Source organism: Heteronotia binoei, chromosome 16 (assembly GCF_032191835.1).
Source record: "Heteronotia binoei isolate CCM8104 ecotype False Entrance Well chromosome 16, APGP_CSIRO_Hbin_v1, whole genome shotgun sequence".
NCBI classification, from domain to species: domain Eukaryota; kingdom Metazoa; phylum Chordata; class Lepidosauria; order Squamata; family Gekkonidae; genus Heteronotia; species Heteronotia binoei.
The window spans coordinates 26556898-26845255 of record NC_083238.1 but is presented as its reverse complement, the minus strand read 5'-3'; the positions used below and the strand labels follow the sequence as shown (position 1 = coordinate 26845255).

The 288358-nt window shown below is 43.8% G+C and overlaps 2 protein-coding genes across 2 annotated transcripts; both read left to right on the top strand.

The window, feature by feature from the left end:
- Positions 1 to 28837: 28837 nt before the first annotated feature.
- SLC38A11 (solute carrier family 38 member 11) lies at positions 28838 to 75941 on the top strand. Its single transcript, XM_060257254.1, has 12 exons — positions 28838 to 29208; positions 30516 to 30633; positions 35737 to 35811; positions 43862 to 43996; positions 44752 to 44817; positions 51470 to 51576; positions 54868 to 54947; positions 66146 to 66216; positions 68632 to 68793; positions 72622 to 72734; positions 74592 to 74723; positions 75465 to 75941. The coding sequence occupies exons 1-12, from the start codon at positions 29155 to 29157 to the stop codon at positions 75735 to 75737; spliced, it is 1386 nt and encodes a 461-aa protein (XP_060113237.1). The 5' UTR covers positions 28838 to 29154; the 3' UTR covers positions 75738 to 75941.
- A 53862-nt stretch (positions 75942 to 129803) lies between these two features.
- On the top strand, positions 129804 to 274262 carry COBLL1 (cordon-bleu WH2 repeat protein like 1). The gene is made up of 15 exons (XM_060257229.1): positions 129804 to 130155; positions 224296 to 224481; positions 234123 to 234324; positions 236478 to 236706; positions 243138 to 243176; positions 245037 to 245134; positions 245931 to 246170; positions 257096 to 257240; positions 257943 to 258017; positions 262235 to 262393; positions 263965 to 264208; positions 265288 to 265367; positions 265721 to 267273; positions 268541 to 268720; positions 272337 to 274262. The coding sequence occupies exons 1-15, from the start codon at positions 130109 to 130111 to the stop codon at positions 272424 to 272426; spliced, it is 3567 nt and encodes a 1188-aa protein (XP_060113212.1). The 5' UTR covers positions 129804 to 130108; the 3' UTR covers positions 272427 to 274262.
- Positions 274263 to 288358: the final 14096 nt, after the last annotated feature.

The window sequence follows — 288358 nt, the reverse complement described above, 5'->3', positions numbered from 1 at the left end:
GGAAGTATTTCAAAGCCAGGAGACTGGGACAAAGCTAGTGGGTAATCGGTCAGGATATCTGTTGTGGGGAAGGAAGGGAAAGGAGATTGTAAACTACTGGACGGGGTATAAATCCAATCTCTTCTTCTTGTAATGCTGACTAAACAATGCTTTGCAAGTCTTAGGAGAACGCAAGCGGTGGAATTTGTAAGGAGCTAGTCAACATCTTTCTTCAACTTTCTCAGTTTCCAAGATAAACAAAGGTAATTCAGATTAAGTTTTCTGAGAACTGGACAGTTCATTGACTCCAGAGAACACAGACAGTGCTACCAACCTCAAGGTGAATCCTGGAGTTCTCTCTGAATATTTACAACCGGGGCTTCTTCTGAGCAGGAATGCACAGGAACGCAGTTCCAGCTGGCTTGGCATCAGGGGGTGTGGCCTAATATGCAAATGCTGGGCTTTTTCTGCAAACAAAGCCCTGTGTGAAACAATGGTTATGCCAGGGGGTGTGGTCTAATATGCAAATAAGTTCCTGCCGAGCTTTTTCTACCCAAAACTCCCTGATTACAACTGATCTTCAGACTACAGAAATCAGTTCTTTTGGAGGCGTGGCAAGAAATGAAAAGAAATTAGGGGTGGGGGGAGGATATGCAACATTGCAATCCTTGCTGTGTTCCCTCTCTTCTTCAAACTGCCCTCTGCAGGCACTGTCCCCAGTCTGCAGGAATTTTTCAAATTAAGAGTTGGCAGTCCTAAACACAGAATAGCTAAGTAATCCCGCTATGGAGAGTCAAACTAGTTCCTTCTAGAATATTTCAGGGTACGTAAGAGTAATTAGGGATGACTGAGCAACAACGAATTATTTGCTGTAAACTGGATTAGAAATGGAGTGAACCATTGTTGCTGTCTATATTACAAAAAACACACATGGGAAGCAGTTTATTTAGCAACTTCATTGTCTCGCGAAACAGAGTTTGGTACTTTTAAAATAGCAAGGAATCTTATCAATCAGGACAGATATTACTAATAATAGATTCAAAGCTAACTATATTTCAGGCTCGCCACGGGGATATATACTTCAAATTACCGGTATGTGTCATGCATTACATTACAATTTGCCATGTATTACTGGAAATACCTAGTCAAGTTTCTAGGAGTGCAGTCTCCCATGTGGACTGAAAGCTGATCAAAGAAAGGAGGACTGGGAACTAATTTCTTAGAAAACACAACTGTTCTGGCTTTAATTATTCAGTAACTGACCTTACTGAATGCCTGGAGCCTCTAGAAATCTGTGCAGTAGAATGTGTTTCAGAATACAAAACATTACTTCTGGTCTAAAAACTGGAATGCTGCAGAATCATGGAAATATGGAATGAACCATGATCTATGGCAAATCACCGTTTGGTTTAATAGAGGTCTTCAGATAGGGATACCAGTTGCCTGCTTGTATCAAAAGACCTCCTACAGGCTAGGCCCTCTCTCTAGGGTTGCCTGGCATGGTCTGATCCCTGGTGCAATGATGTCACTTCCAGTGAGACACCAGAACTGACATCATTGTGCCAGGTGTGATGCTCTAGCATTTGTCCCAAACTCTATAGTTTAACCCTTGAGTTTTGGGCATATGCCATCTGATGTGATAATGTCACTGTGCTGGGTGATACAGATTGTCTCCCATATGTTTCACCCAGCAGTTGTTTCTCACTGCCCAGCTATGAAACAACACAAAATATTTTCTATACAACTTTCAGTCACTAATATATACATTTTAGAATCTACAGGAGGGAACAAGCCATGTAATCTCCATCGGCAACAAAACTTATCAATTCTGTATTATGTTTATCCTGTCTACATTCTAATACAATGTAATAACTACGATGATCAAATAACAAAGAAAGAAATATTACTAATCCTCTATGTATTATTTATGGACATTTGATGCTGCATTACACCAAGTCATACCATTGGTTAACCTACCCTTGTATTATCTGCTGTGATTGGCTGAAGCTCTCAGAGGATTTAGGCAGAGCTTCTTCCCTACTCTATATAATAAAGGTAAAGGTAGTCCCCTGTGCAAGCACCAGTTGTTTCCGACTCTGGGGTGACGTTGCTTTCACATTTTCACGGCAGACTTTTTATGGGGTGGTTTGCCATTGTCTTCTCCAGTCATCTACACTTTCCTCCAAGCAAGCTGGGTACTCATTTTACCGACCTCGGAAGGATGGAAGGCTGAGTCAACCTGAGCCGGCTACCTGAAACCAGCTTCCGCCGTTACAGCTTACTGCAGTTTTACCATTCTGCACCATGAGGCTCTTACTCTATATAATAGCCAGTATTTATTGTCTTCTCAGAAAAGGGTCATAGTTTTGCATAAGATAGAAAAAAGATTGGAAAATCAGCAATGTATTTTTTCACTAGATACGAGACTCTAAATGTGTTGTAATACAGCTATCAAAAGTTATACCCGTATAATCATTATTGCTAATGAAGCTGAGTTTCAATTTCTCCCTGTGACATTCTGCTTGTCACTATCCTGGGCATTTTTCCAAACCCAAAGATAGTGCTGAAAATTACAGGCTCTTCCTACAGAGCTTTCTGTTTTAGCAACTACATCTAAGCTCTGCATTAACAAGTTCTAACTTTGCTCAGATTGTTTCCCACGCAAGGCTTTCTCCCAATGGATTAGCACTAAAATGCTATTATAAACTCATTAGGACTTTATTTACATAATCCCTAGTTTGAAATAAACTGTGTTTCCCAACCATGGCTAGGGGTGTTTCATTTTTGCAAGCGGGGAGGGTCATAATTTGAGATCAGCTTCTCCTCCCTGTGTTGGGCTGGTCATCGAATGCTTCGAAGGCACGTGTTTCACCCTTTCATTGAAACCAAGGGGGTTTAAAAGCGTTTGAGCCCAGCTAGATCATGGCCCAAGCAATCGCCACAAAGCAAACAACAATGCTGAGATGTAGTTGTAGTGCGTAACGTGGGTATTACTTATAGCAGAGATTCCATTTATTTATTGAGGGTATTTGTATACTCCACCTTTCTCTCAACACAATCAGAATCCAAGATGGGTAATAAGGGTAAATACAATACAAAAACTATCAAAGACACAACATTAAAAAAGATAAGCTAAAGCCCATAGCTATGTCCAGAAAAGGGCAACTAGAATGATTAAAGGGCTGGAGCACTTTCCCTATGAAGAAAGGTTGAAACGCTTGGTACTCTTTAGCTTGGAGAAACGTCGACTGCGGGGTGACATGATAGAGGTTTACAAGATAATGCATGTGATGCAGAAAGTAGAGAAAGAGGTACTTTTCTCCCTTTCTCACAATACAAGAACTCGTGGGCATTCGATGAAATTGCTGAGCAGACAGGTTAAAACGGATAAAAGGAAGTACTTCTTCACCCGAAGGGTGATTAACGTGTGGAATTCACTGCCACAGGAGGTGGTGGCAGCCACAAGCATGGCCACCTTCAAGAGGGGTTTAGATAAAAATATGGAGCACAGGTCCATCAGTGGCTATTAGCCACAGTGTATGTGTATATATAAAATTTTTTGCCACTGTGTGACACAGAGTGTTGGACTGGATGGGCCATTGGCCTGATCCAACATGGCTTCTCTTATGTTCTTATGTTCTTATAATCTTCTATCTGCCCATACGTACATAAGTACTATCAAGTTGCAACCAATTTATGGTGACCCCACAAGGGGCTTTCAAGACAAGTGAGAAGCAGGGTTGGTTTGTCATTGCCTTCCTCTGCAGATCTTCCTTGGTGGTCTCCCATCCAAGTACCAGCCGAGCTTAGTTTCTGAGATCTGATGAGACTGGGCTACACCCTGGGCCGATGCATCCATTAGGCAGCTGCCTGTAGCACAGCCCTGGGAAGCGGGGTGCCAGGTTGGGCTCTACCCCCACCCTCGCCTCTGATGCGAGGGAAATAGGTGAGCCTGGTGGCATGTCATGGCTCCCGTGCCTCAGAGCACACTGCCACCTAGCCACCATCATCCGGCCACTATCACCCCATCTCCCGGCTTTCAGAAGCTTCTGGAAGCCAAGAGGAGGAACAACTGTGGCCCAGCAGTGGCTGCCTGCATTCTGAGGTGCAGGAGCTATGCCATGCCACCAGTTCACTGGGGAAGAAACATGAGGACGACAGAGCAGGGGTGATGCCTTGCCTGGCTGCTGGTCTTGCACCAGAACCCTAACACTGGCACTGTCTACACCACGCTGCATTCCCTCCCAAGAAACCTCATAAGCTCTCTATAGCTCTGTTCTACAGCTTTGCCAAAAGATCCCAAGTCCAGGTACCTGCCTGACCCTTTCCAGAAGGCTGATCATCTACAGTAATGGGGCAGCAGAGAAAACGGCATGTATCCTAGCAGACTGTATCCTTGAGAGTGCAGGGACTACTAGGAGACCCTGTTGTAAGGACTGCAATTGAAAAAGGTTGTAAGGATTGCAGCTGTCACTAGGGATGGGCACGAAATGCAAAAATGACGGTTCATTTCATTTCATGGTTGGGGGTTGCCCAGTTTGGTGGCTTCGTTCATGTTGTGCTTTCCCAAATGATTCATGGGTCATTGGTTTGTTCATTTTGGGAGGGTGTAGAATGGCCCCTGAGTGGGCTAGGGATGCCAAATTTATGGCAAACTCTTCAGCAGACTTTCCTCTACCAGCTTTCCAAGTTTGGTGTGAATTGGATTTCAGGGGGCTGAGCTATAGTACCTGCCCCCCCCCCAAAGCAGGTGCCCTCAGTTGGGGAAAGAAAGGGAAGCCACCTGCAGCTTCTGTTCAGTTTCACCTCAGGAAACTTGGAAACTGATTAGATGCCACACTGCTCTCCCAGCCCCTGCGCTTCTTGTCAGTTTCACTGAAAACTGATGAGAAACACAGGGGCCAGGAGAGCAGAGCTGCAGCATGCTGGCTGGGGCTGATGGGAGTTGTAGGCAAAAAACATCTGGACAGCCACTGTTCCCCACTGGTCTAGGCAAAATATCTATATACCTAATTCCTAGCAGCACCCCCTATGTGCAGATACTTATTTCCATAGATAGGGTAAAGAGATTTTTCTGCACACTTGGGGCATTCCCCAGATGTGCAGAAAAATCTTACATCTTAAAAAAAGTATATGGGAGATGCTTAAATCCCTCCAAAAGCACAACAGCTTTCTCTGCACATGTGCAGAGGATGGACCACCTGAGGCAGAGGACGAGAAGCCTTTTCTCCCTGTCTCTCTCTCTCTCATGGTGTCCTCACTCAGAATCCGATCAGCAGTGAGAGAGAGCACCCAGGTGTCACCTCAGCAGGCAGGCAGTTCGCTTGGTGAAGGAGGAGGCCTTCCTTCCTTCCTTCCTTCCTTCCTTCCTTCCTTCCTTCCTTCCTTCCTTCCTTCCTTCCTTCCTTCCTTCCTTCCTTCCTTCCTTCCTTCCTTCCTTCCTTCCTTCCTCCCTTTCAGACACCAGGAAAGAGCCACCCACCCAGCACTGCTGTGGCACACCATGAGAGGAACCTGCTTTGTGGAGCCAGCATTTGAGGACTGGAGGAGGACATCATCACATGGAAACAGAAGGGAGAAGGGCTGCCTCACTCAGTACATGAGCAGCTGAAACAGGGTGGGGGACAGGCTTCCTTCCTGAGAACTCATGCCTTGCCCAGCCTCTTTCAGCCCAGGAACTGCCGGGGGGGGGGGCAGGAAGGGAGTTAATTTTTTCTCTTACACCATACCACTCTCTATTTTCAGCAGATGCCCAAGAAGTCAGGATCTGGTGGAAGGCCTGGCCTAGCTTGGAAGACGTTTCAGATGCCTAGGAGGCAAGGAGGGCAGGGGAAGATGGACAGAAAGAGGAGACAAGCAGCTCTGTGGAGGGGGGAGGGGAGAAAATGGCCCTGCTTCACAGAGACCTCCCCCCATCTCCTAATGCAGCAAAGGGAGAGAGTTTGAACAAGAATCAGCCTTAAAAAATAGATTTAGCCATGAAGTCAGTGAGCAGAAGAAGACCACAGAGGAATCAAGAGACAGGGGGTTGGGTTTTGTTTTTGTTGCCATAGCGTTAATGTGTTGTTGTTAGCTGTATAGTACGCAGAAATTCATGCACTCTACTCTATTGAGGATAGGAGCTGCATGGAGGATTTATTTCTGTTGTAATATTTATAACGCTTCTTACTCTGTAGCCTGTCTTGGATCTATGTCTTAGCAGAAGCTGGGTACGAACTGTAGCTAATGAAATAACGGATGGGATATCTTCCTCTGATTTCTTCTTTTTTGGCCCTGGAGCAACTTGATGACAGCAACACAGGCTTTTGTGTTGTTTTTCTGTTATGTATTGCATCCAAGTCTTCGGGTATAACACAGTGAATGCTACAGAGGCGACCAGGGGAAACCCACTGGTCCCCGGATGTAGCTCGCTAATACGCTCCGCCTATCAAGATCTGTGGCAGGAAGTTTAACTGGCCAGGATTGGACCTGGCCAGATGGAGGGTTGTTCCGGGGCATGTATATATTTGGGACCCGGACCACGTTTCGCCCTCTTGTGATGTACCAGCTAATAAAGTATGTTGCCTTCAACACGTCTCGTCACTGAGTACATTACACTGGCGACGAAGGTGGGATTCGAACCCACGCGTGTAACGTGAGTACATTACATTTTCCTTACCAGGGAAACAAGGATGTAGATGAGAAGATACTAGAGGAGGGGGTCTCATAGCCTCATGGTTCTTTGTTCCACATTTTTGCATTCCTTGATTGGTCCATGAGACAGAATACTGACCTGCAGCCTGGTCACCCAGGCCATTGATTGATGCTTTCTGTTTCATGAGGGGGGAGAGTGCTCTTAATACACTAAGCCAGGGCTTTTTTTGAGCAGGAACACACTGAAATGCAGTTCCGGCTGGCTTAGTGTCAGGGAGTATGGCCTAATAATAATAAATTTTAATTTATATCCCGCCCTCCCTGCCAAAGCAGGCCCAGGGCGGCTTACATGACATAGTACATTGTACCATGATACAACAATAAAATTCAAAGCAATTTACAATTAAAATACAATTACATAAAAGCAGCATTAATAATTTAAATTACAATATAACACAAAATGGCGCTACAGTCTTAATATGCATATGAACACCATTTTTGTAGTGATGGGGCAATGGTTCCACCTTAAAAGGCCAGTTGAAAGAGGACGGTTTTACAAGCCCGACGGAACTAATTGAGGCTCCGTAGGGCCCGTACCTCCTCTGGTAGCTGGTTCCACCATTGGGGTGCTGTTACTGAGAAGGCCCGCTCCCTTGTCGCTTTTAGTTTGGCTTCCTTTGGCCCAGGGATTTTCAGCAGATTTTGTGAGCTAGATCTCAATACTCTCTGGGGAACATATGCGGAGAGACGGTCTCTGAGGTAGACAGGTCCTCGGCCATATAGGGCTTTAAAGGTAATAAGCAGCACCTTGTAACAAACTCGGTACACAATAAGCAGCCAATGCAGTTCCCACAGCACAGGCCGCACATGTTCCCGCCTAGGGAGTCCCATTAACAGCCCGGCTGCTGCGTTCTGCACTAGCTGCAGTTTCCGGGTTTGGCACAGGGGCAGCCCCATGTAGAGGGCATTACAGTAGTCTAACCTCGAGGTGACTGTTGCATGTATCACTGTTGCCAGGAAGGGAGCCAACTGCCTTGCCCGCCTAAGATGAAAAAAGGCAGATTTAGCAGTGGCTGCTATCTGGGCTTCCATTGTCAGAGAAGACTCCAGTAGCACCCCCAAGCTCTTGACCCTGAGCACTACTTCCAGTGGTGCACCATCAAAAGCTGGTAGGGGAATTTCCCCTCCCAGACTGCCACGGCCCAGGCAAGGCACCTCTGTCTCTGCTGGATTTAACTTCAACCCACTCAGCCTAAGCCAGCCTGCCACGGCTTGCAACACCAGGTCCAGATTTTTAGGGACATTGTCAGTCCATCCATCAATAGATAGAGCTGGGTGTCATCAGCATATTGGTGACAACTGAGCCCATATCTCCAGGCAATCTGGGCAAAGGGGCGCATGTAGATGTTAAACAACATCGGGGAGAGGACCGCTCTCTGAGGCATCCCATAATTAAGTAGGTGTCTCTGGGATAGTTCTCCCCCAATCGCCACCCTTTGTCCCCACCCCTCAAGTAAAGAGGAAAGCCACTGCAAGGCCAGTCCCTGAATCCCTGTGTCGGCGAGGCGGCGGGTCAGCAACTGGTGGTCGACCATATTGAATGTGGCCGATAGGTCTAACAACAACAGTACCGCTGAACCACCTCAATCCAGATGCCACTGGAGATCATCCACGAGGGTGACAAGCACTGTCTCCATCCCATGGCCCGGGCGGAAGCCGGACTGGAATGGATCCAATGTGGAAGCGTCATCCAGAAAACTGCAGCTGCAACGCCACTGCACTCTCTATAATTTTGCCCAAAAAGGGCAAATTGGAGACCAGCCGGTAATGCGCCAATTTGGTCGGGCCTGATGTAGCCTTTTTCAGGAGGGGACGGACCACAGCCTCTTTAAGAGGTGTTGGAAAAAGGCCCTCCGAGAGGGATCTATTTATGATGTCCCATATAGGACATCTTAGCTCCCTCTGGCAAGCTTTAATTAGCCAGGAGGGACATGGGTCCTCCAAGCTGAGTGTGTCAAAGCGATCCAGGATCAAACCAGAAGACAGGCACGGAGCCTCGAGTTCACATACTGTATCTAATGTGGCGGGGAAGTCATGGTGGAGCAACATGACCTTGTCTGCAAAATATTTCACAAAAGCCTTACAGCCTACCTCTAATTCCTTAACATTTGGCCTGCCTTGTGGCGATGTTGTGAGATTCCGAATTGTCCTAAACAATTGTGTCGGGTGCGAATTTGCAGATGCAATCTTAGCCCCAAAGTATATTTTCTTTGCGGCTTTGACTGCCATCTCATAGGACCTCATAAATTCTCTATAAGATGTTCTAGTCACTTTGTCCTGAGTATGCCGCCATTGCCTCTCTAACCGTCTGAGTCCTCGTTTCCGCTGGCGCAATTCCGGGGTATACCACAGAGCCAGCTTAGTGCGAGGTCGCAGAGGGCATCGAGGTGCGATCTCGTCGATGGCTCTGGAGAGTCAGCCATGCCAGGCATCAACCATTTCATCGAGGAAACTGCCAGGGGGCCAGGGATCCCGTAGAGCCATTTGGAACCGTTCCAGGTCCATCCGACTCCGCAGGTGAGCCATAATAAGCTCGCCACCTAAACGGGTTTGGAGTGGAGCATCCACATGAGCCTTAAGGGCAAAGTGGTCCGACCATGGCACCGCTTCTGCAGTTATATTGTCCACCATAACCCCGGGCGCAAAGATCAAGTCTAACATGTGCCCCGCCTGGTGGGTGGGGGATGTAACAAACTGAGAGAGTCCTAGTGTCGCCATGGATGACACTAGGTCCATTGCCTGACTAGAGGCCAGGTCATCAGCATGGACATTGAAGTCACCCAGGATCACCAGCCTTGGGTACTCCAATGCCCAGCCTGCTGCAGCCTCAATCAGGGACGGTAAGGCGTTGGCTGGTGCGTTAAGCAGACGGTACACCAGCCAAATTGCCAACCTCTCTCCAGCCTCCCACGCCAGACTGGCACATTCAATACCATCGATCTCTGGAGCCAGGAGAGCCCTAAAGGAGTAAGCCTCTCGTATGAATAGGGCCACTCCTCCCCTCTGCCCACTAGTCCACAATTGGTGAAAGACTGAGTAACCCAGGGGAGCTGTTTGTGAGAGAGCCACAGTGTCTCCCTCCCGAACCCAGGTCTCAGTCATGCAAGCCAGGTCCATGTCCTGCTTGAGTAAAAACTCTCGGAGGACAGAGGTCTTATTGTTAACGGACCTGGCATTGCATAACACCAATGACGGAGGCGAGTCATTCAACCTGGCCCCTCTACCTGTCACCCTTGGGATGGGACGCAGACTGGAAGGCTGTCAAGCACTGTCTGGTCTCGGCCTCCTTCCCTTGTGTTGTTGTCTGTTCCCACCGTCATACCTCCCCCTCCCCAGGAGCACTGGAATCCCTAAACCAGTCATCTCCCAGTGGTGACTGCTTCTGTTGTAGCTGCTACAAGTGCACAACTCCCACACCACACTTGGTTAACTCCCCAGAAACTCTGCCCCACCAGCTGCAATTTTTCAAGTCAATCAACCCAGTTAAAACTTTACCCACAATCTCCCTTTTAAATTAATTGGCTAAAATACATTAAATTAATTCTAATGGCTAATTAATTACCCTAACGATAATCCACCCTTAATTAATTGCAAAAATATATTTTATTCTGAAACCAATCAATTCAACTAATTTATAAGTTAATTAACAAACCCCTAAACCACTCAAATTATAAACTGGCAGTTCGTAAATGATTGGAGGTAGTTGTTATCACCAAGTAAAGTGCTGTTGTGCTTCTATGACATTGATGTAGATAACGTAGATGTAAAGTTCTCTCCAATTGCAATTTGTATGAAAAGCAGGGTCCCCAATTTTCTCTGATGTAGTAGTGGGCTAAAATGCAGTCTCTACGATGTAATTGTGGAGTAAAGTGCGGAGTAAAGTGCAGAGTTCAGTGCAGCGGTCGTACAGCAGGGTGTAGGGCGGGATGTAGGTGACACGTATAGAGCGAGCGAGCCTGAGTCTGATATTCTCCCCGTGTAGCATGGCAGACCTGGGGGGGGGGGAGGTTGAGGCCCCACCTCATCCTCCCCCGCCACACAGTAAGGCTCCACAGCTCTATTTGTAAGTTCGTCCGGCTCGTCATAGACCTTCGCTCTGCCTGTGCGTTCGTCAGTGCCAGGACGGTTGCTTCAAGGTTCTTCTCCTTGCCAGAGCCCCAAATAGAGGCAGCCCAGCTGTCTCCGTCAATCTCCCCATCAGCACTCCACTCCCAGTGCCCGACCGTGTCAGCGACCCAGCGCCCACTCGCTGAACAGGTCCCTCCAACTCCACTCGGCCCCATCCGGCTCCACTCGTAGCCCGGCCCCGTTCAGCCACACCTACACTCCAGACCGCCGTCTCAGCAGCCCTCCATATCCGTGCCAGGCCCCACTCGCCAAGAACGGTAGGGTGAAAATAAACTTAGCTGCTCTGCTCTGCGGGACCCTCCAATGTTAGGCTGTCCCTATTCCAGCTTACAAGTTTTTGCAATTCCTTCCCTTTGAAGCAGTTAAACAGGCAGGTAGAATCAGAGTTTCAGGAGCTCTAGCACCCGAGCTCCTGCCTCGTCGCCACCTTGAATATGCAAATGAATTCCTGCTTTTTTTGTTGAAAAGCCCTGTGCGAAACAATGGTGACATCAGAGATGTGGCCTAATATGCAAATGAGTTGCTGCTGGGCTTTTTATACAAAAAAAGGCCCTGCATTAAGCCAAAACGGTGAGGGTCCCTCCGATGTCCTTCTTCGTGTCTCAGGTAAGAGCTTCTGTTCCCTGGCTCATTATTGTTTATTTACTTTATTTATTTATTTATTAATACCCCACCTTGGTCCCCACTGGGTCTCATGATAAGGAGTACAGAGGGGACTTGTTCCCCCCATTTCACGGGTCTTCCCTTCCCGCAAAATTCTATGGCTCAGTACTTTTCAAGCTTAACAATACCTTCTCAACACAGAGCATTTATGCTGGCCAGACTGAACATATTTCCTTCAGCTGTGGTTACTGGCAGATACAAGGGTATTCCCTATGAGGAAAGACTCTGTAGATGTCTCTGTAAAGAACCTGACTCTGTTCAGGATATCCTCTTCAACTGCCCACTATTTGGTCAGCTACGTTCATATTTGATTAGCCTTCTTTTCCAACTCTCTGAGACTGCGACCTATAGAGGCATTGAATTCTTGGTAGCAGACAAAAACTCCGAAGTTACTGAGCAGGTGGCAGAGTTTCTGACAAATGTACTCAGGGGCCAAGAAAAAAATGGAAAGAAAAGAGAGAAGAGGGAAGGGCAGGAAGAGTGAGTGTGAGAGATGGGGTGTATCTATGGTTCCTGTTTGGATGGTTTGGCTTTTTACTATAACCGTTTTAATTACTGCAATTTTTGAGAATACTGTTCCAAACGTTTATAACTTTGTCCTATCATTATTACTACATCTAATGTTACAAATTGTACTTTGATTGTTTCTCCTTTTGTTGGCATATAGGCTGATTTGTACTGTTTTTTATTTTATCGATATGCCAATAAAGGTTTCTGGAATCTGCAGTACATACGTTTACTAACTTCAAATCCTACACTGCAGTTTTTAAAAAATGCAATTACAACCTAAAACAAGCTATAACACAATATGCAACACTGTGTTGTGGGTCCCCACTTGTTCTAAATAACTTTCACCACTGAACTTATTGAACTTTCTCCGAGACAATTTCTCTCTTCAAATAATGCTAGACCAGCTATTGCTCTTGGGATTTCTAGTAATTAATAGTTTTCTAGCAATATTGCATTTAGCGCACTCATAGATACTGAAACCACACAAAAGGAGAATGAAATTATGCAGACGTTTGGGAATAATTGACAACACAACAGTGACTCTTGCCTCTTTGTTCTATCTTCTTCAGTTTGAATATAAGCTGCCTCCTTACCGTATAAGCACAATGTTGGCACAGCAGCTGTGCAATAACTGCTAATGGAGTGTACAAGGCTGTCAGCCGACGTAAAATGATTAACTAATCAAAGCCATCCCTAGACAGTTGTGTGAGTGCTTTCATCATTTCAAGAGGGCTGCACAATAAAAAGGAAGGAAGTGAAGTTTTTGAAGAACAAGTCATCTAAAACTATCAAATTATGATTGGCTTCATAATCTTTTTAAAGTTCTTTTTATAATCACGAGGAAGGCTTTTTATAACCAAACTGTAACTTTAAAAAATAAGAGAAAAATGGATGCTCTTTTTACATATCTCGGGGGTTTTCTGAAGGACAAAGAGCTGACCTTGAGGGAAATGCGGAGAATGAGAAGACAGGAGGTGGTGGGATGGACTTTCCCAATTTGGACTGCAGGTAGAAAGGATTCTGTTTCGGAAAACTTCCCTACGTTAAAAGAACTCTCTATGAATTGAAAACCCAAGCAAAAAGAGGAATGAGAAGCTTTCTCCTTTTTGTGCACATTTTCGACTTGTAGGAATGTTTAGATGACTAAGGGGGAATATGATGGAGGTTTATAAAATTATGCATTTGGTGGACGGAGTTGACAAAGAGTATTCTTCTCCCTCTCCCAAAAACTTAGAACTCAAAGGCATCAAATGAAGTTGATGCACCGTAGATTCAGGACAGACAAAAGGAAATCCTTCTTTACACAGAGAGTGATTAAAATGTCGAATTCGCTGCCGGAAGATACAGTTATGGCCATAAGAATAAACAACTTTAAAGGGGGATTAGATATATTTATGGAGGATAGGTCTATCAGTGGATACTAGCCATGGTAACTGTGGGGAAACTCCATTCAGAGGCATTATACCTGTGAATCTCAGAGCCAGAAGGTAACATCAGGGGAAGGCCCTGATGTTGGCTCTCCAGAGGAACTGTGTAAGACAGGATGTTGATCTAGATGGACCACTGGTCTAATCCTGCAAGGCGCTTCTTATGTTTTTAGAATGCTGGACTAAATGGACTACTGGTCTAACCCAGTAGGGTTCTTACGTTCTTAGGATGCTATACTAGATGGACCACTGGTCTGACCCACCAGGGCTCTTCTTATGTTCTTTTTTTAAATGTGAAGGAGCATGCAAAGCTGTTGTTTACTTCCAGTACACCAGGGGGGGTAGCCCATTCTACCACCTCAGGTCTCTGCCACCTCATCCTCCTAATGGGCAAATCTGGCAGGAATTAGGACAGAAAAGACTATGTGACTTGAATGCAGTGGGCAGGGGGCATGGCTTTTGCAGTGTTCCCCAAAGACTAACAAAAGCAGCACAGCAAGGGACAGGCTGAATTAGTGCACTTTGCTTCCGGATGTTCTCTTTTATTTACAAGCAGCTGTTTCCTTTCTTCTTTTTTTTCTTTTTCGCTCCTTTGCATGCAGGAATTTTAAAAAGGCACCCTAGCTGTAGTTTGACGTGGTGCACTACACTGCTCAGCTTCAGAAGTCAGCCATCTTGTTCTGCTTCTTAGTCAAACAAGACTATCTGAGAGGGAAATTAAGGTCTATGCTCCAAAGCCAACATGAATCTACAGAGAAGAGAGTTCAGTGGCAGGGCCTCAAACAATCATCGCATTTCTTGGTGAAATATTGAATAGAGTGAAAAGTAGGGTTACCAACTTGGGAAATACCTGGAGATTTGGGGGTTTGGAGGGGGAAGGAACCTCAGCAGGGTACAATGTCATACAATCCACTTTTCAAAGCAATCATCCTTTATTGTCTGGAAATCACCTAGGTCCCACCTAGAGATTGGCAACCGTAGGAAAAGGCACCTATTAAACATGCTCATCATGAGCAAAATCCTGCTCCTGCTATGTAGGAGCATGTGAGGTTTTGTATTTGAACAAGCACTGGAAAGTAGGTTGACACAGCTTCCAAGAAAACCAAAAAACAAGTCTGCACAATTGCATAGATGATAGAAGTGGTAGACCAAGTGCATTACTAATATGGAGAAGACCATTTCCACCAGGGGTCATTTTGTAGAAAAACAGGTAGTGGAGCTCTTTAGCATATGCTGCCCCTCACCAACCAAAAGCAACCTGATGCAAGAAAGGAGAGCCCCGGGTAAGTGAGGCATGCTTGGGCTGGTTAGAGATCCAGCCAGCCCAAGCAGGCCTCACTCACCTGGGGCATTCCTTGCCCACCCACCCCACACAGTCAAAAGGCCAGCAAGCCACCTGCCACCCAAAATCACATAAGTGGAGAAAGGGTAGTGCGGGCTTCTCCGGGAGTTAATGAGGGCTGCTGGGGGCATGGCAAAGCTCCTGGTGGCTGGCTGGCTGCCCACTCTCCTAATCCAGGGATTGTTATCCAGCTGCACCTACTATTCAATGGACAAGCTGGTGGGGAGGAGGAGGAGGAACTCTCAGAAAGGTTCTGGAGCTGCACTCCTGTGAGCTCCTGCTGAATTCAAGGCCTAATTTCCACACCAACCATGGGAAGGAAGTAACACGAAATTAATTGTTTCTTTTGTTTTATTGGAATCTGCCAAAAAAGTAGGCCAGGGTCTCGGAGGCACAGGAAGCAATTTATGTGAAACTCCCCACTAGGTCTGGCTGATTTTAATCCTAATAAATTTATCCACCACCCCCCTCCCCACACACACAGTCAATTTGTTGGTATGGTTTAAATTATCCAAGCAATACAAGAGCTGCTTTAAGAACAAACCCATAAGCGAGTCGCTATTCTTGGAATGTTAAAGAAAGTGATAAAAAACAAAATCATTCCAAACCAGATGAGACCAGAGTCAACATAATATTAAAACATTTTGAAATTAAAACAAGCCAGTTTCCCCTGGCCTTCATAGAGACATTTGGAAGAGGCATTTGGATGTGTATTTTTCATGAACAATAGTTCACAATAAAAATAGGGCTCGTGCCTTTAAAAATCTGGTTTTAATTCCAGCATTTCAAAACTATTAAACTGCTTTAAGTTTTTTGTATGTAAGTTTGAAAACCTATGTGCTTCAAAGCTTATATCAGGGTTGGGGAACTCCTGGCAGTTTGGGGATGGAGCCTGCGCAGGGCAAGGACCTCACTGGGGTACAATGGAATAAAGTCCACTTTCCAAAGCATCCATTTTCTCCAGAGGAATTGATCTCCATAATTTGGAGATAGGCTGTGATTCCAGGGATCTCCAGGTCTCACCTGGAGGCTGGCATCCCTACATGCCACTGGTAAGTCCCCCCCCCCCCTCACTGGTACACCACCTCGACACAATGTCTTTCTCTTAGGCTATTGTTAAAGGCATAGAAGCCATGCTGGAAGAACATGTTGTCAATGCTATTCCAACGGCAGTGCAAAAATATTAGAACATTTATTAAATATTAAATATTGTTCAACAACAGTATGTGGAACAACATGACATTCATTTATGAAGCACCCAGTTTTATTTTCTTCTGTACTTGTCTACACACGGAAGATTCTTTTTCTGTATTCAGTTATGCGTATATAAGTCCTTTGACTGTCTTTAAAATGATACTGAATAAAATAAAGTGAACGTTGGAAGCTTCAGAACTGCTTGTTCAAGTTTACCGGCGGCTGATGAATAAGAAAGCAAAGATTGCCCCCTAGTGACTCGGAGAGAAAGGAGGACAAATCAAGATACCTGTTCTGCAACATGGCTAACATTATCGCTATGCTATAGAAGAAAACCAAGGATATTGTTAGTATCTCAGCTCTGATTTGCAGCAGCAACTCACCTGGATTAAGGTACTGTGTTGCAAAAAAGATTATGCTGTTATTTCTGTTTGTACTTTTAATCTTACTTTGTATGGACTCTGTACTCTCCTAATCTGTAATTTGGCCAACCTTCTATTGTATATCAGACATGCCAATAAAAGCTTGTCTGATGATGAAAAAAGATGAAGGTTGGACAGAGGCATGCACTGGCTTCCTGGTGTATTTTTACAACACATTTATGTTGTGTTTTAATAACTGTAGCTTGTTTCATTTTTTTTATATTTAGACCTATTGGGAAGACCATAGTCTGTTGCTGAGTAGATTAAACCCCTGCATACTGAAAGGAAAACGGGCCAAGTAAGAGGAGGAAAAGATAGGGGGAAAAGGTAGAACAGGGACTGTAATTGTTAGAAAAGGCAATGTCTCTTGTGCAAAGAAGAAAAGAAAACCCTGCAGGGCCAGCAAGAGTTAGATAGAATAGTGAGGATAGCACCTTCTCTCTCCTGTTAAGGGTCATTTTTTGTCTCCAGATTGCTACTCTCAGGGCAATTTCTTTCTTCTTCTCAGACGTCTGATACCTCAGTCTCTCTCTCAGCCAGAGATGTAGTTAAGAACCTATCTCTGTCTCTCCTCTTCCATATCAAGTATGTTAGTTCCTAAATAAACATTTATCTACTTTTTAATCAAGTTGTGCCCCATAGCTTGGTATAAGGGCTGTGTTAATTACTCTTCCAATAGTCAGAAGGGCAGAAATATAAAACCCTGTGTTAAGAATCTTATCTTATGTTTTCTCCTTCCTCCCACAACACCTTTCCCACACTTTACTTTTCTAAATCATAAGGAGAAAAGGTCGGTAGCCTTACAAATAGTTGATAGAAGGTGAATAATGAACTGTCATATTACTGTTAATTAGTTACCAAAGACAATATAATTTTTAATGGTAGAGTCTTTAATGTGCAATGGATATAATGTAAAATTTGGTCTTTGGTTATAATCCCATTTCAGTTATTGACTCCCTTGAGGTTCTTCAACTTACTATTTTCTCTCTTTCCCCCTTACATAAACCCAGGACTTTTGGGGGGGGAGGGGAGAGCAGGAATGCACAGGAATGCAATTCTGGCTGGCTTGGCATCCAGGGTGTGGCCTAATATGCAAATGAGTTCCTGGTGGGCTTTCTCTACAAAATAGCTCTGTGTGAAACAATGGTGATATCGGGGGACATGGCTTCCTGCTGGGCTATTTCAACAAAAAAGTCCCGCGCAAAACAATGGTGATATCAGGGGGAGTGGCCTAATATGCAAATGAGTTCATGTTGGTTTTTTTCTACAAAAAAAGCCCTTCTTATTGAACATGCTGCAAGTGACATCACCACATTGTCTGCGAAGCCAGTCTAGGCCTCCCCCCACTGCCATTAAGTCTCCCCCCCCATTCCAGCTGATTGTCAGCAAGGGATGGGGCCTGGGGGTAGAGGTTCTTAAGACTTCATCTCCTGTGCCTTTTCCCCAACTTGAAAAGGCCTTGGGGCACCAGTGTTTGCCCAGCTGGGGAAATTTACATGTAGCCCAACAATACACATGTAGTCCATAAACTCCTTTATCAGCACTTCCCTGATGCCATTTCAAATTGGGGAGGGGGGAAGCTGTAGCTTTACTGTAAGATTTGCCATAGTACATTTTTAAGGGAAATCAGTAGAACTCACAAGCAAGGAATTTGTTAACAAAGATGAAGGGGGGAGAAAACAAGAAGGTTTTAAAAAAATCAAAATAGAGTTGTTTGTATAACATCACTTTGAAGATCTGAAAGTCTGAAGACACATGTGACATAAAAGAGGTGGGGGCACAGCGAGAGAGAAAACAAGCCACATCAGGATATAAGTCATGAGAAACCCAGCCACATGGTTCTGCTCACATAAAGAGGACAGAGACCTCCTTTTCTCTCTGACCTGCTTTTCTAAGTGAATGAACAACACAGGAGTAATTAGCATTTCTGTACAGCATGTGCCATTATCATAAGACATCTTTGCAACTGCCCAGTTCCTTAATAAGTCACTAACATATGCACAAACATATTGAAGATGACTTGGGATGAGAGTGCAAGGCTGCCTCCTGGAAAAAACAGATTGCTAAAGAGAGACCCTTAGTTACCATGGAGTCATCCTTGCTGGCTTATTTTAGCTAACAGGCAGAATGTGCACCAATAATATTTTTTAAGGACTGTGCCCTAAAAAAAAGTAGGTTCCCTAGAATGCGGGGATCTGAATTCAATAAGGGTTTACACTTTACAGTGGATACCAAAGGTGTGCAGTTCCTTTAAATTATGATGGCCAGAACTCCCTTTGGAGTTCAATTGTGCTTGTCACAACTTTGCTTATGGCTCCACCCCCAATGTCTTCTGGCTGCACCCCCAAAGTCCCCAGATATTTTTTTTGAATTTTATATATGTATATATGTATAGTTGTTGTTTAGATTTACTAAATCACCCAATCCTGGTCAAGGCCAGATTAAAACAGTAAAACCAGGGGTGGAATTCTAGCAGGGGCTCCTTTGCATATTAGGCCACACACCCCTGATGTAGCCAATTCTCCAAGAGCTTACAAGGCTCTTTTTTTTGTAAACTCTTAGAGGATTGGCTACATCAGGGGTGTGCGGCCTAACATGCAAAGAAGTTCCTGCTAGAATTCCACCCCTGAGTAAAACAATAACAATTTCAGAAATCCTGATGGCATTCAAAGTGTTATTCTTCCAGTCAAAACAGCGCCTACTGTGGGGGGTGGGGGTGGGGGGAGAACTTTGGGGGAGGGTTGGTGGGGGGAGGAAAGAAAGTGCCAGCCATCACTGTCCTTAGTCAAAAGCCTAAAGGAACATCTCTGCCTTACAAGCCCTGTGGAATTGCATAAGGTCCCAGAGGCCTACAGAGATCTTCCTTGGCTTGTTCTTCAGCTGACATGACGTCCTAGGCACCCTTATGAGTGAGTAAGTCCCACTGGATTTAGTGACTTTTACATCTAGGATTAAACAATCAATCCCTTCCTGACCTATACTCTGGAACAGCAGTGGACGTAAATCAAACTGTATTATTTGAGAATTACATGCTTCATGGACTGAAGCACAAAATGTTTTTGAGTAGACCAGGGGAGGTAGGGCACAAATAATATCCAGGACCACTTGTGTGGGTAATCAGGTTGTCCACAGCCCAGGCCAATTGCTCCTGAATAACAGTTGTGCCAGCAGGGTTGCCAGCTGCCTGTCAGGGGCTGGAGGTCCTCCGCTGCCAGCACTCCCTGCAGGAGCAGGGTTTTTGGTTTTTGGTTTTAACAATAGCCATTGGGCCAACGGCATGATGTCATTTCCAGGGAAAACTTGTCCTCTTTAAGAATGGCCGGAAACTCTTTGCAATTCCAATAAGGGTGTGAAGTTACACCATCGCACAAGTCGTATACTGCCTGCAGGCCACAGGTCCTTCACGCACTTCTATTCCAGCACTTGGTAGAATGCTGGTGTTCAGGGCTTTTTTTGTAGAAAAAGCCTAGCAGGAACTTATTTGCATATTAGGCCACATCCCATGGCACCAAGCCAGCCAGAACGGCATTTCTGTATATTCCTGCTCAAAAAAAAAAAGAGAGAACTGCAGATTTATACCCCGCCCTTTTCTCTGAATCAGAGACTCAGAGCGGCTTACAATCTCCTATATCTTCTCCCTGCACAACAGACACGCTGTGAGGTGGGTGGGGCTGAAAGGGCTCTCCCAGCAGCTGCCCTTTCAAGGACAACCTCTGCCAGAGCTATGGCTGACCCAAGGCCATGCCAGCAGGTGCAAGTGGAGGAGTGGGGAATCAAACTCGGTTCTCCCAGATAAGAGTCCAATAAGTCCAATTCCAATAAGTCCACTTAACCACTACACCAAAAAGCCTGCTGTGTTCTGCGCAAACTTGGACATAAACTTTGCACTTCTTAACCTTCTTGTCATTCTTTAGCTATAATAAACCTCATTTTACTAGGAGCTCAAAATAATCCCAAGTACCACATGTGTGGTCAAAACATGCATACATGCAAATAGAAAAGGTGTAACCCAAAGATTGTTGTTTTAGTTGCAGTGCTTCGAGTACTGTATTCCTTTTTCAGGCTCAGAATGGAGCTAACGAAGAGCAATAAAAATGGGAGGGTGAACATACCAGAATTTTTTTAAAAATTGATATAGTGGGCATCTGACAGAACTGACTAATGCAGTGTGTTAGCTAAAATGTCCTCAAATGAGGTATGGGGAAATTTAAGTAGGTGGGCAAAGATGGCAAATGCATGAGTCAATAACCTGTGTATACAGGAGTTAGTCCAACCAGAAACCCTTTTAAATAATGAGATCTTTCCAGTAAACTAAAGGATTTTATTAACAAAATCACACAAGCATACAAGAATAATAAATCACTCTGCAATCATACAATCCTAGGAGAAATAGAGGGAAAATTGAATAGAGCCACAAATACGGTGTTGGCACAGACAAGGGAAATACTTTACCTCTCACAGAATCCAGAAGCAGCAGCCAATAGTGATGGCAATAAGGTGAATGGGGGGGGGGGGGGCGGGGAAAAACAACCAGCGTATCTCATGGACCCAAAACTGATCAGGTATTTGGGGGTGACTCTAGCGACAAGGGTGGGGGTACTACAAAACTGTGAGGAAAAGCCCCCTTTTCCCCGAACATCATAGTCACCAGTATGGTTGCCAGGGCGCCTGGAGAAGTGAGCTCGCACACGTCTGGCCAGAGAGTGTGGGCAAAACCATCCAGGAACCTAAAGGGACTTATGTGTACAAATAGCCCCAAGTTTGCAGGCATTCTGAACCGGTACAGAGTGCTTGCTAACGCGCACGGACGTCTCCCCGTCACTGCGTGGATCCGCCATGGAACAGAAGAAGCTGCGCCGCCAAGGAGCTATCCAGGCGACCGGTTGTGTAGTGCTGAACATGGAATCCACCGTGTAATGCTAACACCATTCGTAGCCATCTTCCTGCCAGGCTGGACTTCATTCCTTCTTAGTGAGGAGCTCACGTACACACCCTATGTCACCCTTAGCCCGCAAGCAACCCATCTGCCCCATGAATGGATTAACAGCTCTACTGTTGTTCCTGATTGTCTGGCGAAACCCTAGACAATGGTTCCTGCCCAGAAGATGATGGGATAAGAGGAAGAACATCTCCTGTCACAGCCAAGTCTTTTGTCTACACCGGGGATACCTAGGTCAATATTTGATTCCCTATTGTCACCTTCCCAGATAAGCCCATTTAATCTTAAGTATCTAGCCATTCCCATTCCTTTCCCAGACTACACCTTTGGAGCCGCCTGAGGCCCTGTTGCAACCTGGAAGTTTCCAGGTGCCCAGGACTAAGGTGAAGTTCATTGGTCAAAACAGGCACCCAATTAGGTGTCACCAAGGGACACGCCATTGGCTCTGCTAATGTCCAGCCTTCATGGTCATCACAGAGCCTCCCCTTTCTCCTCCCTGATACCTCCCATTCCCTGAGGGCTCAAGAGAGTCCTTATAACCTGTGGACTAGCTACCCACAGGTGTGCTTCTATCAGCAACCCACCTTCCGCTGCATAGATCCATCCCCGATTCCTGATCAGTTTCGGGTCCTTTCCCATTCCCTCAATTGTCACCACCGGAGCCTTCCTTGAAGACTATGAGAGGTAATATAACCCTGTGTGTCTACCCTTATATGTTCCCCTATCGATCTATCTGTATTTCTTAGGACTGTGTGAATGTGTGATTGTATTGTATTTTTATCTTGTATGAAAATACTATATTTTTCTCAATAAATTACAATTGGTTTTATTAAATTAGAATCCTTTTATTGAGCATCACTCTCTGGCTGGTTGAGCCTTGTATACATTTGGTAAAAAGATTCCTAGTGAGCCAGGTGCCCACCTAACTAATTCTCCAACCTCGTTTTGAGGGCATTTCGGCTTACAAGACACACACCTGACTGTCTAAAAACTGGCCTTCTTATACCCCAATTTGTGTCCTGAGATGCTATCAGGTGACTCCTGACATCACTCCCGGAGATGGCTCCCAAGCAAATTGACAAAAGAATTAATGGGCTTTGATGGTTTTACCTGTTGCAAACCATTGCTAAAACAAAGAATTATGAGTGTTGAATTTACCATCAAATCGCTATCTATTGTGACACCATGGCAAACACACTGGGGAAAGTCTACGTGATTGGATTAAGTCCTTGACAGCAATCATCTTTCTGGGTGTTTTCATTGTGCCAGACGCTTGCCTAGATGATTGGCAGGAACAGTTTTTTGTGGAGTGTGAAGACGTGACAGCGAGTCCATTGTTAACCACGGGCTTCTTCATTTACAACTCCATAGGATGGTTGGAGTATGTGAGGCTCTCGTCTTGCCCTTATGGCATTAGGCAGGATCAAGAGTTGTTGTTTGAGGACATCACAGGAACATGGCTTCTATGAGTGCTGCTTCTTGAAGCTGTCTTCGAGTGACAGGAACGCAGTTGCGGTCTGCAGGGCTTGGCAGCTCTCTGACGAAGTGTGGTCTGACTCTGGAGTCCTTTTTGGCAGGAGAAGCTTGAACAGTCACATCAATAGCAGGAACAGGCAAAGGAGCTATCTGAAACCTGGCCTGAAAGTCTTGCTGCTTGGTTCACACAGGATCAATGTCCATATTGGGTTGGCACACATGCCCAATACTTAGAGTTTTACAAGACTTGAACATTTAATCATGCAGGATGCTCGTGGTTGTTGTAATATAAATACAAACAACTAGGGTCCTTGTGGATCTGGCACCAAGGCCAGAGTGTACATAGCCCATAAATGATGGGAGAGGGGGTCCAAAGCTAACAAGTGAGTCACAGATTATAACAAACAGAAGCAAGAGTTTTGGAGTATATGGTAGTTGAGAAGGGATTTGAGCTTTTTACCCTTTTTGTATAAGTGCTGTTTAATGTGGGAGCAGATGGGGGGGGATCCCTGAATCTCTGCCAGTGCTGCTTTTACATTTGCATTGGAGCCCATTTAAACCTCAAATGACTGTGAAAATTACTTGTGTCTCTCTCCAACAAAACCTCTGAATCAGCCCTTTCAAAATACTGTAAAGCTAGTGAACGGTGGATGTGGGTAAAATGACCGGTTTGGATCCTACTCATTTTTCCACGATGCCAGAGAGAGGGACGGTGTCTTATGATTCCCACAAGGCTACGTTGAGGGTTGTAGGGATCTGAATGGAGAAATGTCAGGTGTGACAGGGCTGGGGTGAGAAGGAGGTCAAGGGAGATCATTCCTTTTTCCTCTTGCACCAGTAGAAAAGCTGGTCAAATCTAAGCTGCTAAAGCTGAATGTACAAATTTACACAAAACTGGTATTGTGGTTAGAATGTCTGTGGTGTTTTGCTATATAACTATTTTGTGTGTTTTTCTGTGATTTAATGTGGGGCTTTAAGATAATGTTTGCTGTGATTCAAAATGTAGGCCTGTAGAGTAAGAAAGGGGGGTGGGGCTGAATGGGTGAATAAAGCGTGTTATGATTGGATGGTAGCTGCACCATTGGGCCAAGAGCTGACTGGTTTGTTTTGAAGGTTGGGATGAGAGATAGAAAAAAGGAGTTAAAGTGGGGTGAAGAGGAGGAGCAATGTGCTATGGTGAAGAAGCCTGTGTTCTTTGTAGGGAAGGTATTAGCCTAAGTGGCAAATGGTTAAAGTCAGTCTTTGTGAAGGTGAGTCTATTTAGGGAACTTTACAAAAGAAACAATGCCCCCAGACTTACCTGGGGATGTTTTGCAGCCACAGACAGGGCAGAGAGTGGGTCCAGGAAAAGGTCATCCCATACCCCAGCCTCAGCTGTGGTTGGGATCCTCATCGCTGCAGTAGGGAACTGCCTGGGTGGGCGGGTGGGCGGCCAGGCTGTGTCTCCAGCCAGCCAGTCTACCAGCAGCTGAGGTTGGCCTGGAAGGGGCAGAGCCAGGAACAGCCCTGAGGAACAGAGTCTTTTAGTCTGCTCCTCCCCCTGACTGTGCCAGGCCCATCAACTCAGTTGGCTTCAGCCCTCCCTCCCCCGTTTTGCATGTTAAAAGAAACAAAAGGACCTGCATCTATCTGGCAACCAAGCAGCTAATAATCAGGGCTAGACCACCTACTATGCCAATTAGGCCATTGCCTAGGGCACCGACAGTCCAGGGGCACAGAATTGATCTGGCGCTGTGCTGGCAGATGCGGAGGGCGGGGCAGGAAAAAGCGGGTCAGTGCCTCACCTAACCGGGGGCCCTCTCCATGAGTCCTGATGTGAACCAAAGGCAAGAGTGGTGGGACGGGGCTTGTGCTCTTTGAAGCTCACCTTCCCTTGACAAGATACTGCCCTGGATATTTTTTGTCAACAACCAAGTATGGGGTTGGCCCTCCATTTTGCTTCCTGCAGCGGCAGAAGGCTCTCTGTAGAGTAGAAAGCTTCATCACTAACAAAACAGGACCATAGAATCCAAACTGTAGTTCCCACCCCTGATAATATAGCCCAATTCAGGTGCCACAGCAAGGTAGGGTGGGGGCAGGGGATCCCCTGGTTTGGAGGCCCACCCCCCACATCAAGGTCATCAGAAAGCAGGAGGGGGAGGGAAATGTTTGGAGACTAATTCCCATAAGGTATAATGGAGAATTGATCAGTGGGTATCTGGGGCTCGGGGGGGGGGGGGTTGAGATAGGTGCACCAAATTTGCAGCATAGCATCTGATGCCTCTCCTCAAAATACCTTCCAAGTTTCTAAAAGATTGGACTGGGGGATTCAATTCTATGAGCCCCAAAAGAAGGTGCCCCATCCATTATTTCCAATGGACGGAAGGCATTTGAAAGCCGTGCGGTCCCTTTAAATATGATGACCAGAATTCCCTTTGGAATTCAATTACGCTTGTTAGAACCTTACTCCTAGCTCCACTCCCAATATCTTCTGGCTCTACTCCCAAAGTCTCCTGGCTCCACCCTCACAGTCCCCAGATGTTTCTTGAATTGAACCTGGCAACCCTACAACAAGGGTTGCCCAATCTAGGTGCAGCCTAGGGAGGAGAGTTAGGGGAGAGACTGCAGTGGAATATAAAGTCCCACAGTCCACCTTCCAAAACAGACATTTCCTTCTAGAGAACTGGTCTCTAGTTCAGTGGCCTCTGTTCAGTCATTTTCGCTCAGCCTAACCTACCTCGCAGGGTTATTGTGAGCATAAAAGGGGAAAGAAGTACGCATGCTGTTTTAAAACTATCTCATTTGCCTTGAAAGATTCTACTTTGACCTCTGTGGTTTACTATAAGCCATCCGTGTGTAATTACAGTGGGAATCTTTATTCAGATAGGGGGGAGAGCATAAGCTGCTGCCAAGCTAAAGGTTTCCCTTCATTTCTGAGCCTGATTCACATCAGCTGATGGGTCATGCACATTGTACCTCTTGGGGCGTAGCTTTAAATATCACTGATTAGGGATTTTCTGAATTCCTGACCCATTAGTGGTAAAGGGAGAAAATATGCAACATACTCCTTGGCTCCGATCCAATCCATAGATAAAAATCTGCTGCTGGGGACACAGAGATCCTCTGTAATCAGACAGCTATGCAAAGCAGGGAATTCCCTGTACTAAGCATCTGTTTGTTGAAGGATACGGAAAAGATCCATGAGCATAGCGATAGGTGAAGGCAAATTTAAAGAGTCTGCCTTTTTTTTGGAGGGGGGGGGATGAATGATTTTTCTTTATAGGTAACAGAAACATATTTGCTGGATTTCTTCCATCCTACTATTTTGTGCTGTTAGAAAATACTTCACATTGTCAAAGTAATCTGCTTCCTTATCATTTATGCAGAATTTTAAGTATGCTATTTTTGCTTAGAATTTAATAATATGTCATTTTGAGTCTGTTTTGTTATTTTCACATTTTATGATGATGATACTGGATTTATATCCCGCCCTCCACTCAGAATCTCAGAGTGGCCTACAAGAAGAACATAAGAGAAGCCATGTTTCATCAGGCCAATGGCCCATCCAGTCCAACACTCTGTGTCACACAGTGGCCAAAAAAATTATATATATATACACACACACACACACACACACACACTGTGGCTAATAGCCACTGATGGACCTCTGCTCCATATTTTTATCTAACCCCCTTTTGAAGCTGCCTATGCTTGTAGCCACCACCTCCTGTGGCAGTGAATTCCACATGTTAATCACCCTTTGCGTGAAGAAATACTTCCTTTTATCTGTTTTAACCTGACTGCTCAGCAATTTCATCAAATGCCCATGAATTCTTGTATTGTGAGAAAGGGAGAAAAATACTTCTTTCTGTACTTTCTCCATCCCATGCATTATCATGTAAACCTCTGTCATGTCGCCCCGCAGCGTTTCTCCAAGCTAAAGAGCCCCAAGCATTTTAACCTTTCTTCATAGGGAAAGTGTTCCAACCCTTTAATCATTCTAGTTGCCCTTTTCTGGACTTTTTCCAATGCTATAATATCCTTTTTGAGGTGCGGTGACCAGAATTGCACACAGTATTCCAAATGAGACCGCACCATCGATTTATACAGGGGCATTATGATACTGGCTGATTTGCTGTCAATTCCCTTCCTAATAATTCCCAGCATGGCGTTGGCCTTTTTTATTGCAATCGCACACTGTCTTGACATTTTCAGTGAGTTATCTACCATGACCCCAAGATCTCTCTCTTGGTCAGTCTCTGCCGGTTCACACCCCATCAACTTGTATTTGTAGCTGGGATTCTTGGCCCCAATGTGCATTACTTTGCACTTGGCCACATTAAACCTCATCTGCCATGTTGACGCCCCTCACCCAGCCTCAACAGATCCCTTTGGAGTGCCTCACAATCCTCTCTGGTTCTTACCACCCTGAATAATTTAGTGTCATCTGCAAACTTGGCCACTTCACTGCTCACTCCCAACTGCAAATCATTTATGAACAAGTTAAAGAGCATGGGATCCAGTACTGAGCCCTGCGGCACCCCACTGCTTACCGTCCTCCTCTGCGAAGACTGCCCATTTATACTCACTCTCTGCTTCCTATTAATTAGCCAGTTTTTGATCCACAAGAGGACCTGTCCTTTTACTCCATGACTCTCGAGCTTTCTAAGGAGCTTTTGATCTTCATCTTCCTTCCCCACAACCCCTTGTATTTTTCAGAAGCATGGGTTTAATTTAATACTTATTCCAAAGTCACAATAACAATCACAACAGCAACAACAGAAGATGAAAAGAGTGATCCTGACACAAACAAGAGAGCCAAATTATTTTAGGCTGAGTTACTCTGATCCCACTGATCTCACATTTAGATAGAAGTAACACCACACAGGATTGCATTGGAATGGCAACAGTTGGATTGTTATTAATGTGTTATCTCTACATTTCTTCTTTGTACATTGGTCAATAGTCAAATAGCCATTACCCAAGGTAATAAGCCTTTTGTGCGGGTAACCAAACCAGTTTGTTTGCTAAGCTTACTCATCTTCCTTCTGGATGCTTTTTGTCCCCACTGTGTGTATTCACTCAGATGTTGAAATAGCACTGGGTAGAAAATCCAGCCATTTGTGAATTGGTTCCTGAAGTGTCTGCTGAAAATCTGTAATAGCAACCCAGTCGCACTCTGGAAAATGAAGACACCTCTTGTATAAGCGTCAAACATTCATTGCATGTGTGGAAATACAGTGGTGCTTTGCACTTTCATTTCACAAACCTCCAGTTCAGGGCTACAGTTCTGTGCAAGATACTTGGAAATAATCCCCAATGACCAGAGCCGGGTTAGGTTCTTTGAGTACCACGCATATGATCAATGGTGTAAATTGGTTAAGAATTTAGCACCTGTTCTGGATAAAATAACATCTATCATATCAGCAGCCTTGGTGGCCCTTGTAAGGATGGAAAGGTGGGATACAGATTCTGTAAATAAATTAAATATGCACCATTGGAAATTATTGGCCTCCTGCTAGGTGCCATCAACCAGATTTTACTTTGAAAACTACCACTTATTTCATGAAAAGGCGTTGGACTCAACTGTGACTGAGCAACAATAAAGGGTTGCCAACAGGCCTGGAGGAAAGTGCCCTACCCCTTTAATAGGGGCTTAATGGGAGGGAGCTTTTCATGGTGTGGGGTAAATAAAATCCCCCTAAACCTAGATTAAAGCGACCACAGGGTGGGAAAGGAAAGGAATCCTTCTCTCAGCTCCAACTGTTGCCCTCCATAACATGTGACTCTCCAAACCACTGATAGGTACTCTCTGTAAGGCGGCTTCCTGTGCTCAGTCTAAGCCGAGCAGGCCAAGAGAGGCACTGCAATGTTGTGGTTAAGGATCTTGGGAGTTCTGGGTTCGAATCCCTACTCTTCCTTGGAAGCTCACTTTGGGCCAATCAGTGATTCTCAGCCTGACTCACAGTTTTGTTGTGACTAGAGGATAATATCGGAGGAGAGAGGATGATGCTCTAAGCTGCTTTGGGTCCCCATTGGGGAGAAAGGCGTGGTCTGCATAAAGCAAATAAGTGCTTTTCCTAATGGCTTGCTGCTCTTGCTGCCTCTTCCTGCTTTGGTTCTGGAACTCTCTCTCTCTTTCTGGCTCTACAAACCCTCCCAGAGCGTTTGCCGAAGCGATCTCGGAAAGGACCGCGGCTGAACCTTCGCCCTTCCCAGCGGGCGCTCACGTTAACCCCTGATGGCCCGTAGGGGCGGGTGTTGTGCTGCTGTCTCTCGAGCCGGAGAGCTTTTTCGTGGCCTCCGAGTCCGGCGTTTAAGGCAGTTGCCGGCTTTGCCTCCCCGCTGAAGGGGCCCTCTACCCAGAACGGACCCCTTGTCAGAACTGGAGCAAGACCCGCCATGGAGGACCTTAGGCAGCCCCACCCGTTGCCTTTGCCCAGCCCCGCGCACCAGGTAGGCGACTAGCGGCTCTTCTCTTTCCCGAAGGCAAACTTTGGTTTACACCGCCCGGAATCGGATCGCAGCGCAAATGTTGCCTACAAAACACGTGCCGCGCATGGCTGCTCGCTTTCCGCCCCCCCCCCTTCTCAAAACTAACCCGCGGGCTGCGCGTGGGCTCGGTCCCAAGGGGAGGGGGTGGGGGGCTTACCTGCGCCTTCGACGTTGTTAGGAGAACTGTGGAGAGGGTGACTCTCGGGGGTTCTAATGTCGAGATCTTAAACGTCCCCAAAACGTTTAGAATTGCAGCGCTAGGACCACCTAGGGAATCTTATCTGAAATACTGTGAATGGCAGGTGTGTGTGTGTTTTGGGGTGGTGGTGATATCACTGAGCTCCCAAGGTAGTGTAGTCATCCTAAGGTTAGCCAAACTGGAGCCATAGGTGGCTTGCTCTTTTACACATATTGTGTGGCTCTTTGAAGCCTCACCATCCAGTCAGCCCGCTTGGAGAAAGCATTGGTCTCTTTAACTTCTCCGAGCCATGCCAGCCGGTGGCCTGAAGAATGCGTTTAAAGTTGCTTTCTTTCTACCTCTCTCGCTCCCTCCTCCATCTATTTCCTTTCCTTCCTTCCCTCCCTCCAACGTCTGACATTTATTCTATGTGGTTCTTACATTAAGCGTGTTTGGCCACTCCTGCTCTACACACCTGCTTGGGAGTCATCCCCCCGCTGGATAAAGCGAGGCTGACTTCTGAGCAGGCCTCGGATTCAGCGGGAGCTCACAGGAACACAGCTCCTGAACCTTTATGAGAGTTCCACCTCCTCCTTCGAAGAGTTCCACCTCCTTGTCCATTGAATAGTAGGTGCAGCTACATAACAATCCCTGGATGAGCTCCGCCACCTGTTTTTCTACAAAATTCCCCTTGCTTCTGAGTAAGCTTGCCTAGCATTGGACCATAACGATAAAGTCCTATGAAAAGTTGCACCCCTTTTGAAACTAATGCTTTTAGAATCTCCAGGATCTGAGCCTTACTGAACTTTCCTGCCGTGGAGGTAAGTGGATGTGTAAGTGTGCATAGAATTTCAGCCTTGATGTTCTAAATGGGACCGTGCTGTATAAAAGTATTACAGTACTTGCTGGATTCCCCATGGTTATTTCTTTTCTGGTTTCTCTTCAGATGTTCAACCCACAAGTGCCAGTTTAGAGGTTCTCTACGAAATGCAGGTTGGCGCTATTTCAGTGGAAACTAGTAGCAGGGAACATGTGTGTGCGTGTCTATTAATACTTCTCTCCTGACATCAATTTTACTGTATTGAAATAGGAGGAAGCAGATGAAAGGACAACTCTGATTTATAAACGGAGGAATAAACAAGGAACTAGTAACCTCTCATCAGCAGCTTTTAATATTATCAACTCTATCATAGGATCGGGTATAATAGGTAAACGTATCTCCTAAAGTTTAATATTTTGCTGTATAGTGATTGAATATTTTACTGGCTTGTGTTCTGAATAAAACTAAGTTGTCAAAGATTTCAGGTTTTCACGGCTGGTAACATCATTAGGGTTTGTAGAATCTTTCGGAATCAAGTGCTGTGTTCTACTGGAGAAAGTTTTCCTTCCAGACGTTTCGTTCTCAGCTGCGGAGAACATCCTCAGTGGCGTTGCAGCCGGAGCAGGCGCTCAGACCTTCTTGGCTGCTGTGCATTGAGTGGGGCCAGGGCTGCTGGAGAGCTGCTATTTCTAGGCTGGAGGGGGTGTGATGAAAGGGCAATTAGTGGCTTCCTGGAAGGGTAGTGATAAGGAAACTGGCTGTTGAATGTGACCATTGTTCCGTGTTAATTGCTGGGAGGGTTGGAAGGGGTTTGAAGATAAGGAAGATGGTTGTTCTGAGACTTTCTGAGACTTTCCGCAATTTATAGTCTGTAGGGTGTTTTGCAGAGCTGGGTACCAAGATTGGTGGATGAAAATGCCTTCTTCGGAAGAAATTGCAGAAAGTCTCAGAACAACCAGCAAATTCCACAGAACAATCAGCACAGTCAACAACCATCTTCCTTATCTTCAAACCCCTTCCAACCCTCCCAGCAATTAACATGGAACAATGGTCACATTCAACAGCCAGTTTCCTTATCACTACCCTTCCAGGAAGCCCCACCAAACAATGGGCACATCCACAAACTAATTGCCCTTTCATCACACCCCCTCCAGCCTAGAAATAGCAGCTCTCCAGCAGCCCTGGCCCCACTCAATGCACAGCAGCCAAGAAGGTCTGAGCGCCTGCTCCGGCTGCAACGCCACTGAGGATGTTCTCCGCAGCTGAGAACAAAACGTCTGGAAGGAAAACTTTCTCCAGTAGAACACGGCACTTGATCCCGAAAGATTCTACAAACCCTAATAATAAAACTAAGTTGGTCTTAAAGGTGCAATCGACTCCTATTTTGTTCTACTACTTCAGACCAACACTGCTGCCTATTTGGCTTTATTACTGGTAGTAGTAATTTATGCTAATTTGATTACAGTGGTACAGACTTTCAAATTTGACTTTATTTAAAATATTTTAAAAGCCCACTTTTCTCTCAAGCAAATGGAACCCAAAGTGGGTTCCAAGACAAATCTACTTAATTTTTTTTTTTAAAAAAATCATAACATTAAAGCTGACCAGCACATAGTGAGATAATCATTGAACTTGGCATTAATTTGGATTTTTATTTCCTTATGCAGGCCTAGAGAGGATGGTGAAACAGATGGCACATGATATTGCCATTGTGGCGTCTATGCAATTTGGGCTAGTAAATAGAAATATAAGGTTGCCAGCACGCCTGAAGGAAAATGGCAATGAATATTAAAACATTGGATACTTCCTATGGTATATGAAATCAACGGATGGTAGAGTTTGCTATTTCTCCCAGCCATTGAGTTTATGTAGCTGTGATATGGTTCATCTGGTAACGTAACCTACTTTCCTACTTTCACAGGGAGGGGATTCTGTGGCTGATTACAGACCAGCACTTTGGGCCGACTCAGAGATGCCTCTGAAGTCGGCCCCAAAAATCCCTCCACATGCAAACATCTGCCGGGCGTCCCCATCTTGCACTCACCCCGTCCTTCCGGCCGCTCCACCCGGCTCAAACAGCTACCATTTTGAAAGTGGCAGCAAATATTTGAGCAGGCCGTCAGTCGCCGGATTGCCGTCTAGACGGGGAAGGGCGCACATGAGGCGACTTGGTGGTCTGGAGCTGTCAAGCCGCCCCAAGCTATTCCGGGTTGTTTTTAAAAAAAATGAAACCAATCAGAGTGCTCGTGTGCTCGTGCGCACCAGCGCTTGCCCCACCTCAGGAAAACAAAGGAATCCGGGTTCTGGGTCGCCTTTCTGTGTGGCGGCACCCAGCCGCCTCATGGATGGGATGCCGGCGGCATGCAGGTGAGCATGGGGAGGCTCTGGGACGGCTCTTTTTGGGCCGTCCCGATTCGGGCCGCCTGCCTGCCACCCCAGGTTGCCCATCTGTTTTCAGCCAGTGTGTGTGTTTTAATACAATACATATGGAAGCTGTTGTTAGATCAATGTTGGATATATTTTATGGAGTGTCCTATGAAACATTTTATAAAATGTTCTGAGTAGGATGTTGTGCCTGATGAGGTATAGCCAGATGAACCATACCACAGCTATATAAAATCAATGACTGTGTCTCTGTGTCTCTTCTAATTTATTTCTGCATTGAATTCAAGGTTTTGGGGGGGTTTTTTACCTTTAAGACTTGGTACCCACATATCTGAAGGATTGTATCTCCAAGCAACTCTAGAGTGGGAAATGTAGGGATGGAGGCTAGGGAGGTCAGAGTTTGGGGAAGGGAAGGACCTCAGTGGGGCCTAAAGCCATAGAGTTCACAGTTGAAAGCAGCCATTTTCTCCAGGGGAATTCATACTTGTAATTCCAGGAGATCTCCAGGCCCCACTTGAAGGTTGGTAAGACTGAGGCCTGTAGCTACATGAGGGGCACGGGGGGCATGGCCCCTCTGTTTAACCCCCTCTTCCCTCTGTAGGGCCCCTCCATTGGAGAGACGGAGAGGATTGCTAGGAGCCTAAACCCCGCCCATGAATGGCCCATCCCACTTCTGTAAGCGGCTGACAGTTCTACAGACTGCCAAGCGATTCATGGGGGAAAGCATCATTTTTCAGTACAAGGATTTTGGCTGCCTTCCATAGCAGACTGAAAATCTGTCACTTGTGGTCCTTCAATGTAACTGGTTTTGTAGGAGCGCTGCAAATGCGCATACTAGGTGTGACAAGGTTGGGGGGGGGCTTCTTCCCTGTTAGCATTCCCCCCGTCCCCACCCCACCCCACGGTCGGACTCTGGCCTGCTGCAGGCTGCTCAGGCAGGCATGGTCTTTCTCTTGAGTAGTAGGGGGAAGTGATACTCGCCTGGGGGCAGGTAGAGGTCAAAAGCAGAACTGGGAAGAAGCAGCCAAGCCCTGAGCCCCCCCCCCATCATTTTTTTTTCACCTGGGCCCCTCCACCCAAAATTTTCTGGCTATGGGCCTGGTAACACTGCTTTTCCACATTTGAACTGCATTGAGCCCTATGGTCTTCCTATGTGACTGCTTTCTGTTCCCTCTCTGAAAGCCATCAGGAGGTTGCACTGTGGTCCAGAACGTTTTCTGCTGCAGCTCCTTCTTCATGGAATGAGCTGCTCTTTGAAGTGAGAGCTATATCCTGGTCTGTCACACAATCTCAGCCTAGCTTGTCTCACTGAATAGCTGCAAGGATAAAATGGAGGAGAGATACATGGAAAGGGCTGCTGTGTTGGCTTGCTAACCTCCAGGGAGTTAGAAACCCAACAGGTACTCTCAGTGTGTGAGACTGGAGACCAGAAGCACGTGAAACAGCTTTCTCTTCCAACCTCCAGGTGATGGCTGGAGACCTCCCGCTATTACAGCTGATCTCCAGGTGGCAGAAATCAGTTCACCTGTAGAAAATGGCTGCTTTGGAAGGTAGACCCTGTGGTATTATACTCATCAAAGTCCCTTTCCTCCCCAAGCCTTCCTCTTCCCAAACTCTACCCCCAAAATCTCCAGTTATTTCCCAACCTGAAGCTGGCAACTCTACTGCTTTGGGTGGGAACTGAGGGAAAAGGCGGAGTATAGCTGAAGTATATAAAATAAATATATAAATAATATATTTTTTTAGATACCCAGAAAGATGCCTAATAAAAGTGTCAGTCAGTCATGTGCAGGGCAGAGCTTTTTAGGAAGGCCTGTGCATTTTTAAAAATTTGGCCTTCATTCTCAAGGATAATGACTTTTTATTATATATTGGAACTAGTTTTATGTAAAGCTCTTTGAGCAGCAAGAAGTGGGGGTGTATACATATGTTACATAACATCAATTATTTCATTTGCAGTGTGGCTCACTAAGAATTGTTTGTGGTAGTGTTTATGGTGATGATACCACTGGCAGTAATTGACTGAGTTGCCTTCAGAGTTGCCAGATCCAGGCTGGAAAACACCTCAAGATTTTGGGGGTAGTGCCTAATGATGGTGAGGTTTTGGGAGGGGCTGGACTTCTGTGGGATATAATGTCACTGAGGCAATCTTCCAAAGCAGCCATTTCTCCGTTGCCTGGAGATCAATTGTAATAGTGGGAGAACTCCAGTCACCGCCTTAAATGTCACATTGGGAACAGTCCAATCATTGCCATTGTCTGAACTGTTCTGGCAGGACAGGCTGAAGGCCCTAGGGTTGCCATCCTCCATGTAGAACCTGGAGACCTACCACTTTTACAACTGATCTTCAGCTGGCAAAATTCCCCTGGAGAAAATGGCTGCTTTGAAATGTGGACTCTGGCATCATACCATGCTGAGGCTCCGTCCCTCCCCAAACCCCGCCCTTTCCTGGATCCACCCCCAAAAGTCTCCAGGTATTTTCCAACACAGACCTGGCAATTCTAGGCCCTTGAGAAGGAAGGTTTAGGAAAAGATGGTAGGCTGGAAGAGAAAGGGAATCCTTAGAGTGAAGGAATCCTCAGAAGAAGAAATAGCTTGAAGGATTAAAGGAAGACAAGAGAGTGGGCATTTGAGAGGGGAAAAAAAACTGGTTGAACAAATCAAAGATGTCTGTAAAAGCCAGGAATCACAGAGATGAGGAAAAATAAGGATCAGATACTGTTTTGAATTCACCAACCTAATGGGGAAAATGGGCAAAGCAAACTTTATAAGTTATTGTACATTGGATAATGGCTCTAGAGACTTCCATAGCAGTAAATGGAATGAAGGATATTTAGGTTATTGGAACAACAACAGCAAAAAGTCCAAGGAAATTATTGTATTGGTGTGTGTATTTGTGTTGGGTAAGGAGGAGCTCTAAAATGGTGATTTTCAAGTGTTTTATTTGTTTTCATTATACATTTTTCACTGCACCCCAGTGAAGGGTTACAAGATGCATTCTTTATTGCTTTTGGATATAGAGAACTCAACGCTTTCTATGGTTCACATTAATGAGCAGTAAAATTTTTGAAAAAAATATCCTTCTAATATAATTTTGTCTTCACAGGCCTGCCTTATTCTTTGAGGGAAGCTGGCTTTCCCTTAGGAATACTGCTGCTGTTGTGTGTGGCCTACATCACAGGTACTTTTCAAAAACTGTTGCTGTTGTAAGGTGAAAATGTAGAATAACAAATTTTTTGAAAATCAGTAGCAATGGGCAAACGAACTACATATAGGAATTCAGAGTAGTTAAATCAGTAACAAGTCTTTATTAATACTAATCTTTTGAGATTGTTTTTGGTTTTATTTTTTTATTTTGTCTTTTCTATATTATTTTCTCTGACTGGCAAGAGCTCTCCAGGGTCTCAGATTAAGATCTTTAACATCACCAGCTACCTGATGTTTTTAAATACGAAGGATTCAATCTGAGACCTTCTGCGTATATAAAGCAGATCCTCTACTATTGAACTAAAGTCCCTCCTCAAACATATCACGGGGCCTAGAGAAGCACACATGAAAGGGGAGGGACAGTGGCTCAGTGGTAGAGCATCTGCTTGGGAAGCAGAAGGTCCCAGGTTCAATCCCTGGCATCTCCAAAAAAGGGTCCAGGCAAATAGGTGTGAAAAACCTCAGCTTGAGACCCTGGAGAGCCGCTGCCAGTCTGAGAAGACAATACTGACTTTGATGGACCGAGGGTCTGATTCAGTATAAGGCAGCTTCATATGTTCAATTATGCGGCTCCCTGTGCCCCGAGAAGCAAGAATCTGTCTCTTGTCAATCTTTTTTTTGCTTCTTTTTAGTTCACCCCAGGTTCTTTATTCCTTTCCCTTCTGTAACAGTGAAGTTTTGCCCTTGCTGCCAACCAGTTGCTCTCCACAGAGCAAACTCCCTAGCAACAGCATGACTCCACTAGCTTCTTCCATTATAAGGAGAGAGAGTGCTTCCAATATTGGATGGAGTGCCTGAGCTGGCAAAGCAGCAAATGCAGCAGTAGCTTGCTGCTTTAGCCCCTCTTGGCTTTATTTGGACATACGCCACTGAAGTAAGTGGTCCTGCATACACTCTTTCAGAAAAGGTGAATGACATGATGTGGCGGGGGGGGGGGGGGAGGCATAGGATTCATCACTGAATCACTGAAGATTCTGAGCAAGGAAGATGTTTCTGTGTAAGTGCTGATAGATACAGCTTCGTGTTTCAGTGGGCATTGAGTTGGATCCTATCAGCTTTTGGAGAGCCAGTTTGGTGTAGTGGTTAAGTGCGCGGACTTTTATCTGGGAGAACTGGGTTTGATTTCCCACTCCTCCACTTGCACCTGCTGAGATGGCCTTGGGTCAGCCATAGCTTTCATAGAAGCTGTCCTTGAAAGGGCAGCTGCTGTAAAAGCACTCTCAGCCTCACATACCGCATAGGGTGTTTGTTGGGGGGGGGGAGGTAGAGGAAATTGTGACCGTTCTGAGATTCAGAGTATAGGGCAGGATATAAATCCAAAATCTTCCAAAATCTTCTTCAGCTTTTCTGCTGATGAAAGGGGAAGGAGGGGTCACTTTTGACCACCCAAAAGGTTCTGCTGGTGACCATGGGGCTTGCATAGAGAAAAGCCCCCTGAGACAGGGGCTGCATTGAGGAGGGAGATTGGGTGAAATCAACTGGAAAGATTAGTAGCATCCATCCCATACTCTCTCAGAATCCTTCAATGTAAGCTAGTGTGTATAGAACATAAGTTGTTAAGATAAGTCAGATCAGAGTTCCCTCTAAACCACCAGCCCTGTTTTCCACAGTAGCTAACCGAATTGTTTTAGAGATGCAGAAACAGGACATGAAGGCATTATCCATCCCCTGGTCTTGCTGTCTAGTGACTAGTATTTGCTAACATACTGCCTTCGAAGATACAGTACCATTTAGCCAACGTGGCTAATAGCAGCGATGGCCAAACTTGCTTAACATAAAAGCCACATAGAAAAAATGTCAGATGCTTGAGAGCTGCAAGACATGAACATCAGATGTTGAAGGAAGGAAAATAGATGGGAGGCGGAGGAAGGAGGGAGAGGTGGAAAGAAAGCAACTTTAAATGCCTTCTCCAAGCTGGCCAATGAGGTGGTGGAGGCTTCGAGAGCCACATAATGTGTGTGAAAGAGCCACAGTTTGGCCACCCCCAGCTAATAGCTATTGATAAATGTTCGAATGCATCTGTAAGCTCAGTTTCATTTTGATTTTATCTCCAATGTTTAAATTTTTATATTCTGTGTATTTTTATTTGAATCTATTATGCCATTAAAGGTTTGGTATGGATAAATGTCTCTCCTCCATGAATTTGTCCAGTCCCCTTTAAAGGCCTTGGAGAAGTGAATTTTGAGCATTGCTGATACATTTTGTGAGGAGGTAATTTTTTGTCTGTCCTTAATCTATATGGAAGGGTCATTGGCTGTCCCTCAGATTATAATATTACAGAAAGATTTTTCTTTTGATCCTGAAACGACAAAGATTTAACAATCCTAATATATTTTCAGAATACCTGTTTTTTGTCTCGAGTCCTACACTGGTGGTAGAAAGTGACATCAAGTTGTGGCCAACTTACTGCAACCCGTAGGGGTTTCAAGAAAAGGGACAAATAGAGGAGGCTTACCATTGCCTTCCTCTGCATTGCAATCCTGGGCTCTTTTGGTGGTCTCTCATGCAAGTGCTAACCTGGGCTGACTCTGCTTAACTTCTGGGATCTGATGAGTTCTGGCTAGCCTGGGCCATGTAGGTGAAAGCAAACTACAAAGAATAACAATCCTGATATATTTTTTTAGAATAACCATCTTTTTTTAAAAAAAGTTCTGCACAGTAGAAGTAATATACTGGACATTTACATATTCCCAAGTTCCAAATACATACGTTATTAGAGCAGCATGCTTGTCACTTCCCTGTGATCAGACTAGCACAGGGGTGGCCAAATTGTGACTTGGGAGCCACATGTGGCTCTTTCACACTTATTGGGTGACTCTTGAAGCTCCCGTCACCCATTGGCTGTCTTGGAAAAGGCATTTCTCTCTTTAAATCACTTATCTGAGCCAAGCCAACTGGCGGCTTGGAGAATGCATTTAAAGTTAAAGTTGCTTTATTTCCACCTCTCACTCTTTCCTCCCAGCGATTTGCCTGCCTGCCTTCCTGTCTTGTGGCTCTCAAACATCTGATATTCATGTCTTGTGACTCTCAAACATCTGACATTTATTCTGTGTGGCTTTTACGTTAGGCAAGTTTGACCACCCCTGGACTAGCATAATTCTGATGACATTTCAGTAATGATACGAACTGTTCTAATGATACAGGAAGTTCCCACATCAGCACCACTTCATCCTGGCAGCCAAAATTTAAGGCAGTGGTCCCCAACCTTTTTGGTCCCAGGGACCAGCCCTAGGGCTGGCCTGCCGACCACAGCCCACAGCATTTCCTCCTGCCTCCTTCACCTCCTGAGCAGCTTCGCCACCTCCTCCTCCCGTTCTCCTCCCCGTTTCCTCCTCCCTCTTTCACCCCCCCCCCTGCTCAGCCTCGCGACCTCCCCCCCACATTTTCACCATTTTAAGGCTGGGGAAGGGGCTGTGAAGTGCCTCCCAGGCTGACATCTCCCCGCCAATCAGCTGATGGGCGGGAAAGCCGCTGCCACAGCAGCAGCAAGCGACGCTGCCCTTGCCTCCTTCCCTTCCCCAGCCTTAAAATGGTGAAAATGTGGGGGGGAGGCCACGAGGCTGAGCAGGGAAGAGGAGGCACTACATGGGGGGGGGGCGGCGAGGCTGTGGGGGGGGGTGGCAAGGCAGCGTGGCCCATTTCACACAGGCCGCGGCCTGGTACCAGTCCCCGGCCCAGGGGCTGGGGACCCCTGGTTTAAGGGATAGTAACTTTCCACATACTCTGCCCAGTGGATGTCATTCTGCAATCCAAAAGGTGTTAGAGCGCTATGGGATGGCAGTTTTATACTTCCAGAATATACTGCCCTCAACTCTGCAGTTCCCAAGTGCTTCAGACTTTACATATCATACCAAAGTGTCAGTTAAGGACATAACAGCATTTCTTTGTGTGTGTTGCGTTTGTGTTTTTTTTGTTTGCCTAGAAGTCATGACTGACTTCTGGTGACTGTGGGGCTCGAACATTTGAGAGAAGTGACTTGCTATTGCTTTATGTCTTGGCCCCAGTATTCCTTGGAAGTCTCCCATCTAAGTACTTGCCAGGGTCAGCCCTGCTTAGCTTCTGAGATCTGATGAGATGGGGCTTCTCTATGCTTCCAATTATGGGGAGGGACGGTGGCTCAGTGGTAGAGCATCTGCTTGGGAAGCAGAAGGTCCCAGGTTCAATCCCTGGCATCTCCAAAAAAGGGTCCAGGCAAATAGGTGTGAAAAACCTCCGCTTGAGACCCTGGAGAGCCGCTGCCAGTCTGAGAAGACAATACTGACTTTGATGGACCAAGGGTCTGATTCAGTAGAAGGCAGCTTCATATGTTCATATGACAGGAATGCCTTATTTACCATGTACAAATGCCCCATACTTCAGGGCTTTAGCATTTTGTAGTGAATCTCGCTATGGTCGGAACTTATAATAATAATAATAATAATTTTTTATTTCTATCCCGCCCTCCCCGCCGGAGCGGGCTCAGGGCGGCTCACAACATAATGATACATTACATCGGTTTTACATAATAAAAACATAAAAACATAATTAAAACAGTTATAAATTATTAAAATTAACATAACAGTGTGGCGTTATAGAACATTTCCAGCAGCATAACTAGCTTTGTCACTGATTCTGTCACTAGTTGAAGGCCATCCTGAAAAGGTGGGTCTTACAAGCCCTACGAAATTGATCTAAACATTTTAGGGCCCTCACCTCCTCAGGGAGTTGGTTCCATAGCATTGGAGCGGCGATAGAGAAGGCCCGATCCCGGGTGGCCTTCAGTCTGGCCTCCCTTGGCCCAGGGATATTCAACTGGTTTTTCCCAGATGACCTCAGTGCCCTCTGGGGCTCGTGTGGGGAGAGACGGTCCCTCAGGTAGGTAGGTCCTCGGCCATATAGGGCTTTAAAGGTAATTACCAGCACCTTGTACCGAACTCGGTATACCACTGGCAGCCAGTGCAGCCCGCGCAGCCCCGGCTGTATGTGCTCCCATCTTGGGAGCCCCAACAACAGCCTAGCCGCCGCGTTCTGCACCAGCTGCAGCCGCCGAGTTCGACACAAGGGCAGCCCCATGTAGAGGGCGTTGCAGTAGTCCAGTCTCGAGGTGACCGTAGCATGGATCACCATTGCTAGGTCACGGCGCTCCAGGAAGGGGGCCAGCTGCTTCGCCCGTCGAAGATGAAAGAACGCGGACTTGGCAGCAGCCGCTATCTGTGCCTCCATCGATAATGAAGGCTCCAGAAGAACCCCCAGGCTCCTGACCCTATGTGCTGCTTTAAGCTGCACACCGTCAAGGACCGGTAAGGGGATTTCCCTTCCCAGGGGACCGCGACCCAAGCAAAGGACCTCTGTCTTCGTTGGATTCAACTTCAGCCCGCTCAGTCTGAGCCAACCTGCCACGGCTTGCAATGCTAGGTCCAGGCTTTCTGGGACGGAGCCAGGCCGGCCATCCATTAGTAGATAGAGCTGGGTGTCATCGGCGTACTGATGGCACCCAAGCCCAAACCTCCGGGCAATCTGGGCAAGGGGGCGCATATAGATGTTAAACAACATCGGGGAAAGAACTGCCCCTTGTGGCACCCCACATATTAGTGGGTGCCTCCGGGACCGCTCCCCCCCAATGGCCACCCTTTGTCCCCGTCCTTCGAGGAAGGAGGAGAGCCACTGTAAGGCCAATCCCCCAATCCCCGCGTCGGCGAGCCGGCGGGCCAGTAGCTGATGATCGACCGTATCAAATGCGGCCGACAGATCCAACAATATCAGCACCGCCACGCCGCCTCGATCCAGATGCCGCTGGAGGTCATCCACCAAGGCGACTAGCACTGTCTCCGTCCCATAACCTGGACGAAAGCCGGACTGGTGAGGGTCTAAGGCGGAAGTGTCATCCAAAGAACTCTGCAACTGTAACGCCACTGCCCTCTCTATAACCTTACCTAAAAATGGTAGGTTCGAGACCGGTCGGTAGTTTGCCAATTCGGCCGGATCTGCTGTACTCTTTTTTAGGAGAGGGCGGACCATGGCCTCTTTCAAAGATGTTGGAAATTGCCCTTCCAAGAGGGATCTATTTACGATATCCCGTATAGGATATCTAAGCTCCCTCTGGCAGGATTTAATTAGCCAGGAGGGGCATGGGTCAAGGTCACAAGTTGTAGGGCGTACAGTTGAGAGGACTTCGTCGACTTCCCCAAGACTAAGCACGTCAAAGTGATCCAAGATAACATCCGGAGACAGGCACGGAGCCCCGGGTTCATCTACTGCATTCAATGTGGCAGAAAAGTCCTGGCGGAGCGACGAGATTTTATCTGCAAAAAAGTTCGCAAAAGCCTCACAGCCTATTTCCAATTCTCTTATGTTTGGTCTGCCTTGGGGCAGAGTGGTCAAATTTTCAATTATCTTAAATAATTGTGCTGGGCGCGAATTTGCAGATGCAATCCTAGCCGCAAAGTAATCCTTCTTTGCGGCTTTGACTGCCATCTCATAAGACTTCATAAACATTCTATAGGATGTTCTCGACGCTTCGTCACGAGTATGCCGCCACCGCCTCTCTAGTCGTCTGAGTCCCTGTTTCAGTTGGCGTAGCTCCGAGGTGTACCAAGGAGCCAGCCTACTTCGGGGGCGCAGAGGACGCCGGGGTGCAATTTCGTTGATGGCCCTGGATAACCTGTCATGCCAGGTGTCTACCAGATCATCAAGGGAACTTAAAAGCTGTAGTGCGCCGGTTCACATTTGCATACACGTCTTAGATTTCATAGTGTGACGATAGTTTGCAAGCACACAGAATTGCGAAATACTGTCTCTGTCTTTGTGTCTGAGTGAAGACCGAACTAGCTGTTCTCACACTGCATTGCAGCATCCTCCCACACGACAGCGCAGGGGCACCGGAGTAATGCTACTTGTATTATACATTGCATTCCTAGCGAAGAAGCAATGGAAAGAAGAGGTGACTAGGTTCAGCTATATGAAATGTTGATTCATGCCATTTCAAAAAAGGACTGATCCAGCCTGAAGGACAGACAGGGCCTGAGGGAATGACTCTCTGCTCCAGCAATGTGTTGATCAAATAGAGCTACCTTATTTCTGACCAATAAAATAAGGACCCCTAGACCCGGGGAGTCAAACTTATTTGTTATGAGGGCTGGATCTGACCTAAAGGAGACCTTGTTGAGCCGGGCTGTAGGTGTACCTATTTAAGATTCAGTAGCAGGACATGAACTTTATATAGGATACAGGCAAACACAATTAAAGGTTTTAAAAAAACCTTAAAATAAAACATGCTTAAAACATTAGCACTCGTTAATCTTAAATATGCTTTCTTTGTATCTCTCCCATGGAATCCAGGGAACTGGGCAAAGAAAGCTCTGGATCTTTCCTTCCTTTCCCAGGGGGTCAGGAGGGGGATGAGCCTCATCCAATAGAAGGAAGAGAGGCTTGGCTTAGTAGCTCTGCTGTGCAATTGAAAGAGCCTGGCAAAGCAAGCTCTCCCTCTCCCTCTTCCTCCCCAAGGGAGGAGCCTCAGCCCTTGGAGGAAATAGAGACTTTGCTCTGTAGTTCCTGTGCAGTTGAGCAAACCTTGCAAAGCAAGCTGTTATGCAGAAGGAAGCAAGAGAGAGGGAGAAGGAAGAAGATGACAGCCAGTTGCTTGGAGGCCTGATAGGAGCCCTCCAGGGGCCTAATTCAGCCCTCGGGCCCCTGTGTAAGCTGCTTTGGGTTCCCAGTATAGAAAAAAATAGGATGTATAAATCTCTATGTACATAGAAATTTAAACCCAGGTAACTTGAATCAGCAGGCAGGAGAGGAGAAGGGGTAAACTATGCTAGAAACATACACAGAGAAAGGCAACAGCAAATTGCTTCTGAACATCTCTTGCTTTGAAAACCCTGTGGGGCCACCAGAAGTGGACTGCAGCTTGACAGCACTTTCCACCCCTCCCCAGGAGCACATCTGTTTTGTGGCACACGTAGTCTGCTTCTTGGTTATACTTAAGCAAATAGTGCCAGAAAGAGGTTGCTGTTAATAGAATCATATCATTTCTGTCTCTGTTGCAGATTATTCTATTATCTTGCTGATTAAAGGAGGGAGCCTATCTGGTGCAAACAGCTATCAGTCGCTGGTCAATAAAACATATGGCTTTATGGGGTACCTTCTTCTTTCAGCTCTTCAGTTTTTATACCCTTTTATTGGTAAGGCCCTGCTTCAAAGTTAAGAATATGTTTTGTACATGTTAAAAAAAAAAGAATAGTATAACTTTTGGCTAGTTCAGTTTTGGAAGTAGTGTTTTGTAAGGGAGTAAATAAGCTTGGACTATAGATAGTTCACAGTCCAATTATGGATGCAATGCTGTTTCTCAGCATGTCTAAACTCTTGGGAGCTACTTTAAAGCTTTGAATGTTCATGAGTTGGGTTGAAAGTGACACAATTTAAAAGTAGTTTTTAAAAGAAATGTTCTGAGGCAAGCGTAGAATTCAACAGGATTGATGGTCTGACTGCTTTGATTACTTTTTCAGGTTTTCATGACTACTGTGAAAAAAAAGCAGAAATATGAAAAAGGATTCCACTTGTAAAAACTAGGCTGAAACTGACATCAGGGTTCATGAAGAACTGCTTGATGAAAGAGAATATCAGCCTGATCCTTTGCATTTTTATCCAAAATTAACAGGGCAGTCCTAAACAGAGTCACACCCTTCTAAGTCCATTGGCTTCAGTGAATTTAGAAGAGTGTAAGTCTGCATAGGATTGCACTGCAAGTTCCGTAGAGTTCACTGTGGCTTACTTTGAAGTAATAGCACAAAATAGCAACTTATAATACCCAGTACTGCAAACACAGGGAAAGTACAATTTGATACATGTAATGTTGTAGATTAAATTTGTGTTTGGACCTTGTTTACCTTTTTTTAAAAGTGTTAATAATAAACAATCTTCTATTTCTTTTTTAAAGCAATGATTAGCTACAACATTATAACAGGAGATACTCTGACAAAAGTTTTTCAGAGAATTCCTGGCGGTAAGTGTAATTTTTTCTTCTTCTTCTTTCTGCTGCCTACTAGGAATGTTGATCAAAAATATTTCTGTACGAACTGGTTGTTCAAAGAGTTTTTAAACTCTTAAGAAAGGGGCTTGTTTTATGCTGACATCCTTTGCTGATTTGGTACCTGGTACAAAATGTGCCCCGTGGCATAGAGTGGTAAACTACAGTACTGCAGTCCAAGCTCTGGTCACAACCTGAGTTCAATCCCAGCGGAAGGTTGACTCAGCCTTCCATCCTTCTGAGGTCAGTAAACTGAGTACCCAGCTTGCTGGGGGGAAAGTGTAGATGACTGGGGAAGGCAATGGCAAACCACCCGGTAAAAAGTCTGCTAAGAAAATGTCAGGATGTGACATCACCCCATGGGTCAGTAACGACTCAGTGCTTGCACAGGGGAGTACCTTTACCTTTACAAAATATGATCCCCGGCTTGTTTGACCCAGGCTAGCCTGATCACTTCGGATCTGGGAAGCTAAGCGGGGTAAGCCTTGATTTGTACTTGAATGGGAGACTGCTGAGGAATACCAGGGTTCCTGTGCAGAGAAAGCCAATGGCAGACCATCTCTGTTTGTCTCTTCCCTTGAAAAACCCTGTGGGGTTACAGTAATTGGCTGTGGCTTGATACTTTATACACACACAAATATACACGCTCTGGCTTCGCCCAGGGTTCTGAAAATCTCAGGCTTCATTTAATGCAAAGATATTATGACTATTTTGGCTTTATTGTGTTCTTCCTCGCTGGTGATTTTGCTAGCATACATGACAGTACCATTCATTCAGTGGCTCTGGAGCCACATCTGGCTCTTTGACATGGTGTCCATGACTCCTCTGAGCACTGGAACAAAGCTGGAGTCCAGTAGTGTCAATGGTGAAATTCCATTGATAATTGATTGTTTAGGGGTCCTGCCTAACCTGGTCTGTGAAGTATCACAGAGGATCCAACTTTGCTAGCTTGTTATTCTTTCCCTTCCCCCTGCCTTGCTTTATGGCTCATAATTAGAAGTAGTGAGAACTGAAACCAAGTAATCAGCACCTTTCCATACATTCTTGTAAGGGAATAAGAGACATCTGGGGAAAGCAAGGACACGGTCCTGATAACGCTATGGGAATGTAGACATTTATGATAGTTTATGTGTGAATGCTACCCCGCAACCCCATCCCTTGGAATCCCTTTGAAGTAGGCCTTAAAAGTATTGTATTCAATGTGTGTTCAGCATTACTCTCAAGAACCTGTTACCAAAGTATCGGTCTATCAATAAATGCAGTCTTTGTATCAACTTCAACTTGTCATTGAACCCGCATGCTTGACAAGTAGCACCTTTAAGACCAACAGAGTTTTATTGAGAATGTCTTGTTGTCTGATGAAATGTGCTTTTTAGCACACAAAAGCTTTACGTTCTCAATAAAACTTTGCTGGACTTCAACTTTGTTCTGTTGCTTCAGACCAACACGGCTGCCCACCTGGATCTATCCTTTGAGCACTGTTCCCCAACATGTCATCAGCCCAAGTTCTAGGGAAGTAGGCAAAACTGTCTGCTAGTTAGGTGTGTGGTTGTTAGGTGGAACAGACCCCCATGGCTCAGAGTGGTAAAGCTGCAGTACTGCTGTCTGAAATCTCTGCTCACGACCTGAGTTTGATCCCTGCAGAAGCTGGTTTCAGGTAGCCGGCTCAGGTTGACTCAGCCTTCCATCCTTCCGAGGTTGGTAAAATGAGTACCCAGTTTGCTGGGAGGAAAGTGTAGATGATTGGGGAAGGCAATGGCAAACCACCCTGTGAAAACATTGTGAAAGCAATATCACCCCAGAGTCGGAAATGACTGGTGCTTGCACAGGGGACTACTTTTACCTTTTTGTTAGGTGGAACAACAGCTGCATGAAACAACTCTTGCTGGAGGGACTGGTGGCTGGAGGAGCAGCGAACCTACCTGAGCTGTAGCCTGACCTGATTACAGGGATGGATATAAAAGGCCGATCCTCTTCCTCCATCCTTTTTTGCAGCTTTGGTACTCTCATCCCAACATGTTGGTGGCTGTCAGGAGAACATTCAGTTGGCTGCAGAGGGTAAAACTAGCTTCACAACAGCTACCCAGGAAAAGAGCAAACAGGGCACAAGGGATGGTGGGGAGAGTTTACTCTCTTTTCTCCACGGCCACCTTGATCCTCCTCTGGGTGCTTTAACAATTTATCTCGACCTGCTGTGCTCCATGCTGAGCAGAGGGCAGGAAGGTAGAGAGGGAAGCCCTTACTCCCAAATATACAAGGGCTGCCTAAGGTTCAGCAGTGATTGGGAGGGTGCACACTATGTGCTCAGAGCTACTCTGGTAATTAAAAAGGTTATAATTATAGATTCAATATTAATAGTTGCATCCAGGGCTTTTTTTGTAGCAGGAACTCCTCTGCATATTAGGCAACACCCCTCTTATGTAGCCAATCCTTCAAGAGCTTACAGGGCTCTTAGTACAGGGCCTATTGTAAGCTTTTGGAGAATTAGCTATATGAGGGGGGGGGGTGGCCTAATATGAGAAGGAGTTCCTGCTACAAAAAAGGCCCTTGGTTGCGTCTAATCTTGTATGTTTGTATATGGCACATAGAAGATGCAGTTGTCAGGTGGCAGTTTTGATCGATGGTCGCTGTGATTGTGGCTCCTAGTGAGCCATGGAGTGAGTAGCACTGATGCATGGGTTTCCTCTAAGTATGTAATTCTCACAGCAACCTTGAGGGTCGGGTTAGGTAGAGAGAGAGGGCTTGGATCGAGGGTCAACCAAGTGGGCTTGGTGACTAAGCTGGGAATTTAAACCTGGGTCACTCTGATCCCTAGCCCAACACCCTAATCACTGCGCTATGCTGGACATGGTTTTCAAAACATGTAGGAAGTGTCCACAAAGGTTTTCTTGGGGTGGAGCGTCTGCTGGGCTAAATGCATTGTACCTCCTACTAACTGTCACTTTCTAGCGTCTGTACATAGCCCATTTCATCACTTTAATTATACCTCTGCCCCTACTACCAGTATTCGATGCACAAATATAGAAATTTTACGAAAATGAGAAATGCTTTATGTGGATTAAAGCATGACAATTGAAACGATTTATGGGAAAAAATGAAAAAAGAACACACATTTTATCATTCCAGCAAAAACGACAACACATACACTCAGGAAAGAACTTTCTCTACCTGAGGCGCCGGAGAGCCACTGCCAGTTAGGCAGGTGATGTTGTGTTTGATGACAGTACAGGGCACCTTCATAAGTTTAGTTTCTGTTATTTATTCTGAGTATAGTCTGGATATTCTTGGTGGAGAATTATCTAGGTCTCATTTCCTTTTTTTTAATGAAAGAAAAACTGTCTCGTGAAAGCTGTGCTTGATGTCGGCTTCCACTTTGATCCCATTCCTTTGTAAGTGAAATCTTTTAAACATGATTTTAAAGTTTTTGAAAACAGAGCTAAATAATGTTCTTACTGGAAAGACTTGCAAAAATATTGTTTGAGCACTCTCTCTCGCGCGTGCATGTATCTATCTAATAGGATAAATCTATTAGGATAGATTTTTCATAGCTTGAAGTATATGTTATTTGACATATTCAATTTATTACAGTTCACAACCAGATCCAACTGACAAAAACATCAGGTATACAGATAAGCTCCAGTTAAAATAAAAATAGATAATTTAACAAAAAAAATTAGATAAAATTACATCAGAGAGAGAGAATAAAATATATATTAAAAAGCACTATGGAATTGGCCCAGTCTGGCTGTGGTGTGCCCTGCAGCAGTGATTGGCCATGAACTACCAGTCAATCCCTCTCCCATGCCATTTGCTGCCCACGCTCCTCTCCCCTGCCCATTGCTGGCCCCAGGACAGACAAGGATTGGGCCACAGGGAAACTGCTAGGCAGTGGCTGTTGCTAGACAACCAACCTTGGTTCTCTCAGGAAAAAGCAATCAAGCTTGGTTTTGTCAGTTGAAGGTGGGGGGAGGGTTCTGTCAGTTGAAGGAGGGAGGAGGACACCCTTTCCAGGCCTATTTTGGCCTTTGAGGGAGAACTCATTGGGCCTAATCCTGACTAGTGCTTCCAGTTGCAGGTTGGTGGGAAATTCCTGGAGATATTGTGGTGGAGTTTCAGGAGGGCAGGATTTGGGGAGGGGAGAGGCTTCAGCTGAATATCATGCCACAGAGTACACCCTCCAAAGCAGTTATTTTTCTCCAGCAGGAAGGAGATTCAGTTGTGATACCAGGAGATCTTCAGGCTCCACCTGGAGGTTGGCTACCCTAGGCCTGGCTGTTTGCCACTGTTCAGCAGCCCCCCTAGGGTTGCCAGTCTCAAGGTGAGGGCTGGAGATCATTCAGAATTACAGCTGCTTTTCAGATGGCAAAGATCTGCTCCCCTGGAGAAAACAGCTGCTTTGCAGGGTGGACTCTGTGTTACTATACCCTGCTGAGGTTGCTTCCCTCCTGCTTTGGTCCACACTGTGATTTCAGACCAGTCACAGACTTTCAGGCTAACCTACCTCACAGGGTTGTTGTGCAGATCAAAAGGGGAAGAGGAGAATGATGTAAGCTGCTTTGGTCCACACTGTGGAGAAAAGACTGTACTTTTTCTGCAAGAAGGGGGAAGGAGACAGAAACCTGAAGACAGATCAATTCCCCTATGGAAAATGGCCACCTTGGGTGGGTGGGAAGACTCCAAGGATGGGGGGAGCACTTGCCCAGAACTTCTTTCCAGAGCCCATTTTTCACCCTCACAATGTGTCTTATTCCCAGTAAAATACATAAAGCAACATCATAGATAACTATATTTAAAAGGAACCTAGGAATATAAAACAAGAACTATATAGCAGAGCTCTTGATAAAATCTAAGTCAAGGCTTGAAAGGGCAGGACTGAAATTTATTGCACATTTTGATTGCCTGCACACAGAATCTAGCAGTTAGCTTGATAATGACTGATATTTCATCTGTTAGTAATTTGTCTAAACATATCTGATCTCCCCCTACCACTGGACTGTCTTAAAGGGAAAGAATTATCTTATCTCAAATTTGTTTATAGAGGGGGCAGTAGAAAAAGACATGTCCCATTGTTTCCACCTCTGCTAGAGGGCAGGGGCAAATCTTAGAGTATGAGATCTTCTTATATCTCCCTTCCTTAATCATGGGTGGCATGGCATCACATCTGGCCAGTGTAAAAACCCTCCTGTAAAGGGGGACGGAATCTGGAGCTGCCATGTTGTATTGGTGTAGTGGCTAAGTGCGCAGACTTTTATCTGGGAGAACCGGGTTTGATTCCCCACTCCTCCACTTGCAGCTGCTGGAATGGCCTTGGGTCAGCCATAGCTCTTGCAGAGTTGTCCTGGAAATGGCAGCTTCTGTGTGAGAGCTATCTCAGCCCCACCCACCTCACTGGGTGTTTGTTGTGGGGGAGGAAGGTAAAGGAGATTGTAAGCCACTCTGAGATTCAGTGAAGGGTGGGAGATGAATCCAATATCATCCTATTATTATTTCATCTTCTCAGGGGCCCTGAAACCAAGAGACTTGCTGGCATTCCATGTCACAAATCCTTTACCTAATTGGCCTAATCAATGGTCTGTGACAAAAGAGTGCCAGGTGGAAGGCCCGTTCTTTCAAGGCTTCCCTCAGTCCAATGAAGCCAGCTTGGTTGTTAAGAATCTTGCATTACGAGGGGAAGAAGTCCTTTTGCATTAATATGTACCTTATGCTATCGAGAAGCAGATGCCATCTGTATCCTCACCTCATTTGACCCATTTCTAGATGGAGAAGAGAGTTAGGAACAGCTGGAGGGACCTGCAAAGTGGTACGAAGGAATTTAGATTGTATTATTTCAAGCAAGTTCAAGCTTGTGGCCGACATACCAGTAAGAGTACCATACAGAGGTTGGGCTATTACTTTCGCCTGAAAGAGCTTCGGTGCAGCAGATACATAAAGGCCCACCGTGGAGTGAAAAAAATCTTAGTAGCTCATGCCGAGTTCTCTCAGCACGCTCTACTCTCAATGTACAGCGTGCAGCAGTAGATTCAAGATAATGTGATCACCCTGGGGATTTGCAGGCAGGCATCAACTTTGAGTTTCCTCATGGCCAACCGGTTCTCAAGCACATGGGGCCTTGATTCAGACCAGGACTGCCCTGCATGGGAATAAGGGGTTTCTACCTACCATCTCTCCACGGAGCCATTTCCCAGAATTTAAATGGCTCATGGAGAGGGGCATGATATTTGCCTTGTTGGCAGGCGTACATGTAGCCCGTCAGTTCAGGTGCCAAGGGGGCAAATACGCCCTCCCCCTGGAGTGTTTGAGGATGGTTAAACAGCATGGGGAGTGAGGCACATTTGAGTTGGATTGGGACCCTGCACATTTGAAAATTGTGTCCACGAGGAACTCATATGACCGTAAGTCCCTGTGCAAGTCTCATGTCAAATGTAACATAGCTATCACTTTATGTTGCTTTTCTGTGCTGTTTATAGAATTGTTTCATTTATTTCAAACACTTCACCCTTCCACTTTACAGACTTCTGATTTCTGAATACTCAAAATGAAAAATTCATTGACGTTTAGTCAACAGTCAAATATCCATTTTTGGGGGGGAACCTATTAATTTTTTCTCTTTCTCTCTCTCTTTTTACAGTTGATCAAGATAATTTACTTATTAGTCGCCATGTCATCATTGTGTGTGTCACCCTTATCTTCACTCTTCCTCTTTCTCTTTATCGGAATATATCAAAACTAGGGAAGGTAAATATTTATTGAAGTGAACTTCTTGATATGAGTTAATAGCTTTGGGCTGGATTCAATGAAGAATTTCCACAAACAGAACTCAGAGCAGTTTTGATTCCCCCTTTCTGGTGTAGAACTTCAGTTCCCCTCCACACAGTGCTGTTCTAGGGGAGGTCATAAGTACATAAAGTACATAAGAGAAGCCATGTTGGATCAGGCCAATGGCCCATCCAGTCCAACACTCTGCGTCACACAGTGGCCAAAAAAAAATTATATAGATATCTATATCTATATATACACACTGTGGCTAATAGCCACTGATGGACCTCTGCCCCATATTTTTATCCAATCCCCTCTTGAAGCTGGCTATGCTTGTAGCTGCCACCACCTCCTGTGGCAGTGAATAAGGTAAATCACTTAACAGTATATACAATAAACACAGCACTCCCTCTGGGTGCTTATCAAGGCTGACTGAGCTTTGAAACCAACGAACTGAAAGCTAGGTTATCCTAAGTTTGGATAACCCAAATAAAAACAAATCAGCTGTGCCCAGTATAAATTTGGTTGGCATTATACCGCCCACGCACTCAAACGCGCTTAACGCCCTGAGGCACTGGTTGTCCCTGAAGGTCCACCTCAGACCCTGGTTGCAGACCCCCTGGACACTGACTCTCTCTCAGGGTACTATCACTAACCCACAACTTCAGAGTCAAGTCCCTTTTTGTCTGAAGCCTTTGTCTGTCCTGGATCTTCCCTCTGACAGGTCCCCCTGTCTTCTAGGAGCAGCATCTGTAGTATCCTTTTTGCACTGCAGAAAGAGGGGAGAGGTAAGATATTTTCACTCTGCAGAAAGAGATCCTGTCTGATGCAGAACTTACAGCTGAATTCAAGTCATTACTTAGATCAAAACTCTAATGCCCGTGTGACAGGCTCAGAAGTTGTATGGATCTGTTCACAGTAGCTGCTATTATGCGGCTTGTTTGTGAGTTAGAAAATTCCTACACAGAAAGTGGTTCTGCATAGGAATTAAGAGGCTGGATCCAGCCACCTTTTCCTCTCAGTCTTGTCCAGTTCCCTTCCCTCCTGTAGTTGTTGTCACACATAGCCTTTGTCTATGCAGATCCCATGATGCCCAAAATAGGCTTTTTGGTGGTCAAAGAGACCCCTTCCTCCCTTTATCACTAGTGGGAAAAGCTGGTTGGATCGAACACCGTGTGTTAAGAATATGTAGCTTATTGTGTGTTACAAATGTATACATGGTGGTATCTGTGCATGCAAGAAAGCCATGTGGCCACAAAGAGATGCAACAATTTACTTCTAAACAGGATCACCACACGATGGTGTTTGTGCAGGCAATTCCCACAGTAGTGTTGAACACTGGAGAACAGACAGGAACATCTGTACTAGACCAAGGTAATGTTTAAAGCAGAGGTGTCCAACATGAGGCCTGGGGGCCGAATCAGGCCCTTGGAGGGCTCCTATCAGGCCCCTGAGCAATTGGCTGTCATCTGCTTCCTTCTCCCTCTCTCTTAAATTCCTTCTGCATAACAGCTTGCTTTGCAAGGCTTGCTCAATAGCACAGGAGCTACAGAGCAAAGTCTCTATTTTCTCCATTGGCTCCTCCCTTGGGGAGGAAGGGAGAATGGAGAGCTTGCTTTGCCAGGCTCTCTGAATTGTATACCAGAGCTACTGAGCCAATTGTCTCTTCCCTCTATTGGCTAAGGCTCCTCCCCTTCCTGGTCACCTGGGGAAGGAAGGAAAGAGCCAGAGATTCCTTTGCCCAGCTCCCTGGATCCCATGGGAGAGATACAAAGAAAGCACCTTTGACCAGCGAGTGCTAATGGTTTAAGCATGTTTCATTTTAAGGTTGTTGTTTTTTTTAAAAAAAAACTTTGTGTGTGTCCTTTATAAAGTTTATATCTCTGCTACCTAATCTTAAAGAGGGACACACCTGGCCCGGCCCGACATGGCTTGGCCCAACAAGGTCTCATTTATGTCAGATCTGGCCCTCATAACATATGAGCTTTGACACTCCTGGTTTAAAGTGACATCAGTTTTAAAAACAAGTTGCATTTCTTTGGTATCTTATCAGCTGCCAAGACTCCTTTCTTCTTCATTGGTCATGTTCAAACTCTACTAAAGTATGTTCAGCCCTGCCCTAACACATGGTGTGCTCCGCTGGCTAGTAGCTAATAGCTATCGAAAACCTCCATTATTTAATTTAAGCAAGCAAGTTCTAGCCGTCGGCAGCTTTTGAGAAGAATACATAGATATATTAAACAAAAGCCTAAAAATTGCTAACTTTGCGCACACTGATAGCCTTATATGCATGTAGAGTTACCGGGTTCTACCTTTGATTCCGTGGGGGCGGGGGGCCTCCCAGTTCCTCCCTGGGATCTTCTGCCATGAATGCAAAGCATACGTGGTGTGATGACATCACCCAGAAGTGATGTCATCTCGGCACCAATGCTTTGGGTTTTGGGCAAACTCTATGGTTTTGAATCCAAATTTACCATAGAGGTTTGGCCAAAGCCTAGAGCACTGCCATGTGTTGTTGGCGGCATAATGACATCACTTTCATGTGACATCATTTGCACCATGTTTTAGGGCATTTGCAGGTGGGGTTTCCCCCAGCCAGCTGGCCAGTGGTAAGGAGGAGCCCGCAAAAGTGGGGGAACCACCATCCAGACTGGCACATGTAAAGACACGCATATAGAAGGAGAGCAAGCACACTGGCCTTGCCTACATTTGCAGTGGTGCCTTGCCTTTACCCCAACGATACAGTTTCACCCAAATTTGGATAACAGTGCCTGTGTGCATGTGTAATAGGCATGTTGGCTTTTCCCTATGATCAGGAAAATTCACTCCTGTGGGAATGGAACATGCACACATGGAGTTGGTACGCACATATGCACTGGGCTGTGTGCTGGGGACAGGACCAGTGTACTCAGTAGCAAGTTGGAGTAGTACCAGGAGTAGTACCAGGTTGCTCTCTTCCCCTCCATGTGCATTGACTTGTTCTTTTATATGTTGTGTGTTCTGGGCTAATAAATTCTCTTACGTATTTCTCCAATCCTGGTTTGTGTGTTCAGTTGGACATTTTCTGAAACCAGGAAGTTCTCAGTTACATGGAAGTCCTCTGCTACATGTGCAGAGGAAGGAGGGATGGAACGTAAATCCAAGCCAGGATTGTGCCCTAAACTGCACTCCTTTCTTTTTAAAAATAAGACTTTCCCCCCGTTCTGAAATGTTGAAAGTATGGCCATTACCTGATAAATTGGTAACTTTTTTTTGTTTTGTTATTTGCAGGTATCTTTTCTCTCTTTGGTTTTAACAGTTGTCATCCTGGTTGTTGGGCTCATAAGAACAATTACGTTTAGTTCTCAGATGTGAGTAACCTTGTTTTTGGTTCTCCAAAACACACACAATAATTCTTTAGAGAATTCAAAGCATTTTGTTTATGTACACCCTGCCATTCTAAGTATTCAAAACTGCTTAGAACCTATTTAAAACAATGATCATAACTTACATAAACAAGAACTAAGGTTACTAATAGCTACATTAAGCTACATTAAGCTAAATGAGACCAATGACATAGAAAGGTGTGCCATAAAAAATGTGTCACAGTTTTGTTTATATGCTTATGTATTTGGGGTATTTTTCCCTGTGGACCTTTCTGAGTGCTTTAGCTTTTGTTCTGGAAATGTGGTACATGGAGGTTACTGAACATATTCCAGTGTTTACTGAGTGATGTTCCAACAGTGTCTCAACATAAACTTCAATTTTGGGAGGAAGCAAATGAAGCTGCTTTATACTTAGTCAGGCTATTAGTCAGATGAGCTAAATCCTTCTTGCCTACCCTGAGTGCTGCTTGGGAGAGATCTTTCCCAGCACTTGGTATCTGATCTCCTTGAGGTGCAGATACCGGGCATGGAGGTTGCGTGGCAAACATTTGCTCTATCCATTCGCGGAGTGGGATGCGTATGCATAGGGTGGCATATACTGGCCTCCTGTCCTCCATTTTATCCTTGCAACAACCCCATGAGGTAAACTGATCTGAGCAACCATGAGCAGCCATAGTCTTTCAGCATGCTTTGTGGTTGAGCAGGGAATTGAAGCTCAGTCTCCCTGGACCTGATCCAGCAACCATGTAACACTGTATTCTGCAGTCCTCTGCCCCCAGCAGTCAACATCACTGCTATTTCCAAGCACTTTATCTGCTAACTGAATTGCTGGAAAATAGCAGTTCCTCTCCCATCAGTCTGTTGGTGATTACTGGGTAGGAAGCTGCGGCTTTTCACTGGCACATATTTTCCATTGATGTTCCTTTTCTTTCTTACTATGGTAATTTTTGTATCATTAAAAAACATTTTAAAAGACTAAAAAGCTTCAAAGTAAGCTGCATTACAGCCTGGAGCAGGGGTGACCAAACTGTGACTTGGGAGCCACATGTGTCTCTTTCATACATACTGTGTGGCAGCCCCGTTGGCTGTGCCCCGTTGGCTGACTTGGAGAAGGCGTTTGTCTCTTTAAATCACTTGTCCCAGCCAAGCCAGCTGGCAGCTTGGAGAATGCATTTAAAGTTAAAATTACTTTCTTTCTACCTCTCCCACCCCATCTATTTGCTTTCCTACCTCCCTCTCTTCCTTCCTGTCTTGCAGCTCTCAGACATCTGACATCCACGTCTTGTGGCTCTCGGACATCTGGCGTCTATTCTTTGTGACCCTTACATTAAGCAAGTTTGATCACCTGGCCTGGAGCATAGCTTGTATCATGAGAGCATGGAAAAGCAAGCCAAAGCAGTCTCTGTGGACCTCTTTCAGCTCCTTGGGTTGGATCTGGTGATCTGCTTGTGCGTGGGTCACAGAACTTTCCCCTCCCTCCAGCACCCTTTCCAATCCCCAGGAATTTTGGATTTCTGTGGGACATGTAGACTCATAGCAAAAAGAGTTGGGTGAGCTGCTTTGAGGAGGAGAAAGAGGATGGAATCGTTCGTCCTGCTTCTTCCAACATTGAGTTAAACCTAGGTCTATGAGCAGTCAGTAATTGTACATATTTATAAACCTTTGAAAGTCTTGTGTCTTTTTTAAAAAAACAAACAAAAACCATGAAGATAGTGTTGCAGGAGAATCTAAACCTTTTTTATGGTTTGGTCTGATAGTTAGTTTTCCTTCCCCCTTCTCTTCCTTTTGCTTCATTGCAGCGTTCTGTTAAGATGTGGTTTCTGCTGAAGATTGCTGCCTGCGTATTTGAAAGCATGATTGCTAAGTATACAATCAAAAAAGATGTACATAATAGCTCCTGATGATGACTTCGTTGCCATGATAACCTCCTATTTGAACTGTAGCACAGTTCAGTGTGGCATGCCAGTAATCATGTCTGTAATAAAGAAGAAACCCAATTATTATTTTATGAACAGATAGAGCCAGGGTTTTTTTGGCCTGTTATGCCTAATCTATTAAATCTATTAAAACACGAGGCATGCCAGCTTTGAAACATTTTATTATGTGTTTAGGTTTAGATCAGCTTCATGTCTTTACATAGAATGTGAATGTAATGGTCCAAATGAAAAAGTTGATTCCTCAAGTGTGTTAGTCTTGTTCATTTTTTTAAATTCTTGCACTAGCAGAGGGCTTGTAATGAAAAGAGGTGGTACATGAAGATGGGTGGCCCTTTCCATACTTGGACCTCCACCCAGGTGTTCTCTCAGTTTGACTTGCATTCATTTACCTTGCAGGAAAACCCAAGGCAAAACAGCATCCATATAATCATGGGGTGAGACTGGGGTGAACTCAGCGTAATATGGAAATAGAAAGGGGAAAAAACGTGGAGATAAAAATGGGCGAACTCAAGTTTAGTATGGAAATGCTGGGGGGAGGGAGGCCAAGATAAAAATGAGTGAACTCGAGTACGGTGTGGAAGGTCAGTTTGGGGACAGAGTTGAACCAGGATTTATGTCTAGTGTGGAAAGGGGCTTTGAGTACACAGGTGTCCATGGGTGGGCAAGGATGAATATGGGCTTCCCAAATCCTTAATGTACAAGTATAAAGACTACAAGCAGTTCAGGTGATCTATTGTTATAGTTAACAGACAGTATTTCTGTAGACACATGTGACAAACAGCCTCTGCAAGAGCAACCATTGAGAGCGGACAAAATGTTCAGAGAAGGAAACCTTAAAAAAGCAGCAGTTGAAAAATTAAATTAATGAGTTAGTAGCAGAGAAACTGATAGATTAAGGGCTGAAATGAAAAGGGTTTTTCTGAATGAGGGGAACAATGTAGAAGAGCTGCTTGGAACAGGCTGAAATCCCAATTGTGGGTATAGGACCTTAGTTCAGTGGAAGTGAAAAGTTGTTTCTTAGACTTTAGGTTCCTCAGTGTCTTGTTCTTAAAAATAAAAGTTTCTTGTTTTAATTAACCCTGTTGGCTGTGTATCTAAGGGAAAAACAACAACTGAAAACTAAAAAAAAGGGGGGGAGGGGAGAGGGATTTCAATACAAACTGAATTGAATTCAAAACCTTAAGGCTAAGAAGATCTGAATGTATCAGCCCAATAATTCTGTAAGTCAAATAAAAAACATTAAATATTGACAGATATACAAAAATATATGCGTATTTATTAAAACATAGATTAAAAATAGATATTGGCCCTGGTGATAGCCTCAATTAAGATCAAATTGCAAAGTGACAACCAAAAATTACCATTATTGACTCTGAACATAATCCGGCCCCTTCCTGTCCGGGCCGCATCAGCAGCTACGGCTGGGGGCCTTTATTGCCTGATTGGTAGCTGGACTGTATGGCTCTCTGTCGTGATGGCCGGCCCTTGGGTGCCCTCGCCTTGCGCGGCTCCTTTGGTAAGGAGGCCAGGCAAGGGAGGGTGACCCTGATTCAACTGCCTGGCAGTAGCCGTGGGAACGGCTCATGCCAGGGGCAGGGTGGCTCGCCCTACATAGGACTAGGCAGGGTAGGGCAATACCCTGGGCTGGTCCTGTCGTTGGTTGCCCCACGCCATTAAAAGTTGTTGATAAAGTGGCCCTGATTTATACCCAACTCTTGTGTGTGCCTCATTATTCCGACTGGGAGGGTAATGAGTTTTGGCCCATTGGCCTTTCTCAGTGGTCAAAGAAATGATATTACAGACTGGCTCCTGATCTTACAATGCAGCCATCATTTCTTATGAATTGACCAAGGTGAATTTTTAAAATTACTATTGTCTGTGACCGAAAGCAAAGATATTCATTGTAGTCTTGATAGTTTGCTGCCATGGTCAGGTTTGCTTTCCTATAGAAACTGTGTATGTTTCTTGCTTGGTTAGAAAAATTCAATGCAGCTAGGAGCCTCACTATTGGCCATACAGCAAGGTCATCCAGCGAGCTTTCTTGGCATAAAGGAGACTCAAAGTTGTGTTTCCCAGAGCCTAATATGACATACTAACAACTGGAGAAGTTATAGAAGCTTAAGCCCTAAGCTGCTACTTACGTGATAATCCCCGTGGCTTGAATTCTTCTAACGTCTTTGTTAAAAGGGAGGATAAAAATGAAAGAGTAGTTTTTTGGAAATCAGAACAGCAGTGACAAAAATATTGTGGTTCTGGCTGATCATGCAAGTTCTCCCCTATATTGTTCTTTGCGCATACTCTGTGGGTTGCAGCCCCTTACTCTCTGCTTAAGGGGACAGGCCATGGCTCAGTGACAGATCATCTGCTTTGTAGTTCAGTCCTTTGTAGTTCATTTCCAGTTAAAAGGATCAGACAGTGGGTGATGTGAACAAGCTCTGCCTGAAACTCTGAAGAGCTTTAGGGGAGGGACGGTGGCTCAGTGGTAGAGCATCTGCTTGGGAAGCAGAAGGTCCCAGGTTCAATCCCTGGCATCTCCAAAAAAGGGTCCAGGCAAATAGGTGTGGAAAACCTCAGCTTGAGAACCTGGAGAGCTGCTGCCAGTCTGAGAAGACAATACTGACTTTGATGGACCAAGGGTCTGATTCAGTATAAGGCAGCTTCATAAGTTCATAAGCCATTGGCAGTGTGAGCAGGTCAGCTATCTAACTAGGACTGATTTTGCACTACGCTTGTTCCAGGGTGGAGAGCCCTTTTGCTACCGGGCTTCGCTCTGTTCTCTCACACATTGCCCCAAAGCTGCAAGTTGGCACGCCACTATTCCGCAGCAAGCGGGATACACTGATAAGCAGTTTCCACTTGCTGCGGAATAGCGGTGTGCCATATTGCAGCTCCAGGCCAACTTGTGTGAAAACAGAACGAAGCACCGGTAGCAAAAGGGCTCTCCACCCTGGAACAAGGGTAGTGCGAAATCAGTCTAGGTTTAAAGCAGCATTCTGTGTTGACTTAACACATTTACATGTCAGTTCATCACATAACATGCCTTTGCTAGGTAGTTAGTTTCAGAAGGTGCTACTGGATTTGAACTTATCTTTTGCTAGGCAGTGTCTGTGGGTTCAATAGAAAGCACTTGTTTTTACCTCAGAACTTGTACAAAACCAGGCTTCTTTTGGCAAGATGCATGAATTGCAGGAACGTCGCAGCCCTATTTATTGAAATATAGGTGGTCCAAATAGTCTCAACAACAGCCAAATCTGTGACTGTCAGTGATCTGAAGAACCAAATTTCCTCCTGCTGAGTTTTTGTGCAACTGCTGTGCAGATTGGCATTTCCAATGAAATGTCCAGTAGAATGTGACAAAAGAGCCAAATGGCAGTTTTAAAATCGTAAACATCCACATACAGTATCACAAAGGGTAACTGTGACAGGAAAACAGTGAAGCCAGGTTACAGGATGAGTCATTACTCTTCTCCACAAAAGTTGCTCAAGACAATTATACAAAATATTGGCCTAAAAGTTCAGAAGAGCATTTGAAATTAATTTTGTCTGTTTAGTGAAAAGCATCCTGCTTCAAATCTGTTTTATTCATCATTTGGTTTGTTGTTTCCCCTCATCTTTCTTACCACATTACTAACAGAAGACCAGTCACTACTACTTGTTGGCTGAAGAGCTTGGGAGAGGGAGTGTCCATAGCTGAGTGGCAGAGTCACATACCTTGTGTGCGGAAGGCCCCAGGTTCAAACCTCTGCATGTCCAGTTAAACAAGAGCCTAAGGTGCTTGATGCTGCTACAGGTTCTGCTTTTCCTGAGATCCTAGAGAGCCACTGTCAGAACACATAGTACTGAGCTAGGTGGATCAACAGTTTGACTTGAAGAGCTGATGACAGTGGTCCGCTTCCTGGGGAGAATCTTCTAAGAACTTGTCGTTTGGGAATGTACCCCCAGTCATAGCACCTGACTGGCAGGGTTGGATGACTCTTTCCTCCCCACCCCCATGATCTCCTTAAAACATAGGAGTACTATGGTCTCAACTTTTCTGTTTTCTCTATTATCAGTTGAAAGCATAAAGTAGATTAAAACCAAATTTCACAACAGTGCCTGTGTACCATGTCTGATAAGTTGCTATACTAAGCATAGATCTGGTGCCAGAAGATTTCTGTCCAAGAGTCCAATGAGTCTGCCACTGAAGTCCAAGACAAAGCTATGTTAGCATCCCTTATTGGTGGTTAGGCTTGCCAGCTCCAGGTTGGAAAATACCTGGAGATTTTGGGGGCAGAGCCTGAGGAGGGGGGTTGGAGAGGGGAGAGACTTCAATGAACATGAACATATGAAGCTGCCTTATACTGAATCAGATGCCGGGGATTGAACCTGGGACCTTCTGCTTCCCAAGCAGATGCTCTACCACTGAGCCTCCGTCCCTCCCCAGTGGGGTATAATGCCATTGAATCCACCTTCCAAAGCAGCCATTTTTTCCAGGCGAACTGATCTCTTATTTTATAATAATGATTATCAAAGCTTGTAAACACAGTTCAAAGGGACCCGTGAGCCACAATTGAAAGCGTGTTATTGGAGACTTCGGGTCCCTTTGAATTGTGTTTACAAGTTTTGATATTCATTATTACAAAAATTTGTGGAATACCCCATGTTGATAAAGGTCCGATGAGTGTATCCATCCACGTATGAGAATTATGCTTCAGCAACTATTGAAATTGATGCACTGATTTTTTTCACGTAAAAGAAATTGGCATTTGGAATTCTACGTCTTGGGACTGTTTGTTGAAGGGACTCGTTCTCGATGAATGTTATTATTTCCGGTTAATATATCAGAAATTTTGTCACTATAACCTTTGGGTTGTGCTTTATATGTATGCCTGTTGTGACTTCTCTTGCAAGCATCTGGAAGTTGGCAACCCTAGTACCGGCAGTTGATGTTGCTTAAATGGGCTCTGGTTCATAGGAAATTGTGGATAGCTGTGTTCTTGAATGAGGATGGGGCAGACTGACAGAAAAAAAGTCATCCAGATATCATTGTGTAAAATGGCTGACAGTGAAGCAGTTTGGAGTACAGGGTCTCTCATTGGGGATCTAAGTGGTATAGCTGATCTGTTTGTAGGGGCAGCCTCTTTTTCTCCACCTGTGTGTGGAGTGTATTAAAAGTGTCAGACCCAGGTTTGAACCTCACATTCTGCCATGGAAGCTTTATGGGTGACCTTAGGCCAGTCACTGTCTCTCAACCTAACTTACCACGCAGGGCGGTTGTTGTGAGGATAAAATGGAAAATAGTGTAGTAAGCTGCTTTGGATCCCTATTGAGGAAGAAAGCAGGCTACGAATATCTGCAAAAATAAAACACATGATAATGAGATCTCGAATCTCCTGGGAGTCTCTCATCGAAAAGAAAGCAAAACATTGGTAGTGTTATTGCCAGAACATCCAACCACTTGGGGAAGTGTGGTATGCATAGCAATAGAGCGTTGTTCCCTTAAATTTAAGTAGACTTGTATCCAAACAAATTTAGTTTGACCTTGCGCATGGGTAGCAGGGCAAATATTTGCACAGCCTGCCACCATTTGAAATCACTTCGTGGAATTATTTATAGTATATGATTCAAATCATGTATCTGGCTGAAGCCACAATAAGGTATTCATAGAATTCCCGTTTCAGAAAAACACTCAAGTGAATGCTTATTTCTATCTGTGTTCAGCTACTCAATAGACTTGGCTTTATTTTCTTTTCAATTGTCTTTTGAGAGGAAATAAACTCATGTAAAGGAAGTGAGCTTCAGAGTGCTGCCAAACATGTGGGAAGGTCTTGTATCCCCTCCCACAAACACTTCATTTCTTGTAAATGACTCAGAAAAATTTACATGCCTTGTTACTATGGGCCATGTAGTTTTCTTTTTGCCCATCTAAATGACACCACTAGTTACTTGCAAGCAGAATGGAATAACTGGAATATCATTAGGAATAATTGCTGCTATGGAATATTGATTTGTCTCAGACTTTATGAATATGGAAATACTTTGGATTAGAAAGGCAAGAGTAAAACCTCTAATGGTATCAAGCAAGGTAAACAGTGCTTGGAAAAGCTAATTTGCCAGCTGTGGAAATTGAGAAGGACAGCTGTGCAGCATTCTGTGGGCAGAAACAGCTTGACAGGTGTACACAGCTGTTTTGAGCTCCCCAGAAGTACAACAGCTGGGCCAGCAGGTGGCAGCAGCCTCCCCTATTCCAAGGAGTTCAAATGGGAGCCAAGGAATTTTAGGCTGTTTCCTATCACTGTTATGGCTGCTAATCTTTGAACTTTTTTTACAGTGCAACCCTGACCAGATTTCAGCTTTTTAAGTCAACTGAAGTCAGTGGGCTTAGAAGGGTGTAACAGTGCATAGGATTTCACAATTACTGTATTCATTTTATCATTATCTTTTGGGGGTATTTCATATTTTAATGAGTTTTGCTGACTGTATGTTTTGCATGTTGGCTTTTACATAATGGAAACATTGTGTGTGCATTAGTGAAGTAATAAATATTCATATTATGTCATCTAGCATTTTTTTAAAAAAAAATCACATTCATAAAATACACCAATAGGATTCCTATAATAGTGTACCTAATAGAATTCACATAGATTAGACTGGAAAAGAGGAAGGAAGGAAGGAAGGATTCTGTTTGGTTTCCCAGAATGCTTTGTGAAAAATGGAGGGGAGTTGCTTGAAACTTTCTGCAGAGTAACATGTTCAGAAATCAGACTTACAGATCTTCATTTACGAGCTCAGTCCGTCAATACTTTTATTGGAATAAATTAAAATCAAACCAATATTAAAATATACAAAGTACAGGCAAACATCTGAAGTTGTTGTGAGTGGCTGCTTTAATACAAAGCAAAATCTAAAAGAAAAGACTTCGTAATACCTTTGTAATACCAATAAAAATAACACAAAGCAGTGTGGATGCAAGCTTGGAGGCAAGAATCCTATAGCCTGCATGGGTTTTGATGATATTTTGGTTGCGCCTAATTTCTTTCTTTCTTGAATTAGATTTGTATCCTGCCCTTTCCGCAAGCAGGCTCAGGATGGATTCCATCATAACGCTGATAACAATTAAAATCACAACATTTAGAAAATCATAGATTAAAACATCTAAAAATTCAGCATCGTAATCAGTGCCTCAACATAGACTGCTAACTAGGGTTGCCAATCCCCAGGTGGGGGCAGAGGATCCTCTGGTTTGGAGGTCCTCCCCCAACTTCAGGGTTACCGGAAAGCGGAGGGGGGGGATGTCTGCAGGGTGCTCCATTATGCCCTATGGAGACCAATTCCCATAGGTATAATGGAAAATTGATTTGTGGGTATCAGGCTCTATGGAGGCTGTTTTTGAGGCAGAGGCACCAGCTTTTCAGCATAACATCTGGTACCTCTCCTCAGCACCCCCGCCCTCCAAGTTTCAAAAAGATTGGACCAGGCGGTCCAATTCTATGAACCCCCCCCCCCAAAAAAAAGTACACTTATCCTTCATTTCCAAATGGAGGGAAGGCATTTAAAAGATGTGCAGTCCCTTTAAATTTGATGGCCAGAACTCCCTTTGGAGTTCAATCATGCTTGTCACACCCGTGCCCCTGGCTCCACCCCCAAACTCCTCAGATACTTCTTGAGTTGGACCTGACAACCCTACTGCCAAGAAATACAGATAGTTGTTTCAGGGCCCTGGGAGGGGGGGTGGGGAATAGCAAGGGGACGCCCACAGCCTCAACTAAAGGCCCAGCAGAAGAGCTCTGTTTTACAGGCCCTGATGGAAGCTCATTCCACCAGGTGGGGGCCAGGGCTGAAAAAGCCCTGGCCTTTGTGAAGGCCAGTTGGACATACTATATTTTAAAATCCAGAGTACCATCTTAATTTGCATCCATGAATGGAAGGGCAATTTTTGTCTGTTTTCTCCCTTGTACTGCAGACCTCCAGTTTCATCTTCATGCTGTCTTCCAGCAACAGCATTTGGAGATCATCTGGGGCCGCAGTGGGAGGGGAGAGGTGATGTAGTGCAGTTCCACTGTTGGGAATCCCTTCCATGAATGGGGATCTACTGTGGGATTCAAGTTACCCAAGCTACTACATACCATGTTGTATTGCATAGTAGTTACAAGAAATAAACTCTGATGCTGTTTATCTCCTTGTGTTATTTTATAGGCTCTCCTCCCTTAATTCAGAACAGAAGTCTACATTAGGGATAGTCATCAGGCATACACAGGCTGTAGAAATATGAAGGTATTCTAGAGATCTGCGTGAAGAAGGTTTTACAGATGCTTGTCAAGCTGTATGTCATTTTGACCTGCAACAAAACAAGGGGAGAGGGGAAAGTCCGTTTGCTCTTCATTTCAGAAGATCACTAGATCCTCTTAACCATTGTGTTCCAAGCAGTTCTCCCTCTAAGCTGAGTTAGCATGAGCTAGCTCACAGATTTTTTGCCTCCAGCTCGCACATTTTTGTCTTAGCTCAGGATAGGGTTGCCAAGTCCAATTTAAGAAATATCTGGGGACTTTGGGGGTGGAGCCAGGAGACTTTGGGGGTGGAGCCAGGAGACATTAGGGGTGGAGCAAAGATCAAGGCTGTGACAAGCATAATTGAACTCCAAAAGGAGTTCTGGCCATCACATTTAAAGGGATGGCACACCTTTTCAATTCCTTCCTTCCATAGGAAATCATGAAGGATAGGGGCACCTTCTTTTGGGGCTCATAGAATTGGACCCCCTGCTCCAATCTTTTTGAAACTTGGGGGGGTATTTTGGGGAGAGGCACTAGATGCTATACTGAAAATTTGGTGCCTCTACCCCAAAAAACAGCCCCCCCCAGGGCCCCAGATACCCGCGGATCAATTCTCCATAATTTTCTATGGGAATAAATCTCCATAGGGAATAACAGAGTTCCCAGCAGACATTTCCCTCCCTTCCCCCACTTTCTGATGACCCTGAAGCGGGGGGAGGGCCTCCAAACCAGGGGATCCCCTGCCCGCACCTGGGGATTGGCAACCCTAGCTCAGGAAGGATGACCCATAGCCCAATAATTTATGCAGTAGCTCACAACTTCAATGCCAGTAGCTCACAAAGTAGAATTTTTCCTCACAAGAGTCTGCAGCTTAGAGGAAACATTGGTTCCAAGCAGTATTGACAGTTGTTGCTATTCATTGTCAGCTTCTGAGAAGTTCTTGGACAAGTCAAGGGAAAGGTGGCAAGCAATCTTTCAACAAAGTTTTGTTTTCCAGACCCCAAACGGAAGATGCCTGGGTGTTTGCAAAGCCAAATGCGATCCAAGCCATCGGGGTGATGTCATTTGGTAAGATATGCTTAGCAACATTTCTCCTAAATCTGCAGTGTATGAAAACATGCCAAGATTCCTTTTTCCAGTTGTGGGATGTAACTTACGTATATGCTGACACAATTCAAGATGGGTTTTCAATGTTATGAATGAAAAAAAAAATATTTGGTGACGTTTGCATTTTAGTTTGGGCAGTGGATGATTCTGCAGTTTTCCCCACAGGCCTGACTTTCTACTTTCCAGTGTCCTTGATGCTAAACCCTAAGGGGACATTAGTTCAGTTGGTCTCAGTTGCATGTGATTGAATAATACTATTCTAGTGAAATGGGAAATGCTACAGCCTGCCTGGGGCCTTTTATCGATACATGGGGAGATAGGTTGCTAGAATCTCCTAAGGATAATGTAACTACATCGGGGCCTGTCACCAGCGAGGCTTCTCTTCAAATTCCCGTTGAGCCATGGAGGCCAGTGGGTGACAAGGTTCCCATTTACCTGCTTATGGCAGGAGATCTCCTGCCACCACTGCCTGCTGCTGCTCACATGGGCAGTGGGAGAAAACTGGCTGGCCAAGTGGAGGCGGCATGACTGTCAGCCCTGTGCAAAGACACAACTTCTGATGCTGCTTAAAAGTGACATCGTCACTCTAATTTTTGTACGGGTGCTAGAACACTACTGCCGGCGCTATGATGCCATTCCAAGGTCGCACCGATTGTTGTGTAATCCTGCAGGGATGGTGATCTGTGTGTCCCCCACCCAAGCAGGGCTTTTTTTTTTGTAGCAAGAACTCCTTTGCATATTAGGCCACACACCCCTGATGTAGCCAATCCTCCTGGAGCTTACAGCAGGCCCTGTGAGAAGAGCCCTGTAAGGAATTCTAGCAGGACCTCCTTTGCCTATTAGGCCACACCCTCCTGATGTAGCCAATCCTCCTGGAGCTTACAGCAGGCCCTGTGAGAAGAGCCCTGTAAGGAATTCTAGCAGGACCTCTTTTGCCTATTAGGCCACACACCCCTGATGTAGCCAATCCTCCTGGAGCTTACAGTAGGCCCTGTAAGCTCTTGGAGGATTGGCTACATCCAGGGTGTGTGGCCTAATATGCAAAGGAGTGCCTGCTACAAAAAAAGCTCTGCCCCCCCCGGTGACTTCTCACCTTTCCCCATCTCCCAGCAACCACACTGGATAACCTTGCATCAATCTCAGTCTCTCAGTGTAAGCTACCTCTCAGGGTTGCTGTGTGGGTGAGACAGAGAAGGAGAGAACCATTTATGCCACTCTAAGCTCCTTGGATGATAGGCAAGATAAAAAGGCGTGAATTGGTTTAGTTGAAAGTTCAGCGTGGTGTACTGGTTAGTGCATCAGACTAGGATCTGGGAGACTGGTGTGTCTCTGAAGCTTGCTCAGTGACCTTGGACCATTCACCCACTCTCAGCCTAACGAAGATTACATTGGGAAGGAGTAGGGTATAAATGAGGTAAATAAAAAATAAAGCGTTTCCAGAGATTGCCAAGATCTCTAGTTTATTCTGCCATACACTACAAGGAGTAGTTAGGCAACTTTTATCTTAGATGGATGTGAAGGGTAGCAATAAATTCTTGATGTGAACAGAGCATGCAGATAACACAAAGAAGGCTGAGAGTCGCCTGAAAGAAACAGCATTAAATAGCCACTTTGAATGGTTCCTTCCTTACTTCTGAAAGATCTGTCAATTAAGCTCTTTAAAGGTCAAACTAGATATTCCGGGAAATAAGTGTCCACAGCTGTTTCTCCTGCATCTAGGAGAACGTAGCCATACCCTGACTTCGCAGCATTTCATGTTGACCCTGCCCACTTCAAGCAGGAGCCAGTGATATGGAGCTGGGGCAGAGAAACATTAATCACAGTGATGCTAGGATATAGGTGAGACCCGTTGTGCACTACAGAGGTGGAGGATGGTGGTAAATGAGGGCCAGTGATGGATTTGGACCAAGGTTCACATCTGTTCTTGGTCAGGAAGCTCACAACCAGGAAGCCAGTCATTTCCCCACCGCCTGACCAACCTCACAGGGTTGTTGTGAGGATGCTATGGGAAGGGGAGACGGACATATATTACCGTGACTTGCTTGGGGGAAAGGCAGGATAAAAACTGTTAGATAGGCAGAAGTGTGTGGCTGTTTTTTAGCCGTGTGGTTAGGAATAATACCTCATTTAGTACCAAGACCCATTGATTTCCACAACTGGAACCCATTAAACATTTCTTATTTATTCCTTGGACTTATATCCCGCCCTCCCCGCTGAAACGCGGGATCAAGTCTTCCGCAGTAGTTAGTGGGAGTTAGTATTGCTTTGGATCGCATCTGCAGTGTTCACACTGGCAGTTCTGCTGCTCTGCAGTATATTTGTTCTTGCTTTTGTTTTGGCACGTGATTAGCATTTAACCGTCGTGTCTCTTTTCAGCATTCGTTTGCCATCACAATAGTTTTTTAATTTATGGCTCTCTGAAAGAGCCCACGTTAAGCAACTGGGCTCGTGTCACACACACGTCTGTTTCCTTTGCTGTGTTCATCAGCTTGGTTTTCGCTATCTGTGGATATGTGACATTTAGAGGATATACAGAAGGTAAGTTGCTCTGACAGGTGTTATGTTTATCATTGACTTGCCCCTTGAGTTCCCACACCAAGTGTCCAATTTAGCTTTTTTGTCTTGGATTCTGTTTTCATGCCAGTAATCACCTAGACTGTATGTAGGGTTTAGTCCTGGCTAGGGTGGGGGTGGCCACATGTGGCTCTTTCACATATATTGTGTGGCTCTCGAAGCCCTCACCTGGCTTGGAGAAAGCATTTCTCTCGACAAGCCAAGCCAGCTGGGGGCATGGAGAATGCATTTAAAGTTAAAGTTGCTTTCTTTTCTCCTCCCCCTCCATTTTTTCCTTCCCGCTCTCAAACATCTGATGTTCATGTCCTGTGGCTCTCTAACATCTGATGTTTATTCTGTGCGGCTCTTATGTTAAGGAAGTTTGGCCACCCCTGGGCTAGAGAATTCACAGTATCATCCTAAGTAGTGTTGATCCTTTGAAGTCAGTGTCCTTACGAGAACGTAACTGAGCTTAGGCCGACACAAATTACACAAAATAAACTCTGTGACACTGAGGATTTTCCCTTTTTTTATTTAAAAGAATCCGTTTCTAATTCTTTATGGGTATTTAAAAGTCTTTTTCTTTTACTTCATTTGTACTTGACCTTTCTCTCCAATGGGGGACCCAAAGTGGTTTTCATGCTCACAGGGGATCTTTAATGTGCTATCTGTCTCTTAGAAATTTTTGCAGATGGTTGAAAAATAAGCAGCATGCACAGACCGCTCTAAGAAAACTGGAGCTTAAGTGGCACTGCATCTTGGGTCTTTTGCTATAGCTACAACACAGTAGAATGTTCACTTTGCCCACTACAGATATCCCCATGAAAGTATTCTACAGTGAAGACAATTACTGATGCTGCAGTAGCAGTTGCTCCACCCCCAGATTTTGCTTTCCCTGGACCAAGCAATCTTTTCCCCACCCGTTACTGTGCAGCCACATTTTGACCCACCCCTCCCTCCGATTTTCCCAGCATCTTCCAAATCTCTAAAGAACAAGGTTTATGGATCACAAATACCAAAAAGTGTTCCCCTCACATCCCCCTGTTTGCTCTGCAGCCAATTTAGCGATACTCCAAAGACATGGGAAGATACCCCATTATTTTTTTACTTTAGACTCCCTATTCCATCGTCGGACTTTTACTTTGGCTCATTTTAATGCCTTCCCATCAACAGTTCTCTTTGGTAGGTTTAGACAGATACCTCTCCAGAATAGATTATGTCCATGTGAATTAGGAGTCCTTGATTCTATATCCCATATTATTTGAGAATGTCCTCTCTTGGCCTGACAACGTAGACAATTTTTAGTTGAATATCTCCAACACAATGTATTTACTAAAAGGAAAACTACCCTACTTTTTAGATGTTAATCCCCACATTACTACATGTGTTGCGAATTTCTTAGTAGAAGCCTATAAAATTAAATCTAGGCATACTACTGTATTTTAATGGCTGGGTATCTACTCTTGATTAGTGTTATTGGCTGCTATTTTAATTGATTGTTTATGTATTGTTCTTACTATATTTCAGGCCATTGTACCTACTTTTGATTGTGTACCATTATTGCTCTTATGCCAATAAAGGCCTGAACTTGAACTCTAAAGAACAAGATCATGAAGACACAGGGGAAATTGGAGGGAGCCCCACAGGTCAAAATATGGCCACACAGCAACTAGTGGGGAATCGATCACTTGATCCAGGAAAGCAGAAGCCTGGGGTAGAACAACTGCGACTGCAGAATCAGTCCAGGTCTTGGTTGCTGCTGATAAAAATCTCCACTGATGGAAGGATTTCCATTCATGGAGCATGACTTCTCGGTCTCCCTCGCCTTTGCTGCTGCAGCCTCAAATAGCCCCCAAAATGCAGGGGACCCCCAAGAGCAGCATGAGAGGAGAGCTGGATGTCTGCCATGGGAGACAAGAGTCTGGGAAAATTGCTCACACCCAGCATGGGAGTGATCAGCAGGATCCAACCCGGTGAATCATTCTGCAATCATATATTTACGAAGGCTTCTGCGGTTCATACGTACCTGAAGTCCTCCAGTCCAGCTTTGATCCAGCTGCATAGGAAGCATGTTTCCCCAGACGTCTGCCTCTGCTATTCCTTAAGCGATTGTTCTTGTCCTAACAATAACAGCTAAAAAGGAAACCTCTTTGTTTCAACCGTATGTTTTTCTTGTTAAGCTGGGTCACACGCTGGCTTGAAAACAAACGCCAGAAATATTTCTGCAAAGCTTATCCTCGCATGAAGAATGCAAAACACAGTTTGTCAACAGCATCAGATTCTGGAAATGATTTTTTAAAATAGCAAAATATATTTTATCTTGCGTGCATAACTAATAGCAATTTCTGAAGAATGTCTGTGGGGGGGGGGGGGTTCTCCTTACAGGACACTTTGAACTACTAAAATCGAGTTAGTAATGCTTAAATAATTCTCATGAATGCCTGGATCCATGTTCCATATGAAATGTCAGCTGTAGTCCTGGGCACACTTACCTGGGAGTAATCCCTATTGAACAAAGTGCAGTTTACCTCTGAGTAACCATGCATGAACTCATACAATTTGTCTTTTAGCCATGGGCCAGTTCAGGCAATGCTTCAGCCCTATGCCTACAGGGGAACGGGTGGAGGAGAGCATGGTAACTCTCCCCCTCCCCAGCATGCTGACCCCATGTCTAATTTAAGCAGCCCGGCATGTGTCGTCGTATCATCTGGTTTTGGCATCCCATAGGCTCTCCCGCATGCTGCTGGAATTCTCCATTTAACCTAGGACTGAACCACATGTGAGGAGCCAACCAGTGTTTCCTCTAAGCTGAGTTAGTGTGAGCTCAGTTTTTTAGCCTCCGGCTCACGCATTTTTGTCTTAGCTCAGAAAAATGGCCCCAGTGCAAACTAATTTATGCAGTACCTCACAACTTTTTTTAAACACAAATTTTATTGAGTTTTCAAAGTATACACCTAAAGCAAATATTGCAGTAGTTAGAGTGTGTTCTATACAACCGTTCAAACTATATTACAAACAAAAGTAAAAAGTAAAAATAATCATAATAATTGCTTCCCCCCCATATTACTTATGATACACTTCATTTTTTCTAATAGCACATAAGTGTTTAATATAGATACCATTTATTAACGTATCGCTTCAAAGTTGGTATATCTAGTTGCATTTGCTGTAGATCGTATATTGACAGTTATTTTAATCATAATATAAATTTGCCACAGCTTTTTATGCCAGAGTTCTAATGCGGGTCTGATTCCAGGGAGATCTCAATCAGATAACCTGTGATGCACTGAATTTGGTTTATTATTGTTGTCCAAAATGGATATATCAGAAGGCAATGTATCCCAGTAGCTCACAACTTTAATGTCAGTAGCTCATGAAGTAGAATTTTTGCTCACAAGACAGCTTAGAGGGAGTATTGGAGCTGACCCACACCATATCGACTGACACAGTGCTTGTGGACACCCACTGGCATTGAAGGCAGAGTTGGTGCCAGTGATCCCTCTAAGTTGAGTTAGTGTGAGCTAGCGCTCAGTTTTCTAGCCTCCGGCTCACACATTTTTGTCTTAACTCAGGAAGGATGGCTCCAGAGCAAATTAATTCATGCAGTAGCCAAATTGGTCACTCAGAACTACAGTGCCGGTAGCTCATGAAGTAGAACTTTTGCTCACAAGACTCCACAGCTTAGAGGAAGCAGTGGGTGCACCAAGCATGCGGGAGAGTACAGCTTGCTTCACACATTTCCCATCATGCATCTGAATGGTGAATCATCTGTCACATGTGTGAAATTAATCTTATTGTCTTCCACTTCCCCAGGAGACATATTTGAAAATTATTGCAGAGACGATGACCTTGCTACCTTTGGAAGGTTTTGTTATGGGGTCACTGTCATCTTGACTTTCCCATTAGAATGCTTTGTTACCAGAGAGGTGAGCATCAACTATTTATATGTCTTAGAGTGCACTGTACCACATTTAATGCATTCGTACATTTATACCTCAGCTTTCTTCCCCGGGGCCCAAAGCAGCTTACAAATCAGTCGTCTCTTCTCCATTTTTTTCCTCACAACAACCCAGTGAGGCAGGCTAGACTGGAAATCACTCACTGGCCCAAGGTCACCCTGTGAGCTTCCACGGCAGACTGCAGATTCGAACCTGGGTCTCTCAGATCCTGGCACAGACCTATTAACTACTAGACCACAGAGGCTCTCCAAAAATCCTGATCTTCTAAAATTTTTAAAAGCCTAATATAGCACATTGTAATAAATGCAGGAAGGTGGAGTTGAATATCACAGCTCTACAAAGTTAATGTTTTCTGCCCTGGTCCATAAGGCTAACAATGACTGCACTTTTGTTACAATACACATTGATACTAGGTGTGAGGGATTCTCTTGTAGAATGCAGTTTCTATCATGAATCCCACCCTCAGCTTCAATACAGTATTAGATATATTGGGCATAGAGCAAGCCCCCCCCCCCCACTCCCATTTCGTGTTTCTACCCTAGTTTGAAGCAATTGCCACAATTCAAAAAAGAAGAAGATGATGATGATATTGGATTTATATCCCGCCCTCCACTCCGAAGAGTCTCAGAGCGGCTCACAATCTCCTTTACCTTCCTCCCCCACAACAGTCACCCTGTGAGGTGGGTGGGGCTGGAGAGGGCTCTCACAGCAGCTGCCCTTTCAAGGACAACCTCTGCCAGAGCTATGGCTGACCCAAGGCTGATTACCCTGCCCCTGCCTACTGCCGGCCCAGAAATGTTGAACAACCCAGCAAAACGGTCTTACTTCAGACAGATACCTCTCTGATGCTTCTCTGTGTCTTCTCTGTCAACCAACCTCATGAAAAGTGTTGCCGGCAGCACACCTCTGCCACCCCATCGACAGCCCACGCAGACACAGCCTCCAAAGGCTGCAGAAATAGCCAGGGAGCTGCCGCCGCTATAATGCGACTAGGCAGCAAGGGGAGCATTTCCTCAAATGGCTGCCACCTTTCTTGTCACTCCCCCTCTTTCTCCTCCTCTCAGCCTTGCCCCTAGCCAGAGACTGTTGCTAGGCAGCCAATTTCTGTCAGTAAAGAGTGAGGCCCCAGGTGAATAGAATGGGATGCAGTCCATCCTCCAAAGCAATTATTTTCTCCAGGATGGGGAGAGAGATCTGTTGTCTTGAATTCAGTTGTGATCCCAGGAGATCTTCGGACTCCACCCGGAGGTTGGCTACACTAGGCCTTTCAGCACCCTCTGTGTGACTTGATGCCACCTGACTGGCATGACTTAACTAGGCCTGGCTGCTTGCTCTTGTTCAGCAGCAGCCTCCCAGGAAAGCCAGTGTGACTTAGCAGTTGCCAACTCCAGGTTGGGAAATTCCTGGATATTTGAGGGGTGGAGCCTGGAGAGGTTGGATTTGAGGAGGGGTGGGACCTCAGACTGGTACAATGCCATAGACTCTACCCTCCAAACCAGCCATTTCCTCCTGAGGAACCGCTGTTGCCAATCTCTAGGTGAGGACTGAAGATCACTCAGAATTACAGCTGCTTTCCAGATGGCAGAGATCAGCTCCCCTGGAGGCGGGGTAGGGAGAGTGAATGCCTTCACTCGGGTGGGTGGGAAGACAGCAAGGGGGGCACTCACCCAGAATCTCTTTCTAGAGCTCATTGCATTTTCCTTCACAACAGGCCTTAATGTGTGTGTGTGTGTGTGTGTGTGTGTATTTGAGGAGGGGTGATTTGTCCTTTATTTTGCCCATAACAATATTGCCTGCTCATTGAAGACTCCATTTCTGTTTTAGGTCATTGCCAATGTGTTTTTCAGTGGAAAACTCACAACTGCTTGGCATGCCACCTTAACGGTCATAGTTGTGGTTGTAGCTACAAGCATCTCTTTAGCATATGACTGCCTTGGAATCGTTTTGGAGCTGAATGTAAGTGGCCCCAAGTGCTAACCTAGCTACTAAATTGCTTTTTGAAAACCCATCAGCTTTTAAAGATGGAGTGTGTTATGTGACCAAGGAAGGTGACATGTGTTACCTTACTAGATGCCGAACCTAGTTGCCTGAATTTCAATCTTAACAGGGACCCAAAGTGGCTTACAGTATTCTCTCATCTCCTCCATTTTGAGAGCCAGTTTGGTGTAGTGGTTAAGTGTGTGGACTCTTATCTGGGAGAACCAGGTTTGATTCCCCACTCCTCCACTTGCCCCTGCTGGAATGGCCTTGGGTCAGCCATAGCTCTGGCAGAGGTTGTCTTTGAAAGGGCAGCTGCTGTGAGAGCTCTCTTAGCCCCACCCACCTCACAGGGTGTCTGTTGTGGGGGAGGAAGGTAAAGGAGATTGTGAGCCGCTCTGAGACTCTTCGGAGTGGAGGGCGAGATATAAATCCAATATCTTCTTCTTCTTCCATTTTATGCTCACAACAGCCCTGTGAAATAGGTTAGCCTCAGTGTCTGTGTGACTGGCCTCAGGTCACTCAAGAATAGCGCTGCCAGTCCCCTTGTTGGGGTGGGGGTTCCTTGATTCCCTTGGCTGGCAGGGGAAGCCCCAGGCCCAATCACCCAGAAGTGACATCTATCACTTGGGTTAGAGTTTTGAGCAAAATGCTAGAGCATCAACATGCAGCATTACCCAGCCATATAATTTCGTTCAGTCTTTCTCTTCCTTTCTGCAGGGGGTCCTCAGTGCAACTCCACTGGTCTTCATCCTGCCAGCGGCCTGCTACCTGAAGGTGTCTGAAGAGCGATGGACCCATCCTGACAGCCTTCTCTCTGCACTGATCCTCACTGTAGGGGTGCTGGTGATGATTGTCGGCTTTGTGATGACAGTCCTGCATCCCCAGGAGTGCGGCCATGGAAAAGAAATGCCATACTGCTTCCCTGGAAACTCTTCCCTCTACAACAACACGCTTCCATCTCCTCAGCCAACTCATCAGCCCTCCGTTTAAACAAAGGCTTCCTGGCAAACACGGTCAATTGTAAATGTGGTTTTTAATGAGACTTTTGAGTTATACATTTTGGGGTTGTGTTTGTGTGTGTTTTTTTAAAGAAATACTTGTCGGTTAGGTCTGTATGTAAAACTCTAGTTTGTGGTGGGTTGTTTTTAAAAACGTGAATATTAAAGCTTGGGGATTTATTTATTTTTTTTTGTATACAGAATTGAGAAACTTTTGTATACTGAAATGAGTGAAATGGTCCGTGGCAGGGGTGGCCAAATAGAAGCTCAGGAGCTGCATGTGACTCTTTCACACATATAGTTTGGCTCTCGAAGCCCCCCCACACACACACACATTGGTCATCTTGGAGAAGACATTTGTCTCTTCTCCTAGTCGAAAGGGGGCAGGCTTGGAGAATGCATTTAACGTTAAAGTTCCTTCCTTCCCCCTCCCCCTTTCGTTCTCTCTCTTTCTCTGTCGCTTTCTCCCCCTCTTGTCCATGTTTTGCGGCTCTCAAACATCTGACATTTGTTCTATGTGGCTCTTACAATACGCAAGTTTGGCTACCCTTGTTCCATGGGATGGGTTCAGATAACCAGAAACCATGTAGCAACTGGCTAAAAGTACCACCTAGAGCCTGTAAGTCATCATCTGTAGCCTCCAATCACTTGATTTCATTTACATAACCTTCGATCACATGGCTCCAATCTGTAGTCTCCAATCACATGGTTTCATTTACATATTGCCACTCATTTTTCTCCCCAAACAGCTTACAAATCATTCTCCCCTCCTCCATTTTGTCCTAACAATGACAGCCCTGTGAGTTAAGTTAGGCTGAGAGAATAACTGGCCCAAGGTCACCTAGAGAACTCCCATGGCAGAGATGGGATTCAAACCTGTGTCTCCCAGATCCTAAACACTACACTGCTGCCCGCAACCTGCTGCTTAAAAAAAGCAGGCCACTTCCTACATACAAGACATTCCTACGGACAGCCGGTAAAATCAATTTCATATTATTGCATAAAAACAAAGACCATAAAATGCTTTTAACTTGTGTTGGCTGCAGAAACCACAGTCGGAGGCAAGGCTTTGATCTTGAAAAAGTTAAAAAGATCCATGCGGTGCAAATAGGAAATCAAGTGTTGTCGTGAGCAGGTGGAAAGGGGAACTCTTGATGTGAAGAGGAAAAGCTTCCTAAGCCCCATGAAAGCCAAGACTTACACCTCCGAAACACCTCCGTGTGCACACCAGGGCTGTGATCACAGACACACTCAATAACGCCCTTTCCAGCTGGGTTTTGCCAGTGGATTAAAGGTGCATAATTGTGTGTGTGATCGCAACCCGGGGGTGTTGCTGATCTTCTCCCACTAGAGTTGCCAGCAGCGTCCTGACATTGGGGATTCTGGCTACGTCGGCGGATGCAGGTTTGTTGTCAGCTTGGCATTGTTAGCATACCACCCCATAACCGGTGGCTTGTGGCAGGGTCGCTGTGGGTTCTAGTGCAATCTCACTGAAGGGTTTGTCACTTCTTTCGCCTCCGCAGAGCAGTCACAGGATACTTACTGACTAGAGGTGCTGGTGACACACAGGCCCTGCACGGATGTCAGGTTCTTAAATTTAGGCTGCTCTGAAACCTGCCTAACCTTGCTCAACATATATTTAACTTGCAAATGAGCTCCATTCATTTTACAAAAGAATAATTTCAAAGAGAATATTATTGGACGGTGTCCTTGTTCTCCTTCATCTTAGAACACCAAAGAAAGAGTCTACAATAGACAACAGTTATATATTCTAATTGATTTCATACAGAAGTAAAAACTGGCGGTGCTAGATAGAGAGAATCCAGAACAGGAAATCTTGCCTGAAATGCTATAAATATATCTTTTTTTTTTCCTTTCAGTTGGCCTCAAAAAATCAAGCCAGGCTTTAACAGTTTCAGGAAACAATTTCTTATCGTAAATTGGAATCCTCTGTTAAATACAATTTACAATTGTGTTTTTAGTTATGGCCGGTCTAAAGACCAAGAGCCTCACATTTCCCCCCACCCTGAATGACTCTAGCATTATGATTCTTTTCTGCACCATTTTTAGATTTGTTTCAGATTGAAACAGCTGCCCTTCCTTGCACCGGCAAGATAATCAGATGAAAGCCCGTGAGGCAGTTTCCGTGTGCCATGAAATGCTGTTAAGAAAATATAGAACACATTTGTGTTGCATTTAATAAGATTTAACTGATGGAAACAAGGAAAGGAAGCCAAGATGGAAGAGCCAAATCTCAGCAAATGAGCTGGAGATTGTTGGCAGATACAAATTAGGAACCCTTGTGAGGAATTTTTTGGGGAAATTTAGGTTAAACTGAGATGCCTTACATCATAAATAGACTCTCCTTGGGTATATAACTTTTTTGTGTGTATGTGAGTTTTAAAGGCTTGGCCCAATTAATATGTTGTGTGAGAACTGCTTCCCCAAGGACTAGTCCAATGGAAGTCCAGTAACAGTGAGACGAAATGGTTCCTTCCACCACCATTATTGGACTGGACCATTCTTGAGCGGAGGTTCAAAGTCTAGGGGTGCTGCTGGATCCCAGCCGTCAGTTGGAAGGCTCTGTTTTCCTCTGTGGCACGTAGCACCTTTTACCAGCTTTGGCTGCCATACCAGTTACAGCCTTCCTTGAAAAATGATCATATCCAAGGCAGATTAGTATAATGCACTTTATGCCTTTGCAAACTGTTGAAAACCTTCAGTTGATCCCAAATGCAGTAGGCAGGCCATTGTCAGGGGCTGGCTGGATATAGGGATCAAATCACCTGAAAAATCTGCACTGACTGCCCCTCTGTTTCTGGGCACAATTCAGAGTGCTGGTTCCTACCTTTAAGTCCATAAATGGCTTGTGGCTGGGGTCTTTGAAGGACCACCTCCACTTGTATTGTCAAGCCTGCCACTTAAGATCCTCCTCTCAAGTAGAGTTGTCAAGTCCAACTCAGGAAATATCTGGGGACTTTGGGGGTGGAGCCAGGAGCAAGGGTGTGACAAGCAGGGCTGAACTCTGAAGGCAGTTCTGGCTATCACATTTAAGGGGACCACATTCCTTTTAAACACCTTCCCTTCATTGGAAATAACGGAGGATGGGGAAACCTTCTTTTGGAGCTCATAGAATTGGAACACCTAGTCCAATCATTTTGAAATTTGGGATGTTTTTTGAGGAAAGGCACCAGACGCTATGATGTAAATTTGTTGCATCTTTCTCAGAAAACAAAGCCCCAAGTACCCGCAGACTGATTCTCCATTATACCCTATAGGGGCCAACATTTATTATGATAAAGATTTCAACTATTTAATATAATAATTATGTGGAAATTCCTAAATAACTGACTAGGGTTACCAGCCACCAGGTGTGGCCCCACTTCTACACTGGCAGAGATCAGCTTCCCTGGAGAAAATGGCTACTTGGAAGGATGAACTCTTGTGCCCTGCTGAGGCCCCTCCCCTCCCCAAACCCCGCCCTCTCCCAGCTCCACCCCCAAAGTCTGCAGGGATTTTCCAACACAGACCTGGCAACCCCAAACAATGCTCATAACTTAAACTCATGCAATCATATTTCTTGAATATAAACTTTTCCAAAAGTCACAAGAAAGTCCCTTTAAATTGAGCAAGGTATATTTCATCTGGAGACAACAGGCCAGGAGCAAATTTCCTTTAAAATCAATACCATCTGCGTAGTACAATCTGAGATATTAAGTTCAGTCTCAAGTACTGGTATAAGAGCCCCGTGGCGCAGAGTGTTAAAGCTGCAGTACTGCAGTCCTAAGCTCTGCTCATGAACTGAGTTCGATCCCAGGCGGCAGCTTGGTTTTCAGGTAGCCAGCTCGAGGTTGACTCAGCCTTCCATCCTTCCAAGGTCGGTAAAATGAGTACCCCAGCTTGCTGGGGGGGAAAGTGTAGATGACTGGAAGGCAATGACAAACCACCCCATAAAAAGTCTGCCGTGAAAATGTTGTGAAAGCAATGTCACCCCAGAGTCGGAAACGACTGGTACTTGCACAGGGGACGTTTTCTTTCAAGTACCGGTAAACTGCCTATGTCCTGCACTGGTCTTCCAGACCCACTCCATAATCTTTGGTTATCAATTTCTATGATATAACTTCCATTAATGTCCTTCTTGTTCAATTTAAAAATTTCATTCTTCAGTTTAATAAATTCCATTCTTCTTATGACACCAGTGAGCCTTAGGACATCATTTTGCCCTTGGATTTATCGAAGATTCCAAGACCTCAATGACAATTTTTTTCACTGCAACTACCATATACACTCTGTAGTTCTCGTTGCTGTCTGTGCACCCACCTTCAACAGTGAGGTGGCTGGCAACCAGAAACTGTTCTTGACATTTCCCCATTGGTCAAATGCCCTCCCCCAAGAGGCTCACAGGTGCCTGCCTACCTTACTTTCTCTGGGGCACCAGGCTAAAGCATTCCTTTTAAGCTAGCCTTTTAACTAAGAGGGTTTATGTTTTACATCTTCTATGGTTTGCTTCTGGCTCCCAAATTATTTGACAGCTCTGGACTGGGAAATGCCTGGAGAATCTGAGGAGGGTGGTGTGAGGGGAGGGAGCTCCGCAGGAGTGTGTTGCTATGGGGCCATCCACTCAACTGAAGCAGCCATTTTCTCCAAGGGAACTGATCTATGTAGTCCAGAAACCAGTTATAATTCTGCGAGAGTCCCAGGCCCTGCCTGGAGATTGACAACCCTATATCTATATCATGTGTATCTTATGCTACTGCTATGCCCTGGTTGGCATTGGCTTGAAGAGGAGGAGATTGGATTTACTCCCCACCCTTCACTATCCAAAGGAGTATCAAAGTGGCTTACAATCTCTTTTCCCTTCCCCTCCTCACAACAGACACCCTGTGAGGTAGGTGGAGTGGAGAGAGTCCTCTCTGAGGACTGCTCTTGAGAGGACCAGCTCTGGGAGAACTTGTGACTGACTCAAGGTCACATCAGCAGGTGCGTGTAGAGAAGTGGGGAATCAAACCCTGTTCTCCCAGATAGGAATCTGCACACCCAGGGTTTTGGGGTTTTTTAAGGCCAGCAGGAACTCATTTGCATATTAGGCCACACCCTCTGATTTCACCATTGTTTCACAGAGGGCTTTTTGCAGAAAAAGCCAAGCAGGAACTCATTTGCACATCAGGCCGCCACACTCATTTGCACATCAAGCCAGCTGGAACTGTGTTCCTATGTCTTCCTGCTCAAAAAAAGCCCTGTGTGCACTTAACCACGACACCCAACTGGCTCTTTGTCCTTTAATGGCCTTGTTTTCTCATCTTAATTGTAAGGCACTTCAAGCAGGTCTCGGCAGACGGTGTTGATGTGATTTCTAAGCAAATGCACAAGTAACTAAGCAGAAGCGCCCTGTATAGACTTCAACCATAAGAGAAGCCATGTTGGATCAGGCCAATGGCCCATCCAGTCTAACACTCTGTATCACACAGTGGCCAAAAATTTATATATATATATATATACACACACACACACACACACACACACACACACTGTGGCTAATAGCCACTGATGGACCTCTGCTCCATATTTTTATCTAACCCCCTCTTGAAGCTGGCTATGCCTGTAGCCACCACCACCTCCTGTGGCAGTGAATTCCACATGTTAATCACCCTTTGGGTGAAGAAGTATCTCCTTTTATCCGTTCTAACCTGACTGCTCAGCAATTTCATTGAATGCCCACAAGTTCTTGTATTGTGAGAAAGGGAGAAAAGGACTTCTTTCTCTACCTTCTCCATCCCATGCATTATCTTGTAAGCCTCTATCATGTCACCCCGCAGTCGAAGTTTCTCCAAGCTAAAGAGCCCCAAGCGCCTTAACCTTTCTTCATAGGGAAAGTGTTCCAAATGGGTTAACCAATGGGTTAGCTCTCTCAGGTGGACTACAGAGGCTGTGTTGTGTAGGGCTGCCAACTTCTAGGTGGTGGCTGGAGATCTCCCACTCTTACAACTCATCTCCAGATGACAGAGATCAGTTCCCCTGGAGAAAACGGCTGCTCCGGAAGGTGGGCTCTATGGCATTGTATCTGCAACTCCCAGCTTCCTTGGAGGTTTTTAAAGAGAGGCTAGATGGCCATCTGACAGCAATGAAGATCCTGTGAATTTAGGGGGAGGTGTTTGTGAGTTTCCTGCATTGTCCAGGGGGTTGGACTAGATGACCCTAGAGGTCCCTTCCAACTCTATGATTCTAGGCTGTACCCCCAACATCTCCAGGAAATTCCCAACCTATAGCTGGCAACCCTAGTGGGGCTTGTGGGTGTTTAGAAAGTTGCCTTTTGAAAGGATCTGATGGGAAAAAGCGTAGGTGTCATGTCTCCTGCTTGTCTTCACACGCATGCTTAGATAAGCAGCATTCAGTGTTGAAGAGGTTACTGAGTGTTGGAGGTAATTCCGCCATAGCTCTTGTTCCTCACTATGTTGCTTTATGTTCCCCAACAATTTTGGCCCACTGCCTATGCTCTTGGCCTTTATCAGTATGGTCATAGCTTTTTGGCTCGCCTTCCTGTCATATGATTTCCTGTCATGTGCTTGCAGCTCAGTGCGTCACATGCTCAGTGGGCTGAAAGGTTGAAGATCATTGTCACAGACCAGCAGCACTGGCCATGGCAAAAAAACCCCACAGAGCAATTGGGGGAGAATGAAGTGTGAAAAACTTAAGCAGATATTTCTTTTACCTATTGGACAGCCGCTATTGGGGAGCAACACTCACCCACACTGTGTACTGCAAAATCAATATGGAGAAGCAACTACCAAACTACTCTAACATATTAAATGGAATGAGTCTGGAAAATAGTAAGACTGGGTATTATTTGAGAGCTTGTATCACAACCATCTTTCGGAAACCAGCTAGGCATGAGTCTGCTCAGTGCCTGCACAGGAAATCTAGATATCCATGATAAAATGGCATACACATGTCATAGCAAATAAGACTCCAGCTTGGTTACAATGTGTGTTCATTGCATAAGTATGCAACTGAAAAGTACTCCAAGGAAAGTGATGGACAGCAATGATTCAGTGTACCCTATTGGTGATGCTGATGCTTTTATTTGTATCTCATTTATTTGTAGGTCCCTTAAAATATCAATACCAGCACCTTGAATTGAGCAAATTGAAAGCCAGTGTAAACTGAGCAAGACTGGAATGACGTGATCCCTGTGACCCACTCCAGTCAACACTCTGGCTGCAGCATTCTGTACTAACTAGCTCTTGGACCGTCTTCAAGGGCAGCCCCATGTACAGCACATTGTAGCAATCTAATCTAGGTGGAAGTCAGGAGGTCCATATCCACCTCTTTGAGCTCCTTGGACAACAGCTGGTATATAAATGTAGAAGATTTGGGACAAAACAGGGTGGTGGTGGTAATTTCTGGTTACCTTCTGGAATAAATTGATTAATTTGACGTGTGGAATTGGAGGACAGTTTGACTGTTCTCCACTCAGAAGTTAGGGCTGCCAAGCTCCCACCAGGGCAGGGAATCCCCTGGTTTGGGGGGCCCCAACCCACAGGTGTGGAACAGGTCGCTGTGGAGATCCCCGCCCCCAAAGAGCCCCATCCTCATGCAACATGTCCTGCATGATGACATCACCCAGAAGTGATGTCATCACACTGGGGGCACTCTAGGATTTGGAGTAAAACTCTATGGGACTTGACAACCCTACCAGAAATAGTTTATTTTCAGTAGCAAAAGATACAATGACTTTTTAAAACTGATTTTAATTACATAGCTGCTAGTACAAAGACTTGAATGATTCATTCTGGTTGCAACTAGCCTGTTTGCTATGTGAAAAGTATCCAGAAAAGTCATTCTTTTGGATTATCTCTAAGTATAATACCTTACTAATGTGTTAAAATAAACTTTGTATGGATAACTTTCCCCCCTGTAGATTCATACTACTCTCATTCTTAGTCCACGGCTGCCAGGAGCCACCATGGAGCCTCAGAAGGGTTGCCAACTCCATCTTGAGAAAATCCTGGAGATCTGATGGTGGGGGGAGAAGTTCAGTGTTGATGTGATTCCATAGAGCCTACCCTCCAAACCTGCCATTTTGTCTCAGTGACCTGATCTATGCAGTTGGGACGTAACTTGTAATTCTGGGAGAACTCCAGCTCCCACCTGGAGGATGGCAACCCTAGCTTCCAAATGAAGATTCCATCCTGCCCTCTCATATCACTCAGATATAAATCTTCACAGGGGTGGAATTAACATGATTTGGCCAATTCCAGGGGCCCCCCAGAGTAATCCACCCCTCTGGAAGTTTATCTGTCTCAGTCTTTTCTCCTTCTTGGTTGCCCTGGCCTTCCTAACTCTTATCACAGATATTTAGGTCCTAGCTGACTTAGCTTTAAGCATGTTTCTCTTTGCCCAGACTTTTGGTTGATGTTTATGTTTTGTTATCCTTTTAAAATCTGTCTTCTACCCATTTCTGCTTTTTAAAAAACCAATGATTTTTAGATGGCTGCTATATTAATGGGGGGTATTTTTCACTGTAGATTTGTCTTTTATTGACGGTGGTCTTTTATTTTGCCAATGATTGTTGTTGTGTGGTTAAATACAAATTGGAAACTTCCATTACACTTTATTGTTGTGTGGTTAAATACAAATTGGAAATTGCTGGGACTTTATGGCCTGTTTTTGAAAAACTGGATTTCTAAGCATTAGGTGTAAGCCTTTAAGGCATAATGTGCAAAAAGTTAGCATATATTCCTAGTTTTGATATCCTGCAATTACAGTTTGTGGGAGGCATGGAAACCCTTGCTGCAATAAAATAATAGAAGTAGGATATTTAAAACATAGATTCTACAAAGAGTGTGTCCAAATGCCTGTAATGACATTCAGAGAGCCCTAATTAGCTGATTGCAAAAGGCATGTTTGGGATCATAGGGTGCTTGATAAAAAGATGACTGTTGGTTCCCAACCTCCTTGTGTTTCACATTCCAGTTCACTCACAAAGCTGTAATTTTCCTTTACAGACTGGCAGAAAGCGTCAGTTGTAATGAGCAAAAATTTATAGGCTGAATGAGATTAAGGAAATTTAAAATGGCTTTTGTGTGTGTGTGTGAAAAATATTTCTGTTTTTATACATTATCAGATTCGATCTTGCCTGGTTTAAGATTTAGAACCTTAATTCTGATCAAAGATTTTATCTTGAACTAACTGAAGGAAGGCATATTTGAATAGACTTTGCAGGGCTCACATTTCACTTACGTGTCCAGTAAAGCTGAGGCCATTGATAACGCTTCTTGTCACCATTTTAAAAAGAGCTCTGTCATTAGCTTATTCTAGTCTGCTTTTTTGTGTTTCTGCACTATGTGTCCTGTTGTCATGCCTCTTAATGATAGTTCCAATCATTTTGTATCACTTGGCAGTCTTTAAATTTTTCCTGGTTGCCAACCTTTAGGCAGGGCCTGGAGATATCCCACTGTTACACTCGATCTCCAGATGATGGAGATGAGTTCCCCTGGAGAAAATGGCTGCTCTGGAGAGTGGACTCTATGGCATTGTACCCTACTGAGGACTGTCCAAATCCTGCCGTCACCAGGCTCCACCCCCAAATCTTCAGGTATTTCCTCATTCAGAGCCGGCAACTCTGTCTTCTGTCCTTTGCAGTTCCTCCTCCCAAGGCTATGGGCTATTCTTTCAGATAGTTTAACTATTCCCTTTACTGAGTCTGTTCAAACCCTTTTGAGGAAGGTGTGTGTTGTAGGGTTCCCAGAATCCCCCTGGCCACTGGTGGAGGAAGAGGGGTTAGGGTTTTCAAATCCAAGTTGTGAAACTCCTGGAGATCTAGGGGTGGAGCTTGGGGAGGTCAGGGACCTCTGTGGGGTACAATGCCACAGAGTCCACCCTCCAAAGCATCCATTTTCTCCAGAGGAACTGATCTCTGTAGTCTGGAGCTGAGTTGTAATTCTGGGGAAATCCCAGGTGAGGACCCACCAGGATGCTGGCAACCCTGTGTGTATGCAGTCCTGTAGCCAGGCAAATAACAGCAATTTAGTAAATGTATAAACCAACCTCCCCCAAAGGACCTCTAATGCATCTGAGCCATTTAGCATCAGGAAAATGGTGCATGGGGGAAGGCTGAAGGCCCTTCTGCTTTGGTTCTCCTAATTCAAACTGGACCCCTGTTGTGTTTGGAGAATTAATCCCCCACAGCTGCAGACTGACTGAGGGGCTTCAAACCAACCTGTTAAAATATGGTGGGTCTAATCTGGCCGTATGCTGGCTTTCCCAATGCAGTTACTGGATGGCGGACTCAAGACAGATAAAGGAATGTGCTCCTTTGCACAATTCACTTGTGGAACTTGCCATTACAGGATGCAGTGATGTGAGACACAACTTTAGTTGGGAAGGACACAAGCATGCTTAAATAATATCCTTAAGGGTTAACACACAGCTAGGACGGACAGAGAAAAAGAAAAGACAGAAGAGTTACCATAATTCCAGTCTTATCTATAACAGAAACAAAACTTGCACTTTGCCTTACTGCATTTCTACTGTGTTTCTAAGCAACAAACTGGATTTATCTGGTCAAGGCTCATGTGAAGTAGAATTTTTTGCTACGTCACAGTTTTTAGCCAATGAGCTGTAGCCAGCCTGGCAAGATGCATCAGTAGTGTGTAGTTGGCTCTCGCAATGAAATTGTGCGGGATGTTGCAGCCAATTAGTATGTGTATGTGCTAACATGTGCCCATGTGTCATCAAGGGTATATAAGCTTGTGACCATCTTGAAATAAGGTAGAGCAACTTGGTATTGCAGGCTTTGGCCTAGCTCTGCTCTCAGTTCATTGCAATAAACTTTTTTTTTCTTCCTCCCTCATGTGGACTTTGGCTGTCTGTCTTTTATTGGCCAATGACTTTGAGATTTGCAGATCTGTACAACAGCGATGGCCACTGGCTTTAAAGGGAGTTTCAGGGTGTTCATGGAGAATAGGTCTGCTCATAGCTATTGAATGTGATTACAAATAGGGTTGCCAAGTCCCCCGCGTCCTCTGACTTTTTTCTCACATGCAAAGCGCACATGATGCAATGATATCACCTGCAAGTGATGTCACACTGGCAGCGTCATACACCGGCCGCTGTAGGCGTTTCCGGGAAAACTCTATGGTTTTCCTGGAAGCCCTGGCAATTTGGGAGGGAAAAACTCTATGGTACATGGGAGGGAAATACTCTATGGTATTGTAATGTGGGCCGGTAGGTTGGGAACCTCCAGGGCGGGAGAACCCCCGCCTGGCCTGGTTGCTTGGCAGCCCTGATTACAAACTATGTAGAGGCAGTATACCTCTGTATATCAGTTGCTGAAGAGAAGTCATAAGGATCAAACCTGAGGCCCTTTCAGTGGCAACCAGAATCCTAATTGCCCACTTGCTATGCCTGTGAGGCCAGTGCTATCCTACCAGGAGATGACGAGAACTTTCTCCTGCTGCTTCAGATTTCTGATAAGAGGTATCAGTGTGAAGAAATTCTTTTCATCACTGGGCAGGATGATAGAGACTTAAGAACATGAGTCTGTTGGAGCAGACCAGTGGTCCATCTAGTTCAACATCCTGTCCCACCAAACGTTTTCCCGAGAGGGCCAATGAACAGGCCATAGAGGCTGTGATGTTGCCTCCCAGCAGTGAAATTAACTCAAAGGTTTTCTGCCTTGGTCATTGATGGACTTCGCCATCAATCTGCCTTAAAAAGGTAAAGGAAAGGTCCCCTGTGCAAGCACCAGTCGTTTCCGACTCTGGGGTGACGTTGCTTTCACAATGTTTTCGCGGCAGACTTTTTACGGGGTGGTTTGCCATTGTCATCTATACTTTCTCTCCAGTAAGCTGGGTACTCATTTTACCGACCTCGGAAGGATGGACGGCTGAATCAACCTGGAGCCGGCTACCTGAACCAGCTTCCACTGGGATCAAACTCAGGTCGTGAGCAGAGGGCTCCGACTGCAGTACCGCAGCTTTACCACTCAGCACCACGGGAATCTGCCTTACCTCCTGTCATGCCTGCCCCTGCTGACTCAGAGCAGGTGCCTGCTTCTGACCCCGCCCCTGCTGTGCAGATGCCTTCAGCAACAGAGGACGTAAGTCCTGAAGGAGCCAGCCAGCAGCAGGGGCCACCTGAAACCAATCTGGCCACACCAGGTACTAGCTCATCTCCCCCAGACTCACCAACACCTGGGGCCCGCCTGCGCGAGAGGAGACGCCTGGAATTCAGGAACAGGCGTAGAGAGGCGCGCATGCGGGCTAGAAGAGATCTGAGCCCGGAGTTCTAACGAGCCAATTAGCCAGCAGTATATCTGGGATCCTGGCCTCAGGCCAAACTGTGCTGGCAACAAGCGAACACCCTTGGATGTGTCTGCGTCTCGCACCCCTTGCTTCGGACAGAACCTGTGCATTCCTGACCCGGCCTGACTCATAGACTGGTATTCTGGACTCTGGCTTTGCTTATCGGACTGGCTTAGGTATCGTTTGATCTCGGCTTTGCTTCCCGGCTTCTGACTCTCGGCTCTGTTTCCCGGCTTCTGACTTTCGGCTCGGCTCCCCGGTTTCTGACTCTCGGCTTCCCTGACCAAGCTTCCGTCTCACCCTCCAGCCTGCCTGTTTACGTTATCAATCAACTGGACTGTTTTACGACCACTCCCTGTGCTTCGCCTGAGCTGTCTGCGAGAGGTCCTGGCTCGTTGCCAGGACGATAGCAGCCGCAGCTTCGTGTCAGAGACTCGGGCCGTGACAGCTTGCCAGCACCCAAAACTCACCAGGCACGCTCATGACGGACCAAGCGGCAGAAGGCATGGACCCCTTGCCGGGGCTCCTAGACCAGGTGCAGCAATTAACCCAAGCGGTGATTACTCTGCAGCAGCAGACTGCGTCCAATGCCGTGGCCTTGGCTGCCGCCGCCGCTCCCCGCTCTCGCTGCCCGGTGAGCATTCCTGAGAAATTCGCAGGAAACCTGGAAGAGTTCCCTGCCTTCCTCGCCCAGTGTGAACTATACATGGAGATAAGGCAGGGCGACTTCCCTACAGACAAAACAAAAGTCTGTTTTATCCTGAGCCTGCTTAAAGGGCCAGCGGCCAAGTGGGCCACTCCTCTGCTGCTAGAGCCCTCGCCGCTGCTAGCAGACTACACACGGTTCAAGGCACACTTCCAGGCCGCCTATGCCAACCCTGTGCGTGCTGAGACAGCTAATCGCAAGATACGGGCTCTGCACCAAGGCCAGAACTCTGTGTCTCAGTATACCACAGAGTTCCAGCTGCTGGCTCAAGACCTGGCCTGGAATGAAGCTGCCTTGGTGGACCAGTACACTGAAGGCCTCTCGGATGCCGTCCTGGACGAACTGGCACGCACCGACCGCCCAGCCGCCCTCCAGGACCTGATCCTGCTGTGTCTACGCATTGATGGGCGACTGCAAGGTCGGCGCCAGAGGCAGAAGAGGGGCGCTACTCCAACAAGGCCCCCCCCGGCGGCTCCCGTTCCAGGTACCCCAGCTTTACCGCTGGCTGTAGAACCCATGCAGCTGGGCGGCGCCCGCCCTCGCCTGACCCCCGAGGAGAAGAACCGACGGCGCACCCACAACCTGTGCCTGTATTGTGGAGGGGACGGGCATTTTGCAAGCTCCTGCCCGGCCAAATCAAAGCGCACCCCGAGCTCCGCTGCCTCGGTAAAAGGCCAGCCCCAGGTCTAGCCGGATCTCCTGGCCTGGGGCACTCCTTGAGGTCCTCTAGCTCCGTCCATCCACCACCCACCCCGTTCCTGGTCCCGATCCGCCTGCAGCTTCCCGACGACCGGTGGATCTTCGTCCATGCCATGTTGGACTCAGGGGCTGCCTGCTGCTACATGGACAGCCACTTTGCCAAGGAGCATGGCGTCCCCGTTCGGGAAAAGGGAACTCCTACACTGGTCGAGGCAGTGGATGGTCGTCTGCTGCGTTCGGGGCCGGTCCGCCACGAAACTCTACCACTCGTTTTGTGGGTCCAACAGCGCCAAGGGAAGCAGACCTTCGATTTGGCCCGCATGCCACGCTTCCCAGTTATCTTGGGCCTGTCCTGGCTGCAAGCCCACAACCCCCATGTGGACTGGGTGCAACGTGAACTGAGTTTTTCGAGTACCCTCGCACCCTGTTCCCCGCTACCACCCGACTCGACTCAGGTGCCGCCTGTCAACCAACCCGGTTCCCCACGCACCACCAGCCTCCTGGGGGCCGCCACCACACTCCCAACTCCCTACCAGGAGTTCGCGGACGTCTTCAATGAGAAGGAAGCAGACCAGCTTCCCCCACATCGGCCCTACGATTGCGCCATCGACCTGGTGCCCGGCGCTCCGCTACCCGCAGGCCGCCTGTACCCCATGGCAGACCCGGAACTGGCTGCCCTCCGGGAGTACTTGGACAAGAACTTGGCCCGAGGGTTCATTAGACCCTCCACCTCGCCCCTGTCTTCACCTGTCCTGTTCGTTAAGAAGAAGACCGGGGACCTGCGACTCTGCAACGACTACCGGGCCCTCAATAAGATTACCATTCGGAACCGCTACCCGCTCCCACTGATCCCTGAGCTCCTCGACCGCGTCAAAGGGGCCACGATCTACACCAAGCTCGACCTTCGCGGGGCCTACAACTTGGTTCGTATCAAAGCCGGGGATGAGTGGAAGACCGCTTTTGGCACCAGGTATGGCCAATACGAACATCTGGTCATGCCCTTTGGGCTCACCAATGCCCCCGCCGTCTTCCAACATTTTATGAATGACGTTTTCCGTGACCTGCTAGACCGGTTCCTGATCATTTATTTAGATGACATTTTGGTCTACTCTGCATCCGAACAGGAGCACATCCACCACGTCCGCCAGGTGCTACAGCGACTCCGAGCCAATCGCCTGTATGCCAAGCTGGAGAAATGTGCTTTCCACCTCCAGTCCGTTGAGTTCCTGGGGCACATCATTTCCCCCCAGGGAACCCAGATGGATCCGCGGAAGGTCGACGCCATCCTTCAATGGCAGGCCCCTCGAAGTCGGAAGGACATCCAGCGCCTCCTGGGCTTCGCCAATTATTACAGGCAATTCATCGCGGGCTACGCCGACCTCACCAAGCCCTTGACCAGACTCCTCCGACCGAAGGAGCCCTTTCAATGGACCCCCGAAGCCGACCGGGCCTTCCGCCAGCTCAAGCAGAGTTTTTCCTCCAGTCCCCTTCTGCGGTACCCTGACCCGAGCTTGCCCTTCATGGTGGAAGCAGACGCCTCCAATGTGGCCCTCGGAGCCGTGCTCTCCCAGCGGGACGAGCCTAGCCAGCCATGGCAGCCCTGCGCCTACTACTCCCGGCAGCTCTCGGCTGCCGAACGCAATTACACCATTTGGGAGAGAGAGCTCCTGGCTATCAAGGTGGCCTTTGAGGTCTGGCGCCACCACCTTGAGGGGGCCAGGCATCCGGTCCAAGTCTTCACCGACCATCGTAACCTGGAACATTTGCAGACCACCCGCCGGCTGAACCAGCGGCAGATCCGGTGGTCCCTGTTCTTCTCACGATTTGACTTTACCATCACCTACGTCCCGCACTCCCAGAACCAGAGAGCCGACGCTCTGTCCCGCCGGCCGGACTATAACACCTCTAGTGCCACCGAAGCCCCCAGGGCTAGTATTCTGCCACCCTCGGTCTTTGCCGCCACTCTGACCGCACCCGCCCTGGTGGCCGAGATACAGGCCAGCCAAGACACCGACCCGTGGGCGCAGAAACACCTGCAGGAACCGCAGCAAGACCCTGCCGGAGAACTATCCACCCGGGATGGGCTGCTCTACCATCGGGAGCAGTTGTACGTCCCTCCCGGGCCTCTCCGATCCCGCATCCTCCGGCTGGCCCACGATGCCCCCCCGGCTGGGCACTTCGGGCAGCACAAGACCGCCCATCTGTTGACCCGGGACTTCTGGTGGCCTCGCGTCCGAGCGGACGTTAGTCGCTACGTGGCGTCTTGCGAGGTCTGCCGCCGAGCCAAGAACGTACCGGCCAAGCCCTCCGGTCTCCTGCAACCCCTGCCGACTCCCGCCGGTCCCTGGGACGTGGTGTCCATGGACTTTATCGTAGACCTGCCATGATCCCAGGGCCACACCTGCATTTTCGTTGTGGTGGACCTGTTCACCAAAATGGCCCACTTCGTCCCCTGTGCCAGAGTACCATCCGGGCCGGAGACTGCCCAGCTGTACCTAAACCACGTCTTCCGCCTGCACGGGTTACCCACACAGGTCATCTCGGATCGGGGCCCACAATTCACATCCCGCTTTTGGCAGGCCTTCCAGCACGGTTTGGGGACAGAACTACACCTGTCTTCCGCCTACCATCCCCAGACCGACGGGCAGACCGAGCGGACCAACGCCACCTTGGAGCAGTACTTGCGCTGCTATACCAGCTATCAGCAAGACAACTGGGCCACTCTGCTACCCCTGGCAGAGTTCGCGTATAACAACGCAGTCCACAGCTCTACGCGGACCACGCCGTTTGCCGCCAACTATGGACTGCACCCCCGATTCTTCCCTCCGCTCGGCCCCTCCGCCAACGTTCCCGCAGCCACCGACCGACTTGAGGAACTCCACGCGCTCCACGCCCTCCTGCGCACCCAGCTCCAGCGCGCCAAGGACGCTTACAAACTGGCCGCGGACCGACATCGCCAGGACGGAGCCCCCCTCAAGGTCGGAGATTCTGTCTGGCTCTCGACCCGGTACCTCCGGACTCCTGGCCGGTCCTCCAAGCTAACCGATCGGTTCATCGGGCCCTTCCCCGTAGAGGCGCAAGTCAACCCCGTGGCATTCCGCCTACGCCTTCCGGCCCACCTCCGGATACACCCCGTATTCCACCGCTCCCTCCTCCAACCAGCAGCAGCGCCGGACCCAAACAGGGACGTTCCACCACCGCCTCCACCACCGGTGCTGGTGGACGATGAGGAAGAGTTTGAAGTCCACCAGATCCTAGACTCCCGGCTGCACCGAGGTCAACTCCAGTACCTGGTGGACTGGGAAGGCTACCCTCCCGAGGATCGCTCCTGGGAACCGGCTGCCCACCTGCATACCCCTGACCTGCTCCGGCAGTTTCATGAGGCCTACCCAGATAAGCCAGGCGGCTTGGATGAGGGGGGGCCTGAGGGGGGGGATAGTGTCATGCCTGCCCCTGCTGACTCAGAGCAGGTGCCTGCTTCTGACCCCGCCCCTGCTGTGCAGATGCCTTCAGCAACAGAGGACGTAAGTCCTGAAGGAGCCAGCCAGCAGCAGGGGCCACCTGAAACCAATCTGGCCACACCAGGTACTAGCTCATCTCCCCCAGACTCACCAACACCTGGGGCCCGCCTGCGCGAGAGGAGACGCCTGGAATTCAGGAACAGGCGTAGAGAGGCGCGCATGCGGGCTAGAAGAGATCTGAGCCCGGAGTTCTAACGAGCCAATTAGCCAGCAGTATATCTGGGATCCTGGCCTCAGGCCAAACTGTGCTGGCAACAAGCGAACACCCTTGGATGTGTCTGCGTCTCGCACCCCTTGCTTCGGACAGAACCTGTGCATTCCTGACCCGGCCTGACTCATAGACTGGTATTCTGGACTCTGGCTTTGCTTATCGGACTGGCTTAGGTATCGTTTGATCTCGGCTTTGCTTCCCGGCTTCTGACTCTCGGCTCTGTTTCCCGGCTTCTGACTTTCGGCTCGGCTCCCCGGTTTCTGACTCTCGGCTTCCCTGACCAAGCTTCCGTCTCACCCTCCAGCCTGCCTGTTTACGTTATCAATCAACTGGACTGTTTTACGACCACTCCCTGTGCTTCGCCTGAGCTGTCTGCGAGAGGTCCTGGCTCGTTGCCAGGACGATAGCAGCCGCAGCTTCGTGTCAGAGACTCGGGCCGTGACACCTCCTTTCTAAAGCCATGAATGCTCACTGCCATTGCTACATCCACTGGTGGTGAATTCCACAAACTGAGATGATAGGAACAAGCTAAGAGCTTTAAAAAAATCAAATACTATTCTTAAAGTTACTGAGCCTCTGTCATGGTCAGCTGAGCACAATCATGAGGACGAATTTACCACTGCTTTTAATCTTTTCCTCCATAGTGTACGTACAGGGGTTTGGGGTTTTTTTTTAACAATGCAAAGGATCTTTGATGTGGAATGCCCCACATTTCTGAAAAGGACCCTATGGTGACTTTGATAGGCAGCTGGCTATTGTTCTCCTGAATGGACAGTCTACAGAAAGATCTGAATAGCTGCTGGCTTCTACATTTTCAAAGGCAGAGCTGCCATTGCATCTTTGGTGAAGCCTTTTGTTACATCTGGACCAGTCTAAAACCTCATTAAGTCTCCATAACATCTCCACCGCCCCATGTTGGAATTATTACAATTTGCAGAGAGGGGCATTCCATCATGCCCAGAAACATGTTTTTGTCCTTCCCGCTCCAACCATGTCCCAGTGTTTTGTTTTTTGCTAAACATCTTGAAGAAGGGATCTTCTCTGATCGGAGGAACTTGCAAGCTCGCTCTCTATTTTTGCCATAGTTTTCATTTATCCTGTTCATCAGGATAAATGAAAACTATGGCAAAAAACAGAGAGCCTGTTCTTCTTTCTAGAGGCTTGTAAGATTCCACATGCAGAGTATGTAGGGGGAGGGGAACAGGATCAGCTTCCTATAAAGCAGATACATGAAACAGCACAGAAACCAATTGCACCTTGTTGTTAAAAATCTTAGAACTAGGGCAGCAACTTAGAATATTTTGACTGTTATTAAGCCTGAACGTCTACTGAAGATTTTGTGTGTAAAAAGATGTCTTAGGCATATTTCCAAATCTCTGCAGCAGTTCCGAATTCCCGCACAACCGTTCTCAGTGCCCTGGAAAATACTGGCAATGGTGTTCTCAGTTTTAATCTATTTTAAATCCTTTTGGTTCTAGAAACATGATTAGTATCTCAGTGTTAGAGCATCTCAGCATTGGCAGGAGTCCCGGGTTTGGGGTGTTTGTTCAACTGACTCATCACGATCAAAAGGATATACGTTTTAAAGATGTCACAGTACAGAGCGATGTAATGGTCCTTTTTAAATATATGCATTGACTTGCTAGCTCAGAAGTTTTATTCCAAGTTAATTGTCAATCTGTGCCAAGCACACCGTAAATGAAAACATGGTACCTAACTGCCCTGGGCTGCTTGGCAACTAGACTGTCTGGCACCCTATGCAAAGCTAACTTCTGGCACCCCCTCTGCAATGAATGTCATTGAGTCACATGGAGGGTGCCCAATTCGGCACCCCCCAGAAGGCTGGCACCCTAGGTAATCACCTAGTTTGCCTGGTGGCAGGGCCAGCTGTGTTGGCAACATTAATTCATTAACGGTGGCTTGAATCTCCAGTGATTTCATATTTTCTGATAATCTGCTAGCTACCTTGCTATAACTCTGGACTTGGGTCTGTATATTTAGTACCTGCCTGGTGCATTTCCCCCTCACATTTCCATCAGGGCGCTCAGGACAGTATAACCGGTTGTCCCTTTCACATTTTATCTTTACAACAACCCTTTGAAGTAGATTAGGCTGAGAGAGAGAAGAAAGAAAGAAAGAAAGAAAGAAAGAAAGAAAGAAAGAAAGAAAGAAAGAAAGAAAGAAAGAAAGAAAGAAAGAAAGAAAGAAAGAAAGAAAGAAAGAAAGAAAGAAAGAAAGAAAGAAAGAAAGAAAGAAAGAAAGAAAGAAAGAAAGAGGTAACGGTCACGTCTTCATGTCTCCCAGATCTTAGTCCAACTGTCAGCCCACTATACCATACTAGCTCTCTAGTAGTATTGCGGACCTATAGGTAGGAACGTTTCCTGAAACTAAAATTGGTCTTCAGGCTACAGATTAGTTCCCCTTAAGAAAATGGCTGCTTTGGTGGGTGTACTCTATGACATTGTACCCCTCTGAGGTCCCTCCTCAAACCCTTCCCTGCCCAGGCTGTGTCCCAAATCTCTGGGAAATTCCCAATCCAGAGTTGGCAACCCTGCTCTCTCGATACACACATAAACTGAGGTGGTGCCAATTCTAAAGGTTCCCTCCAATTCATTTTAGAGAGAATGGTTTAAAATGGCATTTCATGTTAGCCACAGAAAGGTTTATTGTGTAAAGAGGCAATCGCAAACATGTTCCCACAGCAAAGCCGTTTACCCATTTCTTAACAAGCTAGAGAGCTAGGGTTGCCAATCCCCAGGTGGGGGCAGAGGATCCCCCGGTTTGGAGGCCCTCCCCCCGCTTCAGGGTCATCAGAAAGTGGGGGGAGGGGAGGGAAATGTTTGCTGGGAACTCTGTTATTCCCTATGGAGATTGATTCCCATAGAAAATCATGGAGAATTGATCTGCAGGTATCTGGGGCTCTGGGGGGGGCTGTTTTTTGGGGTAGAGGCACCAAATTTTAAGTATAGCACCAAGTTTCAAAAAGATTGGACCAGGGGGTCCAATTCTATGAGCCCCAAAAGAAGGTGCCCCTATCCTTCATTATTTCCTATGGAAGGAAGGAATTGAAAAGGTGTGCCGTCCCTTTAAATGTGATTGCCAGAACTCCCTTTGGAGTTCAATTATGCTTGTTAAAGCCTTGATCTTGGCCCCACCCCTAATGTCTCCTGGCTCCACCCCCAAAGTCCCCAGATATTTCTTGAATTGGACTTGGCAACCCTATAGAGAGCTCATGCTCAGTGCAATCCTATACAGACCTTCTTTATTCTAAACGGGTTGAATGCAGTGGGCTTAAATTGAAGCAACTCTCCTGGGCAGTCTCTAAACCAGGGGTGTCGAACTCATTTGTTATGAGAGCCGGATCTGACATAAAAGAGACCTTGTTGGGCTGGACCATGTCGGGTTGGGCCGGGCCATGTGTGTACCTGTTTAAGATTAGGTAGCAGAGATATAAATTTTTATAAATAACACACAAATATATATATTTTTAAAAACTTAAAATATGCTTAAAATGTTAGCACTCATTGATCTTAAAGGTGCTTTCTTTGTATTTCTCCCATGGGATCCAGGGAACTGGGCAAAGGAAGCTCTGACTCATTCCTTCCTTCCTTAGGGGACCAGGAGGGGGAGGAGCCTCAGCCAATAGAAGGAAGAGAGGCTTGGCTCAGTAGCTCTGCTGTGCAACTGAGAGAACCTGGCAAAACAAGCTCTGCCTTCCTCCTTTCCTCCCCAATGGAGGAGCCTCAACCAATGGAGAAAATAGAGGTTTTGCTCTGTAGCTCCTGTGTGATTGAGCAAGCCTTGCAAAGCAAGCTGTGATGCAGAAGGAACCAAGAGAGAAGGAGAAGGAAGCAGATGACAACCAGTTCCTCAGGGGCCTGATAGGAGTTCTCTGGGGGCCTGATTCAGCCCCCGAACTACATGTTTGACACCCCTGCTCTAAACTGAACTGCTTTGCTGGGAGCGGGGAGGTGAGAGAGGAAGGCCTCTACCAAAAGCTTTAATTGTTAAGTTCATGAGTGTTGTCATGAGCCCATGACAAGTGTGCACAAAACCTAATGATTCTATTCTTGTCAGTAAAACAAACACTAGTACTTTAATGTTTCAAACTGGTTGAAATCTTTCCTCAGCCTCAAATGACCTACCAACCTTAAAGGGTTGTTGTGAAGATTGTATTATGGGACAATTGCTTCAGTCAGGGACTTTGCTGGTCTAACTCCTTCCCTAGCAATAGCGTCTAAGCAGTCAGACAGCATGATTAGCCCGATATTGCTTGTGGGTGAGGTAATACAGAGCAGATTATAGTTCTTTTAGGACCCATATGAAAGCCACTGTTGCTTGTGTTAGGAACCTGCTAATAAATGACAAATTGTATTAGATGAAAGGTGCTTGCTTGAGATTTAGCTCTGTTGACAGGTCATGGGACTTAGAAGCACTGCTTTATTGAGAATATGTTTTAGAGATCCAGCATGTTAGCAGGTTTTGATGTACTATAATTACACCAGGAAGGGCTGTGTATTTAATTTCTTGATACTGGATTTATAAAAATTGTGAACCACATTCATAAATGTGGCAAACATCAACTATTCTGAGACAGTCCGGGAGAAGGCTCAATATGAAGACCCTTTAACCTTGACTAACCTTGGAAAACCTTAAATAACCTTGGAAACGGACTGCAGCTTTGGAAGGTGTTGGCTGCTTGCACAGAAACTGGCCGCCAGGTGGTGTCCTAGACTTAATCACAGGCTGAGTTCAGAATTTAGGAAAAGTGTAACAATACTTTTCTTTGTTTGCAACAAGGCTGTGACATTTCAAAGGACATGTAGTTATTTTTCAAGATTCCCCTCTTTCATAATGTGTGCTTAATTTCATTTTCCTGAGACTTTGTGACTTTGTTTGTACTTGTTTGATTGCTTGTGACGTTAATACTTTGGCCACGTTTAAATTAACTTTTTATTGCAAAACTAATAAATGCTTGGAATCGGCAGGACAGTGAATAAATGAAAGTGAAGCTGAATTGAGTTCTCACTTGGTGTATAATTTTGAAATACGTTCTCGCTGCAATGTTGTTGCTTTGCAATAGAGTTGGGGGTTATGCCAAGGAGTGTGGAGACTCCTGTGCCTCTGTCCCTCTAGCTTCATGGTATTACAGGAACCATTTGTGTGCTACTGTGGCTCCCTTTTGCTCCCCCATCCAAGCCAACTTATCTGATAACAGACAATTAAGGAGTACCAATCAGCCTGGGGGCAATTTCTGTAACGTAAGCAAGGCCTTTTTTTTGGTAGAAAAAAAGCCCAGCAGGAACTCATTTGCATGTTAGGCCACACCCCCTGAGGCAAAGCCATCAGGAACTGTGTTCCTGCTCAAAAAAAGTCCTGAATGTAAGGAAATGGAGTGAGGTTTAAATGCCAAGTGGTTTCCCCCTTAAAACAGGAAGGAAGGAAGGAAGGAAGGAAGGAAGGAAGGAAGGAAGGAAGGAAGGAAGGAAGGAAGGAAGAAAGGAAGGAAGAAAGGAAGGAAGGAAGGAAGGAAGGAAGAAAGAAAGAAAGAAAGAAAGAAAGAAAGAAAGAAAGAAAGAAAGAAAGAAAGGAAGGAAGGAAGGAAGGAAGGAAGGAAGGAAGGAAGGAAGGAAGGAAGGAAGGAAGGAAGGAAGGAAGGAAGAGGGTTTACTGCAAGGATGTGGCCCTGCCCTCAATACCAATATCTATTGCTCTTTTAAATTAAAGCCCAATTATGGATTGTGTCCCCCCCACACACACAAATGCGCATTTTAATCAGCTTCCTTTTCAAACAGGCTTTTTCCTCTGATAAACTGTTAAAAATGTAGCTGAGACAAAACTCAGGTTTGGTTCCTTCCCTCTTCCCCCAGTTATCTCCACATAAAAAGGTCACAAGTTACATATGGCAGGCAGATAAGGAGAGCCCTTAGTGCTCAGCATAAAAACCTTACATTGTTGAATTGAAAACAACAATAATCTGGCTTTATGTGATCCTGGTGCTTGCAACAGTATTGTCTGAGACGTGGAGGTGATGCAGAGTGGCCAGCTTCCAAGCTCAGGTTAGTCCCTGGCGGGGAGGACATATGCACACCAAGAGGGAGATGACACCCGATTTCTTCATTGTTCTCTTGCAGAATTAATGCAACAATGATGAACAGTAATGCAACCCTAAACACTTTGAGAGCAAATATTCCTAGCTCCTCCCTCCTGCTCCTACAACAAAGATGGGCATGGCTGGTCCAGTTCTGGTTGGCCCAGGCATCCCAGCACTTCCTGCTGAATAAACCAGAAAGCAGCTCTTGGTATGCTAGCCAGCAGGCCCTTCTTGGCAAATATATCAAAACAAATGCATTCCGCACTTTCAAAGCTTTCATATCTTGCCCACCTGCCCCTGTGATCCTCAATGTGATCTGCTCACCTGCCTGAGCTTTGTACAGTAAGGTCTTTGTTTCCGGAGTTGCATCCTGGCATGGATCTTATTCCACGCCTTCCTGAAACTCAAGACCAAATCAGAGGAGATGCCAGGGATTCCACTTCTGGAGCACTCAGTGTTTTTAAAAACTGATCCCAAGCAGGACTGTGGCACAAGGGAAGGGGATTTACACCTTACCACCAGGGCTTTTTTTTTTTTTTTTTAGCAGGAACGCACAGGAACGTAGTTCCGGCTGGCTTGGCATCAGGAGGTGTGGCCTAAGATGCAAATGAGCTTCTGCTGGGCTTTTTTCTACAGGAAAGGCCTATACAAAACAATGGTGATGTCAGGGGGCATGGCCTAATATGCAAATGAGTTCCTGCTAGGCTTTTTCTACAAAAAAGGCCCAGCTTACCACCCTGTGCCATTTTCTCTATCTAAAATGGTTCTGTGGAACAGCTTTTTGCTGTGTGCTTTAAAACTCTTTTTTGTCCTTTCAGATGCTAATAGCCATATAGCGGAGCTGGTATCAAATAGCAAAACTGAAAAGAAGAGGAAGGGTTAAAACCCCTTCCTCTTTTTGGCATCGTCCTGAGGCAAATTGAGGTTGCATGAACATGCAATTTGCATTTCATGAATGGACAGAGATGCTTGAACCTTCATCCATTGGAGCTCATAGTGCTGCACAATGTTTAACTCTTGTAGAATGGGGTTATTAAATGGCCTGCTGATAGAGCACTGGTTCTCAGTCCTTTTATTGAACCACAATGAAGGGTCTGGAAGTCCTTAACGGTTCGGAATTTGCTTTCCACTGTGTGTGATAGGCAGCTCGAATTCTGCCAGTTCTTTTGGCTGGAATTTAAAACGTCCACAGCAATTCTCCAGTATGCTGAGTTTTTGTTTGTATCAGGGAAGGGAGGTGAAATGCAAGACAGAGCCATCTGCATTTTTGTGCATAGAACCATTGCATGTGGGAGTGGCACAGTTCAGCATTCCACCTACCAAATACTTGACAGTTCCCGGTTACATTTTTCTGTCCTCTCAGTTCTCTGGGAGCTGTCACTAATTGCTTGACAGATCGTCTTCCCTGCTGAACTGACATAAGCTGGTTCAGGACTTCCAAGCAGCTGCCTGACATAAACTGGATCAGGACTCCCAAGCAAAACTGAACATAATAAAATATTCTGTGCGCAGATTGCTGAAGATTTCCAAATCCCACTGTTGTTCAGAAGGTCTCTTGGTTACTCACACTTACCGATAAAACTATGTTTTAACATTCTTATTGATTAAGGAAACAGCTAGAGAGAGGAAGGACAGCTCCGGAATAGTGTTTCTTTCCATGCTAGGAAGAAGAAGAATATGATGATGATATTGGATTTATATCCTGCCCTGTACTCTGATTCTCAAAGTGGTCACAATCTCCTTTACCTCCCCCCCCCACATCAGACACCCTGTGAGGTAGGTGGGGCTGAGAGAGCTCTCCCAGAAGCTGCCCTCTCAAGGACAACTCCTACGAGAGCTATGGCTCACCCAAGGCCATTCCAGCAGCTGCATGTGGAGGAGTGATGAATCAAACCTGGTTCTCCCAAATAAGAGTCTGCGCACTTAACCACTACACCAGACTGGCTCTAAGAGGTTGTGAAGCCTGGGGTTCAGCGGTACAGTGTCTGCTTGGCATGCAGGAAGTCCCGCCTTCAGTCCTTGAACCTCTAATAAAAAGGATCAGGTAGTTAAAAGGATGCAAAAAGCCTCCTCCTGGTCAGCAGGTGCCAATCCGAGTAAAAAAGACTGATTCTGACAGATCCATGTTCTGATTCAGTGTAAGGCAGTTTCATGTGACTCAGGTAAAGATCTGCGACATGTAAGCACACACAACATTTATGTAGACACACACAGGCATAACTTCACTACAACAGAGATCAATAACTGGAGTAGGGATGATGATATTACACATGCACTCTGCACACGCACATTTTGCCTCAAGTTTGTCTTGGGTTTGTTTGGGTGGGTAATGCTAGTCTCTGTCTTCTTGAACAATTAAATTGTGCTAAACCAATTATATTTAAAGATTCCTTTAGGGAACTGGAGTTTGTAGTCTCGCTATCTTAAAAAAAAATCCATCTGACTAAAGATCATATTGCTCTCTCTCTCTCTCTCCCTCTGGTGTGTATATGCATGCCTGAAAGTCATGGTGATTTTTGGCCACCCTCCTGGGGCATGGAGGACATTCAGAAAAATGCCTTGATGCAGCCTGCCTCTGCCTCCCTGTCCTGGTATTCCAAGGAGGTCTCCCATCCAAGTACTTGCCAGGGCTGGCCCTGCTTAGTTTCCAAGATCAGGTTTGCCTCTAGGCCAGGACATATTACTACTTTTCTTGAGAGGGCTAAAAGCTCAGCTACTGGTTCCTGAATTTAAATTATAAACCTCTCAGAAATGTATAGGCCTTTTCCGCACATACTTCTACTCCATATCAAGTCAGGATTGTGCGCCGGATTTAGTGAAGCGTTCCGCACATTTTGCCCCTGATCAAATATTTGCTTCTTCTTTTCTGCCTCTACCGTGGATTTTCCGGACACCTGATTTTTGCGGTGTCACTTTGTTTGCTCCTTCTTTAAAGCCGTGGCTGTGTGTGCGGAAATCATACATTTGGGAGAAGATTGCCCTCCCCTTGGCAGATATTCACACCCACCATTCTCCCTCGTAATGACGCATATGGTGACGTTGCAAATGCTTTTCTCGCTTGCCCCTTTTTTAAAAAACCTACATACCATTTGCGTGACAGCGCAATTTCGGGCCATCTCTGAAGTATCATTCCAATCAAATGCCATGTTATTAAGAAATCGCTTGGTGCTCATTGCTGCTGAGCCTCAATGGTACCTCGTGATTAAAAAAAAAAAAGACTACGGATGTTTTGTGTTGCAATGTAATTTCAGGGCATCAACCACCACTGCTGCAGTATTATTCCAATACATGCAATTTTGAAATCGATTTCTACTCATTGCCGCTGAGCCTCTGCATTGGCCTGGGAATGTTTTAAGCTTGCATATTTCAGTGTTTTGACTCATCCAACCATGCATGGAGCACACACGTTGCTGTCCAGTTTCTTGTTTAACCCTAAAAATCCCTCCTTTTTATTGGGCTCTGTAAATGTTGGTGTGTCGTGCTTTGTAAACGTTTTCCTGCATTCTGCCCCTACCAGTTCATTAGCCATCATGGCATCTCTTTCCTCCTTTGTTCTCACAACTCTTAGCTGATGGCTGACGCAAGTACGTAATTGCTTAGTTACGCTAAATCGTCCATTGGCTGCTTCAATTGGGTCACCATCTGTGTACGGTAATTGTGGCTGACCAATGAGAGATGTCACTTCTTGGCGCCAGGAAAATGTGAATGGGATTTCCGGTTTGTTGGGAAGAAGAAAAAGGAAGTAGAACATTTTAAAATATTGCCACAGTGGAGAGCAGTTGAGGTGGCCATTTTCTGCTAGCTGCAGTTCACATCAGAGAATCCAAGAGCTGTTTGAGGTATGTTCTCACAATCACAGTCTTCGCAAGGAAGCTTTGCAAGGAAGCTGTTGTCAGGTGTCATCCTCAGAGCCTGGGTATGGCATGAGAGACACCTCTTGGCATGAGCGAGAGACATTGGCTCTACTAGCAATATGGGGAGAGGAGACCGTGCAGGCAGCATTGCTGAAATACCACAGCGACATTGATGTTTATGAGAAGATTTCGAGGCAGATGCACGCCTTGGATTTTAGGCGCTCAGCATTGGAGTGCAGAACGAAAACCAAGAGTCTACGTCAAGACTACGTAGGGTTGGTCGCCACAACCAGCAGTCTGGGCGCTCTCCTATTTCATGCAAATACTTTTCTCAGCTTGATCAACTTCCTCACGATGAAGACCCCAAAACTCAATGCGGGCCTGAAAGGCAAGTATGTGAAGCGTGTGAACAAAAGTGCGATAGAGGCAGCTCCAGGCTCGGAAGAACTCTTCACACATGACCTCCCCACCATAAACCTGGATGACATCCGTGCATCAACCCCGGTGGACTCTGAGGGTGAGTTAATGTGGTGTTTCTGTGCAATGGGTGTGTGGGTCTGGGGTGATTGCTGAATCTCCCCACATGGTCTCAAAGCCTCAAAGCTACAGCGGCTTGTAAAAATGCCTACACAGCCTGCCTTTCGCTGACAACGCAGCTCTGAGCCACACTGGGGAGCAAGGGAAGCCATGACTAGAGGGGGGTCAGTGAACATGTGTGGCAGAAGTTCATTGTTGCCCATCTGCTTTGTATTCCAAGTACCTGTGGGGGTGCATTGGGAGGGAGTTATGTGACACCAATGTGTGCGTTTACCATTAGCGGCAGGATGACTCAAAGCGCAAAAATAAAGAAGAGGAATGAATTATGAAAAAAAAAATTAAAAACCATTCCCTGGGCTACGCTGAGGCTCGGCAACAGAGAGCAGCAAGCGATTCAGAATTGACATTGCAGTTATCGGAATTAAACTACATAAATGGCGGTAGATGGCCCGAAATTACGTTGTAACGCAGGGGTGGCCAACGGTAGCTCTCCAGATGTTTTTGGCCAACAATTCCCACCAGCCCCAGCCAGCATGGCCAATGGCTGAGGCTGATGGGAGTTGTCGGCAAAAAACATCTGGAGAGCTACCGTCGGCCACCCCTGTTGTAACGCGATCAGTTTGCGGGTTTTTAAAAAAGGTGCGAGTCGCCATTGCGGGCAGTAGTGAGAAAAGCTTTCACTGCATCACCGTACATGTCATCGGGAGGGAGGATAGTGGGTGTGAAGATGTGTCAAGGGGCAGGTACCTCCTCATTTCCAACAGAGGCCAGCGCTGTATGGGCCGTTTGCCATTTGCCCACTGCAATTGAGCTTCTATTGCATTATTACACATCACCCCTTTCTATCCATGCCTTAGAGTCAAATGGAAGTCAACACGAAACCATTGAGAGCCAGCAACTCATGGATCGACGAGGAGAGGGACATGCAAGCGCAGGGGAATCCTCTTGCACAGGTAAGGGCAAATGTCCCCTAAGTTACATTCCAACTCCGCAATGTCTTCTCCAGTTATAGCCACCACAAGCTGAATAGCGAATATTTATGGTATGTGTGCTGTGTGTCCCTATCCCTCGCAGGTGCACGTTTAACCACGGAAGACAGTGATGATGGTGCGTCATCGGACTGGGAAGTACTTGTGCCAAACGCGCAGCTTCCAGAGGAGGCTACAGGTAGGCACCTAGCTGATAATTTAATTTAGATTGCTCAAATACTTAAGCGGACATTACTCTCAAAGCACTGTGGTCTGCCACATACGTTTACCTGGTTCGCTATTTTGCTGCCGTCGCAGCCATGTCTTCCAGTTAGCGATGGTGGCTGCTTATGAAATACCAGCTAATGTGACTATGTTAATTTATGTGTTTTTGCCTACCAACCGCTCATCGTTACCTATACCACCACACAGGGACATTACAGGGTGATGGGAACGTCATTCCTTTACGAGAACAGTCAACTGAACAATGACTGGTAGCAATGAAGAAGACGTGTGGCCCTTCTGAATTCTGTGGCCGAGAAGATGACCGAGCAGGGGAGGGCTGAACAGGAGGAAGTGATACAATGCCTGGATGGGTTGGTGGAGCTTGAGCAGCAGAAAATCGTCACAACGAGGGAAGAGGCGGAGAATGACAGGCAAGACAGGAACGTTATGAATGAGACACTTCAGCAGACTGTTGCGGTGATGAAAGGCAACCGTGGACGCCATGTCGCAGCTGAAGGATGTTTTCTCAGGTGTGGTGGACTCAATAGTGCCCCATCAAGCTCCAAAGCTGCCTTCAATCGCAGCTGGAGATGCCACTGTCCCAGCACAGGGAAAACGTTGCAAGAAGCAGCAAAACCGCACACAGTCACGTGTCCGAGGGCAGAAAAAGCAAGGTGCTGATGAACAGTCATCAAGCAGTCAAAGCTTGCTTGCCTCCTCTAAGAGTGCCAGCCATGATCGATCAGAATTGGGTAGAGGCGGCAAGCGTGCGTGTGTTGCCGCCAAGCGTTTATCCTTTGAGCCATGGGTAAAAGCGGGACACATCCTGAAATTGTGCCTCGTTATCAAGGGCAATGTTCCCTGTTCATGGCCATGATCCTTTTTCAGACCTTTGTTCTGTTTTGTCGCGTTTCAATTAGATTGGGACAATGAGGAAAGTGTTTGTGGACTTCATGGAGTCATAATAATTGTTATAGGACATTATTTTAACCAATTAAACTTTATTTCAAACAATACGGTCTATTTATTGACGAAACATACATCCAATAACGAAAGCAAAAACCCTGTGCTTAGAAACTCTTAATTCATCTACAGAAACACTTCAATCGTCTACAGTTGGGCCACCCTCGGCCCTCATTGTAGCGACCTTTGCCTTCAGCACCCTCAGCTCCCTCTTAGTCGCTCTCAGGCTCATCTCCAGACTGTCCGCCCTTTTAGTCAGGGTCTCTACTGCAAAGAAAATCAGTCCTTGGGTAAATACCAGTGCACAACGTTCCACAGTTCACCCACATATACGCTCATTGACTTACTCGCGGACCTGCACAGTGCATCTTAGTCCTGGAAGGAGTGCTCCAGCCTCTCCGCTCTTTCTAGGGCGTTCTCTGGTCTGGCCCTGGCAGGCAACGCCCGAACTGTGAGCTGATCATGACCACCATTGTCCTCTGTGTGCAAAGAGTAAAGAACCGAGAGTAAGGTTTACACGCAATGTGACGCAGTGCGGTGCAAAGCATTTCAATAAACCGTACTGTATATTTAGATGTGTTAATGTGTTCTCGCTGCAATTCACTCCACAGTACCTTTTTCAGGCATATCCCCTGCTGGCTCTGCCGCGCTGACATCCTCCTCTGCCTCCTCCACAGTCTGTTCTTCAGAAGGCGGCGGTCCTGTCCCCTCTGCCTCTGTGATGGTGATGGCTGCTGCACAATACCTTTATTTAGACTTTGTGCCTGTCACCTTTATGCTCCCAGCGGATTACAATCTATTTGTTGAAGAATTCCGCAAAAATCCATCTAGTACTTGGATTATGAAACCCTGTGGAAAAGCACAAGGAAAAGGGATATTCTTTATCAATAAACTTTCACAGATTAAAAAGTGGTCTCGAGACAGCAAAACATCTTCGTAAGTTTTTATAAAGAGGAATAATTCCTTCCTCTTTGATATCATATTACCATCTGCATGTTTGTGTGAATTAGTCGCATTCTATTAAAGGAGCAATTTCTTATCTCTTTGAGAGCTGTTTATAACCATTGCACGCTACAGTTACACACTACCTTTTCTTGTGTAAGATTTAAAAGAATTTAGTCGTAACTGTATAAAAGAGTGAGGTCTATGATTTATTATATGTTTTAAATTCAAAATTTATGTTAGATTTTATGTGTTGTGAGCCGCCCTGAGCCACTTCGGTGGGAAGGGCAGGATATAAATTGAAATAAACTTGAAACATGGGGTTCTTGGCATGGACAGGTAGCTGAATTTAGGGGTGGAGGAGAAAAACTACTCAGAAGAAGCGCAGTTCTCCTGATGTGCCACACAAAGACATGGACCTCGTAGAACCTCTCCCCCCACCACAACCCAAGCCACACATTGATGTTCTCGTAGTGATAGGGGAGTTACAAGAGTTTATTTTGTAATCACTCTTTGACTATATCCCCCTCCCCCCGTCTGAGTTTAGCAGCGACTTAAACTCTTTACCAATATTTCACATTAATGACTGTGGCCACACATCATGGGCAAGATGGCACTGTCAATTCTTAAATAAAGGAGTTCTAATTCCTTTATTTGTGGGCACAAACTGACATCATCCATTGGTGATTGCACATTTTTTTTTAGTGCATGGGGCATCACAGTGTCTGGGAGTGAAAAGAGACTACTTTTATTTCCACTGCATGGTTATTATACACTGCAATGATGAGGCAGTGATGTCTTTGGCCGCGCACAGAACTTGACTGGCCAAGTTATGATTCCCCTTGGTGCAGTGGTTGGGAAATTTTTATATAAAACTCAAATATCTGCGAGTGCATTGTCCGAAGTAAGAAGTGCTTGATAGCAGTAGCATTCTTTATCAGGAACTTCTCTGAGTATAGCTCCACAATGCTCTCATGTTGCCAACTCCCCCTGACCTGACCCAAAAGCATTTCTTAGATGGAGCACTAACTGGAGTTTGTGATGTGTATCAAAAGGCATCAGTTTTTTTAATGTTATGCTGAGCTGCCACATCCACGGAATGTTGAGGAATAATTTGCACCCCCCCCCCAAAGAAAGGGATTAGTGGACAGAATGGAAATGATCTATCCCATAGCTTTGTGTGCATTCAGCGCCATTTACATTTGTAGGTTAATTAAGTTTGCAATTACCGTTCCAAGCACACCTCTAAGCTGAATAACATTTTGTGAAGTAAATAAACTTTGGGAGCTACCGGCATCCTGTACGTGAACCAACGTATACATAGCTCTTATCAATACGTTTGCCTAATTGTTGTGGATAGCCCACCTGACATCTCAAATTGTATTGCTGAAAAGGCTAAAATTTTTCTAAATGTAAGTTTTGCAGCAGGGATTGATCAGCAAGTTGAATGTTTTCATCCCTGCAGAATATTACTCACTTGCATTTCTGCACCCTATGATGTCCCTGATGGCTATGTCCAACTTAATGAGAGGGGAAATTGCAGGGAAGAACGGGTAGCCACTTGGTTGTAGCACACTTACCCATGTGATGTCTGTCCTCCCAACTCGGTCTACCAGCTTTGGTCCAGAGAGCCAACACGGCAGTGTGGTGTGGTGTCTGCCCACTTTTTCTTGGTATCCCTCCCCCCCAGGCCTCCAGAATTTTCATGAAGTCACATTTTAATTTGGAGCAGCACTGGGAAGCATTCCTGCAGTAACCCCACCTGGAAAGCCTCCTGGCCACTGCCTCATAAATTGGTAAAGTCTCAAGGTGGGTGCTGGACATTAGCTCCTTCACATGACCACACCTTGAGATAATGTGAAGCAGCATGTCGACCTCATCACACTGCCAAAATGTCCCTCTCCTTCTCCTACCAGCCATTTTGGCAAACTAACAACGGTCCTGCAGTGCTGTGTTGTAACGTAATACTCTGCTCCCTCCAATCACAGCAAAGGTCCCGGCCCAAAGGACTGCATTAGTAACAGGCCCCACCATCTAGCGCCACCCTGGAATGAGGGACATAGCTTTCAAGAAATCATATTTGCTGGATTTGAAATCAGGAAATGGCGGGCGCTTGTCTTTTTGGAAACTGGTCAATGAAACCTCCCTCCATTGCCCCAATACTAGCAAATTGCCGCTTTTGTGTCAGCCGCAGACTGCTCAGCAGCATTTCCTGTTTTCAAACCAGAACACCCAAGCCCTTTCACTCACATTCCCCACCCAAAAAAAAACCCCTCGGTTGACCAAGCAAACAGGAGAACGTCCATTTAAAAAAACCACACTTTTATTTGAAATACAGTCTAGGCGGAACTAGATGAAGAAATTGAAGAAGAAGATATTGGATTTATATCCCGCCCTCCACTCCGAAGAGTCTCAGAGCAGCTCACAATCTCCTTTACCTTCCTCCCCCACAACAGACACCCTGTGAGGTGGGTGGGGCTGGAGAGGGCTCTCACAGCAGCTGCCCTTTCAAGGACAACCTCTGCCAGAGCTATGGCTGACCCATTCCAGCAGCTGCAAGTGGAGGAGTGGGGAATCAAACCCGGTTCTCCCAGATAAGAGTCCGCACATTTAACCACTGCACCAAACTGGAGCAAAACACAGCAAAAGAAGGCAGGAGATATCTGCTAGTAGCAATTCATGCACATGAAAACAGCGAGCGCATTTCTAACCCTTTCTCCCTTAGCATGCCCTCTCCTTCTTGTAGCAGGCAGGTCATTTACAACCTCATCCGGAAACAGCAACGTGTCATGTTCTTGCCTGTCAATAATAACACTATGCCCCTTCGCTTCACAAATATTGCGGAGAATCACGCAAGCTGTCACAACAATGTGGACATTCTCTATGGAAACATTCATCCTAACAGACAGCCTGCACTAATGTGCCTTTAATCTACCAAATGCACGTCCCACAACATTTTTTGCCTTGCATAATTTGCAATTCTAGTTCGCTGAATCTTGGTTCTGGGATACTTATAGGGAGTCAGCCAGCGCTTCAAAGGGTATGCTCCACCCCCAATAATAATGGCAGGCACATTTACAACCTTCACGGTGATTCTTGGGTCCCCAGAAATAAATTGTCCCATGTCCATCGCAGAGCATAGCCTGCTATTAGTAAACACAAGAGCATCATTGGTTTTCCCACTAAACCCAACCTCCGCCTCTATGAATCTGCCAGTATGATCCACTGCCCCCTGCAGAATCACAGAGCTGAAATGTTTGCGGTTCCCGTCTATCTCTTCCTGGTGATTGTATTGGAATATGCGTCTGGCGATTGTATCGGAATATGCTTATCACTCCATACACCACATACGCAGTTCTCCCACCAGTCAACGCTTCTTGGCTCGACCCAATACTGCCTCGGGAATCGAATCGAATGCCAGCCAGAGCTTGTCATCTCCTGCGCTTGCAATGCGAGGAGATTAGCTTGTTGGTCAATGAAAACACTGTCTTCATTGAAGAGGAGGAATGCAAATTCTGGCCACGCTGTTTTTGTCTTCGGAGAGTGTGCAAGAAAGTAATCATCACAAAGATTGTTGAAGACAGAGATATTGCCATTATTCCAAAAAGTGTGCCTACTGCTCCAAGCACCCTCTGACATGTTTGTGACAGTGCTTGAGATAAAAATTAAATAAAATATGGCGTTCCCTGAGCTTTGTTTCTTCAGAATCCTCCCCCCCCCCCAAATTCAAGCAGTGGCGGCCAAATACTGATGACCAATCAGGATGCAGACAGAGATCGAAGCGCCGATTGGTTACGCTATAACGTAACCACGCATGCAATCAAAAAGGAAAAAGAAAGGGGTGGAGTCAGACGCCCGGAAAAAGGAGGAAAGGAGCAAAATTTGAGAAGGTTTAGTCAATGCGGAACCATTTGCTCTGGACAACACACCAAAGTTGAGGCAGTAGTGCGGAAACAAAATTTGATCTGGGGGAAAATAGGCCCATGGCACACGAGAAGCGAACAGACCAGTGCGGAAAAGGTTCATGTTTTACACGTCACATATATTACTGCCTCTCTCTCCCTCATACCCTCTGTTTCCTCATGGCTTTCCTTCCTCCAGTCTTCCCTCATATAAGTTGTCAGTTCTTCACGTGGGACCTGACTGTCTGCATACTTGTCCATTACTCTCTCCATCTCATCAGCTGATGGTGGAGATGGAGTACTTTGGTGTTGCCGAGCTTGGCTTTGTTCCTTAGTTTTTGTGTGCTTTAAGATATTGTTGCTCCACTTTGTTTTCCTTCAGTCTCTATCAGAATTATCCAAAAGGTTTTTGTGCATTTGTCACTTTGATGATTTTAGGAGGCTTCATTTGAGTCCCTACAAGGTGTGTGTGTGTGTATATATATATATATATATATATATATATATATATATATATATATAGTAATAAACACAAGTACTTTTGTCTATAACTATTGATGGGTTTTTTTAAAAAAAATTTGGGCCCTTTATTAGTGCTCTAAACTTCCTTTGCAGGTTTTTATTCAAAAGCTTGCCAGTCCTTGGCAGGGAGGCATTTTCTGATGTGCCTGGCTTCTTCTGCTGCTGCCGGATATCCAAATGCTTCATTTTCCAACTTTTATTTGGAACATTTTAAAGCATTTCTGTATTTTCTGGACCTGGCAAGTCTCCATTGCCAAATGGTGTTTCAATACTGGGGTGCGCTTGCTTTCTAATACCCTGAGAGTTTTTTAAAACCCCACTGAATTATATACATCTTTTTTTTAAAAAAAAGGAACAGAGTTGTCACTCAAAGGCCAGAGTACACTAAGGGACATCTCAGCATAGCTTACCAACCTGCAGAGACCTTTCTCTAGCCGCTTGTCAGAAGTAGGCTGGTGTGACGGTTACAAACAAGATTAGGCTAATAGGATTTCACACCAGCACTATATTCCAAGGGGGAGCTGCTACTATGAAAAGTACCAGAATCCAGCAGACAGGAATAAAAGGGGCCATTCATTCCTATGGCACTAGGGCAGGAAATAGGACTACAAGCAAAGTTTTGGCATATCTAGTGACTCTAAAAATATTATTTAAATTTAACAAAAGGTAGAATGAAGGAAAAGAATGTTTAAATGCTCTCAAGCTTTTCTTTCATACATGTTAAGCAAAGGAGCAGGACACAGAAGAAGGGATTGGATAAACAAATGGAGCAAAGGTCCATCAGTGGCTATTTGCCATAAGGTATACATACATCAGTGGTGTCCACACCTTCAAGAGGCCATACAAATGCTGGAAAGTGAAACTACTTGAGCTCCACTCCATTGAAATACATTGCAGCTCAGATATAGATCCAAGGAAAATGCAGAATGGATTTTCCATTAAGGTCTCCGGGCCCGGATAGACTACTCCCAGAGTTGGGCACAGAGACCTTAATGGAAAATCCATTCCACATTTTCTTTGCAGCTGTGCAAGCCCAGAAGAGCTTTCTGCTGAAGCAGGCAAAGACAAGGCAGAAGGAGTTGGGAATGTCAGCAGCCTCAGGGCTTCAAAGGAGAAGAACAGGAGGGGGAGGAGGGGGGGGGAGAAAAGAGCAATGGGCCTGATTAAAGCCCTGGGTGAGCCAGTTGTGGCCCATGGGCCATAAGTTGGTATAGATGGAACAATATGTCTGATGCTCTGCATTCTTGGAGCTTGGGAGGCAACAGTGGGAGGGCTTCTGGAGTTCTGGCCCCACTGGTTGACCTGATGGCACTGGGTTTTGGCCACTGACACAGAGAGTTGGACTGGATGGGCCACTGGCCTAATCCAACATGGCTTCTCTTGTGTTTTTAAGTGTTGATAATTTGTAGCCTAAGCAGGCTTAGAAACCCTCTTCCTTTTCTTCTCTCTGTTCCACCTGCCCGGCAGAGTCTGGTCAGTCCACCCTTCGCCATGCTGACAGTCCTCCAATATATACCTGTGGCATGGATTCACTGGACAGAGAGGATTCTTCTATTCCTGTCTCTTAATTTTGGACTCACGTGAATATGGTGTCATGTGATTTCCTGTCATGTGCCTGCAGTACAGTGGATTCCATGCTAGGGAGTTACAGGTGGGTCCTTGGCATGGTAGCACTGAAAAACCACTGGAACAGACAATATAAAGTTTGATAGATTTGTGATCTATGGCAGTGTCCTGTCCTGTGTGGAAATGGTTATTCCTTCTCCCCAGTGACATCCAGATGGCATATTTCCTATTAACTGAGACTTCTTGGACTATCCCCCAAATGCAAAAATTAGATATGCCTCTCTAATACCCAGGGCTTTGTAGAAAAAGCCCAGCAGGAACTCATTCGCATATTAGGCCATACCCCATGACGTCACCATTGTTTCACACGGGGTTTTTTTGTAGAAAAAGGCCGGTAGGAACTTGTTTGCATATTAGGCAACACTCCCTGACACCAAGCCAGTCGGAACTGCATTCCTGTGCGTTCCTGCTCAAAAAAAGCCCTGCTAATACCTAACTTAAAAGGTCTGATATATTTGAATACCTTTCTTGCAGACTGATCTCTGCACCCAGGCCTGCAGTGATTTTATACTTTGCATATAATTCAGACAAATATGTATGCCTTCATTTTGCAAAATGAAGCTAATTGATATAGTGGCAGGGATCTAATGATAGACCATGTAGTATATTTCATTAGCAGTTCCTTTATAATTATACCACTATATACCTGTGTATTATGTAATTATGTATAATTATAATACATGAAATACTACCTGATAATACCTGGAATAATACTGCATAACAATAGAATTGTCCTTTGAATAATACTTGGCAACTAATTAGTGTTCCAGTGTTGTTATTCATAACAATACCAATAACAACCACAAAACAATTATAGCATATTTCAACTGCACAAGCCGTTTCACATCATTTGTCTAGAAATCCTTAATATTAAAGTTGGTGGTTGGGAATTTCTGAATGCCCGCCCACCCCCAACACAGTCTTCATGCTCATAGAAGAGGGAAGGGTGATGTCAATAAAAGAGGATTAGGCACATTAACAAGGGACATTGGCAAAGCCATGGGTTTGTCCATGTTCAGGGGGTTGTAATGGTGGTCGAGGTGACTGAGTTGAACCACGTTCTTGGCCAAGAACATTGCCTTAATACATTGGTCAGTTTTTTAGCCCATGTTGTGTAGTCAGCAATAAACTCATCTAAACATATTAATCCACAGCTTACTGCTACAAGTACAACTTAGACAACTTATTCATTCTTATTTATTAATAATATTAATATTAATATTGTGTGATGGGGACACAGATACGGGTGGGTACATTTTGGATTTGAGGTTTCCCTGTGTCTGCTGATATCCCAGCAAGGATGTGCGTAAACAATTTTTGGGAGGCGGGGGAGTTAGTTTGAAATTATTTCTCTTCATTATCGTAATGATGAGTGATTGTTTCTTATATAAAAATGCTTAGCAGCTGATTGAGACCGATCAGAATAAGGCCAGGAAATGTGAGGCTCTGCCCATGACTGCCCGTGGCAGTTAAGCATGGGGTATAGAACTATAAAGTTAGAAGGAACCTCCAGGGTCATCCAGATCTGCACAATGCAGGAACTTCACAAATACCTCCCCCCCCACACACCTCCAGTACTTACTCACCAAACCTGTCAACCACAAAGTTCATGACATCTGGTGTTGCCAGCCTCCAAGCAGTTAGCAACATAAACCCAAAGGCTACTGCCACCAAAATTACTATAAAATCATACAGCATTTATTACAAAAAGACAGGCAAATTATACAGGTAAATATTCAAACATTTATGTTTGGGTTTATGTCGCCAGTTTCCTAATTGTGAGCTCTCTCAATATATCTTTTTAGCCTCCAGGCAATGACTGAAGATCTCCTGGGATGACATTGATTTCCAGATGACAGGGATCAGTTCACCTGGAGAAAATGGGTCCTTTGGAAGGTGGACTCTATGGCATTATACCCACTGAAGTCTCTCCCCTGCCCAAGGCCCATCCCCTTAGGCTCCGCCCCCAAAATCTCCAGGTATTTCCCAGCCTAGAGCTGGTTCATGCAATCCTTGTAGTATGAATGCAGCCAATGCATATGTTAAAAGGATCATTGTAATAATAAAAATGTGCCACAGTTGCATTTTCAGTGTCTTTGTTGGGCTAAGTCACATGATACAAATGGTGGACAGCTGAGAAGGAACACCTCCTAAACAGTGTTCCCTCTAAGCTGAGTTAGTGTGAGCTAGCTCACAGATTTTTAGTCTCCAGCTCGCACATTTTTGTCTGAGCTCAGGAAGGGTGACCCCAGGGTACACTAATTTATGCAGTAGCTCACCACTTTAATTCTCACAACGTAGAATTTTTGCTCACAAGATTCTGCAGCTTAGAGAGAACGTTGCTCCTTGAAGTTATACTTGCAGAGTGTGCTATCTGTGTGACATGGCCATCAGATGAACGTTTCCTTTTATAACATATCATAGATTATGCTGTACAAGAAAGGACCTTAATTGCAAATGGTTACCAGTTTGAATTGGGACATGCTACGGTCCTAAAGATTATTTTTGAGGCAGCATATGTTATGGTTTTTACCTAGTATTACAGGGGCTTTTTTTGAGGGGGGGGGGGGGGAATGCAACCTTCTTCCCAACTGCGAACTGCATGGTGAGACAGGAGATTTAATATATCCTGTAGGATCTTCAATCGTACAGCTATCCAGTCTCTATATATCTCCAGGCAGACGAGTTACCCTGTTCTTTGTAATGTAGTCATTTAACGAAAATGGTTCCAAATACTTATTTCCGAAAAGGGGAGTTGGTGCGGGAGAACTGCTTGAGGTTATTTTCTGTAACTTTGTTCGCCTTTTCCTGCAGAATGAATTACACCTCTTGGGTGATTTAGGGCATTTGCTGTTTCAGGTTCTGGCTTTTGTCTTTGCTGGGGGGGGGGGGGTGGGGAGGGGGCAGGCTTCAGGTTTAGAACGAAGCAGTGGCTACTTAGCTAATGTGATTCATTTTGTCTCAGCACTTCCTGTGCTGTGCCTGAAGCTGGCTGCAGATTAAACTTCCCGAGAAGCACTTTCAGACACATGATTAAAATCGTCCATCAGTGAACCCCTTCCCCTGGGCTGGGAGAATACTTGGTATTTTACTGAGTCTCAGTTGGTCTGAGTCATGGGATGATCAGCTGCCAGATATATTTTGCTTCATTTATATCCATTATGCCCATATATTCTCCAACTGGAGCCCAAAGTGGCTTCACTTTCTCTTCTCCTCCATTTTGTCCTCAGAACAACAACACTGTGACGTAGGTTAGCCTGAGAGTGTGTGACTGGTAGGGTTGCCAGATCTATATTGGAAAATACCTGGAAATTTTGGGGGTGGATCCAGGAGAGGGTGTGGTTTGGGGAGGGGAAGGCGCCTCAGCAGGGTACAAGGCCATAGAGGCCACCCTTTAAAGAAGCCATTTTCTCCAGGGGAGCTGATCTCTGCCAGCTGGAGATCAGTTGTAAAAGAGGAAGATCTCCAGGCCCCACTGGAGGCTAGCAACCCTACGTCACTGGCTCAACATCATCCAGGGAACTTATATGGCAGTGAGGGCATTTGATCTTGGGTCTAGATTCTAGTCTGACCTTCTAACCACTATACCATGCATATGTTTTTTTTAATGAAAGTGTGTGTGTGTTTCTGTTTGAATCGTATTGTTTAAATTGGTTGGTCCTATGTCAGTATTTTTGGAAAGCTATTTGGTCTCTGAGAGGAGGGGGCTCAAATAAATAAATAAATAGTTAATCCTGTAAACATTCAAAACATAGGGCCAATACTCATAACCTGCTGCCACAGGAAATGTTTAAATAGTTCCGTATAGCCAGGGATGCAGAGAGGGGAACAAAGGAGGCTCTGAAGCCTTATTCTAGCATAAATAGGAAGAGGAAGCCTATTTTGCCTATCTAGTGAATCAGCATCCATGATTACTAATGAATTTATCATAATTAAATGCTATATACTAGACCTTATGTTTATTATATAGCATGTATTGAAATATGCTATGACAGCATTAGGGTGCAGGAGGAGGAAACCAAGGCCATCACTTGCCTAGGTTGTCAGGAACACCTAGGGATGCCAGCCTCCAGGTGGGGTCTGGAGATCTCTTGATTGACAACTGATCTCCAGCTGGCAGAGATCAGCTCCCCTGAAGAAAATGGCTTCTTTGATGGATGGTCTCTATGGCATTATATCTTCCTGAGGCCCCTCCCCTCCCCAAACCTCACCCTCTCCCAGATCCACCCCCAAAGTCTCCAGGTATTTTCCAACACAGACCTGACAACCCTAATTAGACCCACGTATCTTCAGGACCGCCTCTCCTGGTATACCCCCCAAAGAACACTGTGTTCTGCTAATAAGAACCTATTGGTGATCCTCAGCCCCCAAGGGCATTTTTGGCCTTGGTTTCAACCTGGTAGAACTCTCTGCTGAGTAACATCTGTGCCCTGTGGGACTTAATGCAGTTCTGCGGGGATGTTCCACCAGGCATTTGGTTGAGGACAGCAACAGTTTCTACTTGCCCTGGCACTCCTGTTCCCTGCCTCCTCCTTCACCCCCCTTCCCATGGGGCAGCAGCACAATCTGATGTAGTCTTTGCCATATAATCAGGATTGTTGTTGTATTTTATTGTTTTAACTGTGTATTTTAATTGTGAATGTGCTTCTGCTGTCGTACAGCACGCTTAGCCCTGCCGTGCAAGGGAAGGTGGTCTAGAAATTTAATTTAATTAATAAATAGATTATGGCAACAGCTGCCTCCGGTATATGACTGAACTGTATACAGTAGTCTGCCTTGTGATGAAGGCTTGCCATTCCTCAGCCATTGGGATGAGATCCAGGACGCTTCCTAGTGCGATGAGACACTGGTCACTTAAACATGAGTTGGTTGCTCTGGCTTGTATGCTATTGAATCATAAAATCATAGAGTTGTAAGGGACCTCCAGGGTCATCTAGCATAGGAACTTCATAAATCCCTTCCCCCACTCCCGACACACATCCCCAATGACCCCTGCTCCATGCCAAGAAGATGGAAAAAACCTCCAGGATCCCTGGCCAAACTAGGCTGGAAAAAAATTGCTGACTGACCCCAAAGTGGCATTCAGCATTGCCCTGAGTGTGTAAGAAAGGGCCACAAGAACTAAGCATTGATACAAATCTTCCTGCCCTCCTCATAATCTCCCTAAGTTCACAGAATCAGCATTGCTGTCAGATGGCCATCTAGCCTCTGTTTAAAAACCTTCAAAGAAGGAAAGCCCTCCACCTCCAAGAATCCTATTCTACTGAAGAACTGCTCTGTCAAGAAATTCTTCCCAATGTTATTGGGAAATGTTTCTTCCCTCTCCCCACTTCCACGCAGCATCACTGTCTTCAATGCACCTCCTTGGTATTCCCCATCTTTCCTGCATTCTTTCCAAAACATACTTTGCTGTGATTTTTTTGGGAAAGATCGAAGGAAAGGTGAGGTGGTGCATATGTGGAAGGAAAAGTCCTGATCATGATCCTACCTACACTGATACCAGTTTCTCTATCCCCCCTCCCCAGTCATTGTCCCACAAACACTGAAGGGCTTTTTTTTTTTTTAAAGCTGACTATCTCTACAGTATTATAACAATTTGTGTATCAGGTTTTCTGAATTTCCAGCTTTCTTTCTTTCTTTCTTTCTTTCTTTCTTTCTTTCTTTCTTTCTTTCTTTCTTTCTTAGAAGTCTAGCCCTTTTCACTACAGAGATATAAGGGGAAAGGCATATCTCCATCAGGAAAGAGGCTGGAGAGAGGGAGGGAGAGAAAGAAGAAGAAAGAAAGCAAGGATTTCAGAGAACCTGATACACAGATTGCTGTAATGATAATCAATTGCTGATTTTTTAAAAAGCCCTATAAAAGCCTGCAGTGGCACACATGGGGAGGATAGCCACTCCCAAGGGGGCTGGGGCAGGGAAAATTCATGTCAGCATGCCCAGTGGAAGCCCCACTGCTGCTGCACTGTATTGGCAGGTGCAGCAATGAAACTACACAAGCCCATCCCCATGTGGAAAACACCACTGCAAAGAAACATGGTTAGGAAGGTTTGCTTCAAGGACGGGTGGTGATTATTCATTTTCATCACCTTTATAAAGTCAACTTTTGAGTACAAGTCCACAAAGTCATCAGCTGGAGCACCCACGGTCATGAGGTACTTTGAGGTATAATTAAGCTGGAAGATTGCAAATGGATGTGTGATTAAAATGAAAAAAATACTCCACCAAAAATGTCGATTGGCTCATAGCAATTCTTCCTCTGCTGCATGCTTGCCTGTACATGTTCCCTGAAAGAGGCAGGCACGATAGAAAGCAGTGACTGAGCCACTTGAAAGGTGAATGCAAAGTTTTTTGGGGACAGGAGGTTGCTGCTTAGGTGAGCATTGTAAACTATTCTGTGTTTCACCATTTTGCTGGAATAGCTCACTTAGAATGCTCTACTTTATTAATAGAAAAAGGCACCTTGGCTTTCCATCTGATTAGCTGAGTGAATCACAATGTGAAGCTAACAAGGAAAACACCCTTCTATTTTCACAATCCACACCCACCTTGGCTTGTACTAATTTTAAAACACAAAGAATGTTTTTAAAAAAAAATCAAAAGAGATGAATGATGTAACACAAAAATGACACACAACACACAAATCTTTTAGGAATAGTGGGGCTTTGTATTGGTATTCCTACAGAGTAATGTGAAAGCGGTGGGGGGGGGGCGGGGAGATGAATTAATACTTAATCCAGAAATAAATTGTAACAAGTGGTCCCTGGTACTTACAAGTTATGCTAACAAAAGTTACAACATGATAACCCCTTGGCATTCTTTAGGATTTACCAAAGTGAAATATAATGTGCCGACAAGTACATTAATTAAGTTCAATGCGTCAAGATACATGTCATGAATAAACACTTTGGGGTAAATGATTGACTACATTACTTTAGAGAACTAAAGAACACAGCATGGCTATTGAGTAGCAGATGGTATTATATACTTCTTTCCTCAAACAAGTTATGCACAAGCTCTTAAATAATTTTTTTTTTTTAAAAAGGTAAGGAATCTTTGCATTTCAACTTTCTTTTCTTAATACAGAGGTCCCAAACATTTTCTGAGATGTTAGTGCTGGAATTAGCGATCTGCTACCTTTAGCCTTGTTAATAATGGCCCAGTCAAAGCCAATGTTCCCCAATATTCCGGTCAATTAAGGAGCCTCTCATGAGATGTCTGTGATGCAATCACAATTTGGGATTTCACCACTTATTGGTTCTTCTATTTCTGTTTAACTCCTAATCCCTTTGTTTGTATAGATGGAAAACATTCATTTATTGAGGAAAAAATGTACATGCTCCTCTCCAGACAAGCTGCTTAAGGTGACTCACAAAACAAAAATAATAAAACAGTGTAAACGTAATTAAAACTGGATCCAACCAGCTTTCATGTTCATCAAAAAGGCAGCAGGTTGTTCTCGTTGAATTAAAAAAAAATTGTTGTAAGGATCACTGAAACTGCATGGACAACAGGTATGTGGGATGTACAAAGGAGGAGAATTAGGTGAGATCAACTGACTGGAAAAGCAGGGTATAATTAAACAAAAAATGTGCCTTCCATGCACTGGGATGAGCACAGTAACAAATCAAACCTGTGCAGAGTTACCTCAGCCTAAACCGGATTATTCTAGTGCGTTCTAAACTCTGTTTAGGATTAAACTGTTGTTATTCCATCTGGTGAGACTCAACTGAAAATAAATGCTATACCTGTTGCTACATGATGCTACAGTCTCTGTCATTCCTGAGTATTTATAACTAGAATTAATAGATATCTCAGTAGGTGGCACTTTAGAAAAGTGAGCAATCATTTTAAAAAGATGAGCAAGAAAAAAAGTGTTGCTTTTCTTTTGAAATCTCGTGACTTATTACCATGGTAGAGGTCATGCAGTATAAAAGTCCTTAATGGCAGATATGTTAACAACATTTGTACAAACATAAAACTACATTTTTCCTTAAGGTGGAAAATGTATTTAAAATAGTACCTTCTCTACACTAAACTGTAAGTCTGAATATACATTTTTCTACTCAGGAACATCCCTATAAGTCCACTGGGGAGTAACTCTGTGTAGGGTTGTACCATACCCATTTACTATATTTTTTACATCACAAAAATGCTCTGAAAGTACTGTGGTGAAGCGGCAAATGCCCCTCCCCCCAGTTGCTGGGGTCTTTATTTACTGGTCATCATGATTACATGTGAATCTGCCTTGTATCCCCCCTACTCCTCTGAGCAAAGTTTTAAGCCTTCTAAAGGAGCCTTCCTCCAACAGAAAGTGGATCGTTTTCCTACCAATTCCATTGGAGAAACACTCCTTGGCTGGAGGAAGGCTTCAGACACCGCTAGAAGTAGTAGTACCATACGATTTCTTGGGATTTTCCTAGAGAACAACAACAGAGTGATTAAGTCACACACACACACCTTGGTGTGTAATGTCAGTTTTGCACAGAATATGTCTGGGATCAGGGCAGTCTCAAGCAGGAGAAGCCAGAACAGTCAAGCCAAAACACTAACTAGAGTCACGTAGTCAAGAGTTCTGACCAAGAGCTTTGCACAAACGAGTCCAGCAAGAATCGAGAAGCAGATTGGGTTAGAGCAGGTCTGAGAAGCGTGGTCAAGTAGGTCCAAGGGTCAAAGCCAGAGGTTCAAGAGTTGCAAGAAGCGGCAGAGTCTGGTGTAGTGGTTGTGGCATCAGCAGTGTCGTGGTGAGTTGCTCCCACACCTGAGGCTTTCACCGTTCCTTCTTTTATGTGAGGCTCACAACTGGGTCCTGTTGAGCCCATGAGTGAGCCATCCACCTGACTCATTAGTTCAAGGTGCTCGTCATGACTTGGTAATCATCAGGAGGTGAGGCACATGCTTTGCCTCCTCTCAAGAAGTTCCAGGTGTGCCCACCACCTTCTGCATTCTGGTGCCTCAGGGGAAGACGGACATGAGGTGATCTGTGGAGTCTCTTTAGGATCTTGGACTGACGGGACACTGCCTTAGAGTTACTCCCTTGGTGGTCCCAGTGCTCTTGCAATCTGACAACGTGCTGTCATCACTCGGCAACCTGTGTGCTGGGATCCACCTCTGCTGCCTCTGAGTCACTGACATGGCCATGAATGTTACCAGAATCAGCTAGTTCAGGTTGAAGCTGAGGCTGACCACGACAGATTGATGGACCTGGGTAATGGCATGCAACAAGGAGAGACAAAACATGAAACATAAATTAAGAAATTATTACAATGATCAACAAAAATGACGAATTTTCAGGAAAAAACAAAAAGGTATCACCCAGGCAATAGGCAACCCTTGTAGAACAAAGATAGCTAAATATCTCACCATCTCCTATTGGGTCAACCAACTGCTGGACACAAACATAGTTCAAAAGACTTCATGTGCAGCTGAGGAAATAGCTCCTACTCTGCAGCAGAAAACTGCCAGAGAGGTCTCCATAATGAACAGACAATGAGCACTTAATTGCATTTCCTGTGTCTGTGATTTGAACACAAAACCCATATTGAATAGCATGTACATTCAATACAGCATAGTATAGTGATTAAACATGGTGGACTCCAATTTGAAGAACGGGGTTTGATTCCCCACTCCTCCACATGAAGCCTGCTGGCTGTTGACCTTGTCACGGTTCTCTTAAAACTCTCTCAGCCTCACCCACCTCACAAGGTGCCTGTTGTGGGGGGAGGAAGGGGATGTGATTGTAAACCGCTTTGAGACTCCTTATGGTAGGGAAAAGCAGGGTATAAACACCAACTCTTCTTCAATATGACATCAGGACTGCATTCAGATGTTATAACACACTCTAAGTAGAGGCTGAATTATGGAGCACAATTACAGCTTGCTCACTTACAGCTTGCTCACTGTGTTCTCCCCTCTCTCCTCCCACCTCGTATAGTGAATGGAGCTTGATTGAACACATCCTGGTGTGATCAGAAAACAATTTCCCTTAATGGCCAAATGCAGGCAGATTAGCAAACACAAAGTAGGGTTCTAAACTGGGATTTCACCAAGCTTAGAACCATGGCTTGAAGAGGCCACAATTTCCAATTTGTTGAGGCACAGGGCTGGCCCTGCCACTAGGCAAACTAGGGTGCGAGTCTTCTGGGGGAACCAAATTGGGTACCCCCATGACTTGGTAATGTTGTCAGTGTGGGGTGTCAGAAGTTAGCCTTGCCAAGGGTTGCAGACAGTCTAGGGCCCGCCCTGCTGAGGCATGTGCATTCAGATGCCATGGAAAACTGGAACTTAATGAAACCAGGAAATCTTCAGTAAATCCTGAACTACACGCTAGAGAAGTCAGGGAAGCACGAGAACGCAATGAAAAATAATCTGTGCTGGTGTAGTGGTGAAGTGTGCGGACTCTTATCTGGAAGAACCAGGTTTGATTCCCCACTCCTCCACTTGCACCTGCTGGAATGGCCTTGAGTCAGCCATAGCTCTGGCAGAGGTTGTCCTTGAAAGGGCAGCTGCTGTGAGAGCCCTCTCAGCCCCACCCAGCTCACAGAGTGTCTGTTGTGGGGGGAGAAGATATAGGAGATTGTAAGCCGCTCTGAGTCTCTGATTCAGAGAGAAGGGCGGGGTATAAATCTGCAATTCTTCTTCTTCTTCTTCTTCTTCTTCTTCTTCTTCTCTGTGCTGGTGTCTAGATGCTGATGAACCTCATCTTCATGGAGGTTGTTGTGACATTTGAATGCATTCTTGGACCTCTTTTCCTTCCTATTCCCCCTTTAACAAACTGATTACCTATCTAAACAAATAAAAGCTCAAGTATACTTTATACAGCATCAGTGTACAGAAATACTCTAGGTCTGCAATTCTGAACACTTCAGGCGGTTGCTGGTTCTGGGAAAAGAACGTACGGTGTGCACACAAACAGCTTTCATTTACTGAGGCTGACAATGACACTGTCATGGTTACAGCTATGCCCTATGAGTATTTCAAGTTTCCTCCCAGCTGGGAATCTGGGCACGGCTCCATTATCATATGATAAAAGAATAAAGCCAATATTATCTGTACTGATGGGAATTTTAAAACAGTATAAGAGGAAGGACACAGAAGGAATTTCTTTACCAGCTCTTTGTGTTTAAGGTTTACCAACATCTAATCTATCCCAAAGAGAAGGGAACACAATTTCCTGTAGTGGACTCCAACATGGCACTCTGATGCCTACCAATACATTTTCTTTTCCTTCCCCAAAGCAAACAACCAATCCTGGCTTTCATCTACATCACCAGCAGGAAGCATCATTTTTATGTCCAGATAGCAGCCGCTGCTAAAACCGCGTTTTTCCATCTTAGGCAGGCAAGGCAGTTGATTCCCTTCCTGGAGCACGGCAACCTGGCAACAGTGATCCATGCAACGGTCACCTCGAGGCTGGACTATTGTAATGCCCTCTACATGGGGCTGTCCTTGTGCCGAACCCGGAAGCTGCAGCTAGTGCAGAACGTGGCTGCCCGGCTGTTATTGGAGCTCCCCAGGTGGGAGGATATTCAGCCGGGACTGTGGGAACTGCACTGGCTACCAATAGTATACCAGATTCGTTACAAGGTGCTGGTTATTACCTTTAAAGCCCTATATGGCCTAGGACCTGCCTACCTTAGGGACTGTCTCTCCCCACATGTTCCCCAGATCGGGATCACAAAATCTATTAGTAATCCCCGGGCCAAAGGAGTCCTGATTGAAATTAACCAGAGACAGGGCCTTTTCAATTGTAGCCCCCTACTGGTGGAACCAACTGCCAGATGAAGTTAGGGCCTTGCGGAACCCTGTGCAGTTCTGCAAGGCCTGCAAGACTGCCCTCTTCCAACTGGCATTCAATTGACTCGGCACCGGTATTTAAGAGAAGTGGAAGAAGGCCGTCGCCACCAGAATAGCACCAACTCAATATTCTGTTTTAACTGTTTTAATTATTGCATATCTATTTTATTATTGAATGTGTAATTTTAATACTCATTAATTTGTTTGTGGGATTTTATGTTGTGAGCCGCCCTGAGCCTGCTTCGGCGGGGAGGGCGGGATATAAATCAAATAAATAAATAAATGTCCACTCATTGGTCTATCATAAGACAATATCCATTTCATAACCATTAACTGCATAGCATTTTGAGATTGGCCCAGGCCTGTAGCTATGGTGGGGCCCCAGGAGGTGCAAGCCCCATCAACCAATCCCCTGCACAACCTTTCTGGCCCCACCTATCAGCTGCTCACCACCGCCAAGGGGCCCACAGCCGTCTTCAGGGCAGCAGTGGTGGTGGGGCGGAAGAGCTGCCCTCAAGGGCCAGTTTGGAGCAGCACTGGCAGAGCAAGGCCACACTCTGGACAGGGCAGTGCTGACCCAGCTCAGGTGGCCTGGAGGGTGACAATGCCGCAGCAAGAGTGCCAGAGCCTTTCTTGACATCAGGGCCACCAGGCTGATCCCGAAGCATCTTATTGCCAGAGAACCGAAGAGTGGAAGATGGATTTTGCTGCACCTTCCACTGAATGAAGTGGGGAAGTGACTCAGACCAAAGTCCTGGTCTATGGTGGCCTCCTCCTTCTGCACCCCCCCCCCCCCCCCAGCAATTGTGCCTGTGTGAGTAAAGTACTGTTAAGTAGCTCCCGATTTATGGCAGCTCTTTCCATCAGCTGCCTTGCTCAGATCTTGCAGGCTGAGAGCCAAGGCTTCTTGTGTTTCTTCTTTTGGGGAATCCCAGCTCAGCCCAATGCTGAGCACAAATCATTTGCTGCTTCTCACACGGCTGCCATTTTGTGGTGGAACCCACTAACTATTTTCAAAATGTGAACTGCTCAGAGCTTGGGGACCTCTGATACAATACAGTCTGATTCAGTACCAAATATTTTTTTAAAAAACACAGTTGGGGTTTATTATCCCTTATCTTTCCTGATGTTTTCCTATTTCAGATGGTTTTACTGAGGCTTGCTTTTTTCCTTTGTGATCAGGCAGGCAACAGAGCACGAAAGAGTAGGGTTACCAGTCCTCAGTTGGGGCCAAGGGATCCCCTGGTTTGGAGGCCTTCCCCCAGTTTCAGGGTTAGCAGAAAGCGGGGGGCAGGAAGGGAAATGTCTGCTGGGCACTCCATTAACCCTATGGAAACAGATTCCCATAGGGTATAATGGAGAATTTATCTGTCAGTATCTGGGACTCTGGGGGGCTGTCTTCTGAAGCAGAGACACCAAATTTTCAGCACAGCATTTGGTGCCTCTCCTCAACCCCTCCCCGAATGTTTCAAAAAGATTGACCCAGGGGGTCCAAATCCTACGAGCCCCGAAAGAAGGCGCCCCTATCCTTCATTACTTCCAAATGGAGGGAAGTCATTTAAAAGGTGCGTGGTTCCTTTAAATATGATGGCCAGACCTCCCTTTGGAGTTCAGTTGTGCTTGTCACACCCTTGCTCCTGACTCCACCCCCAAAGTTCCCAGTTATTTCTTGATCCGGACCTGGCAACCGTACAAAAGAGAAACCACCTGATTTGGCAGCATTTTTTTGTCTTGGTCTGGGAACAGAGACAGCTTAGCTAGGTGTGCCCAGAAACAGCATGTGACCAGGATGTAGCTACCCAGCCACCTGTGGACAATACAAAAAAAAAAAAAGGATCATCAATATTGACTTATCTTTTACTGAGCAGCCCATATAAAGTGCACTGGTTTTAAAGAGGAAGCATAACAACAAATAGGTTTTCCTTACATGGTTATTCCATTAAGTTGTTCTAAACAATGGAAAATTATTGTGTGTGCGTTCAGGCATATGCACATGTTATTGAAGGAGCTGGCTGGAAGAAAATCAACAAAAGAAAAAGCCATTGTTCGCCAATTTCCTTTTATTACATAACTCACACTGTGCTCAGGTACTGTAAATGTAGCACGAACAAAGGCTTCCTTCTCCATATTTGTAATAAGCTACGTTTTGATGTCAGATTACTTCTGTTAACAATTTGATATTGGAGAGAACAATGTAATATTTAGATGACCAGCAATTTCAGCTTACAATATTTTTGCTGGAGAAAATCAACACTACGTAGACCCAAATCCAAAGACTGCTTGAAACCATCTGCTTTTGACCAAGGGCACTTTCATACATGCTAAATAGAGCAGTTTCGATTTGTTTCAGCAACCATTTGCAAGTGGATTTCACACAGTAAAATCCAGCTGCAAAGTGCATTATTTAGTGCATGTGAAAACACAGAAACCAGGTGATATGATAGCAATTGGATGTTAGTTGCAGAGGAATACCTGTGCCTTTGGCATTCTTGCCAACACTGATCTGTTGGGAGTCCTTTCAGTACCTTGGAACAGGCAGAGCAAGTCTTAAGTTTTAGGAACGGTTTACGCTACTGTGCATTGGTTGAGTGCCTGTGGGTTGCTAAGACCATAGAGATTTGGAAATTCCTAGAGTGTCATGTTACTTTGTATTCTGAAGCTGGAAGTGATACCAGGACAGTGTAGGAACTTCCACATTGCTTCCTGTTCTGAAACCAGAAGTGGAATCTGAGAAGTCTTCAGCTCTGCATGCTCCTGGGGGCTGCCAGCTAAGGGCTGGTAACCTTAAGTGGGCCTTATAGATTTGAACAACAACTGCTTGCAGGTCAGCGTTCGCTTTTGGACTAGGTGCATGAGCAGATGGTCACTATGCTGCTTCAGGCAGCTTTGGAGGAGAGAGATTATCTAGATATATTTTGGTGCAGAGTCAGGCCTGCATTGGAAATGGACTAGGAGGTTTTCCTCACTGGTGTTTTATATTGTAAGCCGCCTTAGGCAGGGTCCTTGGAGAGGCAGCATAATTTTTGGTTCAGATAAATAAAATATGCAGTTGAACTAACAGAAGCTGAGTAGTCAAAAATGTAGAAGTTAGCACAATGACTGATATAAAGAGTATTTAATTCCTTGCATGCATCCTTAAACACATAGAAGGTATCCAGACGTAAGCTCAGCATTTTGCTCGTTAGTCCTAGCAATTGGGGAAGGGGGGGGGGAATACGCTGTATTGGTTGTTTGCTCAGGCACTTTGTGAGTGATTTTTTTCTCTTTTTGGATAATCTGCATTTCTTTGAATTACTGTTGCAGATATCATTTTGGTGCACCTTTTAAACAACTTGTTATAGATTGTTCTTACGTTGCAAATTCTGTAGCCTGCTGGTTAAAGTTGCTCAGAATTTTTTTTTTGGCTGCTGTTATACTATTGATTGTTCCACTATTGACTTTAACTGTTCACAGTAGGATTTTTTTAAAAAAAAAACAAAACAAAACATTTCTACCATCGTAAACTGCTTTTTGTGAACAAGTGGTTACAAAATAATTCACCAAGTGTGTGCGTTACATTTCTTCAACACTCCTGTGGGGTTAGGTTAGCCAGAGAACGTCCTGGGATTTCACCATAGGTTTTCCCACTTCCAAAACCAGCACTCTGTCCAATTCCCTACTATGGGACTCTTCTCCAAAGCTGGCAGTACTTGCAAACAAAGCATCTTCTAGTGGGGTTACCAGGTCCCTTCTGGCCATCAGTGTGGGGGAGGGGGGCGATGGCGTTGCCAGATTCAGGTTGAGAAACTCCTGGAGATTTGGGGATGGAGCCTGGAGTGCCAGGGAACTCAGTGGGATACAATCCCACCCCCAAAGCATGTTTTCTTCAGGCACTCTGGCAATGTTGTAATTCCGGAGGATCCACAGGTCCCACCTGGAGGCTGGCATCCCAACTTGTGTCATCATCACTACAAAGAGACAGAATTTGATTTTGTGAATTAAAGCTAAAAAAGCGGTGGTGGGGGGGAGGCCCTTGAAGGTTGAAGCACAGCAGCGCTCAACATAAAGCGCCTCAGGGCTTGCTAGGGTTGCCAGTCCCCAGGTGGGGCCAGGGGATCCCCCGTTTGGAGGCTCTCCCCCCGCTTCAGGGTCGTCAGAAAGCGGGGGGAGGGGAGGGAAATGTCTGAGGGAACTCTGTTATTCCCTATGGAGATTTATTCCCATAGAAAATAATAGAGAATTGATCCGCGGGTATCTGGGGCGGCTGTTTTTTGAGGTAGAGGCACCAAATTTTCAGTACAGCATCTAGTGCCTCTCCCCAAAATATCCCCCAAGTTTCAAAAGGATTGGACCCCCAATCTCTATGAGCCCCAAAAGAAGGTGCCCCTATCCTTCATTATTTCCTATGGAAGGAAGGCATTGAAAAGGTGTGCGGTCCCTTTAAATGTGATGGCCAGAACTCCCTTTGGAGTTCAATTATGCTTGTCACAGTCTTGATCTTGGCTCCACCCCCCAAAGTCTCCTGTCTCCACCTCCAAAGTCTCCTGGCTCCACCCCCAAAGTCCCCAGATATTTCTTAAATTGGATTTGGCAACCCTAGGGCTTGCCCCAGTCAAATACCCGAGCGGGACCAAGGACAAGACTTCAAAACGGAGCCAGCGGTGAGGAGGAAAGGAAATCGGGAGGAGAGGCGCTGCTTTCTGAAGGTGAGTTTGAAAAGCGTCACCGAGAACGTGGCAGAGCTGGAGTCGCGCTCCTTTCCCCTCCCACCTGTAAGGCTCCCCGCCGGCCTTCGCTTCCTTCCCCTAGCGGCGGGAATGGGAGAAAGCCGCGGCCAAGTTCACAACCGTAACAGCTGCCGCAGCCGGGGGCGGGGAGGAGCCGGAGGGCTAGCCTAAGGTTGCAAAGCCCAGCAGCCAGGGAAGCGCTGAAATCGCGCGGGTTGAGCGCGGCTAGTCTTGCAAAACCCCCCGTCAAAGCCGGGCTTGAGAAGCGGAGAAGCCGCGACGGCGGCCACTGGGCAGCGGGCGGCCAGGAGGGAGGAAGGCGGCGCGCGAAAGGAACAGGGCAGCTCTGTTTCCCTCTGGCGTCTGCGAGCGGGAAAGCCTCCTCGGTGCCAGTTGCTTTTTTGCTCCGGCGGAGTTTTCCAAGGTGTGGTTTTGAGACGCCTCCCAGCCCTCTGGCGCGCCGTGCCTGACTCCCGCCGAGCTCAGGGAGGGAGGGAGCGGGTGGGCGTGCTCGCGCCGAGGCGCACGGGAGAGAGGCAGAGCCAAGAAGCGCCCGACCGCTCCGGCGAGCCCAGGAAGTGCGATGCGGCGCCTCTCTCCGAGCACGCTCAGGAGGCTGGCGGGAAGGCAGTAGCGGCTGCGCCACCGGCAGGGGCTCCAGGCAGGTGAGGGTGGCTGCCGCCGAGCCCTGCTGCGCTCCGGTCCTTTCGCTCGAGGACCGGCTGGCCTCGCTCGCGCCCTTCGCGGGAGGTGCACCTGGAGCTTGCACTTGCAGCCGCCTCCGAAGCAATGGCCGCCCAAACCTGCCGGCCACCAGCGCGCCTCCCTCCGTCTGGGTAAGTGCAGCGTTTTCCTCCTCCTCGCATTCAGAGGCGACGAGTTTCGGCATAGGCGTGTGTGCGTTTTGGAGGCTTCAGCAGTGAAGACGAGCGTCGCTTCTAGGGGCGATTGGTCGAGCCGACTGGCAGTCTTGTAAAACTCGAGGAGGAGGGGGGGGGGTTGATCCTTTTGGATTTTCGTGCGGCCAGGAATCCGTTTGGAGGCCGTGCAAATCGATGAAAGAGCAAACCCCATTGCGTTTGGTGGGGAGAGGCTCCCGCTTGACTTAGGGTCGCTCAGAGTGTAGCAGGCGAATAAAAAAAACGCATCCTTTAAAGTGGTTGAGTGGAATTCTCACCTGGTGAGGAACGAAAACGAACTTCTCCTCGGCCGTTAGCAGCGACTGAGTCTAGAAATCCAGCAGGTGAAGTTTTTTTTTTAATTAAAAAAAATCTGTTTCCTAAGTTGCTCTTTAAAATACAGGTACAAGGGGGTGTGTGTGTGATCCATATGGTGACATCCTTGCTTATACATAGTAGCTTGAGGCTTAGAATAGGGCCTATTAAACCTAGTGAGAAATACTTATGAGTATGTGTGGCTTGCATACTCATAAGTATTTCTCACTAAGTTTAATAGGCCTGTTGAATGCACAGGATCTGGTTGCATGGTCAAGGGAAAAGCGGGACCCCACATGCACATTTTCTCTGAAGTAATTGCCAAAGTGGTAGCAACTAAATATGCCTATGATTTGATTTTGTTTGTGGAGAAGGAATTCCATGAGTTCTAAAATATTGCTCCTCTCTTCTTGTGCAACGTGCTTCATTTTTGGAGCAAGGCCAAATGGGTATAAGAGAAAAAGGAGAGGCGAGCTCTCTCTTTAGAAGTAGGCAACATCCCGCAAGGTTTGCAGAATGTGTGTGTGTGCGGAAAGAATGTTTTGTTCAGTACACCTTGCAGGGCATTCTGTTCACTTCAGTAACTGCACCACAGTTGCTGAAGAGGTCAGGTCAGCTCAACTTGATCAAAAAGCAATTGTTGGTTTGGGGCACTTGAAAGGCAATACTTGGGGAGGCTTAGGGTTCTGTATGGGGAACTGAGAACTGCCTTGGCTGTAACAAACTTAGTTTAGCTGCCTGTGTGGAGATGTGGTATGCAAAGTTGGGCAATCAGTTTTTCTTGCTTTGTGAACTGGATAGTCTATGTATGTGGGGGAAGAGCTAAAGTTCTAATAAAGATGGCCTAAATCCCCCCCCCTCCCACACACACACACTTGTGATGGTATGAAAGGCTGCTAAGCAACCTCTGCTAACATGCTAAAACAAAATGTTTTTTTATTGCCTCTTGTGTACAGAAAAGGTTAGACTGAAATGGCATTCAAGTGGAGGGAGTTCCATAATTTAGGAAGTGCAATTTAGAATGCTTCTTGCATGCCTTTGAACTTTTAACTTGGCACGTTGATAATATTTCTGGGATAATCTCAAAGGCCATTCAGGTATATATCCGTCCATCATTGTTTTTTTTTAAAAAAAGAACAATTAGCAAGCAGATGACCCTCAGTTAAGCATTTTTGGATGATAGCAATTTTTTGTGAGTGTAATACATGCATATTGCTTACTTTTTTTGTGATAGCATGCAATTTTTCTTTTAGGTAGGATGGCCATGGAGGGAAGTGCCGTTAAGTCTCACCTGACTTATAGCGACCCCATAGAGTTTTCAAGACAGGAGATGTTCAGAGGTTGTTTGCTGTTGCCTGCCTCTGCATAGTGACCCTGGTATTCCTTGGTGGACTTCCATCCAAATACTAGCCAGGTCCGACCCTGCTAAGCTGCTGAGATCTGATGAGACTGGACCATCCAGGTCAGGGCTTTAGGTAGCATATCAGTTGAAAATGGCAACTGACATTTCCTGGTACCCAGTTTGCAGTCATTCTCACACACAAAGGTCAGTTGCAAGTGTCATGGGTATCTATTGGATTTCAGAAATGTTTGTTGTTTAGTTGCACAGTTGAGTCTGACTCTTTGCGACCCCATGGATCAAGTCACGGCAGGTCCTCTGGTCTTCCACCATCCTCTGAAGTCTGCTGAAATTCATGTTAGTTACATCAGTAATGCTGTCCAGCCATCTCATCTTTTGCCGTCCCCTTCTTCTTTTGCCTTCTGTCTTTCCCAGCATCAGGATCTTCTCCAGTGAGTGCTGCCTTCTCATTTGGTGGCTGAAGTATTTGAGCTTCAGAAATATAAAGGGTACCTATTGGATAGTGTCTGAGATGCCACTATTGATGAGAAACAGCATTGTCCCAAATTGAGAATTATATTATTTTTACGACTTCGGTCAGTTCTCTTACTTCTGCAGAAGGTGAATGATCCCTTGCATGGCAACATGCACATTGTGCTTTAAAAACCATTTGAAGAAGTCAATGTCAGCAAGGCCACTCACTATTCATTGCTTTTGAGCCTATGGACACCTTTGGAATTTCGACATAGGGTGGTGGGCATAACCACACAGTGGCCACAGTAGTAGGGGGAGCCACACAAACAGGAGAAGCCCAAGCGCAGGGTACAAGAGGAGTAAATTTTAAGAATACAAAGGAAAGAGTAGGTGAGAAAGAGAATAAAGACAACAGCATAGTGGCAGCTGCCGGCAAAGCATTATTTTGGCCTACACTGTTTATCAGATTTCTGATGGTCAATCAGAAGTGCTCCTGGCCCCACCCACTTTCTAAAACATTTGGCAAGCACCAGGTAAGGTGTTGGCAGGTGCTGTAGGGCCCATGGGCACAAGGTTGGAGACCTCTGCACTACATTTTTGTTTTAAAATCCTTTTCACTCTGTGCATTAAAACTCCTTGCTTAAAAAAACCCAAACAGCCAAATTTTTTTTTCATGGCAATGCTGCTATGTAGGGTTGGGAATATAACATTACTGGGCTATCTCACAGACGCTGCAATGCGCTTATAGCATGTCTTTCCTAGTCTGTATAAACTCTGTGCCTCTATAAGCCATGGCTTCAGTTTTTTCCCCCACTTAATTGCCAATGGTTTAGGTCAAGATGGGTAGCCATGTTAGTCTATCTGTAGCAATAGAAAAGAGTAGGAGTCCAGCACCTTGAAGACTAATAAATTTGTGATAGGGTAGGAGTTTTCGTGAGTCACTGCTCACTTGTTCGGACCTGATGAGAGATGTAGAGTTTGTTACACCAACTGGGAATACTGACCACAATGCTATAAAATTCAACATTCAGGGCTCTTTTTATCTGTACACAAAATAGGGAGCAGGTAGTTCAGCACGTGATAGCTAGACGATCTAAAAATGCTGTTTGACAAACTCAGTTGCTGGCCTTGTTACACATGGTTATGAGCCCAAGAAATCAGAAGCGGTGTTCATTCGGCTATTTTGTAGGGGTATAAATCACAAGTGTATATTTAATACGATGTACTGTTCTGGAAATAGTATTTTGTAGGTGCTTGCGTGCTGGGCAGTATACAAAAGAAGCTGCAGGCTTCATTCTCTTGTAGATTAGGATAGGTATTTTCTTGAGCAACAAGCCAGAACGCGTTCATTTATATTGTTGAACATTAATTTGTTTTGGTAATAGGCAGGAAACCTGTCAGAACATCAAGAGCTTACTTTTAAAAGTTTATCTAGAAGAAATATTTCTTGGTACTCTGGATTAGTTGAAGAGTACAAGTAATGTAATAAGAGCTAGAAGGAGAAGCTGGAAAGAAAGAAGCGAGTCTGCCTGTCCATTGGCTGTGATATAACATATTAAGTAGACAAACAGGAATGGAAGAAAAACCAATGCTGTCTGTTTTTATAATAAGGACAATTGAATATAAATGGAGGCCCAGATAGCAGCCACTGCCAAGTCAGCATTCTTCCACCTGAAGCGGGCAAGGCAGTTGGCCCCCTTTCTGGAACGTCGCGACCTCGCAACAGTGATCCATGCAACGGTCACCTCAAGATTGGACTACTGTAACGCCCTCTACTTGGGGCTACCTCTGTGCCGGACCTGGAAGCTGCAGCTGGTGCAGAACGCGTCGGCCAGGCTACTATTGGGGCTCTCGAAATGGGAGCACGTACGGCCGGGGCTGCGCGAACTGCACTGGCTGCCAATTACCTACCGAGTCCAGTACAAAGTGTTGGTTATTACCTTTAAAGCCCTATATGGCCGAGGACCAGCCTACCTAAGGGACCGTCTCTCCCCATATGAACCCCAGAGGGCACTGAGGTCAGTGGGTAAAAACAAAATGACCATCCCTGGGCCGAGAGAGGTCAAACTCCAAAACACCAGAACACAGGCCTTTTCAGCCGCGGCTCCCGCATTGTGGAACCAGCTTCCGGAGGAAGTGTGGGCCCTGCGGAACCTTGACCAGTTCCGCAGGGCCTGCAAGACCGCCCTTTTCAGACAAGCCTACACTGATATCAACTGCTGAGTTGCTTGGAATAAAGAGCCGCCATCCATAATACGATTATGGAACCATTTAAACTGGCAGAACCAGCGCCAAAATAATTTTATTGCTGCCAGATACATTTAATGCAATTTGAATTATGTATTTAATTTAATTGACTGGTTTTTATGTTTAAAATTTTAATTGTGAAATTTAATGTTTTATCTATCTATGTTAATTGTTTTAAATGTTGTTAGCCGCCCTGAGCCGCCTAGGCGGGGAGGGCGGGATAGAAATAAAAATTATTATTATTATTATTATTATTATTATTATTATTATTATTATTATTTAAACCGGCTGTAAAAATACATAGACCCTGGTTTGGGGAACAGAGCCAGATAGTATAATGAATGTTCTAAAGGTAAAAAATGTTGTTTCAACAACTGAAGTGAATGAAATCTAGATGGTAACTACCTCTGAATCCTCTGTAGGCAGTCCAACAGTACCATTGTACAGAGAGTTAATCCAGTTTAAAGCCATGCAGTCAGAACAGAGTAACTCTTTGCTCTGCCACCTCAAAGAGGAATCCACAAGGAACTGTCTGCTGATCACGATTCACATGTTGGTAGAGAATCTCCTCGTTTTCAGCCACCTTTGGTAGAACCAGGTCATTGCCTTACATGCCTGTTATGCTACATGTTATATGGTTCAGTGTCTCTTCATGTAACTGAACTGCTTGTAAAAAGGAGGTGGGGAAAGCATGAATGGGAAATACATACTTGATCACACATGGTTGGGACTTGCCTGTATATCTGACAAAAATCATCTTGTAGAGGGAAAATCCCTGTAATGCGAATCTACATTTAGGGAAAGGAGTTGGCTATGAAAAATGCAATGGCCTGAGGAAAGGAAGGAACTGTTGGCTTGAGATTGTGAGATACGTTTGTGCAGCTTCAGCTGACTGAAGAAGTTGGTGTTGGTGTGAGTACTCTTGAAATAGGAGATTTATAAAAACACAAGGGGCGTTTTCGCACTCACCTTCAGCTGGCGCGACCCCCCTCTTCACCGCGCAGGATCTGCGCGGATTTCGCACTAAATGCCGCGGAGCAGCCAGAAGAGCCGGAAGCTCCCGGCGCAAAAGCCGCTCAAACGTAAACCGCAAAAAAGCAGTTTCCGTTTGCGCGGCTTTTGCGACGGGAGTTTCCGGCTCTTCTGGCTGCTCCGTGGCATTTAGTGCGAAATCCGCGCAGATCCTGTGCGTTGAAGAGGGGGGTCGCGCCGGCTGAAGGTGAGTGCGAAAACGCCCAAGGATAATGGGATACTGGCATATATCTTAACTACCTGTGCGCTTTGAGTGGAACTTTCATACTTTACCCTCTCCATTTCAACCCTCTGAGCCACTCACATTTTACCCCAGGGATCAGTAGGGACAGTATAGCTTGGCCTAGTGAGAATGTGCAGTTGGAAAGGACAATTGGCAGAAATGACTGCCTTCTTTTCAGCAAGTGTAATGCTGTCCTGTCAGAGGAACTGCATCGTTGGATACATGCCATTGCTTGTATATAAAATACTTGAATATAAATGTTTATATCATTCGGTAGGGATGGGGATATGAAGGGCTGCTGTGATAGACAGGTCAGAGGCCTGCCTGTTTCTTGACCCTTACCAAGTCTAATGTTCAGTGATTTGGTAACAATCAATAAGGGCCCTTAAAAACTTGAGAGCAGAAGGGAGTGAGGAGCTTTCCCTAGACAGCGACGAATGTGCAGTGAGGGAGGTTAGGGAACTTCTTCTCAGGAGACAGGGTTTGCTTCAGAGTATGTCTCCTGGGGGAGCAGGCTTGTAAAAAGTGGTATCCAGGTCTTACACTCGGTGTTTCATTATCTTTTGCTAGTCTAAGGGGCTGAATATGGTCTTATTTTGAAGTGTTTTGGTTACTCTGGGAAAGAATTATCGAAAATTTCCTCTCAAAGTGCAGTTCGGTTGTTACTTGCTCACTCTAATCAGAATTGCTCACTATCATCAGAATACTTTGTTATATTAGTAACTGCTTCTTATGTCTTATGCCCAGCAGAAGCTGAGAGCAACATTTGTAAATATTTTCAAGCCTTGGTGCTCTAAGTGTTTAGCCTTTTCTGGGGGAGTAAATAGAAGTTACTTATTCTCTCTTATCTTGTGTCTCCAGCGTGGCTGTAGGGCAGACAAGATGTTTTGAATAAAAACCGATACAGGAGAGCAGAAAAAAGATATAACATCAGCACACCAAAATTAATTTAACCATGTGGATTGGGTTAAACTTTAACCACAGAAAGGTAGGGGCTGGTAGCTGCACATAAAATCCATAACACACTTGTATTACGTTCATGTCAGTCACAACTGCTCAGCTATTTGTAATTTGTTGTGTGTCTAAATTCAAATAATAGTGAACTCAATAAGCAAAAACTAAATAAAGATTAAACTTTTATGTCATTAATCACAATAAGCCTCCAATGGTTATTTGTACTGATGTGCTGCTAATTTCTGATGTTAGATGAGGTTTTCTGTGGTAAATGTCTTTATACTTTAAGAACATAAGAACATAAGAGAAGCCATGTTGGATCAGGCCAACGGCCCATCAAGTCCAACACTCTGTGTCACACAGTGGCAAAAAATGTTATATACACACATACACTGTGGCTAATAGCCACTGATGGACCTCTGCTCCATATTTTTATCTAAACCCCTCTTGAAGGTGGCTATGCTTGTGGCCGCCACCACCTCCTGTGGCAGTGAATTCCACATGTTAATCACCCTTTGGGTGAAGAAGTACTTCCTTTTATCCGTTTTAACCTGTCTGCTCAGCAATTTCATCGAATGCCCACGAGTTCTTGTATTGTGAGAAAGGGAGAAAAGGACTTCTTTCTCTACTTTCTCCATCCCATGCATTATCTTGTAAACCTCTATCATGTCACCCCGCAGTCGACGTTTCTCCAAGCTAAAGAGTCCCAAGCGTTTCAACCTTTCTTCATAGGGAAAGTGCTCCAGCCCTTTAATCATTCTAGTTGCCCTTCTCTGCACCTTCTCTAAAGCTATAATATCCTTTTTGAGGTGCGGCGACCAGAACTGCACACAGTACTCCAAATGAGACCGCACCATCGATTTATACAGGGGCATTATGATACTGGCTGATTTGTTTTCAATTCCCTTCCTAATAATTCCCAGCATGGCATTGGCCTTTTTTATTGCAAACGCACACTGTCTTGACACTTTCAGTGAGTTATCTATCATGACCCCAAGATCTCTCTCTTGATCAGTCTCTGCCAGTTCACACCCCATCAACTTGTATTTGTAGCTGGGATTCTTAGCCCCAATGTGCATTACTTTGCACTTGGCCACATTGAACCGCATCTGCCACGTTGACGCCCACTCACCCAGCCTCAACAGATCCCTTTGGAGTTCCTCACAATCCTCTCTGGTTCTCACCACCCTGAACAATTTAGTGTCATCCGCAAACTTGGCCACTTCACTGCTCACTCCCAACTCTAAATCATTTATGAACAAGTTAAAGAGCATGGGACCCAGTACCGAGCCCTGCGGCACCCCACTGCTTACCGTCTTCCACTGCGAAGACTGCCCATTTATACTCACTCTCTGCTTCCTATTACTCAGCCAGTTTTTGATCCACAAGAGGACCTGTCCTTTTACTCCATGATTCTCAAGCTTTCTAAGGAGCCTTTGATGAGGAACTTTATCAAAAGCTTTCTGGAAGTCAAGGTAAACAACATCTATCGGGTCTCCTTTGTCCACATGTTTGTTCACCCCCTCAAAGAAATGCAACAGGTTAGTGAGGCAAGATCTTCCCTTGCAGAACCCATGCTGAGTCTTCCTCAATAACCCGTGTTCATCAATGTGCCTACTCATTCTGTCCTTGATAATGGTTTCTACCAACTTTCCCGGTATTGAAGTCAGACTGACTGGCCTGTAATTTCCCGGATCTCCTCTGGAACCTTTTTTAAAGATGGGGGTGACATTTGCTACCTTCCAGTCCTCAGGAACGGAGGCAGATTTCAATGAAAGATTACAGATTTTTGTTAGAAGATCCACAAGTTCAACTTTGAGTTCCTTCAGAACTCTCGGATGTATGCCATCCGGACCCGGTGACTTATTAGTTTTTAATTTGTCTATCAGTTGTAGGACCTCCTCATTTGTCACCTCAATCTGACTCAGGTCTTTCAACACCCCTTCCAAAATTAGTGGTTCTGGGGCGGGCAAAAAGTTCTCGTCTTCCACAGTGAAGACGGAGGCAAAAAATTCATTTAGCTTCTCAGCCATTTCCCTATCCTCCTTCAGTAATCCTTTTACCCCATGGTCATCCAAGGGCCCCACTGCCTCCCTGGCTGGTTTCCTACTTCTAATATATTTGAAGAAAGTTTTATTGTTGGTCTTTATGTTTTTTGCAATATGCTCCTCATAGTCCCTTTTTGCCTGCCTGATCACAGTCTTGCATTTGATTTGCCACAGCCTGTGTTCCCTTTTACTAATCTCACTTGGACTGGTTTTCCACCGCTTAAAGGAGTCCTTCTTACTTTTATCAGGGGTGTTAAACTTACAGCCTTCAGGCCACATCTGGCCCACCCAGGGCTTTAATTAGACCCATGGCTCTTTTCTCCCCCCTCCAACCCCCTTCTGTCCTCACCCTTTGAGGTTGCTGACGTTCCTAGCTCCTGCTGCCTTGTCTTTGCCTGCTTCAGCAGGAAGCTCTTCTGGGCTTGCAGAGCTGCAATGAAAATGCAGAATGGGGTTTCCATTAAGGTATCTCTTCCCAACTCTGGGAGTAGTCTGTCTGGATCTGAGAAATGGAAAATCTGTTCTGTGTTTTCCTTGTAACTTTGTCTGTGTTGCAATGTATTTCAGTGGAGTAGAGCTCTAGTAGTTTCACTTTCCAGTGTTTGTATGGTCAGTTGAAGCTGTTGCTTGCTGGAGTTGTCTCCTTGTAAATAAAGGGTTGCTGCTTTGAGCCAGCTTGTCTCTGCTGAATGGACTTGAGAACTGGTGCCTAGTGAGTACTCTAACCTGGGAACCCACAGCCAAAGGGGGATATTAGACTGGAGAACCGTTGCTAATCTGATTAGACCCGGGGCGGTGGGGGGGAGGTAGAAGCTTGCGATGCCCATCGATTTCATGTTTTCCTAGGCTGAGCATTTTATTAGTTTATATTTTTAGTTTCTGCTGTGATCCTTGTGCTTTTTCTTGATGTTGCATTTTAAAAATTGCATTGCTTATCCCACTATTCCCCCACATTTCCATTTTAAACAAAATATTGCAAGAGTTTTAAGCATGTTTGTATTTTTAAGTTAAAAAAATTAATTGTGTTTGTCTATATCCTTTATAAAGTTTACATCTCTGCTACCTGGCATTACATTTTATGAAACACATGGTATAGCCCCGCAAAGTCCAGTTAGGTCAGATCTGGCCCTCTTTACAAATGAGTTCAACAGCTCTGCCTTAGCCTGTTGTTATATTGGGGAGGTTGGACAAAACAGGTTTTTAAAATCAATTTTGGGTGGGTAGCAGCTTTCCTCATTCTTGAATTTCTGCTTAAGTGTACAAATGGGAGCATGGCCATTGAAAATGTTCAGTATCCCTCAGCTATCTGAACTCGATGAGTCAAAGCACTTTCTAGTTACAAACGTCTTTTTGATACAGTACATCCAGTTCCTTACAGTACTGCCATCTCTGGGTAATCAGGTATTCCTTATGTATATAATATGGAAACTTGATACATGTTCCTAATTTCATGGAGTTTTTGGAGGCTTGCTTTGCCAATGCCAGGAAAATCTCTCGTCAAGTGTATGCACTTGGTTAATAATTATTTTTAATTTAGAGAAGTTTATATCAATATTGATAGTTATTTCCTAGTTTATTTCCTTTAAGTATGTTGTCGAAAGGAAAACACTTCTTTGTAAACTTAAATAAATGAAGCTTTAAAGTATTTTGTTCTTTTACAGCTATTGTAAAAGTTCTAGGCTTATAGGAAAAAATATCAGAATGCAAGACTGACAGGGTAACCTAATGCAGAGTTGCTTGAGTCTTAAGACAATTTAAACCAGTGTGTTTAGACTGGAAGAATTCTGCATAGGATTGTATGGATAATGACTCATAGTTGTCTCACTGTCATGAGAAATGTATACATTGGTCTGGTCTCATGTCAGTCTACTGGCATTTATTTTATCCCTTTTATTCTAGATTAATTCCCAGTAATCTTTAAAAGTGCATTTTTTTTTTAAAAAGTAGGATTTTTGAAAAAGTAGTAAACATGATCCACTAAAACATTTTATTGCAGCACTGCAGTTCCCACAGCTCCCTGTCTGAATGAGGTTCTTGGAAAGATTGTTTAATTCCAGAAAGGGACAGTGTTTGTAACGGTAATTTCCTCTAGATAAAATAAATAGCATATTTATAAAAACAGTCGTCTTACTTTTGTGATGTTCAAAAGTTTTTTTTAAAATAGATGTTGACATTAAATCCCGCAATAGCTGAAAGCAGTTTGCTTTGAATAATATATAATATACACACTCATTTTATTGCAGTATATTAAAGTGCTGTTGTTTATTGATGACGAAATGCAGCATTATGAGGATTGTACGGAGGCTTCCCAAAGTAGTGGCCCTTAATTTCCTCCCTTCCATCTGCGAGAAGCCAAAACATGTGACATCGCTTTGTGATTTCCCCTGCTCTGCTTCAGTACCTCCATAATCACATTTTAGAATATTGACTGTTACCAGGGGAAAAGGAAGATAGGTTCAGGATGGCAATATTTTGCAGCAACCATGTGATATCCATTATTTTTCATTCCATTGTGATGTTGTGGAAATAATTTCTGGCCAAATCTGATGCAAAGTATAAAATTATTTTGGTTCATAAGCCCTCACTATGAACACTTTTTTTGATTGGAGTTAAGAATTCTTCAGATTGGATTGGATTTTGGAAAGTGCGCAAATTTTAGGAGACAAAACTACATTATGCTTGAGTTAGTTTAGTGTTTTTTAAAGAAAGGGCAGGGGTCATTTTGTAGACAAAGAGGTGGTGGAGCTCATTAGCACAACTCATTTGCATATGCCACACACCCCTGACATCACCGGAAGGTGTACTCAATTATATCAACTCAGCATCTACCTTAAAATGCTTCTTGAATTAGAATTGTCATAATAAAACCTTACACCCATCATACTTTTAAAATTACTTTCTCCTAGGTGGCCACAGTGGCATGAAGAAGATTTCAGTCTGTCTGCTTTATGTGTTTTGGTTATTTTCGCATTTTTTGTGGGGGAAAATATTAGAAAGTTTGTCATATCCTAGAGTTCAGCAAAATTCTCACAGAGTGTTTGGAGCCCTGGAACAAGTATTTGTGGGGCAGGGGGTAAAGAAGGAAAAGAGCGCAATAAAATTTAGGGCAGGGGTGTCGAACTCATTTGTTATGAGGGCCAGATACGATATAAATGAGACCTTGTTGGGCGGAGCCATGTGTGTATCTATTTAAGATTAGGTAGCAGATATAAACTTTTAAAAGGATAACTGACAAACACAACGAAAAAACCCACCTTAAAATAAAACATGGTTAAAACATTAGCAGTTGTTGGCCTTAAAGGTGCTTTCTTTGTATTTCTTCCAGGGGATCCCGGAAACTGGGCAAAGGAAGCTCTGGCTCTTCCCACCCTCCCCAGGGGACCAGGAGGGAGAGGAGCCTCAACCAATGGAAAAAATTGAGGTTTGGCTCTGTAGCTCCTGTGCAATTGAGCAAGCCTTGTAAAACAAACTGAGACGAAGAAGGAAGCAAGAGAGAGGGAGAAGGAAGCAGATGACAGCCAGTTGCTCTGAGGCCTGATAGGAGCCCTCCCGGGGCCTGATTTGGCCCCCAGGCTGCGTGTTTGGCACCCCTGATTTAGAGGTTCCAGAACTCTGCTCCTGTGAGCTCTTGCCCAAAATGAGGCCTGAGAAACAGCAACTAATTTAATATGTTAATGCAGTTTCTTGTGTCCAATACGGGCTTGGCTTTATCTGATGAAAATGGCTGATTTTGTAGATTGACTTTGGAAATAGAGATAATAGGTTGGATCTCACCAAATTTATTGTTTGCGTTCACACATTTCCTCCTCTTATCACAATGTCCATTCCGTGTGGCTTTTGTCTGTGCAGATCCCATGATTCCCAGCACAGCTTTTTTGTTGGTCATAGGGAATTCTGTCCTAACTTTTTTTTCCATTGGAAAAGCTAGTTGAATCCAACCCAGTGTTTATGTTTGATCTCAGCAGTAAGGTCATTGAACACCAAGGCTGCGATCACACATGCTAAATAAAGCAGTTTGAATCCACTTTCAGTGCACTTCCAAACTGGATTTGGCAAGTTCATACTGTAAAATCCAGCTGGAAAGTGCATTGAAAGTGGATTGACTATTATTTAGCATGTTATGCTTCCAAAGGGAAGCATAAATAGGAAAATATGATAGAATTGTTTACAAGAAGGATTGTGATGATAGTGGTTAATTTTGCCAAGATTCTTGGCATCTCTAAGGGATAAGGTGGGGTTAGAGTAAAAGATCTCATGGTCTTAAGAAACTTCTTCTAGACTCCCAAAAATCTAAGCCTTCTGGAAGCTTTGTAAGTCTTACTTTGCAGGCTTGTTGCAGGGTTAAATCAGTGTAAAATAGAAGACATTTAATGGTATTTTAACATGAAGGAATTTGATCCTGTATGTTTCTTATTTTATCCACACTGAGCTTTTCAGATGGGGCAGTCTATAAATAAAACAGAATACAGCTAAATAAATTGTAGTAGCTGCTTAACTGTGTTTGCAAGAAGCCAACCCAAATAAAATCCTGGCTTCTGAAATTTGTTTTAGCTTGTCTCTTAGGGAAGGAAACTGACCAGCTGTGTTGGCCTGTCTTGTCATCTCCATTATGTCACATGTCTCCATTCCTTTTCCTTATTTTCACTTTCTGTAAAGAATTTGGAACCATTCAGAGAACACTAAGAGCAGTACTCCAGACTGACTAATTGTGACTGGTACAGTAACAGTCCTTCCTTGTGCAGCTAAATAGGAAATGTATGCTTTAAGCCACTTCTGGAGCATCCCAGAACACAGTGGCCTAGGTGTTACTGCACCATAAACTCCAGGGGAACATAAAAGTATGAGTGCAAAAAAGAAGATATGTAAATGTTGTCAAGCTTCAACTGACTTATGATGAACCTAACGGGTTTTGCAGAGCAAGTGAGAAGCTGTAGTAGTTTGTCATGGCTTTCCTCTGCAGTCTTCCATGGTGGTCTCCTATCCAAGTACTGCCCTGCAAAGCTTTCGAGATGTGTTGGGATTGGGCTATACTGTATTGCCTTCCTTCCCACAGAATATATGGTAAGTATGCATTTATTTAGTCCTCTCCAGTCTGGGACCAGGTTACTAGAAGGAATGCTTTTTCCCCTTATACGCCAGCAAACCCATGCACTGTTTGGCATGCCCCCTGGCAGGGCTTTTATTTGTATCAGGAAATCCTTTGCATATTAGGCTACATCCCTCTGATTTAGCTAGTCCTCCAAGAGCATACAGTAGGTCCTGTAAGAAGAGCCATATAAGCTCTTGAAGGATTGGCTACATCAGGTGTGTGTGTGTGTGACCTAATATGCAAAGGAGTTCATGCTACAAAAAAGCTCTGATTCCTAGTGACTGATGCGAAGTGTATGTATGTGTGTCAGACACAGGGCTTTTTTTTCTTGTGGCGTTAGGACTTCCACATAAACTTGCATGGAGTCAGATGCAGATATTTCTATCCTCACCCTCATTTCAATTCTGGCTTTAAGAGCCACTGTGGTGTAATGGAGCAAGGTGGAAGTCCAGTAGTATCTTAAAGACCAACAAGATTTGCCCAATATAATCTTTCTGAGAGTCAGAGCTCCCTTTGTCAGATAGAAATCTTGTTGGTCAGATACCTTTTGTTGGTTGGTCAGATACCTAGAAATCTCGTTGGTCAGATACCTTTTGTCAGATAGTGGTGTAGTGGTTACAGTTTTGGACTAGGATCTGAGAGACCCAGCTTTGAACCCCTACTCTGCCGTGGAAACTTGCCAGGTGACCTTGGGCCAGCCTAACTTGCCTCAGAGATGTAAAATGGAGGAAGGAACCGTGAAATTGGAAACTACTATGGGTCCCCTTAAGAGACAGAGTGGTTTTATATATATATGCCCCTGTATAAATCGATGGTGTGGTCTCATTTGGAGTACTGTGTGCAGTTCTGGTCGCCGCACCTCAAAAAGGATATTATAGCATTGGAGAAAGTCCAGAAAAGGGCAACTAGAATGATTAAAGGGCTGGAACACTTTCCCTATGAAGAAAGGTTGAAACGCTTGGGACTCTTTAGCTTGGAGAAATGTCGACTGCGGGGTGACATGATAGAGGTTTACAAGATAATGCATGGGATGGAGAAAGTAGAGAAAGAAGTACTTTTCTCCCTTTCTCACAATACAAGAACTCGTGGGCATTCGATGAAATTGCTGAGCAGACAGGTTAAAACGGATAAAAGGAAGTACTTCTTCACCCAAAGGGTAATTAACATGTGGAATTCACTGCCACAGGAGGTGGTGGCGGCCACAAGCATAGCCACCTTCAAGAGGGGTTTAGATAAAAATATGGAGCAGAGGTCCATCAGTGGCTATTAGCCACAGTGTGTGTGTATGTATAACATTTTTTTGCCACTGTGTGACACAGAGTGTTGGACTGGATGGGCCATTGGCCTGATCCAACATGGCTTCTCTTATGTTTTTTTATATATATATATATATATATATATATATATATATATATATATATATATATATATATATATATATATATATATATATGTTTTATATTAATTTTAATATGTTTTAATATGTTTTTAATATTTTTAAATATGTTTTAATATGTTGTTGTTTTATTGTCTAGTACAGGGGCATCAAACTCATTTGTTATGAGGGCCAGATCTGACATAAATGAGACCTTGTTGGGCTGGGCCATGTGTATACTTATTTAAGATTAGGTAGCAGAGGCATAAACTTTATAAAGGACACAGACAAACACAATTAAAGATTTTTTTTAAAAAAAACACCTTAAAATAAAACATGCTTAAACATTAGCACTGATTGGTCTTAAAGGTGCTTTCTTTGTATTTCTCCCATGGGACCCAGGTAACTGGGCAATGGAAACTCCAACCCCTTCCCTTCCCTCCCCCAGGGGACCAGGAGGGGAAGGAGTCTTCAGACAATAGAAGGAAAGAGAGGCTTGGCTCAGTAGCTCTGCTGGTGATTGAGAGAGCCTGGCAAAGCAAGCTCTGCCTCCCTCCCTTCCACTCCAAGGGAGGAGCTTCAGCCAATGGAGAAAATAGAGGTTTTGCTCTGTAGCTCATGTGCAATTGAGCAAGCTTTGCAAAGCAAGCTGTTATGCAGAAGGAAGCAAGAGAGAGGGAGAAGGAAGCAAATGACAGCCAGTTGCTTGGGGGCTTGATAGGAGCCCTTCGGGGGCCCATTTCGGCCCCTGAAACGGCTGTTTGACACTCCTGGTCTAATAATTTGTCATTTTAAACAATTTTTGGTTTTGTATAATTTCCAAGAAGCCACCTGAATATCTCAGATGGAAGAGTACAAATTATTCAAATAAATAAATAATTTATCCTGAAGGGGCATTGCCATTATCATTCATGGTGGTACATAAGAATTTGTCAGTTTTTCAGTATCACTCTTAACTCTTCAAAAATTAACAGTGGCAGGTCAATATTTCTTACAATGCAAATATGCACCTCTATAGAAATTACCTAATTATTTAAGTGAGCTGTTTCAAAATCCATTGTTACATTTTTCTCCTCAGCAGTTATTATGAGGGATGCTGTTGAGGTAATTGCCTCTAACCGCACCTTATGTTTGCTTCTAAATCTAAACTAGCACCAAGAAGTCCTATAACACACTATTATAGTAATATAATAGTGCAGGGATCCCCAACCCCCAGGCCGGGGACCGCTACCGGGCCATGACCTGTTTGAGATGGGCCACACAGCCTTGCCCCCCCCCCGCAGCCTCGCTGCCCCCTCTTCCCCCCGTTTTCACCATTTTAAGGCCGGGGAAGGGAAGGCCCCTTCCCCAGCCTTCAAATGGTGAAAACGGGGGGAGGAGGAGGCAGCGAGGCTGTGCTGACAGCAGCCGTGAAGGAGGAAAATGGGGTGGGGAGGAGACGAGGCTGCTTGGATGGCGGAGGAAGGCGGAAAATGGAGGGGGAGGCGGCGAGGCTGCGCGGACAGCGAAGGAGAAAATGGGGGAGAAAAATGGGGGGAGGGGGAGGTGGTGAGGCTGTGTGCGGGGGGGGGGTGAGAAGGAGGAAAATGGGAGGAGGCAGCAAGGCTGTATGGGGGGCAAAGGAGGGAGGAGGAAACGCTGTGGGGGGTGGCTGAATTGGGTGCCCCCCGCCAGCCCTGGGGCCGTGGTCAGCAGGCCGGCCCTGGTGCCAAAAAGGTTGGGGACCTCTGTTATAGTGCTGGTTTGGCCAAACTTGCTTAACATGAGAGCCACATAGAATAAATGTCAGACGTTTGAGAGCCACAAGACATGAACACCAGATGTTTGAGAGCTACAAAATAGGAAGGAAGGCAGGCAGGCAAATAGATGGGGAGGGGGAGGGGAAAAGAAAGCAACTTTAACGTTAAAAGCATTCTTCAAGCCATCCACAAATGCCTTTTCCAAGCCAGCTAATGGGGTAGTGGGTGCTTTGAGAGCCACACAATGTATGTGAAAGAGCCACAGTTTGGCCACCCCTGTTATACTGCAATCCTAATTGTAGTTGTGCCCAGCATTAAAGTCAGTGGGGTTTAGAGGCTATAATTTAGCTTTGGATAACACGGTTAATACTGCTGTGTCCAGGAATTGGTCTGGTTCCTAGTTAAACTTTTCAGAAATAATCATTGTGTGTTTGATATATCTGTAGAGCTGATGTTATAGCTTGTCACCACTGGAGAGTGTTGCTGTGGGAAACAGATCAAGAGAGAGCTTCAGAGGGTTGGGGAATGTGGCTACTAGGAGGAAAAAACTTGTGTGGGAGGATAATATGTACATATGGAAAAACAGGATAGGCCATTCAGAACTTTGCTGGAGATGAATACTATCCTGACAGAAGCTGAAACAAATGATAGCCATTATAGAAGATTATGCTGAAAATACACATAGCAAGAAAGGCTGGGACAGGAGAATTTTACAGACTACTTTATTGCATATGAAGTAATCATATGTAATTAATTCCTATGTAGGAAAAAAAAGAATTTGTGTGTCTTCTTTCCCTAGAAAAATGGTTTTACAGTTTAAAGTTCAAGAAAAGCTCTTTACTGATTCCTAAGCACTCTGTATAGCTCTACATACATCTGTTCACATTTAAAACAAATACAATAGTGTTATCTCCCCCATACATACATGTACAGACTGAAGCAGTTAGTAAAATGTGTGCCATCTGCAGTTATTTTGAAAGTGAGAAGGAAGATAGTTATTCTAAAGGTAGGCATAAAAAAGGCTTCGTGAGCAGACTGATTTACTGAAATCCAGTGAAAGCGTACTGCTTAGCAGGATTACAAGCACTAATGCTTGCCATTTTATTGCTCCTCTTCAAATATATATATAAACACACAATAGCCGTTTCTGATATTATGTTTCTCTCTATGTACTTTGGCTCGGTACTCTACATTGTAGACTGGGCTTTCCCACTTGGCTGCAGTCTGGTGCTGCTGCTGTTCATTCTCAGTTTAGATACCGCTGCTCTTGCATATGTTCTGGCAGAAGTCACTGAAGAATCTTTCCATCTGATGTCAAAGTCAAGGTATTACTAACTCCTGGATTTTTGCAAAGTTCTATGACGCCCCTCCCTGGTCGAACATTAGCACAAGAGTCAGAACAATCTGTTTTGCTGTACAATAGACACCTGCAGGGAGTAGAAGAGAGAATCATTGTTTGAACTGTCTCCTGGAGATTCTCATGCTGTGATGGTTTTCAAGTGAATCCATCCTATGTAAGGTTCACTGATGCAGTTAGTCTGAAATCCTGTCTGTGAAAAGTAGGCTGATGCTTTTTCCTCCTGTGGTGCATTGGCTTCTGAAAGGTTTTTGGATAGTTGTAGCATAAATCTGGGTCCTAAAGGTCTGAATTGTTCTTCCCTAGCATATATAGACAGGGCTTTTTTTGTAGAAAAAAAACCCAGCAGGAACTCATTTGTATATTAGGCCATACCTCCTGACATCACCATTGTTTCACACGGGTTTTTTTTATGAAAAAGCCCAGTAGGGACTCATTTGCATATTAGACCACACCCCCGACACCAAGCCAGCCAGAACTGCATCTGCATTCCTGCTCAAAAAAAGCCCTGTATATGGATATATTTCCTTGGTTTAAATTGAAACAAAAGAGCCTATTCTTGCTTTGGCTACAAAGAAAGTATTTGGAGTAACAGCAGCTACATGCCAACTGTTTTGCTGTTTGTGGGTCTTAGTGATTAAGGGGAAAAAAGTAATCATTTCTTTGGGAGGTGTTGCCTCAGGGAATTGCTTTTTTTTTAATTTGGATGAGCACAGCAAGATTCTCATGAATGCAGTGACCGCTTCTTCAGCAAAAAATATTTTTCGAAAAGCTTCCAGCTAATGCTTGAGATTATTATTTGCATAGACAGAATTAAACTGAAGTAAACAACATTTGAGAATAGTGAGTAGGAACTGGTGGGGATTTATGGCATTACGGAGGAGGTTGAAATCTGGCAGAAAGAGAGGCTTTTGACAACAATTCTGTATACCATGGTTCTGCATCCCACAGAAGTATAAATCAATCCCTGGTCTTTTACCCTACAGCAGTGTCTTGAGTGCGATTTCTATCATACATTTCTACCTTATCACTCTTCCACAAGCAGTATGACTCATTTAAGGCCTGTGCTGTGGATGTAGAAAGAATTATTCCTGTCCACTTAACTTCTGAGAGTATAATCAATTTTATGTTGGGGCTGTTGTTTAAAAAGATTTCCTAGAACTGCCCCAGAACGCTGCGAACAATGTTTGCTTTGTGTTGGTCTTACATTCTTTAACATACCAGTGATTAAAGAGTTTCTGCTCTCAACTGGACGAAATCCAGTTTTGAGAAAACCTGAATAATGTTACTTTAAAATGCAGTTCAGTTTTGCTTGTTATATTTATGGTGGTGTCTTTGTGACATTGTTTTTTGTAATAGAGGTACCTTTTAAGAACACGCAAATGGAATAAAACAGGAGTCCAGCAGCAGGATTTTAAAGACTAACAAGATGTATTTCCGCATAAGCGTTGTGAGTCAGAGTTCATTTCCCTCAGATTAATGCAGTATTACTCCATTAAGCAGATACACTTATATGGAATACTGTTTACTATTTGTCTGCCTAATGGAAGAGAACTTCATGCATCTGAAGAAGTGAGCACTGACTCACAATACGTCTTGTTAGTCTTTAAGGTGCTGCTGGAATCCTGTTTCATTTTGCTGCTACAGCCTAATGGAGACATCTGGAATGAAACAAAATAGTATTAAGGCAGTGGGGAACGTTCAGAATCCCACTTAGCCTTTCCAGCCTCCAGCAAATAGAGAGAGAAATACATGATCCCTGAACCTAATAGCTCCACAGTGATTTGAGTGATAAGGCTTACAGATGTTTCAGGCCTGCTGTATGAGACAGATTCTCTCTAGCCAGAGGGTGGAAAGGATGAGTCAGTCACAGCTGGCAAAATGCAGGTGGCAAACACCTGTCCCCCAATCTTCTGTGATCTCTCTGGTCAGATTATTCCAGGGAGGGGGGGGGTAGCAGAAACAATGCAAGTTTGTTGTGCTTCTTTCATGTATTTTTCACTTCTTTGGGTAGCAAAGTTCTTAATAGACCAATGGGTAAAAAGGAGAAGGAATAGAGGCTATTGTGGAGTGAGAACAGAAATAAGAATTGTCTGTTTTGGGTTGGGGATCCCAGTGATTGGGGGACATGGGAGATATGGCAGTAGGAGAAGGTATTATAAGAGAGGGAGTCAGAGATATGGTTATGCTCAGTCTCCTACTAACCTTCATCCCATCCTGAGATACACTAGTGGAGGTGTTAGAATAGTAAACCCTTCTCTGACACTGTTGCAGTTCAAATCAGGTCCATTAATAATAAGACCACTACACTGCAAAGTTATTTTGCAGTGCAAGATATGGATCTGGCATGCGTGACTGAGACCTGGGTGAGGGAGGATGAGACGGTTGCCCTGAAAGAACCCCCTCCCCCCCAAGTATTCTGGTACTTTATCAGTCCTGGACGTGGAGTGAGGTGTCAGTGCTTATTTGGGAGTCTTTCTCCTTCAGGGTACTCCCTTCTCCAATGATTGCTGGTATTGATTGTGTTGGTCTAGTGTGGGACTCTGAGGATAGTTTGGGGATCTAGCTGGTGAACCATTTACCTAGCACACCAGCAGAAAGCTTGCCTAGCCTGTTGGAGGCAGTGTTGAGCTGAGCCTTGGAGTTCCCCAGGCTGATAGTCCTGGGTGACTTCACTTTCTATGCTGGGGACACTGCCTACACACAGGCTAAGGATCTACTGTTATCCATTGCAGTGGTAGGACTTTTCCAAATCATATCAGGTTCCATGCCTCAAGCGGGCCAAACACTGGATCTGATCTTTGGCATGGGGATAGATTATGAATGTTACATTGCCATGGTTAGAACATTTTGTCTTGGAGGCCCAACCGAGTATTCCTACCTCTCCCTGCATGGGCAGTGAGCTGATTTATGCTTTCTGGTGGAGGCTTGTGAAATCAGTTGGGTTCCAGAATGCTCTGTGGAATCTGATACCCCCAGTGACTCATTGGATGAACTGGTAGAGAACTGGAATTCCCAGCTCTCTGAATCCATTGATAAGATCGCCTCTGACATCCTCTTCAGCCCCATTCCAAGAGAGCCCCATGGTACACCATGGAGCTAAGGAGGATGAAACAGTAGCTAAGATGACTAAGAGCAAAGTTTGGTGGCTGTCTCCTGATGAAGCAACAAGAACATCTTATAGGATAGGACATTTATGAAACCCTATGAGATGGTACTGAAGGCTGCAAAAAGAATTATGTGTGGCTTCCATTACATCCACTATCTCTCACCCAGCACAATTGCTTAGGATAGTTAGTCATTAACCTCCCTCTTGGAGGGACCCCAAAATTTCAATAAATTGGATATAAGCTGTAAGGCTTGTGCGAGTTTTTTTGCAGATCAAATCTTGTTTCACCAGGGTCTGCCCTCTAACATCGATACAGTACAGGAACCAGAGGCCCCTTGACTGTCGTCTGGTTCAATATTGGATAAATTCAGCTGGCTCTCCTGGGCTGATGTCTGCAGGATCAATCAGTACCAGCAATCATTGGAGAAGGGAGTACCCTGAAGGAGAAAGACTCCCAAATAAGCACTGACACCTCACTCCACGTCCAGGACTGATAAAGTACCAGAATACTTGGGGGGTGGGGGTGTTCTTTCAGGGCAACTGTCTCATTAGATGAAGCCAACCACTTGCCCATGGTGATGGAGTATGGGTCCCTCTGGCAGACATTAGAAATCTGTCCCTAATTTCAGGGGTTTACCTGGGGGTAGAAAGCAGAGCCCTGGAGGGCTGTTTTACTTCATGCCATAGAAATGAATGACTTCTTTCAGTCGGAGATGAACTAGTTTCATGAGTGTGCCCGACTTGAAACAACAAGGAAAATATGGTTTTGTATATTCATGCATGTGTGTGTGTGTGTATATTTATTGTTTGTCAGTCAGGCTGTACAGATGCCTGTATCATTTGGGGAAAAAACACGCCCAGTGTAAAATCTTGAATGAAAAGGCAGATGATAAAGGATATTTTGAGTGCTTCTGTTGCTGCTTCACTGTATTTGTTTAGCAAATTCAACATTTATTATCTGAAATCTATTGAATGGGATTTATAGTCTTTCTCTGCCCCTTTCATGCTTCTGTTGAATCTGCAGTTGATGGGTGCTTCAGATTTTACTTTTCCTTACAGGTATCAACTCTGAGTAGGACATTATCTCTACATGAGATGAAAACACTCCTGTGACCAGTAAACTTTTTTTTTTCATAAAAACTGTATCCCTGTTGGAAAATTATGTGCAAAACGATCCTCACAAAATCCATTTAAAATGTGACTCTTAAACCAGCCAAAAATGAAACCAGCATAGGGAATAATGTGCTGTCTCAGGTTCAGAAGCTAGCATCAGAAGAGCAGTGGGAAGCTTGCATGAATGTGTTCAGGCTGTTCGCATTGTTGTACTGACAGACTGAGAATTGTTTCCTTGGTGGTTGTCAGCAGCCTAACATTTGACAAGTTCTCAATTTTAAATTCCACTTATTAACAAATGTTTTACTTAGGTTAAATCAAAAGGATGAAGGAAGAAAAACATGGGTGGAATTCTAGCAGGAGCTTATTTGCATATTAGGCCACTCCCTCCAATGTAGCCAATCCTCCAAGAGCTTACAAAACAACAACAACAGCAGCAAATTTTATTTGTATCCCGCCCTCCCCGCCGGAGCAGGCTCAGGGCGGCTAACAACATAGTTCAGGGTTGATTATACAAATGGATAAAATTACATTAAACATTATAAGCATTTAATTAAAATCTGGTTAAGTTTTAAAATTAAATTAATTAAATTAGTAAAAGTGCTAATGCTATGTTTACTTTTTCTGATGGCGGTTTCCTTCGCAATTTCCATTTTCATCAGCGAAAGCCAGTCTGAAGAGGAAGGTCTTGCAGGCCCTGCGGAACTGTTCTAGGTCCCGCAGGGCCCGCATTTCCCCTGGAAGTTGGTTCCATAGGCTCGGGGCTATAGAGGAGAAGGCCCGGTTACGGGTGCTTTGCAACTTCACCTCTCTCGGTCCGGGGATAGTCAGCAAGTTTTTCCCGGCTGACCTCAGTGCTCTCTGGGGTTCATATGAGGAGAGACGGTCCCTAAGGTAGACAGAGCCTTGTAAGCCCTTGAAGGATTGGCTACATCAGGGGTGTGTGGCCTAATATGCAAAAGAGTTCCTGCTAGAATTCCATCCCTGAAGAAAAGGAATGTAGTATAGTAAGCAATGAATACCTACATTTTTTTGCCCTGTCCTGGCTACTTGATCTTATCAGATCTCAGAAGCTGAGCAGGGTCAGCCTTGGCTAGTATTTGAAAGGGCGATCTCCAAAGAATACCAGGGTTGTGACACCAAGGTAGGCAATGGTAAACCTCTTCTGCAACGTCACTTGCCTTAAAAAACAAGTATAGCTTACCAGCTAGTGGTGCATAATGCTAAAAGTGCTAGAACTCTGGCTGCCAGATAATCTTAGTATCTCCTGGCTATTCTACACACAATGCTATACAATAATTAATTACCTGCCTGTTGTTTATTAGATTGTATCGTATATTCTGGGCTCCTTACAAAAGTTATTTAAGAAGTTTACTGTGTGTAGATAGACTATAGATTTGCAGTATGGTGCAAAGACCATAAAAGAAAAAATGTTTCTTTGCTAAGCAATGTTGTGTGGGAGCAGGAGCACAACAACTGTGTGTATGTGTTTGTGTGTACGTGCCTAGCAGTAAATAGGTTAATATTTGTAGCTGCAGGAACATATTAAAAGTTAAGTATGCAGTGTTTCCATTAATAAGCTTACGGGGAAACAGTTTTAAAATGTTCCTTCGTGTAAGGCACTGACTATCAAACCGGGTGCCAGAAAACTCCGGGACTCATGAAGAGTCTGTCCAAGGTTCCTAAGTGAGAAGATAGGATAATAGTGCAAAAGCATCATGTCAGTGGCAGTGAACAGCTGCAGGAGAATGTGTCTGAGGGCTTACTATAAATTCGCATAGGGTGAATCTCAACAGGCCAGCATGACGTGGGTACTCAGACACAATATGCAAGTGTTCCAGACCGGTCTAGGCTTTGTATATTCAGGTCAAACCAAAAGAAACTACAGCTTCACCCATTGTATATTTGACTTGTGGAATGCACAACCTCAAAATGTAGTGATGGCTGTCAGCTAAGAAGGTTTTGGATGACAACCTGAATGCCAATATCTAGGGGGCAATAGTTACTGTTGTTACCTGCTCTGAGCCTCCTCATTCAAATAAATAAAAAAATCAAATAAATAAAATCAAATAAATAAAACAAAACAAAAAAATCAAATAAACAAAACAAAACAGTAGGGTTTGTCCTCTTTGTCTAAACTTGAAAGTCTGTCTAGGGTATCTGGATTAGATGATCCATTGGTCTGATGCAGCTGATAAGGGCTATTTATATTTTATGGAATGGAGTCAGGATGTTTGAAAATGACTGTTGTAAGGGAATACTGCAGTCACGTTAGCATAATAATTTTGTAAAACTGTTAAGTTGCTATATACGTTCTTAACTTTGTGACCATTCTTGTGAATTCATTGTCTATTGAAGGCATCTCCAGTATGCATTCTGCTTGCATCAGTCTGGTATCGTATGTACAAAGGGGAATGGAAGTAGTTGCTCATAATAAAACTGAACGTGGGATGCCATTTTGAAGACGGACTGCCATGTGTCTCAAGAGTTTTCAGATAACTGCTTCAGTTTCTCTCACCTAATAAATGGCTTTTGGATGGAAATCTGATAGATCTAATGTCAGATCTGTTGTGCCTTATCTGTTCTGCTAAAATTCAATATAATTGGTTTTCAGAGTTGCTCAAATTCCCCTACAGCGGCTACTTTCATGGAACAAAAAAATAATAATAAGAAAAATAAGGATGCTAAAGTAAGACAATGACCTCATCAGGATAGTTTTATTCCCTTAACTTGAGTACAGTTGAACAATTTATATTGATGATAAACTTCACAACAGCAAATAAAAAGCAGAAGAAATGTATGACTGGTCATTCATGTCTGAAAGGGGGGCGGGTTGTGAACAGGATAGAAATCATCGTCATTGTTAGAATCAACATCAGATGCCCATAGCAAGGGAGGTTTGTTTGCAAAATGCAATAAAAGGCCATATTGTGTCAACTGGAAGCAAGTTTGTTTGTAATGCCTTTCAAATCTGCAAACACAGCTTGTTCGCTCTCTCTTTAAAAAAGTTTCCTTTGAGCTACTGTCTAGTCTTCTCCTGACTCATATTTCATTTTTGTAAATTTTCCATGTGACTCAGTTCTTTACTTGCCCCATCGGGATAACTGTGTTACATTGGAAATCCTACTTTTGAATCGATCCTACCATTTATCAATATTATTCAAAGAAATTTATATTGTTAATTGTTAAAAGAGATACTCTTTCGTAAGGTAGTACTGTTTTCATAAAATTGGCACCTCTTTTTATCCAGATAACATTATAGAGCTGAGATTCTTATTGGCTTGTTAAGAAACAATGTTATTATTGCATAATTGTGCAACCATTCAAAACCTTTCTCTTGTCCTGTTCTCCCAACTCTTACTAGTGTAGAGTAAGAACGTAAGAGAAGCCATGTTGGATCAGGCCAGTGGCCCATCCAATCCAACACTGTGTCACACAGTGGCCAAAAAACACAAGTGCCATCAGGAGGTCCACCAGTGCGACTAGAAGCCCTCCCACTGTGCACCCCCCAAGCACGAAGAATACAGAGCATCACTGCCCCGTACAGAGTTCCAACAATATACTGTGGCTAGCAGCCACTGATGGACCTCTGCTCCATATGCTTATCCAATCCCCTCTTGAAGCTGTCTTTGCTTGTAGCCACCGTCACCTCCTGTGGCAGTGAATTTCATGTGTTACTCACCCTTTGGGTGAAGAAGTACTTCCTTTTATCTGTTCTAACCCGACTGCTCAGCAATTTCATTGAATGTCCACGAATTCTTGTATTGTGAGAAAGGGAGAAAAGTACTTCCTTCTCTACCTTCTCTATCCCATGCATAATCTTGTAGACCTCTATCATGTCACCCCACAGTTGATGTTTCTCCAAGTTAAAGAGCCTCAGTAGACATTCTGTTGAGCATGCTTGACCACAAGTATACTTAAGGAATCATAAGAGCATTGCAGGCTTGAACAATATGATTTTTTCTTGAAGAAGGAACACACCTAAGGATATTCCTGGCATATAAAAGCCTTGGTTTATGGATTCCTAGTAGTGTGGTGTGTTTGGTTTTACCTACTTTTCCATCCAATTCCTTGCACAGAAAAGCAGTCAGCAGTAGCACAAGGGAAATATTCCTAGCTTGCCAGAGCTCAGCCTGGAGCAAATTTATCCATGGCATGTAAACCTTTGGAAATCATGCCATTCCCAGGATTTGCTGCAGCATTCTTTTCACTTTACAAAACTGCAAGCTACTAATGAATAGGTGCTCTGTGGTAGTCCGTAGTCATGGGCAGGACTTGGAAAGTTAATTCAACACCTACACATTGAGTTCTTCATGAAACTACCGATTTGTTGTGTCAGCTCCAGAGGCTTCTTTGTTTTCATTAAAAAAGTATACATCCAAAACTCTGCTTACTTTGGGCAGATACGTCAGTGAATGGCATTATTTCAAAATACATACTCAACTAATGTAAGCCAAAATGCCCTCCAAAGAGATTGGGGAATTGACAGGTGGGCAACTTTGGCTCAAAAGGATCTAGAATCTATGTATACAGGATTCGACTTCCAGAAATTCTTGCTAAATTTACAGAGGACACTAATTAAGTAAAACAATTATGAATTTATTACAGAAAAATATAGAACACACATACAAGATAATAGATACATATAACAGACATACAGACCTAATAAAAATAGACAGAAATATATATAGAGGTAACATAAGGATGGACAAACAGGGTGATAATTACCAAGCGTAGTCTTCAAGGAAGGCTCCAATGGCGACAAACTAGGGAAATGGGGGAAGGGACCCTCAACTGATCAGGAATCGGGGATGTATCTAAACAGCAGGAATGGGGGTACTGCTAGATGCACCCCTGTGGGGAGTTGGGTCAGAGGCTATAAGGACTACCTTGAGCCCTTGGGGGGTAGGAGGTGCAGGGGCGGATTGACAGGTGGTCAGCTGCTACATGACCTCAGAAAAGGGGAGGCTCTGCAATGACCATAAGGGCTGGACTTAGGTGGTGGCCAATGGCCAGTTTATTAGAGACACCTGATTGGCCAGGTGTCCAATGAGTGGACCTGGCCCTGATTGGGCTTCCAAGTAACAATGGGTAAAAAGGGGAGGCTCCAGGGTGAGATTGTGTGAGATTATTGGGGTGGAAGTGATTAGCAAACTATCAAATTTATCTAGAGGTGACAATAGAGAGTCAAATTGATTCCTCTGGTGACACCAGATTTATACAATAACTATGGCGCTGAGTGAAGCTGTTCTTCCTCTTCTTTACTCCTCTGCTGGCGCCATCTTTTGTCTTGGGTTCCATTGGACAAAAGCTTAGGCAGTCTGACAGGATCTACGCCTAAGATAAACTTGATTGCCTTATGTGTACGTGAGCCTCTCGCTTTGCTGTTATGGAGTCTGGCACTGTAGGAAGATAATAATAATAAGCTTTTATTTATATCCCGCCCTCCCCGCCGAGGCAGGCTCAGGGCGGCTCAGTTGCCGATGTTAGCCTACCAACATGGATTTCCTGGTCAAGGTTGGAAGCCGCTTGCCCAGACAGTTCCTGGCGGCGCAACGTCCGCTGCAATGGCCGAGATGGTGCGTGCGCGGAGCGGCTGAAAACCATATCTGTCCTCCTGGCTGGCACTCCTCCAGAGATACAGAGTGCTGCTGCAACGCTGTGGCTGTTAGTATTCACATAACTCCCTTACATTCTGGTAGACAGAACCCACGCTTCCCTGGCAGATGTGTGTGATTTGAATCTCCAGGCACCCTGGCAACCAAATGGGTGATTATGATGTCTGTATATAACTGAATTTAGGGGTCTTTTTCTCACACTAAGATACATCCTTGTTTTTCTTTCTTAGTGAAATGACCAATAGGCATGCTGCTGCAGGGTGGTCTCTAGTCTGCCCCTGACTGGGAAAGTCTAGCAGCCTTGTCACACCAAATATCTGCTCACTGCTGCTTCCAGGTGAAAGTTTTTACTTCAGTCTGGCTTCTTTCATTGAATATTCACCAAGAGGAACTCTGAAGCTATCTTGTCTAGCCTTGTGGTGTGTAACCATCCAAACTCTCCAGTTTCATGTTAGATCTTACTGTCAGGTGACTAGGTGGGTCCTGCAGGCTGTTTCAGGTTTAACTTTGGACTTGCTTTCATGTACATTCTGTTTTAGCTTCTGCCATGAAAGTTCAGTTTCACCAAGACTCATTTGGCCTTCTCCAGGAATTCTCCTGCAGCTTTATTTTTCTTCAGCATGGATTCCTACTGTCTTCTACCTCACGGCTGCTCCTTTAATAAGCAGAGCCTCCATATCTAGAAGGTTTTCTGCCAGGCCCTGAGCATGTCTGGCCAACAATCTTTAGGTGCCCTTCCTACTATTTTCCTAGCCATCCTGAGGTGAGCAGGTGTCTTTCTAGTTCTTTTCTGTTCTTTCTTTCCCAAGAGGAGCTGACCAAGATGTGTGACTGTGCTGCCTTGTGTAGACAGCCATTTGAAGTAAAATCTTCATTCAGTAACTGTACAGAACCCAACAGTATTATAAATTCCATTGGTGACAGATGCCGTTTGGAGTTCCAATTTTGAGTTCCTGTCTAAATTAGAGGAGTAAAATAGTGGATGCTTTTACATGGTGACTGTTTACGTGGATTTTGCCATTCTTACACAGTAAAAACCCACTTGCAAAGTGCGTTTAGTGTGTGAATGTAACCATTGACTCGCCTGTTTTCTTCATCAGATTGGAATCAAGAAATTGGAGAATTACGAATACAGAAGACTGTAGCCTTAAAACACCATTTAATTTCCTATATCTTGATGTGTATTTTAGAATGTGTGTAGTATGTATGCATAGCACATTTTCACTGATACTACTGTGGCTTCTCCCTTCCCCAGTAATGATTACTATGAAGGAAAAATTAATAGAAAACACTTAGAATAAAAAATGCATACAGGTTGCGTGAGCAGAAATTGTTGGAAGTAACATACATGACTTGACTACTGTGGTCACAAATCTCTTCCAGAAAATCCTGGTGAGAATTGCTCCTCTACAGGAACATAGGATATGAAAGCTAGCCTTCTGTATTCCCTTTTATGAGAATCTCACCATTTTCAGCAAAAACAGAGTGTCTTGTGGCACTGTAAAAACTAACATGGGTATAACTTTTGTGTTATATTTCATGCTATATTTTGTGCTTCCTCATACAAATGGGCAAACATCCTTCAAATAATTCTTGGCTGGAATTCTTGTAATCTTTACAATTTGTCAATTTGATGCAGAATAAATATAAAATTTAGTATTTTTGTAAATGTACTCCATTCCTGCACATTAAAAGGCATAGTTGAGTGGCCATCCCAGAACATTTTGAGAACTGCCATTTTTAAGACTGCAGTGGGAATTCCATAAATGGGATAATGGACTACAAATGTATTCTTGGCTGCCTGGTATCTATCAATCTAAGTATTTTCTTCCTGACCTTCTGGCTGATGCATTTCCATGATGCCTCTTTAACGTTTAATAAATTGCTTGCCTGTGGTCTGGCGACTACAAATCACAGTAATTGTTTGAAAAATAATTGCTGTTGAGCATGCACTCGTTTCTATGAGTCATATTCCTTAATTTCACTATTGTAATGGTGTCAGGATAATTTTTGAAAGCAAATAAAGAGTGAGCTCATTGGTAAAGCTAGTATCTTATCAGGCTGTTTTCTGAAAAGTTTCAAGAAAGTTGGACTGATTTCAACTCAGGTGAGATTTAAATAATCAGTTTATGCTTCGAAAAGGTTTATTTTGATCCAGAATTTCCCATTTATTATTTAGGCAATTTATACATAAAAGTTCATATTTAGAGGTGTTGGGCAGAGTGGTATTCTCCATGAGAACAAAGGTAAATATTTTTTGACTGGTAGGTGGAGTCCTAAGCATATCATTAGCAAGCTGAAATAGCTGCAGAGATCACAGTAGTTATTAGACATTCAGAAGGTGCAGATGGATCAATAGATGATATCAATGCCAATTTCTGACCTCTAGTGTCAGTTTAAATTAACTATTGTGCTGGATGATGGCTGATGGTTGCCCACACTTCTTTGGCTTAGTGAAGAGATCAGCCTTTCCTAACTTTCTAAGAAGGTTTTAAGAGAGGGGTTCTTTAAGATGTATGTGCAATGCATTCTTTAAAAAAAAAACTTCTCTATTTGGAAGATAAGTGTTTATAACTTTTAAAAGATATATTTTTTAAAAAATTGATTTTATCTTTTCTGGCTTCAGATGCAGAGTTGTGACAGCGTTAGATAAGAGGCCAGTCTTAAGCAGGTCTACTCAGAATCCTTCTCAAGTCTCTCCAGTGGGGCTTACTCCCAGGGAAGTGGTCTTAGGTCAGTACTGTTAGTTACTGATTATGTGTGTGGTGTTGGCTTTTTGAGATGGCATCATGCACAGGAACCCCATTTGTGATATGTCAGAGTGTGCTTATAGATAGTGTTAATGGATGTTGCTTCCTGTTAGAAGTTTAATGTGGCTAGGGCTTTTTAAACTCAAACTTTTGAATTTTTGATGTGGAACAGATGGCCTTGATGCCACATTGCATCTGTTCTGACTTGAACTATGTCCTGCTACTTTTGTTTTGTGCAGCGTAGATAAGATCCAGATGCTTCCACATAATACCACTGGCTGATCGTAAAGCTGGCATGTCACTGTAGTTTTAGAGTAGCCCATCTTTTAAGCACTGGTATTCCAGAAATAATGTGGCAGACTGATGGGGCCAAGAAGTTTGGGAGAAGACACAACAGTAGGAAAAGGCTGACTCAGTTAATACTCATTTTATTAATAAATGCCTGTTCTCATATCTGTCATTCCAATGTATGTGAAAACATCAGCTTGAAAAATGTCTTCAGGGTGCACCCCATGAGCTGATGGCTGGTCTTAAAAACAAGCACTAGTAACTAGGCAGCACAGTATAATCAGAACACTAATTACTGTGCATGAATTGTATTAAAACATAATATTAATATTAATAAATATTATTAAGTAAATTAACTTTATGGTATTAATATAGATATCTTAAAGAATTACAAGGAATAATGTTGAGAAAATATAGATAACAAATCACAATCAATACATAATACAAACACCATGTAGAGAAGTACGAAGTCCCCAGTGAAGCAGCTTTTAATAACAGATAATAGTTCCACTAAATATATAGTCCATTATGTATGTGGTGGAAAACTTGCAAGGCAGACGCAAATCTTGCTGTCACCAAATTGTGTGAAGACCATAGTTTGTCTCTATTTGAGTATCCCGGGTAGGTTTCTCATTTCAGTTCTTCCTCAGAATGTCAGTACAGTCATACAAAAGAACTTAAACTGGAGCCACAATAATGTCAAAGAATGAATTATTGCTGTTCCTTAACCAGACAAGGAGGCAATGCTTCAAACTTGCCCATGATTTAAAAACAAAACAAATCCCCAAAACCAGCTTTTGTGATTGTCTTTGAGAAATTGGCATAAAGTATCCTTTTTCGTACAAACCTTTCAGCACACATAAACCCATGGACATAATTTCAAAATGAATTGCTGCAAAACATTTTAAAGCAACTGAATCTGTCTTGTGAAATACCCAGCAATGTTCTGAACATTGTTGTTAACGTTACTTTGAAGTTTTATCTCTCTCCTTATCACTTGTATTGTTTTCTTCTTTATTTGAAGGTAGACCTAAAGCCCAGTTCTAAGCTTAGTGGTTCTGGCACACTGTGGATGCTGGTGTAATCGCAGCACAGCTAGAGACTAGTGTATATTCTTTCAGCAGAAGAAAGACATTAAAAATACTCAACGCCAGTGAATTGAAAGCATACCAACAGCACTGATGTGCCCATAGTGATACTGCCAGCGCTCTCCAATCAGACTGTCACATGGTAGCAGTGTCCTGTGTTAGCTGTATATGGGAGAAGCATACTTTGACTTCATCCTACCCCCCCCCCCCCGAAAAAAAAAATGACAAGGGAAGAAGCAGAGCAAACCAGCATTATCAGATGTGTGGAGAACCTTAATGCATGTAGTAAAATAAGCCAGCCTAAACTCACACTCACCTCTGCTTCTTATCTTTCCCTTTTGTCAGCCAAAAAGCCAAAACAAACCAACCTGCAAATCCCACACTAATGTATTCCAGTGAACATAAGAACAGACCTGCTGGATTAGACCAGTGACCAGTCCATGTAGTCCAGCTCCCTGTCTCACACACTGGCCAACCAGTTACTCTACAGGGACAACAACAGGGCACAGAGGCCAATGCCTTACCCTGATGTTGGCTCCTGGCACTTGTATTTATTGCCTCTGAATGTGGAGGTTCCCTTTACTCTTGGTGGCTAGTAGTCATTGATGGACCTTTTATACAGCTGTCTAATCTCCTTTTCCTGTGGCCATCACTGCCACCTCTGGCAGCAGTTCCCACATGCTAATCATTCATTGAATTCCCACATGCTAATCACTCAAGTATGAAGCAACTTTAGGCACAGTGTCTATCCAAATACTTAGGAAAGGATTCCTCTCCACCTCCCAATTAGGAATTGGAAGGATTGAACCTGGGAAGGAACGCATATCAGACTCCTAGGATCTCCACACATAGGATTCTGAATCTCTCTCTTGGCAAGGGGACACATAGGGAGACAAAAAAGGCCTCGTCAAGCATGTTATGTCTCTTGCTGTCTTGGAAGAGGGAATTCTAAGGAAAAGTGTATAAGCTTCCTACATTAGTGTTCCAGCTCCAATGGGAGATGGAGCATGGGGAACAGAAATTATAAAATAAGCAATAAAAGAAAGCACCCCAGAACATTAACAGAAGTTATCCTTGATACCTAGCCAGTAATTCAATTGGAAAACCATTGTTGTTGTGGGAGACTAGTTACTAGTTTATGACCCACCATGGTGGCTATATGGCAGAGATCATCTTTTGGCAAGAGTCAGTTGAAACATCAGAACAGGAGGAGGGAGGTGGCAGAATTACAAACCACATCTTGCACACTGCAGGACAGTCCTCTAACAGCACAGCCAACTGGGAACAGAGAAGAAGGGAAACGTTGTGGCCATTTAGAATCCTCCATCTTGGTGTTGAAATTAGCCATATATACTAGGGTAGCAAAGAACAGAGAAAGGCAAAGCATTATGAAATACTGTGGTCATTGAATGTCAAGTTCTTGTTTGAAGCTTTGTAGTTTGGTGTGATGGATAAGAGTGGCAGACTCTAGTCTGGAGAGCCAGGTTTGATTCCCCACTCCTTCACATGGGTCAGTCATAGTTCAGCCCCCACCTCCTCACAGGGTGTCCGTTGTGGGGGGAAGAAGGGAAGGAGATGTAAGCTGCTCTGAGACTCAGAGTGAAGGGCAGGGTATAAATCCAACTCTTTTTCTTTGTATGTGGTCAGCTTCTACAGAGAGAAGATTTCCAGACACATCTGAGAGATTTTGCTCCATCAGACCCAATTACTGATAATGGATTTCTTATGCTGATTTACTGACCCAGATGCTGGTAATTTTGTGTAGCACTTTTCCATGTAGTGATCCCTCTGCTGGAGCCTGCCTCACTCTTGTTAAAGCACAGCTGTGCAAACACTGGAGGATCTTTTCAGCCTCCTCCCAGTGAAAGTCCCTTGCTGAAAGCTGTTGAAGTTAGTAATAAGCAGGGGGTAAGTCTCTGTTCCTCTCTACTGAAGCTCAGTTCAATAGAGGCACAGCAGTGAAACAGCCTAAACAAAAAATACTGTCTGCTTCCCTCATGGGTGTTTATTTTAGTTTTTTATTTTTCTTCATTTATACCCACTTTTCTCCCCAATTGAGACCCAAAGTAGCTTACAAAGTAGCTTTTCCATTTATTTTACCCTCACAAAAACCCTGACACCTTTCCTAGTGCCAGTCAAGTGTTTTCAGAAAGAGGGTGAGCCCAGGTGTGACTGATACCCAGCATAGTTTCTGATTGTCCAATGATGATAGAATAACATGGTTTAAGTGGCAGCTGCCGCTATATTATGGGTTTTATTCTTTCCTTCCTCTCTCCTGCTGTATTTTAAAGTCTTACCCATCTCCCTGCACTTAGATTTCCTCTGTATGTGGGACTCTGTTTCCAGCTGTTGTCCCTACCACCGTCACATAGCAGGGTCCCAAAGATAACCTCCAGGGTCAGAAAGGTTGGGGGACCCTACAGCAGGTTTTTGCATGTCTCTGGCCTAAGATCACCCAGTAAGCTTCCATGGCAGAGTGAGACTTTGAACCTGACTTTCCCAGATTCTAGTCTAACAAACTAAACTGATAAAACAACTCTGCAGGCTCTTTTATAATGGGGATGAGGCATTTACTGAAGTGGCCTCTTCTGCTTATGATTTAGAATTGAAGTGGCCAAGGACTCTGGTGCTACAGATGTTCTCATGCTGCCTCATCAGAATCTGGGGAGTGAGGCAAGGCTGCTTCCTCAGTGGCATATAAGAGGGTTGTCCCTGTCACTTAGTATTCTCCATTTTGTAATGTCACTCTCCAGTGGGCTGGTTGCTTCCTCCCAGTCTGGTTCCTGAGTAAAGACTTCCTCCTCCTCTTGGTCTCCAGATTCTTCCTCTGTTAGAGCGGGTTAAGGTTTCTTCTGGTCCATAGCATTTCTTTGGGGATTGTTGTACTCTTTTTTTTAAAAAGGAATGTGTCTTTGTTGAAAAACAGTAAAGATTAAGTGCTTGCTAACCTTTGTATGGCTAATCTTTGTGCTGGGAACTTTTAAACTGTTCTACTGACTCTTGACTAATATTCTGTTGGAATTCTGGATCATAGTCTGGTTTGCTACTTCTGCCTTTTATTTTTAAATGAACATCATGTGAATGGTATGTATTCATAAATTACTATGCAATGACATATGTATTAGTTCTGCATCATGTATATATGAGCTACTATTTGGCTTTGTGTTTGCATTAGGGGAATCGTGAGACACAGAAATAGCCAAGAACTTCTGAAAGTAAAAGAAACAAGCCAGGAGAGAGGGCGAGGTGTGAAGTCAGAGAGTATGTTTTTCTGCAGCTATTTGGAGGGAAATTGCTTGGGGTTGCTTCCACTGTATTTTAGTAAAGATTGCTTTGTTAGTCGAATGATTTTTTTTTATTTTTATGAAATAGTATTGACAGCTTTCTGTGGTAATTAAATAAATATTTACATTTCTGTGATCCAAACAGGATTTCTGTGTCCTTATTTGAGAAAGGCATTCCATTGATTCAGGACACAGAGAGGCAGGATGGCCTAGATTGTCATTCGTCTCTCCTGGTATATATTTAAAGTCACACCCATTTCCCTGCACTTAGATTTCCTCTGTATGTGGGACTCTGTTTCCAGCCATTGTGCCTACCACCGTCACATAGCAGGGTTCCAAAGTTACCTCCAGGCTCAGAAAGGTTGTGGACCCTACAGCACGGTGTTTGTGTGTCTCTCGTCTAAGGTCACCCAGTTCTGTGTTCCAATTTCAGTCCTCTCCATGCTGTATCTCACATCATTTTGGATGGTCCCCTGACCCTGAGGAGTGGCTATTCAAGTTCAAGGAGCTACAGTGGGAAGGCAAAGGAAGAAAAGTCCCAGTGCAGGAGTGTGAGGCATAGTTTAAAAGGCTTAGATTAGAAATTATTTGAAGCAATCTGCTCGTTGCAAATACTGGCCCACAGAGTTCAATGTGATATTTTATTTTTGTTTGTCGTTTGTTATCTTAATTTGGATCTTTGTGCATTTCCTGTGCATACATGTTTGTTCCTCTAGTGATTGTAGGCTCAGTTTCTTTTCCATCCCAAAGGTGTGGTGGCATTTGAGAGGGATTGTGAAATAGTAAATGTTGTGCAAGGGTAGAAACCGTAGTCTCCCTCGTCAGAAAGCAAATTAGAAGAATAAATTGTTGAGGTGTGTATAATGAATGGATGTTTATTTGCCCACGTGCTGAAAAAGAAAAAGAGGAAGTCATACCAAAATAGTGGCGGGGTGTGACAGACTGCACTTTTAAGAAGCTTAGAAGTGCTGAAAAAAAACCTAAAGGACTGTGAAGGGTTAATTCTTCACAGACCCAGAGAGCCTTGAGTGACAAGCTGCTCCAAGCAATCTGATTTGTTAGCACCAGCTGAGCAGTGAAAGTCTGGAGAGAGCTGCATGCTGAGAAAAGATTCCTTCAGATTTCTGCCATGACTGTGTTGAGTACTGATGCTCTGATTTCATCCTTAGTTGAGAGTGATTCAGTACTACATAGGAGAATTGGGAGAAGGTTGGTAAGGAAGCTTGGGAAGTAGGCAAAGATTCCCATTGGGCCAAGGAAAGGGGATAGGTCTTCTAGAGAGAGAAGAAAATTTCCTACCCAGTCAAACAGGGAATTAGCCCTGAAGAGTGTAGAGATCCCTCATCTGGTGTGATTAGAAATTGCCTGTAGAAACCTTAAAAATTCAAGACAAGTACTGGTGTTTTAAAAGAAAGGATTTAGGTACCGGAAAGAGTAAGCCAGCCTTCTGGAAACCAAGAGTCAGAGCATACTCACAGAAAGTGTATTGGAGTGTTTGGGGGGATATACTGAACAATAGCCTCTTAAGTCACTGTGAAAAGCTCAAGAAACTTTCATTAGCCTGAATCATAAGAACCAAAGTCTGTGCATGTACTGAATTTACCTCAGAAATTTCAACCCTTGATTTTACCTGCCCTTTCCCCTCTGTTTAATAAAATATTTTATTATTTTTGAATGTCTTGAGTGCCATTTAAGTTATTTAAAGCTAAAGCGAGCTCCCAATCCTTCCCTCAGGTTCCTGGAGTGAGAAAACAGCCGAAATAGTATACTGACAGGGTGGGACAGCCGGAGTTCTTCAGCAAAGAAGAAAACACATTACTAGGGTGGCTCAGTCAGACAAGGAAAGAAAAACAGAGGAAAAAATTTGCCTCTGAGGGAGGGAAGTGGACAGGACAGTCATAAGGGGTAGCAGAAGACTCAATTCTTTAAAAGGATATTAATATTTCATATGGGGAGATCAGAGGGTAGAATTTGCAAGAAGGAAAACAGCTCAAGAGATGTGATGTGAACCATCCAATTTCCACAAGTTTTGAGAAAATTTGGTGATGTGGACAAACTTTTAATTCCAAGGTGTGTTTGCAAGAGTAGTACATGTCATATGAATAAAACTGGAATTAGTAGCTGAGCAACAAACAACTCCCCAAAATAAAACGTTTGCAAAGTTGGAAGGTATATATTGGAAGGGATTTGTGGAAACTTTGATACACAAAGCATGCATACTAATTACATAGCTGCATTTACAGAAGGAAACAGGATGCTGGTTGCATGGCAAAAAAAGTTACAGTATAAATGAAAGGATGTGTTTCTATTTATAGAAGGAAGTGTCAGACCTCCTTAGTTAGTTTACTACACTGCACAGGGTAGAAGTAGTTACCATAATTATCAACAATGCATTGCTACTTTTGAAGTGTGGTCTGCTAGATTTGTCTCATTTTTTTGGTGGGGAATAAAGCTATATCTATCCACACAATGGATAAATTACTTAAAATAGTTCATGGCAAGGTCTACCTGGCACATGTGTGCATAAGATTTTGCTGTCCATTATCTTCTAAAGCCATGCAGGTCTCCCCTTAAAGGTAATTTCAACAGTCTTCATATCACATAGATTTTGTATTAAAAATGTACAGACAGCTAGTACAACTCTCATGTTTTTGAAGTCCTAATAGCAGAAAGCAAATACACAATTATATTAAAAATAATGTACTTTGTAGCTCTGCTGAGATACAGTTAAGTTTGGTATCAATAAAATAGTATTATCCCATTCAGTAGTTCAAAAGAAATAGTCATATAGTTACAATTAAGGCTGGGCATTTGGTCATAAGAACATAAGAGAAGCCATGTTGGATCAGGCCAATGGCCCATCCAGTCCAACACTCTGTGTCACACAGTGGCCAAAACATTTATACACACACACACACACACTGTGGCTAATAGCCACTGATGGACCGCTGTTCCATATTTTTATGTAACCCTCTCTTGAAGCTGGCTATGCTTGTAGCTGCTACCACCTCCTGTGGCAGTGAATTCCACATGTTAATCACTCTTTGGGTGAAGAAGTACCTCCTTTTATCCGATCTAACCCGACTGCTCAGCAATTTCATTGAATGCCCACGAGTTCTTGTATTGTGAGAAAGGGAGAAAAGTACTTCTTTCTCTACCTTCTCTATCTTGTAGACCTCTATCATGTCACCCCGCAGTTTCTCCAAGTTAAAGAGCCTCAGTAGACATTCTGTTGAGCTTGCTTGACCACAAGTATACTTAAGGAATCATAAGAGTATTGCAGGCTTGAACAATATGATTTTTTCTTGAAGAAGGAACACACCTAAGGATATTCCTGGCATATAAAAGCCTTGGTTTATGGATTCCTAGTAGTGTGGTGTGTTTGGTTTTACCTACTTTTCCATCCAAGAGTGCCCACCAGGAGTACAAGAGTGCCCACCAGAAGAACGGATGGTTTCCCGTCGTTCCATATGACAGCCATCCCAGCATTGGAACGGAAGCAACTTCGCCTCCAGGAGCTATCCAGGTGAACCGTTTTGAAGTTCTGACCATGGAATCCACCGTGGAGGGTTAAACACCATACGCAGCCATCTTCCTACCAGGCTTAAGAACATAAGAACATAAAAGAAGCCATGTTGGATCAGGCCAATGGCCCAGCCATTCGAACACTCTGTATCACACAGTGGCCAAAATTATATATATATATATACACACACACACACACACATACATACATACTGTGGCTAATAGTCACTGATGGACCTCTGCTCCATATTTTTATCTAACCCCCTCTTGAAGCTGGCTATGCCTGTAGCCGCCACCACCTCCTTTGGCAGTGAATGCCACATGTTAATCGCCCTTTGGGTGAAGAAGTACATCCTTTTATCCGTTCTAACCCGACTGCTCAGCAATTTCATTGAATGCCCACGAGTTCTTGTATTGTGAGAAATGGAGAAAAGTACTTCTTTCTCTACCTTCTCCATCCCATGCATAATCTTGTAAACCTCTATCATGTCACCCCGCAGTCGACGTTTCTCCAAGCTAAAGAGCCCCAAGCGTTTTAACCTTTCTTCATAGGGAAAGTGTTCCGAACCTTTAATCATTCTAGTTGCCCTTTTCTGCACTTTTTCCAATGCTATAATATCCTTTTTGAGGTGCGGTGACACAGTATTCCAAATGAGACCACACCATCGATTTATACAGGGGCATTATGATACTGGCTGATTTGTTTTCAATTCCCTTCCTAATAATTCCCAGCATGGCGTTGGCCTTTTTTATTGCAGTTGCACACTGTCTTGACATTTTCAGTGAGTTATCTACCACGACCCCAAGATCTCTCTCTAGATCAGTCTCTGCCAGTTCACACCCCATCAACTTGTATTTGTAGCTGGGATTCTTGGCCCCAATGTGCATTACTTTGCACTTGGCCACATTGAACCTCATCTGCCACGTTGACGCCCACTCACCCAGCCTCAACAGATCCCTTTGGAGTTCCTCACAATCCTCTCTGGTTCTCACCACCCTGAACAATTTAGTGTCATCTGCAAACTTGGCCACTTCACTGCTTACTCTCATCTCCAGATCATTTATGAACAAGTTAAAGAGCATGGGACCCAGTACTGAGCCCTGCAGTACAACACCACTGCAAAGACTGCCCATTTATACTCACTCTCTGCTTCCTATTAATTAGCAAGTTTTTGATCCACAAGAGGACCTGTCCTTTTACTCCATGACTCTCAAGCTTACTAAGGAACCTTTGATGAGGAACTTTATCAAACGCTTTCTGGAAGTCAAGATAAACAATATCTATCAGGTCTCCTTTATCCACATGTTTGTTCACCCCCTCAAAGAAATGCAACAGGTTAGTGAGGCAAGATCTTCCCTTATAGAACCCATGCTGAGTCTTCCTCAATAACCCATGTTCATCAATGTGCCTACTCATTCTGTCCTTGATAATGGTTTCTACCAACTTTCCCGATATTGAAGTCAGACTGACTGGCCTGTAGTTTCCTGGATCTCCTCTGGAACCCTTTTTAAAGATGGGGGTGACATTTGCTACCTTCCAGTCCTCAGGAACGGAGGCAGATTTCAATGAAAAATTACATATTTTTGTCAGGAGATCCACAAGTTCACCTTTGAGTTCTTTCAGAACTCTTGGATGTATGCCATCCAGACCTGGTGACTTATTAGTTTTTAATTTGTCTATCAGTTGTAAGACCTCCTCTCTTGTCACTTCAATCTGACTCAGGTCTTTCAACACCCCTTCTAATATAAGTGGTTCTGGAGCAGGCAAACACTTCTCATCTTCCACAGTGAAGATGGAGGCAAAAATGCATTCAGCTTCTCAGCCATTTCCCTATCCTCCTCCAGTAATCCTTTTACCCCTTGGTCATCCAAGGGCCCCACTGCCTCCCTGGCTGGTTTCCTGCTTCTGATATATTTGAAGAATTTTTTATTGTTGGTCTTTATGTTTTTTTGCAATATGCTCCTCATAGTCCCTTTTTGCCTGCCTGATCACAGTCTTGCATTTGATTTGCCACTGCCTGTGTTCCCTTTTAGTAATCTCACTTGGACTAGCTTTCCACCGCTTAAAGGAGTCCTTCTTACCTTTTACAGCTTCCATTACTTTGTTTGTTAACCATGCAGGCCTTTTCTTATACCTGTTTGTGCCTTTCCTAACTTGTGGTATATATTTTATGTGAGCTTCTAGGATTGTAGTTTTAAATAGCTTCCCCAAGGGTTTTGACTGTATTTACCTTTCCTTTCAGTTTCCTCTTCACATGCCTCCTCATCTCAGAGAATTTACCCCTTTTAAAGTTAAACGTGGTTATGCTGGTCTTTTGGGGCAACTCTCTATTTATACAAATGATGAAATAACGTTATGGTCACTGCTCCCAAGCGGTGCGATCACTTTTACATCTCTCACCAAGTCTTGGGCATTACTTAGGACCAAATCCAGGATTGCCCCACCCCTGGTAGGTTCAGAGACCATCTGTTCCATAGCACAGTCATTGAGAGCATCAAGAAACGCAATCTCTTTCTCTTGACCAGAACACATATTGACCCAATCAATCTGCGGGTAGTTAAAATCACCTATGACGACACAGTTTTTACATCTAGCCACTCTCTTTAAGCCTTCCATCATATTATAGTCGTCCTCTATCTTTTGATTTGGTGGGTGATAAAAACTCCCATAGTTAAATTTCCTTTTGGGCCCTCTATTTCAAAAAGTCAGTCAAAAAGGATTTGCAGTGTCTTCCTAAGCAGAGTTACGATTTTCTAAGTCCATTGACTTTAGTGGACTGGGGGAGGGGGGAGGTACAACTGTTTTGGATGACACTGTTGGTTTCATAGTGGCTAAGTCAGGTGTCAAATGTGCAGCCTGCAGGACTGATTTGGCCCCTGGAGGGCTCCTATCAGACCTTTCCTCTTCCTTTCCTGGTTCCTTTAGTTGCTATTTTTGTGTTTCTCCATGCAATACAGCTGAGCAAAGCAGCCTCTGGCTCATTCCCTCTTCCCCCTCCCTTTCCCCCAAGGTAAGAGGAGGAGCCTCAGCCAGTGGAGGAGCTTGGTTCTGTAGCTCTGTTGTGTGATTGAGACAGCCTGGCACAGTCAGGCTCTCTCAGTCCAAGCCTGAGCTGTGCCAGGTTCTCTCAATTGGCTGTTTTTCTATTCTTGTAATGCCTCTTAGGAGTTGCAGTTATTTCTCTGGGAATGTAATTTTGTAGATAAACAAACACCTATCCCTCAGTCTGTGTCATGGTACCTTCACATGTTCTTGATCAGTACACAGAGCAGTTTAAGTACAAAGTTCACAATGCCCAGCCATTTCATCTTTTCCCCTGAATCCTAGGGCACTGAGCATGAGATTTCAGTAATGAATGTCAATAAACCAAAAGCAGGTTTGCAACATACAGATACACACCTGAACAGCATACTCAAGATTGTTACAGCACAGACATTGTCTCCAGATTTTGATGCAATAATTCAGAGCAGGAGGAATCAGTTATTAGTAGGGCTTATCCCCTTGGAGAATGCGGTGGAATGGAGTTCTGGAACCTCTTTGTTTAATTTTTAAAAGTTCATGAAGGGCACCCATGTGTTTCTCCTTTAGTTCCCTTTTGAGAGTTCCAGCTCCTTTTTCCAGAAAAATAGCCCTGGTTATGAGAGACTTAAAATATTGCAAGTGTCTTCATGTTTTAAGCATGTTTTACTTTAAGTTAAAAATCTTAATCTTATTTATTTTTATTGAGTTCAACACCCCTGGGCTAAGTATTCTTAAAGCATTACTTCTCTTAGAATAAAACCCCCAGATTTTATACTTATGCTAATTATGAAAGTGTTAAGTGGCGCAGAGTGGAAAAGCTCCAATACTGCAGTCCAAACTCTCTGCTCACAACTTGAGTTCGATCCCGGCGGAAGCTGGGTTCAGGTAGCCGGCTCAAGTTTGACTCAGCCTTCCAAGGTCGGTAAAATGAGTACCCAGCTTGCTGGGGGGGGGGGGGGGAAGTGTAGATGGCTGGGAAAGGCAATGGCAAACCACCCCGTAAAAAAATCTGCCATGAAAACATCGTGATGCAATGTCAACCCAGAGTCAGAAACGACTGGTGCTTGCACAGGAAACTACCTTTTTTTTTTTTACCTTAAGTTATTGTGAAGCATAAATTAATTTTTTGAAAAACGGGCATGATTCACTGAAATAACAGCAGCCATCAGCAGTTCACTGAAGTAACAGCAGTTATACCATCTTGGTCTTGCTGAACTATTCTGTTGGACTGAACATTGTAATCGGTTTTTACTGTTACGCTGTTTTATTGTGATTTTATCCATGCTCTGAGCCCCTATGGGGAATGGGTGGAATATAAATAAACAAATAATAATAATAATAATCAAAATGACAGCTTGGCACCCCCTCTAATTTTTTTTTCATGAAGAAGGAATCTAAAACTGAATCTACAAAACAAGATGGTAATGTCATGTGATAGACCAGGACTGTATAATTTAAAAAAAAAATGTGTATCTGTTTTAAAAACAAACTTCCACTGAAAAAAAGAAAAGTAGCATATGGAGGGGAGTTCCATTCTCTGTAGTGCTGTTTTTTTTTAAAAAAAACGAGGAGCATCTGTCTGACATAACTGCAGCCTGAAGTGATACTGTCTAGGATTGCAAACTGACCGCCTGTTAGTTCACCCTTCTCTTTCTGGGCCAATTGCCAAACATTGTATAAAATCCAAAAATTTTGGGCTAGTAACCAGTTGTGCTCAATCACTTGCTAGTTTGGGTAACGTTTGGCTTTTGTGTAGTGATCTCGCAAGCCGAATGGTTGGCTGCATCCAAACATCTTGAATGTGTCCCAACTACAGGGGAAACAAGACTGTGCAAGAAATGTGCATGCGCTGCTTTTGTTGCTCTTGCAACACACACAGGGTTGCCAGCCTCCAGGTGGGGCCTGGAGACCACCTGCTTTTACAACTGATCTCCAGCTGACAGAGACCAGCTGCCCTGGAGAAAATGTCTGCTTTGAATGGTGGGCTCTGTGGCATTGTACTATACTGAGGCCTCTCCCCCTCCCCAAACCCCGCCCTCTCCTGGATCCAACTCAGTACCTGTCAACCCTGCGCACACACCCTTCATCAGGTTTTAGGATCTGGAGCATTTTGTGGTGCATTGTCCTGTACTACCTCATAGGAAGTTTATCATTTATTTCCTCCAAAATTACTAGCCCCGACCGATTAGAATATTCAGACTGGCAAAGCTTTGCCAGTTTGAATATTCTAATTGGGACCTCAGGTCGAAAAATTACTTTTGTGTCATAAGGAAATGTTTCTAAGATATACCATCCTGAAGAAGGACTTTGTTTCTGCCTGAAACATGTGAACAATCCGGAAGTCTTGTGGATGATAATGATGGATTAATGATGGACTAATGAATTTGTAATTGGTGACTTTAGTACTTGTCCCTCTTGGAAACTACAACTGTGCTTTGCGTCCTATTACTATTCGGATTGTTGTCTTCAAAAGACATTCAGTTATATTGTTTAAGTTGAATTGCACATTATTTGTAAGAGTGTTTGACAATATAGAAATTCTCATTTATACTGTGTAGTATCTTAGAACATGTGGCCAGGGAGGAAGAGTACGAGACTCTTAGAAAGGCAGCTGGACATCCAGAGAGCACAGATTCAGTGAGCAGGAGAAGGGGACCTGAGGGTGCATTCAACCCCCCCCCCCTATCCTGCAGCATCTGAGGCTAACTGAAGAGCCAACAGGCCAAAATCATGCCCTGGAGAAGCCTGATTCCTCAAACCTGGACCAATCTATAAATCTATTTAAAAAAAAAAAATGTCTACCATCTCTCTAGAGACCTGCTGCTGTCTGAAACAGAGAATAACCTGCCAAGACTTGAATGCAACTGAGATAGATTGTTTCTTTAACTTAGGGATAAAGCCTAGACCTATAAATGCAACAAAATGGAGAGATAGGGAGAAGGAGATATTGGATTTATATCCTGCCCTTCACTCCATCTCTGAGTGGCTCACAATCTCTTTTATCTTCCTCCCCCACAACAGACACCCTGTGAGGTTGGGTGGGTGGAGTTGAGAGGACTCTCACAGCAGCTGCCCTTTCAAGGACAACCTCTGCCAGAGCTATGGCTGACCCAAGGCCATTCCAGCAGATGCAAGTGGGGGAGTGGGGAATCAAACCCTGTTCTCCCAGATAAGAGTCCATACACTTAACCACTACGCCAAACTGGCTCTCTCCCAAACAGGCGTTCTCATAGAGGGTAGACCAAAAGGCACCAGTGTTGGGTTGCAAAAAAACCAGACCAGGGGCAGGATAAGGGCAGCATCTAGCATAATACAGCAGGATTAGAGCTAAATATTTATATCCCGTGTTTTCCCCAATGGGGCCTCAAAGTGACTTACATCTTATCTCACCTCCATTTTAGCATCCCAACAATCACCTTGAGGGGTACATTACGTCAAGAGAGTGTGACTGGTCCAAGGTCACTGAGTGGAAATTCAAACCTGGGTCTCGCAGATCCTAACTATTGGCTTCCCTTTAGCTTCTAATGCTGGCTTCCATTTCATTCTGTAGCTGATGCTCAAGCTGTGGTGTCCAGAAGCTTGGCAGCCCACAGCTGCACATATTGTCTTTCTATTATTTCCCCAGCCTCCTTAGTTCAACAGCACCTGTGGAGAACACACATAACAATCAGCAGTCTTTCATAAGGCAGCATGTGAAATGCTGAGCTGGATTTAAGCTCAAATGCCTGAAAGTTTAGGGTATATTTTTCAGTCTACCAAAAGGTGCCAAAGACAACTCTGATGCAACAAAGGATCACCAAGAAAACTTGCCCTGATCAAACTCCTCCTTTATATGTAGAGATGAGCCCAAAATCTTGACACTGCTGTTTGAAGCCCCAATTGAATGCCAGCTTTGTAGCTGTTGAGTAAGTCCTTGTGCTTCAGTATCATTGCTTGGGGTTTTTTTTGCAGTTTTCATTTGTTCACTGGAGCTTTTTGGCTGCTTGGCACTAGGCGATCTGCAAAACACTTGGATACACACTACCTTCCTCCAGGGTCACAGTCGGGTCATTAAAGCAATCAAACAATACAGCTCATAAAGGAAGCCAGTTGGAGCAGCTCTTTTGTCATGATGTAGGCAGTTGCCTAGGAAAGACCAGAGCTTCCCTCGGGAACTCCCAGTCATCAGAGCTCCCAAGTGAATTTATCCCTGATCAGGACAGTTCAGTTGCTTTTTTAAAGTCATCAGTGCAAATTCCATGCACCTGTTATCCCTGTAGTAATTTTTAAAATGTTTGTTGGTACTTTTGTGTGTGTGCTTGCATGCCTGGAAATCATAGCGACATAGTTGCTTTCTCCACTTGGGCCATTGCAGCTGGCCTGCCCAGCTCTCCCCATGCCGCCATGGTCTCCCTGCTGTTGGTGGCCTTGGAGGGCCTTGCCACCATCCCTGGAGAACAGGACAAATCCCAGCTGTCTGGAACTTCCTGTGGATCTTTGCAGTGGCGGTGTGAGGTGCAGCATCGTCTCCTGATTGGGTTGAGTGGACAGTGAACTAGCCCTGTTCCTTGTCTGCTAGAGAAGGGGTGGTTATTCTGCAGGTTTTCTAGCAAATTTTTTCGAGCATACCATCTTGTGTATTATACTTTGCTGTTTAATGCTCTCCTCCCCATTGCATTTTATCTTCTTGTGTATCCTGCTGCTTGATGACTGTTTGCTGTTTGGGCTGTCATGGATAATCATCCCACAGGGAGACATCTACCTATAGTGTGCCAGTAGCTTCGTACACAGAGGAACCTGCTTAATAGCATTTTGTTAAACGTTTTAGAGCTTGAGGCCTAAAGTTTTGCAACAACATTAGGGAGCGCTGTTTGTTGTCCAAGGTCTGTTTTCAGCTCATCCAAAGAAGTGGGCTCTAGTGTGGGAAATTTATGCTGGGGAAAAAACTATGATCAACTGTAAGGTGCCACAAGATTCTTAATCTTTGTTGTTGTTGCTGCTGCAATAGTCTTAAGATGGATACCCCTCTGGAATTGTTTTCATCATAATAGGCAGTGCATTTCATAGTGGAAGTTGTTTGGAGCATCTTTTGAGGAAGTTCACTGCAATAATCTCTTAGCATTCAACAAGATCACTGTAGCACTGCCAGTAGGCTGGGTACTCATTTTACCAACCTCGGAAGGATGGAAGGCTGAGTCAACCTTGAGCCAGCTACCTGAACCCAGCTTCCATCAGGATCAAACTCAGGTCATGAGCAGAGCTTGGACTTGGGGAGGGACGGTGGCTCAGTGGTAGAGCATCTGCTTGGGAAGCAGAAGGTCCCAGGTTCAATCCCTGGCATCTCCAAAAACGGGTACAGGCAAATAGGTGTGAAAAGCTTCAGCTTGAGACCCTGGAGAGCCGCTGCCAGTCTGAGTAGACAATACTGACTTTGATGGACCAAAGGTCTGATTCAGTATAAGGCAGCTTCATATGTTCATATGTTCGGTACTGCAGCTTACCTCTCTGCGCCATGGGCTCTTATCCCTTAGCTTCCCCAAAAATCTTGTTTGGGTCTAAGGTGTCACTGGACTCAAATCTAGTTGTGCATGGATTGAGGTGGGCAGCCATGTTGATCTGAAGCAATAGAACTAAGTAGGAGTCCAGTTCCAGTAGCACCTTTAAGACCAACCAAGTTTTATTCAGAACGTAAGCTTTCGTATGCATGCACACTTCATCAGGCAGTGGAATGGAGTACAGTGACAACAGCTACAATTAGCTGGTGGGCAGTGGCTAAGAATGCAAAGTGGTAATTGTAGAGCTAATTGTAGCTCTGCACACTGTACCCCATTCCATTGTCTAATGAAATACGCATGCATAGAAAAGCTTACATTCTGAATAAAACTTGATTGGTCTTAAAGGTGCTCCCGGAACTGAACTCCTACTTTGTTCTATTGCTTCAGACCAACATGGCTGCCCACCGGGATCCATGCACAACTAGATTTGAGTCCAGTGGCACCTTAGACCCAAACAAGATTTTTGGGGAAGTTAAGGGGTAGGAGCCCCATGGCGCAGAGAAGTGTACTGCAGTCCAAGCTCTGCTCATGACCTGAGTTCGATCCTGGTGGAAGCTGGGTTCAGGTAGCCGGCTCAAGCCTTCCATTCTTCCGAGGCTGGTAAAATGAGTACCCCAGGTTGCTGGGGGTAAAGTGTAGATGACTGGGGAAGGCAATGGCAAACCACCACATTAAAAGTCTGCCAAGAAAATGTCAGGTTGTGATGTCACCCCATAGGTTGGTAATGGCCTGGTGCTTCCACAGGAGACTACCTTTACCTTTTAAAGGGGCTAATATAGACTCCAGTCTAGCTGTGCTACTGTGGACCAACACAGCTTCCCTCTGAAACATGTACAACTGAACCACATTGTTAAGAAGGTTATGTGTTGGCACAATTAAAGAGTCTTGAGGCTAGAGGCCCTAACTGAAAAATTTAATCTTTCTCCATGTGTATTGATTTTTAAAATCTAAAACTGTATGTGCTACAGGCACTTAACACTATGGGAAACACCCCATTGGCATGGACAGGCAGTGGGTAGAGTTTTCCATTTGAAACGTCTGCGTGAGTCAGTTTTAAAATAGCAAGCATTAAGAAGCATCCTTGCTCATTTTATGATCATGTTGCATTTACATAATTTGAAGCTGCTTTTCGTCAGACATTTGGTTTGCATTTATCTGCTGGGTTCATCTTCCAAAACATCATCTGATTTGGAATATTGACTGGGCAACACAGTAGCACATCTCATTATTTAAGTTTCTGAATAAATACATCATAAATCTGTTTTCAGAGTATTCTTTTCTCTTTAAAAAGTGAAGCCATATGTCCATTTGTAATGTCAGTCATTATTTAAAAAAAAAAATAACAAGAACTGACATGGTATAGTGGTTGGAGTATAGACTAGGACCTGGGATGATTGGGTTTGAATCCTTCATTAGCCTGTCAGGTGACCTTGGGCCTGTCACAGTTTCTCAGCCTAACTTGTCCTTACAGAGTTGTTGTTCTGGGGAGGAGGAAGATGAGGAATAATAACAGATTAGATTTATACTCCGCCCTTTGCTCAGTCTCAGACTGGTTTACAATCTCCTTTCCCTTCCTCTACCTACAACAGACATCTTGTGAGGTAAGTGGGGCTGAGAGAGCTATTAAAGACCATCTTTGCTGAGAAGTTGTGTCTGACCCAAGGTCACACCAGCAGCTGCATATGGAGTGGGGGATCAAACCCAGTTCTCCCAGGATAGAGTCCATGCACTTAACCACTACACCATACTGGAGAAGGGGAAAACAATGTGAATAGCTGCTTTGAGTCCCTGATCAAGGATAAAAATAAAATATAAATAAAAGTTAAGCATAAGATAATGGAAAATTAATATCCATTCATGTAAATCAACAGTAGTCAGCACCTGTTCATATCCAGCTGTGAAGTAGTTATCATTTGTTAGTGCTTTTGCAGATCTGTTCACAAAGTAAGCGCAGAGTACTGTTTGAAAAAACCACCTATCCTTTGATTAAATCCATATTTTTCTTTATGACCTTTTGTTCTTCCCTTTTCCTTTCATGAATCTGCCATCTTTATCTGAGTCCATGCCAATGGAGCTTGCATTAGTGTTTCATAGATCTTTTAAAAAATGCCGTTTGTGGCTGTGCCAGGCTTTTGCGTGCTTAAATCTGTCGCCAGTTAGATAGGATGTTGAGGTACCAGGGGTTTCAAGATATTCCTAATATCCAAAGGCTTGCCCTGTGCATTAGGGCGAATAAAGTGTGATGTCAGATTTCAGAGATCTGGGTTCAAATTCAACTCTGACATGCATTTCCTGGGTGTTTCTCTACTTTAGAGGGTGGTTACCAGGAAAAAAATGAATGGATGGAGAGCTGTGAATGCCAGATCTCCTGGGAAGGAGGAAAATTAATATAGGGTGCAAAAAACACTTTCCTGGGAATAAGCCCTATTGAATAAAATAGGAGTTACTTCTGTAGGCTTGGGTAGGATTGTTCTCTTCGTTGTGTTCTTATTGGTATCTTACTCACAGATACCAATAAGAAGTCTATATTTGCTTGTGTGTGTAAATGGGGTGGGATTTAAATATGAGTGTCCCAGAGACAATCAATGAAAACCTAGACAAGTTGAGAAATAATATACACTCTTAATTCCTCAAGGTAGAGGTTAAAGGATGAATAAAGCAGAGAGAAACAAAGAAAACTGCCCAACACAACACATAACATCAACAAAGTGTGTAGGGAACAGAAGCAGCTTATCTTCCTGGTTTTTGTTCTGATGCACAGATAATCTCTCAACTGGTGTTGCTTTACTCTGCAATATGTGGAGAATTCAGTCATCGCATTACCAGAGCCAGTCATTCTTCAGCCTTTAAAAAATTCTAGAATCCTCTCTCATGGGAAAACCCTTCCAAAATGAATGGGATGGCTTAGAGGGAAATTTTGTATGTTTCACCCACACAAAGCATTAACGCCTACTGGAAATTCCACATGGTTGCCAAGGAGATATGACATACACATTTGCGGCAACTTCCTTTCTATTGCATAGGCTTATTTTCCGGTTCCTTCCCCCTCCATGACCCTATAGCCCTATGTGATTTGAAAGAAAGTTAACACCGATTTTGGAGAAATGAGATACTCTTCACTAGAGAAATTCTGGAAGTTTTAGAAATAGAAAAAAGGGAACAGTAAGGAAAAGCTGTCATGCATTCATAATTGGCTTATAGAGATTTTATAAACATAATAGTAGCACTTACATTTTAATAGCACTACACAGTGATATAAAATTATATAGGATCAAGGCTGGCTTTAAATAGTTTTGCATGCCTGAAGTAGGAAATCTGAATGACACTAGTGACTGGAAAGTGGTAGCTAGCCCATGGCAACCTAAAATGGTGCGTCTTTGTCAAAAAGTAATGTGAAGCCCTGGGCTTCAATTTCACTTCAAGGAGTGTGACAAAGACCAGCACTAGAATAAAGTTAGAATCCGGTGGCACGTTTGAGACTGACAAAGTTTTATTCAAGGTGTGAGCTTTTGTGTGCAAGCACACTTCTTCAGATAAAATGAGACGGGAACAAGAAAATCATTCAAACTTGTAGACGGGGTTGCACTGCAAATCTCCTGCAGCAAAAAAGCAAACAAACAGGCATCCAGTGACAGAAAAGGCGTGCAAGATTTTATTTCAGCACAATTTTTTATAAGCTAGAACCCAGGCTTTGGTCCCTGAAGAATAAAATCTTATTAGTATCAAAGGTGACACGAGACTTCTGTTTATGTTTACTTCTTAGGATGACATGTACAACAGTCTGTTTTTTCCCTGATCTGTATCTCTACTCTGCTGTTGGTTGGATCCAGACTACAGTTAGATAGGATTTTTGTTGCCTTTTCCTTTTGATAGTTGTCCCTGTGCCGCCTGAAAGTCCATGTCTGAACGTTGTGGGACCATGGGAGTAGTCTGGAATACAGCATAGGAAGGCTACATAGAGCAAGAGGAATTGGTGGAATCACTCCCCACTTTTCTATGAATGAAGCAAGACTATGTACAAGAGCTGGTTTCCACTCCTCCTGCCTACTTTGGCCCTTATTGCAACTTCTCACGCTGTTCTTTCAGGAACTGCTTTTCAGCATGCTCCAAAAAGGAGGAGGAAACAACCACAATCTCTTTCTGTGAGTTCTGCATGTGATAGTGAGAATTGGAGAATACCTACTTTATCATATGTACTCATCACTCATTAATATCGAGAGCATATGGGTTTGGCAGCCATATTTCAGGGGCATTCCAAATGTTTGTTTTTGTCCTTAGATGAGTTCTGATCTTGTACAAATTTCAAGTGTTTTTTTTTTCCCAGGGAAGATATTTCTGTTCTAAAAACAATAAACGGAGAGCAGATATGTAGCTAAAGTAACTGAATGACCTGGCAAACATCAGTTCCCATGGTTGTTTGTGTGTCCGCATGTGATGGAGATCAGAATTTGTGTCCTGTCCAGGATTTCAATTGGGCATGACGCAAGTAAAACTATGAGGCTGGATATTTAGCTTTATCATCCCAGGGGGATTTGAGAATGATAGTATAATCCTAAACAGTGTTTTAAGTCCATTTGAAGTTAGTGGGCCTAGGGTGTAACTGCTTTGGATGGCAATACGTCAGGAAGCTTCTATCATTAGTTATATTAATATTCTTATATCGTGTAGGTAGGGTAACGCTTATCAGTTTTATACAAAAGTATACATCGTGATAAATTTTATCTCACTTAAAGGCATGAACCAAGATATTTATTTCAATTCAAAATAAATTGGGACTTTGCAGATAGCAGATGTGGATGAAAAAAGTGTGATGGGTTTTGTCAAGGCCCCCTGATGTGTCTGCTGCTTAAAGGGGGAAAAAAGGTAAAGGTAGTCCCCTGTACAAGCAGCAGTTGTTTCTTACTCTGGAGTGACATCGCATTATGATGTTTTCACAGCAGACTTTTTATGGGGTGGTTTGCCATTGCCTTTCCCAATCATCTACATTTTCCCTTAGGAAAAATTATGTAGAAGAGATATGGCCTTAGAAGAACCAAATAAGAAAAGTGTTGGGCAGCCTTTAGACTTATGAAGCCTATAGGCTAAAGACTGACTGATTTTGAGTGAGTTTTTGTATTCTTGAATAGTGAACCTGTACATGGTATCCTGCGCTTGAGCAGCTATTGATATTTCCCCATCTCTAGCAAGAAACAACTTCTAAGTGAAGGTATTCCAGCAGTCTACACAGTGGTAGTGAACTCCTCTCCTCTCTCCTCATGCCACTTTTCAGAGTAGCTAGGAAGTAGTAATCAGTACAATTTTAAATGTTACTTATTTGGACTATTTCTGTACTCCACCTTTCTGGTGATGGATCCAAGGTAGGAAGTGACAATAGAAACAATACAGCAATCTTTTACAATAATTAAAACACATAATTACAAACAGGAAATTAAATTAGATAATTCAGAGGCTGTACAAAGCTGCTCCATCAGCTGTTTTCAGTAGTACTGACTTACTACCTTGTCGGAAGGCCCCAGGGGTGAGATCTTGCCACACCCCTTCCGGGAGGCTGTTCCACAATAGCTGAGCAGCCTGTTAGGAACAGAGCAGATTGGATCTTCAAGAGCAAAGGGACTGCTGTGAGGAGCACAATTTGCCGCAGAAACCATGAAGGGCTTTAAAGGTAAGCACCACCACCTTAAATTGAACCTGGAAACAAATAGGCAGTTCTTGAAGATAGTTTAAGTTGCTAGGAGGCTTGTTTTTCCAAGTGGAGTCCCACCCCCATTCAAAGAGGCCAGTGTAGTACATCAGTTTTATTCTTTTCTTGGCTGTCTGAGAAACCAACTCACATATTAAATTGGGCCACCCCTTTTTAAAAAAAATATATACATGTGAGTGGTACTTGTGTAGCAACAGCTTCAGTGAACAATTGCCTTCAAAATGAAGCTTGATTTTTACAATTTTGTCCTTTTTTCTTTCCTTTTTTTTGTGGTGGTGAATTTTTCAATGCTCTTTAGAATGTATTTATCTAGTACATTTGCACTCCACCTTTCTCCAGTGGAGCCAAAAAGAGCTTACGTTGTTCTCCTTCCCTCTGTTTTATCCTTACAAACATCCTGCCCAGCTGGATCTATCTTCATGGAAGGCAGCACATTAAGCCACATGGAATGGAACGCCATCTCAACACGGCTACCCACCTGGGTCTATTCTGCGAGGTAGGTTAAGCTGAGAATCTGTGACTAGCCCAAGGTCACCCTGCAGAATGGGAACTGAACCTGGATCTTCCAGGTCCTAGTGCAACACTCTAGCCACTACAATACACTGTACGGCAAGAGGCCAGGTTTGCTGCAGGTGCTCTGAAGCTTTTTTTTTTTTTTTGTTAAAATAAAAATTAGAAATGCAAGGGCTTCAAAAAGCAAAACCGTATCAGTTACTTCTTTCTCATTGTAAGTTCCTTTAATTTTCCTCCAGGGATTCCAAAGCCAGTGGTCGATAGGCTACTTTGAATGCCTTCTGAGTCCACTCCCACATTGCGTCGTATTCCCTTCAAATGGCTTTTGCAAGCCCCCCCCCCACCCTCAAGTTATGAACCTCATGAACCATAAACCGATTCATAAATGGAAAAATCTGTCGTTCATCCACATACCTCCAGTTTTCAGTCCGTGACATCCCTAACCCTTACTCAGCTTGAATACTTGAACAGCCCATATGTAATATTTTTATTCTTTCATTAAATATTCTTAAATTTTTGCATGCTTTAAGCTTGGTCTCCGGAAACACACAGTGCCTATTTGGTCTTGCTATCTGAAGGGTGGTGGCAGGGAGAAGCAGAGAGGAAGCTTGCCGTACCTGGAGCACGGTCGTTTGAAATTGATAGATTGCCCTGTGGTAGCTTGTGGGAGTGAAGTAGGAGGTGCAATGACTTAAACAGCAATGTAGGTACACTCATGAATGCACATGAAACTACCTTATACTGAATCAAACCCTTGGTCCATCAAGGTCAGTATTGTCTCAGACTGTCAGTGGTTATTCAGGGTCTCAGGTGGTGGTCTTTCTCCTCACCTCCAACCTGGTCCTTTTAACTGGAGATGTCAGGGATTGAAGCTGGGACCTCCTGCATGCTAAACAGATGCTTTACCACTGAGCCATGTGTGCTCCCCAAACTGTGATAAATGCTCCCAATGCTAGATATGTGACTCTGCATAGCAAAGGATCCTTTCAGATTCGCTGGTGCCAGCAGTTGTTAATATAGGTTGTTTAGGGCACTCCTAGGGATTGAGGGAGAAAGGGCTGAGCAGAGACTTGGGATACCTGTAGGTTCTTCTGACCTCTCGTGGACCAATTTGAAAGAACAGGGAGGGCTTGCGAGTCTTGCACTAATAACAGTTGTAAAATTATTTGCCGTTTAGGTGCTTAATAAACTCTTACCTGTCATTAGAGAATTCCTTTCTACCTCTTCTATCCATGTGCAGCTGGGCGCTCTAAAGTCACAGTGTGAGAACCCTGAAAAAGTCTCATAGTGTGATTAGGAGCATTTCCATATACATTTCATACACAAGGCAAAATCCATTGTGGTTGGTTGGGGGAATTTGCAGGCAGCTTAAAGGGAAGAAACAGGCCATTTTGCAGCCCCGATTTCTGCAACTGTTTCGTTTTTCAGCTATGTTATTCCTAGAATCCGTCCTTTTAAAGACTATTTTTAAACATTCCTATGTGTACAACATGGACACATTTTTTCAGGGCATCCTCCAGCTCCTTTCCGTAAGTTATGGGGTGTTCCCCCCTGAAGGTTTAAGATCTTTCATTTGTATGGAGATGAAATTGGATCTGATAAAGAAACACTGAAGTTCATAAGTTTTCCTCTTGGAGTAACTTAGGGCTGAATCAGGCCTTTAAAACACTGATATCAATGATCAGAAATACGTTTTTTAAAATTTACATTATTTATGATCTGCCTTTCTCATTTAGACGCAAAGTAATTGATATTAATGTATTGATATTGATATTAATGTATTAGTTGATTAATTGATATTAATGTATTAGTTGATTATTACCTCCATAATTAAAAAAATTAATTAGCAATCTAGTCTCAAAGTTATCTGACAAGAGTTTCTGCCTGTTACAGTCATTAAAAAAGAAGGAACTTTTATTTGAGACACTATAGTTTTGTGTTGGCAGCCAGCATAGCTAACACTGAGCTTTGGAATTTTTTTTGTTTGACAGAATAGATTCTCCTTCTCAGAATGCCTGCCCCCTGGGGTAGGAAAAACTTGAAATACTTTGTAGCTTAGTTGATGCTGATACATTTTAGCTCAATTACCTCATTTGATAAAGCTTTTACAGTTTAAGTAATACACAGTCACGTGTTAAGCATTCTGTGTTATTCTTGAGCTTTTTCTTCTTTTCTTTCTTTGGAAGTCCTCGGGTTACTTTTGGCAAGAAAAAATAGAGTAGCAGTAAAAAATATCTAACCTAAAGTTGAAGGAATTGTATCAGGCAACACCTTTAAAAAGTTATAGAATTGTAGTTGTGTTGTTTTTTTGGGTATAATTTTATTTTAATTTTTTTACCAAAAAAAATATTTTTTCTACTTTAATTAGAAAACCCTAATTTAATCAATTAGGAACCAATTAGCATAGCATTTGAACATTTTTGCCAGCATATCTTCCTTCAGAGTCTGTGTGAAAGTATTGAATTGCACTGGTACACTATCGCAATGCAAACCCAAAACAGAGGTACATGCCTCTGAGCCAGTTGGGTCTAGAAGGGTGTCATTTTGTTGACAATTGCACTATTTGTGGCTTGTGGCCAACCTGTGTGGTTAGTAGTCAGAAAGAAAAAAAGGAAGGTGGAATGAGAACTGAATTGGGTAGAAGATTCTTCCTGTTCCGATTACCAGCCTCCCTCAGAGAACACAGTTGTCACTGCCAGAAATTTAGGGGAGGTAAGAATGTATTCTGATGCAATCTAATATTCCAATGTGTTCTCACAATTGGAGAACCCCACTTGGAATGATCATGTTCTGGCCTGCCTCAATGCTTGAACCATGTAATGAGTTTGTAGAGTTAGACAAACCATTCTGTGGTACTCATTTTGCCTCCTTAGAGTCTCTTGGCCCTCACCACTTTTAAGATTTCCCTGAGTGAGGGCTCATGAATGTCAAAGCTGCACAGTTTGGCTGTGTTGACCGATGTGGCTCTTCTCCAAGTGTCACAAAGAGAGTGAAGAAGTGAAAGCTCTCATTAGTATTACTCAGAGAGCTAATTGCATTGGTTTTATTTTTAGGATTTATGTTGTACTTTCAGCATTTAAAGTGTTTTGCACATTCTATCTTTACAGCAGCTTTGTAAGATAGGCTGACAATTGTTACTTTCATATTGCAGAGGGTGAAGAGGTGTTTGAAATTTCTGGCTTGCCTTAGATCACCTAATGAGTTTGTGGCAGAGATGAGATTCAAACTGGGAACCTCCTCCCACATGGTTAGACTGTACTAGTTGATTTCAGTTGTTAAACCAGTCTCCATTATGCTAAACCATGAAATGAATGAAATTGCTGAGCAGTTGGGTTAGAATGGATAAAAGGAAGTACTTCTTCACCCAAAGGGTGATTAACACATGGAATTCACTGCCACAGGAGGTGGTGGGCAGCTATGTGCATAGATGGCTTCAAGAGGGGATTGGATAAACATATGGAGCAGAGGTCCATCAGTGGCTATTAGCCACCGAGTATAGATGGAACCCTCCGTCCACCGGGAGCCACCGGGTATAGATGGAACCAAGTGATGCTCTGTATTCTTTGTGCTTGGGGGGGGGGGGCAGTGGGAGGGCTTCTAGTGTCCTGGCCCCACTGGTGGATCTTCTGATGGCACCTGGTTTCTTTGGCCACTGTGTAACAGAGTGTTGGACTGAGTAGGCCATTGGCCTGACCCAACATGGCTTCTCTTATGTTCTTAAACCAGTTCTTGATATCAGTGGCATCAAGTGCCTGTCACTCACCAATTTAGGGTGGTTTTACTAGCTTGTAGAAGACCTGCTTAGGTTTGGCAGATATTTGGCATCAAGAGGCACTGGAGTACCCTCCCACAGGCTTCAGACTGTGAAGGAAGGAGGTTTTTATCAATTTGGTTCTTCACTTCTCTACTGACCCTGCTCAATCTTAGGAGCAAAGAGTCAATGTGTCCTCCCTGACCTATTCCCTTTGTTTTGTGAACAGCCTGGCTCATCCTGGTGCCAGCCCCTTTGGAGGCTAGTAGGGTTGGCAGCCTCCAGGTGGGGCCTGGAGATCTCATGCTTTTACAGCTGATCCCCAGCTGGCAGAGATCAGCTCCCCTGGAGAAAATGGCTGCTTTGAAGGGCGGATTCTATGGCACTGTACCATGCTGAGACCTCTCCCCTCCCCAAATTTGGCCGTCTCCCGGCTCCACCCCTAAATCTCCAGGTATTTTCCAACACAAACCTGACAACCCTACCTATGCCTCTGGAGCTCCTATGGGATTTGAGGAGTTCCTGTGGGAAGATTTTGTTGACCCCAGTTGGGACCAGTGTTCCCTCTAAGCTGAGTGTGTGCTAGCTCACAGATTTTTAGCTTCCAGCTCACACATTTTTGTTCTTAGCTCAGGAAGGATGACCCCAGAGCACACTAATTTATGCAGTAGCTCACCACTTTAATGCCAGTAACTCGCAAAGTAGAATTTTTGCTCACAAGACTCTGCAGCTTAGAGGGAACATTGGTTGGGACTTATCTCCTTGTTTCCCTACCCTTGCTCAAGGCTGCATCCCAGCTGCTCATCTGACAGTGGGTTGTTAAAAAGCCAATCCCTGTCAAGCAAGTGAGCAACAGGCTTTGCCTCAAAGGCACTGCATGTGTTGTTGCTTTGGCACTTGGTCACTGAGGCCACATCCCTGACTTCCCTCAGAATTGGAGAGCCTGGGAGTCACTCAGGTTCCTGACATATCTAAAGGCCAAGGATAGAACTCCGTTTATGCCTCCACAGATAAATCCAGTGTGACTGAAGCAGTGCTTACTGGTTGGGAACATTATGGAAAGTTGCTCTGAAGCATGGGGCCAGGTATAATGCCTCTCACACAATTCACAGCCCAAACTATTCTTGGTCACGCCCACTTCTATCAACCAGTACAACCACTGCTGTGACGGTCCACTACATCTGCTTCTTCACCTTGCATGCTGTGGGGACTCCTGAAAGTAACTTCTTCTTCAGATGGGGGTCTGACCCATGGCAGGCATTCAGCATCTTCTTGGTGGCAGTGACAAGGCAAACAGGATCATAGGCACTCTCCTCAGACCTGGGGAAGGGGCAGTGCAGCAGCATGGGATCCTTGTGGCAGTCGGTGGGATGGAACAGCAGTGGCTAGTGCTGACTATCTCCATCTTGCATGGAGTCTGGCACAGGCCTGTTGCTGCTGTCTGGAAACTGTGTGATGCTTGCTGAGCACCAACAGGATGGTGAAGGAGTGCCCATAATGAGGGCAGTAGCCAGACCTGCTAAGTTGGGAGCCAGGGTGAGGCCCCACCCAGCACCTCTGACTACAAGGACCAGGAGCTGGCAGGCAACGAAGATGCTAAAGATGGCTTGTAGTGACAACTGCCCATAGTAGAGAGTGTCAGAAGGGCCCAAGCCATTAAATATTGAGCTGCTGCCAACAGGAGCAGTTATATATTCTAATAGTCAAGTGTGGCTTCATCTACAAATAGTTAAATCTTGAAGATCAGAGCCACGCTGACATAAAACGGACAGTTTGGCAAACTTGAGGAACATCCCAGGTTTGCAGAAAAGTTCATCAGGGTTAAACCCCACTAAAACAAAAATGTTGTCTCCATGTGTGCAGGCAGCACATTTACCTTCTGCTCTGCAGTGGCGGAGTTCGGGAGCCACGCTGGGCCTGGCAGTAGAGATGGTGAGGAGCAGCCCCCCCCCCAGTTATCATAAAACACACCCAATTTGTCAGTTCTGAAAGAACGCTCTTTGCTGCCATCATTATATATTAACTCTTTATGTATCTGGGCGGAACAGTATTGTGTTCTCTCCCTTTCCCCCACCCTCCGGTGATCATATAATGTGAAAATTTGTGCTGATTTTTGGTACTTATAGTTCTCTGAAATATTGATGAATGTTGCAGATCGGCTTGAATGGGAAAGCCCTGATTTACACGTACAGAAACAAGTGACTTAACTATACTGCCACCTAGTGGATTTAGTTTACATATATATTTGTTTTTCAAGGGAGAACTAACCTGAAGACTCACAATTTTTAATTGGTATCTTTTATAAGTGTTGTAGCACATGTTTTAAAGTTGATACATTTGTCACTCATGAAACTCCTCAAGGGAAAAAAAAACTATATTAAATGTAAGCCTTTCCCCCAAATTTATGAAGTTCTATTTATATATAGTTACTGATTAATTTTTAAAAGTTTTCACCTTTTCTTTTATATACCGTATATTGGCTGTGGCTTTATTCCATGAGCATTTCTGTGACCCTTTAGAGAGTGTTATAACTTTGTGAAATGCCTTGAGTTTGTTAATGGGATGGTGTGACCAAATATTCTTTTTGGCTTGGAGGTTATCTCAGCAGCTGTCGTCATCCCTTGAAATGAGTTGCCTAGGAAACTCTGTATCTGTTCTTGCAGTGGTTGCTAAGGTGGCATATATCATGGCACCAGAGCCAGTTTTCCAATTTAGGATCCTGGCAGACAACTTTTGATCCAAAACCTCTTGCCTGTCACCAGCACTGCCCTGAGGATATGAACCTGGGAATAAACCTGTACTCTGTGGCTCCAAAAAGAATGGGAACCTTGACTGAAATTCAGGGAGGCACTTGGCAGTGGGGAAGGTGATGGATAGGAGAGTGTTAATCCTTGATTTAAGGTAGTGTTTGTGCAATTCTAGGTGTACACAGAAGAACAATACTGGAGTTGCCAATTACAGATTTAGAACTTGCACGTGAACTTGCTTTGGGTAAACTGATGTGTCTGTAGCTGGGTAAGCATCTGCTGCAGGCATTGGCTACCTGTGGACATGAGAGACAGTACTAAGACTGGCTGTTGTCATTTCAAGTTAGGTTCCTACCTTATTTCTTTCTGCCTTAAAGGATCAGTAGCTATTAAAGGCAGAAGGAGCTGTGAGGGTTCTGATACGGAAGCAATGGTATGACTGCTGCTGCTCTTCCCTCTGAAATAAGCAAAAAAAGAGGAAAATCGCCTCTCATTCATGGGAGGCAGTGGAGATCCAGTCATAAGAGCAGACATATTGGTACAGTGCTGCACAAGAGCAATGCTTATGGCAGTTGCCTGTCCTAGCTTCTTTCACCATCTCTTGGCTTGAGAGAGACAGCCAAGCAGGAGGAGTGGAGTGCTCAACAGTCCCTTTCCCCCACCCCCCTCCAAGTGTGGTGGAGCAGAAAGTTTTGTGATTAAGAAATGGTGGGTTGGTCACTGAGATGTAATTCATCCTCACATAATAATTTGGAAGATGGCACAGTGTACTGCCATTAACAACGAAGAAGTTCAAGTGGCCCCACTGAATAATAGGTATCCAGAATCTTACAGACGATAAGTTTTTGAAACGGGCAGTTTTGTATTCAGTGTTGATTTTTCTGGTACTCTGGGTTCCAGAAAGCCACTCTTGCGTCTTTTATCAAAAATGCTAATTTAGTATTTCACTAACTAAGTAGTTTGTTTATTTATTATATCTATAACCTGTCCTCTCCTGCAAGCAGGCTCAGTGTGGTTGTGTAACTAATAGGACAAAAAGTAGCTGTTTTAGAGTGTACATATATCTGGACAGAATCAGACTTTAAATTTGTGATCTTCATGTACTGGAGTCTCCTGGGTGGAATTAGGCCTAACTGGATTAGCTGAGGCAGAATGATAAGGAATGTTTAGGACACAACCTCTGGAAAAAAATACCTCTTGTTCATAGTCTACAGCATCCACTGTGCCTGAATATGCTTTTAGCTGAAGAAAGATTTGAAGAATAAACAGTCCACAGTTATTATGGTTTCTCGGGTTTGTGGGAAACATTGTTTAAGTGCGTGAAAGTGAAGAATTCTCCCTAACTATGAGTAACAGAAATATTGGTCATAAGGGATGGAATAAGTATTTAATAGGGCTTGCCTTTTAATGTTTGTGTTTGGCTCCCCCCCCCCCCCCAATGTCACCAGAGGAAACTAGATTAAAGGAACAGACTGTCTCTTACCCATACCTCAGGTAATTTAATGGAGCACAGAAAAGGTGTTTGTCTGGTTTGGAAGTTCTCTCTTGCTGTAAAATGTCACCACCAAACAGTGGTTGACTATGAGCTTCCAAAACACACAAGCCCACCCCCCCCCCCCCGTAAGAGTCTGTGTAATGAAAACCTTGAATAATATCTGTGATTATAACCATTTGACCATTTTTAACACTTCTATGCCATAGCTGTTTTAAAAAATAGCCCTCTCCAAGATTTCTGGAACAGCTGAGGTCTTAAGTTTGTGTCACTCGAGTGTGAATGTTAGCATCTTGAAAACATTGTGTGAGCAGAGCATTGACTCAGGCTGTCAGACACGCTATCAAAAAGGATCCCTTAAGCACTGTGGATGTCCTGACAGCACTTCTTTGGTGCCTCCTTTCTAACATAACTGACTGTAAACATACCCCTTTCCTCCCTGTCACTTGCTTACCTGCTGGTTGCTATTGCCCCAGAGGTTTCCTCCTCCTGCTGGGGAACAAAGCACCTTGTAGCTGAGTGCTAGAGACAGGAGAAGGTTGGGCCTCTTCAATCCCAGAACTCAACTGAAGGACAGTGTCTTTCCCAGAAAGATGCAGAGGAGGGAACATCAGGAGTGAGGCAGGTGAATTTCCCAGTCAAGATGATGTGGGAGCCTGAAGTGGTCTGATGTGAAATAAGAAGACTGACATCAAAGAAATAGCAGATGATAATTTGTACTACAGGAAGAACTATCAGGGTGCATGTCCCAGTGGTAAGCTATGTATCAGTGGCAAAAAATACCGTGCAGTAAAGTCAGACGTTGTAAGAAATTGCAGTGTGTGTTTGGAGAGGAAGAATTGGTGGCAGATGGTGCTTGAACCATGGGGCTATCATGGTATCAGTTAAAGTCGCTAGTCTCTGAAAGCCTGTGGTCGGGGAAGTGTCGCCTTATGACAAGTGCAGCCATTGGGCTGGTGAAAACAACATTTGCTGTGATGCAAGCAATCAGTGCCTACCTACCCTGTCTCCCTCTTCTTCCACCATATTGAGGGGTGACAGCCATTGGCCCTTTGCTGGTCTTTTTTTCACTCCTTTTCAACACCAAGTGAAGGGTAAATGAAACAAATCATTTCATCACAGAGCAGTGCCAACTTTGTGAAAGTCGTAATTTTGTGACGTTTCTGTAATTGGTTGGATGGTGCTGGGTAAGAATTCTGTACAATCCGGTTAGATTGAGAATTGGTTGTTATCTCTCATACCTGCCTGCTTCTAGCCTTTCTTCCGGATTATCAACTCTGAACCACAGTGGGGAATAAAAGCTTCCGTTTCATCAATGTCAGGTAAATGCATAAACTCCCCCCCTCCCTTACTTATCTTGTTTTTACTCTGCAAAATCATCAAGGAGTATTCATGCATGCATCATTTTTTCCAGTTCTGTGGCAGTTTCTTCTGGTATCTTAAGAATGTGTTCGTGACATGGGAGTGGTATGGTTGTACATGATGGGGGTGAAGGTTCCCAGCTGAGTCGAAGCTACGGATTTTGGACAAACTGCAAAACATTCTTAACAACCTGGGTATTAAGGACCCACCCTTAAATGACCCAGGTGGTGTTGCTTGTTTTGTTAATCACTTACACGGAATGTTATTCATTTAAGGCTCTATCCTGCTGTGGTCTGAATAGGACTTTGATCTCCAGTTTACATTTGCAGTCTGAGAGACCATCAGCGGATTTGTCTTGTGCAGTATGCTGCACTGTAGGATTTTATAAATGTTGCATGAAGAAGGGTCTATTCTGTGGTCCTGCATAAAGTTTTATTTTCAGTTAAGTTACCGTATTTTTCGCACCATAAGACGCACTTTTTCCTACAAAAAAAGTGGGGGGGAAGTGTGTGCGTCTTATGGAGCGAAGGTACCTTCCTGGGGGGGGGGGTGATCCGCTGCCTCCGCCTTCGATCCCGGCGCTTCCCCCGCACCTGCCTGCCTGGCTCCAGCTTCTTCCAGCAAGCGCTGGGATCGCTCCACGCTGCCCCCCACCGCAAACCCAGCGCTTTGTGAGCGCCGGCTGCAGAGGGGGCAGCGTGCTTCCTCTGTGCCTGTCTGCCTGGCTCCAGCTCTGACGCTTACAGCAAGCGCCAGGATCGCTCCCTCTGCCCTCTGATCCCGGTGTTTGCTGTAAGCATCAGAGCTGGAGCCAGGCAGACAGGCACGGAGGAAGCACCCGCCCCCTCTGCAAACCCAGCGCTTTGCGAGCACCGGCTGTGGAGAGGGCAGCGGATCACCCCCCAGGAGGAAGGTGCGTCCTATGGTCCGGAGCACCTTATGGTGCGAAAAATACGGGTAATTGTTCTATGATAAACATGTTAGGGTTATCAGGTTGAGGATTTTACCTCTTCTCATCCTAGGCAGGTCTTTCACTGAACTTTATTCACATTTCTACACCAGATTCTATTCATTAAAATTCACTCAGTTTCAGAGATATTGAGTTAGTTCAGTGGAACAGTGACAGGTAGACTCTTCTTGTCTATTTATTCATTCAATTTTAATTCCACCCTTAGGGTGGGATATATGGTTTCATTTTTTGTGACAGCTTTGTGAAATAGGGTAGGCTGAATGCTGGTGACTGGTCCATGGTAGAATATAAGATTGTATTTGCTTTGATATTAGCAGGGGGCTGGATGCGATTATCCATCTGCAGAAGATACTCATGGTTATGGATCTTCCCTCAGGTTGAGGAGGACTGCTGGAGGAAGAGGAATGTGGGAAAGTTGTTTCCCAGGTCATGGGACCTTCATGGACAAGGAGTCTGGGAGACTGCAGTGTGGAGGAGGAAGGAGACAAAGTTGACCTTTTCTGTCAGTGGAATTGACATTTTGCTCTTGCCTCCTTGTTCCCTGTCCACCAACACTTATGGCTGTTACAGGTCCACCAAACAGGTTCTTTGCACACAGGAATCACCTTTGCTAGGGTCAAAAAGAGACTGCTGGATAGAGGGGGAATGTGAGAAAAATCTATGCTACTTGAACTCATGGATCACAGGATCCAGTTGAGGGATCTTCTGTGTTCATGAAGTTCCTCACTTGCAAGGGCATCTCCAGTTTTAAATAAGTGGAGTTGTGAATAGGCTTGCCATTTTCCCAGCTGTGGTGGGCAAACCCCTGCCCTGCACCCCAGTCCCTTGCTCTTGAGAAATCGAGGAATGGGAGAAAAAAGGACTGGAAATGGCCACCCTAGTCGCTCAAGAGATTTTCCCATGTCTCTATGGTCTTCACCATATAGATTAGCTGAAATTCCTAGAGGGTCACCAGCAGAAACACCACATCCTCCCTGGGCACCACCCTCAAAAAATTCTGGCATTTGCACTGCTGGCAATCCTAATTGTAAACAAAATAATATATTTATTATTTTTGCAATGCCATGCAGATTCTCTGTATTGAAGAGATGTCTAGTTTAACAAATCAAAAAAATTGCCCCAGGTGATTTGAAAATGAAGTAGTTTTGTTGCTTGATATCCACCAAAGATGACGTTATCTGAAAATGCTTGGATAGTAATTTAATGTTGCCTTAGCCCTTAGTGGAAATAGCAATTCAGAGCTAATTTTAATTTATATAAGTGGGTATCATTAAGGATGCTTTGAGATCTGGCTATATTTCTATATTCCACCAAGGTTTGTGGCTTTGTTTTTCTGTCTCTATACCTCCATCAGATTGCACAAATAATTTGAGGATACAAGGAGTGAGGAATTCATTGGCTCTAATACAGATTTACTGTTACATAAAGCATTCCCAGAGTATTATCAGAAAAAAAAAGTATATGGACTAATCGTGTAATTAAGCAATAAGGGAATGTTGTATGGGTCATTTTCTTAAACTCTTAATCTAGCTAACAGGAAATCTTGAACTAGAATTTTTCCTTACTCTTTCTCTTAACTATGCAATTACAAAATCCCATATCACTGTCCCATTAGTAAGCTAGTTATCAAAATGAACTCAAGAGGAGGTTCAGAGTGTGTCCTTGTCAATAAAAGGGGTTCCTGAGTTTTGCAGTAAAATAAAAGGCTTTGAAATTAGTACCCCAGTCTCACCAACCCCCGGCAAGAAGACAGAACCATATGTATCACACTAAACTCTTTGGAGGAAGAGCGCGAAATAAAAATATTATCAATAAATATACAGTAAATATTTTTTCCTCATGCAATGAGTTGACTCCTATCCAGCGCGTTATAATTGATTAGAAGTTCCTTTTATAGTTTTTCATTCTACATATTATGATTTCTGGGACCACTATTAGGAATGAAATGGGATCTGTCAGAGTCACTTCTTGATGGTCCTTGGTAGTATTTGTAGTTGCTTAATAGCACTAAAACCTTTCTGAAGCTATAAGTTCCGTTGAGTCACAGTACTGTCACATCCCCTTTTTGAGCCTTTATGCTGTCTGTTGAGGGTGGTTTAAGAACATATCATAAGAACATAAGAGAAGCCATGTTAGATCAGGCCAATGGCCCATCCAGTCCAACACTCTGTGTCACTCAGTGGGCAAAAAGAATTATATATATACACACACACACACACTGTGGCTAATAGCCACTGATGGACCTCTGCTCCATATTTTTATCTAAACCCCTCTTGAAGGTGGCTATGTTTGTGGCCGCCGCCACCTCCTGTGGCAGTGGATTCCACATGTTAATCACCCTTTGGGTAAAGAAGTACTTCCATTTATCCGCTTTAACCTGTTTCATGGCCTGTCTTGGTAAACTCACTCTATGTAGACAACTGCATCACCCATCCTCTCCTTGTTAGCCTTCCTTCCTTCTTCAAAACACTTCTGCCAAAAGTGATTTTTCTTTTCGCTATATTCATATCTTCCTCCCTTTAAAACATTCTTCTTGGCTCTGTGCTGCTTTTAGCTTTAGGCTCACTATCATTTAAGGTTCTTCATTGTCCTTGACAACCCCTCCCTCCAGTATCCTTATCTTGTGCTGTCTGAGTAAGCTCATCTGTTCTTGGTCTTTCTTGTCTTCTACTCCCACTCCAGTTTTTAAGCATTTTGGTCTGTGATTTTTGAGCGATGTCCCCCACTCTATCCATCAAGCCAACTCCCTGTCTGTTTTCAGATCTTCTTTGACTGGACTCCTGCTTAGATTTCCAAATGAATGACTTGCCAAAATGTAATTGGTCAGTACTGTCCTATGAAAGGAGTATGTGAATGTTTGAGAGTCTTTTGGGTTTTTTTGTGTGTGTTCCAAATAGCCTACCAAAGGATCTCAAAGCTGCTTAACGTAGTTTCTTGAATTAGCTGGAACAGATATGTCAGGATTAATGCTGTAAATCTGTAAATGTGCTCCCTAGTTCGGTCAGTCAGGCACTGGGAGATTATAAACAGGAAGGCTTAGTGATGTCTCTAGAAGAAAATACAGTGGAGCTGAACTGGGGAAACTGACTACATGTTTTCTTCTTGGGGAAAAAGGGATCCACATGGTATAGGGGCCTTTGTTGAAGAAGGAATATGTGTCAGCCTTTGGGTAAGATGAGCACTTCAGTACACCATGATAAATGCATTACATTGCTTAAGAAAAATGATGCATTAATAAGAATTATTGTATTGCAACAGTAAGATTTTAAAATGAGTCTTTGGCGCTTCCACCATTTTGATGAAGCCTCCCTCACCCTTGAAACGCTACCTTCCATGGAAATGGCATGGGATACAGGGCCAGAAACCTCAACAGAAGGTAGACTCTGCAGCAATTTTACATCCTTTTTCTTTTGCAAGTGGTGTGGTGTTTGATCCATCTGATCATTTTGGTAATAAGGTAGATTTGTGTTTCTGTGTTGTCTGGTGGCCCAGGAGATGTCTGGTAGTATTCCAGACATTATGTAGTACTTGGTCAGTAACAATGGCTATTTTGCATCTTTATTTAGTCTTTGCTTCCTTACGGCTGTAAATGCTCTCTTGTAGCCATCCTTCAGGGAAAGTTTCTGTTTATATGGCAGGAGAAAATGGATATCCAGACTATAAGCTGCCTTCTGGCATTTTTGTTTTTGTAATGGTAGAAGCACGGCTAAAAATACAAATGTAGCCATTCTTTAGGTCCCAGGGATATTTATAGTTTATTGTGAGCTTCTCAGACATGATTCGTAGGTGAAATTTAAAGATTCATAATTGTGTTGGGTTACAGCCATGATCTGAAGATAGTTCTCTCCACCCTAATGTATTGATGGTTTCTCACTTTAGATTTAATTTTTTGTTTAATGATGCTGCTGATCTGTTGAGAGCCAGTTTGGGGTAGTGGTTAAGCGTGTGGACTCTTATCTGGGAGAACCGGGTTTGATTCCCCACTCCTCCACTTGCACCTGCTGGAATGGCCTTGGGTCAGCCATAGCTCTAGCAGAGGTTGTCCTTGAAAGGGCAGCTGCTGTGAGAGCCCTCTCCAGCCCCACCCACCTCACAGGGTGTCTGTTGTGGGGGAGGAAGATAAAGGAGATTGTGAGCCGCTCTGAGACTCTTCGGAGTGGAGGGCGGGATATAAATCCAATATCTTCTTCTTCTTGTTTGTGATTGGTCTCATTTTGTGTTAATTACGTGTTTAAAAACTAGCAAGCCTAATACATGTTCAGCCTTATGTATGCATATTCACATGTATCAAGAAATATTTAAGACAACTGGGGAGTCCATAACACGATCCTAAATATATTTATTTAGCGGTAAACATTACATAATTAAGTAATCCAAACATGTTGACCCACTAAAGACAGCAGGACTTCTGAGTACAATTGAAATAAGATTGAGCTGCTTGTGGAACCTGCTCTCAAGTAAGTACATACAAGAATTTGGCAATAGACTGCACTGAGATCTTTAGGCATGTTAAAATTGAACCTAGCTGTAATTGGTCAAATTGATGGATGTAGCTATAATTGGCAAAATTGAGCACCGCTATGATTAATGATTGGTTTGTAAATATTTTAGAACGGAAGGTTTATGAAGAGGCTAGATTAATTTCATGTCTCTCTGGAGGTAGATACTTTCCATTACACTTTAGTTTCTATCTATAGGTATGGACAACTTACCCTTTCAAAATATTTGTTGTTCAGTTGCACAGTCAAGACTGACTCTTTGCGACCCCATGGACCACGTCACACCAGACCCTTCTATCTTATTCATGTTTGTTGCATTGATTACACTGTCTAACCATCTCATCCTTTGCCATTCCCTTCTTTTACCTTTAATCTTTCCCAGCATCAAGGTCTTCTCCAGTGAGTGCTCCCTTCTCATTTGGTGGCCAGAGTATTTGAGCTTCAGCTTCAGTATCTGACCTTCTAGGGAACAGTCAGGATTGATTTCCTTTAGGATTGACTGCTGTCCAAGGGACTCTCAAGAGTCACTTTCAAAATACAGATGTGATAAAAACAAAAAGATAAATAATTAGTTCAGTTATCTTTATTGGCATTAGAGAGATAAAAGAGAAGAAAGAAAAAAAATAGATGTACATACATAAGCATACAAATAGATAAAACATGCCAACATGAGTCAAGACAAAAGAACATTCTAAAAGGTCTAAAATCTGTACAAAAATAATTCAGAAGTCAGTCTGTCTAATACAAATTAAAATTACAATACATTACTGCATATAAGAAGAGCAGCCTGCAAAAACTTTGCCACAGCATCAGTTGTGTTCCCATCTTTGTTGTTTGATGGATACACCAGTTTATATGAATCAGGAAGCTCTAAGATACTGTCAAGGATTGACAATAAAATGCTATGCTGAATATTAACATAATAGTAGCATTCTAATAACACATGAGACACAGTTTCAATGGACCCACTTGCACGACTGTTAGCAAAAGGTGTACTGTTAAATCTCTGTTAAAATCGCTGAAGGGAGGGCATTGAACCAAGCAAGAGAAAAGATTCTGCCTAATGTTGGAGTCTGAAGTTGGTAAAAGTAGCTAGCAGGAAGGCCCACAGTGGGCAAGATCCCATGACTAAGAGGGGAGCATGTCTTATTAGCTGCATTGTACAGTTCAGAGAGCTCTACCTCAAATAAGCTGTTCCTTATTGCATTGCCTTTAACTCTGATAGGGAGAGAAGAGATTCAAAGGGAATATTCAGTGTTCTTAGTTTGTTTTCAATATTGACCAGCCATGGGGAAATATTAGATTCTGTCAGGAATTGGGCACAATAGCTAGAGAACTCAGATCTATAGTGCAATCGAAGCCAAAGTTTAAAGGTCATAGACCAGGGGTGGCCAACGGTAGCTCTCCAGATGTTTTTTGCCTACAAGTCCCATCAGCCCCAGCCAGCATGGCCAATGGCTGGGGCTGATGGGAGTTGTAGGTAAAAAAAACATCTGGAGTGCTACCGTTGGCCACCCCTGTCATAGACCATGCCCTTCTGGTCATAAAATTTTGGCCACATTCCAGGCATAAGGCCGCATACACAAGATGGAATGCCCAAAAATCTCCGTAGAAAGCCTGAGTGTACTTGTTTGACTGCTTTATTTATTGAATTGATCCAAATAGGGGCTCCATAGAGTAATTGAGGGCCAGTTTTCAAATTAAAAACTTTAAGCACAGCTGGAACATATTGATTCCCTCTTCCAGAGAAATAGAAACGCAAAAGTGCTTTAACATTTGCTTTAGCATTATTAAGTGTTACTTTGCATTGCTGGGTCTATGATGTAGTAGCCTGGAAATACAAACCTAAGTACTTAAAGTGTTCTACTTGTTCAAGCTCGTGGTCGCCCACCCTTCAAGTATATTACTTTCTAGATTTGGAGAAGACTAACACTTTTGATTTCTCATAATTTAATTCGAATTGATTGATTTTACAGTACTCTTGGCAGCGATTTAATAGCTAAAGTAAACCTACTCGGGAGCAGGACAATAAGTCCGCGTCATCTGCGTAAAGCAAAATTGGGGCATTGGTGGTACCCAGTTTAGGGCTGTGTAGGTAAATAATTAATGAAGGACTAAAATGAAATCTAGTGTTTGTTGAATCTAGTGATGACCATAAGCAGAGATGTCTTTTAAAGGGAATTAGACAGATTCATCAGTAGCTACTGGCTGTGGTGACTAAAGGGAACATCTGCATTCAGAGGAAGTAAACTCAATACCAGTGCCAGATGTGAAGCAAGATTGGAAAAGGCCTTGGCCTTTATACCCTGTTGTTGGCCCTCCAGAGTAGCTGGTTGGCCACTGTGTGGGAGAGGGTGATGGACCAGATGGACCACTGGTCTGATCAAACAGGGTTCTTATGCTAATATGTGTGATTCCCCCACCCTTTGTCTAAATATAGATGTTCAGAACATTCTGACATTTTAACTACACCGTAATTTTCAAAGCACTGCAAACTGATGTCATAATTTATCAAGAACCCCACCAGCATATTAGTCTTTGTCAGAGAAACACCCAGATCTCAACAATTTTAACAAAGACTGATTCTTAAAATAACTTGGGTGTAGATTTCTGTTCAGTTAGACTGCTTTTGTTTCATACATCTGTCTTTGTTTCAGTCTACTTCCCTCGAGAAACTTAATATTCAATATAATGCTAGTACATATTTCAAACTAGTCCCTAGAGCTGGCGAAAAGATAAAGAGTCAAAATGTCATGTAAACTGAAGCTGAGCAGTGGTCCAAGATGTCAAGTTACTTACTTACTTTGATATAATTTGATCTAAATATATTGCAAAATTTGAGAGGTAACATTCTAAAAAATTATATTCTGTGTGTTTGCTTTAAAACAGTGGAAGACAAACTTTATTTCTGGGAGCCCCTTAATTTTTTCCTAAGGCTCTTGGGATCTACCAGTCACAAAATGAGGTCTGGAGGATGGAGCCAATCACAAAATGGCCACTTGTAGAAAGCTTACAGCATTTCAGAGGAGGTTTGCCATGCTAGGGTGGGGGAACTTTTCCTTTGGTTTGCTGTTTTCTGCACTACCCCAAATGGTAACTTGCCTTGCAGGGGAAAGAATGTACAGATATCTTAATGTTTTCCCTGAAAGAGGCAAATAGCATCTCTGGTTCAGGGAGAAATAATCAACAGCATTCTCCTTTCCAATGCAGAATAAGAGTACATGCGTGAAGGATACAGTGGATGGCGAAGAGGGCTGGTGCTGTCCTTCTTTCCATCTAGACAGAGCAAAGGTGTAATTGTGCTCAGTTTTGGGCACCACATTTTAAGAAGGATATAGACAAGCTGGAATGGATCCAGAGGAGGGCAACAAAGATGGTGAGGGGTCTGGAGACCAAGTCCTATGAAGAAAGGTTGAAGCAGCTGGCCATGTTTAGCTTGGAGAGGAGGTGGCTGAGAGGTGACATGATCACCATCTTCAAGTACTTGAAGGGCTGTCATATAGAGAATGTTATGGAATTGTTTTCTGTGGCCCCAGAAGATAGGACCAGAACCAACAGGTTCAAATTAAATTGAAAGAGTTTCCAGCTCAACATTAGGAAGAACTTCCTGACCGCTAGAGCGGTTCCTCAGTGGAACAGGCTTCCTCAGAAGGTGGTGGGCTCTCCTTCCTTGGAGGTTTTTAAACAGAGGCTAGATGGCCATCTGACAGCAGTAAGGATCCTGTGAATTTAGGGGGAGGTATTTGCGAGTTTCCTGCATAGTGCAGGGGGTTGGACTAGATGATCCTGGAGGTCCCTTCCAAGTCTATGATTCTAAAGGTGTATTTGTTCATGTTGCTCCTGCTCCTTTGTGAGGAAGGGGACAGAAGCTGCTGCAGTAGCTTTAAAGAATGAGATTATAGTAGCACTGGAAGGGAGGAGTGGAGAGATGCTTTTAACTGTTTGGAGAATGACAGGTCGCTCCTGAATGCCTTTCTTCTAATTAAAAGACATGGTCTTGATTGTAAGATGGCTTATGCTCCTATCAGGTCCCTGAGCAACTGGCTGTCATCTGCTTTCTTCTCCCTCTCTCTTGCTTCCTTCTGCATAACAGCTTGCCTCGCAAGGCTTGTTTAATCACACAGGAGCTACAGAGCTAAACCTCTGTTTTCTCCATTGGCTGAGGCTCCTCCCTTGGGGAGGAAAGGGGGAGGCAGAGCTTGTTTTCCCAGGCTCTCTCAATCGCACAGCAGAGCTATTGAGCCAAGCCTCATTTCCTTCTATCGACTGAGGCTCCTCCCTCACCTGTCTCCTGAGAAAGGAAGGAAAGAGCCACAGCTTCCTTTGGCCTGTTCCCTGGATCCCATGGGAGAAATACAAAGCACCTTTAAGACCAATGAGTGCTAACATTTTAAGCATGTTTTAAGGTTGTTGTTTTTTTAATTTTTAATTGTGTTTGTGCATGTCCTGTATAAAGTTTATATCTCTGCTACTTAATCTTAAATAAGTACAGCCAAACCAGGTCTCATATATGTCAGATCCAGCCCTCATAACAAATGAGTTTGACACCCCTGGTTTATGCCTATATTAGGAGTGCATGTTATGACACACTTGAAGGGGCTTCAGGAATTCTTTTAATGCCTGGCTTTCTGAATACCTGTGGCAACCCTGAGGTCCAGAAGCCTAACAGACCTTCCCCTTAATGAACTGATGGGAACTAAGAGGGAATGAAATTCTTCAACTTTATTGAATCTTCCCCAACAGAGAAGGGGAAGTAAGAGGATCTTGATGGATGTAGCCAATGGAGAGTTAACCCCACTGCTACATATATAGATTTCAGAGGGGGTAAGTGGGGTTTCCTGTAGTTGTAATACTAGACAGGGGATTTCTGTAGTACCCGTTGTGATATGGGGGGTCCGCAACATTCATTTTGTGATTTTAGTGCAGTGGTGTGCTCAGTCAAAGTGATATCGCTGCTATACTTATAAAACTACAAAATGAAACTTCACTTGTGGTAGTAAAGAATAAGGGTGCAAATTGATTATTTTTATGCTACCTTGTAAAGTATTCTGTTGAATGAAAATAAAATCTGTAATATGTCAGTCAGATCTTAGGAGCAGCATAGGACATCACGAAGGAATACCAGGGTTGCTATGCAGAGGCAGGCAATGGCAAACCACCTCTGCACGTCTCTTGCCTTGAAGGACCCTATGAGGTTGCCATTGGTTGGCTGTGACTTGACAACAAAACCCTCCAAAGATTATTTAAGGAATGGCATTTCTGTTTGCAGAAGAGGGAGTGGTGATTTTCACCCTCTCACTGTTCATCCAGGTTTTTCGTTTATCCTGTTTCTGAGGTTCTATGACACATAGGAACTCAATTGGGACTGGGCTTAGTGGGTTGTAGCAGGTGGGAAGGTTCCACATCTCATAGTCTGCAGATGGTTCAATAGATGCCACTGTGTTGGATAATCTCTTTTTCATTTTTCGTTATCGTTGAAACTTTGAGCCAATACTCTTTGTCATGTAACAGCATAGTTTTAACAGAACACTAAACTTGATTGGTTGGTTGATTAAACTGAAAATTATGACGGTGGTAATATCCTTGCTTGTCTCTTACCCCTGATATCTTTGAGATGGAGCATAGTTGTCTCCTTGTCTTAGTTTGGAAAAGAGTCTTTACACTTATGGGGATTGTCCTCTTAAGAACCTATGTTCTTCTTTTGAGGGTGTACTATTTTTGCCTGTCTCTTTACAACAGGAATTCAGCAAGGAATGGGAGTGCCTAGACAAAAGCAGGGGATAAATTCTGACGGGTTTCCCTGCATACTTGCTGCTAAAGGGGCAAACAGCAAGGAAGAGGAGTAGAGTTTGGGAGAGGTTTGTGCCTCGTTAGAAGTCACTTTTATGGATTATTTCATTAGTGTAGCAGCAAAAAAGAGAAGACAAGTCACTGCTGGGATAAGAGCAGCTGCAAATTTGCAAATTGCTTGTAGATTTTGTTTAACTAGGACTTTGAACTGTTCTTTCCTTTCCTCTCTCTCCCTGTACTAACAGGAGAGTAAAAGTGATCTTTGTATTCTGTACTTGGAGCAAACTTTAGAGCGATACACCAGAAACTGCTACTAGTGAAGTACCTAACTCTCAGAAAATACCTGAGGTAAGACTGTTATTAGTTTATGTGGAGTCTGCAGCTTGGGATACACATACCCCCCCAAAAGTTCAATTTTGTGTTTGTAAAATACCATTAGTTCTGTTTGTTTGTTTTAAAAGAAGTATTTTAGCCCCTGTCTTTCTGTTCTTTAAAAAAACCCAAGTACGGTAATAAGTAAAATGTTAAATGGCAGCAGGCTTGGCAGGTTTACTGGCTACTATTTTTGTTCAGTTTTTTGTTTTTGTTTTTAAACTATGACATGTTTTGATGTTTGTTTTCTTTGGCTGTCATGTGTTTGGTCATTATTTGTTGGGTTGTTGTTGTTTCTTACTTTAGTTTTTTCCCCTCTGCATTTGATTTCCTTCATTTCATCTGCATTAATGGTGATGGGGGGGGGCAGATATTTTGCTTCAGAAGTTGTTTGCATTCAATTTATTTTAAAAAATCTCCGTTATATTTGTATAGGGAATATTTGCATGCTGTACATCAGTCCTAGGACTTTGGCAGTTCCTTCTTCTCTGTATTTTCCGCATTCCATATTTTAAATAGTAGTTCTTAAGGGGTTCCTGAATACAGAGAAATGTTTTCTGCTGGATAACCAATAAAATGGACAAAAACTATACTTAGCTTGGTTCCAGGAGCAGTTGGTAGAGCCAGGCTGGGACTCCTTGGTACGTTTCCTAATGGGTAGCATATAGCATTGTGGAATCGAAAGAACAAGCACCGCACCTCAGCGGTTTGTTACATTCCCTTTATTAAGCAACATGAGTCAGTCCTTGCATGATCCGGGTCAGCTTCTTTCCTGCTTACTTTCAGATGAGTCGCCATCTTAGTCTCAGCGGCAAAATTAAACAGGGAGTTCAGTGGCACCTTAAAGACTCTCACAGTTTATTCCACAAATACTCTCTTACCACTTAGGACAGCAGGTGGGGCTCACTAAATGAAATATTCTCCATGCCACATCTGATGAAGGAAAGTACCCTGGAAATCTTGTTGCCCCTTTTAAGGTCTTTAAAGTGTTGCTGGACTTGAGTCTTTCTCTCCATAACAAAAAATTCCTTTCCGTTTAGTAGCCCAGCATGCCGGAGAAATTAGTTTCATTATTCTTGCTGACATGGTTATGAATTGGCTCATAATGTGGAGGGCAGTTTTTGTGAGTGCCCATCTGCAGTGTGAAGAGTGTGACTCCCAAGCGAAGTTCTACCAGCCCTAGTGATATGTAGGCATAAGATACATGTAGTAGATTCTCCTCACAAGAGTCATTCATTTTCCTGCCCATCTCTACCACCCTTGGTGGAGGGAGAGCCTTGTCCTCTCTGCCAAAGCTGTATGACATGCAGCCTCCTTTGAACATCTAGTGGTCACATGGGGTCTGCGTATTTGGACATTTGTCTCTGAGTAGACAAGAAAGCTGACAGGAAGAAACGTGATTAATTTGAAATGTGGTTTTGGAGGAGAGCTCTTTATTTTGCTGTATTTTGTGCATTAACTGGGGTCTTCAAAATGAATATAATCCCCCAGACATGCTTTAAATGTATCTCTCTCTGTCTTTTATGTTATAGAAATTGCTGCTAAATCTCAGCTGAGTATAACTTGCAGGCTTTGTGGCCAATGTAATGTATAGTGCTTTTCATTCTAATAGTTTAATAGGTGTCAAAAATGTGGCCCGGGGGCCAAATCAGGCCCCTGGAAGGCTATCAGGCCCTCAAGCAACTGGCTGTCATCTGCTTCCTTCTCCCTCTCTGTTGTTGCCTTCTGCATCACAGCTTGTTTTTCCAGGCTTGCTCAGTTACTCAGTTGCACAGGAGGTACAGAGCAAAGCCTCTATTTTCTCCATTGGCTGAGGCTCCTCCCTTAGGGAGGAAAGGGGGAGGGACAGCTTGCTTTGCCAGGCTCTCTCAATCACACATAAGAGCTACTGAGCCAAACCTGTCTTCCTTCTATTGGCTGAGGCTCCTCCCCCTCCTGGGCCTCTGGGGAAGGAAAAGCCAGAGCTTCCTTTGCATGATTCCCTGGATCCCATGGAAGAAAAACAAAGAAAGCACCTTGAAGACCAATGAGTGCTAATGTTTTAATCACGTTTTAAGTTTTTTTTAATAAAAAACCCCTTTAATTGTGTTTGTGTCCTTTATAAAGTTTATATTTCTGCTACCTAATCTTAAATAGGTACACTCGTGGCCTGGCCCAACAATTATGTCAGATTCGGCCCTCATGAGTCTGACACCCCTGGTTTATATGCTTTCCTTTGCTGTAGCTCAGATTCTGTGAACCTCTTAAACAGAATGGTGATTAGTTCTGTAGTTTGCAGTAGTATTCTTTATACATCACTATAGGCTTGGAAGCTGACTTTCTGTGACACTACTGTAGTATTCAAATACTGTGGGCCCTTTCCATATAATTGTTGCCCATCCATAACTGGAGATGATGACTGAGTAGAAAGGACCCAGCTGATGGGCACGGTATGAGGAAGCCATTGAAAAATCAGCTCTCATGTTATGTATACAAGCCACCAAAACCATCACAGATGTTTGTAAAATTAGTGCCAAATTCTTGTAAACCTCGATATGGTTACATTTTACCTACTGTTGTAATTTCTCTCTACCCTTGTCATGCATTGTGGTTTGTTTCCTTTCTCTTATGACTTTCTAATGTGCATTGTGTAATGGCGGAAGACGAGGAGAAGTGCAGTGGTGGAAAAAAGTGAATCACCCTCTCCATCATGAAATTTGTAGCTGCTAACATGTGACATTCCATTCTCTTTTCTGTACTGCACAATCCCTTGAAGTATGACGTGAAGAAGCACTATTAAGTCCCATATCCAGATACAGTACGGAACATGTATATCCTTAAAAGATGTACAAAGAGCATCTCAGATTTCTTGGGGTAAGGAGGGAATATGGGGCCTCTTTGTACTGGTACTTCTGAGTTGATGCTGTTGATACTATATACAATTTTGATGGTAGTGGTTTAGTCACTTATATCTAACATTGTTTATCCCCCTGGAGTCTATTTTTGATCAGCGTCATCAGTAAATACTACACACATGTTTTTCTTCTCTTTATTCCTCTACTTGTCAACATTTCCAATGATTTCTTTTTCCCCTCAGAAAGGAAGAATTGCATTTGTTCACAAATAATATCTATAAAATTATGTCGAGGTACAGTAACTTGAGTGTTAGCATCTGCTGCTCCATCTAATGTTCGTGACTATAAAAACTGTAACCAATTGCTGTCATGATCTATGTAAATCATCTGGATTGCATATGCAGAAGATGCTATCTTCTATTCACATCCTTAAAAAAAACCCTCCAAATTTTAAGATACCTGACTGTACACACTATCCAGCAGTAATTGCAATGCCTCGATATTCCAGGAATCCCCTTGCAATACTTCCCTGCTTAGCAGTTACAGCATATAAAGGAAGTGTGTATGGGCACATTTGCAGTTTCAAAAGGAATAAAAAGTTCACTATAAAACTAGAAACAATGCTTTCATTCTCAGATATGAGAATCCTATGCTAACTCCAAGCTTCGAAGAAGATTTGATGCATATTTTGGGTGCACTCAGTTCATGCAGGGCAGTGACCCCCAGATATGCCCCCAAATAGATGTCATGATTTTTTTACAATTACATGATGAGAGAACTGTCATTTTAGGATGTGGACTTATTGCATAATCTCTGATAAGCTTCCATGGAACCCCAAGTTTCCATGGAACACAGTTTAAAAGTCTCAAAAATTGAATTTTAAGGTCTGTAATGAAAGGGTGCCGTGCTATGAACACAGTGTGATACACTTTTTAAAGTGTAGGTTATGTTTTTGGCATTCGGTACTTGCTACCTAAGCTGAGAGAGCATGCTTTGCTGTGTGTGAGGCAAGTAAGAGATAAGATCAAAGGATGCTCACTCATGTTGGGGATTGTTACATCCCACAACATTGCTTTAAGTTTCACTCCTTAGTGAGCCCAAGGAAAGTGACTCTTTCCCACACCTGCAGAGACGAAAACAAAGGAGGCACAGGTGTTTTGCTTGCTAGTAAGTATTAGGCGGACAATAGTTCTCTTGTTATCTGCACTGCTTTAATTTGCAATAAAATGTAGCGTATACTTTTGCCATTTTACTAGTAGCCACAGCTAGGATAAATATGGTTTTGTGTTGCTTTTTGTCTGCTTTACATACTTCTTGTGCGCACACCTATTTCTGTCTCCCTCTTCTTTTGCCATCAAGTTGCAGCTGGCTTATAGGTTTTTTTCAAGGCAAGGGACTTCAGAGGTGGTTTGCCCTGGCCTTCCTCTGTGTAGCAACCCTGGGCTTCTTTGGTGGTTTCCCATCTGACCAAGGCTGACCCTGTTTAGTTTCTGAGATCTGAGAGATTGGACTATGCTGGGCTATCAGATCAAGGCTACTTTGTAATTTTGTTGACACAAAAGTGGAGCAAATGAGAGCCCTAAAGAGTTTAAAATACATACAGCGTGGGCCCTTTGAGAATTGCTATCTATCCTCCACATTTGCCAACCTAGAAGACAAAAGGGGTATGTGTGTGGGTAATGATATCAATGTTAACAGGATTAGCTGGCAGGACCATTGAAAGGCACCCCTGTTTTCTTAAACGAGCCTCTTGCAGTTCTAGTTGCTGCCTTTAAATGAAGCTGCAGATATCCTGGGCAACTTTCATGTGATGTTTATAAATGTACTAGTATTTTTAAATGTAGTAGTATTTTAATTGGTATCCTAAAAGCACATCCTTAGATGCCACAGTTCCAACTACCCTAGTGTATTTACTCCTGTGGAATCCTACCTAGCTTGTTTAGCTTTCAGAAGGTTTTTGCATGTGCTTCATGCTATAATTTACAAAGGATTAGAAGAAGAAGAAGATATTGGATTTATATCCCGCCCTCCACTCCGAAGAGTCTCAGAGCGGCTCACAATCTCCTTTACCTTCCTCCCCCACAACAGACACCCTGTGAGGTGGGTGGGGCTGGAGAGGGCTCTCACAGCAGCTGCCCTTTCAAGGACAACCTCTGCCAGAGCTCTGGCTGACCCAAGGCCATTCCAGCAGGTGCAAGTGGAGGAGTGGGGAATCAAACCCGGTTCTCCCAGATAAGAGTCCGCACACTTAACCACTACACCAAACTGGCTCTCCCCCCCCCACCCTCCAGAATTCATCTTAATACATCTTGGCAAGTTCTCAAGCTAACAAATGCTCCTCAAATAATTTTGATGGGGAGGATAATTAGCAGTGAGGATCTATCTAAAACACAGCTTGATTTCGATGCAAGTTTCCTCAGATCAGAAATTTGCATAGCATTGCTGTTCATGTAATTGTCGTGTTCATGAATGTGACATGTAGTTTGGCAATGAATCCTCTCTATGACATAGTAAAAACTGAGAAAGATGATTGATTTCAGAAGCATGCTCTTTTCTATCTTACCTACTTCCCAGGGCTTCCTATGTAATTCTCCCTCTTCAGTTTATCCTCACAAACAACTCTGTGATGTAGATTAGACTGAGAGAGACTGGTTTGTCCAAGGTCCGCTCATGAGCTTTGTGGTTGAATTTGCCTTTGAACCTGAGGATCCCCAGTCCTCTTGCAACGCTGGTAATTATTACTCTACCCTTATTGTGCAAACCTCCAATTATTGTTGAATAAGACTGTATCAATCAATAGTTAGTAGTTTGTTATTCAGTAGATTGAAAGCTTTGTGAAAGTAAAGTTGATATCTATATAATTTGCAAGGCCTGGAAGCAGTGTTTTTTAGTGTGCCTTTTGCAACAGCACTTTAAAATTCCATCTGCAAAGTGGTTTGTAGGTTGAAGATCTGTTTTGGATTAAGCCAATGATAACACACATGCCTCGCTCAAATGTTTTATTGTAAGTAAAGACAAATAGGTTCTTGTCTGCTTGCCTTGTCTCTAGACATCTCTACATTAAGCAGAAGGTCTCAACTGAATCCTACATTTGTATAGAGCCTATGCATGTTTAGGGCTCTCAAAGATTATAATTTGCAAAGTGCAGATTTAGCTGATTCGCTTCTCATAGCTTCCTGCAACTGAAGACCTTATTTAGTAGTAGGCTTATCTATTTTATTTTTTATTTTATTTAGTAGGCTTACATTCCGCCCTTTCCCATAACGGGCTCAGGGCGGATCACGACATGAACTAAACAATGCACACACCCTTTGCTTTGGCCAAACATATATGCTAAGGAATATTCTTATTGTCAGGCATTCATGCACAACTGGGAGAGGAAGGAGTGTTGCAGAGAGAGGCACGTGACTTTTTAATCCAATTTAGTAGGGTCACTGGTGGTGGTAAGTAGAGAGGGGCTAAACTCCAGTATAAGGCTGCTTATTCTGCATTGCTCTCATGTCTCTTCCTGACTGCCCTGTTGACCTGTGAAGGGGCAGTGATTTTTGAAGTGGCCAACAAAACCTGTGCCTTGGGAATCAGAAGAGGTGAACCCAGTCCCTAAATGAATAGCAAACTGGATGCTTTGTTGTGAGTCTCTGACCTTTCTGGCTTGTTCGGTTTGCTGCCTTAGCTGATTCCCCTAATCCTTCCAGTTTCTCCTGCTGACTGCCTCCTGCAGTTGTGCCAAAGCAGTTGTTGTTTTTCTTCTTGCATTGAATTGAAGTTCCTTTTAACCAACATGCACTTATTCATTATCCCCAAATATTCATAAAACAAACAAAAAACACATACATGGAACGCAGGTATTTTTCTTCTTGACAAGGAGGAAAAGGGGTATGTAAGCCCCGAGCGCTTTTTAGAACACAGGCTTTAAAAAAAAATCCTTCCGTACTTATTTGTGTGATGCTGCTGATCCAGCAAAACAAGATCTAACAAATTGGTTTAAAGGATTTAAACTGCTGCATAGATATCCTCCCTCCTTTTCCTCTCAGAAGCAATGGTCTGCTATTCATTTTTCCCTGTTTATAGTTAAAGGTATGCTTAAATTGCATTTTTCAGCAAATTCTGGATTCTCCAGTCATCTTGGTCTGTATAGCCCGAGCCTCTGCCACATAGTTCTGAGGGGGAAGGAGGAGGCTAGGAGGCACAGACCTTTAGAAAGGGTCCTTATAGTTAGTGCAAGTGAAATGATTGCCGCATTCAGTTCTCACTTAGCAAAACTGATATGTTTATAAACTCCTCATACCAGCATAACGTCAGTATAAATTATCACTGTGTTTGTGCGAATGAGACTTGAGGAAAAGTTCTGAAGGCATTTCAGGTCTACCCCTTTCTCCATCAGTGCTGATGGGTCCCATCAACAACAGTGACGCATTGTCAATAGTAGCAAAAACTTTAACAATGTAACAGAGAAGCTTCATCTAAAGAAGGGGTGGGATATAATAATTGGTTTCCAAGAGTGAGTCTTCTACTGTCCTTGCCAGTTAAATAGCAGGAATGCACTGGTTCCAAGCTTGTCTTCCTAGGGCTCTCCCTAATGTGGTGTGTATTTACTAAAGTCTTTATCTGAAGCTTCAGTCTAATGGTAAGAACTTTACTCCAACTTCAGCATTCCCCACTGGTGCCCTTTCACGTGTTCACAGGCTTGTTCCTGGTCACAGTTCTGTCAGACTTTCTCTTTCTCTTTTTCCTTTCTTTTGCTCCCCTCTCCCAGCTCCCTTCAGGAAAAAAGGGAACTTGTGGGAGAGATAGTTGCTTAGAAATTCCATCACACCAGTACTGTGCCTAAGCACTGACTGTTTAAAGATGTTGGTGAATCTGGCTAAAATCTGGGATTAAATCAACTAATTATTCACTTTTTATAAATCCTTGTAGGAGAATATAATTGCCACATTGGGGGGGGGGGGAAGCTTAAATGCAAATTTCTAGGCTGTGTTCGCTACAGTTTTCAAACATAAGGACCTGGGAATCATGTTAAATACCAGAAAGACACATGAATGCTTATATTTGGCTGGTTTATGGTAGCGTCTCATCTTTATATTTGGTAACTGGTTCTAAAATCAAAACCTGACATACATGAACTAACGTATTTACAAAGATTTCAGGTTTTCACGGCTGGTAACATCATTAGGGTTTGTAGAGTCTTTCGGGATCAAGTGCCGTGTTCTACTGGAGAAAGTTTTCCTTCCAGACGTTTCGTTCTCAGCTGCGGAGAACATCCTCAGTGGCGTTGCAGCCGGAGCAGGCGCTCAGACCTTCTTGGCTGCTGTGCATTGAGTGGGGCCAGGGCTGCTGGAGAGCTGCTATTTCTAGGCTGGAGGAGGTGTGATGAAAGGGCAATTGGTTTGTGGATGTGCCCATTGTTTGGTGGGGCTTCCTGGAAGGGTAGTGATAAGGAAACTGGCTGTTGAATGTGACCATTGTTCTGTGTTAATTGCTGGGAGGCTTGGAAGGGGTATCTTCCTTATCTTCAAACCCTTATAAACAGTTGGCTCTTTATCACCTGGCCACTTGTTCAGATTTGTGCTCCAAGTTGACTGATAACCAATTTACTTCCCAATCCCTCCGGGAAACAAGAAACTCCTCTTTCCCCCCTTTGGAATCTCTTATTATTATGGACTGCCTCAACCAGCAAAAATAATTATTTTAAACCTTTTGCAAGTCAGAAAAGTTGTGCGTGGTTATTTTTTTCTGAAAGAGAAGAGGAGGCACATGAGCTACCTGTCTTGTCATCAGTCTTGACACAGATCTCCAATCCAGGCTGATAGATAGCTATAGATGGGTTTTCCTGTAACTGTGGAGTTACCTTTTTTTAGCCATTCAGAATTGAGGGGTACTGGCTCAGAGTTTCCTTCCAAGTCAGTTCTTGACTAATCCATACAAAAATCATAGTATAAGTAGGTTAGCCCATGATATATCATGGCACTGTGACAGCTTAGTCAAATGGTGAAAATTAGGACTGGAATCTAGTTTCCTTTCCTAGAACAATTGATTATGATAAATCTGTCCCCTGCCCTCCTATTCTGGAAAGAAGATTGAACCATCCTATAGCCGTAAATAAACCTGTTACTCCAAGAGCCTACTTCTCCCTTCTTAATAGTGCATCTTTTGCCATCACTAACAATATACATTGATTGAAACACATGTTAAGTGCATAGGTGAATATACCATGAGGTCTTGTGTAGAGGTGTGCATTCAGGTCTAACTGAGCTGAAAATATACCTGAAAATACCTTCTCAGTATTTTTTTTCGGGAATATATCAGCATCCCAAAGGTATTTTGGATTTTTTTTTGGGGGGGGGGGGGGGATCCCAGAAAAAAATTTCAGATGAAGCCAAGAATTACTAGTAAGATTGGTGAAGCCTGAAAAATGGCTGAGCAGCTGGAGCAGATTGCTCCTGCCACTTAGGTTTTTTTGTGGGGGTTTCTTCTGCAGTTCCTTTAAACAGGGTGCATTTAATGGAACTGCAGAAGACAGCCCGAAAAACAGCTGAGCTGGCAGAGAGCAGCCTCCCTGCTGTTTCATCTTGGGCTCTCTAGTGCAGTCCCATTTGGGATCTGGGATTTTTTAGGAATTCCCAAAATTCTGGGATTCATCCGATCAGCCTGAACTGAAAAATACAAAGAAAAAAAATACCCCTAGTCTTGTGATCAGTCCCCCCCCCCCCCCCATTCTGCTAACTAAAGGGTAAGAATGAGTTCTTGAAATCTCTTCCTTTGAGGGTGACAGATTATTTGATGCTATTAATATACATTCATATAGCACAGGGGTGGGGAACCTTTTTTCTGCCAAGGGCCATTTGGATATTTATAACATCATTCGCGGGCCATACAAAATTATCAACTTAAAAAACAGTGCTCCACCGAGGGAGAATGATACAGGTTGGCAAAATTAATGCAAATAATTGTTTTTTCTAGTTGAAGTCACGTGGGGGAGAGCATAATTCAGCACACCCACCCGCACCCCGACCCGTCGCCCTAGGCAAATGCCTTGGTCCAGGTATATTAGACCACATCTCCTAATATTAGCATATTAGGTCACACCATCTGGGATAATCATGTGCAAATTGAACTGGTGGTAGCTGGCTCCCACCCCCCACCCTTGCCACCCCACCCTCCCTTCAGCTGCTCCCAGCAGACCTTTATAGGCACCCACATATCCCAGCAGCAGCCCTTCACAATGCCCACTAGAGGGGGGGCTTGGCCCAGCAAGCCCCAGACCAAATGATCTCGAGGGCCATTTACGGCCCTCGAGCCTGACGTTCCCCACCCCTGATATATCATGTAAAAGTAAATGCTGTTGTTCTTAAGCCTCAGAATCTCACTGTTAGCAATTTGCTTCAGCAGTGGGGTAACAAAGGCTTACACAGTAATTCTCCCCCCGCCCCACAAAAAAAGTTTGCTGGGGGTCTGACACATTCCTCAGATATGTTCCCGATGCCATAACAACCCTAAGCTAAAAGCATAAGTATCTGTAATGGATTTGGCATTAACCTGCTGATCAGAGTAGGCTTTTTGGCCTTTTAAAGCAAGGGAATGTCATTTGAACCTTGGAGATAGCTGAAAAGCTCCTTCTGTTTCCAGGACTGCCGCTTTCCAAAGGTCAGATGATGAAATCAACAGAGGGGTTCATGCTGGTTGCTCAGAAGGAAACAGAACAACTTGGAGAGCTGGCTTCTGCTTTCAAGAGGATGCAGAAAGCATTTTCCAAGATTCCTTTAAGTCTAGAGTTTTAATTGTCATGGTTATGTGCCCAGTTAAGTGATTTATTCCCATGAGGATGGGACGGATTACACTTTCCTTCAAAGTACAAAGGTTGTTCAATGGAAATACTTGAAACAGCTCTTCAGCACTAGGGAGAGTTATTTATTTTTTGTGGCTGGAAAATAAAGAATATGCATAATGCCATAGTGGGTGGAACTTGTTAGCTATTTTCAAGAGAGGAATAAGTTGTTTTGCTTGACACAAAATAGGGTAAGAGTGGGAACCGTAGAACATGGATCTTTAATGAATATAAACAAGTGTGGGAAACATATTCCTCTGGGCAGAGTTCATCCTTATCAACAGTGTAATTAATGCTATTAATTTGTCTTGCATTACCTTTTGCTTTTATTATTTTTGGTCAATTCATTTTTCTTAGAACAGCATCCAATGCTGACTGTTTTAATGACTTCTAATGAATCTGTAATTGCATGGCTGAGAGCAACATCTTAAATTTATCTAGATTTCTATCACATTTTTCTCCTGCACTCCCTTCCATAATTCTTCACTTCCCGTATTTTATCCTTATGAACATCCTTGTGAAGTAGGTTAGACAGAAAGAGTGTAACAGGTCCATGACCAAGCCAGTAAGATGCATGGCTGAGTGAGGATTTGAACCCGAGATTTCCCAGTGCTGGTCTGACATTCTTGCAAGTCTGAACAGAGTGCATTGAAGCCAATCTGCTTGGGCTGGCACTATTAAATTACTTCACTGCACTAGCACATTCCCCCTCCCCCAAGTCAGAAAAATAATGGGCATATGCAGAGATGTTGCTGTATTACTTCTTAAAAAGTTCAACTTGCTGGAGCTCAGGTCAGCTTTCAGAAATACTATTAATTACTAATTAAATTATTAAAGACCTTTTCCATTTCTCTTGGGTTTTGGTCTGTAAGGCTACAGCTATTATAGAAGTCAGAGTTTAGCATCTGTGTTGATGTCAGTCAACTTTCTTGTTTTACCCTCCAGTTGTCAAAATTAAATATTTTAGATGGATGTGATTGTGGCTTGAGGTGGGGCAGATGAAGGCTGAAAACTCATGCAGCTAAATTAAAGACAATTCCTGCTAGATATATCGTTGCTTAATTTACATTTTAAAAAAAGAAGTATTCTTTGTATAGGTCATATTTTGTACAAGTTGAACTCCAAGCTTATGTCTGGAAAAATTTGTGGCATTATGTTTGGGAACAAAAAGAGGGGAGGAAGAGAAACTTAACCCAAACAATTTGAATTAAGAAACCAAAAGGTTAATTACCACAATATAAGGGCCAAATAATATCCATTAAAAATGGGCAACATAAATAATATCAAATATACCAAAATACATGTATTTAGTACAAATTAGATATACACAGCTGTAGGGCCTCAAAACAGCATTATGTTTGGGACCATAGTTCTAGAGATGCATCTATATTTAAAATCTATACTTAAAATGGGTTCATAGGTGTGCACATGGACGCACATGCCTATGACAACATGAATATTTGTATCGATGGGATGGATTAGGAATTGCAAAGGGCAAAGAAATAAATCAAATGGAGAAATGGTGTGGATTTAGCATAGTGGTTACCAGTTAGAATATGGAATAGGCAATAGTAATAAAGGGAAATTTGATATACCGTATTTGCCGGAGTATAAGACGACTGGGCGTATAAGACGACCCCCCCACTTGGAGGCATGTTTTTCAGGGCAAAAAAGTCGTCTTATACGCCGGCAAATACGGTAGATATCCAGGATGCTGCTATATTAGCTCCTATCTATTGGAAGTCCCGATGAACCCACAACAGCCCATATCCTGGAACCTTTTATGCTAAGGCATATTTATTTTTATGAAGATCCAGGTGGATAATGATGTTGGTCTGAAGCAATAGAATAAAGATAGAGTCCAGTGGCGCCTTTAACACCAACGAAGTTTTATTTAAGGTATGAGCTTTCATGTACACACACACTTATTCAGATAGAATGAAATGGAAGAAAACCATTCAGACTTATAGACAGGGCTGAAAAGCAAATTACCATACAACATGATGTAGACATTTTGAGACAAACCAGGAACTCATGGTTGACACCTCTGACAAACCAGGAACAATAAGCCAAATGTACAGAGTCAACAGTTGTATGGATCCAATTAAGGGGGAACAACTGAGAATGATTCTCTTGCACACTTATCTCCTATTTTGACATATTTATTACTTTAAAGTTGTCCCCCATACAGCTGTTGACCCTGTACATTTGGCTTATTGTTCCTGGTTTGTCAGAGGTGTCAACCATGAGCCCTGGGGGCCAAATCAGACCCTGGAGGGCTCCTATCAGGCCCCTGAGCAACTGGCTGTCATTTGCTTCCTTCTCCTCCTTTCTTATTTATTTATTTATTTATTTATTTATTTATTTATTTATTCTATGACTTATATCCCGCCCTTCCCATAAAATGGCTCAGGGCGGCTCACAACAAATGATAAAACAATAAACAAAGTGCAAAATTATTACAATTAAAAAGTCAAAGCATTTAAAAACCATAAAATCTTAACATTAAAACTATACCGTATATTTCACTAAGGTCTGATAAGCTACATTAATCTAGTCAGGCGTAGGCTAGCCGGAAGAGGCTTGTCTTACAGGCCCTGCGGAACTGAGTAAGATCCCGCAGGGCCCTCACCTCTTCCGGCAGCTGGTTCCACCATGTGGGGGCCATTGTGGAAAAGGCCCTGTCTCTGGTTGTCTTGAGACGGACTTCTTTGGGCCCGGGGATGGTGAGAAGGTTTTGCGTCCCAGACCTCAGTACTCTCTGGGGAACTCAGTACTCTCTTTCTTGTTTCCTTCTGCATCACAAGTTGCTTTGCCAGGCTTGCTCAATTGCACAAGAGCTACAAAGCCTCTATTTTCTCCACTGGTGAGGCTCCTCCCTTGGGGAGGAAGGAGTGAAGGAGAGCTTGCTCTCTCAATCACACAGCAGAGCTGTTGAGCCAAGCATCTCTTCCTTCTACTGACTGAGGCTCCTCCCTCTCCTGGTTCCCTGGAGAAGGAAGGAAAGAGCCAGAGCTTCCTTTGCCCAGTTCCCTGGATCACATGGGAGAGATACAAAGAAAGCACCTTTAAGACAAATAACTGCAAAAGTTTTAAGCATGTTTTATTTTAAGGGTTTAAAAAAAAAATCTTTAATTGTGTTTGTCTGTGTCCTTTATGAAGTTTATGCTACCTGGCATTACATTTTAGGATGCTGGTGGCCTGACCCGACAAGGTCTCATTTATGTCAAATCCATCCCTCATAAGAAATGAGTTCGACACCCCTGGTCTGCATCATGTTATATGCTAATTTGCTTTTCAGCCCTGAACAGTTTTCTTCCATTTCATTGTATCTAAAGAAGTGTGCGTGCACACAAAAGCTCATGCCTTGAATTAGAACTTTGTTGGTCTTAAAGGTGTCACTGGACTCTTAACTTCATTTTATTTTCGTGTGTTATTTTACATTGTTGAATCCTGTTGCATTAATGAGCTAAAAAACAGACAGCCTTTGAGGCACTGAAGACTGCATGTGAAAATGATTCCATGATTTTGCAGTCTTCGTTAGTTCATTTATTTATAATATTTCTGTCCTGCCTCTCTAGGAAATCCTGCCTATGATGGTTAACAACAAAAGTAAAAAGATAAAAAAAAAAGTACAATTAATTTTAAATCATTCAAAATGATTAATAATTTTTCATCATAAAATAATCAGTAGAGCCAACAGTGTAAACATTTACAAGTAGTGTTACATAGCATGTAGAGAGAAGCTTAATATTTGTTTCCATTTGTTTATAATTACATTATACTTCTGTTAATTCTGTTTGTAATTGGTTCTGTTACTAATTATATTCTGTTGTCTTTCCGAAGCTGTCTCTACGAATATTGATAATCCTGGGCTTTAAAATGTAGAACTAAATGAACAAAAAATTAGAATTTCTTCTTCAGATACTTAATATTTACGCTGCTTTTCTCCCTGGAGAGACGGAAAGCAGCTTACATAAAGAAGAAGGTTCTGAATTACAAAAACAAATAAATGAACAAAGCCCAACCCGATCTGGCTAGTTTTTGTCTAGCACTGCTGATTTTATAGGTCTCACACTGTGAGACCCAGGCTTGAGAGCCCTTTGACTGGTACCTCTGACTGGGCCCCACAGTTTAAATACCTGTGGAAAAGGGGTGGAGAAAAGTTGGCCTAGTTGGATGTCAGCTGCAGCTAGGAGACTGCGGTGAAGTGAGCAGGTTCTTCCCTTTCCCCCTTCACTGCCAGGAACGTCCCTTAAGTGTCATTTAAAAATAGCCATTGCTGTTTGGCAGATACAGCTGGTGGGTGTTGTGCAGTTGTTCCTGAAAGACAGGGGATGAATCTAGGGTTGCCGGATCGGGGTTTTGGAAGTGGAGCCTGAGGAGGGCAGGGTTTGGGAAGGTGAGGGGCTTCAATTGGGTATAATGCCATAGCGTTCATCTCCAGAGGCTATTTTCTCCAGGTGAACTGATCTCTGACACCTGGAGATCAGTTGTAGTACCAGGAGATTCCGGCCACCACCTGGAGACTGGCAACCCTAGCTGGATCTCTCTGCAGCAGTCAGTACTGCAAGTCCCTAGCAATCTGTTTATTCCTTACTGTGTCCAAGTGCCTCCTCACTAATGACATTCTGGTTGTACCTTTAAGAGTACATGGAGTGAGTCTAAGAGAACATTCAGAGCTTAGAGTACTCTGAGCAATTATGAAAGTAGTAAATGACCCATACCTTTAATACAAAGGTATATTATTTTTATATGTAAAATACAGGCTGAATACAAAGGTGTGTGTGGGGAGGAGGATATCTGACTTAAAAATGTTGCAAACTGCCCTCCTGACTTCTCCTGTTCTCCCTCACTTTCCTCCATTCTCTTTAAAGTGGCATTTCTGTTTCCTGTAACCCGGTATACCATTTGCTGTTGGAACATTTTTCATCTCAGAGCACCACTGAATGGCTTTTGTGCAATCAAAATGATCTCTGTGTTGTGTATCTGTTGTGCCACCTGTGGAAAAAAACAACCTGAAAAACTCAGTGCAGCATCTAAATTGAACGTGGCAATGCAGATATACGCATACTACAGTTGCTGGATATCTCTACTCTCTGCTTTCCTCTACTGTGGGAATGGTTCCATATACTCCTACTTTCTGTTCATATTTAACAAGTTGCTTAATCCATGAGGGAACATTTTTCTTATCTCATGATTCCCACATTTCAGAGGCTTTTGGTGAAGGACTTTGTCAGAAGCCTTTTGGAAGAACGTAGCAACTACTAGTAACTAGCCAGTCCTTAGCCATATGCTTGTTATCACTGTTAAAGAACTCCAGGAAGTTGGTGAGGCAGAATTTCCCTTTCCAAAAATCTTGTTAATTACTTCTCAAAGGGCATTATGGCCCATTATACACACACATCTTATGGCTGATTTTCAGAGCAGTAAGCGTTTAATCTTGACTTCAGATTCTGTGCCCGTCTTATGCACCATTCTTTTTCCTCCAGTGTGTTGATTCTTTAGATAAAAACACACTTTTCTAAATAGGGGAGGAATGTCACATGTGTAGGGTGGTGTCCAATTTTTTTTTTTTATTTACCCAGTCGCAGCAGCGTGGTAGCATCCAGCAAGCACCTTCCATTTTCATTCTCGTGGTTCAGGTTTTGAGCATGTATTTCAGTGTTAGTTCATTGAATGAAAGGGAACAGAAAGGAACCCAGGCAAAGGGAGAAAATCCACTCACTGTTACAACAGACCAAACTTTTTCTGAAACTGACAAGTAGCTGCGAATAATACTTAATTTTTTTATTTTTCATAAAAAATTGGAAGTCTAATTTTCCATATTGCTGAGCACTAGGGGATTCCCTGCTGTATTATCAGCCACTGTGAAAAAGTCACACAGACCGCGGTCACACTCACCATTAAATCCATCCCTAACCCGTTGCTATTATACCCCGCAGCTTTTTTACAACGAATTTCCTGATCAGACATTCCTCCATCCTTCAGTTCTAAGCAGCATTGGTCCCATCGCTGGTTGATCAGAGGTCTCAACCGGACCTCATTTTTTGAGATGGCATTCCACACTCGTGCAAACGCAGTACGATCTGCTCTCCCACCCATTTAAACACCCAGAAAGGAAGGGGAAACCCAGGAGCTCTCTTTGCTGTCTCTCCGCCTGGCGGGGAGACAGCAAAGGTGGGTGATCTTCCTCCCCCCCCCCATTTAAACACCCTGCCGTGGTGTTTAAATGGGGGGGGGGGAGCACGGCAACTCTCTTTGCTGTCTCTCCGCCTGGTGGGGAGACGGCAAAGGTGGGTTATCTTCCTCTCCTGGCAGGGAATCAGCAAAGGTGGGCAATCTGCCTCCCCCCCATTTAGGAAAGGTCCCCTGTGCAAGCACCAGTCGTTTTCGACTCTGGGGTGACGCTGCTTTCACAAAGTTTTCATGGCAGACCTTTTACGGGGTGGTTTGCCATTGCCTTCTCCAGTCATCTATACTGTCCCCCCCAGCAAGCTGGGTACATATTTTACCAACCTCGGAAGGTTGGAAGGCTGAGTCATCAATTGCTGGCACAATGATATCATTTGGAGTGAGCTCTCGCAGGGAAGCGGATGTGCGCTTGCAACGAGTCGGCTACGATGGAGCATTCAAACATAGAAAGTACGCACGGGAGTCATTGGAAACATTCTTATTCTGGATTTAATGTACTATCAAAAAAATCCACATCTCAGTCATGGCAGTTCGGGACACAAACGAGCCAACGACCATTGCCAGATGCTGATGTTTGGACAACCGCATAAAATCCGACATGCATCTGGCTTTCATCCATGCCCATCTCATTAGTTTATGTGTGTCTGACCTCGCCACGATCTCATAATATGGTGGAATATGTTGAGTGTACAAAATGTATGGTGGAACCCAATAACATTGGCATTGCAAGCTATGATGATTGGCAGCGTGTGTGTGTACATGTTTGTACAAAGTTGGCTGCAGCTCCACTGTACTTTGCACAGGGCTGTGATTCGTATGGGGGAGGAGTCCTCTGGCAGAAGTTCTGGAGAGCTTTTTTAGTCTTTTGCCACTAATTTTTTTTTAAAGTATGTGTGTGGCATTTTCACTGATGCCCTAGTAACACTAATTTCCTGCCCTTCTTTGCACACTGGTCATGATATTGGCAAGGTTTTTAAAATCTGTCCTGTGTGGATTGCAATCTTCCCTTAAATGGATTGATCCCAAGTAATTCTTAACTTCAGCGGTTCACAGAAGTTCCATGTGGCTGAGCTACCATTTTAATGTTAGGCTTCCAGAGACTGCCAAAATGGTTCCCCCTCAGACTTTGTTCACTAAAGCATTACAGGGAAAAATGTTTGCAAAGCTTTAGGCTTCCCATTCTAGTATCTCCCTCTCCTTGCATCTCACATGAATTTTATTCTGTGCTGCCGATTCCCCACCCCCTTATTTGGTTTGCATGCAGCACTGAAATCCTTCTGTCCCCCCCCCCCCCCCCCCCACTGGAGACACTGCCTTTTGCCTCCACTCAGATCCCCCTTTCAAGTCAATACCAGCAGGGTATTAAAGTGATCAAATCTACTTCTATTAATGGCAAGTATGTTGAAGAAAGTTTCTAAATACTTCTGGTTGTAGTTGTGGTAACTTTCCAGGCTAGAATGACAAAGACACAAATAAACTATCAGTGGTGGATATGCAAACACATATTTGTTGTGATCCAGAGGGGCACAGATGCTGCTTCATGCACTTTAAAAAAGCGAGAGGGAAATAGAGCTTGTACACTGATAAAGGGGGAGGGGATGGTGGAAGGTGCAGAGTGGGTGGAATGACCTTGATGTAGGTAGAGAGTGACCTTTGAGGGGTAGCAAAAGTGCAAGGGGGGAAATCTGAGGGAATCTGTATGTTTTTGAATTACCTTTGGCTTGGAAGCAAAACAAGGGGGGGGGGGACAGCATAAAGGACTCTTTTAAAAATAATGGGGGAACAGCAACCAGAAAGAGAACTGAGCATGGAAGGAAGGAAAATGAATGCAGAATGACAAAGAAAACCCAGGGGACATGCACAGTGAATGTGAGGGAAAACACAAAATGCGTAATAGGCCTATGTGTCTCTAATAATCTTACTTTTAAATAATGTTTTCTTCCTATTTACTTTACATAAGTTTTATGATGTTATATTTTGTCTATCTGAAGAGGATGGATGGATGGATGGAGGAAGGAAGGAATATGGTAACAAAAAGGCCACATTTAAGAGCAGAGGAGAATGTATGCTTATTTCATGTGGAGGTATTACCTATACTTTAGTAGGGTGTTCAGATTTCTTTTCAGATTGTACAAATTTGTTTCAAACATCAGAATCCCAGTTCAAAATCAGACTTGAGTAAGTGACAGAATCAATATAAATTCTCTCATCTTGGTAAATCCAGATATGAACATAAATACAATAAATAATGGCCTGGGCAATTTCATCAAGACAAATGTTTAATTGTAAAGTTTCAAAGAAAAGGCAATTGTGTAAGACAGGAAAAAAAGATCAAATGATTAAGAGTGGCAAAAATTATTTCATTGCTGTTCAGAAAACTTTCCCTTGGGATGCTTTGTGAAACAGTCCTTGAATTACTTGGCCACTTTGTTCTGTTTGTAAAAATAGGTTTCGTTTACTTTTTACTAAAGGGATTCTTACCCCATTTTTTTTTCTATTTTAGAAGAAAAGAAAAGCCGAAAGCTCCTCTCCCTCCACCTGAGAGAAAAAGTACTGAGTTTTCTTCATTTGATGATTCAGAACTAATTAACTTCACCATGGAACAAAAAGAGAATATCATTGACAGAGACATCGAGTTGTCTGTGGTTCTTCCGGGCGAAGTGATCAAGTCTACTTCTATTAATGGCAAGTATGTTGAAGAAAGTTTCTAAATACTTCCTGGTTGTAGTTGTGGTAACTTTCCAGGCTAGAATGACAAAGACATGAATAAACTATCAGTGGTGGATATGCAAACCCATATTTGTTGTGATCCAGAGGGGCACAGATGCTGCTTCATGTACATAAAATTATTAAAATATAATCTAGAACTGATTTGAAATTTATTTTTTTGGCTCAAAATGAAAGTGTTTCTCTGCCGTTCATCCAAGCCTTGAGTTCAGATACAATATACAAAGAGGGGTTTTTAATACTCCAGAGAATTATACAGTCTTTGAGCTGAACTACAGGGCACAGCTCAAGAAAAGTTTGGGTTCTGGAGGCCATGGGGTGTGTGAGTCTGAATGGCACTACTCTCTAACCAGACAGCTAAGGCAGAGTATGTATTTCCTCTGTACATGTTCCCCAGTTCATGTCATTATTTCACTGATCCCTCAGTCAGTCCTGCCTCCCTGGTTCAGGTGTCTCCAGACAGACTGAGTCGTGGCCATGGAGAGGAATGGTGCACCAGGTGTTCCCGACCTTCCCCGAGCGACTCATTGGAGGGTGGGTTGGAGGCCTGCTTTGCTCCCTTGGCAGTGATTCCTCTGTAGACCCTGCCTTCAAGTTTGGTTCTTCAGGTAGATGTTTGAAGGTGGTCCCAGTGCCACCAGTCTGTTCCACGGGCAGCGGTCTTCCATCTCGCCAGGATGTAGGGGTTGCTACAGCCTTCAGGTTTCCTTCCCCTGATGTTTCTGCATGTTGACCTGCCTTTCTTGGTTCTCTGGAGTCCAGGTCCACCTGGGAGGTCCCTGGACAAGTTGGGAAACCAAGATGAGGGGCAGGCACAGCAAGGGCAGCTGATGATGCTAAGCCAAGGGGGGCAGAGTGTCTAGATGTGTAGAAGTCAAGGATCCAAGGGCTCAAACGGAAAGGGAGGGAAGAAATTGAGGGTTCAGAAATCTCACTGAGGGGGAGTGTGGATCCTTAGTCGAGGAACCCACTGACCGAGCCCTCTGCTCAGCTTGAGCAGAAGGACAGTTGTCTCAAAGCCTTGAGTAATCATCAGTTACTCCCACCTCTACTGTTTTCATGCTGAGGAGTAACTTTCAGTTGCCTTTCCTCTCTGCCTCTAACTCTCTCTCTACCTAACTGCCTGCTGCAAAGTTAAAACAGCTGCATGAGAATTTGGGGTAATAGAACAGAATGAGAGCTCTCTTGCTGGCACAAGCACAGCCTGTCGAGCTTTGGAGGCCACAGTTTGTGTTTCCAGGGCTGCAGAAGGGCTCTAGAAGTCCATCCTTCCCATTGATTTGACAATTAATTGATTGGTGCTGGTGTGTCTGCTGCACAAACCACCAACACGAACTGCACAAACTTCCATTAAAACCGTTTAACTTTGTGGGAGGTTTGTTGCAGATGCGGTCACATCATTCTCAGCTCATGAACCAGGCAATTTTTGTGATAAATTTAGGTTTGTGATGGCTTTCATGCCCATCCCTAATAGGTTGTGTTTATTATCTAAAAATAATGATGGTCTGCAATTAAAATTTTAGGCCTTCAAAGAAAAAGATAAACAAGAACATAAGATCTGATTAGCATGTTAGTCTATCTTTAAGTCAGTTATTTCAAAAGAAGATTTCTTATTCTCTAATAACCATTTGCCATTCCTTCAGTACTGCAGCCATTAATAGGCATATTTTTGAGAACAAGACTTTACTTCAATGTTTAAGAACCAGTCACAGGGAGTGATTGAAAATCACATCATGGCAGTCTTGCTAAAGATGTATGGTAAAATTCCTTCAGGGAATCTTACCTATTTTGCCTTGAGTTCCGTGATGTAAGCCTGACAGGATAAATATGTAATGAATAAATAGTTCCGCCTCACCAGTGTGTAGCTGATGACTCAATCACATCAGCCCATTTTGATATCCATGTTCTATCCATAATTTACTGCAAACAGCATCCAATTAATTATCCAAAGCATGCAAAATTTTGAAGCCAACTAGAAAATAGTGTCATGCACTTCTGATGCACTGGGTTGTTTATGCACAACTCTATATGTATCTGTGTGATTGGCAGGTTGCTAGACTGTTTTGAATACAGTCTACTTAGCAATAGGTACTAAAATGAAAAAATCTGTTCCGCAGATGAGATTTCTGTATGTTTTAGCTCTTATGAAGCTCAGATTGTGAACTGATAGTAATACAGTTAGGAAATATTTATTTGATGCATGTTCTGTATTCAAGTTAAAAATAATTTGCTTGTTTTGAAACTAGCCTTAGATTTAGATTTAGAAACTAGCCTTAGACTTAGAACATTTTGAATAAAAATTGATGTGATAGCATCCTAAGTCCAAAGATCTTGCAACAAAGGGTAGCCTATGCGCAGAAGTCATTTAAGTTCAGTGTGGTAAAGGCTTACAAGAAATGATGCAGCGTTCACAGCGGTGATAGTGCTGGTTTGCTATTTTACAGTCTGCCTAGTGGAAACAAAGAGGCTATGTGTATATTTTCCTAGTCTTCAATTGCATCTGGGTGGTCCCTGGTTTTCAAACACCAAAAATTAGATATATATCCTAACATTTTTCTAAAGTCAAGCAAGTAAGTTGCAGTCAGGCACTAAGAATCTAATAAGATATGTCAGCAAGTTTTTTTTTTAAATGCAACCATTTTATTTGGCATGTCCTTCTTTGTTTGTATACCAGTGTCTAGAAAAAGAGGCTGACCAGTTAATTACTGTAGTTTGTGGTGAAATATTTCAGGAAGACCAGTTTTGCAATTTAGAACTGGGCATTTTAGAAGAAGTTTTTATACATTGGGCCAAATGAGCTGTGAACCTCAGACTTTTAGTAATATAACAAGGAGACCTGCTAGCCGTCATGTGGCTACCTCACACGGCAGTTAACCAAAAATGATAGCTTAGGGGAGGCCCAGAGAAGGAAATGCATGTAATTTTTTAAGGCAATCCTTTTTATGCAACTTAGTAATCTTTTCTGTGACGCGTTCTGTTGAGTCTTTCATTCAACAGGACCCTTTTATAATTCATAGAGATGTTGTGTAAGCTGCTCCAGTTAGGAGGTGGAAAGTTTATTTCATCATAATCTCCGTTATTCATTATCAGGGTTGACCGAAGAGCAACTTAAAAGCTACAGAGTAAAGCTTCTGTGTTGAGTGCTACTGTGCAGAACTACTAAGTGGGGATTTTTAAAATAACTTTGTGCGTTCTACAGCATTTTATCTTATGCATGTTTTCAGGCATCTTTGTGTGATGTTACTTCTAGTTTGTACTTAGATGTATGCCTTCTGTTTGCTCCTTTTCATTATTTACTCTAATCTACAAATTTATATCAAGAAAAAAGAAAATACTGACTTTTAAAGCAGAAGACTTGTCTGTTTCATTGGTTCTCAGACTGTGAGTCAAGTCCCGAAAGCAGGTTATAATTATCTTGCAGATGGACTATAAAGCCCCCCCAAAAAAGGAAGAGGAGCAGGGTGCCCTAAGAGAGTAGGGTCTGGAAGACTCAGTGGCCAATTGAGTTCGATTTCTTCATGTTGGATGAAATATCCATGAAATCCAGCGTGCTGGTCAGTAATGCTATCTCTGACAGTATATCTAGTAATTCTCAACATGGCCAAATCTGTGGATATTTAAATCTTAAGATTGGAGCCAAGAACTCACAAGACATGTCTGGAAAGCTTGAGGTTTGTAGAAAAATCTGAAATGTAAAAAACATTAAACATCGGGGAGTTAAACGCTCCCAAAATTTCAGGGAGTTCCTATAGCTTTAAGAAACAGATGCCCCCAGTAGATGCTGTTATGCAGCCACATAGAATAGCCAGCCTTCAGGGCTTGATTTCTCTTAGTAAAAGGCTGAGAGAGAGGGCAGGGCCTTTCCAGGGTTGCTTCGGCTTTTGAGGGGAGGACTCATCAGAGCCAAGCCCACAAGCAACTACCTGGTAACTTGTACCATGCAAATGGCATGACTCATCCACGCCTAGCTGCTTGTTCACGTTCAACAACAGCCACTTTCACTGAAAATGTCAAGACAGAGTGCGTTTGCAATAAAAAAGGCCAACGCCATGCTGGGAATTATTAGGAAGGGAATTGAAAACAAATCAGCCAGTATCATAATGCCCCTGTATAAATCGATGGTGCGGTCTCATTTGGAGTACTGTGTGCAGTTCTGGTCGCCGCACCTCAAAAAGGATATTATAGCATTGGAGAAAGTCCAGAAAAGGGCAGCTAGAATGATTAAAGGGCTGGAACACTTTCCCTATGAAGAAAGGTTGAAACGCTTGGGGCTCTTTAGCTTGGAGAAACGTCGACTGCGGGGTGACATGATAGAGGTTTACAAGATAATGCATGGGATGGAGAAAGTAGAGAAAGAAGTACTTTTCTCCCTTTCTCACAATACAAGAACTCGTGGGCATTCGATGAAATTGCTGATCAGACAGGTTAAAACGGATAAAAGGAAGTACTTCTTCACCCAAAGGGTGATTAACATGTGGAATCCACTGCCACAGGAGGTGGTGGCAGCCACAAGTATAGCCACCTTCAAGAGGGGTTTAGATAAAAATATGGAGCACAGGTCCATCAGTGGCTATTAGCTACAGTGTGTGTGTATATATAAAATTTTTGGCCACTGTGTGACACAGAGTGTTGGACTGGATGGGCCGTTGGCCTGATCCAACGTGGCTTCTCTTATGTTCTTATGTCACCCTGAACGATAGTATGGTCTTAGAGTTTCAAATTAGGATCTGGGAGACCCAGGTTTGATGCCCCACTCTGCAGTGGAATCTTTCTGTGTGATCACGGGCCTGTCACAAATTCTCAGCCTAACTTACCTCACAGAATTGTTGTGAGGATAAAATGGAGAAGAGTATGATGTAGGCTACTTTGGGTCCCCTTTGTGAGGAATGCAGGGCATAAATCAAGTAAATGAATAAATATAAATATTACATATATATCTATATATTAATTTTTGTTTTTATATAAATAGATAAATGTAATATATAAAAACGTGATTTTTGTGACTAGTTACATCCATACGCCATTGTTTACAATGAAGAGGGAGAATGCCTTCTCCAAGCCCTGGCAAGTGAACTCTGAAATGCCTTGCTGAAAGTTCACTCTGAAGGCATTTAAAAGGACTGAGAGCCCTTTAAATGCCCTGTAACTACAGCTATCTGGGGGCCCAAAAAATCCCAAAGGTATTTATCAGGTATGTTTCCAGCTTTGTTTATACACAGCACACACCCCTAATGCTGTCAGGACCCAGAGACTTATTGGTGTTTAATTTCTTGTTAGGTATAGAACTTATCTCTCTTCACCTCAACTTGACTCAGTTCCTCAAAGTCTGTTCCAGAAAATAGTTAATCTGACCTGGGTAAATGCCCCACAGTGAACACAGATGCAAATACTTCCTCTAGTTTCTTTGTCATATCTTCATCTTCCAAAGATTCAACTGTTCTCTGACTGGTTTCTTACTCCAGATATATTTAAAGAAATGTGTATGGTTTATCTTCATGCATTTATCAACCCACTCCTCAGATTCTCTTTATGCTTAGTAATTATTAATTTACACTTTTTTTTTTCTGAGTCTGTGGTCCCTTCTGTTCACTTCATTGGGGCAGACCTTCCCCTTTTTAAAAGAAGCCTTTATGCCTTTTATGGATTCCTTGAAGTGGGTCATTAACTAGGCAGGCCCCTTTTTTAGGCTTGGACCTGTCCTAATGTGGGAAATGTATTCTACCTGTGCTTCAGTTACTGTAGCTTAAACATCTTCCAGGTATTTGCTATAAATTTGATTTTCTTCAGTCTCCCTTTTAGTTTCCTTCTAACTAGCCTCCTCATTTTTGTAATGTTTCCTTTTTTTGAAATTAGTATAATTGGTTTTAGGAGTAGCTTTCAATTGACATGAATCATGAACTTAATAAAGCATTGTGGTCACTGTTCCCAGTTGGTGCAATAAATCTTTACATTTTGCACCAGATCATGAGTCCTATGAAGAACGAACCCTATGAATAACCAACCCTCCCGTGTGACCAACTGTTTTTTTCTACATCTTGATTCAAGCACATTTTTTTCTACATCTTTATTCAAGCACCTAAACTCTATCTTTATGTGAGGATTGAATCCAGAATATTGGAATGGCATAGAGATGTGACATGGAAGAATGAAATTAAACAGCAGATCAAATTACTGTGGTGGTAATTTTCCTATTGGTGTCCTTTGAATTAATTTCTAAGTAATAAGAATTGGATACAGTCCATTGGTAGAAAATAAATTGCTGAAATTTCTGGGTGGTTCTTCTAAATTTCTGAGTTTTTCTTCTGGACTTTGGGGATTCTTTCAGACACCAACAATATTCCTAAGGATTTATTGTAATCATTGAATGATATTTTTAATTGGTTGATTTGTGACTGTGAATATATAATCCCTTTCTGTGTATTTTGTAATCAAATATAATATGCACAAATGCAGCAATCTGAGTTGCCTCCTATGAATCCATGTTTGTCATTGCATGTAAATCTTGCCATGGTTAAGTATTTTGAATGCATTGGGGCATGCCTATCAATGCATACACACATCTCTTCAGAATACTACTTGAAGTGGCTCACAGTTAAAATATTACCAACATTAAGGCAACAAGCCATTAGAACAAGCCCATGGACACAAAGAGCTTAAAATGGATAATGGATAAATGGATAAAACTACCGTTAAGACTAACTTCAGACCATTAAAAAGTGGGATAGATAAAACCACTAATTAAAAGCCTGAATTAAAAGTTATGTTTTGGCCTGGAACCTAAAGGACATGAAAGGTCATATATGAATGTGAGAGGGAGAGACCTGTGGCAGATAGAGCTTTTAAGTTATAGAGGGAACAAAGATGTCTGGAATTCTAAATGCGTAAGGAACATCTTTTTGCAAACGTTTTTCATTTTTTTTTGTGCTTTGCCATTTAAAGCAGTAATAGATTGCCCATGTACCATGTACAGTAAATCAGGTGTAGGGCCTTATAGTACAGAAATCATCTAAGTTAACATGCCTTTGTTTAATCTGATTTGTAAAGTGCCCATATCTGGAGCTTAGACTTCTATGGAGCAGGCTTCAGGGCATCAGCTATCTCATGATTCTACACAGGTACAAAGAGTTTTTGCAGCACCCAGCATATGATGCCTGTCTCTGAAAGGCTAGGGTTGCCAATTCCCAGTTGGGAGGAGGAGTTCCCCTGGTTTGAAGGCCTCCCCCTGCTTCAGGGTTATCAGAAAGAGTGTGTTGGGGGGGGGGAGTTGAGTGTCATCTGGGCACTTCATTATACCCTATGGAGATTAGTTTCCATAGGGTATAATGGAGAATCAATTTGTGGGTATTTGGAACTCTTGGGGGTGTTTTTTTTTTTTAGATAAAGGCAACAAATTTTCAGCATAGCATCTGGTGCCTCTCCTCAACCCTCCCCCAAGTTTCTAAAAGATTGGACCAATTCTATGAGCCCCAAAAGAAGGTGCTACCATCTCCCCATTATTTCCAATGAAAGGAAGGCATTTAAAAGGACCACGGTCCCTTTAAATGTGATGGCCAGTACTCCCTTTGGAGTTTTATTGTGTTTCATAGAATCGTAGAGTTGGAAGGGACCTCCGGGGTCATCTAGTCTAACCCCCTTGTCATAACCTTGCTTCTGGCTACACCCCCCAAAGTCCCCAGATATTTCCTGAGTCAGACCTGGCAACCAATGCTCCTCTAAGCTGTGAGCAAAAATTCTACTTCATGAGCTACTGGCATTAAAGTTGTGATAAATTAGTTTGTCCTGGGGCCATTTTTCCTGAGCTAAAACAAAAATGTGCAAGCTGGAGGCTAAAAAAACTATGAGCTAGCTCACACTAACTTAGCTTAGAGGGAACATTGCTGGCAACCGTATGTGGCACTCATGTACCATGGAGTAACACAAAAGCAGAGCCAGTTTGGTGTAGTGGTTAAGTGTGCGGACTCTTATCTGGGAGAACCGGGTTTGATTCCCCACTCCTCCACTTGCACCTGCTGGCATGGCCTTGGGTCAGCCATAGCTCTGGCAGAGGTTGTCCTTGAAAGGGCAGCTGCTGTGAGAGCCCTCTCCAGCCCCACCCACCTCACAGGGTGTCTGTTGTGAGGGTGGAAGGGAAAGGAGATTGTGAGCCGCTCTGAGACTCTTCGGAGTGGAGGGCGGGATATAAATCCAATATCTTCATCTACCTCACAGGGTGTCTGTTGTGGGGGAGGAAGGTAAAGGAGATTGTGAGCCGCTCTGAGACTCTTCAGAGTGGAGGGCGGGATATAAATCCAATATCATCTTCTTCTTCAAATACTGATGGGAGATTCTACTTAGATGAGGGAAGGTGGACTAAGCTTCAGTGATGGCAGAAGAGATTTACTCCTTCTAGGAAATGAAAGCCTGATCCTCTTACTTTGAACAGCAGAGTGGAAGATCAGACAGTAAAAGTGATCAGTATTTAAGATGTCCTGATTTTAAAAATGATAATAGCATGCTTTATGGACAATGTCAAGATTTTTTTTTAAAAAAAGCTTCTTTTTTTGCCTATTTAGAAAAGTGTCATTTTCTTGGCACAACGTGCAGATGTGACTTCTGTGTTGAGTGGCCTGCTTCCTGTTATGCTTCTCAGCAAAGCTAGAAGTCATCTTCTAATCTAAGTGATTCTTCAGAGGCAGAAGAGGCCCTCTTAGGCTGGGGGAAAACCTTCAAGTTTTGCTGAGCAGCATGGTGAGATATAGGTCAGTGATGTTAAGTGGAAACCTAGTTGGTTTGCACTGAGTGGAAGTGTCACTTAATTACCGCGCTTCCACTGGCCAGATTTCCACATTTCCTCCAAAGCTATGAAATGCACACATTAGGATATATTAGGGTTTCCAGATCTGACTTAGGGTTTTGCTAACCCCGAAGTGAGGGGAGGGCTTCCTCCTACTGGGGATTGGGCACCCTAGAATATATGGAGAAGACCACACGTCTCCATGTTACATTCTGTTAAGTTCTGTATCTCCAGACATCATACAAGTGAGTGAGTGTAAGAAATGCTTCTGTTCTGTGTCACGGCACTCAGTGACATAGTTTATATGGGGAATAAACAAAACAAAGCATTTTACATAAATAAAACAAGTGTGTAGTTTTGTTATATTTTATGTTGTGAACTAACAAAGTTTTTCTGCAAAGTGGTTAAAGATTACTATTGACTGTCATTTTCCAAATATTTAACAAGAGTAATTTATACATACAAAATTCTGGATTTTGCTTTTTTATTGTAGTTGTTTAACTTCCTTTGTAACATCATTCCAAAGCAGTTGGCTTTCTCTCAATCTGAGAATTACTCAAATATGGTTGCTGTAAACTGAAGTGTGACTTGTAGTACAATCCTAGCTATACCCTTCTAAATCCGCCGAAGCCAATGAGCGTAGAAAGCTGTAGTCTGATTAGGATGGCACTGTGAAGCAATATAGGGACTTTTGGGTCATTATTGACCTATGGGGGAAAAAAACTCTGGATTTCAAAATGCAAATGGTCATGGATAAAGGATATTGCAACTACATTTTCACATTTTCAGTTGTTTTGTACTTTAGCCACTTTCACTTTCCCTTCCCCCAGCAAACCGATGATGGATTTACTAGTATACCTTTGTGCACAATACCGTTTAAATCCTTCAAGCCACACGATAGACTTGATATCAGCTGAGAAAAAGCAGATCAAATTCCAGCCAAACACACCCATTGGAATGCTTGAAGTAGACAAAGTGATTCTAAAGCCAAAACAGATGGACAAGAAGAAGCCCACTCCCATCATTCCAGAGGTGAGAAAGCTCAACACTTTACTCTTTACCTCCTGAATAGAGATCAAAACTCAATTTGTAAAGTTTCTATTTAGGGTATTTATATAACATTCCTTCCCCCAGCTGTTAAGAGTTTGATTTGAGCTGTGGAAGGGGGATGAAGACTTCTTGGTTTAGAAAAGAAAGAGAAATCCTTTATTGTGGAGAAAATTCATACTGTATAGGAAAGGTAGAGAAAAATGGTTCTATCTAAGCTGGAATCAAGAGTAGGAATGGGCATGGAATGTGAAAATGGTGGTTTGTTTTGTTTTGTGATTTGTTGGGTTACCTAATTCGGTGGTTTGGTTTGCATTTTTTCAGTTTCCCAAATATTCATGGTTAGCTTGTTTGTTCAGTTTGGGAAGGTGTAGAATGGCCCCCAAGTGGGCTAGAGATGCCAAGCTTGTAGCAAACTCTTCAGCAGACTCTACCCACTCTCCAAGTTTGATGTGAATTGGAGCTACAGTCCCACAAATCAGGTGCCCCTGTCTAGTCAGTTTCATTGGAAACTGACCAGAAGCATTGGGGGGGGGGGGTGCTAGGGAGAGCAGAGGTGCAGCTTCTACTCAGTTTCAGTGGAAACTGAATAGAAGTGTAGGGGTCAGGGGAATCATACCAGGCTGTCTGGAAAAACGAACCAAATATGAACCAAATGACATGCCAAGAAAAAAAAGGCCGGTTGATTTTTCTATTTGGCTGTGGTAGGATCAAACAAACCAATTTGGAACGAACTATGACTCAGCCATTTTTAGCACGAATCACAATTCATGGTTCAGTTTATGCCCATCCTTAATCAAGATTGATTTCAAAAAGCATATCTTGCCCTCGTGGCAGACAGAGAAAGAAGTGGGATGAGAAGGAGTTAGTGGGAAGAAAAGAGCCCCTGAGAGTAGCATTCTGGGGTGGGGGGAAGGGGAGAGACAGCATCAAAGCAGACCAAGGAGTGATACAGGAAGTGACAGCTAGCCTTGCTAGCTTCACTACCTCATGAAGCACTGGTGTGCTTTGTGCAAGGGAACACTGCACAGTAGTCCACTAGCAATACTGTCAGGACCTACTGTCAGGAGCATTTTTAGGAAGTTCCTCTGAAAAAACCATGTAAGTGGCAACCCTATTAATTATTGTTACCTCAAGGGCTCTGGAGTACTTTTTTTTCTCTTTTTTTTTTGCTGTCAATTCACAGCCAACTTATGGAGACCCCATAGGGTTTTCAAGGCAAGAGATGTTCAGAGGTGGTTTGCTATTCCCTGCTTCTGCTAGCTGCTTTGATATTCCTTGGTGGTGTCCCATCCAAATGCTAACCAGGACCAACTCTGCTTAGCTTCTAAGATCTGATGAGATCAAGATAGCCTGGGCCATATAGGTCACAGTCATCTATGCCAGTCTCTCCTCCTTACAACAATCCTATGTCTTTGTCGAAGGTCACCCAACAAGGTTCATGGCTGAGTAGGGATTTTGAACCTGGGTCCTAGTCTAGTACTCTAACCACGATATGGCATTGACCCATTTATAAGTGCATTTGCAATTTTTCATTTGAAAGCTTGGTATTTGTCATAAGGTTAGCCATGGACCATAAGGTTAGTCTGTGTTATCCTGTTGGTGCTCAAAATATGATTACTGCTTAGACACATCCATGACAAAATTGCCTGCTTTAATCCTTGTTGCCTGGGAAAGATGAATAGATAACCTTACTTTCTCTGAACTATTCTAAGGTGAAGTGCTGGAGGACTTTCATTAAGTAGGAGCAAAATAGCCTTCCTTTCATCTCATGCTCAGATCTCTTTCTTGTGCTTCTAGAACTGTGAAGGGAAGATAAAGAATAGAAAGCTAGTAGCAAGATTTCACTGGTTCCTGAATCCATTTTAGTATACCATTGAGACAGAACATTTTAACTTGGGAAGCCCATTTTGTTATCCCTCACTGAGTAATGAAAATTAATTGGTGACCTAAACGAAGAGTCTCATGCTGTGAGGATATGAGGAATAAATAAGAATTTTGGAGAACTTCTTACACTAATGAGAACTGGAGAAATTATTCCATAGCCACCATACCTGATCGATTAAGACTTTTGAAAATAGTAATTGAAAGCTATAATTTTGAATAGAAGTTACTAAATTGTTTTTCTTTCCCCCCAGCAAACTGTGAGAGTAGTAATTAATTACAAGAAGACTCAGAAGACTATTGTCAGAGTTAGTCCTCATGCACCACTTCAAGAGCTCTTGCCAGTCATCTGTAGCAAATGTGACTTCGATCCTTTACATACCATGTTGCTGAAAAGTTATCAATCTCAGGACACTCTTGACTTGGACAAGTCGCTGAATGACCATGGACTCAGAGAATTATATGCGATGGATGTCAGCCGAGGTAAGATCCACACATTTATCTTTCACCAAACCTGCGCCTGAAGTGGATGCTGTGCTATATCTGATATGCAGAAGAACTTTGTGCATTATACAGCTTGATGTAAGTGGCACATACTTTATCTCAGGATAGATTCAGGTGGGTAGCCAAGTTGGTCTGAAGCAGAAGAACAAAGGCTGCTACCATGTGAGCCTCCAGGTGTACTGATGTGAAATTTCCCCATAGGTGTCTCCCCTGGCTTCCCACGCCCAGATACTAGTCATACTACGCATGAAGGTGGCTTATACTGGTATTTCATAGATCAGTCAATTATGGGACCATTCTCAAACAGAGACCCTCCAGATTGACTTGCCTGCCTCTGGTGCAATGGGTGAGGACGCACATGCAAGAGAGTGTGTGACTTGCACACATGGCTTGGTGTTGCGTCATCAGTTGACTGAAGCTGTTGCCCTATGCTGAATCAGACCGTTGGTCAGTATTGTCTGGCAGCAGTTCACTTAGTGCCTGGTCCTTTAACTGGAGACCCCAAGAACTGAACCTGGGACCTTCTGCATGCCAAAACACAGATGTTTTACCACTGAGCCATAGCACCTCTCCTAAGTTCTAAGCAGAATTTGCATATCACTCTCCCTCTGCAGGCCTGCTATTGGTTACTTATTGGTTACTTCAATGTCCATGCTGATGACGCGAACTCCAATCGGGCAACGGATCTAGTGTCATCCATTGCTACACTATGACTCTCTCAATTTGTAACTACACCCACACATCAGGCCAGGCACATGCTGGATTTGATCTTTGCGTCGGGAGTTATGGTAACCCGAATTACTGCTGATGCAGTGCCATGGTCAGACCACTATGTCCTGAAGGCCCATATGGATGTATCACCCCAAACCTGTTTAGGCGACAAGCGTATTTTAGCTCACTCAAGGAACCTAATGGACCTAATACGGTTCCAGAGGGAACTGCAGGATCCCTGGCCCCCTGGCGACTCGCTCAAGGACATGGTTGAGCTATGGCCATTGACGAGATCGCTCCTCAGCGCCCTCTGCACCCCTGTTCAAAGATGGCACCGTGGTATAACATGGACTTGCAGTTGATGAAACGGAGGCTCAGACGACTGGAGAGGCAGTGGCGGCAGACTCACGATGAAGCAACCAGAGTATCTTATAGAGAGTATATGAGATCCTATGAGATGGCAATCAAAGCCACAAAGAAAGTTTACTTTGTGGCCAAGATTGCATCTGCGAATTCACGCCCGGCACAATTATTTAGCATTATTCGGACCCTTACAACTCTGCCACAAGGCAGACCAAATCATAGGGAATTGGAGATTGGCTGTGAGGCCTTTGCAACATTTTTCACGGATAAAGTCTCGTTGCTCCGCTGCGACCTCCCTGCCACAATTGAAACAGTAAGTGAACTTGAGGAGCTGTGCCTGTTTTCAGGATTGGCTCTAGATCGTTTTACAACACTCAGCCTGGAGGAAGTTGACAGCATCCTCGCAACTGCACGCCCAACAACATGCAATTTGGACCCCTGCCCATCCTGGCTGATTAAAGCTTGCCGGATGGAGCTTCAATATCCTATATGGGATATTGTAAATAGGTCCCTCTCCGATGGACTTTTCCCAGAGCCTCTTAATGAGGCGATAGTCCATCCCCTCTTGAAAAAACCAACTCTAGATCCGGTCGAATTGGTGCACTATTGGCTGGTATCAAATTTACCTTTTCTGGGTAAAATTATTGAGAGGGCAGTAGCATTGCAGTTGCAGAGTTTTCTGGAGGACACTTCCGTTCTAGACCCACACCAGTCCAGCTTTTGCCCGGGCCATGGGATGGAGACAGTACTGGTCGCCTTAGTGGATGATCTCCAGAGACAACTGGATCGAGGTGGCTCAGCAGTATTGTGTTGTTGGACCTGTTGACGGCCCACATTGGCTATGAAGGCCCAGATAGCAGCCACTGCGAGATCCACCTTTTTCCACCTTAGGCGGGCATGACAGTTGGTCCCCGTCCTAGAGCACGGCAATTTAGCAACGGTGATTCATGCAATGGTCACCTCGAGATTAGACTACTGTAATGCCCTCTACATGGGGCTGCCCATGTCTTGAATTCAGAAACTGCAGCTAGTGCAGAATGCAGCGGCCAGGCTGTTACTGGGTCTCCCTAGTCGAGACCATATACAACTGGGGCTGCGTCGACTGCACTGTTTGTCGATAGTATTCCGGATTCGCTACAAGGTGCTCGTTATCACCTTTAAAGCCTTATATGGCCGAGGACCTGCCTACCTTAGGGACCGTCTCTCCCCTTATATTCCCCAGAGGGTACTTAGATCCGGATCACATAATCTATTAGTAATCCCCAGGCCGAGGGAGGCGTAACTGAAGGCTTCTAGAGAAAGAGCATTCTCTGTTGTGGCCCCCCCACTGGTGGAACCAACTCCCAGACGATGTTACAGCCTTGCGAGACCTCACCCAGTTTGCAAGGCCTGCAAAACGTTATTTCGAATGGCCTCAGCCAAATGTGTAGATGCCCAACATCTTTGAAGAATGGCACTATGTTCGCACCAAACTGTTGTTTTAAAGCTGCACTGATAATTTTAAATTGTAACCTGTTTTAACTTTTAATGTACTTGATTGTGATTGTTTTTATTGTTTTATTGTTGACATTATGATGCTGTTAGCCGCCCTGAGCCTGTGTCAGCGGGGAGGGCAGAATATAAGTGTGAAAAAATAAATAAATAAATAGTTAACAGGCCCCATTCAAGGTTCTATCGCCTACAAAGCCCTTAATGGCACTGGAGCTGCATACCTGCAGGACCACCTCTCCTGCTGTGCTCTGCTGTGACGGCTGCACTCACGTACGCTAATTCTCCTGAAGGTGCCAGTCTGCAAACAGGTAAAACTGCCAGCTGCCCACACATATTCTTTGTGGTGGATCCCACATTATGGAACAGCCAGCCTGAAGCTCATGGGAAGGCCCCCATGCTCCTGTCATTTAAGAAAATCTGCAAAAAAAAAAATTGCTCAGGAGGGCATTCTGCTTGTAGAATCACATTTTAAGCCAGGATCTCTTCCAGCCACACACACCCCACTTCCCACTTGAGCCTGAAACCTCTACTGGGACGTTCCATGCAGCAAGAACACACTGGCAGCTCTTTTCTACTGCTATTAGAAACACTGAAAAAAACAATGGGGGAACACTTTAACCTTCCAGGACATTCAGTTGCTAACTTAAGAGTAGCCGTTCTCTCACATAGGAATTTCAGAGGGAGATTAGAAAGAGAGACTGCTGAATTGCAACTGATAATGAAGCTCAAGGCAATGCATCCTCCTGGATTGAATTGAAACCTAGGTTGCTTCTCTCATTACCAATCCCTGCTATTGTTATTTGGTGCCTGAAATCACTTCACTTTGCAAGATATAAGGACAGATGGACTCATATTCTAGCTGTAACTGAAGAAGGGAGCAGTGACTCATGAAACCTCATGCCCTACTAATAATTGTCATTAAGGTGCTACTCAACTCTTGCTCCCATTCCATTAATAAAGAATGCAAACTGTGCTGTTAGGTTCCCCCCCCCCCCACATCTGTAAGAAATTAAAAGGGGGGAGGTCTCTCTCTCTGAAGAACTGTGCAGGAACACAAAAGCTGATACTTCTCTCTCTGGCTTTCCCTCCCTCGCTCTCTCTGTGTATCTGAAGAAGTATGGAGGCACACAAAACCTTATACCTAGAATAAAACAGGGCACCTTCCCCCCCATCTCTCTGTTTCCCTTCCAGAGGAGGAACCCTCAGCCAATCGAGCTAAGGTTTTCTTAATAGTTAATAGAAGCATATAACATTACTCTACTGGCTCCCAGTTTATGGGCTGCATTCTGCTGATTCTAACCTTGAATGCCTCAAAGCTTTCATGAGGGAACAGACTTCCCTATTTATTTAGGGAATGTATGTACCAACTTTCTGCTGAAGGCAGCTTACAGCATGAAATTAAAACTATAAAATCATGATATTGAAATCGATTTCATAGCAGATTTTTTAAATGTAGAAGCAAAATAATGTGAGATTAAAAACAGCTTACAATAGAATAGAAATATTTTCACTCATACAAAACACATTATCAGTGCCATAAAATCTACATAATATGAGCAGCTGAAATGAGAAAAGGGGGAAATTGTTCATATTAGAAGCGTTATGCACTCAAGCCTTTTTTGATGCATGAGATGTTACTGCAGCATTCTAGGCATGAAGCTGCCTTCTACTGCATCAGACCCTTGGTCCATCAAGGTCAGTCTTGTCTACTCAGACTGGCAGTGGCTTTCCAGGGTTTCAGGCAGAGGTCTTTCGAATCACCTGCTACCTGATCCTTTCAGCTGGAGTTGCCAGGAATTGGACTTGGCCTTCTGCATGTAAAGCAGCTTTTCTGCCACTGAACCATGGTTGCTCCTCTAAGCTCTCTCCTAGGGGAGGACTAGAGGGGGGCACAGGCCACCAGAGAGAGAGAGAGGGTCTGTTGCCCTGCCATGCTTTCAAGCAGGGGTCGTTTTGTAGAAAAATAGGTGGTGGAGCTCATCCAGGGATTGTTATGGAGCTGCACCTACTATTCAATGGACAAGGTGGGAAGGAGGAGGTGGAACTCTCAGAAAGGTTCAGGAGCTGTGCTCCTGTGAGCTCTCGCTGAATCCAAGGCCTGCTTTCAAGTAAGTTTGGGAGAAGAATAGGAAGCAGCTGGATGGGGTGGAGTGCTTTGGCTGCCTGAATGCTCATTACACATTGAAGGCAGTTATGGCAGTCCTGTCCACTTCCCTTCCTCAAAGGCAAGATTTTCCCTTCTTCTTCCCCTCCTTTTGAAGGCTATGGCCCAGGCTAGCCTGATCTTGTCACGTTGTGGAAGTCAACCAGGGTCAACCTTGGTTAGTACTTGGATAGGAGATCACCAGGACTGCCATGCAGAGAGGCTGGCAATGACAAACCTCCTCTGTTCATTTCTTGCCTTGAAAACCCTATAAGTCACCATATATTGGCTGAGACTTGGCAGTACTTTCCACCACCCCATACTATATATTAAAAAATCTCAACAAATGACAAAGTTTAATATATATGTACTGGATTTTAATTCCTGATTTCCAAAGTAACTTTTAGCTGAATAGTAGGATAAAAATATAAGAAACAAGCTACATATCTTCCTATAAAATGTTCTTGTAAGTGAAGCCAGAGATCTGTGGACCCCTTAGAAGAGCATTCCTGTAAAACACGGATTCAGAAAATAGCACGGAAATACCTTTCATCATGAAAATTACTGATTTAAGGGTAGGCGTCCATTTTGATTCAGTTTATTGCTTTGAAGAAGAAAAGCATTTAATTCATCTTGGTGGGTTTCTGCTTTTAATCATGGTGTGGGCTGTATGCTAGTATATTGGATAATGCCATGTGGGACTAAAGCAGTCTGAAATTAGAAATTAACTGATCTTTAAGCAGCATAAACATGTTAGAACAGTTTAAACTGTATATAAAGCACATTTTCTTTTGATATGGCTCACCTGACCTCACCATTTGCTTGTAATAATTTTCTAATCATTCAGTTTCGCTAAAGTAGTGAGTTACCCACACAAGTGATTTAGCAAAATTTAGGAACTGATCTATTGTCTCTTCTTTCTATGTATGCTGTTAAACCAATTCTGAAATCCTAGGCCCATCACATTGCTTATTGAATATATTATGCTATCTGAATTGTTTCTATATTTTGTACTTCACCTTTCTCCACTGAGAAAGGTAGTCTGTTATTTAATATTAGCTAGTATTTCTTACGGGGCAGAATATTAGATCCTGTACTACAATCTGAAATATATCGAATATCTGACTTTTCTGTCTGTCTTTCTCTCAACTGTTATGCAATAATTACTTCTCCTTTTTACCATTGGCACCAAAAGCAAAGCAGCCATGAAAACACTTGTCTCCTACCACTTTTCTCAGCAAAGTTTGGAGCCTTCTTCTGAGAGAGTAGCAAGTTAAGCTAGAGGAAGGCATCAGAATTTGCTCAATGAAGTGGTAGGATTCCTTCCTTCCTGCTTTCCTGTTGTGGTGAAGTCTTGGAGATCCTTCTTATTTACAGCTCTTTATTCTGTGATTTATTTATGATAAAGCCACCTCCATGTGATGCATACAACACATCAGCTTACATCACTATTTGCAATTGATAGGCCTGGTGAATTCCAATGTTTTATATTGATTAAAATTTGGTAGGGCTGCCGTCTTTGCTTTTGATTATAATTTTGTTTTCATTCTAGATGAAATTTATGGAAGGGATTATTTTAAACTCTTCTGTGTTTTTGGAGCTTGCTGTATTAGCCTACAGCTCCTCTGGTTGAATCCATGATAAATAACATGTGCAAGATGCTCTCTCATTGTAATTCATCTCTCCATTTTTCTTTCTTTAGTCACACCGACTTCTGAATTCCACTTGTCATCTTTACAAGGTAAGTTGTACTGGTCTCCAAAAGGGAATACAGGCAGTAAATGCCAGAGCATTGGCATTCTGATTTAATGATGTCAGAGCAAATGGATATTTTAATAATTTTTTCATTACTATTTTTTTGGGGAAAGTCAATAATGCAGAAGATAGTTTCAGATGGTAGCCATGTTTGTCTGCAGTGGAACAGCTACATTTGAGTCTTGTAGCACCTTAGAAACCAGCAAGATTCTTGGGATATAAGTTTTTGCGTGTCAGAGCTGGTGTAACTCACAAATTGTCCTAATTTAGGGTGGCTCTTGAGTAATTATAGAACTGAACAGCAATAGCAGAGATGAGGGGAAAACACCATAAAAGTAGCTTGTCTAGTCTTGAGCAAGTGAATATTATTGAAATTCTGTTTAGACCATTTTTTGTAGTGAGGGTAAAGATAGTATAATCAGGATGTGTTATGTACGCTTCAGTATGCCTGCAAAATGTCAAAGTGATTTCTTGGCTAGATAAGATGGTATGTAAAGCATGTGATGAACAGCCAGAATCGTGGAAAGAATTGGAAACATAACTAGTATCATATCTGGGAACAGAAAGCTGCCTTAGCTAAGCTACTTCTAACACATTTCACAAGAACTTCTGCAAACACAGTGGGTTCTTGGCTCTGTTTTTAAAATAGTGTTTTCCTTCCTTCCAGTGCTTGAGGGTCAGAGTTCCCTCCAGACAATATGCCATGCAGCATCGACTCCACCAAAATTAACTCACCCAGAACCCCCACTGTGCACACACACGCACCTCTCCTCCCCGCAATATAAGTAGTTTGAGTTCCGTTGATGGACCAAAAGGTACCAGATTGAGGGTGTGATTTTGGATAGGTTTCCCTTTAAGTTGCAGTTTTCTCTACTGCCTGACTTGTTGTCCTAGAAGAGATCTGTCAGTAGAGACTCAGATTGCTGGGATAAGGGGAAGTCAGTAAACATTGCTTCTGAAAACTTGCTCTGTTCATGGAAGCCCTTGATCATCCAACCCTATATTATTTACGGGTTTCTTCTTTGCCATCTTTATTTTTAAAACCTCTGAGTGCAGTTCCAGCCCAAACAATACAATAATTTCAACACGTTTTTAAAAGTTTTAAATTGCTTTTTGAGGGGAGCTGTTTTTATTCTTACTGGCTTTGAGGAAAGATTTAGTGTGGATTTTGCTTTTTCTAGCTATGGATCCTGACTATTATGTATTTTTCTTAAATGGAAGTTTATTTTTCAAGTTCATGGATGTAGAAGATGTAGATTTGTATCCTACTTAGAATTTCCATGGGCAGATGAATTTTCATCTATGGAACTGCAGCTTCCCTGCCTCTCTTCTCTGGCAGTAGTGCAAAATCTGACTTCTGGGAATGGAATAGTTTGGGAGATTCCTTTGTCTGCTCTTGGAAGGGGAAGTCAGTGAAAATCCTCCCCTTCCTTGTGCAGGCTGACATTTTGGATGGAATACTACCTGTGGTATCCAAACATACCAGCAGAGGTTTTTTTTTAAAAAAAATTATAGAATGAAATTTGATCCAATTGTTGTAAGCAGGACCTTTTTTTAAGAAAAAGCCCGGCAGGGACTCATTTGCATATTAGGCCACACACCCCTGACACCAAGGAAGCCGGAACTGTGTTCCTATGTGTTTCAGCTCAAAAAAAGCCCTGGCTGTAGGACATTTAAAGGATAGAATGTAATATGATTGCTAAGCTTATTTGTGTAGTTTCTGGGAGGGGGGAATCTCCCCTCTCCCCAAAACAGAGAGAAATATTCAGTAATAAAACTAGGAAAGGAAGTAATTAATGTAATCTGGATGGTATAGTACCAAAGTGTTTCTTCATTTTATTTTTAGATGCTTGTCAAAACTCTCAGAATTTGGACATTTTGAAGGAGAAAGAAAATAAGGGGTTCTTCAGCTTTTTTCAGCGAACTAAGAAGAAACGAGAACAAGTAAGGAATATGACATTTGCAACTGGTACAGAAATGAAACTTCCTTTGTAGCAACAAAGGTTTGCAAGACTTTTCCTGGCCTATTGAAATCTAGTTAGTATAAATCCATATCAGTGCCCCCCTAATAAAAAAAACTTCAAGTGGCAGGATTCCAACTTCTAAAAAAACACCCAAACCTCAAGTGGTGGGATTCCTATGGGTACTTCCAGTTTATGCTACATTGACAACTGTGTTCTCTTTTTACCAGTAGACTTTAATAAGATCCAATGTTGACTTCCTATTTCTTGGGGCCTTTTATGAGTTACTAACCTTAGACAGCCCACGGATCCTGTTGGCTCATGTGATTCGAAGGACTTTTTCCGTTGATCCATTTACTTTATATTTGAGATGCTGCCTGCTATAAGCTCATTGTCCATAATGTTTTTGTACTTAGCCCTTGAGGTTAGACAGGTTTTTCCCCCTTGGGAAGACAGGCTTGTGTCTCTGTTAAGTAACAATGAACTCTTTGTCTTGTTGCCACATAGTGCATGGTAAGCGCTGGAATGCAAGAACTTTTAGTCTTATGGCCAGATGGCAATTGAGTGGAAAGAGCTCTGCACATTTAGACCTACCCATGTTGTTTTCCTCTGTTCAGGCACTTAGTTTAATGACCTAATATTTTGCCCCAGGGAAAGTGGTTTTCATGCTTCTGTTTGTGAAGGCAATTGAAGCTTATGATAAAGGTTAAAAAAAAATCTCTGTTTTAAAAGGAGGTTGGCTTAAAAATTCTTTCTTTGTCATTTTTTTTCTATGTAAGACTGCCAGTGCTCCTGCAACTCCACTGATGAGTAAACCAAGGCCAACTTTTTTCATAAGGTCCAACACAGTTTCCAAACAATATGACTCAAATACTCTGCCATCAGAAATGCCAAAAAAGCGACGAGCACCCTTGCCCCCAATGTCGGCTTCTCAAAGCGCTCCCCAGGATCTTGCACAAGCCCAGCACAGACCTGCAACTTGTGTCGTGAAATCTAGCAGTATGGATGAAACTGATAAGGTTGGTTGCCATAAAGTTTCCATCTTACCCTTAGTGCTTTGCTCTGAGAACAGGTAGTTGTATTTGGAGAGTTGTAAACAGTTCAGTGGGAAAGTTCAACACTTGGGCAACAACTGCAGCAGGTCACAGTTTTTGACCTAGTTTACATGTGCCTAAGCCTCAAAACATGGAGTTTCCTTAAAGGCAACTTGAGAACTTCAGTTCAGAATGCAGGAGCATACCCGTGAATAAAAACCTCCAAAATATTGCACTGGTTCTGGAATGACTTCTATGGATGTCAGTTTGGGGAGTGCAATTGAAGGTGTTGTTTTGACCTTCTGTTTTGGCCTGGGACCCAAATACCCAAAGAACCACTTCTCCCTAAGCCTGTGTGTGAACTTCACTCCTATGGTCTGTAATAGGGATGTTCATGCTGTGGGCATTCTCATTTGCTCCCCTACTGTGAAATGGGCTATCTATGAGCTGGGTTACCTCCTTAGCTGCATTTAGAAGAGCTCATATGATGATGTTAGTTAAATAGACTGTTGGGGTTTTTTGCTCAGCTGTGTTTTAGTTGCCTATACGTATCATTTTGGGATGTGATGATTGCTATTTCTGATGGAAATTGTATTGTCTTATGACTTTAATTGCTAGGCATGTGTATAAGCATATGTCTTTTGTGGTTTTCACTGTTGTATGTTTGTTCATTGCTTGCCATCACATAAGGGAGCCCAAGGCAGTCCACAAGATGTAATCATGCGTTTTAATTAATAATAGAACCAATTCCCAATGGTCAGATCCCATGATATACTGAAAACTTGCTTTAGCTCTGGTCACATGGTTGCTTCGATCATGTGGACACTTAACACACTAGTTTCAGCAGTTCTGAGGAATGTGCTGTGTTGGCTTGGGATCTAGATAAACCAGTTGATCAGTTCTTGCCACTATGGCAATTATAAGATCATGGGGAAGCCTTTGCTATTGCAGAGATATTTGGTAAACTGGGTTAAAAGTTGGTGATCTTTTCCCTGAAAAGAGGATCAACTGAAATAAGTAAGACCTCCTAATATATGCTTACCTTCAGTTTGGAAATAAAAAAAAAATAATGTAAACAAAAGTAAGATATTGTAATTTTAAATCCTGCAATATTGTATACTATTAGAATAATTCAAAGCATATTCTGTAGTACCAGATGCTTTGGAAGGCACCCACTTTTTCATAAATAGTGCTACTTTTAAAAACATATTAGTAGACTCAAAGGGTAATTAGAACCCACCTTTCATCTTTGTGGCTTCTGTTCGTTCCCATGTTTTTAGGCCAGCTGTGGAGAGGAGCTTCCAAGCTTTTCTCCTCTGTCCAAAGAGATTCCTTTTCCTATCCAAAGGCTACATGGCAGAGAACGTCCCTCAGTTCTCTTTGTGCTGCCATGAGAAGACTTGCTTCTGTGTGCTGTTTCATGGAGCCTCAGGAACAAAACACCAAGGTTTTTCCCCCCGCAAACTACTTGGAAAAATTTTACTTGCACACCAGTAGGGTGGCTGTGCTTTAAAAAAGCAGGGAGTGCAGCACTAAAATGGCTCAGAATCCTGTGCCTAAGAGGGGGCCACAATACAGCCACATGCCCAGCTTGTAGACGCCTTACTCTGAAGGCGCACTTAGGGAGAGTGGCAAGACTCAAAGGCACACTTTAGGAGATAGCCCTGTGCACTCCAGACTCCCATGGGGAAACCCGGACCCCATGGATGAGGACATGAAGGCCCATTTGGTGACTTCAACACCAATACCTTCATTATCAGAGCCACATACTTCCACATTGAGGTTGGTGTCAGTGCCACTAATGACAAAAAGGCTAAAAAGAGGGCTAAACACCCTCAACAACACAAAAGCCTGGACTGATTGCCATCAACTTGACATCATTCAAGTTTTCCTAGGAACCGATGAGCCTTGACACCACAGTCCCACTCCTCGACTTGATATCATCAATTCTAACCCCAACATTAACAACTTGGTCTCTCCTTGGAGCTGAGTTGAGCAACACCAACTATCTTTAGATTGAAATCTCCCAGTCACGAATCCTCAGGCTCTTCATCTTACAGACTGCACCTAAAAATCTTTTGGTTTGGATGTTTGGCAATCTTGAGAGTTTGAGTTCTGGTGCGTTATTCATCCTGACATTCTCTGTGTGTTTTCTTGCTTCCTCCTGCTTTCTTAAGGTTCCTTGGAAAACATTGCTTACCGGGTTTTTCTGAGATTGCTTGCCGTCCCCCCCCCCCCCCCCCGGTTTCCCTTTGTCAAGTGTTTTGGTGCTTTGGCAATGGTGTGACCACCTATTTTCATACAATTACCAAAGCACCAAAACACTTGACAAAGGAAAACAGGAAAAAAACCCTTTTCCCAGTTACCTGAAACAAAACACATTCTGTTGCTTAACCAAGTCAGATCCTCAACCTTTTCTCATTGGTTTGTACGGTTTGACCATTGATTTGTACACAGTACAGCCATACCTAAGTCCACAGCAAAGTTCTACTTGAACAAACTGGGAGGCGCAAGATCCCTTGACTGTGCAGAGAAATCACCTTTATATGGCAATGGGCAATAATGCACAACTGTTGACATAGGGCTTCACCGCAGTCACTCTCACTGGATAGTTGATCTACTTCCTCAACATTTGCTCAACATGTTGACACCAGAGGTGAAACTATAGTGGGAAAAGTGGTATTATAGGCAATTTCCCCACACCTTCCTCCTAGGGTAGGTGAGCTTTTCTACCATGTGGAATTCACTGAAGCTACAAAGATGAAACAGAGTTCCAGTTTCCTATAACCCCTGTTCATTGAGTGGTCTTCTGTGCAGGCATGCATTCCTCCCTCCTTTCCTTCTGCAGGCTGCCACTGTGCAGAGATCTTCTAATTGCGGCAAAGGGAACTGAGCAAAGTGCTTGTCCTGCCTCTGTCATGTGACCTTTGGGTAGGAAAAGATAGAGGGGAGGGGGAGCACTCCAGAGCATAGAAGCTTCTTCAGAAAAGCTTGGAAGCTCCTCTCCATGACTGGCCTGCAATCACACAGTCCCATGTGTGCCTATACAAAAGGCCACTCAATGAACAGCAGTTACATATAAATACAAAACCCTGTTTTCTCTACCAGTCTGACAGTCTTTATGCTTGCATTAAGTATGGGGACATTACGGTTTGCATTAATATGTCCAATAGTCAGAGGACTTTTTGACATTTTGTGTTGCTTCTAAATTGCCTGCCTTAGCCTTTTTAATATTTTTTAAAAGGCAGTTAAATATGTCACTGAGAAAAGGTCTCCAAAAGAGTTTGAATCTTTGTGGTGTTGAGAACAAGTTAGAGTCTTGAGAATTAAATTTTACTTACTGTTAAGTCCACGGATGTTAAAACTCATGTTTTTATCTCAATAAAATTGTCTGCTTGTGTAATAATGCATTTTAATGAAGTTATGAAGCAGGCTGCCAGGTCAAATCTATCTGTGAATCCCAATATGTGTTGAACTTATTCCAACACGGTTTTGGGGAGAAATTAATGCAGTGGGTAATATCTTGGTAAAGCACAGATTGTCAGTTGTGAATTCCAATTAAAGTTCAAAGCCAAATGTTTCAGTGTAAATTGGAGAACCACATATTTGTATTTCAGACAACACTTTGAATCTGGAATTAAAGGCATCTTTTCTAATATATTGGACTATGAGCATACTAGAAGGATGAAGTGAAGAGCTCTGGGGGGGGGGGAGAAATGCTTGGCCCCAGAGATGAATTGTATTTAAGGCCAGTCAGTGGGACATTCTTTTCAGTCATACCAAGGATTAGTTTCTTTTTTCATAAACTCATAACCACCAGAGTGTGCTGTTTAACAGAGGTTCTGGGTTTTGTGTGTTGAGGAAAAGATCCTCACATTGAGAGGGGAAAAAAACTATTGGTCATTTAGGTGTGAGGTTAAAAATGGTTTTAAAAGGATCCCTTCTGGTCCTGAATCTGAATTGTATGTACAGTATTTGCTGGCGTATAAGACTACTTTTTTGCCCTGAAAAACATGCCTCCAAGTGGGGGGGTCGTCTTATACGCCGGGTGCACTTCAGTTGGGATAGACATAGCTGCACATAGTGGCCTTCCGATGCTTGCCCGGTGGCCATAGTGGCCTCCCGATGCCCGCCCACCTCATTCTACATACCGTCCAGTATCGCGCCGTATCCAGCGCGGCCGCGGCGGGTCATCAGCGTGGCTGCGGCGAGCATCAGCAGCGAGACAGGAGTGCCAGCCTTTTTGGCGTGACCGGCCCGTTCTGCTCGGCGGGAAGCAGCGGCACTCCGGCCCGCCTCTTGTCTACACAGAGCGCACACTTGCGCACTAGTGCCGGTCGCAGGGAGATGCAGGGGCGGGCCGGAGGCACTGCGGTCACGCTGCGGCCGTACAATGGTGTGCGGAAGAGGGGGTAGTCTTATACGGCGAGTATATAACAAACTCTATATTTTGAGTGGAAATGTTGGGGGGTCATCTTATACGCCCAGTCGTCTTATACGCCAGCAAATACAGTAGGTTTACAACTTTGAAGTCCAATTTGACATAGTTTTGAGTATACACAATCACAGTGAATTTTTTTGTGTGCTTAACTGGATTGGTCTGTGGTCCTGGTGCTATGAGAGACTAAAGTCATCTGGAAAGATGTTTTGCCTTTTGAAAGATCCCATATATTCTCTTGCCGTACTGATGGATTTCTCTGCTTAGGTTTCTATTGTGCTGTTGCTGTAAAAACATCTCATTTCCTTTCCTGTTTTTCAAGTCTGTTGCCACTAATACAGTCTAGGGATATATACTTAAAACTATGAGTAGCTGTGCTCTGCAGGTGAAGTTGTCCCATCATTTGCAAACACATTTAATCTTTTCCAGGATCTAGTTCTGAGAAAGCCAGTTATACTGGTTTACAGTGAAGGCTAATTATGCATAGTACAAATTGGCTAGTACATGTAATATCATAAACCGCCTCCTCCCTGTATACCCAGAGCAGTTTTATTTTTTTTTTTCAAATGAGATTAATGTTTGATTGTTTAAAACTGAGGTGCGAAAGATGACGAGACCCACCCATGCTGTGAAATAATTGTTTTTCATTTTTCAAAACTTGCAAACTTTATACCACAATAAAGTAGAGAATGCCAGCTTTCTTACTTTATAGTAATGGTTCACTTGAGAAAGCAAGCATCTGCCATGCTCTCACTGAGGCGATAAGGAACAATTTGTCTATTCAAACACATTGCCGCTCTCTTTGTAAATAGCAAACCAGTCAGCATCAAGGATTTTTAAAAAATGTCTCTATGTGACAGACGCACCAGAAAAGATCTTGCAAGAATTATGTAAAAAAAAAAAAAAAGGTTGCAAAAAGTGTGGCTTGTTGGTGTCTAATATTTGTAGCCTAAGCTATGATGATGGTGCCAAAGTAGTGCAAGCCATTGTTCTAGAAAAAATATCCAAGGTGCTCTTTGTGCCTTGCTCTCCTCACAACTGGCATTGTATGTCGATGCATGCTGCAGACAGTTCTGGATGGGCAGAAGCCAGGGTCCGGTTTTATTGAATAGCACTCTAAATAAAACCATGGAAGATAATATGTTCTTCTTTCTAGTTTTATATGCAGTAATAAAAGGTAAACAAGGAAGCAAAATTCTGTAGGAATCCAGGAAAGCAAACTGGAACGGAAAAGAAGAAAATATAAAGCCAAGAGGAGGGGGTGGGAAATGAAAGGAGATTAGAGGTAGGGTTGTCAGATCCAAGTTGGGAAATTTTGGGGATGGAGCCTGAGGAGGCTGGGTTTTTGGAGAGGGAAGGAACTTCTCCAGGTGAACTGTTCTCTGTCCTGGAGGTCAGTTGTAATCCCAGGAGATCTCTGGCCACCACCTGGAAGTTAGCAATCTTTGGTTAGAGGGGAAAGGAGACATACTATAGGGGAAGGTGGCCCTTGTCACCACAGGCCCATGGAAACCTGGGCCTGGTATGAATGTGTGAGTGCTGCTTTAAACACATTTATAAAGTATCAGGCTGATTGGAGGGGGAAGACAGACCTGTTGACAGATGCAGCAGAAGAATCACAACAAAATCTGAGGTATGAAAATAGATACGAAAAAGTAGGGACAGTATTTCATCTAAGCCAGGGGTGTCAGGCATGTGGCTTGAGGGCCGAGTCAGGCTCCCAGAGGTCCCCTATCAGGCCCCTGAGTGACTGGCTGTCATCTGCTTCCTTCTCCCTCTCTCTTGCTTCCTTCTGCATTACAGCTTGCTTTGCAAGGCTTGTTTAATCGCATAGGTGCTAACCTCTATTTTCTCCATTGTCTGAGGCTCCTCCCTTGGGGAGAAAGTGTGGGTGGAGGGAGAGCTTGCTTTGCCAGGCTCTCTCAATTGTACAGCAGAGCTACTGAGCCAAGCCTCTCTTCCTTCTGTTGGCTGAGGCTCCTCCCCCTCCTGGTCCCCTGGAGAAGGAAGGAAAGAGCCTAGGGTTGCCAAGTCCAATTCAAGAAATATCTGGGGACTTTGGGGGTGGAGCCAGGAGACTTTGGGGGCAGAGCCAAGAACAAAGGTGTGACAAGCATAATTGAACTCCAAAGGGAGTTCTGGCCATCATATTTAAAGGGACAGCACACCTTTTTAAATGTCTTCCTTCCATAGGAAATAATGAAGGATAGGGGCACCTTCTTTGGGGGCTCATAGAATTGGACCCCCTGGTCCAATCGTTTTGAAACTTGGGAGGTACTTTGGGGAGAGGCACTAGATACTATACTGAAACTTTGGTGCCTCTACCTCAAAAAACAGCTCCCCTAGAGCCCCCGAAACCTCCAGATCAATTCCCCATTATACCCTATGAGAATTGATCTCCACATACGGAATAATGAAGTGCTCAGCAGATGTCCCTCCCCTCCCCCCCCCCCGTTTCTGGCGACTCTGAAGTGAGGGAGTGGCCTCTCTACTCATGAGAACACAGACACACCATCCCAAGAGGAAGCCTTTCAATCGGAGACTGAAGCCTCCGGAGGTGGAAAGGCACATGGTCCTCTGGGGGCGGGGCTTCCCCCCGCTGGCCAGCTGACTGGGGAAGGAGCCTGGGAAAGTGGAAGAACCCCCGCTGGGACCTGGGGATTGGCAAGCCTAAAAGAGCCAGAGCTTCTTTTGCCCAGTTCCTTGGATCCCATGAGAGAAATATTTTTAAAAGTACCTTTAAAACCAACGAGTGCTAAAGTAAGCATGTTTTAAGGCCCGCCCCCCAAAATATTTAATTGTGTTTGTGTCCTTTATAAAGTTTATATCTCTGCTACCTAATCTTAAATAGGTATACACAAGGCCCAGCCCGACAAGGTCTCATTTATGTCAGATTTGTCCCTCATAACAAAATGAGTTCGACACCCCTGATCTGAGCAATGTGTGTGAGTGGCTGTTCATTAACACAGGAAGCTAACTGGAACCACATGGGGACTTGCACTGCCCATTGTGCATTTGAAGACTACAGCAGTTATATTCTGCTCAGGATGTGAATTGCTCTGCTTAGTAAGGGGAAAAATTAGAGCACACATTGGGTAGGGACAATCTGGGCTCACTCTATAGGAGGAAAGAATTAGGGGAGGGATGGGGCTCAGTGGTAGAGCATCTGCTTGGTAAGCAGAAGGTCCCTGGTTCAATCCCTGGCATCTCCAAAAAAGGGTCCATGCAAACAGGTATGAAAAACCTCAGCTTGAGACCCTGGAGAGCAGGGGAGGGATGGTGGCTCAGTGGTAGAGCATCTGCTTGGTAAGCAGAAGGTCCCAGGTTCAATCCCTGGCATTTCCAAAAAAGGGTGCATGCAAATACGTATGAAAAACCTCAGCTTGGGACCCTGGAGAGCAGGGGAGGGACGGTGGCTCAGTGGTAGAGCATCTGCTTGGTAAGCAGAAGGTCCCAGGTTCAATCCCCGACATCTCCAAAAAAGGGTCCAGGCAAATAGGTGTGAAAAACCTCAGCTTGAGACCCTGGAGAGCCATGAATGGGGCTGTGGCTCAGTGGTAGCGCATCTGCTTGGTAAGCAGAAGGTCCCAGGTTCAATCCCCGACATCTCCAAAAAAGGGTCCAGGCAAATAGGTGTGAAAAACCTCAGCTTGAGACCCTGGAGAGCCATGAATGGGGCTGTGGCTCAGTGGTAGAGCATCTGCTTGGTAAGCAGAAGGTCCCAGGTTCAATCCCCGACATCTCCAAAAAAGGGTCCAGGCAAATAGGTGTGAAAAACCTTAGCTTGAGACCCTGGAGAGCCATGAATGGGGCTGTGGCTCAGTGGTAGCGCATCTGCTTGGTAAGCAGAAGGTCCCAGGTTCAATCCCCGACAACTCCAAAAAAGTATCCAGGCAAATAGGTGTGAAAAACCTCAGCTTGAGACCCTGGAGAGCCGCTGCCAGTCTGAGAAGACAATGCTGACTTTGATGGACCGAGGGTCTGATTCAGTATAAGGCAGCTTCATATGTTCAATATAGCAACCCTTTTTTTAAAAAAAGGTTCATTTATGTACACCCTAAAAGTTTCTGAATAAGCTGGACCATATGATTATACTGGAAATGTATTCAATCTCAGAATTCTTTTAGTTTTGCTAACAAACTGTCTGGAGTTATCTGCCAGTGGACCTTTTATCTTGGAGTGTAAAAAATCCTAGCATTATTATTGTTCAGAATTAAGTCGCTTTCAAAAGTTTTGACAGTATAGTTTCTGTGAAGTGCCCTCATAATAAATAAACTGTTGCTAGCAATTCAGCCGGAGAAAAACAGAAAATAAAAGACTCTTTCTGCATTGCTTTTATAGTAGATTTAAACTGGAATGTCCTTGTCCAGAATGAACTGTTTGCTCAGTTCTGATAAAGCATAGCATTAGTCCATGCCAGAGAGGTAATATCAGACCACTGCCAAGAGGAGCCAGCTAAAATAGAAACACTGCTTCCACTGTTTTAGTGTATTGTAATTTGGTTTCTCACAGCAGATATAAGACACTCTGTTCAGTTTCCCCTATCCCAAGTTGACTAAGGCAGAAGTAGGAAGTAAAAAAATCTTTTCCATTAGAACTGAGCATCACTGACATTTTGGCTGTTGTGTTCTACATGCAGAGCTGCATATAAATCTGCCTTATTGGTTGTTTCAGGGCAGAACAGAGGCTTATCACAAATAGCAAATGAGATCATTTTGTGTCTGGGTTGTACCATTTCTAAGTCCAAGGTGGTAGTTTACAGAATCGCTGTACACAGAAAACTAGACCTCAAGGAGAAGAGTTCTAGCCTAGGCTTCTTAAAATGCCAGCTTTCTACATGCAGGGCTGGTTTTGTTTTTTAATGGAAGAGCGTTCAGTTTGGAGATACATCACCCCATTGGTGAAATCTTGACCTCTGATGACTGGATGTTAGATAAATGCAGATACTAATTGTAAGACTGGACACTTGGAATGGTTTCCCTGTCTAGTGCTTTTAGCTTAGAAAATTTGAGTCCAGTGGTACCTTTTAGGCCAACAAAGGTTTATCCAAGATATGAGTTTTTGTGTGCACGCCCACATCTTCAGATGACCTTTTGAATCCATGGCCAGTGCTGACTGTATCTGAAGATGTGTGCATACACATGAAAGATTATACATTGAATAAGTCTTTGTTGGTTTTGAAAGTGCCACTGGACTCAAAGTTTGTTCTGTTACTTCAGACCAACATGGCTACCCACCTCAATTTAGCTTAGAAAATTGTAAATTATGGTAGTGACGAATTCTGCTGCAAATCTTTGCAGCCAGAAGGATTTCCTTCCATGGATCTCCTTTCCCCCTCCTCAAAATAACCTATTAAGTGCTGCTGCTGGGGTATTTATTTATTTATTTATTTATTTGTAATTTGTATCCCGCTCTTCCCACCAGGTGGCTCAGGGCGGCTTACAGCATATAAAATCTAACATGAGAGCATAAAAGTTTAAACATTTCATATAATTTACATGATTAAAATTTAAACAATTCAGACAATTAACATAATTAAAATTAAAACATTCTGCAATCTTATAAAACTACGCTCGATTTCAAATTTCAGTGCCGGTTAGTTGTAGGCCTGCCGGAAGAGGGTTGTCTTACAGGCCCTGCGGAATTGTGCAAGATCCCGCAGGGCCCTTACCTCTTCCGGCAGCTGGTTTCACCAGGAAGGGGCCATTAGGGAGAAGGCCCTGTCCCTCGTAGATTTCAGGGGACCTTCAGGAATGCCATTAGGGGGAAGGCCTGCTTTGGGAGTGGAGAATGGGCAGAAATCAGCTGCACTCCTTGCACACATAGATATGATTAACAGGATTAAAACCCTGTGTAACCAAAGGGACAACTTAGAACTTTGATACCTCTGTTATTGTATTCCAGCCACTGCTAGAAATTTCGGGGGGGGGGGGTGTAGAAAAAGCCCAGCAAGAACTCATTTACATATTAGACCACACCCCTGGTGCCAAGCCAGCTGGAACTGCATTCCTGCTCAAAAAAAAGCCTTGGCTAGAATTGATTTCTGTATTATGTAATTAGACTAGATCTTCTGTTCTGAGGTGTATTTCATAGATTTTATATTTGAGTTTTATATCTGTGTTTTTAGAAAACGTTCTGAAGAAAAGGGAGTCCCCCCCCCCCCTCACACAAACACACACAACTGAAATTCAAACATTCTATCACATTTAAGAACTCTTCTTGCTGGGTCTTACAGGAATGAAATAGAGGGGGTGAGGGGAACTGTGTCTCTTGAAAGCTTGTAGTAACCCCCCCCCCCCCCACTCTTGCTGGTTCTAAGGTGTTACTGGACTTGAATCTAGCTGTTGTACGGTAGACCAACATGCCATCCTCTGAAGCAGTGGAACAGCCACTGTTCTGTAAAATGAAAGAAATCTCTTCCAGCAGTGTTTAATATTTCTGTTATGTCTGTTTCTACTTTGTTGTTCTCCAGGGGCTTTCAACAATAGGAAGAGTGAGAACAGGTTCTTTTCAGCTGAGCAGCACATCCTCTGTTAACTCTTCCTTGAGACGGGCAAAACGCAAAGCACCATCACCACCTCCCAGAAAAGGCCAAAGTGACAACAGTATCGCAACAGGTAGTACTTTACAGATGGTAATTCCAGAGAGTAGTCATGTTTAGTCTTTTGCGATAGAAAGAAACGAGAGTGTTGTGGCATCTTAATAAAAATGCAACAGATGTAATGAGTGGATCCTTACCATTTTTGTAGGGCTGAATGAAAAGGCCAAGAGGTTAAGAAATGCAAGAAGCAGCGCAAGGTATAATACTTCCTGCATTTCATGGCACCTTTATTGTGCTGTTTTTTTATAGCTCTACATACAGTGTCCACGTAAGTAGGATTCACTTGTTGCATCTGAAGAAGTAGACTCTAGTCCATGAAAGTTTATGCTGGAATAAAATTGTATTAGTTTTTAAAGTGCCACAAGGCTCCTGTTTACTTTTGTAGATGGAGGATCTGTTTGGGAATTTATATAACTGTAGAGTTTGTTCTTTAGCTTTTAGTCAGTATTGCCCTAGCAACTTCTAAGAAAAAAACATATACTTTGGGCAGACTCATTAAATAATATGTTCAGAGAAAAGGCAGACGTTTGAAGTGGATGCCACAGGAGGGGGAGGGAATATAAAAACTGACAATTTGATATCAGTTCATCTCTGACAAAGATGTATTTGGTTTTCTGCTTGCTCTAAGTGAGGAAGAAATGTATATGAATGTTGTTTGAATTCTGGAGTAATGTGGGGATCAAAGGAAACCACTTCCAAACTTGCATTAATATTTCAGGATCTGAGTCAGCAGAATCAGTTCAGACAGAAGGAAGTGTCAGAGAAAGATATTCAGAAGTACCATCTCCAACAGGTACTTTTTGTGTGGTATTTAGTAAGGAAGATGCTCTGTAACTAATTCCTCTCACACACCCAAATTCCCTGCATCCTTTTCTTGACCCCATTCACATTGTCTCTTATAAAGCACATTCCTATACTCCTTGCTTGACAGACACTGTACTCTCTGTGAATCTATTCTCAAATTTACTTTTACCATACCTGGCTATAGCTCTTTCCTTACCCGCTTTTAGAATAGGTGGGAGAATGAGCAGGTACTAAGAAAAGGCAGGCAGTGGGGCTGGAATATATTTTTTTTTTTTTGCCAACTCTGAAAACTGTTCTTTTAAAAAATATTGCCAGAGGAAGAGAAATAAGTTTTTCAGAAGGAAAGCGCTTCTGTGCTGAGTCAGTCCCAGGTTTTTGTACACCTTTGGGCAATAGATTGCCTTTATTTGTGTATTTATTTAAAATATTCCATCTTATCTCCTCAACCACAAGGTTGCAGGGGTACAAATTGAAAGTCCAATTAACAAAATTTAAAAAGTGGTTTTTATGAGTTTTAAAGCAATAATCAATCAATCAAAAACCTTTATTCGCATATATCAGATTATAAACAAATAAACAGCTACAGAAATAATAAAACAGTTATATGCGGCTATACACTGGACAATTGATCCTTGATTACCAGACTCAAGAATAAAGCAACCCTTTCAGTTATTTCAGATGACAAAATCATTCAGAAGGCAGCAAACCTTTACAACGTCTGAGCAGCCGGTCATATTGAACAGAATTGGATCTAGAAACCTAAGGCGTTTAGTATCATATAGGAGACAACAAAGAAGAATATGGGACAATGAGTCAACTTGTTTTAAATTACATATACATAGTCTTAATGAAAGTGGGATTTTTTCGTATCTACTATAGGTAACTGTTGATGGGATTGTATTGCATCTAGCAAGGGTAAATGCTCTGCGCAATTTTGGAACATGGAGAGTTGATAAATAAGGCAGATGACCAATAGTTGGGGAAATTCCAAAATTCAGAGGGGAGCAAGATTTGTTCGCAGTCCTTATTGGTTTTTGTAATTCATTATCTAAAATTCTGCGTTTAATTACATAGTATGCATTTGTAAGAGGAAGCATGTAAAGAGAATCCATAGACAAACCTAAGGTGATTATTTTCCTCTCTATGCAGGAAATCCATTTGGACGAGGAGGATTCAGACAGCATTTGATATAAATAACTCCCACAGTTGGCAGAATAGTGCACACGTAGCCAATATTTGATTGATATAAGCCATGCTCTAGTTTCTAACATATTGAGGCCTGTTTCTAGACAAAGAGTGGCATATGAGACACAGCATTGTAGGCCCATAATTTTCCTAGCAAATTTGGACTGAACTCTTTCGATATCAGACTCAGAGGCACTAATCCAAGTTAAATTCCATACAATAACGGCAGGATTACTTTGGCCTTATAGATTTTTTAAAGCCACTGGAACAAACTGGTTGCCTCTATTAAAGAAAAACCGGGAAATGGCTGATGCAGTAATGGATGCTAAGTTAGCTGCAGATTTACGGTGACATGACCAGGACATATTGTAACTGTAATTGAGACCTAGGTATTTTAAATTCCTGACCTGTTCTATTTCTTTCCCATCGAATATCCATTTGTGGATTTTACAAGACTTAGCAAAAACCAGAATCTTAGATTTTTCGTAATTTAGATGCCGTTTGTTTTTTTGAAAAAAAAACACCAGACATCTATTCAACAGTCGTCTAAGCCCAACCCTCGTACGAGAAAGGAGTACTGTGTCATCCGTGTATAGCAAGATGGGTATGCGCGTTGAGCCCAATTTTGGGGGGTGGCAGTCTACTTCTGTTAGTACAGGAGCCAAATCATTGAGAAATAGATTGAATAAAAAAGGAGCAAGTATGCATCCTTGTTTAACTCCTTTATTGAAGGGAATTTTAGGCATCAGTTCCCCAGTAGTTGGAAGTTTTGATTTGGCAAGTGGTAGAGGAATGTAGAGTTATGATTAGTTTGAGAAGTCTCTTATCAATGCCCAGTTGATGGCGTTTAATCCATAGTCGCTCTCTATCTACAGAGTCGAATGCCCCTTTAAGGTCCAAAAAAGCTGCATAAAGTTTGGAATTCCTAGGGGTAGTTTTAAAGGCAGTCAAAGCTTGACGAACACGCTAAAGTAGTATCATAGTAATACTGTAGAATCAGGGGGTGCAAACATTAATCATGTTGGGAGGGTGGGACTGGGTACCCACTTAAGCCTCAGGCATTCTTCTGGTGCTTGACATGTTTGTAATTCCATCTGCGCACCCCCATATCTTGCTCGCATTTGGAATTTCAAGAAGAAATTTGAGACTCAACTCTTCCTTTGCAAGTTAAGCACACAGAGAAGTTTATTTGACTCTAGAAGGTTCAAGTGCTGCCTTCAATTTAGTGTCTCTGTGTCACTTCTCTGTTCAGTTCCCAGGCCATAAAAGCAGAATGGTAGTGACCTACTTAATATTATATTGATAAGAGCAAACACAATAAATATAAAAAACACCGTCTTATAAGCTAGATAGGGCATAATACCTACTATAGGAGCATTTACTTCTCTTTTCCGATGCCTCTACATAATCATAGTGCTTATCATGGCGTTCTCCTTACATTTTTAAAAAATACTTGTGTCTCTGTTTATTCTCTGCCTCCAGATCATCTCCCCCATCTCCTCTTCCTTTTCTTCTTCCTTTCGCACCACTCATTCATCTCCCTTTTTGTTCACCTCTTTCCCACACAGCCAATAATCAGGGAAGATTATTTTTCTAAAATACTAAAACAAATCTCATGTGTGTTGCTGTTTTGCCCTGGCCATCTCACATTTAGATGATTTATTGCATCTAGCACTTGCAGGTGAGAAGGAGTTATTAAACTGTGGCACTTTCATTCTGATTGCAGTCCTGGGGGAGAAAGGGCATTTTCTCATGAGTTTTCAGTTGTCCCAGGAATGGATTATAAGGGATAGGAAACAAAAAAAGCTGTTCTCTTCAGGGATCCCTCATGTGCAAACATCTGACCAGTAACTTGGAAGAGCTTTGGTTGTGGCTCCCCCTGCAGTCCTAGTTAGCCCCTGCAGCCATGCTGATTAGGGTTTGTTTGTTTTTCAGTATTGACCCTTTGCTTTGAAATTTGGGAAGGGAAACATTGTTTTCTCATTCCTGATCAGCACACGCACTTTAAAGATCCCAAGATAAGTTAGGGGCTGGATTTTAGCACCCCATCAGGTAAAAATGCATTCAAATGTAAGGTGCAAATCAGATACAGTTGGGAGGAGGGGGTAGCTAGGTTAACAAAACCACACATTGCCTCTTCCAAACCTTACTTGGCTGTATTCTGTTGCTTTAAGAATTTTTCTCCAGCCTGACTCTGCTACCAGAAGTCAGTGATCTGGAGGAAGAATGCTGAAAGCACCAGAGCCCTGCAAGGTAAAATGGAGAAGGATCCAAGGTTTAGCTGCCCTCACCTGCATACTCCATCTTCATTAAAAAGCAGACCCCTCCAACAACTTTAGAGATGACAGTAGGAGTCATCCCATCATACTAACTTTGTCTCTCACATGTTGCTCAGGTTTTTTTTTAAAAAACTTGCTTAATTAGATATTTTTAGCCAACTGCTTGATATCTGCTTGCGTTTGCTTATACATAAAACTGTAGTCATCTTTGTTTTTAGAGGATCCCTGCATGATGCGTAGCAGTCACATTTTAGAAGAGGCATTCCCTCCTGTGTGAGTGGGTAGAAAGAATACCTCTTCTAAGATGTTGCCTAGCACTGTTGTGTGTTTGTATGTGTGTGTTTGCTTTTTAAAGCACAGTCTTTGCTTAAATAAAAGACCATGCCTTTCCACAGCTATGCCACCAAAAAAAAACCCTTGCATCAAGTTACAATTATGTTCAACAGTGAGTTTTTGTGTGTGCATGTAACATTTTCCATGGGGTCATCTTGTTGATTAATTTAAATACATTTTTAAAACTCCCAGATTAAATTAAGTCCATCTAATAAATCAAAAGTTTTAAAATCCGTTAACCGATAAATCAAATAAATGCTGCAAGCCCTATTGACATAACATAGTGCATATGTTTAACACAATCAACTAACACCTGCATTGTTGCTTTTCTGCTTTTCCTTTCTCATTTTTCATTGTTCAGATTTACTGCTAATAAATCCATTGTATTGTTTCCTAACCTGCTTCTTAGACAAAGTAGTTGACCTAACCGGAACTCCACCACCATCCTGTGCCACGTACCGATTTGAGCCAGCCAGTCCTGATCAAAGCAATGGGCAGCAGAGCTCAGATACAACTAAACTTTTGGGTAATGCTGATATCCCAGATGAATCTGAAGTTTCTCTTAAATGTAGGTGGTTGTCCTATTTTGTCTTGCAGAATTAATTTTACTGAGATTACGCACGCTTTCATCGTTATGGGTGCTAGTTAGGAAAGCAAGGACTTTCAAGTGGCGTGTGAGAATGGGTCCATCCAGATTACAGTTTCGAGGATAACTTTAGTGTAATTTTCATTTTTAATGCAGTGGGTTGCGGAAGGAAAGTTGTATTTCATACTATTCTGTTTGTATTGCTGTGTTCAGGAGACTGTTCAGGGTAGTTGTTGCAGCCTGATTTAGAGCTCTAATGTGATTTCATTCAAGGAGGCAGGCTATAGAAAGATATTAGGGTTTGTAGAATCTTTCGGGATCAAGTGCCGTGTTCTACTGGAGAAAGTTTTCCTTCCAGACGTCTGGAAGGAAAACTTTCTCCAGTAGAACACGGCACTTGATCCCGAAAGATTCTACAAACCCTAATGATGTTACCAGCCGTGAAAACCTGAAATCTTTGATACAGAAAGATACTTTTGCACCATTATTTTGCACTCACAGAAATGCAAGATGGAATACTATCATGTTGATTCAGGTCAAAGGCTTCTTGCAATGACTTTCTTTACGTGTCTGTTTATGCAACATCTCTTGTGCACGTATACTTGGTATTTTATGTCAAATGCATTGTGAAGAGGGTTTATTAAGGGGAAAGGAGGAAAACCCAGAAAAAGCTGGGGTGGGGAGATCTGACCTTTCCCCAGTATTTTGATTGTGCTGCTTCCAGATACTCTGTTCCCCCACATTGCCCCCGTGAGCTTCACTAAATATATTATAAATGTGAAGCGGTACAGAAAGTCAAAATGCAGTGAGAACTGGTGATGTGTTAATTCTCTTATGATTAAGTAAATGAAAAGATGTTATGGCAAAGGTATTCATGCCAAGCTGTCTTCCTCCCCTCCTCCTATTTACATAAGCTTCCCTCAGAAACTAGTACTTTACCTCACAAGAACAAAACATATCGATCTGTTTTACATTCTGTCTCCTGATCTCTGTGATATCTATAACTGTATCAGAATTCTAAGCAATATGCATCTTCTTAGTGGATTAGTTGGGGCTGGCATCCTTAAAAAGCCACCCAGGCCCCAGCAACTGGGAAAGATGCATTGTTGATACCTGATGTTGCCACTGAAGAGAAACAGCAGTAACCACCTTCCTGTCCTCTCTGGTGGGGCTTCCCCCATCTCCTTGGCATTCTGCAGAGGGAGAAAGCGAATGACTTGTTTTGGCAGCCATCTGTACAAATCCACATGTATGAAGCAGCAAATAAATGGCAGTGGTAGCAGCAAGCAGAAATCACCACATCCTTGCCTGTCTGCCTTCTTCCTGCTGCTTGGTGGTCAAGTCAAGATGGAAAACAGCAGTAGCAGCTGCCTGTTGTCTTTTTTTTGTGGTAATGACAGAGAAGAGAAGGAAGCAGTGTCCATCAGAGAGCATCTCTCTTGAGGGAGCCCCAGAACCTGGACTCACCACCGTCGTTTGCTTTCTTAAAGCATACTTTTTGTATTCTTATTTTTCTTTCATCTTGTATTTCTGTGTTTTTCTTGGGAGCGTAGCTGACATAGACTCTGAATTTAGCTTGGAGGAGATTGATGAAAAGGAGGAGATGCATGAAGAGAGCGCTGACACGTTTCTCAGGACTCAAGAGTTTTCGACCTCCAGTCTTGCTCCTGATGTACCGCTCAGTCCTGGGAAAAAAGAGTCTGCTTCATTGGCAGCTTCAGATTCTGGCATTGCTATTGGAGGTGATGGGCGAACCTCCAGGGAAAAAGAAAAAGAAGACACAACTGCATATAACAAGTAAGTGTGTGAGATTTAATACTTGAAGGGAAGGGGGAAAACTCAGAAATGTATTGCTACTCATCATTTTGTTGCTGGAAGGGAGTAATGGGAGCAGAATTAAGCATGTCTACTCAGATGTAAGCCCCATATTGTCAATGAGGGTTACTTCCAGGAAAATATTCTTGCAATTATTGCCAAATGTGAGGTGTCTGCAAGGTGGTCCTAGTTACTGTTGCATAATCTCTATATGCCAAATACTTTGAATATTAGAAGATTGAGAAAATCAAATATATTTCTGCTGTACAAGAGAAGGCCGTATGTTCAGCATATACAGAGTTTTTCATAGCAGTGCTTCTTTTTTTGAGTTTCTGAGATTTATTTGGGAGGGAAGGCAGCATGGTGGAGCCTGATCTTGACAGATCTCAGAAGCTAAGCAGGGTCAGTACTTGGGGAGAGCACCAAGGAAGACTCTGCAGAGGAAAGCAGTGGAAATCATCTCTGTTTTTCACTTGCCTGGAAAACCCCTTTTAAAAGGTAAAGGTAGTCCCCTGTGCAAGCCCCTGGTTGTTAATGATCCACGGGGATGTCACATCAGGATGTTTTCATGGCAGACTTTTACAGGGTGGTTTGCCATGACCTTCTCCAGTCATCTACACTTTACCCCCAGCAACTATTAGCCACAGTGTATATATATGTGTGTGTGTGTGTGTGTATACACTCTGGCCACTGTGTGACACAGAGAGTTGGACTGGATGGGCCATTGGCCCGATCCAACATGGTTTCTCTTATGTTCATTTTACCGACCTTGGAAGAATGGAAGACTTGAGCCGGCTACCTGAACTCAGCTTCCGCCGGGATTGAACTCTGGTTGTGAGCAGAGCTTGGACCTCAGTACTGCAGCTTGCCACTTTAGGGGTGCACATAAGTTGGCTGGGACTTGATGGCTCTTTGCACATAAAAACACACAAGATGTATTTAATAGCCCCTATTTATCATTTTTGGGATGGGGTTGTGTTGCTTTTGCTTTTGAAGAATCACAGTATTTCTCTTTTCTGTGATAGTAGATTCTCTGCCATATTTGCATTTTTGTTTTGTAGAGACAGCCATAGAGACCACGGGAAAGCTGCACTTGAGAATGACAAAGCATTGGAAGTGCTGCAGCCCAATCGAAACAATGGTGAGCTTCTCTTCCTTTAGAACAAATTAAATGGTGACACAGAGCAAAAGCGGTGGGTTTCTCCCCCCCCCCCTTCTTTTAGTTATAGATAATTTCGACAGTGATTTCTGTAATTTAATGTAAGTGTACTATTGAGTGTGGTTCACCTAAGGGAGTTTGCTACCAATGATTCTTGGAATATTAATTCTTCTAATTAGTACTAATGGATCTTTGTAGTTTCCAAAAAACATTGCACCATTAGAAAAGTCCATTCCATGTAGGATTTAAATGAAAATGCATAATGCAGTATTCAAACAATTAAAATAAATAAGGTTTACATCCTAATATTTCTAAATTCCATTTTTTTAAAAAAGGTCAAGAGGGTTCAAAATGTCTGCCAGTGATGACAGAAGAAAGCAAGACTGACTCGGAAGATAGCAACAAGCTTGGAGCAGAAAATATCTCAAACTGCCAAACTTACCAAAGTGACATCACTCAGGAGCGCAGTCCGCAAGCACTTTTACGGGGTCTGGAACAGTCCAACTTGGAGCCAGTAAAGACTCAAGATGTTGCTATTCAGACAACCCCATCTGCTAACAGTTTTGCTCAGACTGAACTGAGTGAGAATCCTAGTCCTCAGGGTAGCAAACAAAGCACTCATAAAGGTTTAACCCATACGCCTAGATCAGCTCTGGAGAATAAGTCCTCAGACTTCCTATACCAGGTGCAGAAGACTGTAGGAACTTTGACAGAACTCAGCTCTCTGAAACAACAAGCTATGCATGACCAAGCAAATCCCAGTAGCAATCAAAACTACGTATGTGCAAATGAAGATAACATTCTACCACAGAGAGTTGTCCAAAGTCCTGTTACTTCTCCTACAAAGGGTTACCCGCTTTATCAGCAACACTCAGCCCCTAAGCCAAAACCTTCCAATGAGATTACAAGAGACTATATACCCAAAATTGGAATGACTACCTATAAAATAGTGCCTCCAAAATCTCTGGAAGTACTGAAGAACTGGGACTCAGACACTGTGGAGGACCAAGAAGCAGCCTGTTTGCCCATGTCTCCCAAGAAGGAGAATTCCCAGGAATTCGGCACACAAACAGAAGTCTGTAATACCTCAAATCAAACGGGGCCTGAGTTTACACAAGAAGTTGTGTTGCTGGGGAATGATCTCCTTCCTAAAACATGCAGTGTTGGTAATAATGCCACCGTTGCTCTCTCTAATGCCCAAGGCAAGAAAATGGGAGCAGAACATTCCAAACCTAATCCAGATCATGCAATTGTTCCGTTGGTGCTAAGCACAGAAAATAAAAGTTTTTTGCCACCTGTGGTGCGTGAAAAACCGAGTATGTTAAGTCCTATGGCAAAGCCAAGCACTTTTTATTTGCAGATGCAAAAGAGGGCATCAAGCCATTATGTAACATCAGCAATTGCAAGAAGTAGTTCTGTGAGCAGCCCTACTCAAAATGAAGCTAAAAGCTTAGCGACAGAAAAGAAAACAGCGTCGCCAGATCAGACATCTTTTCCGTTTCCTAGAACAGTCAGCGTTCCTTCCCAGTTGGTGGAGGAAAAGGCTGAAAATGGTCATAATGAGAAAAAAACAGATGTCCCCACTTTTCCCGTAAAACTGCCTAAGCCTCTGTATCTTCCCCCCACTCAGCCTTCTTCATCAAACCTGAGAACTATTAAGAGTTTTCTTTTGCCACAACCCTATTCTAGTTCTAGGCCCTCCCCTTTTGCTCTTGCTGTGTCATCAGCAGTTAAGCGATCCCAGTCATTCAGTAAAACCAGTCCAAGCGGGATGTTACAAGAACAATCCTCTTTTGACCTTCCTTCACCAACGTCCAACCCTAAGATGAAGAATCATTCTCCTTTGCAAAGCCCAACAGGCAGGTTGCAGCAGAACATGGCAGAGAAGGTAATAATACCAGTGGGTTTGGGGGTTTTCTATGTGGTAGGCACCCATTTTGTGCTTTGTTTTTTAAAATATCATCTCACTTTGATAAACTGGTGGATATGTCATCTTTCCCAGGCAATTTCCAAAATGAAATTCAAATGATGAGTATTAGCAGTGGTGGTGTTTATTATATTGGGCTTTATGTACAGTGGTGTTCCAAACTGCTCATGTCAACAGAGGAGAGCCCATTGCGATGACTTACAAACTGAAATGACAGGACATGCAAGGAAAAGGGAGGAAATGATTGTGATAGAATCTCTCAGACTTATATCTGAGAGCCAGTTTGGTGTAATGGTAAAATTTGCGGACTCTTGTCTGGGAGAACCGGGTTTGATTCTCCACTCCTCCACTTGCAGCTGCTGGAATGGCCTTGGGTCAGCCATAGCTCTCGCAGCAGTTGTCCTTGAAAGGGCAGCTGCTGGGAGAGCCCTCTCCAGCCCCACCCACCTCACAGGGTGTCTGTTGTGCGGGAGGAAGGTAAAGGAGATTGTGAGCTGCTCAGATTCAGAGTGAAGGCCTGGATATCAATCCAATACCTTATTATTATTATTCTAATTGGGCCAGCCTGATTTTTCCTATGCCATTCCCATCTTGCTTGGATGGAAGTGATGCGATTGCCCAGTGGCCCTTATTCCTCTAGCCTAAGAGTCCCTGACTGAGGTAGCTCATGAACTACTGTTGGCTGGCTGTTGCAGAATAGAATGTCTCACATTCTTGAGAAGACCTGGGAAAAGATCACAAAAAGACCTGCTCTGGACTTTTATCTCGTAAGTTTTTTCTTTGTTGTGCTGCTGAGGTGATACTTTTATTTCTGGTGCTCTTCCTAGTCGTCCATGTTCCGTTTCTAGGACAGAACGAAACTCGGTAACTGGCTGGGGTGGGGGAGAGAGAAGTAGCTCAGGATATTTGTCACTCCTAAGAAGTAGCTTTCATTAAAGAGAAAGTTGGGTGGCCCCTATTCTGGCGGGTGACACGGGCCGGCATGTCCTTCCACCTCTCTTCTGCAGTCTCCAAGGAGCTGGCGGTTGAGCTGAGTGTTGTTTCCGGAAGGGAGGGGGAAGCGCGTTGTGTCTGCTGCTTCTCTGCTGAATGGTGTGTAGCCAGGCTAGGATTCTCCTTGCTAGAGTGGTGTTCTTTCTTGGGAAGGAGGCGATTCGGAACGCCGGCGTAGCACTAACAAAGGATGTCATTTTGCTGGGAGCAATGTTGTTGTTTTTACTTCCAACAGGAAAACAGTTGCGCAAGCAGCGAGCAAAGCCAGCAGGTGCCCTCTTTATCTGGCCGCCCAACAACTGCTGTCTTTGAGAAAAGCGCTGGTGCAACACTTCAGCGCCCTGACCCAGAACAAATCCATCAGAGCTTGCTGACTGCAATCCGCTCTGGAGAAGCTGCTGCCAAGCTGAGAAGGGTGAGGGGTTTTTCTCTCTCTCTCTCTCTCCTCCCCCCCCCCCAATCATTAAATCGATGATAATGGATTTACAGTGTTTATCTCAAAATCACCATAGCAGTTACCACCAGCATAAGTTGTGATGAGAGAATCTCACGGGAATGTGACTTTTCAGTTGTACCGTTAGGGAGATTAGGGGGCTGTGCGTAATGGGGTTGTACTATCCTTGATTTGACGTGGACTCTTATCTGGGAGTGCGTGGACTCTTATCTGGGAGAACCGGGTTTGATTCCCTACTTCTCCACTTGCAGCTGCTGGAATGGCCTTGGGGTCAGCCATAGCTCTCACAGAGTTGTCCTTGAAAGGGCAGCTTCTGTGAGACCTCTTTACCTCACAGGGTGTCTGTTGTGGGGGAGGAAGTAAAGGAGATTGTAAGCCACTCTGGGACTCTGAGTGTCAGAGTGAAGGGTGGAATATCAATCCAATATCTTCTTCCTCATCATCATTTTTATTATGAAAGGAAAAATGGCTGTGAAAAATGATACTTTTCTGTGCTTATTACATGTTCTCCTACATGTATCATGAGCAGGAATCTTTTTGTCAATCAGTTTAGCAAAGGTTTAGGAATGACCTTAAGTTGTGCCCTGTGTCAAGAACTGCATATTTCCCAACAACCTTAAAAAAAAATAAGACCTTGAGGGCTTTTGCATGATTAATTTTCGTATCCATGGCTCTCAATGAAAGTTTGAATTAAAATTTATTTTGTTACCACATACTATTCAATAATGTAGGCCATATTGGCGAATCCAGGTTCATCTTTCTTTTAAACAGAAGATGTTTCAGGCTTTCTTCAGTTTCTGTTGCAGAAGACAGTTAATTTATTTAAAATAAATTTCATGAGAACTGTGCTTCTAACAAATATGAGGAAGTGAAGCTACAGTGAGAAAAGTGTGGCATCAAATTTATTTTTAAGTAAATGCTGTGAAGATGAAGTCAGGCAATATCTTTAAAATGTTGCTTTTAATTTTTTAAAACAAGACCGACTACAAAGAAAGGATTTAACTGTAATGTCAGCAAACCAGAAATACCCAGATGCACATGTGTGAAGTGCAGTTGAAAGAACATTCAACTTGTATTTCAATTGCAAAGTTGCGTTAAGCCAGTAAAAGGTCTGTCAGGTGCTCTCTGTGTGAGCCAAGCATTCAAGAAGCTAGGCAAAAATTGCTGCTTTGGTCAGCCAAACATTTTTTTTTCTTTAATAACTTGTTAGGGTGCAGAGCCAAACTCTGGCCTTTTGTGCTGCAGTTTATTCCTTTTGAATAAAGCCCCACAGTAATTGCTAACCAAGTGGGTCAAATGAGGTAGGAGTTTGAAAGTATTTTTCTCTAGAATATTTCCATCAAGTGTTCCAGCTCTCTGTCAGGTTGAAATCGCACATGCATTGTAAAGGGCAAGAAGATTGAAATGTGTTTGCAGATCAGCTTTCCTATATGGCCACTGGTCAATTCAGAAACTTGATAAAAGTGCATTTGAAGAAGATGATGATATTGGATTTATATCCCGCCCTCCACTCCGCAGAGTCTCAGAGCGGCTCACAATCTCCTTTCCCTTCCTCCCCCACAACAGACACCCTGTGAGGTAGATGAAGATATTGGATTTATATCCCTCCCTCCACTCGAAAGAGTGGCTCACAATCTCCTTTCCCTTCCTCCCCCACAACAGACACCCTGTGAGGTAGATGAAGATATTGGATTTATATCCCACCCTCCACTCCGAAGAGTCTCAGAGTGGCTCACAATCTCCTTTCCCTTCCTCCCCCACAACAGATACCCTGTGAGGTAAATAAGATATTGGATTTATATCCCGCCCTCCACTCTGAAGAGTCTCAGAACCTCTGCCAGAGCTGTGGCTGACCCAAGGCCATGCTAGCAGGTGCAAGTGGAGGAGTGGGGAATCAAACCCGGTTCTCCCTGATAAGAGTCCGCACACTTAACCACTACACCAAACTGGCTCTCCGCTGAAGAGGTTTTCTGTTTTTCACATTTACAAACCACCAGTGTGCGAAGGACTGAGACATTGCACCTGTGAATTCAAGCTTGTGTGTATTTAAAGATCAAATCTTCTTCAAGCTTTCACTTTTAAAATTAAAACATGAACCTAACACATTGGTCCAAAGTTAATGGGGAAAATGGCTTTAAGCAATGTGGTTTAAAAATCCCATCAAAGTTATACTATTTAGTGTGCTTTGAACTTTTTTTTAGACGACAGCTGCGTCTAGGTGATGGTTAGTAGCAACCGATATCATACTCACCGTACATAAGAACATAAGAGAAGTCATGTTAGATCAGGCCAATGGCCCATCCAGTCCAACATTCTGTGTCACACAGCGGCCAAATATATATATATATATATACACACACACATACACACTGTGGCTAATAGCCACTGATGGACCTCTGCTCCATATTTTTATCTAACCCCCTCTTGAAGGTGGCCATGCTTGTGGCTGCCACCACCTCCTGTGGCAGTGAATTCCACATGTTAATCACCCTGTGGGTGAAGAAGTACTTCCTTTTATCCGTTTTAACCTGTCTGCTCAGCAATTTCATCGAATGCCCACGAGTTCTCGTATTGTGAGAAAGGGAGAAAAGTACTTCTTTCTCTACTTTCTCCATCCCATGCATTATCTTGTAAACCTCTATCATGTCACCCCTCAGTCGACGTTTCTCCAAGCTAAAGAGCCCTAAGTGTTTCAACCTTTCTTCATAGGGAAGGTGTTCCAGCCCTTTAATCATTCTAGTTGCCCTTTTCTGAACTTTCTCCAATGCTATAATATCCTTTTTGAGGTGCGGCGACCAGAACTGCACACAGTACTCCAAATGAGACCGCACCATCGATTTATACAGGGGCATTATGATACTGGCTGATTTGTTTTCAATTCCCTTCCTAATAATTCCCAGCATGGCGTTGGCCTTTTTTATTGCAAACGCACACTGTCTTGACATTTTCAGTGAGTTATCTACCACGACCCCAAGATCTCTCTCTTGGTCAGTCTCTGCCAGTTCACACCCCATCAACTTGTATTTGTAGCTGGGATTCTTGGCCCCAATGTGCATTACTTTGCACTTGGCCACATTGAACCGCATCTGCCACGTTGACGCCCACTCACCCAACCGTATTCTTCTTCAGCGATGATCCACTTCACAGTTGTCGTGTTACCAAGGAACTTATTCCCTGCATCAGTGGTCACAATGAAACAGTTTAGGGAGTAAACTGTGGATCTGCAGTAGAAGGGCAAAAACATCCCTCCCTTTGCTGATGGAAAAAACTGTTCTGCCAGAGGAGCTTCCACCATGTTGACAGAATGGCATCTTGGCATCCAAACCCAACACAAAGCCACCCATCATTGTCTGACTCAGTAGGGCAGCTCCAGATGTTCATATGTGATATTAAACTACATCCTCTTCTATAGAAATTCAGGATATAAATGCATGAAATATATATGTGTGTGTGTGTGTTTGTGGACAGGTCTAATATTTATCATTTTCATATGATCGAGGAGCATCTCTGGAACTGGTTAACCTCCTAGGGCCGGCTTGCTTTTGTGACCTTAATGACTATCTTTTTTCTCTTTCAGGTTGGTCCTCCATTAAATATTGTTGCCATCAATGGGAGATCCAGTCTTGATTCCTCAGTGGCCATAGAAGCAAGATACGACAATCACTAGGATTCCATGCCAAATACTTTGCACTTTAATCTCCACTGCATAGACCTACTTCAAAGTGAACTGCATATTGCTGAAGAGTATTTGTAAATGCGGGGTCGTGTTGGGGTATATATTGTCAAAGTGGAACACAGAAACTTCACGTGGGGCCTTGGGCCTGGGAAAGAGAATATATAATTTATAGCAATATGTTTTTGTCTTTAAAGCTGAAAATACTGCTTCAGAGCTTAAAACATGGAGCAAATGAGTTTGCCACCATGATAATCAAACAGGTCAGTTTACCCACAGTGAATGATGTGCTGCAACGTGCTGAATAATGCCAGCCTATGCGATTCTTAATGTTTATAACTGCCTAATAACGATGCTCACAAATGTATGTATACCATTTAATAACTCTGCCATCTGATGCCTTAGTTTGTTACATTGAAATGAAATACTGTAGGTTAGCAGGATGCTCTCTGGAATGTCATTTTATGCAACTTTTTCCTTTATTCAGTTAACAGCAAAGGGTAAGATCCTGCCACAGTTTGGGCAAAAAAAGTCTAAATCTCATTGATTTTATTGAGGTGGGGGGGGGGCTTAAATATGTTTACTTTTTTCAATAAAAGCCAATGGGACTTCAAGGAGCTTGCCTTTGGATGGATCTTGTAGCACCTGAAGATGCGTGTTCAAGTGTATTTTCTAGCAGCAGGGGGAATACAATAGAAAGCCTCTAGCAGTTACTTTATTGATGTCGTATGACTTTGTAGAAAATATTGCAAAAAAACCCCCCCAAACCCCAGCCTCACAAAAGCGCCTTACCGATGCAACACATTTAACAGTGGCCCTTGCAACATGCGAAAGACGGCAGTTTGCAGGACATGCCTGGTGATAAACAGTACAGAAGAATCTGAACAGCATTGTGAGTGCTTTGGTGGCTTCTGTTCTAGATCAGGGGCAATTCACACAGCCTGGGAGAGAAGTCGGGGTTGGGGGGACGTGCTGTGAATAAATATTAAATCTTTCATTCAGAGCTCCATGTCTTAGTGGCATATCCCACTCCCTTCTGTCTGCAAATCTAACAGCAAAAAGAGTTGAAGAAAGGAAAGGGGTGTGTCAGCAAAGGTTATCAGTGTCTGATCTACTGTTGATGCATCTGAGAATCAGTGTTTGCTGACAAACAGTACTGGAGTTGCTGCTTCTCTGAGAAGTAGTGAAAACTCTGCCTGCTGATATTTATTTTCTGGCATAGCAAAGCATTATGGGATTTGGTGGGTCTTGAAGATTCTCGAGGGAGAGCAGCATCGGCACAAAACAGCCAAAATTATATTTGAACTAGTATGCAAATATGTAAAGAGGTCAAAGCAATAGAACTCTTACGTACATGTATAAATGTTTCTCTTCTCAATACTTAGAAAAGCAGTATTTTTTTAATGGGCTAGATAACTTTTAAAATTCAGGAGAATAAATGTAGGGAAGGAAAAACAAACTTCGCTTTCTGCAGATAGTAAGAGGTGATAGTGATTTGTGTACTATAAAATCAGTTTTAATTACACAATGTCAGTGAAATAGTTTTATCATTTGTACAAACTTCTGTAGCCACAGAATTAAATTATACTGAAGGTAGATCTATGCAATTGAGCATCAATGCACAGACAGCAGAATCCTCAGTTAACAGATGCGCTTCCTGTCCAGTTAATGTTACATTTGTAAATTGAAATTGCTGTGTGATCCACGCTCTGATCAAGCAACTGAATTGTAGATACATGCGGCAAATACTGGGATATTTGCAACATTCTAAAATAATTCATGTTTGGTTTTGTTAAATAAAAGGAAATTGTTTTTGGTTTTATGCTTAAATGTTCATGTTGATGTGCATAGCTTTTGGACATTCCAATCAACATTTTATTTAAAAACTCATATTGTTTTATGACTTGCACTAGGTTACATTTTCATGTGCAGGAACAGAATGTTGGATAGAAATACAAAACACTTAACTAAAAGGATCCCTGAGAAAACAACACACTTTTATATATACTTTTTACTAGTCAAAGGTGCAGTTCTGCCAGTTGTTCTCACGTGAAAAGAAATCTTTAGAAGGGCTTAAGAGTTGTTTGGGAGCAGCAGCTATACTGGGAGCCATACATTTTGAGCTGTAATATTGCAGGGAATCAATCTGCTACGGATAAGACCAGTGTCATCTTCCGTAGTAACTGTGTTGTGTGATGAACTGCAAAAACGTGGAAACATTGGGCTTACTACATGATTGGTTTAAATGGTCTACAGTGCAATCCTGAGCAGAGTAACACCCTTCTAAACACATTGACTTCTGTGGATTTAGAAGAGCATAACTGTTCAGGATTGCAATGCTAGATTGCTTTAAAATACATTTTAAGAACGTAAGAAGAGCCCTGCTGGATCAGACCAGTGGTCCATCACGTCCAGCATCCTATCTCTCAATGGCCAACCAGTTCCTCTGAAGAGCCAACAACAGGTCATAGAGGCTGAAACCTTCCCCTGATGTTGTCTCCTGGTTCTGGGATTCAGAGGTTTATTGCCTCTGAATGTGGAAGGTCCCTCGGTCACCATTCCTTTGGTGGATATTGGTTTATAGAGTTAAAACATTATGAAATATACCTCCAGGCTATGTATCACTGCAGTATTCCTGAAATTATGAACAGTTTAAGCACTGGCTGTATCATAGATACTGGCACACAGCCCCCTCTGCCCCCAGTTGTGAAACTGGCAAATCCATATAGACCCTTCATATTTGGCCTATATTAAGAACATAAGAGAAGCCATGTGTATATATATACACACAAACACACTGATGGACCTCTACTCTATTTTTATCTAACCCCCTTTTGAAGCTGGCTATGCTTGTAGTTGGATGGGGAGGCAGAAAATAAAGAGAATGATGGGGGCCCAGAAAGAGAGGAAACGAAATGCATGGAGGAAAGAGAAAGAAAGGGTGTGGGCAGTAGGGAGAGGGGAGGAAGCAAAGGTGGAGGGAATGGGATAGCTGCCCCACAAGTTTCTTGCAGGTCCCCACTTGTTTTATTCTAAATGGTTAATTCTGATTTTTAAATTCAACCCTTGTTTCTGCTAATTTACAGTAAGAACAGGTTCAGATGCCTGAAGTCTTTTAATGTGCTGGAAAGCTGACTGGATTGGGGTAGGATGCAACCCGGTGGGGTGGATCCAGACAGCCTTTTCTCTGGCTCATCTAATTCCCCTCCTTACTATAACACCGGCATACCCTTCTTGGTGGCCAAAGCGGACCCCCCTCCTCCACCTCTTTCACCAGCAGAAAGTTGCTTGGATCCAACTCATTGTGAACAACCTTGGGCATGTGTACTTAATACTTTCATCTGCAGTGTCCAATCACAGCCTTGCAAATAAATTCTGATCAGGTATATCCTACGGTAATGTTGGATTATTCTGTCTCCTTTCACACATGCAGGGAATTTTTTTTTAGTAAGAATGCACAGGAATGCAGTTTCCACTGGCTTGGCGTCAGGAGGTGTAACCTAATATGCAAATGAGTTCCTGACTGGCCTTTTCTATAAAAAGCCCTGTGTGAAACAATAGTGATGTCGGGGTGTGTGGCCTAATATGCAAATTAGTTCCTTCTGGGCTTTCCCCCTGCACATATTCATTAAACTACCCATTTAAGATGGGAGGGGAATCTAGCTAGGCTCCAATTTACAAAACAAACATCTCTTTTCTTGGGTCACCTGGAAATTGTTATATGCCATAGGTTAGGGGTGTCAAACATGCAGCCTGGGGACTGAATCAGGCCCCCGGAGGGCTTCTAATCAGGCCCCCGAGCAAATTCTCAGCAACTTCCCCAGCTGCTTAGAAAGCCAAACCTCATCCTTAAATAGGCTTCCCAATCCCCAGGTCCCAGCGGGGGTTCTTCTGCTTTCCCAGTCTCCTTCCCGCCCCCAGTCAGCTGGCTGGCGGGGGGAGCCCCGCCCCCAAAGCCACAATGTGATTTTTTCCCCTCCGGAGGCTCCAGTCTCCGATTGAAAAGGCTTCCTCTTGGGATGGGGTGTCTGTGTTACTTGGAAGAAGTTGGCTGCAACTCATGAGTAGAGAGGCCAATCCCTCACTTCAGAGTTGCCAGAAAAGGAGGGGGAGGGGAGGAACGTCTGCTGAGCACTTCATTATTCCCTATGTGGCGATTGATTCTCATAGGATATAATGGGGAATTGATCTGGAGGTTTCAGGGGCTCTGGAGGAGCTGTTTTTTGAGGTAGAGGCACCAAATTTTCAGTATAGTATCTAGTGCCTCTCCCCAAAGTACCCCCCAAGTTTCAAAAAGATTGGACCAGGGGGTCCAATTTTATGAGCCCCAAAAGAAGGTGCCCCTATCCATTATTTCCTATGGAAGGAAGACATTTAAAAAAGGTGTGCTGTCCCTTTAAATGTGATGGCCAGAACTCCCTTGGAGTTCAATTATGCTTGTCACACCCTTGTTCCTGGCTCCGCCCCCAATGTCTCCTGGCTCCACCCCCAAAGTCCCCAGATATTTCTTGAATTGGGCTTGGCAACGCTACCTTTACAGCACTTATTCTCTGCTCTCTCTGCTTATTCTCTGCTCTCTGAAATGTGCTCAGCCTCTGGCAAGGCACAGCTTAATAACGCACCTTAATAATATTCACCTGCTATTGCCATTTGACATCTGAAATCACCTTTATAAAATTTATATCTCCAGTACCTTGTGTTACATTTTATGGCATACATGGCCCAGCCCAGCAAAGTGACATTTATGTCAGATCTGGCCCTCATAACAAAGGAGTTTGACACCTCTGGTTAAGAGGCTTCTCATAATTGGAGACCCTAATTTATTTATTTATTTGCTTGTCTGCAAATCAATTGCTTACCCATGTAATAATTCCCCTGTAAATGAAAACTGAGTGCATCAGGGAGAAAGTTATGGCCTGGTTTTTCATGTGCTGTGCTAATTTTCTGCTTACAGGGAACAAATAATATAGGGGAACTTTTGAAACCAAGTGTCCTACCCCATGAAGTGGTATGATCCATCCTGACCCCCTCAGTGCTCCTTTGCCACCTCATTCTGCTGCATACGTAGATCAGGCTTTGAAAGTCTTGCACTTTTTAAATTGTCTTTGTGTGGCTAAACTCAATAAGGATAGAATAAATGCAGCAATTGGTAAAAAAAAAAAAAAGTTACCTATGGAAGGTACATGGCTCAGTATTAAAGAATCCATTAAGCTAGTGAATGAAGAAATATACTTTTCCAAAGAAAATTGGATCAATTTGTGAAAAAATTTATGAACAAGTTTCTCAACTGAAAAATTCTGGGGTTGGAAATTTAGGTAAGTAGTTCTTTACTTTTTATATAAATGAGAATACTAAGTAAGGCTTGAACTCTCATTACCAGTAGTAATGATCTATATATTTACAGCTGAATTCTAATTCATCCATGTGCAGCCTGAACCTATTTTCTCAGAAGTTGGCCTATATAATTCAGCAGGGCTGAATTGTATATAAGATCTGTAAATACAAGATGAAGAAGATTGAGCAGCTACCTTTCCCATTCTTCCCATATGGTTTTTTTTTAACCACTTAGCATTCTGTCACAGAATGACAGTTTGCCAAAACACAGCTAAACCGTTCTAGTTCCCATGAGCAATGCTACTAGATTAACTTTTGCAACATGATTCCCATGCAGTTAACTTCTGGTTTGTTTGTTTTTTAAATAAAGTAAATGAGATATGCTGCAGTTATTAAGTTTGCTTTAAAAACGGTACATCTGCATAGTTGGATGTTTTTAATATAGCGTAAGTGTAAAAGAGCCCCGTGGCGCAGTGTGGTAAAGCTGCAGTATGTCACGGCCTGGGGCCGGGTCAGGCAAAGTCCAGGGGCAGTCCAAGGTCTGTAGCTGGGGAGCAAAGAGGGTCCAAGGCGCCAAAACCAAACCACAGTCCAGGTATCGCAGGTCAGAGGTTCAGAAGCCGAAGTCAGGGGGTCCAGAAGCCAAGGTCAAAAGCCGAAGTGAATGCTAGAACGTCAGGTAAGTGACTAGTTGCTTCCACAAAGCCTCCTCCCAAAGCCCACAGCTATATAGCCCTCTGCTGTCTGTTGCCCATTTGGGCTAATTGCTGGCTCAGAGAGGCAGCCAGGATCCTGCTGAGACTCAAGCATCCTCACTCCTAGAAGGGCCAGAATCCTTTCAAAACTCAGGGCTCAGGGAGCGTCTTGCTCGTGAGCATGCCGCCCTCCTCTGATCCCTGAGGTCCTGACGAAGGCGGTCACACACACGAGCCACCCGAGAGGGCGAGGCAGGGGGGCTTGGATCTTCTCCAGCAGGAGGAAGGGGCACTGGTGCAGGTGGCAGGGGCACAGTTTCTTCTGCAGGCTCAGCTTCTTCTGCAGGGTCCCCAGTACCCATGACACAGTACTGCAGTCAGAGCCCTCTGCTCACTTCCGCTGGAGTTCAATACCAGTGGATGCTGGTTCAAGTAGCTGGCTCCAGGTTGACTCAGCCTTCCATCCTTCCGAGGTCGGTCAAATGAGTACCCAGCTTGCTGGGGAGAAAGTGTAGATGACTGGGGAAGGCAATGGCAAACCTCCCTGTGAAAACGTTGTGAAAGCAACGTCACCCCAGAGTCGAAAACGACTGGTGCTTGCACCTTTACCTTTTTATCTTTTAAGTGTAAACTGAATAATGGGTATGATCGATACTAGAAAATAACATCCAAATGTCTAGCTAAGATGCTGTTTGAGAGCAGAAGTCTTACCTGCCTTAATCCTGAAGTTTGGATTACAGTCCAAATGTATGGAGTTCAGTGTGTCCAAAACAATTTTGTTTTCTATCAGAATTTCTCCATGGATTCCCAGTAGCATGCAGTGGGTTTTATCATTTAAACACTGTTCCACAGCCTTTTTAAAATAATGAGGCTCGACTTGCATCTGATGCTTAAAGCACACATTTTTAAATAAAGAGTACTCTGCTCCATATCCATGGTTTTAACAGTATCAGATTGTGAACCGAATGTCAGTAGAAGAATGCTTTGAGATACATAATATTCTGAAAACAGCACATTAAAAATTCCCTCAGTTGTTTGAGCTAATCTACAAAAATAGTACAGGATTCTACTTCTGACATAATTGAGAGGTGGGGGGGGGGGGGGGAGGCACAGAAGTGAGAAGCTCTCCTGTATTTCCTAGGGACCTATATTTGGATTTCCTTTTCACATTTGAATCTCACAGTGAATTTAAAAGCTGAACCATGGCGCGTTGAAAGGATACTGAATCGCTTTGATGTGTGAAGTTCCTCAAATGGTTTGTCTTTTTGGCTCATATACGTCCTACCTGATGGTTTGTTTCCAGGGATGAAATGCTGTTGATGGCAAGGAAACAAACAATAGCTTTACAAAAAAGACTTTATATTATATAGCGTGTCCAGATCACATGCTGGAAATAAATACTGGGCCAGTAGTTCCATATTTATACTCCCATAATTATGGTAACGCTCTTTCTGGTTGGGGAAGGAGTTATGCCAATAAAGTTTGTGTGATGTGACGTGATTGGGGGAGGAGAGTCAGTTTGGTGTAGTGGTTAAGGGTGCGGACTCTTATCTGGGAGAACCGGGTTTGATTCCCCACTCCTCCACTTGCACCTGCTGGCATGGCCTTGGGTCCGCCATAGCTCTGGCAGAGGTTGTCCTTGAAAGGGCAGCTGCTGTGAGAGCCCTCTCAGCCCTACCCACCTCACAGGGTGTCTTGTGGGGGAGGAAGGTAAAGGAGATTGTGAGCCGCTCTGAGACTCTTCGGAGTGGAGGGCGGGATATAAATCTAATATCATCATCTTCTTCTTCTTCTTCTATGGGAATAAGGGACTGGGACCTCAGCCATGGAAGTTTACCCAGTGGAGGTAAAATGGAAATAGTAACTGAGTGACAAGACCACCCCACCAGTATGATACAAGGGGGTTGTGACTGCTCTGTGGAATGAGTGTGACCTTGCCAGTAGGTAGGGAGCTGGTTGACTTACACAGAACCTAGGGAGATGGAGAGCTGGTTAAGAGGCCATGTGCTGCCCATATGTGGGTGGGACTTTAAAAAGACTGGGCAGCACAGGCTGGCTGGTTGAGATTGATGGATGGTAAGGGAACTGCTTCCAACGCAATGGAGGGAAGATTGTGAGTTAAGTTGTGTCACAGATAAGGAGTTACCATTGATCTGTCTACCTCATGTGCTTCCTGACAACCCTCTCTTAGATCTCATAGAGCAGGGGCTTCCACCCAGCCTACTACAGCCTACTGTGCCCAACCCAGATGACTCTGCCACAATAATCTACAGTTGTTAACGACAAGGGAAATCACAGTAATTTGACAGGCAAAGTCAAGCAAAAAAAGACGGTGACAATTGACACTTAGCTAAATGTATACACCATATCCCAAGCATACTTTTAAAAATTCTTTATATGTTCAATAAAAGTTGGATCTTATGTAGTATACTGTTACCATTTCTCCCTTTTCGTCCTTTCACACACATTACCTATTCAACAACCGTATAGAAAAGTCTCCACTTGGTCAGATCTATAAAGAAAGATTAACCAAAACAAAATTTTCTAAATAAGTAAAAAATGGGTAGAATTCTAGCAGGAGCTCCTTTGCATATTAGGCCACACACCCTGATGTAGCCAATCCTCCAAGTGCTTACAAAAAAGCCTTGTAAGCCCTTGAAGGATTGGCTACATCAGGGGTATGTGGCCTAATATGCAAAGGAGCTCCTGCTAGAATTCCTCCCCTGAGTAAAAACTTTCGTTTCCAAACAAAGTTCATAGAGGTGACTATTTTCTTACAACAGAGTTTCCAGATAAACCAGACTCTCTTACAACAGGGTTTCCAGACCTGTCGGCTGCGTTTGACATGGTCGACCATCAGTTACTAGCCCACCGCCTCGCCGATGCAGGGATTCAGGGGCTAGCCTTACAGTGGCTTTCCTCTTTCCTTTGCGGTTGGGGACAAAGGGTGTCAATTGCGGGAGAGTTGTCCCAGAGACACCCGCTTAATTGTGGTGTGCCTCAGGGGGCGGTTCTATCCCCAATGTTGTTTAAAATCTACATGCGACCCCTTGCACAGATTGTCCGGAGGTTTGGGCTGGGTTGCCATCAGTATGCTGATGACACCCAGCTCTATCTACTGATGGACGGCCAACCTGATGATGTCCCAGAAAGCCTAGATCAGGCGCTGAAAGCCGTGGCTGGTTGGCTTAAGCTGAGCCGACTGAAGCTGAATCCAACAAAGACAGAGGTCCTTTGCCTGAGTCGCGGCGGCCTAGGCAGGGAAATCCCCCTGTCAACTTTTGACGGAGCGTCATTGACAATGGTGTCCAAGGCCAGAAGTTTGGGGGTGCTATTGGAGGCCTCCCTGACGATGGAGGCCCAGATAGCAGAAACTGCAAAATCCGCCTTCTTTCACCTTAGGCGGGTGAAACAGTTGGTTCCTTTCCTTGGCCGTGGCGACCTGGCAACTGTGATTCATGCAACAGTCACCTCAAGACTGGACTACTGTATGCCCTCTACTTGGGGCTGCCTTTGTCGTGAACCCGGAAATTTCAGCTAGTGCAGAACACGGCTGCTAGGCTGCTATTGGGGCAGCCCAAGTGGAAGCACATACAACCAGCGCTGCTAGAACTGCAATGGCTACCAATAGTGTACCGGATTCGTTACAAAGTGCTGGTAATTACTTTTAAAGCCCTATATGGCCGAGGACCCATTTACCTGAGGGACTGTCTGTCCCCATATGTTCCCCAGAGAGTGCTGAGATCTGGATCCCAACATCTTCTAGTGATCCCCAGGGATCAGGCCTTTTCAGTGGCAGCCCCTGCGAGGTGGAACCAATTGCCAGAAGAGGTTAGGGCCTTGCGGGACATCGGTCAGTTCCGCAGGGCCTGTAAGACCGTTCTCTTCTGGCAAGCCTTCAGTTGACTGTAGGAGAATCCTGGAAGAATCTTGGAACAACTGTCATCTTCAGAATGAGTAACATCTAATCTAGCACCAACTGTATACAGTTTTTAATTTATATTTATATTGTCTAATGATTTTATTGATTTTATGAGTGTGATCATTATTCTATGATCTGTTGTAAGCTGCCCTGAGCCCGCCTTGGCGGGGAGGGTGGGGTATAAATCAAATTAAACTTAAACCACACATTTTGATATCTTCATCAGATAGTCTTCCTCAGCACAAAGAAGACTGTGACATAATTCCAAATGATAAACACAATATTCAAGGTATCAATCCCCAGCTTTCCAAAAGGGCAAAAGCTCCAAAGCTTTCCTGAGGAAAGTGGTGTGTTCTGCCCAGTGTTTTATTTTGTTGAGGGAGCTCCTACAGTAGAATGCCACAGAACCTAGCAACTACTAGCTACCAGGACCTTGGAGGTGGGAGTGTGAAAGACTAACATCTGAGGCGCTCACACAATGCTGAGTCTGACCATTGATTTATCAAGGTAAATAACTTCTCAGACTGGCAATATCTTTCCAGGGTCTCAGGTGGAGGTCTTTCTCATCACCTACTACCTGACCCCTTTAACTGGAGATGCCAGAATTGAGCTGGGGACCTTCCGTATGCTCAGCAGATGCTCCATCACTGGGCCATGGCCCCTCCCAACAGCCACTTCTGATTGATCAGTAGTCTTCCACATCCCAACAAGTCTACAATATTTAATGAAGCTTCTTCTGTGAGAAACGAAGCAAGTGAATTTTGCAATTCAAAAACACTTTAAAATTTTGATTTGAGGAACTTTTTAACTAAAGAGACATCCATGAACCAGAAGAATATGCTAGAGTGTTTTCCAGTCACATTTCTGGCCCGAGTTTACATGTGCCTAAAAATTCTACATGCAATGTTGATCTCTTAATCTCAAACTATTGGCTTCCCATTTATGGCAAAAAGTGTTTTTGGGATTTTCATCACCTATTTAAAAGTCTCATAATGCATCAGGGGCAAAAGTTATGCTTCTGTATAGATAAAAAGAGAATGTGCATTAACGTACATGTTTCTCTGGATCATAGGCCCTGACTGATAAATCTTAGATTTTTTTAAAAAAATGTTCTGTTAATCCATCCCATGGACAAATTAGCAAAGAACTTGTGTAGTTAGATACACATGGATGCACATATGCAGTTGCATAGATTCCAGAGATTTTGTGGTCAAGTCTGAGGAGAGCAGGGTTTGGGGAAAAGAGATGCCTCTGCAGGTTATGATGCTACAGAGCAGGGGTGGCCAATGGTAGCTCTCCAGATGTTTTTTGCCTACAACTCCCATCAGCCCCGGCCAGCATGGCCAATGGCTGGGGCTGATGGAAGTTGTAGGCAAAAAACATCTGGAGAGCTACCACTGGCCACCCCTGCCATAGAGCCACTTTCTCCAGTGGGACAGATCGCTGTTGTCTAGAGTTCAGTTGTAATTCTGGGGGATCTCTAAGTCCCACCTGGGGATTGGCAGCCCTAGGTCTGGCAGCACCCTCTTGGTGACTTGATACCACCAGACTTGCATGACTCAAGTAGGCCTGGCTGCTTCCTATTGGTTCACCAGCAGCCACCCTATGAAAGACAGTGTGGTCCAGCAGTTAGGCCTTCAGAGCAGAGTCTGTGAAATCCAGGTTCAGATCCCCATCTTGCTGTGGAAGCTGACTGGGTGACTTTGGACCAGTCACTTACTTTCAGACTAATATACCTCACATGGTTGTTGTGTAGATTAAAAGAAAGAGAGAAAAATATAAGCTGCTTTGGTCTCCACTGTGGAGAAAGACTGCAGTTTTCCTAGGTAGAGATTGGGGTTGAGGGGGATGGAGACAGAAAGTTGATGACGGAGGTGCAGATAAGGGTAGGCTGGCTGTTGGGTGGGAGGGAGATAAAGTTGCCAACCTCAGTTGGAAAATTCCTGGACATTTGAGGGGTGGAGCCTGTGGAGGGGAGGGTTGGAGGAGAGGGACATCAGAAAGGTATAATGCCATAGACTCCACCCTCCAAACCAGCCATTTCCTCCATGAGAACTGCCACTGCCAACTTCCAGGTGAGGGCTGGAGATCACCTGGAATTACAACTTCTCTCCAGATAACAGAGATCAGTTTCCCCTGGAAAAAAATAGCTGCTCTTGTGGGTGGAGTCTATGGAATTATATCCTACTGAGGTTGCTTCTGTCCCCAAACTTCACTGTCCCAAGGCTCCACCTCCAAATACCCAGGAATTTCCCAACCTGGATCTGGCAACCCTAAGGGAGACTGATCTATGCAGCTGGAAGATCTGTTGTGATTGTTGTAGAGTTGCTGCTACTTCTGCTGCTGGGGTGTGTGTGGAGGAAACAGGTGGTGGCTGAGAGTGCCATCACTGGTGCTGCTGTGAGGGGTGGGGAGAAAAAGCAGGTGGGAGGTTGGAAGAGTGATGGGACAGAAAGAGAAAGAATGATTGGGTGGGGAGGCAGAAAATAAAGAGAATGATGGGGGCCCAGAAAGAGAGGAAATGAAATGCATGGAGGAAAGAGAAAGAAAGGGGGTGTCAGTAGGGAGGGGGAGAGGGGAGGAAGCAAAGGTGGAGGGAATGGGACACGTTCCTTGCAGGTCCCCACTTGTTTTATTCTAAATGGTTAATTCTGATTTTTAAATTCAACCCTTGTTTCTGCTAATTTACAGTAAGAACAGGTTCAGATGCCTGAAGTCTTTTAATGTGCTGGAAAGCTGAATGGATTGGGGTAGGATGCAACCCGGTGGGGTGGATCCAGACAGCCTTTTCTCTGGATCATCTAATTCCCCTCCTTACTACAACACCGGCATACCCTTCTTGGTGGCCAAAGCGGACCCCCTCCTCCACCTCTTTCACCAGCAGAAAGTTGCTTGGATCCAACTCATTGTGAACAGCCTTGGGCATGTGTACTTGATTAAATACTTTCATCTGCAGTGTCCAATCACAGCCTTGCAAATAAATTCTCATTGCTATGCCAGGTATATCCCACAGTAATGTTGGATTATTCTGTCTCCTTTCACACATATGCAGGGCTTTTTTTGAGTAAGAATGCACCGGAATGCAGTTCCCGCTGGCTTGGCGTCAGGAGGTGTAGCCTAATATGCAAATGAGTTCCTGCTGGGCCTTTTCTATAAAAAGCCCTGTGTGAAACAATAGTGATGTCCGGGGGTGTGGCCTAATATGCAAATGAGTTCCTTCTGGGCGTTCCCCCTGCACATATTCATTAAACTGCCCATTTAAGGGGGGAGGGGAATCTAGCTAGGCTCCAATTTACAAAACAAACAAACAAAGCTCCCTCCTTGGGTCACCTGGAAATTATTGTTATATGCCATAGATTAGGGGTGTCAAACATGCAGCCCGGGGACTAAATCAGGCTCCCGGAGGGCTCCTAATCAGGCCCCTGAGCAACTGGCTGTCATCTGCTTCCTTTTCTCTCTCTCATGTGCTTCCTTCTGCATCACAGCTTGCTATGCCAGGCTTGCTCAATCACACAGGAGCTACAGAGCAAAGCACCTCCCTTGGGGAGAAAGTGGGGGAAGGAGACCTAGCTTTGCCAGGCTCTCTCAATTGCACAGCAGAGCTACTGAGCCAAGTCTCTCTTCCTTCTTTTGGCTGAGGCTCCCCCCCTCCTGGTTCCCTGGGGAAGGAAGGAAAGAGCCAGAGCTTCCTTTGCCCAGTTCCATGGATCTAATGGGAGAGATACAAAGAAAGCACCTTTAAGATCCATGAGTGCTAATGTTTTAAGGATATTTTAAGTTTTTTTTTTTTTTTTAAAATTGTGTTTGTCTGCATCCTTTATAGAATTTATATATCTGCTACCTAATCTTAAATAGGAACACACATGGCCTGGCTTAACATGACCCAGCCCAACAAGGTCTCATTTATGTGAGATCCAGCCCTCATAACAAATGAGTTCGACATCCCTACCATAGGTGATTAGGCAAGCAGTGACGTTCAAACTTGGACAAAAAAAATCAGCTTTTCCTTTGTCTTCCTTCTCAATCTTTGTCAAACCTAGACTCTTTACTGCTTTCATTGCACAAATACGCAGTTCCTTGCAGTTCTTTCACCTCCCACAAGTTCTCTCCAGCACAACTGTTTTTTCCCCTCCCCAGTTGCTACAAAACTTGGGCACAGTTTCCAAGTGCTTCTACTTATAAGCAGGGGCATAGCACACCAAGAAATCTCAGCTCTTTGCTGTACTGTGGTGTTGTTTGCCAAAAAGTTATAGGTCACATGGATATAAAGGTTATGTATTTATATCTTCCCCTTGAAATTTATCTTCCAGAGAGGCTGTTTTCAGATATTTTTCAGGGCTGAAAAGATCCAGCAGATTATGTTCATCCCAGTAGATGTATGTATTCTGAGTTTATTATTCATAAATAGTTGCTTGGATTTGAAAATTACAGCCTTCCCATTGCATGGGAACAATTGTACCTCAGGAGCAGTTCATTTGCTTTGTATGAAGGAAGTCTTAGGTTTAATCCCTAGCACCACCGGCTGAAAAATATCAGGTAGTAGGAGCTGTGAAATACATTTACCTGACACCCTGGCCCAGAGAGCCTCTGCCTGTTAGGGTAGGCAAGATAGACTTTGATAAACCAATGGCCTGATTCTGTATAAGGCAGCTTCATTTGGGGAAGTGGTCATGGTTCGGGGGTGGAACATTCGCTTGGCCAGCAGAAGGTCCCAGGTTAGGAATGGGTATGAACCAAGAAAATGGAGTTCGGTTTCATTTGAGGTTCATGGCTGAACCACAAACTGAACCACAGCCAGGAGGTTTTCATGGTCCTGCAAACCCCATTGAAAGGGACCACAGTTCCTTTAAGTGGGGTTTGCAGAAAGTAAAAAGGAAACAAGCTGAGTGACACTCAGAAAAGAAAACAGCTGTGCGCTGTCACTCAGCTTTTTGGGCTGTCTTGTGCAGTCTCTTTAAAGTTTAAGGGGATTGCAGAAGACAACCTGAAAAATAGCTGAGCGGCAGGGAGCCAAATTTTGCTTCGTGGCTCAGTTTGTGCTCATCTCTATCCCAGGTTCAATCTCTGGAATCAGCAGATAAAAGGATCAGGTAGTGAATGATGTAAATGGCCTCCCACAGAGACCTGAAGAACCCCTGCCAGTCAGAGTTGACAAGACTGACCTTGGTAGTGCAATGGCAGATTCAGGTGTGGAGATTAAACAGTATACGTGGTGGAAAGTGTTGGGGAAATGAGGGGTGTAGGAACTTTCATGCACTCCCCCCATATTCATTTGGGAAGGGAGAGAAACCGGTTTCCCGTTGCATCAAGAGAGAAAACAGTAGTTCTAAAAAAACTTCTTTTTTTTATTTAACTTCAGTCCCAAATATAAATTCACTAAAACGTATAAACATCAAGTATGCAGCATATAAAATTAATCAAATTACTTAAATACTCAATTAGAGTGTACTGTAATTTCATAAAGGATATGTCCTGGTTATTCTGTCAAGTTCCTTAACACAGCGACATTAGTCAGAACAACAAGGAACAATAATATATTCACACATTAATACCTTTTTCCATACATAAGAGCCGATGTAACTGCCAGTCAACTTTGCGATGAGCATCGGACATATAGCGACATACACAACAGAGCTCAGCCCTTTCTCCTTATCATTCAGAGTCAAGAAGGCCCAGGAAAGATGAGTTTAACTAAGGGAGTCCCAGGTAGCTAAATTTGGATATGCTATCTATTTAAATTTGATAGTATATAAACATTCCAAAAGGCAAAGTCATATGAGGCAAAGGACACGTACAGCATTAACTGTACCAGGAAGGTCACATCACCTGAAGCCTCCTAAAGCCTCCTGGGAAGCAGAACCAAAGTTTCAGCTATAGATTCTAATTAATATAGAAACTGAAATAGCATGGGATTAGCAGACAAAACAACTAAGGCTCAATCCAGCCCTACTTCTGCAACAGAAAGTGCCATCAGG

Bases quoted from the DNA above. Each gene is read 5' to 3' on its own strand.
- SLC38A11 (XM_060257254.1), top strand. From the start codon at position 29,155: ATGGAGGACCTTAGGCAGCCCCACCCGTTGCCTTTGCCCAGCCCCGCG. The intron at 35,812-43,861 runs GTACTTTTCAAA...TCTCTGTTGCAG, and splicing joins GTGTGTGGCCTACATCACAG to ATTATTCTATTATCTTGCTG. The intron at 68,794-72,621 runs GTAAGTTGCTCT...CCACTTCCCCAG, and splicing joins ATTTAGAGGATATACAGAAG to GAGACATATTTGAAAATTAT.
- COBLL1 (XM_060257229.1), top strand. From the start codon at position 130,109: ATGGCCGCCCAAACCTGCCGGCCACCAGCGCGCCTCCCTCCGTCTGG. The intron at 243,177-245,036 runs GTAAGTTGTACT...TTTTATTTTTAG, and splicing joins CCACTTGTCATCTTTACAAG to ATGCTTGTCAAAACTCTCAG. The intron at 265,368-265,720 runs GTGAGCTTCTCT...TTTTTAAAAAAG, and splicing joins GCAGCCCAATCGAAACAATG to GTCAAGAGGGTTCAAAATGT.